We start from the raw sequence: 244122 nt of genomic DNA, 5'->3' as shown, positions 1-244122 counted from the left end.
AATCTCCATTTATTTTTATAAAATTATTGGTTGTGTTGAGATGAGGAGGACCTTGAAGAAGAGGGTCGTCGCTCTTAATGGGACAATAAAACTGTAAAAAAGTTAAAAATAAAACATAATGAGGGTCGGTGATCTTGATGCAAGTCCGCTGTACATTCTAAATGAATTTAGCCTTTTAATCTCAAGGCCAACGAGTAGCGGATTTTTTTTATTATTAATTATTATAAATAATATATTCGTATATATACATATATACATCGTATATATATATTTTTGACCTTGATAAAAAAAACTTCCGGATGTTAAACAACTATATTATTATTTTTGTTTAGCAAAAAAATTAATTTGTTTTATAAAAAAAAAAAAAATAATACAAGTTGTTTAAGACACGATAAATTATTTAAATATTTATATTTTATTTGCTATTGATATTTTTCCTTGGACTTGGAAATCGTTATCTATTAATTTGTAGTAAGTTATTATTATTTTATTACGACAGATCAAAGCTGGGTTTTGGATCTCAATATGAGAATTTTTAAAATATTATATATATTTATATATTTTTTTTGTTGTGAATTTAAAAAAAAAATTCTGGCTTAATTACCTATTTAGTTTGATTAATCCTAATTTTTTACCGGCCACAGACTAAATGAGCGTTAAATATGAAACATTAAGTAAAAATCTCGATTCAAGGAAATCCACCATACGAAAGTTGTTTTCATATTTAATTATATATTTTTTTGTTCTTTTTCTAATGCTTGTTGTTGTTCATTTAAAGTTGTTATACATTTAAAAATAATAAGTTCTATAGAGGATTTGAAAAAATAAAAAAATCTTGCGATTAGATAATCTTAATAAGCAGACGGTATAAAAATTAGTCATCTTATCAAATAACGGGTCAGACGATGGCATTGATTATATATTTCCGGAACATCTATATACTGATTTATATTTCAATATTTTTTTTGTTTAAATTATATAATATTTAAAAATTTGTTGACAAACATATTGTATACAATAAACTTTATTACGTTTTATATAATTCATCATTTTACTTTTAAAAATTTTAATCCCACTACTAGTTAGAGGTTGCGTGCACAGAGCCTCTACGGCGAGACATCTAACCCTCCGCCAATTTGTCAGATTTTAAGGAAAACCTGGCAGACATGGCAGCGCAGGTCAGAAAGCCAGTAGCTTCCCCGGCAGGTGATAACTGAGCGGTGTACTCAACCATAAAGTCGAGGTCTTCGCTTACCAATTACTACCTATATGTCGAGGTCGCTCATCAGGTCCATTGGTTTCAGTCATAAATGACTGAATCCAATGTCCCCAATTTTACCATAACTAACAAGCCACTATGTATATTTTGGCAAATTACATAGTGACTTCTTTCAACGTTAGTTACGTTTACATAAAGAAAAATATAAAATAATAAAATAGTAAAAATTTTGGGGGTACCCCGTTCTGCCTAATTATTAATTAATGAATTTATGCAGCTATAGTAAAATTCATTAATCGGTTAAAGTGAAAGTAATCGTACTGATCGACTTAAGAGAGTCTTGCCTTGATTAAAAATTATTTATATAAATATTATATAAACGCGTCAATCAGTTATAGTCAGCGACTAATAAAACTGACAAAATTTGGGGTCCTTACTTTCCTACTAAATAATATTAGTTTAGATGAAACGAAATATTCAATTGAACCGTTAACTAAACAAAGATTTCATTTAACTGACAAAAGAAAGAATGAGCGAATGTTAGTCATAAAATAATTATTTCATAATAATATGACCTCAAAATTTATTTTACTTTAAATAGGCTACCAGATTTTTTTTTTTATTTTTTTTGCAACGAATACTTAATTTTTCTAAATAAAAATTTGTGGTCCCAATTGCTCCATTGTTCAACTTGAAAAAAAAAAAATAATAAATTCACTTGACGTGAATTAAATAATTACCAATAAAAATTTATTTAAAATTCATAAGTTATGATTTGTGTCAAGTTGATTTATTATTTTTATAAAAAAAAATGTTAGTTTTTTATGATAATTATATATCTTTGATAATATAAAGGAAAATATATATATATATAAGCCCCGATACTTTTTATGAGCAGTCACTTATGATTTAATAATTAAATACGTAATAACAAACGGCAATAAATAATTACAATTGAGTTTATTGTTAAGTCGGAAGATATCACTGTTGCGAAAAAATATTTCGACATGACAGGCATTTAAATTACTTATATTATTATTTATTAAGACTTGTTTCAAAAATTTATCAGTAAAAATTACAATTACCAGCTCTGTGTAAAAAAGAATTTTGCTATTGGATAAACTCTTTCATAATAATGTATAAAATATATTGTGAGATTCCTGATAAAAGGTCAACAAGTTTTCTACACTAACGCTGTCGATAAAATTATTTTATCAAGACAATTTATTTATCTTTTTTTTTTCCCTGAAATTTATCAAATGATTGAGATTGAGATCGACAATTTGTTTAAAAGATTCTTGGACAAATTTTTAGACTCACTCTTAATACATTTGGCTTTGACTGATCTTTTCAGGTAAAAGAAGACTCAATATCTAAAAAATAAATTAAATTAATCGTAAAAAAATGAGTGGATAGAAAAAGTGAAGCCTTAGACGACAAAAGTCTGAGGATATTTCGTAGATAAGATAGGTAACGAAAAAAAAATATATAAAAATAAGATAATAAAAAAAGTATTAGTTTCTTTCTTAGCACCTAGAACGTAATCCTAAGACGCTCTGAAAGACCAAATGAGAAATACTTTTCGATCAGAAGAGCAAGGATGTACTTGTGAAGAAGTAGTAGGATCTTATACAGCAACTTTTTCTTCTTCTCTTCCTTCTTCTTCTTCTTCTTCTTTATATAATGTTCAGGAGGTTTGATATCTCAGATTCCCTCCAAGTCGAGATTTCGGTGGATTATTACACGAATCTCGATAACTTTCCCCTTTGGTCTTATTCTTCTTTCGTTCTTATTCATCACGCAAAAAGCAATAACCTCTCGGTAGGCTTAGAAAAATAATGTCTCGCATATCTTATGCTTATTTATATTTCTGATAATATTTATTTATTATTATTATTATTTTTTTTTTCTAAATAAAAATTGGGGTTAAGTAAAAAGAAGCTGTTGTTGAAAAATAACTAAAAGCAAGACAGGACACAGTTAAATGGATGTGGTAGGTCGGGGCAAAGTTGAGATGTAATAAGAGGCGCGATAAATAACCTCGGAAAGTGGTAAAGTAATTTCAGAGCCGACTCCTTGTTCTCTTTACCCTCTCTCTCACTCGTTTTATTTTAAAAAGTTATTTTATTTTTTTATTACGACTATGCTCGGTAGCCTTTTAAACTCTTGCCTCGGTTATGACTACTAACGCCAGACTATTATCACAATCTCTTAATTTCCAACGTAAAAACATTGTTTTATGTACGAATTATTTCGGGATTTATTAAACTCACAAGCTATTTAAGGTAAATCAACGCTTTTAATCTTAAATATCTAAATGATAAATTACCTTAAATTTAAATAAAAATTAAAAATAAATTTATTTTGTTTTTTAAATTACAGACTCTATTATTTTATAGTGAAATAATATTGTGACCTCATCTTATTAACTTAAGATTATTATTAGGTCATGTTAACTCGTCAAAATCTTATAGCAGTAATTATACAATTATGAGGTTGTCTATATAACTTGCGGTAATTTTACTCGACTACTATTACAGGAATTAGAGGTTGCGTGCACAGAGCCTCTACGGCGAGACATCTAACCCTCCGCCAATTTGTCAGATTTTAAGGAAAACCTGGCAGACATGGCAGCGCAGGTCAGAAAGCCAGTAGCTTCCCCGGCAGGTGATAACTGAGCGGTGTACTCAACCATAAAGTCGAGGTCTTCGCTTACCAATTACTACCTATATGTCGAGGTCGCTCATCAGGTCCATTGGTTTCAGTCATAAATGACTGAATCCAACGTCCCCAATTTTACCATAACTAACAAGCCACTATGTATATTTTGGCAAATTACATAGTGACTTCTTTCAACGTTAGTTACGTTTACATAAAGAAAAATCTGTCTATCGGTTGACCCTGCGGGCCAGCCCCAAAACTTCCCGCTGTTTTCGAGCTCCTCGAGCTCGAAAACATTGTTGTGGATACATTTTCGAGCTCTTCGAGCTCGAAAATACATTAGTGTGCCATTGTTTTAAAAAAAAACCGATTTTAGCATTTCTTTTTCCCACGATATCTCAGGAATGAATTGACCGATTTTGATGGTTGCGGCGGCAATCGGCGTATTTTATTGAGTTCTAGAGCTGATAAAATTTTGAAATTGTTTGGTTCAGTTATTTCGAAGATATTCGCAAAAAACTGTTTTTTACTATTTCTTTCTCCCGCGATAACTCTCGAACGAATTATCTGATTTTGATGATTGAGGCGGCAATCGACGTGTATTATTGAGTTATAGAGCTGATTAGATTTTGAAGTTGATCGTATAAGTCGTTTCTGAGAAATCAATAAAAAACTAAAAAAAAAAAAAAATTTTAATTCTTATTCTTTGTATAACTTGTAAACTACATGACCGATTTACCCCAAAATCTAATCAAGACTAAGTTTTGGTGAGCTCTTTCGATCGCCACCAAGTACGTTCAAATCAGTTCATCCATTCCAATGATATCGTCGGACAAAAAAAAGTTCACACACACACACACACACACACGGACGTCCACCCGGGAATAGTCAGAATAGTTTCCTAGGACCTCAAAACGTCGACATCTGATGAAAACTCGATTTTCGAAAATCGGACCGAAACCAATAACTTCCCTTTTTTGAAAATTTGCAATTTTCTTAGCGGGAAGTTAAAAATATAAAATAATAAAATAGTAAAAATTTTGGGGGTACCCCGTTCTGCCTAATTATTAATTAATGAATTTATGCAGCTATAGTAAAATTCATTAATCGGTTAAAGTGAAAGTAATCGTACTGATCGACTTAAGAGAATTTTGCCTTGATTAAAAATTATTTATATAAATATTATATAAACGCGTCAATCAGTTATAGTCAGCGACTAATAAAACTGACAAAATTTGGGGTCCTTACTTTCCTACTAAATAATATTAGTTTAGATGAAACGAAATATTCAATTGAACCGTTAACTAAACAAAGATTTCATTTAACTGACAAAAGAAAGAATGAGCGAATTGTATATTGAATTGAACCGACGAAATTGAAATTGCCGTGAAGTGACGAATTATAAGCAACGCGTAATTAAATTATCAAAATCTATTTCCCATCCCTTTGTATATTAGCTCCAAAATCCCTGATAGTTTACCCAATGCTCGGCGCTATAAGCATCTCCGAGCACACCTAAACGAATGTGAACCAGCAGCACCCGAATAGAAGATTCAGGATGCCCGGCAATAATTTTCTTCACACTGAATGAATACAGTAGTATCCATGTCAGTGCGAACAAAATAGTAGTTTCCCTCTGAACTGATACATAGCATCAGATCAGTGCGAAACGCAGTTAGATAAATGCTTACCGTATACACGGATTAGCAGGATAATTAAATTGAACATTTGAATCGCTTTTAAGCCTTCTACGATAATACACTGCAAAGGAAAACAAACGATCGCTTTAGACACCTAGCGGCGAGCAACGGAACTATAGCATTAAAGCTCGCACCCCGCAAGAACTCGCCATCACGCGCCAAAATTTAAATCACAATCACAAACTCTCATACTCACAGTAAGTTATTCGTTTATTCAAATAAAATATTATCTAACACCAGAAATAATTAACACTAAGGTTTTCTTTTTTATTTTGTTGCAGTCGCCAATCACCAGTTATTTACAATCATGAGTTATCAGTTCGAGAAAATCATGGTGTTGTTTTCTAGGTTTAACCTAAAAACATTGGACTCCTGTCATAGAAGCTGAGTACTGTAAGTATCGATAGCGATAATGAAATAAATAAATAATAATAATAATAATAAAAATATTTGCAATAGTAATTATAAAATTTAATTTTCATTTTACAGAAATAGGAAATGTCAATTTGGTTGATCCGAAAGAGAATAATTTACAAACGTTTATGGACAACTTGCACTTGAGCAAAAAAAATATCAAGGAAGCAAAGATGAAATCATCGAAAATAAGGTACTCCAAATGATTATAAATTCGAGGTCCTTGGACACGATTTTATTTATTTACCTAGAGGTAAATATCACCGAATTTCCAGACGTAAGTTAAAACTTATTAATTATAATTTAGTATTGATATGGGGTGTCCGATATGCGCGTAATTAAATTATTTAAAACTAAAAATAAATTAAACAATAAGTATTGCAACTGAAGCAGAGTGAAATTGTAATTTTTTAGTTTTTAAGTTTGTACTGTCTATTGTTAATAATTTATTTAATATATATTTTTTTTTCCGTCGTTAATATTTGAATTTTATTTTAAATAAATATTTAACAGAAAATTCTGTCAGTACTGACGTTTAACGACTCTCAGAATCTCTGTCAGATTATTTAAATTAAACACTTTCAAATTACAATATTTTTCTCCCTGCGAGTCGTGCTCATGTCAATTTAGGGCCAGAATCTCGCCTAAAATGTTTATTTATAAAATTATTTAAATATTTAAGAGTGGAAAAAAAAATAGAAAAATAAATATTGCGGCGAAAGCAAAATAAAATTGTAATTTTGTAATTTTAGAGGTAATGAATTGACAAGAGACTCTGCGAGTCGTGCTCATGTCAATTTAGGGCCAGAATTTCGCCTAAAATGTTTATTTATAAAATTATTTAAATATTTAAGAGTGGTATAGCACTCGGCGCGTTACCGAATTGGTCTGGGTTCGATTCCCAGTTCGGGCTATCTATATTTTTCTCAATTTATCTATAAATTGTCTTATTGAGAGGTTTGCATGTTTAGGTTTCCACTATATTTAAATGGTTATTTGTCAGCTTTTAGTCAGTAATCTATCGGTCATCAATCAGTCATCTCGAGGGGAAAGTCGATGGCAAGTCGAGGTCTGAAAAGTGTCTGGAAAGTGTCTGGAGAGTGTCTGGAAAGTGTCTGAAAAGTGTCTGGAAAGTGTCTGGGAAGTGTCTTTCGGACGAATTTCGACCATATAGATACCTGTCAAAAACTCGCCAAAAACACAAATTTCACATAATAAAACATTTCAATTAATAATAATATAATTTATTGGATCGAAGCTAACCCCAGAAATATTTAAGAAAGGAAAAAAGGAATTAGTCGAGGTAATTTAACCCCAAGATTAAAATACAGCTGATAAACACTGCCGATAACAGTGCTTGTAAAAGGAGATGTTTGCCAATAAATAATAAAAGTAATGCCTTTATTTATTAACCTCTATAAGTGTTAATGATAACTATAAATTAAATTTTTACATTCCGTTTTTATAAAAAAGAAAATAATTATTTTAAAAAATACATCTTGGGATAGCTCTCGGACTTGACAACCTGTTAATTATGATTAATCATGTCTCGGAAATTAAAGCAATTAATCTTCCGTTGTTGCAGCTGAGCCACATTTACCGTCTCTATCTCGCCGTTGGTGCATCCAGAATCCAGTGTTTTTCGGGCCGGGTAAAACGCCGCTCTCTCGCCGGAAACTCAACCGGGTTTTCTCAATTAGCTTCTCACCACCACAACCGCTCAAGAATATACATACATATACACATATATATTTTTTTAACGCAGCATATACCCTCTCATCGAGCCCATGAATCTGGTGTGCTTGGCAATCTCGATTTAACAACAAATTTACGTGCTAAATGTTTCTTATAAATTATTAACCATTAACTAGAGGTTGCGTGCACAGAAAGCCTCTACGGCGAGACATCTAACCCTCCGCCAATTTGTCAGATTTTAAGGAAAACCTGACAGACATGGCAGCGCAGGTCAGAAAGCCAGTAGCTTCCCCGGCAGGTGATAATTGAGCGGTGTACTCAACCATAAAGTTGAGGTCTTCGCTTACCAATTACTACCTATATGTCGAGGTCGCTCATCAGGTCCATTGGTTTCAGTCATAAATGACTGAATCCAATGTCCCCAATTTTACCATAACTAACAAGCCACTATGTATATTTTGGCAAATTACATAGTGACTTCTTTCAACGTTAGTTACGTTTACATAAAGAAAAATATAAAATAATAAAATAGTAAAAATTTTGGGGGTACCCCGTTCTGCCTAATTATTAATTAATGAATTTATGCAGCTATAGTAAAATTCATTAATCGGTTAAAGTGAAAGTAATCGTACTGATCGACTTAAGAGAGTCTTGCCTTGATTAAAAATTATTTATATAAATATTATATAAACGCGTCAATCAGTTATAGTCAGCGACTAATAAAACTGACAAAATTTGGGGTCCTTACTTTCCTACTAAATAATATTAGTTTAGATGAAACGAAATATTCAATTGAACCGTTAACTAAACAAAGATTTCATTTAACTGACAAAAGAAAGAATGAGCGAATTGTATATTGAATTGAACCGACGAAATTGAAATTGCCGTGAAGTGACGAATTATAAGCAACGCGTAATTAAATTATCAAAATCTATTTCCCATCCCTTTGTATATTAGCTCCCAAATCCCTGACAGTTTACCCAATGCTCGGCGCTATAAGCATCTCCAAGCACACCTAAACGAATGTGATCCCAGCAGCACCCGAATAGAAGATTCAGGATGCCCGGCAATAATTTTCTTCACACTGAATGAATACAGTAGTATCCATGTCAGTGCGAACAAAATAGTAGTTTCCCTCTGAACTGATACATAGCATCAGATCAGTGCGAAACGCCGTTAGATAAATGCTTACCGTATACACGGATTAGCAGGATAATTAAATTGAACATTTGAATCGCTTTTAAGCCTTCTACGATAATACACTGCAAAGGAAAACAAACGATCGCCTTAGACATTTAGCGGCGAGCAACGGAACTATGGCATTAAAGCTCGCACCCTGCAAGAACTCGCCATCACGCGTTATAATTTAAATCACAATCACAAACTCTCATACTCTACTAGTTGAGCCAAAATATTTAAATAATTTTATAAATAAACATTCTAGGCAAAATTCTGGCCCTAAATTGACATGAGCACGACTCGCAGAGTCTCTTGTCAATTAATTACCTCTAAAACTACAAAATTACAATTTTATTTTGCTTTCGCCACAATATTTATTTTTCTATTTTTTTTTCCACTCTTAAATATTTAAATGATTTTATAAATAAACATCCTAGGCGAAATTCTGGCCCTAAATTGACATGAGCACGACTCGCAGAGTCTCTTGTCAATTCATTACCTCTAAAATTACAAAATTACAATTTTATTTTTCTTTCGCCTTAATATTTATTTTTCTATTTTTTTTTCCACTCTTAAATATTTAAATAATTTTATAAATAAACATTTTAGGCGAAATTCTGGCCCTAAATTGACATGAGCACGACTCGCAGAGTCTCTTGTCAATTCATTACCTCTAAAATTACAAAATTACAATTTTATTTTGCTTTCGCCGCAATATTTATTATTATATTTTTTTTTTCAGTCTTAAATATTTTAATAATTTTATAAATAAACATTCTAGGCAAAATTCTGGCCCTAAATGGACATGAGCACGACTCGCAGAGTCTCTTGTCAATTAATTACCTCTAAAACTACAAAATTACAATTTTATTTTGCTTTCGCCGCAATATTTATTATTATATTTTTTTTTCCACTCTTAAATATTTAAATGATTTTATAAATAAACATTCTAGGCAAAATTCCTGCCCTACTGACACCTGAGCACGACTCGCAGAGTCTCTTGTCAATTAATTACCTCTAAAACTACAAAATTACAATTTTATTTTGCTTTCGCCGCAATATTTATTATTATATTTTTTTTTTTCAGTCTTAAATATTTAAATGATTTTATAAATAAACATTCTAGGCAAAATTCCTGCCCTACTGACACCTGAGCACGACTCGCAGAGTCTCTTGTCAATTAATTACCTCTAAAACTACAAAATTACAATTTTATTTTGCTTTCGCCACAATATTTATTATTATATTTTTTTTTTCAGTCTTAAATATTTTAATAATTTTATAAATAAACATTCTAGGCAAAATTCTGGCCCTAAATGGACATGAGCACGACTCGCAGAGTCTCTTGTCAATTAATTACCTCTAAAACTACAAAATTACAATTTTATTTTGCTTTCGCCGCAATATTTATTATTATATTTTTTTTTTCAGTCTTAAATATTTAAATGATTTTATAAATAAACATTCTAGGCAAAATTCCTGCCCTACTGACACCTGAGCACGACTCGCAGGGAGAAAAATATTGTAATTTGAAAGTTTTTAATTTAAATAATCTGACAGAGATTCTGAGAGTCGTTAAACGTCAGTACTGACAGAATTTTCTGTTAAATATTTATTTAAAATAAAATTCAAATATTAACGACGGAAAAAAAAATATATATTAAATAAATTATTAACAATAGACAGTACAAACTTAAAAACTAAGAATTACAATTTCACTCTGCTTCAGTTGCAATACTTATTGTTTAATTTATTTTTAGTTTTAAATAATTTAATTACGCGCATATCGGACACCCCATATCAATACTAAATTATAATTAATAAGTTTCAACTTATGTCTGGAAATTCGGTGATATTTACCTCTAGGTAAATAAATAAAATCGTGTCCAAGGACCTCGAATTTATAATCATTTGGAGTACCTTATTTTCGATGATTTCATCTTTGCTTCCTTGATATTTTTTTTGCTCAAGTGCAAGTTATCCATAAATGTTTGTAAATTATTCTCTTTCGGATCAATCAAATTGATATTACCATTTCCTATTTCTGTAAAATGAAATTTAAATTTTATAATTACTATTGCAAATATGTTTATTATTATTATTATTTATTTATTTCATTATCGCTATCGATACTTACAGTACTCAGCTTCTATGACAGGAGTCCAATGTTTTTAGGTTAAACCTAGAAAACAGCACCATGATTTTCTCGAACTGATAACTCATGATTGTAAATAACTGGTGATTGGCGACTGCAACAAAATAAAAAAGAAAACCTTAGTGTTAATTATTTCTGGTGTTAGATAATATTTTATTTGAATAAACGAATAACTTACTGTGAGTATGAGAGTTTGTGATTGTGATTTAAATTTTGGCGCGTGATGGCGAGTTCTTGCGGGGTGCGAGCTTTAATGCTATAGTTCCGTTGCTCGCCGCTAGGTGTCTAAGGCGATCGTTTGTTTTTATAAATAAACATTCTAGGCGAAATTCTGGCCCTACTGACACCTGAGCACGACTCGCAGGGAGAAAAATATTGTAATTTGAAAGTTTTTTAATTTAGGTTTACATGTTTTGTGTATTTAAATATAGTGGAAACCTAAACATGCAAACCTCTCAATAAGAAAATTTATAGATAAATTGAGAAAAATATAGATAGCCCGAACTGGGATTCGAACCCAGACCAATTCGGTATCGCGCCGAGTGCTCTGGATTTATGTCCGTCCGTCCTGCCGTTACATATTTTTATTATTATTTTTTTAATTAATTAATTAATTAATAAAACTTCGATACGGTCGTGGAGCTCAAGATCATTTATATTTAAAAAAAGGGATACGAATGCTCGTAATTCTTGCGTGCAGTCTGATATGTGGTACAAATTATTTGAATATTAATGCTAATTTCAGTACTAAATTTAATTTATATATTTTTCAGACCGCAGATAAAGCGAAGATTTATGTTATACAAGAGATGCATCAGCCTGTATTCAAATAGTGTCGTTCAAATGGTAACATTCTAAAGGAAGCGATATTGAAGAAAGACTCTGCCTTTATTTGTAAATTTTTAACAAAAATTTAAACATGGGGTTGATAATGAATGATTTTTAAATCACCTTGAATAAAAAAGGTGAATTGAGTTTATATTATATTGCTGATCAAATGAATTTCAAGTATGGAGATTTGTTTAAAATGTTTAAGAAGAATTTTGTTACTCGTACGGAGTTAGATGGCCTATTAGAAAGATATAGTAATGATAATAAGATTCAGATATTTAAAAATAAATTATTACTATACAAGCAAAATCCATGAATAAAAAATGCTGCTCTTTTAATAAAAGAAAATGAATTTGACTTGGAAATTGACGAATTATTTATTCAGTTATGGAACACGTTGGATGGTAAAAAAGATGTGTATGTTTCTTTTAAGATATTAAAATTTCTGGGATTTCTTAATCAAGATGATAATAATCTTCAGTCTGGTCAAAAGGCCTGTATGAGATTTATTGAACTTTTAAATGATAATAATTTGAAATTCAAACAAAAAATACGTGATTCTAAATCATTAATTTTTCTCAGTATTTATGATTTTAAAAAACTTATTAAGATCCTTGTAGTATTTACACACTAGAAGGCAGATAAGTAGTGAGTAAACGCGCCTTAATGTAAGTCAGCGTTCGTGAGATCATTGCGGTTTGAACGTTATCTGTGAATGCTTGAATTCGGAAACTTGTAATTGTGTTTTGTTCAATAAAAGATTATTTATATTGTGTAACAAGTTTTCAATTAACTATTATAATTAACGTGACCTATCCAAAATATATTACAATCCTTGGTGACAATAAAATTACACAGTATTATTTCGAACTGGATAAAATATACAGTTCTTACGAAAAAGATGAAATCGTTAAAAAATTGAAGGAATCGGAGAAAGATAAAAAAAAATATCAATGCTAAGTCAAGAAAAACAACAAGAACTACATAACACAATAGCTCAAGTGAAAGAACTTCGTGATGTTAATGCAAGAATGAATCGTGTTCTAGAAAAAGTTGAATGTAAACGTAAAGATGGTTTCATTTATGTTGTTACTTCATAAACATTCGCTTTAGAGAATAAATTCAAAATCGGAACCACGGAAAATTTGAGACAACGCTTAGCAGAAATCAACGACATGAAAAATTCACATGAATTTTTTTACTGTTGTTTTGAAAAATCTTATGATGTTAAAAAAGTTGTTAAGCACATTAATAATTTGTTCGAAGCATTTAAAGATAATAACGAAGAAATAATAATTTTACACCACAGCTATTTGTTACCGGCTATTGATCGTATAATTAAAAATTCAAACAAATCTTACGATCACCTTAATGACGTCGTCAAACTACCGAGAGTTTATACCATCAGAGGAACTGTCCCACCAGAAAAAAAAGTTCCGGATGATGATAATGATGAACCTGAAGAAAATATCATGTTGAGATACATTTATAATCTACTGGATAGATATATAAGAAACAAAGTTTTTTCAAAAACTAGAAACGAGTTTTTTTAATGATTTACTTATTTTAGAAATAAGATCTAAGTTCAATAAAAGTGATGTGTGGAAAATTTTCAAGACAAATCTGAAATGGAAAAAAAGCAAGGATCCGATTCTATATAAAAACTACCAAATTTTTATACATTATTAATTTCTACGTTTTCCATAACAAAATTTAAAAAATCGATTCAAGGTAAAAAGTTATGATTAAGTTAAATATATTTTTATTTTTTAATTTAAAATGCTATTATTACCTTAAGTCTTGAACTACTATAAAAATCTTATTGCAGACCGTCTGACATGGAAAATTTTTAAAAATTTTGCCGTGTAACATGTTTTATTTAACTTATGTAGAAAGGATTTTTCGAATCAAAATACGAAATTTACTTTTTCATTCCGGATATGACCAGATAACACTTTTATGAACAATAAAATTTTTATTATTTTAGTAATGAGTTCTATGAAAAAAATATTTAAATTGAGTTAAATACACCTGAAGAATACAAATTTTCCATCAAAATCGATTAATTTAAGAGCACAAGACAATTATTTGAACTATACGATTCGAATGATATTCGCACACTCTTAATTTAAATTATTTTTAAAAATTAATTAAGATAAATTTGTTTAGGCACAAGGTGAACCCATAAAAGGAAGAATACGAAGGGAGAAAATTAGCTGTCAATGATTTAGCTGGTGCTTTACAAATTGCAAAAAAAACTTATGAAAATATAAAAGCATCGTTAGGTAAAGATGACAAATATTCACATTCGACAGAAGATGAGCTCAAACAAGCTGCAAAAACGATACAAGACAAATGGACATGGTTAGAAGAAGCACGTATCATTATGGCTGGTACGCCATATGTACATAATATAATTAGTTAGGACAAAAATTGTAGATCATATAATTATCTATAAAAAATGTCTATATACTTTTTTCCCTAAGAGCCACCGTATCTGAGATATATTAACAATTTAAAAGTACACGTTTCCACACCACCTTTGAGGTAGTGTACTTAGCGCGCTTTTTTTAACGTGGTTTCCCCTGTAGGCCTATTCCACGGATCTGTTGCACTAAAAAATAAAATTTACTATAAAAACAAAAGTCAGGATTATGTACTATCTTGATTAACGCAACAAAGTGACATTTGTCGTGGTAAATAAAGTGAAGTTTTCGTTGTAACAAATGATATGTATTGAGGAAAAATTTTTTGAATACGCATACAATTTTGTGCTTTAATTAGATAAACAATATCATTAAGAATTTATCACGAGTTTTGAATTTTGGACATAAATTGTGTTTATGAATTATGGCTAAAATATTAAACGTTATTTACTATGAAAAGAATACCAATATGTCCAAGTTTAGTTAAAGGCGGGCGCCTTGAAGAAGTGATTTTCTTGACTCAAGAGAATATATCGAGAAGCGATAATATCGTAGTTGAAGTAAAATTTTCTTGAGTTAAGAAATCTTTAGAAAACCTAATTTAATATTTAGCTTAATGCGATTTATTTGTTATAATGGCAACTTCACTTTACTTACCATAACAAATGTTACTTCGTTGCGTTGACCAAGATGGATTTGTTATCTTAATAAATAACTACGTAATCTTGACTTTTGTTACACGGAAAAAAATGATTGACAATAATTGTAGTTTAACTTCTAGGTATTTGTTATGTTCAATAACTAATGTCGTTTTAATCAGTAAAATTATGATTTTTATGTTCAAATTTCTATAATTAACAATTAATCGTTGAAATATACTGATTGACTATTTCAAATTACTACTTAAACCTTAAAAAATTATAAGACACTTGTCAAAAAAATGAATCTGTTATTAATTTCTCATGTTCTACTCCATAATATTTACTGAGATTCGGTCTAAGCGCGCTGTTGACGAGAATCTCAGTATTATTTACTAATATTTCTTTTCCGTGTAAGATAGAAAATTTTTTTTTTCAGTGTGCTATACTATTTGATTTGAAACTATTGAATAATAAAAGATATTAGTTTAAAGAGACCATTAATATATTTTTTATTTAAAATTGAATCATAGTCATCATGTGTTTAAACAAGGTGCAACAGGAATAGAAGAAGGGAAAGGGTATATTTATAAGGTTTTTTAACTACGCTCAAGTTTTAGGTGAGGAACATGGAAAGAGGAATGACGGTATTCATTGCAGGACTTGTTTGAAAACAAGATTTTACTTAATATTTGGTTTTAAATCAAAGGAATTGAGAAGTCAAGACTTATTTCAATTCCTATTATTAATTACTATGAAAACGGATCAAAATTGAAAATTATTTTTTTCTCACTTTACCGATTCTACATCTGTTTTATTAACAGGATATTATGATTTCTAAGTGAAAAATTCCCATGATAATTGGAATCGTAATAATGATAATAATAATAATAATAATATATGTTGGAAATAAAATAATTTTTAAAATTTGGGAGAGGTGACAAGTAAATAATACACTTTTATTCAACTCATGCGTGCTATTTACGTTTCATCATGCCTAAAATCTGAACCACGAATGGCCGTTTTCCGACTGGAGAAAAATTATTTGTCAAAACGCAATAAAGGTGAAGTTAAAACTTTGACTTATTGAATTTGAATTTTCGTTGAATTACATCTACATTCCCATCATTTTGTCATATTGTTAATATTATAAGTTTTTTTTTTTCACTATGTCAGTAAACAACTATTTAGACTGCGCACTTTAGGAGATGAATAAACACAAATAGCGCACATGAATTGAATAAAATTATGGGCGCAACATGTAAGTTTTTCATAGAGTGTCAGCGCGATGTGTTTAGTACTCGTCTCCGGTGCGCATTATGCACTCGCTTCGCTCGTGCCAGCGCTCCTACAACTCGTGATAACCACATCGCGCTGACAGACTATGAATAACTTACCCTACTAGTTACGCTTATGACTATTGTTTAGTTAATAAATGAATTTTATTAATTATAAGTAATAATTATATGGATCCTAAATTTTAATTTATATATACATGTATATACACATGAAAAATGTACTTAATTTTTATAATCTATTTACAAAATTAACGATCGCATTACATTGTTATTGATTTATGAAACTTTTTTTTTTTTTTTTTTTTTTTTCTTATTAATTTATTTTATAAAAGCTTATTTCTAATTTAAAACTCTAATTACGTAATAAAATATCCGGGATTTATTAATTATAGTTACTACTAAAATTATTTATGTAATAATTGTTTTTTGATGTGTAACATCTTAGCTCTCGGTTTAGGCAGTAATTTTGTATAAATGAAGGGACATTAATAGGTCTACCAGAAAAATCTCTACCATACGACAACTGAACCATATCCAAGCCTACTACAAGTAACCTGTACCACACAATAACTATACCAGTTTCAAACACTACTGGCGAAAATCTGAACCAATCAACAATTCTACTACTTAAAAACTCTTTCATACTACAACTCTACCAGATTACAACCCTTCCAGTAACGAACTGAACCATAACAATCGCTACCATAATCATTACTATCAATACATGTATTTTAGTAGTGTATTTTATTGGTATAGTTGAAATTTGGTTGAGTTATTTATGGTAATTTTGTAAATGGTAGAGATAATGATGGTAGGTATTCTTATGGGTGACACGTATTGTGGTAGTGATGATTATGGTAGCGATTTTTATGGTTCAGTTCGTTACTGGAAGGGTTGTAATCTGGTAGAATTGTAGTGTGAGAGAGTTCTTAAGTAGTAGAATTGTTGATTGGTTCAGATTTTCGCGGGTAGTGTTTGAAACTGGTATAGTTATTGTGTGGTACAGGTTACTTGTAGTAGGCCTGGTTACGGTTCAGTTGTCTTAAGATAGAGATTTTTCTGGTAGACATGTTAATGTGCCTAAATGAAACGGAAATGCGTTAAAGAAGCGAGAAAAGCGCGAACTATTTAATTTATTAGAATATGATTTGTCAGTTTGTCTTTAAGTTATTGCGCATGTGCTTTAACGTATTAGAGAGAGAGAGAGAGAGAGAAAAACGACAAAAGGATAAAAGATACAGTTATTTACTATGTTTTTGTTAATACACTGAAATAATTATTTATAATATGAATTAAATAATTATGTTATGATTGTTTATTTAATATAAATGTTGTATTGCTATACGAATTTATCTGTGAAAATTAGTTGGATAATGTAAATTAAGGGCATTCTTAAACAGTGTCGACATTTTCAAAATATTTAATGACCTTAAACTGTCATAATAGTATTAAAATTTCATTAATTGAATTCAAAAAAAATTAAGCATTAATTGAAAAAAAAAAAAAAAAAAAACAACGCAGTTTTTAGTTTATCGGAATATAGATTTCTAAAAAAATTACTTAGTTTTTATAAATTAGGAGTTTAACGAAATTTGTTTTATAAATTTTCGCCTACAAATATATTCATTACCGAGGTTAAATGTTACACATCATTGGTGAGTACGGTAGGGGAGAGGTGCTGCAATTGTAACAAGGGGCAATTATAACACTCAATAAAAAACTATTTAAAAAACTAAAAATTGTTATTCTTTTTTCAACTTATTCAAAATAGTAAGTTATTGATTAGACCAAAGTTTTAGTTATTAATTTTATTGTGATATCAAAATATTGTTGAATGAAAAAAAAAAAAAAAATGAGAATTGTTGAAAATACGCGTGAAAACTTTTTTTTGTACACCTCACAATTTTTTTAATAACGAATTTATTTTCTAATATTATGATGTGAGACTTGTATTAATATTCTAAGAGAAATATCAAGAGTATGATATACTCGAATTTCACATCAATGTACTGTTTTTTGTTATTGTAATTAGATTTTTATTAACAATTCAGCGTGAGCGTCAATTGTAAAACTTGAACGAGTAGTAATTGTAACACTTAGAGTCGTGTATGGGATCTGCGCAAACTGGATACATCACAAATCTACCCTGATGGGATTGTGTAATTATTTGATTGTTTTAATATTTATAAATGTTTGATAATTTATATCAAAGACCCGAATATATATGATGCTATAAGTTAAAATACTTGACTTTAAGAGTTATTTAAGTATAATAGTATGTATTAAGATTGAATAATAAAAGCAATTTAATGAAAAATATCTATTTCGTTCCGTGTTACAATTGCTCCTGCACTGTGTCACAATTGCAACCCATGCGCGCCGCCATTTTGGTCCCTGACTTTAGTTAAATTAATTGATTTTTTAATAAGTTAATATTGACTTTTTACTAATTAACGAAGTCAGTCACGTAAAAGATACAATCAACTAACTTTCTGACAGTTTTTAAGTTTACTATTTAAAAAAAAAACAAATGAAATAAAAAAAAAAAAATTTTTGTTATAATTGCGGCATCTCTCCCCTAATTCACTCACTTTTTTTTGTTGGTTTTTATTATAATTTACATTTTAATCATCCATTTAATTAGTTATCTAATTGCGGTGTATCAACTCGTGGTTGGTGACTCAAATACCCTTGTACGTTTTTTAAATAAATATTTTTTGCAGCATTTTTATCACGTTCTAATGTGTGCTGACACTTTGAGCAAGTAGCAGTACGGCTTCGCCGATCAAAATTGACTTTTATATTTAATTTTTTTGTACTAAGGCAATTAGAACAAGCTTGGCTAGTCCAATGTTCATCTACAAAAGATACTCTAACATTTTTTTTATTTTTTAAGTTTTTAACATACTTTATGTGGGAATACCGGTCACCTGAAAATTTTGCTACGCGCATGAAATTGGCCCCAGCCCCATAGCCGACCAAAGTCTTTTGATTTCTTATAATTTTTTTACGATTTTTTTTAATTTTTAGTGTAGAATTTACTAATTCTTGCTGTTTATTTATATAATATTTTTTAACTAATTTTTTTTTCAAAATTCCATTTTTATTCCTACAATACCGGCAACGATAAAACCTTTGTCTGTTACTATTATTCTGACGTATTATTGTTGCAAAACAAAATTTATTATTTTTACAATTTTTACAATTTAATTTAATGTTACATCGATATTTACACCTACATTTATATTTTTTTTCAAAAATTTTATCATTACTATCAAATAAAATATGGCGATTAACAATATTTTCAGTTTTGTGTCTGAAAACTACACTATCTAATCTCAATCTTGTTAATTTTAAATTCGACTCATATATAGTTTGTCGTTTGTCAAACCACTTCCAACGAAATTTGGCATAATCATCATTATGCTCGTTTTTAGCAGATATAACAATGTTTTTTTCTTGTTCAATTTTTTCGCGGTCTAATCGTTCATCACGTAAAATTTTATTATTGATTTTATTTCGTAAAGCATCCCGACGGTGTTTCATCATATTCAAATTCATAAATTTTTTCGTTACTCTGCTATATGTTTTTTTATTGCTAATATTATTAATTTTATACATAACTAACGGTACTCGGGAACCAGGATCAATGTAACATAACTTCTTGTATTTTTTTTTATTTACATCATTTTTATAATTATACAATTGTTCATTTTTCGAAAGACTTACTAACTTTTTATTCTGTTTGAAACGTGACATTGATACTGACACACCAACACCGTTAGTTTTTATGGAACAACCGAACTTAACATTAGATGATTTTTTTATTTTATGTACTTTGTCCCATACTTCTAATGGTTTGTTTGCTAAATTACCTGAAAATTTTTCAATCTTTGGATCAATTACACCTGCTCGTGCTAATACATGATACCAGCTTTTGGTATCGTAATTTATAAATTTTAGTCCATGCTTTCCTATGGGGAACACAGCGAATGTTTCAACATTGTTCTTACTTAACTCGCATTGATATTTTATCCAATAATAAATTGAATTGAACCATTTTTCATTATCTTTTGTATCCCGTAAATTATCGCAGATTTCTATTATAGTTGGATCAATTTCATCACGCTTATCATCTACCCAACATTGAGTACATTGTTCTTTAATATCATTTTTATCTAAATCTGAATCTCTTAAGTTTAAACAAGCAATTTTTTTTATTCTATTCAATGCATGAATTTGTAAATTATTTTTTAATGTGACTGTATAATTAACTACCAAATCTTCATAAACCGTACTTAAATATTTCATATTATAATTAAATTCGTCAATTATCTTTAAATATTTATCACTAACTAAATTAGGATCATCAATGACTATCTTACTTTTACTTCCTATCAATTTGTAAACGAAATATAAAAATTTTGGTTGACCGGTATTATATAAGTCTTTAAAAGTGTCGAACGACATTAATAATGCATTAGTTTTATAAAAATAATTTATGTATAGTTGTAAATTTAAAAATAAACGCGATAGATTACACACATCTTGACGAATAATACTAATTATTTTTTGTCGTTGTTCTGCAGTTAATGCTGAAGCATTCAAAAAACTTGTCAACCCTTTTTGAATCGTATATATTTCAATGTCTTTAATATCGTCGTCTAATGCCAATTTGCGCTTGGATGGTATATTTTTTAAACACAGCTTGGATGATCTTCTAGTGTGTCCTTTCAATCCACAAAATTTACACTGAAGATTCTCTGTAAAGAAAATTTAATTTCAATTCTAAATCATTAAAGCTTAAAGTTTGTTTATTATAGGGGAAAGCGGAGGGGGAAGGAGAATGGGCCCCCTAAAATTTTTGTCCATGATTTTCTAAATGATTTATGAACAAGAAACCCTAGCAAAGTGTTTGAGAGGCAAAATTTTGAATTTTTAGGGGCAGATCTGGTGAAAAATCGTAGATACACAACGGTGGAAAGAAGGAAATCCTAATCCGAGTATTTGCGATCCTTACTCTCGTACACTCGGTTTGAAGTGTCCTACTTTTCTCCCTTGATGTGTAACATATTATTGAGATGAAATTAATAATAGTGGAATTCTAGTTAATTTTTTAGAGAGCCCATTTTCTTCTGAATTTGAATTTTGTATTTTTGGAGCATATTGAATACGAATACATGACAAAAGAAGACCCAAAATTGTAAAAGCGGTAAAAAAAAAAACATATTAAAACCTTTTTTCAATAAAGGTAAAGGGGCTAGAAAAAAGTAAAACAAGTGAGAAATACTGAGGATATGAGCCTTTTTTTCTTAAGGGGCCTATTTTTTCCCCACCCCCCTTCCCCTAATTTTTCAAAAAATACTAACCATCTATTTTTTTTTTTTTCTCAATTTTAGAAGCTCGTTTTGGAGGAGGTTTCTTATCAAGCACAATAAGCCTCAAACACTCTTTTGAATTTGGTCTTGTGTGTGTAGTGCTTTTACAACGCCGACAATATCGTTTTTTTTTATTTGATTCTGGTATATCGATGTTGTCAACTTCATTATCGCTGAAACGAGGTTTTTTGGCATCAATGCTCATCTTCGAATCTTCTGTGTCAAAACTAACATTCTTCAGCATGTCAGCAACCGGCTCTATTTCAGCTCTCCTCTTTTTTGCTCTTTGTCGACTCAATCTGCGTCGCTTCGCTCTCGTATACTGCAAGGGATGGTCATCCCTTTGCCGTTTCATAGTAATAACTACGATACTGAATTTCTGGAATTTGAAAATCACATCATACCTAACATAAAATCTAATTAATATTAATATATGTTTATAATCTTATAACTAATCATTGCAAAGAGCGTCTATATTCGAAACTGTTTACGGCACTGATCTTTTAAGGTTTGGACATCACACAAGATGTGATAGGAATAAAAAAAAAAGAGAAAAGAAGAGGATAATTATTAGTTTCTTTTTTAAATACGCTCAGCTTTCAACCAATAAGAAACATTGATCAACCTAGATTGATCTATCTTATGCTATCCATCATCATTGCGTAGTTGAATTTAAGGATAGCAGTCGATGGATAAATGGGGTGGAACATGGAAAGAGGAACGTAGGTATTCTGTGCAGGGGTTTTTGAAACCCACAGTTTATTTTACAGTATATTTACACTACAACACTATTCACATATATATATATATACAACTATATACACTATTTACACTATCTTTAATCACTCCAGAGCGTCTATTTATATTTAGAGTTATTTACACTATTTACAATGTCACTATCTATTTTTTTCGCTGTTCGAGGCACAATGCTTTTATTGTTGGAGTTTTCGTACTCTGACTATATTGAATAGTTTCTGTTTCTTTAGTTTGTGTCACTATGAATACATCATTTGTAGCATTCCTTGCTCTGAACCTCCTCCCCCTTTTCTTTGGCGGTAACGGACGGACTTTTAATTCACCGATGAGTGGGATCTTTTTTTCATAATCCTGAATCGACAGTAGACCACCGGCTTGTTTCGGTTGTTCTACTGTCAACTCAGGATTCACCTCCTCACCGAAATCGATTGAAAAATCCCCGTCGTCATGATGATCAAGATTTGGAGGATTTGGAAGATTGTAAACAACGGGTTCGAGATTGATATATGGTGGGGGATCCATTCTAATACCGAAAACCACCGGTTCCGAGGTTGACGATTCGGCCTGGATTTCCGATGGCTGGTCCTCTACTATTTCCTCCTCACTTTCGGAAGTATAAACCGGACTATCTCCGATATTTATCCGGCTTAACTTCGGCTCGTTCATTGGAGCCGCTTGGCTGCTGCCTGCCTCATTGGGCATCATGCGGTTGGACAATTGCTGCCGCAATTTGATCAATTGACTCCGCCAATTGTCATCCTCCTTAATTTTTCTTTTGCGCCCTGACATCTTTTTTTGTTTTTAAAACAGAAAAAGGAATCTATTATTACACAGAAGAAAAGGTTTTTCTTGGCACAAAAAATTTTTACTCGCCCAAAAAAAAATTTTACTTGCACTAAAAAATGTATTTTATTATAAAATGAGAAAAAAAAATTTTTTTGAGGTGACAAAAATTTCTTGCGACAAGTTTTTTTTCTGTTCTATCTAAAGTTGATATTAAAACATTCATAAGTTTCTATGGCAAAATGGGGTAACCCTTAAAAAAGTTAAAAAAAAATTTCTGGATATTTAAAAAATTTGAATAAATTAAATATTTTAGTGAGTAATTTACACAGAGAAATTACGTTTCACATAAGTATTGAATGCAAAGAAAGAACAAAACAAAATTTTATTATAAAACAACAGTCATTAACATTAAGTTCTCAGCTGACACTTTTGATTTTCGAAAAAGTTTAATTATTTACTTTAAATTGTTAAATTTTCATTTGTGTATCACTATTTATTATTAACATTAAAGTGAATTTTCAAGTTCAATATTGAAATATATATGAAGTAATTTGACAATGGGGTTTTTTTTTATTGTAAATTGATAAGAAAAAAAATTTAATCGATTTTATACTATTTTCTTACAAATTCTGAAACTTGCTTAATTATAAATACAAACTTTATTTTGGATGGTTTAAGAAATATTGAAGAGAAAAAAATTTTTTTTAAAAACTTTAGGGGTTCCCCGTTTTTGCTCCCCCACCCCTTTCCTACATCCTTATTAATCATTTATTTCTTTCCTTCCTCAATATTAATCTGGCCATTCATTTATTCGAATCTAATCTAAAACAGTTAATTTATTCCTAAGCTACTGAATACTTAATCTTATGTGGATTATATTTTTTTTTCAATTATAATAATGAGAAATAATTTCGAATTAGAAAATAATAAATTAAAAATATTATGTTAGTTATTTGTTTTTCAATTTAAGGGCATTCTTAGATAGTACCCACCCTGATTAAACAAAATGATTAAAAATGATTTAAAATGATTTGTTTTTTAATTATTTTAAATACTTTGTAATCCTTCAAATCATTTCTAATCCTGTCTCTTATGGACATTTAACGTGTGAAATCATTTTTAATCATTTTGTTTAATCAGGGCACCTCGCTTACCTTTTAAAAATATGCAATGACTCAACTGTAATAACCGTATTCAAAATTCATTAATCAATTATAAAAAAAATAAAACCTTAATTAAAAAGAAGACAATGTAGATACAATTGCGCCGAGATATAGAATTTTACAAAAATTACTCACAGTTGTTATCAATTAAAAGTCAAACAAAATTTTTAGAAGCTATTCTAGCCTACAGAATTTGAAGATTAATAATAATGGCCCTTGTCTTATTTTTGATAAGTTCTAAATTAATTTTAATTGCAATAAATTAATTACGTTTGATTAATTTAAAGTGTTTGAGTTTTCGGTTATGTAAATTTAAGCCCGCCACCCTTCCCCCCCTTTCAACCCTCTACGAAAGCAGCGCCACTTTAATGTTATAGGATATGACGATAAATATTTTGAGTGAGCCGTATTAGATATAAAAATAAACGTATTAAAATTTTATTGGTTAAAAAAAAATCGAACCTTAATATTGATTAACAAAGAACGTAGTACTAATTCCACCGAGGTATAGATTTAAAAAAAAAAACTATTTACAATATTGATCTCACATTTATAACTCTAATAATTTTTAATTGATTAATAAAAGTTTAATACAATCAAGACAGTTGATAGTCATTTCATATTTTTTAAAAGTAGGGGGCACTATCTGAGAATACCCTTAATAACATAATTATAACAATTAGTATAGTGGTCTCAATTAAAGCTTGCGATTTTTTTCCCACCAGTTTCTTCTTCCACCACCGTAATATTAGAATGGGCGCATCTGCCATTACATGTGCGCATGTGCCAAACCAACATTTGGAGAGTGGAGGAAGAAACCGAAGTGGGAAAGAATCTCAAGCTTTTATCGGGACGACTATATAAGAATCGAACTTGACTTAAGGGGTTAGGGGTACTCAGGGGTATGAAAAAATGATGATTTTCAATAATTTTTTTTTTGTAGTTAATTACTTTATTTGACAAAAATAAAAACATAGCTTTATTAGAACACGTTTCGATTTGACTTCACGAAAATTTCAAAAAAAAAAATTAATAATTCAAAAAGTTATCGCTGTTTTTGTAGAGCCCGTTCCTCCCGAAGTCCTTTGCGGTGATCATCATAAGTCCTTGGAGATTCATCTAAAATCAATCGGACAAGAAAAATTAGTTTTATTAATAGATAATCTTGTGCCTGATCGAAGCTTTTTTTTTTTTTTTCGAAATTAACAAAATGGCGGCCTCAGGAAATTTTTTTCAAATTTTCGAGAAAAAAACCGACAGTTTATTGTTAAAAAAAAATCGAAATTTTGAAAAAAAAAAAAAATCCTTCGATCAGGCACGAGTTTTTAATGTATTTCAAAAGTACAATAAATTTTATTGAAATCTACCGAGCAGTTTTTAAGTTACAGTGATCACCAGTTCAGAAAACATAGTTTTGAGAAAAACGCATTTAAAGTTTTGCTATGGATTTATGTCGAATTATAAGAATTATTTAATAACTTACACTGAGTCATCTATTCCTGGACCATATAATAGCTCTTCAGCCGACATAGCAGCTTCCAAAATATCGATTTGCTGGTGCCTACGTTGCAATCGACCTTCTCGGGTGTTATCATTAGCGCGCTTATCTGCTACTTTGATACGTGCAGCATCCATTCTTTCTGCATACCGATGAGAATTAGGCCCACAATTAAGTCCTAGTGTATTCATCAAGACTAATAATGAATTTATACCCTCATTAAATATACACATAGCAACGTATGCAGCTATTTGTACGATGGTAAAACTAGTATTTACCGTTTTTGGGCATATTTTCCATACTAGTTGGTTAAAGCTTTCATTATTATTCTGATTGAATCCACCTACACATCTTGAAAGTAAATTTTCATTACTAAGATCTTCGTATATAGGCTTGATAGCTTTTAAAACATCAGAAGGTAAAGGAGAATAATCGTGAGAAAAGGTATCAAGCTCTCCTCTTGCTTCTACCTGCTCTCGAATGCCACGTAGCACCCGAGCGTCCTTTGGTCATTGTTAAATAACTCGAAAAGAATTTGTCGGATTCACTTCAAATTTTCACACAATATTTTTAAAATATTATACTTTAAGAAAATGCAAAAAAAAAAAAATCGATTTTTTGAAAATTCTGACTACCCCTAACCCCTTAAATTTAACCTAACAAACGAAAGCTGAAGTGAGAAATAGCAGAATGAGTGCGGTTTTTTAATTAGTTACTTAATTTTAATTTGTAATTAACAACAAAGTACTGTAATATTATATGTTCTAATATATTTAAATTCATAAATAATAATCGATCAACGATAAATATTTCATTAAGGTAAAAGACCCATTACCTGCTTACTTATCATTGGAGTTAAATTAAACCGCTCAATATTAAGTGACGAATCAAATGTAAAATCATACTTTTTTTTTATAGGGAATAATTTATATTTAAAGATAAATATTGATAATTAATTATAATTGATTTTTTAAATAAGATCGTTGAGCTTACCCTTAATCGCTCACTTAAAAATGAGATGATTCCGTGATTCGATCAACGCCTGTATCTATACTCGTTCAAAAACAATAGAAATCGAATTATGATAAGTTTATAGATTTTCAGAATAATTCACGAAAAATATATTACTTTATTCATTAATAATATGAAATTTAACAAATTTTTTAAATATATTTAATAACATAGTTTAGGTAAACGCCACTATATTAATTATGACAACAACAATAATAATGATAATATCGATAACAACATAAAAATAATAGATATTTTTAGAGTATACGACCAATAAGGATCGACATCGATCCAACTTGAGAGTTATGCGTACCAGATCAGCATAGATTAAAAATAAAAATTTTAACCAGACTAGTTACAATAATTTAATTTATTAATTGGAAAAAAGAAAAACTGACCCTAAAATCAATGACTCTACTTTTGAAAAATAATGACTAATAAAAGTGACTCGACTTTAAAAAAAAAAAAAAAAAATAATCCAAAAAAAATGACTGTAGATGCATAAAAAATTAACCGTATAACAGTGGTTCTGGTGGGATGCTAGCAGCCCCAAATGCCAGGAACCAAAGTTAACGACATGTATAACTGCCCGTTTACAATCGAATAAAATGACACTAATGGCTCTAATTTAAGTGACTCTACTTATATAAAAATGACTCTGCTTCTATTAAATTAACGCTAAATTAAATGACTCGACTGTTTTAAAAATGATTTGGATTAATGAATAATAATAAAATAATTAAAGGTTAATGAACATTTACATCAAATTAATTAATTGAAATCGAATCTCCTTTTGACCGCACACAAAAGTCACTATGAAATCACATTGTTATGATATCATCAATAAAACCATTGCAATCAATATTAATATCAATTGTGTAATGTTACCTGTCAGGGCCAATTACACTATTATTATAAAAAAAAAAATGGTATTGATATTAATTATGATAACAACAAAGATAATGATATAACCGACAACTACATGATAATGATAGATTTTCTTCGAGTATACGACCGATGAGGATCAGCATTGATCGAACTCGAGGGTTATGCGTACCAGCTCAGAAGATCAGGATATATATTATAAAAAAACTAACAATTAAATAACGCAGCCGCTTGACCTAGTGCCAGGATTTTTTATTTTACGCGGAAGTTAAAAAATTATTATTGGTCAATAATTATTTGTAAAACTAAATGTATTAAAATATAATGTATCAAATTTTTTTATAATAGATTACAAATTTAAACTAAGTGACTGTTTTCAAAATCGCGTTGATTGTTAATAATTAATTATTATTGATAAGTTTTTAATTAATTATAATCGCAATAAATTATTTTCTGTCTCCTCTCCACACTCTGTATTCCCTATACCTCAGGCCTCATTAATTAATTATTAATTATTATTGATAAGTTTTAAATTAATTACAATCACAATAAATTATTTTCTTTCTCCTCTCCACACTTTGTGTTACCTATACCTCAGGACTCATTAATTAATTATTAATTATTATTGATAAGTTTTAAATTAATTACAATCACAATAAATTATTTTCTTTCTCCTCTCCACACTTTGTGTTACCTATACCTCAGGACTCATTAATTAATTATTAATTATTATTGATAAGTTTTAAATTAATTACAATCACAATAAATTATTTTCTTTCTCCTCTCCACACTTTGTGTTACCTATACCTCAGGACTCATTAATTAATTATTAATTATTATTGATAAGTTTTAAATTAATTACAATCACAATAAATTATTTTCTTTCTCCTCTCCACACTTTGTGTTACCTATACCTCAGGACTCATTAATTAATTATTAATTATTATTGATAAGTTTTAAATTAATTACAATCACAATAAATTATTTTCTTTCTCCTCTCCACACTCTGTATTCCCTATACCTCAGGCATCATTAATTAATTATTAATTATTTTTGATAAGTTTTAAATTAATTACAATCACAATGAATTATTTTCTGTCTCCTCTCCACACTCTGTATTCCCTATACCTCAGGCCTCATTAATTAATTATTAATTATTTTTGATAAGTTTTAAATTAATTTATTAGCGATTATCTAATAACAAAGTTATAACAATTCTTAAAAAATTTAACGTAACGTAGATTGATCGTAACAATACGGAAGATTGAGTGAGATTTTGAAAACAGTTGCTTGATTTACATTTATAATAAATTGTACAACACTTTGATCCGTCATATTATAATACATTTGAATTTAAAAATAATTATCAACTAATGCGATAACTTTTCTACTTAGAATTATTTTCTGTACAAATGAAAAAAATTCATTAATCGGTTAAAGTGAAAGTAATCGTACTGATCGACTTAAGAGAGTCTTGCCTTGATTAAAAATTATTTATATAAATATTATATAAACGCGTCAATCAGTTATAGTCAGCGACTAATAAAACTGACAAAATTTGGGGTCCTTACTTTCCTACTAAATAATATTAGTTTAGATGAAACGAAATATTCAATTGAACCGTTAACTAAACAAAGATTTCATTTAACTGACAAAAGAAAGAATGAGCGAATTGTATATTGAATTGAACCGACGAAATTGAAATTGCCGTGAAGTGACGAATTATAAGCAACGCGTAATTAAATTATCAAAATCTATTTCCCATCCCTTTGTATATTAGCTCCCAAATCCCTGACAGTTTACCCAATGCTCGGCGCTATAAGCATCTCCGAGCACACCTAAACGAATGTGAACCAGCAGCACCCGAATAGAAGATTCAGGATGCCCGGCGATAATTTTCTTCACACTGAATGAATACAGTAGTATTCATGTCAGTGCGAACAAAATAGAAGTTTCCTCTGAAATGAAGCATAGCATCAGATCAGTGCGAAACGCAGTCAGATAAATGCTTACCGTATACACGGATTAGCAGGATAATTAAATTGAACATTTGAATCGCTTTTAAGCCTTCTACGATAATACACTGCAAAGGAAAACAAACGATCGCTTTAGACACCTAGCGGCGAGCAACGGAACTATAGCATTAAAGCTCGCACCCCGCAAGAACTCGCCATCACGCGCCAAAATTTAAATCACAATCACAAACTCTCATACTCACAGTAAGTTATTCGTTTATTCAAATAAAATATTATCTAACACCAGAAATAATTAACACTAAGGTTTTCTTTTTTATTTTGTTGCAGTCGCCAATCACCAGTTATTTACAATCATGAGTTATCAGTTCGAGAAAATCATGGTGTTGTTTTCTAGGTTTAACCTAAAAACATTGGACTCCTGTCATAGAAGCTGAGTACTGTAAGTATCGATAGCGATAATGAAATAAATAAATAATAATAATAATAATAAAAATATTTGCAATAGTAATTATAAAATTTAATTTTCATTTTACAGAAATAGGAAATGTCAATTTGGTTGATCCGAAAGAGAATAATTTACAAACGTTTATGGACAACTTGCACTTGAGCAAAAAAAATATCAAGGAAGCAAAGATGAAATCATCGAAAATAAGGTACTCCAAAAGATTATAAATTCGAGGTCCTTGGACACGATTTTATTTATTTACCTAGAGGTAAATATCACCGAATTTCCAGACGTAAGTTAAAACTTATTAATTATAATTTAGTATTGATATGGGGTGTCCGATATGCGCGTAATTAAATTATTTAAAACTAAAAATAAATTAAACAATAAGTATTGCAACTAAAGCAGAGTGAAATTGTAATTTTTTAGTTTTTAAGTTTGTACTGTCTATTGTTAATAATTTATTTAATATATATTTTTTTTTCCGTCGTTAATATTTGAATTTTATTTTAAATAAATATTTAACAGAAAATTCTGTCAGTACTGACGTTTAACGACTCTCAGAATCTCTGTCAGATTATTTAAATTAAAAACTTTCAAATTACAATATTTTTCTCCCTGCGAGTCGTGCTCAGGTGTCAGTAGGGCCAGAATTTCGTCTAGAATGTTTATTTATAAAATCATTTAAATATTTAAGACTGAAAAAAAAAAATATAATAATAAATATTGCGGCGAAAGCAAAATAAAATTGTAATTTTGTAATTTTAGAGGTAATGAATTGACAAGAGACTCTGCGAGTCGTGCTCATGTCAATTTAGGGCCAGAATTTCGCCTAAAATGTTTATTTATAAAATTATTTAAATATTTAAGAGTGGAAAAAAAAATAGAAAAATAAATATTAAGGCGAAAGAAAAATAAAATTGTAATTTTGTAATTTTAGAGGTAATGAATTGACAAGAGACTCTGCGAGTCGTGCTCATGTCAATTTAGGGCCAGAATTTCGCCTAAAATGTTTATTTATAAAATTATTTAAATATTTAAGAGTGGAAAAAAAAATAGAAAAATAAATATTAAGGCGAAATTAAAATAAAATTGTAATTTTGTAATTTTAGAGGTAATGAATTGACAAGAGACTCTGCGAGTCGTGCTCATGTCAATTTAGGGCCAGAATTTCGCCTAGGATGTTTATTTATAAGATTATTTAAATATTTAAGAGTGGAAAAAAACATAGAAAAATAAATATTGCGGCGAAAGAAAAATAAAATTGTAATTTTGTAATTTTAGAGGTAATGAATTGACAAGAGACTCTGCGAGTCGTGCTCATGTCAATTTAGGGCCAGAATTTCGCCTAAAATGTTTATTTATAAAATTATTTAAATATTTAAGAGTGGAAAAAAAAATAGAAAAATAAATATTAAGGCGAAAGAAAAATAAAATTGTAATTTTGTAATTTTAGAGGTAATGAATTGACAAGAGACTCTGCGAGTCGTGCTCATGTCAATTTAGGGCCAGAATTTCGCCTAAAATGTTTATTTATAAAATTATTTAAATATTTAAGAGTGGAAAAAAAAATAGAAAAATAAATATTAAGGCGAAAGAAAAATAAAATTGTAATTTTGTAATTTTAGAGGTAATGAATTGACAAGAGACTCTGCGAGTCGTGCTCATGTCAATTTAGGGCCAGAATTTCGCCTAAAATGTTTATTTATAAAATTATTTAAATATTTAAGAGTGGAAAAAAAAATAGAAAAATAAATATTAAGGCGAAAGAAAAATAAAATTGTAATTTTGTAATTTTAGAGGTAATGAATTGACAAGAGACTCTGCGAGTCGTGCTCATGTCAATTTAGGGCCAGAATTTCGCCTAAAATGTTTATTTATAAAATTATTTAAATATTTAAGAGTGGAAAAAAAAATAGAAAAATAAATATTAAGGCGAAAGAAAAATAAAATTGTAATTTTGTAATTTTAGAGGTAATGAATTGACAAGAGACTCTGCGAGTCGTGCTCATGTCAATTTAGGGCCAGAATTTCGCCTAGGATGTTTATTTATAAGATTATTTAAATATTTAAGAGTGGAAAAAAAAATATAATAATAAATATTGCGGCGAAAGCAAAATAAAATTGTAATTTTGTAATTTTAGAGGTAATGAATTGACAAGAGACTCTGCGAGTCGTGCTCATGTCAATTTAGGGCCAGAATTTCGCCTAAAATGTTTATTTATAAAATTATTTAAATATTTAAGAGTGGAAAAAAAAATAGAAAAATAAATATTAAGGCGAAAGAAAAATAAAATTGTAATTTTGTAATTTTAGAGGTAATGAATTGACAAGAGACTCTGCGAGTCGTGCTCATGTCAATTTAGGGCCAGAATTTCGCCTAAAATGTTTATTTATAAAATTATTTAAATATTTAAGAGTGGAAAAAAAAATAGAAAAATAAATATTAAGGCGAAATTAAAATAAAATTGTAATTTTGTAATTTTAGAGGTAATGAATTGACAAGAGACTCTGCGAGTCGTGCTCATGTCAATTTAGGGCCAGAATTTCGCCTAGGATGTTTATTTATAAGATTATTTAAATATTTAAGAGTGGAAAAAAACATAGAAAAATAAATATTGCGGCGAAAGAAAAATAAAATTGTAATTTTGTAATTTTAGAGGTAATGAATTGACAAGAGACTCTGCGAGTCGTGCTCATGTCAATTTAGGGCCAGAATTTCGCCTAAAATGTTTATTTATAAAATTATTTAAATATTTAAGAGTGGAAAAAAAAATAGAAAAATAAATATTAAGGCGAAAGAAAAATAAAATTGTAATTTTGTAATTTTAGAGGTAATGAATTGACAAGAGACTCTGCGAGTCGTGCTCATGTCAATTTAGGGCCAGAATTTCGCCTAAAATGTTTATTTATAAAATTATTTAAATATTTAAGAGTGGAAAAAAAAATAGAAAAATAAATATTAAGGCGAAATTAAAATAAAATTGTAATTTTGTAATTTTAGAGGTAATGAATTGACAAGAGACTCTGCGAGTCGTGCTCATGTCAATTTAGGGCCAGAATTTCGCCTAGGATGTTTATTTATAAGATTATTTAAATATTTAAGAGTGGAAAAAAACATAGAAAAATAAATATTGCGGCGAAAGAAAAATAAAATTGTAATTTTGTAATTTTAGAGGTAATGAATTGACAAGAGACTCTGCGAGTCGTGCTCATGTCAATTTAGGGCCAGAATTTCGCCTAAAATGTTTATTTATAAAATTATTTAAATATTTAAGAGTGGAAAAAAAAATAGAAAAATAAATATTAAGGCGAAAGAAAAATAAAATTGTAATTTTGTAATTTTAGAGGTAATGAATTGACAAGAGACTCTGCGAGTCGTGCTCATGTCAATTTAGGGCCAGAATTTCGCCTAAAATGTTTATTTATAAAATTATTTAAATATTTAAGAGTGGAAAAAAAAATAGAAAAATAAATATTAAGGCGAAAGAAAAATAAAATTGTAATTTTGTAATTTTAGAGGTAATGAATTGACAAGAGACTCTGCGAGTCGTGCTCATGTCAATTTAGGGCCAGAATTTCGCCTAAAATGTTTATTTATAAAATTATTTAAATATTTAAGAGTGGAAAAAAAAATAGAAAAATAAATATTAAGGCGAAAGAAAAATAAAATTGTAATTTTGTAATTTTAGAGGTAATGAATTGACAAGAGACTCTGCGAGTCGTGCTCATGTCAATTTAGGGCCAGAATTTCGCCTAAAATGTTTATTTATAAAATTATTTAAATATTTAAGAGTGGAAAAAAAAATAGAAAAATAAATATTAAGGCGAAAGAAAAATAAAATTGTAATTTTGTAATTTTAGAGGTAATGAATTGACAAGAGACTCTGCGAGTCGTGCTCATGTCAATTTAGGGCCAGAATTTCGCCTAGGATGTTTATTTATAAGATTATTTAAATATTTAAGAGTGGAAAAAAAAATATAATAATAAATATTGCGGCGAAAGCAAAATAAAATTGTAATTTTGTAATTTTAGAGGTAATGAATTGACAAGAGACTCTGCGAGTCGTGCTCATGTCAATTTAGGGCCAGAATTTCGCCTAAAATGTTTATTTATAAAATTATTTAAATATTTAAGAGTGGAAAAAAAAATAGAAAAATAAATATTAAGGCGAAAGAAAAATAAAATTGTAATTTTGTAATTTTAGAGGTAATGAATTGACAAGAGACTCTGCGAGTCGTGCTCATGTCAATTTAGGGCCAGAATTTCGCCTAAAATGTTTATTTATAAAATTATTTAAATATTTAAGAGTGGAAAAAAAAATAGAAAAATAAATATTAAGGCGAAATTAAAATAAAATTGTAATTTTGTAATTTTAGAGGTAATGAATTGACAAGAGACTCTGCGAGTCGTGCTCATGTCAATTTAGGGCCAGAATTTCGCCTAGGATGTTTATTTATAAGATTATTTAAATATTTAAGAGTGGAAAAAAACATAGAAAAATAAATATTGCGGCGAAAGAAAAATAAAATTGTAATTTTGTAATTTTAGAGGTAATGAATTGACAAGAGACTCTGCGAGTCGTGCTCATGTCAATTTAGGGCCAGAATTTCGCCTAAAATGTTTATTTATAAAATTATTTAAATATTTAAGAGTGGAAAAAAAAATAGAAAAATAAATATTAAGGCGAAAGAAAAATAAAATTGTAATTTTGTAATTTTAGAGGTAATGAATTGACAAGAGACTCTGCGAGTCGTGCTCATGTCAATTTAGGGCCAGAATTTCGCCTAAAATGTTTATTTATAAAATTATTTAAATATTTAAGAGTGGAAAAAAAAATAGAAAAATAAATATTAAGGCGAAAGAAAAATAAAATTGTAATTTTGTAATTTTAGAGGTAATGAATTGACAAGAGACTCTGCGAGTCGTGCTCATGTCAATTTAGGGCCAGAATTTCGCCTAAAATGTTTATTTATAAAATTATTTAAATATTTAAGAGTGGAAAAAAAAATAGAAAAATAAATATTAAGGCGAAAGAAAAATAAAATTGTAATTTTGTAATTTTAGAGGTAATGAATTGACAAGAGACTCTGCGAGTCGTGCTCATGTCAATTTAGGGCCAGAATTTCGCCTAAAATGTTTATTTATAAAATTATTTAAATATTTAAGAGTGGAAAAAAAAATAGAAAAATAAATATTAAGGCGAAAGAAAAATAAAATTGTAATTTTGTAATTTTAGAGGTAATGAATTGACAAGAGACTCTGCGAGTCGTGCTCATGTCAATTTAGGGCCAGAATTTCGCCTAAAATGTTTATTTATAAAATTATTTAAATATTTAAGAGTGGAAAAAAAAATAGAAAAATAAATATTAAGGCGAAAGAAAAATAAAATTGTAATTTTGTAATTTTAGAGGTAATGAATTGACAAGAGACTCTGCGAGTCGTGCTCATGTCAATTTAGGGCCAGAATTTCGCCTAAAATGTTTATTTATAAAATTATTTAAATATTTAAGAGTGGAAAAAAAAATAGAAAAATAAATATTAAGGCGAAAGAAAAATAAAATTGTAATTTTGTAATTTTAGAGGTAATGAATTGACAAGAGACTCTGCGAGTCGTGCTCATGTCAATTTAGGGCCAGAATTTCGCCTAGGATGTTTATTTATAAGATTATTTAAATATTTAAGAGTGGAAAAAAACATAGAAAAATAAATATTGCGGCGAAAGAAAAATAAAATTGTAATTTTGTAATTTTAGAGGTAATGAATTGACAAGAGACTCTGCGAGTCGTGCTCATGTCAATTTAGGGCCAGAATTTCGCCTAAAATGTTTATTTATAAAATTATTTAAATATTTAAGAGTGGAAAAAAAAATAGAAAAATAAATATTAAGGCGAAAGAAAAATAAAATTGTAATTTTGTAATTTTAGAGGTAATGAATTGACAAGAGACTCTGCGAGTCGTGCTCATGTCAATTTAGGGCCAGAATTTCGCCTAAAATGTTTATTTATAAAATTATTTAAATATTTAAGAGTGGAAAAAAAAATAGAAAAATAAATATTAAGGCGAAAGAAAAATAAAATTGTAATTTTGTAATTTTAGAGGTAATGAATTGACAAGAGACTCTGCGAGTCGTGCTCATGTCAATTTAGGGCCAGAATTTCGCCTAGGATGTTTATTTATAAGATTATTTAAATATTTAAGAGTGGAAAAAAACATAGAAAAATAAATATTGCGGCGAAAGAAAAATAAAATTGTAATTTTGTAATTTTAGAGGTAATGAATTGACAAGAGACTCTGCGAGTCGTGCTCATGTCAATTTAGGGCCAGAATTTCGCCTAAAATGTTTATTTATAAAATTATTTAAATATTTAAGAGTGGAAAAAAAAATAGAAAAATAAATATTAAGGCGAAAGAAAAATAAAATTGTAATTTTGTAATTTTAGAGGTAATGAATTGACAAGAGACTCTGCGAGTCGTGCTCATGTCAATTTAGGGCCAGAATTTCGCCTAGGATGTTTATTTATAAGATTATTTAAATATTTAAGAGTGGAAAAAAAAATATAATAATAAATATTGCGGCGAAAGCAAAATAAAATTGTAATTTTGTAATTTTAGAGGTAATGAATTGACAAGAGACTCTGCGAGTCGTGCTCATGTCAATTTAGGGCCAGAATTTCGCCTAAAATGTTTATTTATAAAATTATTTAAATATTTAAGAGTGGAAAAAAAAATAGAAAAATAAATATTAAGGCGAAAGAAAAATAAAATTGTAATTTTGTAATTTTAGAGGTAATGAATTGACAAGAGACTCTGCGAGTCGTGCTCATGTCAATTTAGGGCCAGAATTTCGCCTAGGATGTTTATTTATAAGATTATTTAAATATTTAAGAGTGGAAAAAAAAATATAATAATAAATATTGCGGCGAAAGCAAAATAAAATTGTAATTTTGTAATTTTAGAGGTAATGAATTGACAAGAGACTCTGCGAGTCGTGCTCATGTCAATTTAGGGCCAGAATTTCGCCTAAAATGTTTATTTATAAAATTATTTAAATATTTAAGAGTGGAAAAAAAAATAGAAAAATAAATATTAAGGCGAAAGAAAAATAAAATTGTAATTTTGTAATTTTAGAGGTAATGAATTGACAAGAGACTCTGCGAGTCGTGCTCATGTCAATTTAGGGCCAGAATTTCGCCTAAAATGTTTATTTATAAAATTATTTAAATATTTAAGAGTGGAAAAAAAAATAGAAAAATAAATATTGCGGCGAAATTAAAATAAAATTGTAATTTTGTAATTTTAGAGGTAATGAATTGACAAGAGACTCTGCGAGTCGTGCTCATGTCAATTTAGGGCCAGAATTTCGCCTAAAATGTTTATTTATAAAATTATTTAAATATTTAAGAGTGGAAAAAAAAATAGAAAAATAAATATTAAGGCGAAAGAAAAATAAAATTGTAATTTTGTAATTTTAGAGGTAATGAATTGACAAGAGACTCTGCGAGTCGTGCTCATGTCAATTTAGGGCCAGAATTTCGCCTAGGATGTTTATTTATAAGATTATTTAAATATTTAAGAGTGGAAAAAAAAATATAATAATAAATATTGCGGCGAAAGCAAAATAAAATTGTAATTTTGTAATTTTAGAGGTAATGAATTGACAAGAGACTCTGCGAGTCGTGCTCATGTCAATTTAGGGCCAGAATTTCGCCTAAAATGTTTATTTATAAAATTATTTAAATATTTAAGAGTGGAAAAAAAAATAGAAAAATAAATATTAAGGCGAAAGAAAAATAAAATTGTAATTTTGTAATTTTAGAGGTAATGAATTGACAAGAGACTCTGCGAGTCGTGCTCATGTCAATTTAGGGCCAGAATTTCGCCTAGGATGTTTATTTATAAGATTATTTAAATATTTAAGAGTGGAAAAAAAAATATAATAATAAATATTGCGGCGAAAGCAAAATAAAATTGTAATTTTGTAATTTTAGAGGTAATGAATTGACAAGAGACTCTGCGAGTCGTGCTCATGTCAATTTAGGGCCAGAATTTCGCCTAAAATGTTTATTTATAAAATTATTTAAATATTTAAGAGTGGAAAAAAAAATAGAAAAATAAATATTAAGGCGAAATTAAAATAAAATTGTAATTTTGTAATTTTAGAGGTAATGAATTGACAAGAGACTCTGCGAGTCGTGCTCATGTCAATTTAGGGCCAGAATTTCGCCTAGGATGTTTATTTATAAGATTATTTAAATATTTAAGAGTGGAAAAAAACATAGAAAAATAAATATTGCGGCGAAAGAAAAATAAAATTGTAATTTTGTAATTTTAGAGGTAATGAATTGACAAGAGACTCTGCGAGTCGTGCTCATGTCAATTTAGGGCCAGAATTTCGCCTAAAATGTTTATTTATAAAATTATTTAAATATTTAAGAGTGGAAAAAAAAATAGAAAAATAAATATTGCGGCGAAATTAAAATAAAATTGTAATTTTGTAATTTTAGAGGTAATGAATTGACAAGAGACTCTGCGAGTCGTGCTCATGTCAATTTAGGGCCAGAATTTCGCCTAAAATGTTTATTTATAAAATTATTTAAATATTTAAGAGTGGAAAAAAAAATAGAAAAATAAATATTAAGGCGAAATTAAAATAAAATTGTAATTTTGTAATTTTAGAGGTAATGAATTGACAAGAGACTCTGCGAGTCGTGCTCATGTCAATTTAGGGCCAGAATTTCGCCTAGGATGTTTATTTATAAGATTATTTAAATATTTAAGAGTGGAAAAAAACATAGAAAAATAAATATTGCGGCGAAAGAAAAATAAAATTGTAATTTTGTAATTTTAGAGGTAATGAATTGACAAGAGACTCTGCGAGTCGTGCTCATGTCAATTTAGGGCCAGAATTTCGCCTAGGATGTTTATTTATAAGATTATTTAAATATTTAAGAGTGGAAAAAAAAATATAATAATAAATATTGCGGCGAAAGCAAAATAAAATTGTAATTTTGTAATTTTAGAGGTAATGAATTGACAAGAGACTCTGCGAGTCGTGCTCATGTCAATTTAGGGCCAGAATTTCGCCTAAAATGTTTATTTATAAAATTATTTAAATATTTAAGAGTGGAAAAAAAAATAGAAAAATAAATATTAAGGCGAAAGAAAAATAAAATTGTAATTTTGTAATTTTAGAGGTAATGAATTGACAAGAGACTCTGCGAGTCGTGCTCATGTCAATTTAGGGCCAGAATTTCGCCTAAAATGTTTATTTATAAAATTATTTAAATATTTAAGAGTGGAAAAAAAAATAGAAAAATAAATATTGCGGCGAAATTAAAATAAAATTGTAATTTTGTAATTTTAGAGGTAATGAATTGACAAGAGACTCTGCGAGTCGTGCTCATGTCAATTTAGGGCCAGAATTTCGCCTAAAATGTTTATTTATAAAATTATTTAAATATTTAAGAGTGGAAAAAAAAATAGAAAAATAAATATTAAGGCGAAAGAAAAATAAAATTGTAATTTTGTAATTTTAGAGGTAATGAATTGACAAGAGACTCTGCGAGTCGTGCTCATGTCAATTTAGGGCCAGAATTTCGCCTAGGATGTTTATTTATAAGATTATTTAAATATTTAAGAGTGGAAAAAAAAATATAATAATAAATATTGCGGCGAAAGCAAAATAAAATTGTAATTTTGTAATTTTAGAGGTAATGAATTGACAAGAGACTCTGCGAGTCGTGCTCATGTCAATTTAGGGCCAGAATTTCGCCTAAAATGTTTATTTATAAAATTATTTAAATATTTAAGAGTGGAAAAAAAAATAGAAAAATAAATATTAAGGCGAAAGAAAAATAAAATTGTAATTTTGTAATTTTAGAGGTAATGAATTGACAAGAGACTCTGCGAGTCGTGCTCATGTCAATTTAGGGCCAGAATTTCGCCTAGGATGTTTATTTATAAGATTATTTAAATATTTAAGAGTGGAAAAAAAAATATAATAATAAATATTGCGGCGAAAGCAAAATAAAATTGTAATTTTGTAATTTTAGAGGTAATGAATTGACAAGAGACTCTGCGAGTCGTGCTCATGTCAATTTAGGGCCAGAATTTCGCCTAAAATGTTTATTTATAAAATTATTTAAATATTTAAGAGTGGAAAAAAAAATAGAAAAATAAATATTAAGGCGAAAGAAAAATAAAATTGTAATTTTGTAATTTTAGAGGTAATGAATTGACAAGAGACTCTGCGAGTCGTGCTCATGTCAATTTAGGGCCAGAATTTCGCCTAAAATGTTTATTTATAAAATTATTTAAATATTTAAGAGTGGAAAAAAAAATAGAAAAATAAATATTGCGGCGAAATTAAAATAAAATTGTAATTTTGTAATTTTAGAGGTAATGAATTGACAAGAGACTCTGCGAGTCGTGCTCATGTCAATTTAGGGCCAGAATTTCGCCTAAAATGTTTATTTATAAAATTATTTAAATATTTAAGAGTGGAAAAAAAAATAGAAAAATAAATATTAAGGCGAAAGAAAAATAAAATTGTAATTTTGTAATTTTAGAGGTAATGAATTGACAAGAGACTCTGCGAGTCGTGCTCATGTCAATTTAGGGCCAGAATTTCGCCTAGGATGTTTATTTATAAGATTATTTAAATATTTAAGAGTGGAAAAAAAAATATAATAATAAATATTGCGGCGAAAGCAAAATAAAATTGTAATTTTGTAATTTTAGAGGTAATGAATTGACAAGAGACTCTGCGAGTCGTGCTCATGTCAATTTAGGGCCAGAATTTCGCCTAAAATGTTTATTTATAAAATTATTTAAATATTTAAGAGTGGAAAAAAAAATAGAAAAATAAATATTAAGGCGAAAGAAAAATAAAATTGTAATTTTGTAATTTTAGAGGTAATGAATTGACAAGAGACTCTGCGAGTCGTGCTCATGTCAATTTAGGGCCAGAATTTCGCCTAGGATGTTTATTTATAAGATTATTTAAATATTTAAGAGTGGAAAAAAACATAGAAAAATAAATATTGCGGCGAAAGAAAAATAAAATTGTAATTTTGTAATTTTAGAGGTAATGAATTGACAAGAGACTCTGCGAGTCGTGCTCATGTCAATTTAGGGCCAGAATTTCGCCTAAAATGTTTATTTATAAAATTATTTAAATATTTAAGAGTGGAAAAAAAAATAGAAAAATAAATATTAAGGCGAAATTAAAATAAAATTGTAATTTTGTAATTTTAGAGGTAATGAATTGACAAGAGACTCTGCGAGTCGTGCTCATGTCAATTTAGGGCCAGAATTTCGCCTAGGATGTTTATTTATAAGATTATTTAAATATTTAAGAGTGGAAAAAAACATAGAAAAATAAATATTGCGGCGAAAGAAAAATAAAATTGTAATTTTGTAATTTTAGAGGTAATGAATTGACAAGAGACTCTGCGAGTCGTGCTCATGTCAATTTAGGGCCAGAATTTCGCCTAGGATGTTTATTTATAAGATTATTTAAATATTTAAGAGTGGAAAAAAAAATATAATAATAAATATTGCGGCGAAAGCAAAATAAAATTGTAATTTTGTAATTTTAGAGGTAATGAATTGACAAGAGACTCTGCGAGTCGTGCTCATGTCAATTTAGGGCCAGAATTTCGCCTAAAATGTTTATTTATAAAATTATTTAAATATTTAAGAGTGGAAAAAAAAATAGAAAAATAAATATTAAGGCGAAAGAAAAATAAAATTGTAATTTTGTAATTTTAGAGGTAATGAATTGACAAGAGACTCTGCGAGTCGTGCTCATGTCAATTTAGGGCCAGAATTTCGCCTAAAATGTTTATTTATAAAATTATTTAAATATTTAAGAGTGGAAAAAAAAATAGAAAAATAAATATTAAGGCGAAATTAAAATAAAATTGTAATTTTGTAATTTTAGAGGTAATGAATTGACAAGAGACTCTGCGAGTCGTGCTCATGTCAATTTAGGGCCAGAATTTCGCCTAAAATGTTTATTTATAAAATTATTTAAATATTTAAGAGTGGAAAAAAAAATAGAAAAATAAATATTAAGGCGAAAGAAAAATAAAATTGTAATTTTGTAATTTTAGAGGTAATGAATTGACAAGAGACTCTGCGAGTCGTGCTCATGTCAATTTAGGGCCAGAATTTCGCCTAGGATGTTTATTTATAAGATTATTTAAATATTTAAGAGTGGAAAAAAACATAGAAAAATAAATATTGCGGCGAAAGAAAAATAAAATTGTAATTTTGTAATTTTAGAGGTAATGAATTGACAAGAGACTCTGCGAGTCGTGCTCATGTCAATTTAGGGCCAGAATTTCGCCTAAAATGTTTATTTATAAAATTATTTAAATATTTAAGAGTGGAAAAAAAAATAGAAAAATAAATATTAAGGCGAAATTAAAATAAAATTGTAATTTTGTAATTTTAGAGGTAATGAATTGACAAGAGACTCTGCGAGTCGTGCTCATGTCAATTTAGGGCCAGAATTTCGCCTAGGATGTTTATTTATAAGATTATTTAAATATTTAAGAGTGGAAAAAAACATAGAAAAATAAATATTGCGGCGAAAGAAAAATAAAATTGTAATTTTGTAATTTTAGAGGTAATGAATTGACAAGAGACTCTGCGAGTCGTGCTCATGTCAATTTAGGGCCAGAATTTCGCCTAAAATGTTTATTTATAAAATTATTTAAATATTTAAGAGTGGAAAAAAAAATAGAAAAATAAATATTGCGGCGAAATTAAAATAAAATTGTAATTTTGTAATTTTAGAGGTAATGAATTGACAAGAGACTCTGCGAGTCGTGCTCATGTCAATTTAGGGCCAGAATTTCGCCTAAAATGTTTATTTATAAAATTATTTAAATATTTAAGAGTGGAAAAAAAAATAGAAAAATAAATATTAAGGCGAAAGAAAAATAAAATTGTAATTTTGTAATTTTAGAGGTAATGAATTGACAAGAGACTCTGCGAGTCGTGCTCATGTCAATTTAGGGCCAGAATTTCGCCTAGGATGTTTATTTATAAGATTATTTAAATATTTAAGAGTGGAAAAAAAAATATAATAATAAATATTGCGGCGAAAGCAAAATAAAATTGTAATTTTGTAATTTTAGAGGTAATGAATTGACAAGAGACTCTGCGAGTCGTGCTCATGTCAATTTAGGGCCAGAATTTCGCCTAAAATGTTTATTTATAAAATTATTTAAATATTTAAGAGTGGAAAAAAAAATAGAAAAATAAATATTAAGGCGAAATTAAAATAAAATTGTAATTTTGTAATTTTAGAGGTAATGAATTGACAAGAGACTCTGCGAGTCGTGCTCATGTCAATTTAGGGCCAGAATTTCGCCTAGGATGTTTATTTATAAGATTATTTAAATATTTAAGAGTGGAAAAAAACATAGAAAAATAAATATTGCGGCGAAAGAAAAATAAAATTGTAATTTTGTAATTTTAGAGGTAATGAATTGACAAGAGACTCTGCGAGTCGTGCTCATGTCAATTTAGGGCCAGAATTTCGCCTAAAATGTTTATTTATAAAATTATTTAAATATTTAAGAGTGGAAAAAAAAATAGAAAAATAAATATTGCGGCGAAATTAAAATAAAATTGTAATTTTGTAATTTTAGAGGTAATGAATTGACAAGAGACTCTGCGAGTCGTGCTCATGTCAATTTAGGGCCAGAATTTCGCCTAAAATGTTTATTTATAAAATTATTTAAATATTTAAGAGTGGAAAAAAAAATAGAAAAATAAATATTGCGGCGAAATTAAAATAAAATTGTAATTTTGTAATTTTAGAGGTAATGAATTGACAAGAGACTCTGCGAGTCGTGCTCATGTCAATTTAGGGCCAGAATTTCGCCTAAAATGTTTATTTATAAAATTATTTAAATATTTAAGAGTGGAAAAAAAAATAGAAAAATAAATATTGCGGCGAAATTAAAATAAAATTGTAATTTTGTAATTTTAGAGGTAATGAATTGACAAGAGACTCTGCGAGTCGTGCTCATGTCAATTTAGGGCCAGAATTTCGCCTAAAATGTTTATTTATAAAATTATTTAAATATTTAAGAGTGGAAAAAAAAATAGAAAAATAAATATTAAGGCGAAAGAAAAATAAAATTGTAATTTTGTAATTTTAGAGGTAATGAATTGACAAGAGACTCTGCGAGTCGTGCTCATGTCAATTTAGGGCCAGAATTTCGCCTAGGATGTTTATTTATAAGATTATTTAAATATTTAAGAGTGGAAAAAAAAATATAATAATAAATATTGCGGCGAAAGCAAAATAAAATTGTAATTTTGTAATTTTAGAGGTAATGAATTGACAAGAGACTCTGCGAGTCGTGCTCATGTCAATTTAGGGCCAGAATTTCGCCTAAAATGTTTATTTATAAAATTATTTAAATATTTAAGAGTGGAAAAAAAAATAGAAAAATAAATATTAAGGCGAAATTAAAATAAAATTGTAATTTTGTAATTTTAGAGGTAATGAATTGACAAGAGACTCTGCGAGTCGTGCTCATGTCAATTTAGGGCCAGAATTTCGCCTAGGATGTTTATTTATAAGATTATTTAAATATTTAAGAGTGGAAAAAAACATAGAAAAATAAATATTGCGGCGAAAGAAAAATAAAATTGTAATTTTGTAATTTTAGAGGTAATGAATTGACAAGAGACTCTGCGAGTCGTGCTCATGTCAATTTAGGGCCAGAATTTCGCCTAAAATGTTTATTTATAAAATTATTTAAATATTTAAGAGTGGAAAAAAAAATAGAAAAATAAATATTGCGGCGAAATTAAAATAAAATTGTAATTTTGTAATTTTAGAGGTAATGAATTGACAAGAGACTCTGCGAGTCGTGCTCATGTCAATTTAGGGCCAGAATTTCGCCTAAAATGTTTATTTATAAAATTATTTAAATATTTAAGAGTGGAAAAAAAAATAGAAAAATAAATATTGCGGCGAAATTAAAATAAAATTGTAATTTTGTAATTTTAGAGGTAATGAATTGACAAGAGACTCTGCGAGTCGTGCTCATGTCAATTTAGGGCCAGAATTTCGCCTAAAATGTTTATTTATAAAATTATTTAAATATTTAAGAGTGGAAAAAAAAATAGAAAAATAAATATTGCGGCGAAATTAAAATAAAATTGTAATTTTGTAATTTTAGAGGTAATGAATTGACAAGAGACTCTGCGAGTCGTGCTCATGTCAATTTAGGGCCAGAATTTCGCCTAAAATGTTTATTTATAAAATTATTTAAATATTTAAGAGTGGAAAAAAAAATAGAAAAATAAATATTAAGGCGAAAGAAAAATAAAATTGTAATTTTGTAATTTTAGAGGTAATGAATTGACAAGAGACTCTGCGAGTCGTGCTCATGTCAATTTAGGGCCAGAATTTCGCCTAGAATGTTTATTTATAAAATTATTTAAATATTTAAGAGTGGAAAAAAAAATATAATAATAAATATTAAGGCAAAAACAGGTACATGCTTGAATCGTTACTTGAATTCTAAAGCAGTGAACTGCTACAACTCTAACTTGGAGAGAATATGAGGATCTAGAGTTACTCAGAATGCCCAGAATTGCCTCGCCAGTAAAAACTAAAAAAGTTTAACAAAATAAAAGAATCAACCAACACGCTCAATAACATTAATTGTTTTATTTATTTTTCTTAAAACAAAACTATTAAATAACTCTTTACTTTTTGTAATTAAAATACTTGCCAATAGAAATAGGACCGTCTATTCTGTTAAAATAATTTATAATATTCAAAGAATTTAGCAGCTAATAATAATATTTAATTTTCACGAACAGATTTTTTAATTTTTCAAATTTAAATATCTGTTTTATCGACTGCTGAAATATAAAGTTGCTATTAAAAACTTATCGACGTTACCCTGATAGCCAGAGTTTCTGATCAGAAAGTTGAAGTACCTGAGTAGCGACCAACTTGACGACAAGTTGTCGACAACTTTCAGCTTGTGTAACTGTTGCCGACAACTTGGCTGCAAGTTGCTCAGCAGCTTGGCGACAATCTACTGCCGCAACCTGTCACCAAGTTTCTGAGCAACTTGTAGCCAAGTTGTCGGCAACAGTTACACGAGCTGAAAGTTGTCGACAAGTTGTTCGGAAAGTTGGCGTCAACTTATGGAAATGCTGACTTTTGCGGCCAACTTGGCGACAGGTTGCGGCAGTAGATTGTCGACAAGTTGCGGGCAACTTGGCTATCAGGGATAATAAAGAAATAAAAGTGAAAAGTGAGACAGAGAATAACCGTAGACATAAAAAATAAAGGTGTTTGATTACCTAAATGTTAAGAATAGCTCACACCATTTATTCTTTCTTTTTATTCTTCAAATTTAAATATTACATACTTTATCACCTTTATTACGTATATCTACTATGTACTCTACTTAATAAACAAACTAACAATAAGCAAATATATACACAATAAACATATCTTTTCTTGGCTGATGGTAAAGGTCAAAGCAATTATAGCTGTCCTCAGTAACAACAAATAAAACAACTAAATTAAATAAATAAAAATTTATTTACTTAATTAGTTTTTTTTTTTTTTTTTAATTTACTCAGCCAAGTACTAGTATGTATAAATAAAAAAATAAACTTCCAAGCGTATATAAAAAATTTAGTCTCAACGTACAAAAGGTGTCATTTATTTAACTATTATTTTGATGAATGAGCCACACCATTAACTAGTATTCGCACTCGTTAATTCATTTTTATTTTAAAAAACCGACTTTATCCTTCATCTAATCTTTTTTTTATTTTTCAAGCTGACTAGGTATAATTTTAAAAAACTGTTTTTGGATGATGGACAAAGAAACTTTCCTTAAATTATGAAAAGAGGAAAAAAATCACAGGGGAAATTTTCCAATAAAACGAAAAAAAAAAAAAAAAAAAGGAAATAAAATGTATTTTAAGCCTCTTTTCTGAACACCTGATTGGCTAAAGACAGCATAAAAATATATATGCAATTTACACCACAATATAAATTAAAATTAATTTATAAAAAACTACATGAGTGCGAAACATGAATTATGGTCGCTGATGGTAAATAAAGTAGCTGAGCATTCCATTAAATAAAGTTTTTTTTTTTATTTTTATTTAGCTCTTAATTACCTTTGTCGACATTATTACCTTCTCGTTAGGTTATTTCTGATGGATCAAAGACAAAACCACACAACACCTGAGTTACGATATAAAACATCGGGTGCATTTTCTATTGTGAAATGTTAAAGGCTAGTGGGTGGTGGTGGTGGTAAAAACTAACTCAGCTCGTTTATTTTAACGGAAACAATGAAACAATTGTACGGAAGGCAGCAATCAGAAATGAGATCTCAGTCTCCGAGCTTCGGTTTGTTTACGATATCCGTATTTTCTTTCACTGTTATTTCGTGTTTTACTTTTTATATGCCCTTATTCTTTGCTTTATACTTTTATAAATTTTATCCACAAAAATCCGTAGATATACTCTTTAAATTTAATGTCAATAGCTCACAATTTTCTTATTAAAATGTAAACAATAATTTAATAAAATTTTATTTACATAAAAGTCATATTTAAACATTCGATTTTCATTTATCATAAAAATTTAACCATCCATTAGCTTCCGATATTTTAGAGCAGATAAAATTCAATCAATTATCCAAAAGGATTTATAATAATTTTTTTTTCATTTTCTTAATTATAATTCATTTAAATAAATGACAAATTAATTAATAAATAAATATAATATATAAAATTGCTTATGCATGCGTTAAATCGTTTGTGGAAACAATTGAACCGTTTCGCAAATTGATAATTCGTTTATGGTGGACAGAACATTGGAAGGTATTTTGGCAATGCCTATTTTCATTTTCTCTCTTTTATGCATTTGCACTATTCTTTTTGCACTTTTTATATTTTTTTCTCTCATCGCTTCCCGATTCCCATTGCGATATATCCGAATTAACAAGCCTTGTGGGACCATTCGCTCTCGTCCTGTTTTTTTTTTTTTTCTTTTATTTTTATCAATCATGAATTGCCCGATAATCGCATCTCACTCAGCACTTGGTTCATTTTAGTCTGTCTGGCATGATGCTTTTTCATCCGTTAATTTTATATAAATTAATTTAATCGATAATTAAGAATTACTGCGTCATTATTGTCACTCGTTATCAGAAATAATTATTAACAACAACAACAACAGTAATAATAATAATTATTATTATTTAGTCTAATATAATTTATTTAATGTGATAATTTTATTGATTTTAACGAATCCTCATACGGGGATTTATCAGTTTTTTTTCTTTCTATTTTATTTCACCGAGTAATTCGAATTTTACATTGACCACAGACTACTATCCCGAGTGTCGAAAATAGTCGTCGACATTGATCGACTGTCCCAGTACGTTAAAATCTAGTTAAATACAAGTAGTGAACATCCGACAGTGCGTCCACGCATCTCGTTCGAATGCCAGTTAAATTTTCCGGTTACACGTGCCAGATCAATTGAAACATGATTTTTTTTTTTATAAATTTTTTTTACTTTTTAAAACTCAATCCAATAATTCAACAATGATCATACGCAAGAGGAAAAATAAAATAACAATACTCGTTCTTGCTTTTCAATTAAAAAGTAATAAATCAATCAATCGGATATTTTTTTTATTACAAATTGCTGCAACAATTATTAAAAACGGTAAAATCGTTATATTTTATTGAATAAAAAAAAAAAAAAAAAAAAAAAAAAAATCTCAAACTATTTTAAAATTTGATTGTAAAACATAAATATAGTTTGTCAAGCCATACTTTAAGTGAGAATAAATTGACATCTGGCGTCGCTTGAGGCTATTAAATTATACAAAAGCAAATAACTAATACTAGGTACAGTAAAGTGTTAGTGGGGTTAGTCGGGTTAGTTGAGTGACTGTGAAGCTGTAAGAGTTAAATGTTAAATTCACCCAACACTTGTGAGTACTCAAAAATATAACAGGATACCAAAAATTTCACGCAATTCTTTTCTTATGCTGAATGTTTCCTTAGAATCCTCAGAGTCCTGAAAATCCTCAGAGTTTACTGTCGCAGCAATACATAACAGCTGACGCCATCTACTCAAGTACCTCACTCTATTATTCTTTATCTTTTTCTCTCCCACACAAACGCACACATGTGATGTATATATACATATATAGATAAAACTATCTAGTAGTGTCTGGTCCAACACTTGAATACACAAGTCCAAGCACTTGGATCCACCTGTCCACTCCTGTTAAGAAAAGCTCACACCATTTATTCTTTCTTTTTATTCTTCAAATTTAAATATTACATACTTTATCACCTTTATTATGTAAATCTACTTAATAAACAAACTAACAATAAGCAAATATATACACAATAAACATATCTTTTCTTGGCTGATGGTAAAGGTCAAAGCAATTATAGCTGTCCTCAGTAACAACAAATAAAACAACTAAATTAAATAAATAAAAATTTATTTACTTAATTAGTTTGTTTTTTTTTTTTAATTTACTCAGCCAAGTACTGGTATGTATAATAAAAAAAAATAAACTTCCAAGCGCATATAAAAAATTTAGTCTCAACGTACAAAAGGTGTCATTTATTTAACGCTTTTAGATTCAACCCCAGGTACTTAATATTATACCTTATTCTTGTACTATTTTATTATGTCAGTTACCTTTTTTTTTATCCAACCCAACACACACATACAAACAAACAAGCAAACAAACATAATTGCCTGATTATTTATTAAACAATATTAAAACCTGCTGAGCAAATTAACAACTTAATTATTCAGACGGGTTCGTTTCTTTATTTTTTTTTCAGCTTTCATTAGAGCGGATTTCTCTAAAGAAGCATTTTGGGATCCCTCGTACACTTATGCACGAGCAATCGGGACTTTATTGAACCTGTTTTAGGGAGTTTTAACCCGCAAAAACCAGCCCCTGATTACTTCCCTATCTGTCTATCTATCTATCTATCTATCTATCTATCTATCCTCGACTCTTTTTTATGATCTACAAATTTTGTAAAACTAAAAAACGTTACACCTTAAATCGTGTCATTCTTATCATAATCTATAATCGATATCTCATTAATCATTATCACTTATCAGTTTGAAGTTTGAAATTTGAAATAAAACAAAAAATATGTATATTTATGGAATTTAAGTAGTGGGGAGTAAAGAGTGTGCAGAGTAATTTTTTAGGGTGTTGATCTACTGGTTAAAAGTAAAAAAACAATTATCTTTTTTTGTAATTACATCTAAGTAGTTTCCACCAAGACTTTTCAATCTCAGCACTCACTCGTAAAGCCTCACTATCTTAACCATTTCGTGTTCATTCTCTTTCTCTTTCTCTTTCTTTAATTTTTTTTTTTTCATTTTATCTTTTTCTCTTTTTCTCATCTGGTCCTTTAGAAAATCCTAGTAGTACGAGCGACTCTCTGAGTCTTAGCGTCGCCTGCTGTAATTGGAGTTTCGGAAGTTTCCAGTCATTAGCAACGAAGGTCTTATCTAACATCTAATTCGGCGGTACTTTAATGTACGTCATTTCATTCCTCTTTCCAAATCTTATTCAGTTTAAGTATTAAAACAAAATATTATATTTATAAATAATATATGTAAATATCTTTTATTTTAACTTTAACCAAAACTAAAATTAATTATTTTCTTTAAACATAAATAAAATAAAAAAGTAACGACTGTAACATTTACTTATCTCATTACGAACTATCAATCGCCGTACTTCCGTTGGCTGCTTGGGTTTCGCTGAAATCCAAAGCCCAAAGTGACGTCGAATATTCTGTAAATAAATGGGCCGAGGATGACTTTTAAAAAAATTTTCAATTTAAATTTATTCGATAAATAAATTTTTACTATAAATTTTTCAATCAACTACACAAAAAAATATTTAACTTTTTTTGCTTTAGATCTTTTAATTAAATATACTTTGGACTTAATTTATTTTTATCGACTTTAGTAGAAACTGAAGAGTAAAATATAGAGAGTGCTTTGGACAAAATCAGGAAAGGGTCGATCTTTCTCAACTTGATTCAATCGTTTCTTACATTTCTTTTTTTTTTCTTTTTTATCTTAGCTTCTTTTTTTTCAACTGCAAACAAGTTGAAATCACATGAGCCACCAAGTTGATCAGCCATCTGGAAGTCCATTGGAGCTACTCGCAATTGACGAGATTAAGGCGTGACCATAGTGACCATAGTGACCATCTAAATGTCTATTGAATTGGCTATTTCTGACTTGTGACTAAAATTCAGAAATTACTTTCAAATTGTTATTTTTTTTTTTCTTTATTCTTTGATACGTTTACTCAGACCAAAGAATTTATTTAATTCCGTGTATTTATGAAATTAAATACCGCTTATTTTTATGTATGCAATAAGAATATTGTGGTAGTGAATAATTTCATGATATTTTGCGTCTTTTTGCGTACCAAGGCAGGGGATTTAGTTGAGAAATGATATCTGAGCTTTAACTAACTTTATTATTAATTATTCTCAGCACTATATGTGTTTGTATATATAAAGAATATTGACAACTCTGTTAATTCGTAGGAGATAATGAACTTTGAATTTCAGCGTAAATATTAAAAGTATAAAAATAATAATAAATAGATTTAAAAATAATGGAGTAAGTACTAATAGAAGTAAAAGTTTTGAAATGTTTGAGAAATCAGGTGATTAAATTGAACCGAAAGGTTAAATCAAACAATATTACCACATTATGTATATATTGTATATATATCAGTAAAGTGATATATTAAATGACACAGTTTAAGAGACTTTATTTTTTTATTTTTGTTAAAGCAGAAATTTAAAGTCATCGGCATGAGAGGAATGGATTGACGGGTCGTGCTGGGTGCGTCGAGAGCGATGAGAGCGTTGAGAGCGTCGAGAGCTTGCTGGTTTGAAGAATGGCAGGGCATCCGGTTTCACGTCGAAGCAACGTGATGGATCGCAGATAAATGGAGAATATTGACTGGAAATATTATAGATATTAAAAAGGTACCGGTATATTCCCTTTTCCCTTTTCCCGTTTCCCTTTTACCGCTCAGTAGCTTGACGTTTTCAGCTCTCGTGTTTCCTCAACCATCTAAATTGAAATGCGACACCTTCTTCATGAATATTTTATATATTTTAAATGAATAATATCAACCTCTAATTATCTACAAGCTAATCAATATAATAAAACTTAAATCGCTATTAATTTAAAATTAATAAGTTTTTTACTCTCAGTCTCAATTTCAGCCTCAGTTTCGATCTCAAGTTTGTTGGAATAGAGGACATATACCATTACATAAGATAAAGTAGACTTTTCAAGCGAGTTATCGCTTTGTGAAGGGTGGTAGCGAGCAACATTTCGGCGGTAATCTTCCCGGTATGTTAGACGTTACTTTTTTTTTCATTTTTTTTCGTTTTTTTTTTTCTTTCCCTTTACGGCAGACCTCTAAAAACCCCTCGACATATTCGACATAGAGACGATCCACACCGACTACTCTCTGAGACTGTTACAGTTAGTAACGAGTGAGCGAGGGTGGAACGACGTAAAACGAGAGGGTAAGACCTGAAGAAAGTGAGAAAACAGCCGAGCTAGCAAGATTGCCTCTTTTCTAATTTATAACTAGCCATGGTACCGCCTTAACAATTTACGCTTTACTCTATATACTTTTTTATACTCTAGTACCATACAACTATACAACTATACAACTATATATTTTAACAAAACGACAATCCAACACACGACTCTTACTAACGCGTTGAAACACCAAATTGCCCTTCATCTATACTACAATACTACAATAAGTCTTTTTATATACATCTCTACACCATAGATTTATTTAGCTTTTGTTTTTTTACAGTCTACAGTCATCCTGAATTAAAACTCGCTTGGTATTTATTTAATTTGATAACCCACCGTCAAGGTTTACGCGAAAAACCTTAACTTTGAGATATAATCTTGGTCAGATAATCCAAAAGGGAGTACCACCAGCACTAGCAGGATTGCTGAGCAAAACCCAAGAGCGGCAACTTGTAACCGAGCGATCTTTATAACAACGTTACAGTTTTAAAGATTAAGATAACGCCTGCTAGTTATATAACAATATAACCCAAGACCGAGCCTAGTCTGCATTAATAATAAATTTTTATCACCACCACCACCACCACCACCACCACGGTGTGGTAATTAAAAGCCAGTTAACTAAGCGGATATAAATATTTAAAATCAATGATTTTATTTTTTTATTCAGCTATTGAAAATTTATAACTCATTCTTTTTTTTTTCTTTCTTTCTCTCTTTCTTTCTTTTTATTTGTAATCATTATTGAAAAGAAAGTAACATTTATGTGAAGGTAAACGACGATCGAAATGCGGAAAAACGCTTCCACAAATTTGAATTGCAAATTTCATTTTCTTAATGGGGCCTCTGGTAGTGCCTGTGAAACCTTGAAATGCCTTATATTTTCTTCTTCAAATTCAACCTGAGAACTTTGTGGTTAACCATTCCATATAGGTCATATCGTTTAGTCATGATAAGAAAAAAAAGAGAAAAAAAAAAACTAGATATATAATAATAATAAATTTAAATAAAACATAAAAGTAAATATAATATTAAGTTATATAGTTAAATTATTAATGAGCTGATTCTCGGGTTGTCTTGTTTGTTTCCAGAAGTCAAACTTTATAAATTATATTATTCGATATGGAGGTGAAACCGACGAGATGACTAAGTCGTAGAGTGGACTTCTGGACAGTTGGACAGTTTTAGACAAACTTGTGGCAACTCTGGAATAGATACCAAGACTTTGCCCAGACTCGCTTTCGCTTCTCCAGTGTTCGGATGTCTTAGGAAATCAACTTTGTGACATCCACATCTTTATCTAATTATACTTTCTCTTCTCTACAAAACCTGATCAACTGCTAATGCATTTTTTTAATCCATTTGAATAAATTTATAAATATTTAAATTTTATTTGTATTAAAGTTTTAAAGAAATGTCGAATATCTTTGAGTTTGAATGATTACTTAAAAAAATAAAAACAAGATGTTACTTTACTTCAAGTAAAGATCGATCAAGTGAATAAAAAATTATACTTAAAAACAAGATGCAAAGTAAATATTTCACTGAAAGTTAAATAATTAACTACCGATGCTTTATTTTTTACCATACAAAAAAATTTTTTATAAAATAGTAAAGTTTATATTATATTATAAAAAAGTTGTCACAAGTTATACTGAAAGTATTGATGAGATAAAAATTTTTAAGGTAAATTTAATAATATGATTTTAGTGTTTTTCTTTCTCATTTAAAATTTTGTCATGACCCGAAAACTTTTAAAACTCGATAAACCTTTAAATTAATTTAAACAATAGTTTTAAATAGTTAAAATAAAATTGGTGATATACTTAGCAGCAAAAACTAAAATATCAATAGCAGGGTAATAATTGACCGATGAATAAAAATAGATTAGAAAAAGATGTGGATTTTAAGTTGAATTTTATAAAAGTCTAAGGTAACATTGACTATTGAACATTGAACAGGTACATGCTCGAATCGTTACTTGAATTCTAAAGCAGTGAACTGCTACAACTCTAACTTGGAGAGAATATGAGCATCTAGAGTTACTCAGAATGCCCAGAATTGCCTCGCCAGTAAAAACTAAAAAAGTTTAACAAAATAAAAGAATCAACCAACACGCTCAATAACATTCATTGTTTTATTTATTTTTCTTAAAACAAAACTATTAAATAACTCTTTACTTTTTGTAATTAAAATACTTGCTAATAGAAATAGGACCGTCTATTCTGTTAAAATAATTTATAATATTCAAAGAATTTAATAACATTTTATTTTCACTTGAACAGATTTTTTAATTTTTCAAATTTAAATATCTGTTTTATCGACTGCTGATATATAAAGTTACTATTAAAAACTTATCGACGTTAATAAAGAAATAAAAGTGAAAAGTGAGACAGAGAATAACCGTATAGACATAAAAAATAAAGGTGTTTAATTACCTAAATGCTCGTTGACGCCATTGACAGCAACAATTATTTATAAATCCAGACCATGGTCCAGACAAACTTTGATATTAAATACAGAATACATGCGGTCTAGCTGTTAATTATTTTAGAGGAAAATAACTTTTTCTTTTTATCTTTTTAGCAGGAAAATAAATCTTGTAAATATTTTTTATAAAATTTATAAGTAAGATTAGGAATATATATTAAATAAAATGTAAACATCTTTAGGTATCACAACAGAGTTAAGACTGCTATACATAATTTCCGGGATGAAATAAACGCTATCTCCGGCCAGGAAGTCAACCAGACAACCTAAAAAACTGTTTATACAAAATAATAATAATAATAATAACAATGTATTTAAATGTCTAATGTTATTAAAAAAAAAAAAACAAATAAACGTCAAATAAATTTAAATTACACAATTATATTTATTTAATTTTACCTATAAAATTTATTTATATTTCCACCTTTTGCAATAATTAAATTAATTAATATAATTTATATTTTAATTAAATAAATTACTGAGTTGATTTACGTATTTTACCGGAATTATACCGATTTTTTTTTATACAACGTCGCTACTGTCGTTGATCCATCTTAAAAAATATATAAATATATGCATATATATGTACATTTACATGTCATCTGTATCCAGTTTAACGCAACATAATTTAATCTGAAAATAAAAATAAAATAGATTATAATTATAACAAGAAATGTCCCAAAATAATTCATTTAATAGCAATGACTGTAAGTTTATCATAAAATCCTTAAATCCTTAATTACAATAATCCTTTATTTATAAATTTAAATAAAAATAATTATTATAATTACTGAGGTCAATGGCTTTAGTAATAATGGCGGTTTTCTATTAGTTAATTATTTCATTATTTATTAAACTTAAAAAATTAATTTTTAAAACTACTTGTCTATAATTAATTTATTTTAAATATATCAGTTAATAATTAGTTTTTTTTTTTCAAATAATTTAATTATCGTTAATCAGGGATTTAATTTAATTTAAGGGGAAAGTGAATTTGATGAATTATCTCGACCTATTCCTGATCAAGTTTTGAGGTAATTATTTTATAATTATAATTTCAATAAGAAAAAAATATAGATATATATTCTTTAATTTAATTAAAATGAATTGTGTTAATTAAAAGTGTATATGAAGTCTACGTAAAAGGAGACAGTCCGCAAGATGAAAGGAGTAATATCTCTGATATGTCTGGCGTTTCTAGTGGAAGTGATCAATCATTGGTTCAGGTAAATTATATTTTTTTATAAATTTTTCAATTAATTGATAAATTAATATTTTTTTTAAGGAATTTGATTCAACGGATGGAATTGATACCAATGTCATTAAAATTTTTGGGAAGAAAATAGACCCGCAATTAGCGAGAAACAAAGTAATTATTTTTTAAATTTATATTAATAATAATAATTTACGGTTAAATATTTATGATTCAGATATTATCTGAAGAGAATAATGAGTCTGTCCCCTTGTCGGAAATTTCATCAAATGATTCAACTTCTACACGTCTGATTGATAAGGATGATCCACGATCACGACTTCATTTTGTAAAATATCTTAAACGTGACGGAAAGACTTTAAAAATATGGGAGTGCGGTATCTGTAAGTAATTTATTTTTCTTCCTTCATATTTATTGATAGTTATATTTTATTATATATTTTATATAGGTACTAAGGAATTTCGACACCAGTATACATTGATGAGACACTTGCCGACACACACAGACGAACGTAACTTCAAGTGCGAAGCTTGCGGTAAAGCATTTCGTCAACTTTCAACTCTGAGTCAACACAAAGCTATTCACAGTGACGCAAGACCTTATGTGTGTGAATTTTGTAAAAAAACTTTCAACAGGTTTGTTTTTATTTTTATAAAAAAAAAATCAATAAAAAAATATTGTACTGGGAATTGTAAAATATAAAACTTTTTTTCAGAGTTTCAACATTAATATCCCACAGAAAAACTCATTCTGAGAATAAGCCTCACAAGTGTAATGTTTGCGGCAAGGGATTTCATCAAAAAGGTCTTTATTTAAAAGTCTTCATCTAAAGTGTCGATAAAAAAAACATAAAAAAAAAAAGCTTCTTACTCATTCAATTTATATTATTATTATTATTTTTTAAATATCAGGTAATTTGAGAAATCACATATTTACACACACAAATGAACGCCCCTATAAATGTGATCTCTGCAACAAAGGCTTCAACCAAATGTCCAATCTCGTTTGTCATAAAGTTAAGTCACATGCTCATGTAGAAAAAATGCAATACTCATGTGGTATTTGTGGGAAAGAATTCCCAAGACGATTCGCTTTGCGTTCACATGAAGAAGCTAATCACGGAATTAAGTATCGAAATTCATCATCTTCCCAATCACGTGTCAATCAATCGAAAAAAAATATACGGATCGTTGAATTGCCAAATGCTAATGCTAATGATAATGACAATAATAATAGCAATAGCAATAGCAATAGCAATGATAATGACAGTTACAGTTTGGTTGATAGTGATGATAGAGTTAATAAAAAGGTTAAAAATATTACTGGAGACGCGACGGGAATAGATAATATTTTGGTTGATAAAATAGATACTAAAGCTATGGATAGTACTATTGTACAAGGACAAATACCTTTTGCTTTGTACAAACCGTCTGAAGGAATTCCCGTTCTTGTTAAAGTTACTCAAGCTGGACTTAATCATCATGTAAATAACAACTTTCAATTAAAACTAAACTTTTTTTTTAAATTTATTTATTATAAATATAATAAATTTATATAGATGCTAATACCAGCAAGTGCTGAAGATTTACGAGTAAGTGGTAAAATAAGTCCATCATTGAATTTAGAACTCGATAATAAATCTGTGCAAGTTAAAGTCCCAGTGGTCGCAACAGTGACACAAGTTATTGATGATCAAGGAAACTCGACATTTAAAGTAGAACCGCCTTCAGATTGTGATCAAGATCCAGGTAAAGTTAATTTTAAAAATTTTTTTTTCATTTTTGTTATCGAGTTTTATTTAAAATGAAATTAATTGGATGCAGATGAAATATGTTCAACGGATAATTTATTAGCGCGATTGGATTCACAATTAAATAAAAATTCAGTTGGAGAATATGAGCAATACAGTGAACCAAGTCGCAGTAGCTCAATAAATGATTGCAATGAATTACTTGAACTTGCAGCCCAAGGTGGTATTCAATTTGTCCGGGCGACCGAGGACGGTCGTTATGAAGTTATGAGCAACACCGAGGCACGCGATCTAATGGAACAGAATTCGCACGACGTAACGATACTTGATGGTGCTGAGGCTGAAGCTATTAACATATTTAATGCACGAAATAACATTACCGATGATGATCAGATGATTGTTGATGATCATAACGATAATCAGATAATGGTTTTGGATGCTGGTACCACACAAAAACATATTTTAACTGATGATATTGAGATACATGATGACAAGGACATTAGAATACTTGAATCAAAGAGTTTTGATGAACGTTTTGTTACCGACATGGCTTATTTTTCGGGTAATAAATTTAATGATTTTATTCTTGGTAACAAATCGATGGGATTTGACTCGGGAATTTCAATGATAACAACCGACGACGATCGTAAGTTTATTTATTTATTTATTTTTATAACTATTTATTTATTTATTTATTTTTTTCGTAAATTTCAGTGATGGCTTCCCATCAAGACTTATCAAATATATTAGAGCACAGTGACATGTCAATTCCAATAAATTCACAGCCCATGTTGCCCCTATTGGCAACTAAAAATGATTCAATGTCAATGTTTGAAACTCTGTCGTATTTGAAAAGTGCTCGTGGAATTACAGATGACTATGGTGCTCTAAATGTCGATGGTACATGTATGGATAATTCAATAGACACTTATGACGATAAGTTTGATTTAAGTGATACGAGTTTTTTGTCAATGGCCCAAGATATGAAATTATTTAACGGACGAATTAATCAACCAACAAAAGTTGCTTTGCCAAGTTTTACGGAAATGAAACTGCTTGGATCAAAGTATCAAGAGTTTGAGGCTGCTACGCAGTTACACGATATCAAGATATTTGGGGGTTATGATCAGTACTTGAGGCCTGTCAATGGCTATCGTCCTATTGATCATACCATCAATAACATCAATAACATCCCTTGTGTTAATCCGATTAATCCTATTCCGCCAACGGCAACAATACTCGAGTCAATAGATATGCGCAAAGATATTAAAGTACACCAGAACCAAGATGGTTCTTACGGAAACAAATTACTGGATGATTTACAAGAAGAAATTTTTATAAAGGTAGAAAATGAAATAGTCCCAGTTAGTTCATTATGGGACGAATATGAGGTCGATATAAACAATTATTCTTACTCTCATATAACTGATTCATTTTATCCAGTTTTTGTTTAAATCGCTTTAATTTTTTATTTTATTTTATTTTTATTTTATTACAAAAATTATGATTATTAAATCTATCTATACTTATTAGTTTTGTTTTTATCAAATTTTATTTTAATATTTTAAATAATAATAAAAATTTGTTATTTATATATTTATTTATTTATCTTTAATTAAAGGTCCCATCCTTGTTTAAAAACCCTTCCACGAGTTCCTCAACCATGACTCCCGATTATCCAAGTGAAACGAGACACGCGGACAAAAATATGCCGGACACCTTTTTCCAAGTAAATAACCCAATTAATAAATAAATAAATAATAATAATTTAAGTGAGGGCGGCCGTTGGCGTCACAGCCAAAGGCTAGTGCTGCCAACACTCCAGTAAATTCCGTTCTCTCTTAATATAAATTTTTTTTTTAGTCAAAACTTAAATTACAATAAGTATTTTGTATTTTTACGTACAGGCCAGTACTTCTTTCTGCGATTCCGAGTATCTCAATTTCGAAGCACGGAACGTTGAGAGTCCTAACAGCCAAACAAACAAAGTATTTACCCTCGATAGTCTACCAGACCTCAATTGATCGCTGGCTATAGTAATTGCTTTCAGCTAGATCCCTCTTACTTTTATTTTTTTCATATATATATATATATTTATTTTTTTTTCACGTCTTTATTTTATTTAAATTTTTTTAAAAACACGAATTATAGATGAAATAATACAACAAGCGTCCGCGTTAATTATTAAAATAAGTGTATAAAAATCCGTATCTATTGTTGGTAAAATAAATTGTTTTAAACCGACGATTATTGTAATAACCTTCATTTTTTTAGTCAAATACAGCCTGTGCAAAAAAAAAATGTATCTATATTATTTAAGAATTTGGATAATTCTCGTTAAAATATCAGGAATTTAAGTTGAAGAAATTCTGATTACGTAAGTTGTTGAGCTTGATCGTATGTGAAATACTTTTAACCATAAAAACAAAAGGAATGATGGCGAAGATTTGAAAAAAAGTATCAAAACTCTGGTGTTATCTCATCTTTTCACCCACGGAATGCAACCGTTGGCATTTTCACCTCAATTTTTTCTTATACTCTTATTTTTTATACTCGTTGCAAAAAAAAAAAAAAAAAAAAAAATTTCCAGATTGTCATGAAAGAAGAAAAAAAAAATATATTTCTTTGGATTATTATCTGGGCTTATATTGTTCATTATTTAACTTTGTTTATTTATTTTTGTTTTGTTTTTCTTTTTATTTTTTATGTTAACTTGATTTTATTTTAAAACTTGTTCTTTTTGTCCCGGGTAAGGATAAAAGTGTACCCGAACAAAGGTAGATCGAATTTTCTAAAATAGTCGCGAACGAGCATTGAATTCCTGACGAGATAATTCACAGTACCTCATTCTCTCTTGGGAACAACAAAAGAAAATTCATGTCGAGCACGTGCATTCTTGTGAAAGAAGTGATCAACTTACTTTTAACTTTATTTTATTTTTGTTTTTTATATATTGCTTTTTTTTTGTTATGATAATCATCATCGATTTTTTCCTATTCTTCATACATTTCGATAGATCAAAGGGTCCAAAAATAATAATAATAATAAAAATGATGAAATTTCAGAATAATCACCGGATGAAAGGTGAGAAAGCATTAGAACAGAATCTATAGTCTAGAGTTGTAGACAATCCGAGGATAATCTGAAGCTCTGACAAACTGGACGAACATAAAACTGCTTTGAGATAAATAAAAGTTATTCACTCTGCTAGCAAACTAATAGAAGCAAGTAAGTGTAAGTAAGTCTAAGCGGATAACCAAAAATATGCACAGAAAAGAAACAAATAAATTTAAGGGTGATTAAATTGATGGCAGCGGGAGTAAGGTTGAACCTTACTGTTTACTTTTTACTCTTATTGTTATCTTTCTTACTGCCTACTCATAATGCTTTTAAATTTAGTGAATTACCTTTTCTCATCTACTTAACATGGTATTATTTAAAACACACATCTACTCAGCTGCTGAGTAACATCCACTCTGTAATTCTGTATAGGTTATTCTAAATACAGAAAGGGAGAAGATAGGAGAAGATGTTCTTAGTATTCGTATTCGGAAGAACCGTGAGAACAATACCGTTAACAGCGACGAGTCTGTTTGTATACAACAGGAGTAGAGGTAGAGATATAGAGATACAGAGATACAGAAATGCGTAGAGGGTAAGTAAGAAACTTTAATTCATCACTGTAAAATCGCTATTAAATGCTTCACAGCTTTCACGGGTTTCTCAACTGCGTATATGCTGAGTATTATTTTAACAGAATTCGACCTTTTGGTTAAATCTATCTATCTTTTAAATATAATTATTATATTAATATTTAAAATATTTTTCTAACATCTTAAATCATATAAATCTAGTTAAAGTAGCACATCTGACGGTCAAAGTTCGTAAGGGTAGAGTATAACGGACTTGAGCTGACCAAAGCCCTTTCTTGCCCGGGGATCCGGAAAAGCGTTTTTACGACTGACGAAGCTAACTGCTTTTGGTTAAATCCAGTCCAAGAAAATGCCCACTAGATATATATTATATATATATATAGATATAAAAGCTAAGAGTAGAGAGAGGTTACTCGCGTTTTATCTTTCTTTTCCTATATATATATATACTAGTTGGGAACCGTGCGAATCTATATATCTACAGACCAGCTGCTGACTTTAATAAGTCAAATTAAATTCATACTAAAGAGATATATACTCTGTTATATCTATATAGATAACTCTACTTGTTTTATATATCTATATTTTATTTGAGATTATTCGTTGATCTTACTCAGACATTAACGCTTATTTTTATTAATTATCTTGTGCATTACTTTAACAGTTGTCATTCTAAAACTTTGTTAATCTTCGTGTTGTATAATTTATCTGGATACTCGACTGGAATAAAACCGTTAGCGAGTTATTTAATTAACAAATTATATAATTATAACTCAATTTAATTTTAAATATAAATATTATTGTAAAATATCCATCAGTTTACGCGTTTATTGAGATTAATATTATTATTTAGTGTAGATAATAGTTTGTCCGAGTGTATCAATCACATCAGAAACTGCTCAGTCGCCTCGAGCAATGCTACACTAAATTTTACTGCAATTCCATACTAATATTGACTGGACATTTGATATGTATATATATCATTTGATTTGAGTACAGATCCATTCAAGTGATGACTAGAGTTAATTTTAATAGTAAAAAATTTTATTGAATTTGTATCCTTCATAAAAAATATTAGGACACTGAGTGTTCAGTGTAAATCCTGTCCAATTGATATTGGATAAAAGATGAATTGAAAATAAGGTCGGATATAAATGTATTGATAAAAAATAGCGCGTGTAACATGGTACGTGTGTGCTGGTATGTGTGTATACCGGAGCAGCACATCAGATAAATTTTCAATCGGGTAAATTCTAAAAGGGCGTCTTTCCTTGACGGCGAACAAGGTTAAAAATCGATGCCGCTTGCCTACTGGCAAGTTACAGTGCAACTGAATAAAAAAGCATTTGGAGGTTTAGGGTGAGAGAGAAAATTGTAAGACGAAATGTGTAGTGAGTTTGGGCTTCTCGGGCGTTCAGGTAGGAACCCATCAGTAGCTAGGCTCTGGGTTTTACTCAAGTTGCCGAAGGTGGAAGATGCCAAGCCAACAACTGTATGGGCTTTGCTACAAAATTTTATAACAAATATATATATATATATACATGTGGATATGAGAGTACGAGTATAACCAGGTATAAGGTTGTCGCGAATTTTAAATTCACCGCACGTCGACGCTAAAACGCCCCCATGATTCAATTCGCATCAGTTCCCCCTCTTACCTTTTTCTATGTAACCCCATTCTATTTTATTATATGTTTTTTTTTTTTTTTTTTTTTTTTTATTCTTTTTCAACTTTACTTGACTAACCCGACACACAAGCTTCCCGCTCTACTCCCTTTAAGACGTTTCGGGCGAGCGTCAACTCGTCTACTACTAACTCAACTACGAATTTTCTTCATCCTACTTTATTGCGAATCAAATGTACGTACAGCGATCGCCGTAACCTTTTTTTCGTCTTTTTATTTTATTCTATTTTTATTTATTATTGGAAAAAATAAAAATACGAAAAAGAAATGATGGTTGCGCGATTCGAATTGATTCGAGGACTCAATGAAAGCTGGGAACTCGTGAAAAGGATGAAAACGTAAACTTTTAAACTTTGGTGCAAAATTTTTTCATTCGTCTTTACTCCCTTCCTTTAGCTACGTCCGTTTATCTCCTTCTTTTTCTTTTTATATTTTATTATTTTTTTTTCTCATTCAACAATATTTCATAAGTTTCTTTTCATTCTCGATTCCAATAATCACTTGGATTCATCCAACAACACCAACTAGATTAACTTAATAATTAATTTAACTTGATACATTCATTAAAAAAATATATATTTTGTTAATTAGATTGATTTATTATAGTTTCAATAATATTTTATCTTGATATAGATTTAAAAGAAAAAAAATTTTTAGCACAATTTTAATGACTTTTCCTAAAAGTTGGTTCATTCAGCTGCAGTTCTCTTCTTTTTTTAGAAATTTTTCGAGTCAATTTATTTGGATTTTATTGGACAATAAAACTTTAAAAATATAACTCTGTAAAAAAAAAAAATCGTAGTTTTAAAAATTTTATTTCAGCTAAAACTCTAAGCTTTCTAATATTTTTCATGGATTTGACCTACAACTTTTTTTATTTTTCTTTTTTTTTTCTACAACTTACTCATCGACTTATAAATTTATGAATTTCAACCCAAGTTACAGTTTTTAAAAGTTTAATTGCGATGGGCCGATATATGAGTAAAAAAAAAGAAAAAGGTTTATTTGATTTTAAATGGTAAGTTTGAGAAATGTAAATCGTAAAATAAAGTATAAGATGAGAGAGATTGGTAGGATAAGCATCACAGAAATCAAGGTTACATAATGCTCCATGTCTGAAGGACTATAACCCAGTGGTATAAACCCGTGTGATGGTAAATTTTATTGTCAAACCAACGAGCCATTAAAGTAATTCAAGTATTTCAAGTACTGGCGTGTATACCTTTGACATTGTCGCTTGTTGCGATACCTCATAATCAATAATGTCGTCGAGCGTCGGTAAATTTTTCTAGTCACGTATCTGGCATAAGGGGCTGACCCATGACTGGTTTGACCACTCGCATTTTATCGCTACCGGATCGTAACATCCACAGATTACGACTTTATCTTTTTAAACAATAATTATAAAGATTAAAATCTCATAGATTTATATGTGGAGATAAAGATAAATATTTTAAAGAAAATTTTTAAGGAAAAGTTTTGGATTTGAAATAGAGCTGGCAAGCAGTCCAATAAATTCCCATATCCACATGACCAGTAGCTATTTCACCACGTGTGACCTGGATGAATTCGGGCAAAGCTTAATAACGGTGGGAACGCTCGTTGGCTAACATTCCACCGCGACCACCGGTATACGCGCGGTTAGCACACCTGAGGGATTTTGAGTTATGGCCGGAACAACCTAACCGGTAGACGATCCTCCTCTCTATCCTCTCTATACTCTCTATACTCTCTATACTACTGAGACGTTATACCTTATATATTATATACTATATACTATATAACATATACAGAGAAGAGAAATAGTACAAGGAGATACCTACCACTGGTTCTCATAGTTCTAGTGGCTAATGTGTTAACATATAACGTCCGTTTCACTCGAAAATCTCCATTAATTATTTAATATCTAAAATTCAATTTTCTCTTGAACTGAATTTTCTCTTCTACTGTCTGCTACCAAACCCTTTACCCTTTAACCATCAACCAAGCTAACACTCGGTCCATTCATACAAAACAGGGGTATAATTATTTAATTATTAAGTTTTAACTTAACCAGATAATAATTATATATATATAAATATATAAATGAGTAAATGTTTAGCCACATTAGACATATTCAGGTCACTGGCGACTTGGTGGTTGATTTTCCAAGCTCACATTGTGAGCATGAGGCCAAAGCGAATTGCCACTGTCTCCTGTCGTTCCCGTGCCGGATAGGAAACAAACTTTCTCGGCAGAACATTTGGATCGCCGCCAGGATCTAGACGAATTCATTGGATGAAAAATCGCGCGAACTACGTCGATTCTCAAATAGAATAAACTATTGAGATTATTTTCGACCTGAGGTAAATCATACATCGTTATATGTATTTTACTTCCCTAGCACTCATACTCATTATATAACATATAAATATTTTAAAAATCAAAAGAGTAAACAAATTCAAAGTATTTTTAAAAAAATTAAATCGATTAAACGGTTATATTTAGAATTATATAAATTAACAACTTGGGAAAAACTAAAATTGATTTTTTGTTGTCGGTTATTTTAGGATGCAAGAGATGAATATCTGTCAGCTAGGTTTAATTATTTAAATTTATATCTAGCATTTTATCAATAGATTTTTATGCATTTCCATAAAAAAAAAAGAATAATAATAATAGTGTATGAAGATATTTATGTGGTTGGCAAGTTAACACACTGCAGTAGATTTGGACGAGAAACACACATCGAGGAACGCATATCGACGTCCGCGAATACATTAGTTTTCAAGCCCCGCGGACAGGGAATCGCACGCTCGTGGAATTGAATTTGTGTCTCGTTGGGGGATGAGGCTTGAGGTTAAATGCGGAGAAGCGAGGGGAATTGTCGAGCGTTGGATAGAATAATATGCATATGGATAAAGGATATGAAACGTCCGGCAACCAAATGATATAACCATTAAAAAAAATATAACGCGTCAACATAACTATATATTTAGATAAATAATTGTTGGATCAACAAAGTGACCCCAACATGTATAAATTTAATTGCGTGGGATAAAAGTACTGAAGAATAAAAGTTTTCGAGCTCCATCTTGAGAGTTTTGTCTTGACGGGCGATCAAGTGAACAGCATACGAGTCTACCCTTTGCTGAGAACTACAAGTGACTAAGTGAAAAGTTTGTTCTACTCGGACAGTATATATGTATACATACCTATCACACTTTAACCTTACCCAATAGTCAAGCCAACATCAACTTTTATACATATATATATAACATTAATACTTGACTAGGAGGATAAATCTCTAGATGTATGTGTGTATTATAGAGAGTATCAGCAGAAATAGAGGACTGGAAACGGTTCAATTGACAAGTTCAATTCAGTGTAGCGAGACTGAGAGAACTCAAAACTTGGAAATCCGTGAATAAACCACAGCATTCACGGTTGAATGGTAATAAAGAGTCGACTTGCCTAATCTCCATGTGCAAGTCAACTCTGCATACCAGCCCATTGGATCCTGCTACTGCTGCTGCTGGACTTTATATGGGCTCTCATATACTCAACTGGTACTTGAGCGATGAATAAATATATAAAATATAACCGTACTATACCACTGCTCGATATCTGTTCATATGCCGACCTAGACCGCAATCTCGTATAACTTTTTTTTAAAAAAACATCCATAAAATTTTATCATTTTTTGTAAATCAAACCAACAATTTTTTTAAATTTATTTTAACCAAGGATTCAAATAAATTGTTTACTTGGTAAAAAAAATAAAAAAAAGTTATTAAATAAAATAGTTGAGGATTTAATTTTTTAAACTAATATTTGTATATTTAAAAGAGGAGGTCGGACATAATTCACTTTAAAACTAATTCGTTTATCGTGGTGTTGGCTCGTGGACATTTGCAATTTCGATTAAAGCAGATGTTTTATACACGAAACATATCCCCGAGCGGGAATCCAATGAGAGCTGGAAAGCCATATATGGAAAGAGGGGAGTAGTCATCGACCAAGTGGGATAATGCGAAATGCAATCGTCACAATAATCGTCCACGGGCGAGTATACACTGTGGCTGGATAAGCCGCTACAAGTACCTACCAGGTCTATTTGTGGGCAATGTTGCTGGTGTGGTCTACACCCAATCCAATACCACTACCAACCACTAGCAATATATATTATATATATATACCAGGAACTCTGGCTAGGCCTCATGTAATTACTTTATCCGTCGATGACCTGCGAGCTTCCTATTTAAATATATTCATATAATTTTCTTTTCTGCTCTCTTCTCTTCTCTTGTCCATATCCATTCTGCTAAAATAGACTGTACCAAAATCTGTAGCAACTACTAGATATTGGATATATAGAGTATCGATATATACAGGTAACTAGTATAAATAATAGGATCTGTAGATATATGTGAATTTATATTATTCCTCTCTCGGTCTCATTCTCGCTGGTGTTCAAAATGCGTTTACCAAAATCTCCATATGTGCAAATAAACAGGCTTGAGTATATGCATACACCCTTTGCACGGGTTGAATCCAGTCAACGACAAATTATCTGTGTTCCCTGTTTGCTTCGAGGATAATCCGCTTTCCCTCAAAATCCCGAGTATTAAAAAAAAAAAAAATATTAAACAAAGACCATCAAGCGTATTTTCATTTTTTTTTTTCTATTAAATAATTATGCGGCTGTTTTTTTATAATTGACATAATAAATTATGTTTGCATGACAGCAATAAATTTTTCATCATCTATGGTATGGAAAAAAATTTTAGCTGAAATTTGATACAGTAGTAATAATAATAATGTATATTGTTGTTATCTTGATAAAATTTTCGTGAAATGGAGGAAATTTTGAATGAAAATTGAAATCTTTAATTTCCACTTGTTTTTTTGTTGTACAAATTGATTCTATTATACTGAAAAGTACTTGTCGTTGTTATGGTTTATTACATTTATAATTAAATTTTGTAATTATGTAATTTAATTAAAGTAAAACAATATTTTGAGGTAAAATAAATCTTAAAGATTGCACAAGAGTTTGTCGTTATTTACCGGGCCCAGCATAAGTTTATTCCAAGAAGTAGACATTTGGTCAGTTAACTGCGCACTCAAGAGCCTTGCTGCCCTTGTTGCTTGTAATATTAGCCTTGAGAATCTTAGTGTTAGTAAGGCGTTATACTAATTTCGCGACCACTCTCTAACGACTCCCCTTTGAGGTCATAACTTTTCCCGCAAGCTCACAGGATCTACACTCTGTTAACTCTCTCTCTTTCTCTCTCTCTCTCTCTCTATCTTTCTCTCGTTCTCCATTTTTCCTTCTCTCACCTTCAACCTCTACTCTCTACTCTCTACCCTACTCTAGACTCCACTCTCCACTCTACTTTACTCCATTCTATTCTATTCTATTCTACTCTACTCTACTCAACTTTATATATATATATGTGCACGCAATTACTCTTGTCCTTTGCGCAGGCTCTCAAACTATTTTCCTTTTGGGGGGAGGAAAAACGTGTTCGCGCGCGATTCTCTGCCCGTTCAGTGCAACCCGCAAGCTCACAGTAGTAAGATATACGTCGGTTACTTCCAAGTGCTGCCAGAGATTAAACTCGCGTTTTTATTAATTATATAATTATTCATATTTATATTTTTTTAATCATGGACAACTATCATGAATTAGGCTAACAAGTGATTTTTTTAGTGTTAGACTAGTGACGAACTTATTTATAAATTTTCGAAATATATTTTTTATACTTAATTTTAATTTTTCATATTTTTTATATTGATCCTGGAACTCTGATCATTTAAAAAAAAAAAAAATAATAATAATTTGTGATGAGTGAATTAAATAGTAAATATACAGCGATTAATATTTTAATTAGAGAATAAAAAAAAATTTAACTTGGATAAATTTTTTTCTTCAAGGAATAGGTACAGTGTAAAGTATAAGAGTCATATGAGTCTGAAAATCACGGATATATAGGTAAAGTCAGGATAGAAAGAGAGAGAGAGAGAGAGAGAGAAAAAAAGGGTATCTCGAACCGAAGGATTGTGGATACTCCCAGGAGTAAAACCGAGGAAAAGAGAAAACGAGTAAAATAAGTGGAAACTTGGATCCCTCGGCTTATCCGAAAAGTGGATAAACGCTCTGGATTTGCTAGTGCCTGGATCTTGAGTTTAATACCATTAACCGATAATTAATTGAGCTTAATTATTAATTGATTTATCCAGTAATCAATTGTGCGAAATTAACAATTCATCGTTGTCAATTAGCTTTGAGCTTAATTTAATCTTCGATAGTAGATAATTATTATTTACTTGTGACGTTCAATTGGTCTATTGATATCAAATCAAGAGCCAACACACGTCATCCATGAAATCCTTTCAAGATCCACCGATCGTCCAAGGATGAGGATGGAAAATATTAAAATTTCTATTTCTCTATTAAGGACGAGGATGCGCTTACAGAGGCTGCTTCTTTGTTTGCTTGGACTTGTTATTCTCCTTAACGGTAAGTTTATATATATATATTGTCTATAAAAAAAGCCCTATCTGCATATATTTTTTATCACAAACAACAAAAAATAATAATAATAAAAAGTTTGGTTTGCAAACCTCGAAATGAAAAATCGTTTGATTAAACAAATAAAGTTGGATCAGGGCATGAGAGTTTATAAGTTCTGGCAAGCATGTGAGTTGAGATTCGTGCAATTCCATTAAACTGACCCCCTCACCGTGAGAATTCACAAAGAATAATCCATTTGTTTGTTTCGTGTATCTAAAATATATAAGTATATTAAGTATAGTGTTGGATAGGGGGAAAGGACAAGGGATGGAGGCACCAGACGGTGTCTTGGCGAGGCTTTGAATTTTTTATCACTAAAACTCTGAGGCATATCCGGCTCTACGGCTCCAGAGTACCGTTGCACTTTTTCTTGTTTTTCTTTCACGACAAAACTACGTCTTGTCTTATTCGCTCTGTCCTCTGTTGTCTCGGACATTCAAATGAATAATAATAAGTTTATTTGTCCTCGACAAAGTATCTCAAACGTTTTGATTTATAAATTTTTTTTTTTTATCTGTGATATCATTGAACTAGAGCTAAATCCTTTGACATTATAAATATCCCATGAGCATTTACAAGGGTGTCAAGCACACTTAAACCTTGTCTTTAATGGCTCGTGTACGTGCGTCGATGAATCGAACTAAAAGGGTGAATCAACACCTTTATATATATATATACACAACATACCCTTTCGAAATGGGGATGAGAGTACGTCAATCAATTTGATTGAGGGCTCCAAATGTGGTGAATAACAATTTACTTCAAATGACAGCCTGCACATTCTCATTTATTATTATTATTATTATTATTATTGTTGTTATTGTTGTCATCATCGTTATCATTTGTACAAATTATATCCATTAAAATGATGGTATTTCTATGGGTGTAATTACACGAAAATGTCTAGTAAAATATTTTATCTAAAATTTAGCTTATATAGAAATACTTATTTTACGAATCATAACCTCAGGCATTGTTTCAACGGGGTAATAATAAAATGGGTTGTACTCTAAAATCTCAGTCAGAATCCAACACAAGCTCGGAAAGTTTTCCGCAGAATTAATCCCTTGTAGCTTACATACCTGGTTGAATTTTATAAGTACTATTACGTGAATTCAACAACGACTGCATCGAAGCACGCACGTGAGTAATTTTCAAAGCTTTCTGCATTTAATACTTTATTTTATTTTTTTTTTAATGTTATATCAACACTTAAAGTAGTTAATGATGTAATTAGAGAAAAGGTTTTTGGAAATGAAAGATTAACGTAACAATGGTTAATGGAATAATTATTATTACCTGAGGGTGTCATTCACTAGATACCTATGTATTAGAAAGCTTGGTCGCTGTTCCTTTGTCCAATTGCTGGAGAATGATCCAGTTGGTCGGCCAGAGGAGCCAGAGGGATCAGAGGAACCAGAGGGAATTGAGACATAGAGGGATAGAGTGAAGGTGTGGTTGGCTGAGACACCAAGGATATGGGATAATAAGGAGTAAGGACAAGAGCGTCGAGAGGACGTGACTAGAATCGAGTGTAATGAAAGCTCGAATTACTTTGACAAACTTACCGGCTTACTCTTACTCTTGAAACTCTTACTTTATAACTAACGCAGTGGGATTGTCGATTGTGCTATATAACAAATACTTGTTTAAATTACTCACGCAGAATTATTCCATACCCCCATTCTCTATAACTCTATTTTTTACTTACTAACTGACATTAAATCTCAGTTTAAACTCGATAAACAACTTAACAACTATGTAAGCATATTCACGATATCTTTCGCAACACCAAATTAATCGACCAGATTTTTTTTCTATTAGCTAAAAATTTAAGTAAAAGAGAATGCTATGTAACATTACAACTCAAATCGTCGGTTTATTATAATCCGAGCCGACAAATTTGTTATTTTTAATTTTTGTGCTTTGGACCGAGTGGTAACACCATCGACGTACCATAAGTATAAAAATGCCGACGTAAGAAAAAAGAGCAGTTGATATTTTAAAATTAAATTTGACATGACAGATGTACAGATATGAATTTAATAATTAAGTTAATCATAATGGAATATATAATTTTATTAAAATTATTAATGTACTTATCTACTTTATAATAAAGCAATATAATTTTATTATATTATCTAACGTCAAACTTTTATTTTAAAAAAACTGAATTTTTGATAACCATCTGAATGATGTGATTTTAATTATATATGGATAATGTATGTTAAAATAAGAAATTAACTGTCTGATAATTTATAAATTTATATAAAATTTAATAGAGTCGAATTTATCATCATATGAATATAAAGTTGATATCGACGTTAACCAGACCGAGTTTCTATCAGCCGAGTTTCTCTGGTTTTATGGTCCTCTTTTGGCAATATAAGAGACGAACAGACAAACTACGGGTATTGTTTAATAAAACTTTTTGGCAAACTTGTGTTACGATGAAAAAGTTTAGGTCAGCTGATGATCAAGTCGAGCAAGCTAGACATCATCAGAAGTAAAAATAAAAAAAAAAAAAAAAGAAAGAAAGTAAAAAACACCAAATAAAGGATACGAGCGAGAGTAAAGCCATGGGAGATGGGAGATGGGAGGAAAGTTAAAGAGCTACGGTGACAATAACAGTCGGACGTCATGACGGTAACGGCGATAAAACTGTTTGTGTGGTAGCACAACGGGAACGGGAACAGGAGCAGGAACGGGAACGGGAACAGGAACGAGAACGAGAACGCAAGACGAAATGAGTTGGCAGTAAAACTCAGCGAACCCTACGATGCATATAAGTTTCCATTTGTTTCAATTTGCGTTGCCTGTACGGTCTGCTGGCTTTTTTCATGGCTTTTGCTTTTTATCAACTTAAACTCGTAAATCTCATGATGATAAAATATAATATATATCAAAAGTCAAATATTAAATTTAACAATCAATAATTTACAGTAAATTCAATTTTATTTACTATTTTTTTTTATATATATATTATTTGAAATAAATTTAGTATTTACTTTTTTAGTCATTTTTTTTTTTTATTCGTAAAAATCAACTGATGCTGACGTTGTCTCCGGTTAAATGTACTTGCACATTTAGCACTTTTTCCTTCAACACAACTATGTCCTCAAACTATGTTCTCTTTAATTTTATCCATTCTATCCATTCTCTTAACACAGAGCTTTGAGTCTGTGTATGTGTCGAGTCAAAAAAAAACTAAAAAAAGAAAGAAAATACTGGTAGATTAAAATTTAAACGAGTGTAAAAAGGTAAACAACATAAATGCCAGAGTAATAATTTATAAAACCGCGAGAAGCTAAACTAAATTTCAATGCTAAATACACAATTGGGTAATAAGTGCACAAATGACCAACTATGTACAAAACTAAGTAAACTGAGTATACTATAGTGTACAGTTATAGTTATAGTTATAGTTTTGGTAACAATAGTTGTAGAGGAGTTAAACATTGTCACACACGTGAAAATGAGTATGCTGGAGTGAAAAGGTACGGAAGTGGGTTCAAACCACATTTATCTGGGCAGTTGGCACTGGCCAATAATACCAAGAGTTACCAACGTTACGTCGCGGCAACTATCCAACCACCAGAGTCACCAACATCCTCTTGCTTTCCCTATACCTATCTCTTATATATACATATATATATATATAGGGTTCCTTATCTTACTCGGCCCCGAGAGCACATTAGATTTGCCCTACGACCCTCCTACTACTACTACCAACTTGTATTTTAGCATATATCTATACCAAGTCCGCGGGGTAAGGGATATTTTACGATGAAAATTCGATATCCGCTTTAAAATGCTATCGCTATAACGATATTCACTTTGGGAATGATTCAATAATATTTTTTTACACATCAACTATTTTTTTTTTTTTTTCGCTACAACAAATGTTTGGAAAATCTAAAAGTGCATACCTCGAACGTACAGTTATAATAAAAAAAAAACACATATAAATTTACATCTATACGTATAAGAGATGTGTATTCTAAAAATATTTCAAATAATCGTTGGTAATTGTATATTATTTAATTTCAATAAAAATTGTTAATCATGAAATAATGTAGGAATTTTTTAGTTAACCGGAAGTTATGTTTAATACCTCGTAGTTGATAAAAAGAATTCAAAAATTGTGTATAATATTGGGGTCTATATTTTTATCGGATAAATTTCCTGAAACTCATGTGTTATGTTGAAAGAATGTGAGATAAAGTGGATGTCTGATATTTTCACATGTGCCGGAGAGTTTTGTAGCTTCATTCTGATACAGCAGATAGTGACGTCGGTACTGACGGGTTTGGATACCAATGGAAAAAAGAAGATTCGTTGAAATGGTGACTACTCCCGTGAAAAAGTCTGCAGTGTCCGAGTTCCGGGATTCGAGGGATTCGAGGGATTCGAGGGATCGTTCCCTAGCTGCTGTACCGTCCTGTATTCCACTTGGTATCCCGTTCATTCGAGTAGAGACCAGAAGAGGAGTCGGAGGAAAACAAATAGACAGAGATGGAAAAACGTTAGCCCCGAGAGTAGATAACACCGGATGAAATGTGCATGGGCATTATTTTTCCGAGTAAATGTGCCGTAATAGAAAAAATTGTGCAACTTCCAGTTATCCTGGTACTAGTTATCCCGCTATAGATATCCCGTGTGGCTTATTCACTTGACTGCATTTTACACCTTAATAGACAATGCTGATATTGTTATTATTTCTTTTAATTAATTTAAATATTTGATTATTTCATAATCAACTGCTTTATAAAAGCTGATAAGCCTCTGAGCTTGTATCCGCGTTGGAGTAACACTTTGTGTTAATAATAAATAATAACTAATGTAAAAATGTAAAAAACAATGTAAATTTTTGTTTGTTAATGGATATAATTAACAAGATTGTTGAGTAAATTATAAATTTAAAATCCGAGTATAAAAAAAGATTTATATTGAACCGTAGATATAATGCACGAATGCGCTCCCTCATTAGGTTTTTTTGCTTTTAAGCTTAGCGAATTGAAAGACTATGGTTGCGTTTTGTGTAAACTCAACGAGATGGAATCAAGTGTACGAAGGGTGAAATTAAAAAAAAAAATTACCGCGTCTCTTAAAGCCTTTTCAGATCAGGATAAAAAATTTGTTAAAAAAAGTAAATGTATACATGTGAATAAAAGAGACACGTGATATTTATATTTTATCAATTTTATATATTGCGATAAAAAAATAATTCAAGATGAGAATGTTTGATTCTCAACTCGGGTACGTGGCGGAAAAATATGAAAAAATTCCAGGCAACGTTTTTGAATGCGGTCTGATTCACTGTTGCATTGCAAAGGACTGCGGTTTAACGGGGTAAAATGGGTGTGGGAGGTTACAGTGCTGGTGCGCGATACGTGAAAGAAAAAATAATAAAAAAAATTTTTTTTTATATCAAGTAAAAGAGGTTGAGACCGCTTCGGTCGGAAAATTTTTACTATATTACTGTATATAGTGTCTGAAAAAGTAGTGTAAGGAAAAAAATGAAAAAAATATAAATAAAAATTTACTCATAGAAGAATTTCCGGGTAAAAAAATAATAAAAATAGACTGAGCGTATAAAAAAATTTGTGGAGGATAGAAGAGGATCGAATGAACGTGGCATGCCGGTTTGCCGAGTGGTTGTGGCCGTCGACGACCAGGCGCCAGTCCACGTTTGAATTTAAGTGAGGATGGGTGGTTTAGTTTAGTTGGTATATTCGGTATATTCAGTATATTCAAAAGAGGGAGAGGAACACAGTGTACAGTCAGAGACTTTTAAAATGTATCGCTGGCAATATACGCCGGCCACGCGGGAAAACCAACCGCCATTGCCAGTCGAGCGGGAACCGTTAAAAACTGTTGGTTCGACCGGAAATGCGAAAATTAAAATAAACGAATGGCTGAGGGATGGAATAAAGTTTCAATAAAAAAATTGTCAACAAAAAAAGATAAATTCATAGGATGAGAAAAAAGAAAAAAAGAAAAAATTGAATAACTAAAAATGATAAAAATGAGAGCGGAATTTGGGTAAAAATATTATAGAGTCTAAAGTGGTTGTAGTGAGCTCGAGTACGGGCAAATTGAAACGAACGACATTAATTTCTATGAAACACGCAAGGGGACTCTCGAGCATGACATACAACATGGCGGCATAAAATTATGTACCGGTCGTACCGGTCATCACTCGCCAAGAAATTCTTTGAATAATTCTCTGTGGTCGTCTACTCCATGGCCATATACCACAAAGAGGACTAAAATGATAACTGATAAGCTGCATTATTCAGAAAAATTCATCTTTTAAATATTTTTAGTAAAAGATAAAAATGTCTGAGTTTTGGTTTTAAATAAAAGACCTAGACCGTTCATCAGCTTCGGTACCGGATGTCTATACATTGCGTATCGAACTATCGCGACTCGTATCTCACAGCAAATGGCGCCAACATCCGTAAACTCAAAACTTATCACTTTTCTCCGGCGTTATGGTATATTTATAAAATAAATTTTCTTTACACACTCACATACTCAGCTCATCTCAGCTCAGTTCATCTCAACTCAACTCAGATATTTTTTATCCATTAATCTTTTTTTTTTTTTTTTATGTCTCTCAATTCAATGGGTTCAATTACTGTATTTGTAATTTTTCAACGAGCTAAATAATAGAGATAGAAAAGCCTCTAGGTATTACTTTGATCCAGCAAATGAGACAAAAAAATAAAAAAGAAAAAATAATAAAAAAGAGGCAATAATAAAGAGTATAAGTGTGATCAAAGGGTGAGCTTTATTGAGTATCCGATGTCGTGGAAATCCGTATCTGATTGGAATCCGATCTTTACGGGACGTAAGAGATAGTCCACTGTTGGATGATTCGTACACAATAAAAAAGTATAAAATACTATCAAAGTATTATGTGTATATATACTATATATGTGATGAGAGTGTGAATTTCCTTTTAAACTGTCGGATAATCCGTCTGCGGTGTTTCCTGTATGCATGCATGCATGCAGCCGGTACTTGGAACCGGATTCACCAGATTCTCATTCTCTTTCTATTATTGCATTGTCCTCACTCTCTTTTCTCCCTTTTCTCCCTTTTAACATTTATTCAGGTGGTAAGATTATTCTACAAATAGGTGAACGAGACTGAGGGCTTAGCATCCAAATGGTTGCAATTTCGAGCAGGTGATAAAGGTGATAGAGGTGATAAAGGTGACACAGTGGTTACAGCCAGTTACGGACATGCGGACTGAGTGAGTCTGAGAAAGAGGACTGAGGGCTGAGGCCTGAGGGTTCAACTAAACTATACTCACCTACTCTACGACCCTCTACCACTCGTAAACCCCTAAATAGTAACCCTCTATCCCTTTTGGTTGTCGGCATTGTCGGTTAGTTGCACACCCTCGAGTGCCAGATTTAAACTCACTTTTATAAATAAAAAAAAAAAAAAAAAAAAAAAAGTTTTATTTTATTAATATAATTGAGTGATAAGTGATAATATTTTTATTATAAATTGTTGAAATAGATAGTGGCAATAAAACTATTTATAAGATCAATACGTGGATTGTTTAAATTTATCTTGAATCTTGATCGTGCAATTGTAGCCATTGTAGCCATTGGTATTGAGTGTAGAGTAAGCCAGGAAAGCTCGGTGGAGATAGAGAATGAGAAGGAGGAGAAGAAGAAGCAGAAGGAGGACAAAGTCTCTGTATCGGAAAACAATTGGAAACGTTCGCACCTGTAGTTGGGTGTGAGGATCTCCCCGAGGCAGTAGAGTATACAGAGTATACAGAGCGACAAAGTGCGAAGATAATTTCCGTGGGATGGTTTGCTCGGTAATTAGGGACCAGCCTAATGACCTTTAGCAACTACTGAAATCGATTAATCTATACTGGTTAATTATTTTACACCGCGAGTGGAATTAAATTTTACTCTTGTCTCTTTTATTATTATTTTTATTTTTTTTGTAAACACGAAAATTGTTTAAGAATAAAATAGAATATGGAATGGATGAGAGTAAAAAAATAAAAAAGTAAAATTGATTGAAAACGTCAGGATGCAGGGTCCGTCACGTTACTTCCGGATCCTGCAGGCAAAGAGCTAGAAGCTTGGGTTCCACGACTTGCACGATAGGAGTTGAATACGAAAAAGCGTGTAGGGAATCCGAGTAGTCGATACGTGCACATCGAGTAGCGAGAAGTCAATGCTCCAATGAGACGTTTTCGTATATGTCGAGAAAACTACCAGAGACACGTCGATTCCAAAGGGAAAACGGAAACTTGCTCTCGCTATTCCGGTATGGGTGAACTGAGAAACAGCCAATGCAAAATATATATATACATATTGAAAATTTGTTTTTTATTTAGAACTACCTCCGTTACATTTTCTTTCTCTCAAAACGTCCCATGAGTCATATATATTTCTTACCACAGTTGCTATGATATTTTTTCATATAAAAATTTGGATACGCCAACAAGTAAAGCTATACAAATGTCGATTTGAATTTAAATTAAATTTCTTTGATGTTATAATAAAAATCCGCTCGTATCATCTTTAATAGATATATACATCTTATAAAATTATATTTTTTACTACAGTTTACACATAAATCCTCATATTTGTTGAAAAATTTATGAAAATCATTTTTTCAAGGATAACCCATTTTCGGTAAATGAAAAAAATCATTTTTGGCAAATCGCCCAACCCGAGATATTAATTTTTTCAAACTGATATATATTTTAAAAGTTAAATAATTTAAGTAGAACGATAACTGTTTGTTTTATCATGAGTTTTTTTTAAACAGGAATAAAACAAGTGGAAATGAGAAGAATATTTTTGAGAGTAGTAGGTCTCAGAGACTAGTTAATTTAGTCACCTATTTGAATATAAATTTGGCCGTCCCCGTGAAATTCTCGTCGTCGGGTAAACGCACTGGCAAAGAGAACGGAATGGCTTTGGCCCTTGAATAATCAAGAGTCAACTGAATTTGTAAATTCTCGAGATGCCGAACGTCCGTAACGTTAAAGTATGCATCTTCAAAATATTTGAATATATAACACATAAATTTTGTTATTTTGTTTACATGATAAATATTTAACTAAAATAAATTTGTTACCTCATTTTATAACACATCTAATGACATTTTAAAACTTTATATATTTATTTTAATTTCATGTTAATTATCTATTAGTTGTTGAAAATTTATCCCACTAGCTTTGTAATAAAACTTTTTCGAAACATATATATGTTTATCGTATAAATAAAAACATGTTTTTATCAATAAATCACAGGGGCAAACTTTAAAACAGCTGGAATCGATTTATTTCGAGTGTTTTTCTCATAGACGATTTTATGTTGCCTGCTCAAGAATCACCAGTTTAAATTTATTTTTCTTTGCTTCACACGATAAAATTCAACACACATATTATAAACACAAAAAATTTAATACATCAAATATAGATTATTAAATATTAATAAATATATAAAGCATTTTTATATTTTTAAACATCAATCCATAATTTATCAAAACTTTTTTATTACGTTTTAATTTGTCAGTTTGTTAAATTAGATCACCCTACAAATTAATTCGATCTAATAAAAAATTTAAATGCTAATTAAATATTTGGGTCAGGTAAAAGAGTTAATTTCTCGCCACTGAATATTTCAATCGATAATTACCATTTTAAATAAATTTTTTATGATTTCACATTTAAATTGACATTATCAAGATTTATCTATAAATATTTCAATACACGATATATATATTTTTCATCGTTTACCAATGACTAATAATATGTTATATCACATTTATATATAATAAATAATATATCAGATTGGGAAATGTTGAAAAAAAAAAAATTGTCGAGCGGTGGTTAACGTTGACACGTTTATCGGTATAAAATCGTGCCGTTCAATTTCACGGGTCGAAGAGTCCAGCCCAGAGTCGTGAACTCTCGGAAACGAGATCTCGCGTTTGAAAAAATCCGCTTGTGAGAATATTTAAGAAAGATGCTACGTTGCAACATTTTTATCACTTTTCCTATAATAATTAATAATTAATAATTAATTTATAAATTACAGTAATGTTACGAAAAAAAAAAAAAAAAAAAAATTGTTAAGAATTTTTCATCAATTCCTTGGTTTTAAATTTTTATTTTATTTTCTTTGCTCTCACGGTCAAATGAGAAGAGTGTGAAAGTTTTATTCCTCCATTGGGCAAATACCCTTTGGGATAAAAGTAGCCCAGAGCGAAAAATACTCTCTATATTCGTATATACGTAACCTTAGAGCACCAACTCCAAGCTCTTGTACAAACAACCAGAAGAATTTATACTGATGATGACTTTTCTTCTGTTTAATTTAGATTTTCATTTTGTCATTTTTAATTCATTATATAAATTTAAAATATTTAAAACTCTTATTTTATATTTTTATTATTATTAATAATTAACTATTAATTTACTTAGTAAATGAAAAAAACTTATTTCGTTTTTTTTAAATTATCAAATTTATTATTCAAATAATTAACTATGATATTTTTTACCATTTAAACTTCTAGACAGTTACTGCCAATTTAATTGAATTAGTATTTTTTGTTTCCAACATGAGCTTTCAACTGAATCCTTTGAACTTAAAACCTCAAAGGCTCATTAATTATTTTATAGAACAATGCCGTTAACTATTATAGACTTTGTAATTTTTTTATTCATTTTTATTCACTAAATCCAATTACAATTTTAATAAAAATTATTATTATTCATATCGAAACATTCCATACTCTAATAATCGATAAAAATTTATAAATAATATTTCATTTAAAATACAAATACACGTTATCAATGAAAGGTTTCAATAAATTTAATAAAATTTACACCAACATTTAGCTTCACTTTTTTTCCTATTAAATTTTATTATGGAATCATTATTTGATAATAAATTCCATTATACCTTGACATTATATTGACCAAAACAAAATAATCCTTCAATTACATTCCCCAAAATTAATATATTTTATTAAATATTATATTAAATCAATGCCATGTTCATTTTAAATACAACACATATATGTATATATATTTATATTCATGTCAATTTCAATGTTGTGTAATTGTAAATAAATAAACTCGAGCCGTAGTTATTTATATTAAATTGTAAATTATTATTACAGCTCATTATTTATTTAAAAAAAAAAAAAATCCGGTCAGAGCTTTTAGTCTTCAAAAAATAAAAAAATATTTTAAAATAATCAGTAAATAAAAAAAAAAAAACTAGCCGAGTTTTATATTAAAATAGAATACCAATTCAAATACGTCTATATTCACAAGTCATATTTTATTTTAAATTAAATATTTGCCTGACTATAATTTTTCGTTTAATATTTAATGTTCTTTGATCTGAATTTTTATTTTTAAAAACTTAAAAATTTAAAGAGCCCATAACTCAGACCCACGGTTATAATTAGAATAATAAATTTAAATTTATAAAATTATCAGACAATGAATATTAAATTTTAACATTTCTTTCATTCAATCAAAGTGACATCTCCGAGCCAGTTTTAGAAAATTTTAATTTCATTAAAGGGATAAATTTAATTAACATAAATATTATAAAGGTTTGGCGGTTAACAATAACATTTATATAAAATTATTATAAACTCAAGTACGATTTATTTGAGTATCAAACTCTTGTCGTCTTATGTCGTTAATATACCATTCCCCCGAATGGGCGCCATCTTTGTTTTAGACCAAAAAATCAAAGTAGTGTATCACTTAGGGACTAGTGGATAGTAGCTAGTAGCTACAGCCACAATTTAAAAACGATAAATCGAGAGGGCCCTTTTTGAGTTAATATGAGGTGAGGCCTGTTGACCAGTACAGGAAACTGCTGCCATGAACGAGCCTCTGTCCAAAGTCTCTTTATTTCCTGAGATGACACAGATGACAGAAGTGTTAGGTCCAGTTAGGCCCAAAAGTTAACGTCTACTTTTTGTATTAGCCCATAATTAAAATTATCAACTGATACAAAAAAAAAAAAAAATAATCAGATAAATCAATTTTGAATTTGTTACGTTATATTCAATAGCCACAAACAATATATTCAAAATACCACGTGGACGCTTGATATTGATCAGTTTCACTTGTAAATAATAAATATCAAAAATATGTTTATTATTATGTAGTTTATAAATTACTTAAGTAAAATTATATTAAATAAATATTTAGAATTGTATTTAATAATATCCCAATTACAAAATGAATATTTTAATGAATCTTTAATATAATTTGTGAGTTGGTGAGTGCTTTAAACATTCCATGAGTTCCTTTACCGTTTTCTCGATCCGTCTACGGCATTATTCAAGAATTTCCTTGATAACTTGACTTTGTTAAACTATTTGAAATTTTCTCATGCAGTGCTTTCGTTAAATCCTTCTAAAATATTATTATTTTATCAACAATCCTTCCGAAGAAAATCATTGATAACCAGGCTAAATATTACATTAATTAATTTAAATAGAAATTTTTAATATTCTAGAAATTTCTTTAGGTTTGATTAAAAATAATAAAAAAAATATCCTATTGTAGTAATGCAGAAACCAACAAACGTGACTCTGAACAAACTTTCAATCACATTTTTCTATATATTCAAGTAAATCAATTTAAAAATACATTTTTAACATATTTATCAGAATTTAAAGTTTTGATAAATGTCCAAATTAAATGAATTCATTACGTAATATAAATAAGAAAATCAATTTAACGTGAGTGCATCAGGCTGAGTCAGTTTTTCGACACTCGATGCTTTAGCCCTTCAAATCTGCAAAAATAATAATTTACGATATAAATTTGTATTGTTATTATTATTTTCTGTTAGTTATTTAATATATATGAATGCTAATGCATTCATATATTCTTTGATTGGTGTTTTAATATTTTTTTAAATCTTCAATGGCATACCAATCCCAGCAAGTATATTCGGGGCGAAACCGTTTTTGAAATAAAAAGTAATTGTCGTGCTAGCACAGAGAGGCTAGCCAAATATTACAATAATTAGGATTGGTATGCCATTGAAGATTTAAAAAAGTTATTATTATTATTATTTCTATCAATAATAGGCTCTGATAGTTTAATTTAAGTTGGATAAAATAAGTCAGCACTTGGTTTTTTCTCAGCATCTTCTTGACGTTACCTCACCTTAAATCGAAACCTTTTTCTTTCTTTCTTCTTTATTTTATTATTTTTTTTTTTTCTAGTTCTTTCTCTTACGACTTAAATATTTTTATTTTTAGCTTTTCTTATTCTGAACTTTCATCACGAGCGTCTCTTTTCATTTTGTACGACGACAAAAGACCGCGGGCCAGGCGTAATCTAAAGTTCGAACACCCGATCAAGTATGGAACTTGCAAAGAAGGACAGAGATGAAGAAAACGAATGAAGGAACCAACCAACCAACCAACCAACCCAGAAGTGGACGACAAGAACGACGGGAGTTGAAATAATATTTCTACCGACGTCGAACTAGAAGAAATTCTATAAGAAGCCAGTAAAAACTCACTCACTCACTCTCTCTCTCTCTCTTTCTCACTTTATGCTATTTGTGAATCGACTTTTTCATTTATACTTTTTCACATTTGCATTATTATTATTATTATTATTATAAAAATTAAATTTAACTTGAAAATTTATATTAAATAAATAAAAAAAAAAACAGAACATATGTCTTGTTGTGTACAATAATGATTCTCATGTTAACGATGAGACTTGAAGCAGTGGGAGAAATTAACTGTTATGTTTCGCCAACCCTTAGATTAACCCTTATCGCTCGACCCAGTTGCCCGTTGGATTACCTGTCGCTCTGTAACATCCCGTAGAAATCCCGTGGCTCACGTATATATCCGCAGAAGATATCCGCGTAGTTAAAACGACAGGATCTACTGTAGAGCTAACGACAACAACAACAGCAACAACAACAACAACAACAACAGCAAAAACAACAAATAGCTCTCGAACTTTTATTGCCAACAGGCAAAAGGAAAAAAATATTGAAATAAATAATAAAAAAAAAGAAGAAAAGTTTAAGTACAATAAAATAAGATTTAGTTAACGTACACAAAGGAAGGACAATACAAGAGCTGAGTTGATAAATTAAATAAACTATACGACTGTTGAATAAGTAATTTGAATTAAAATTTTTTTTGGAAAACCTTAGCTGGGACCTGGTCCATGGAATAGAGAGTAGAGAGAGAGTAAAATATATATATATATAAAAGATAAAAGGAGTGAAACTAATTAGGACGTTAGCCTTGTAGTGGAATCGAATTTGGCCAGGTGGCTGGTCACGCGGGCGTGTAATAAGCCACGGGCTGGTCCATTCCAGAGACAAGAGGACGCAAACCGAGATGCAATAGTAGAAACGGATTACTCAACCGTGTTACCACGTTGTTAGTCAGTTACGTCACGCCCCAGAAATGTACGTGCTCTGAGATACCAAGAACTCTGGGTTTCCGGGTTTCCTCAATCGTAAGCTTTCTCTTCTTAGTCGAAAGTCGTCAAATGATCGGTATGGTACCAACTCGAGTTATTGCTCAATTCTCCATCTGTATCCTCATCCTCTGGTATACATCAGCTTTTGGGTTAGACAATTTTCAGTCATGATAAACAGTGGTCTTTTGATTAGCCAATGTGTCTGACTAGTTGACTGGTATGCTAGTCTACTATTGATAAACGGATCAAGGATAAAGCCAACTCGTTACTCGTTACTCATTACTTGTTACTCGTAACTCGTTACTGGATCATTGTGCTGTTCAACATGAGGTACTATCATCAACGGTCCTTATTGCCGTGACGATCGAATTGCGGTTATACGTATTTCTGGTATGGGTATGGGTATGGGTTTGAGGTAGTAAGAGCCCTAGGTAGTGACAAATCCAGCAGATAGGTCAGCCTCGATCACCAACCTGGTGACCGAGCTATTACTGGACATCAATTGAGCTTCGACCACGCGTCCGTACCCTCGATGATTCTAATTGCCACATAGTACCTAGTACCCAGTACCTAGTAGCTGTTGGCTGTTGGCTGTTGGCTGTCTGGTTTCGCGTGCGCACCATCGCCGCAGAGTGCCAGCCAAAGTGGATTACATATTCGTATCCCAGAGCATGGTCGCTCTATTCCTGGTTAGCTTCGGGCAGTCACTGCTCGTACACTTACTCTAAGTTGTATGTTCTGCAGAGAACGGGACTAACCCTATGAGTTAATTTAATTATCCAGCTAACCCTATAACTCTCCTACCATTCGCTATAATCAATCTTGTTTACAGTATGCTCACGTATTTTGGTTATCTACCAATTACTTCATTTATTATTATTATTTTTTTAAATTATCATTCATATCACTTTACTTGCTTTTACTAATGTCAAGATTTAATGCGTACATAATAATAATAATGATAATAAATAATCATGTTACGATTGACCTTGAAAAAATTTAATAATGCGTAAAAGCTTTTTAGCATTTCATGCCGAGATATAAAGCAGAGAGAAAAGTTTAAGTGGTGCATTAACAAAGACGTGAAAGAGATATGCATACCTAAAAAAATAAAAAAAATAAAAAAATAATACAAAGAGCTCGAGGATTGACTTTGTGACGCAAAAGTGGTACACGAGGGTATTTTTTTGACCCGGGAGTATATATCAGTTAAAGCTATTTATAATACTTGTAAAAATAAATAACCGCTTATTCATAAAAAAACAACAGTATGACAAATTAATTTTACAAATGGAGTTCTCCCTTTCGGAAGACGTTAAAAAATGTTGGCTGTGCGTGCAAGTGTCGTTTGCGTGACGGTGACACTTTTTTCGCTAAATTAAATCTTAATTAAAGTATATATTTATTTATTTATAACAGAGATATATTATTGATGAGATTATAATGGATAAATAATTAAAAGGTGACAGAGTAAAGAGTAATTTTATGGTGGCAACAAGTTTGTTCTCTGGCGTGCTCTTGGTTGCTCTGGGTTACTCTAGCTGTCCCTGGTGACACATGACATCTATCGTAGATATTATACGAATTTCATTGGGTGTCATGGTCCAACTTTAATAACTATGTGACATCTAGTCTAAAAGTTTCACCGACTTTTCATGTATCTGTGTACAAGCGAATAGACTCTATTTGGTAGTCAGTACGACACTCGACAATAACACGTATGCTTACGCTCTGATATGATAGTTACACATACGATATACGATACCTTAGCTTATAACTTGTTGTGCCAGTTTTGTCAGACACGTCAACTCAAACTTAAATTCAACAATAAACATAATATCATATCATTGTTTAGTTGATAAACTTATTATAATAATTTAATAAAATGAATTTTAAATTTAATATTAAAACAACCAGTTTACCAAAAATATATAGACTTAGTAATATATGTGGACTTGGAGTTAAATTAGTTGGTTCTACGTGTCTGAGCGTATTTTGTAAGCTTTCGAGCTACCATCGCTTGCATCTCCACTTGTCCAGTTCATGTAGTATCCCCTAGTTCATATACCACCACCCAACTCTCGTCTCATTCCTAACTCTGACCCCATCCTCAACCCAACTCGACTCGACTCGAGCTAGCCTTTCCAAGCCAGCCTTCATTGAGGTACTCTCGTCCAGCACATACCACTTGCTGCTGCTGATTCTGATTCTGATGCTGATTCTGATGCTGGCTTGCTGCTGGGATCTCGAGCGCAGATCCCGGAAAACCCGCAACCAGTTCACAGAGAGAACATTATAAAATTATCGTGCTTTTACATTGATCTTGTGAACTCATTACCAGTCTACGTAATTTGAGAAAGACATCAACATCAACACACGTGATATAAAATAAAGATTTTATTAACGTAATTATATAAAAGTATTTTTATGATTTTTACGTCTTACTAACTTGATAAATCAATTAAGACTACCCTATAAACTATACAATATATATATATAGAGTGTGTGTATAAAAAGGGTGACGTTAATCGAATTTCTTAATCGTTTCTTGTTTTTCGTTCCTCACTCTTGTGTTCTCACAACGGGTTTTCTATTCGAGTACTCAATCATCCCCTAATTCCTTTCGCCTTTCGCCTTTCGGCTTGTTCTCTCTCAGGCATTGGGACTTTGGTTCACGTCGACAAGGGATCCAAACGGCTTCAAGAGCCCTTGAAGTAAACAAAAGTGGAAATGGGGTAAATAAAAAGCAACTGCTCTCTCTCTCTCTCTCTCTATTTCTTTACAGTCACTCGCAAACTCACACTTACACTACTACAACTTCTACTGACTTCTTACCCCTCGTTTGCTATTCTTCGTATATACTTTGTATTCTTTAGTCTTCATGCGCATGCACATCATCCCCTTCAGTGTACACAAGGCGTTAGTTTTTTTCTACCATAAGGGCACGATCAACAAAAGACCGTGTGCCAACAAAAACTTTATTAAAAATATTTTCTACTTTTCCTAAATAAAATAACTTTTTTTTCTATATATATATATATTGCTCGTAACAAAAATGTCAAGACAATCGGATGATAAGTATATTGAAAGTAAGTCTTGATCGGGTGATTGTTGAAGCGAAATAGGTACTTTGTTCTCTAAAGAATATTAGACAGCAGACTGGTTGTGGGTGGTAAAATAAACCAAAGTAAAAAAGTATAGATCGTTGGAGATGGTGGACACTTGAGTAGAATAGACGCGTAGTGTAGCCTCTGTTGCAACAAGAAAGTCAAATAAGAGCAAGTAGTCCCAGTTGAGTTTGTAGTAGTGACGGACGACTTGACTTGTATGCGGGTTGAATCGTAAACCGGACGTACTACTTGTTCTCCCTTTCTTTTATTCTTCAGCCTCAAGGCTAGACCTTATCTACCTTATCCACTGTCTCTATCATTCACCAACCAACCAACTTGGTTTCTTCTTTAAATTACATTTGGCTACTCGTTTCGCGGCTCTCATCCTCTCTTCCCTCTCTTCCCTCTCTACCCTCTCGATCCTTTCGACTCATCCTCCTTATTTCTCGCTTTTCACTTTCTCTTCACAAGTCTCTCTCTCTCTCTCTCTCTAATTTTTTTTTATTTTCTTCGAAATTTCTTTTTTTTTTATATTTTTTTTTTTTACTTTTTCTTCTTTTGAAACCCACTTGGAGAACTCGTTTACCAGCAACCACTCTCGGGTCCATCTATCTACTTCCTTCTGTTAATTTCAGGACGACTCGTCTACTAGAGAAAAATCTAACCAACCTGCAACTTTCAAGATTTTATTTTTTACCACTTTTTATTTCTTCTTCTTCTTTGTTTTTTTTTTTTTTTTTTTTTACTTGTTTAGTTAACTATACCAGTATCGCCATTTTACTTGTTTTGAAAAAAATGATTTTGTCTTTTTTAAATTTTTATACTCTCAGTTCCTTTTAGAGTTAAGCTTATTTGCGGTTTTTTTTAAACAGTCACCATTTTTCTTCAGCTCATTTGTTAAAACCATTCTTAAGTACAAGTATTTCTTTGGTCTAAAATTTTTGCAGCAATCACTCAATCTCTTTTCGAACAATATTTTTTAATCCATGTATCTATATATATATTACTCATTAAATTTAAAAACAAATGAGCTTATAACGAGCATAGAATTAAACACATAAATAAAAAGAAAAAATATCAATGTATTGATCAAATTTCAGCACTGACATGACTCTAATTATCTATTTGCTGAAGGAAAAATGATTTATTACGATAAATAACGAGATAATATATCGTAAAACCAGATACTAATTTGTAAATCAGATTTCGGAACATCTCGAGCATTCGATCGAATGGGTTCGTTTAAAACTATCGTAGTCCAATCGACTGTAAAATCTCAATTCGTTCAACTGTAATTGTACGCTTTTGTTCCTCGGCAGTCGGCAGTCGGCAGTCGGCACACAGTTGTTTTCAAACTCCCTGTCTATTCACCTTTTGTTTTGTTGTTTGCTTATTTTTATTACATTTTATCAAAATTACTCAACTACCTATTACACTATTTAAATAATTTAATTATAAAGTTTAAGAAAATTATAATTATATAAATATAAATGTCGTCACAAAAATAGATGAAAAATTTGTCGGGACAAATAATCGATCGATGTTGTTAAGTTATATTGTTGTGTGTATGTATAGGTGTGTTTATTGTTTCCATTAAATTTGTTCTTGTTTCCACGAGTTATTTGCATACCGACATTTATATTTTTATAATGGAGTTTTAAATTGCTGGGTGATTTTAAGTTAATCGTAAATCATGATCATAGTAAATAATATGGCTATGTTTCATTTCTAGAGATAAAACCATAATGTTTTGAATAAAATAAAAGGCTGAAAATCGATGCAACACAAACTGATTACATTATATTCACTTACTTATTTAGAACTGAAAAGTTTTATAATTTGATGCAATTAGCCGATGGCGGAGGGCGCGGCGTAACTACCGAGATAGTCACATGTGGGTCGGGTCAACTCTCATGCTACCAGACGCAGTTTAATGATTCAAAACACGCGACATTTATATGTCTCATTTTTATTTTCATTTTTCATTATATTTCTTTCAAACTTTTATTTTTTTTTAATTCACACACGTCGACATTTTTTTTTTAATTTCATCTACTATTTTTGATACTATCTTATTTTAATAATGGATATAAGTTAAAATTTAGATATTTTTTATATATTTACATTATGATTACGCGAGTCTCAAAAATTTTTATTATCATGCATACATGTACGGATATGATCTTACTTTATCAAATAGATAACCATACATGATCATATGTAAATTTATATCTGATTAAACATGAACATATCTGAGAGTTTTTTTCTCAGAAATCTACAAATATATATCATTAATTATATCCATTTTGTAATAAATTTATAGATAAAAGTTAATCCGTTTTCTCTGGTTTTATAATTCAAATTTCCGCGGCAAATCCTTTAAATATATAAACAGAGTTAATGCTCACAAAATCCCAATTGATAATCAATGAATTGAAATTTAAGGTATTTTTGTTTAAAATAAAATATATATGGAAATGACAAAGATTCGAGTGTATCGTCGAGAATGCATCGAAACTCGAAGACACTGTGGCATATCTATCTGACGTTATTCCGGTATGTTTAACATGCCAAGTAGCTCTTAGTGGCTTTCCACACACTACAAGCATACGAATTCCAACCAGGTCAGCCCTTTGTTATCGATTAATAACTCATCAGTCACGAGATAACTTAATTATCATTTTATTAAAATAATAAAAACCATCATTTTAATTTAAATTCACTTAAATTTAATAAAAAAATTTCATCGTCGATTATTTACTGGTATATTTAGATAACGTAAACAATGGAAGAATTATAAATGGAATTTACTAAAAAAATATAATAAATATTTTAAAATAGCCATGGTTGCATTTTATATTAATATATAAATTTACTCACCCATTTTATTAAAAAAAAAAAAAAAAAAATATATACGCACGTATATTTACTGAATTTTTTAGTTTTTTTGCACGTGGTACTATTCCATTTAACGATAAGAAACATTCTGCTACGCATAAATATTAACATTTGACTCTCTCAGAGTACAAAAGTATAATTGTGATAAAAAAAAGTAAATATTAATATTAAATAATTAAACTGTAATAATGATAATAGTTGTGATAAAAAAAATGAATAAAAATTATAGGGGATAATTAACTTTTATCGTTTAATTTTCAGAGTCCGAAGCCAGCTGGGAAGAATGGTGGACCTACGATGGTATTTCCGGTAAGTCCACAGTTATTTAATAGACTTAATAATTACACTAATCGATAATTCAATATAATTGTTAATAAGGGATTTAAATACTACATTATTAGATTATCAATAACACGAAAAAGATAAAAAAATATAAATAATAATTGCATTGAAGTAATTAATATTTAAATTAAATTAAATACTAAAGTAAGGGTATAAATAATTTAAAAAAATAAAAAAACAAAAAGTCTTTTGTAAGTTAATTTCAGGCAAGCATGAATTTTTATCGGTGGCTTTAGCAACACCCGGTACAACGTTCACCTTGGAAAAGTTATTACTGATTTTGAGTTGGTTCTAGTCAGGTGGTAGGTTTTTAGGGTCTAGAGTTTAGTTTCATATCCTTGGCAGATGGTCTACTCTGTTGTTTTACAACCAATAAGCCTTTCAAATTTACTTTTAGGACAGTTTTACTTTTTTTTATATAGATTTCAAATATATTGAAAAGTAAATATTACGCGCATTTGTTAATTAAATTTTTGTTCTGACAATTAAATAAATATTTTACGCGGCAAAACTTTTTTCGCGGGCTCCAGTTTAATTCAATATGCTTTTTAAATTGGACGTATATATGATTTTAAATACAAACTTGAGTAATTATAAATTTAAAAATTGACAATAGACGAATTCATCATAATTATTTTATAACGAAATTATTATAAATACCTTTTTAATTGAATGGATTTTTTTTTTTATGGAAAACTTTGGTATTAAAATTATAAATAACTAATTTTATGGCGAGATGAATTTTTATTTGTCAAACAAGCAACTATATATATATAGAGAGATGAAATATTAAGTATATAATCTGGATAAATATAATATGGTGACACTGGTGAAGAAGACGGTTAAGTAATTTATTTATAATATAATAAGCACTGCGAGTGAGAGTATATTTGATGGCATGAAAATTAAACCCCGACAGAAAAGTTTAAGTTGAGAATCAGCAGGCACTGAGCATTGGAGTCTCCGAGCAGTCTTTCGCGAGTTGCTTTTCCTATCCCAGGCGGAATTAAGAAAACGGAATAAACATGCAAATGCAACCTGGGCCACTTTCCATCTTTATCACTTCTCGCTGAATACAAGTGTGCCAACTTAAGACCGCCATTGGGAATAAAAGCTACTAAAATAAAATAACAAAATATAACAAAAATAATAGTAAATAACAAATAATAGTTTTTTATTATTATTATTATTTATATTTATATTTGTTATAGTAAAGTTTTAATTTGAATAACTTACAAATTATTAAATTTAAAAAAAAAATTAAAGAATCATTTTTTCCAGCAAATTTAATTCTCTATAAATTTATTTTTATCGTATCTTTAATAATTTATATGGAATGCTAATTAAAAGCAAATAATAATTTATAAAATCAAAATTTAACGATACTCATATTAATTTATATCTTTAAATAAAACTCAACTATGGAAAATATGATTAAAATGTATAACAGTATAAATATTTTGTAGAAAATTAAATGATATAAAAAACAATATGAAATATATTTTTACGTAAATTAAATAGCTTAGACGCAATTTAAATTTAATTTATTAAAAAATAAGTTTCTAATGAATTTGTAATTAAAATGTATTTTGATAAAATAATGAAGTAAAAATAACATTATTGTTAAATGTAAAAAACTCGTTAAAATTAATGAATTATTTATAATTGAATAATAATGAATAATTCATTTATTTTAAAAATTTATTCGTTATGGAAATGAATTAAGAATAAAATAATAAATAAGAAAAATAAAATTTAAGTAACTCAATTATTTATCAGTTAATCCATTAATGGAAAGAAATTATTATCAGCTTTCGTAATGATGAATAATTATAAATTTATTGAATTGGATTAAAAGTGATATTGATTTAATTGATGGGCAAGTAATTAATTAAAATGTCTGGGGTAATTAAAAATAAAGTCGATATTAAAATCTATCAGCCGTGTATTTAAAATAAAAAAATTTAAATGAGATTATAAAAAATGATGTTATAAAAGTAATAATATGATTAAGCAACAGGCTATCGTGGTATGAATTTAGTAGTCGGAAAATATATTTTCCGTGACGATGGTGGCGTCGGTGTCCAGCCGGTTATCCGGTAGCACGTAACGAGGCACGAGAAGGTGCGGTAGAATTATTAAGACTGAGGGTTAGAGGAGTAAGAGGAATAAAACCGGGTCTTATACAAGCGCACAGATTAAATGAAATTATTTAAATGCTGTAATTTAACATCCTGGCCGTTGTACACCACCGGACGATCCTTTGGTTTCAGTCCTTTCCCAGTCCTTTCCCAGTACTTTCCCCCAGTCATTTTGACCGTTGTCGTTGTCGTTGTCGTTGTCGTTGTCGAGACGTCGTCATATCCTACTGGCTCTCTTAGGTGTTAAGCATGCATGTATGCATAGAATATGTTTCCGTAAAAGCAAATGCTGAAGAGCTACCAGTATGACGGTTTCTGTTGAATGCTATATGCTTTTACCTTCATTTTACAACGTGAGTACGCATAAATTATACAATACTCTATATACATTGTACAGACGTACTCAAGCTTAATTCATGTTGACCATACGAATCCTACCAACAGTGAAATAATTTTTTAAATCATTTTGACTTTAATCAAATTTATTATTTTAAAAAAACTTTTTTTTTTTTTTTTTTAAATTATGCCGTGAAATTTTGAGACATCAAGTGCTGAGCTATAATTACATATGCCCAATTAAAAATAATTTATAATTTGATTTATGTGTTTTGTAAAAAAAGCCTATTAGTATTAATATCGAATGTAACTTGAGAGGCGAAATGTCCAAATGATGTATATATATTTGGATAACGGATTTAGCGCGTAATTGGGACTACAGGAGCAATTACCTTAGTTAATTAACAAATTTACAGGGAACTACATATCGCGAGCATGGAACGTGTAAATCCGCGGGACGAGACACATTTATACACATCTATACACATATACATGTAAAATATATATGTAGATGTATATAACATAGGTGATAAAGTAGAAGAGAGATAGGGTTATCGTTATCGTAGTTCGATAACAAGGTGATCCGCAACGCGCAACACGAATTGCATTTCGAAATTCGATTTGGACACTCGCGAGCGACATAATATTTTTTAGCCCTCGATTCGGACAATCGACAAATTTACTCGCTGAAAATCCATTATACATGAGCTTTACACTCATCTGCTGGCAATAAATTTTAAAACTCAAACTATATCTCGTCATTAACGAATTACAATTAATTATTTTACAAATCCTTTATACGCCAATGCATTTATCAGGCAACAATAAAACATAGTTTTTTTTTACATCATTTACTTAATAATTCTAGCAATCCATCATTAAACTCGTCAGCTTTATTTTTTCATCGCTGCTCAATTTTCAGTGGAAAAAAAAAAAAAAAAAAAAAAAAAAAAGAATGGGAAATTTTAATGATGGATTTCGGGAGTTGAGAAGATTATCATAACATTGTTTTAATATAGTTGATAGTGGATCGTAGTTGTCTATCAAGTGGAATAATATCACACTAGTCAAGCAAACTCTATCTAGTACGCGTTAAATGGGCCAAGGATTAGTGTCAGGCACAATGATCCTCGTTCGACGTCGTTAACGTTGTCGTGCTTAAAATTAATTATAGTTGTCCAATTAATCAGCACTGTGGTTAAGGAAAAGGATTAACACGTCTCAGATATAGAAATTTATATAATTTTTTTAAATAATTATTTACCGTCTATTAAGTTTTATAAAATTATCGTCAAAATATCAAATAGTGGAGGTCAATTAAAAAATTTTATGAAAAAATAATAGACACAAAGAACCGAAAAAAAAAAATTTTATAGGATGATGATAATAATAATAATAGTAAATAAATATATAGATATGTATATAAAAAAAAAAAAAGTTTGGTTTCGCTGAAGGGGTTTGTGCTCGTTAATGACACGCCGCGAACGAAATATATATATATATATATATTTCACAAGCTGTCTCTCTTTATTTGTATAGACCGGGACAAAAGTTTATCCGTTTGGGGGTCAGGTGGTTGAAACTCATCCTCGCGATCAGTTTATTGCGATATCAGTAAGAAAATAAAAATAAAATGAAAGTATGGAATTTGAATAGAGTAAAATAATATAGGCGTCAAGGTTCGTGCCTTAAATAATTGTATGAGAAAAAAATAATAATAAAAATAAAAAGGGATATAAATAAATAAAAGATTAAAAAAAAATAAATAAAAAAGGAAAAGTAAAGTGGAATGACAAAGAGTGTACAGGATTTCATGAATGTGTTGATATTGTTTGTAAAATAAATAAAATGAAAAGGGAGCGAGTGATATGATAGAGCTGTGAGTGGACAATAGTTATACGAGAACCCGACGGTCCTCTGAAACATCCGGTCCGGGCTTGATTGGAGAAACACTGAAATGTATTCATGTATGCATATGAATTCAGGACGATAGGCTGGGTTGTGAAACGGGCGCGCGAAACGCTATCACCTAGATACCGAGATGTCTGCTGACTCTAAAGCTCGGGATTGAAAAACATCTTAATTGGACTTGGCGCCCATCCTACCGACTACAATATAGACATTCTCACTAGAGAGGATATAGAGGGTAGAGAGGGTAGAGAGGACACTTCCAATCTGACTACGCTACATCTTTATTCTAATGTCATCATCATCAATAACCAGTTTAAAAGCTTCAAGCTCCAACCAATGGAGGAGTGGAGAAGTGGAGAAGTGGAAAAGAGGTCTTCAGATCTGAGCGAAAATTCTTATCATCATCCTTTCTCTTATTCCTTATAAATTACAATCTCGCTGTCGGATCCAAAGACGGATAATTAAACCGGTTGTCCAAAGAGACAGCTCCAAGACGATTGATTTTAAAGAATCGCTTTTAAATTCCGTCGGAGAAATACGTCAAAAAATAATACCCTTCTTATTTATTCACACTAATGATTTAATAATAATAATAATAAAATTGGTGATTAATAATGTGTGTAACTAAAATATGCAAATGAAATATTAAAATTGAACTTGTCACCTCAAAATTATTATGTAATTAGTTTATTAGTGAAAATTATTAAATTATCAGTGATTGATAAATTTTATAAATTGATAATTCATATGCTGATGTGTTGTTGGATTATTGATAATACACATGAGTAAAAACAAATATAGCCTAGACTATAAGGTCAAATTCTAAATGAAAATGAGATTATGGATTTAGCTAGGAAACACCATTACGAGAGAATGGACGTAATTAAACGTTCACATATTATTATAGATGCATTGTATATCCTCCAGAGTAATACTCCTAAACCAATCCTAAACCAACAGAAACACCGCAGCCGTACGTTTATCGCTTGCTAATTTTTAATTATACTAACGTGCGTTGAATCTAAACTCAATCTGATAAATATATATATGCTCTATAGCTCTATTCTCTACTCACTAGTCACCTAGTCAGTATTTATCGTTTACTAAATTTCTGCCCGAGGCGCCACTGCCGTAATTCTAAAGTGCGTTACATAAAAAAAAAACGCTAATTGTTACTGTTCCGTATCGAATAAAAATAAATTAAAAAGATTTATAATTACAATAGACAAAAATATTTTTAAAAATAAATTTACTTTAGTGGAATAGCTGCATGATTTTATTTTGAGGTTATAAAAATGAGAGTCTTTGTAGCTGTAGTCCTCCTGGCGGTTCTTTTTTAAAACCACGCTCGTGAAAAAAGCCAATTATAGAATTTATATTTTTAAATATTGTCAACTGATGACTTTCATTACTGCACATATACTGCTTTATTATAGAACCGTTGAAATAAAAGAGAAAAGTGAATGAAAATACTGGAACCTTGGAGATATAAATTATCCCGTTCGACAGTCAACGACATGATATATTCCTAAAGCAAACGCTTGCTTTTAGTTATTTTTATACTACTTTTTTATTATTATTTTTTTTAATCTGCACTAGAAAATGAAGCATATTTATCAGTTGCCGTAAAAATATTTTTTTCTTTAATATTTCTTTTTATATATGACTTATCGATAGTAAAACTATTGATTTTAAAAACGCTGAAGCTATAGCTTGAGTCAAAAGTTTTGCGGTTGCTATAGAAAAATAATTAGATAAATAATTTATATTTATTTAAGAGTTTATTATTAAGTTTTTATGTACTTATATAGCATCAAGATAAAATAACTTTGTGTTCAAGTGTTAGAATAAATTAAATACTTTTAATTATATAGTTTGTTATTTATTTACTTGATTTTTTTTTTAAATCTCAAAGTTATTAAAGATTAATTTGAAAAAATAACAGTGATAATAATAATAATTAAAAAAAAAAAAAGTTGAATTTGTAAAAGAAGAAAACTCATTAAGATCTTGAGTTTTCCGTATCAAATTCAGAAGAGATAAAGTTAAATTTATCAAGCACAAGTCCAGAAAACGCGAATGAAATGATGAGGATTGAAGATAAAAAAAATGAGAAAATTTCATGAATCTCTGGTAGAAAAAAAAAATTAGAAAAGTTTTTTTTTTTTTTCAAAATAATATTAACTCCCCCGTGTCCGAGAGGTGTCGAAAAATTCTTTTCAGTCAATTGGAAAAGTTGAAATTGTAAAAATTTGAAATTTTCTTTGCTGTCTTACAAAGTATACACAACTTGACTCTCAACTTGTAAATATTTTCCCATGAATATACTTTATATGTATATGTATAAAATAATAATAATAATGGGACTGAATTATTTTGTTTAAGGTCCTTCATTCTGGGGTTTAATAAATCCGCAGTGGTCTCTGTGCAGCAAAGGAAGACGACAAAGTCCCATCAACATTGAGCCAGACAAGTTGCTCTTCGATCCTCACCTTAGGCCAGTCCAGGTGGACAAACACAAAGTAATTTATCAATCCCATATATATATTATCCAACGTCCATAAAACTATTTCACTGTTGGTAGCCTCATGTGTGTCTTATGGGAATACCCGTCACACTCCGAGATCTTGTTTTTAAAAATACTTAAAAGAAAAAAAACTTTTTAATTCGAAACATCTTACTAAGAAAGTTGATAAGATCACGTCGTAAGAAGATATCAAACTTTTATTTCAAGTTTTTACTTTTTCACCATTATATATATATAATTCAAACGAAACTGTCGAAAATATAATATTTAAAAGCACTTTTAATAACTTGACATCCACTTATAAATCTATTTAACCCTTTAACGAGTTTGTTAAAAAATTCAGCAACGTCATTATGCCATCAGCAATTTTATCACAGAGTATGTTAATTTTATGAGCCTATTACACGATCGTTCGTCAAACAAACCAACCAACAAAGAGGCTCAACTTAATTTTTTATTACCACGAGAGGTCAATTTCAAAATCGATATAATAAAATCTTAATTATAATTATAATAATTAGTAAAAGAAAAATGAAATAATAAATTATAAGCATTTATTTAGAATAGGAAGCTCGCGACACATGACCCGTTTAAAATTATCCGGATGTCCCCGAGCGATGAAAGACACCAGGATGAATAGTGACAAAGGAAACATTCTCCCGCAGATGTTCACCCAGCCAGTACGCACTGTTTTAAACTCTTGATGCATCTCGGTGCTTTCCGGCGTAGCCGGGGCTTTTTTTTAAATTTTTTTCCATCCTCCCTCATCCGTTAACTCTACCATCTACAACTAACCTCCGGGGTTTTTTTCATTCTTAAACGTTCGCGTGAATCCCATTGTCCTATTCTTTTTCCAATTCGCGATTCTCATTTCTTTTAGACAAAAAGAAAAAAAAAAACACACACACAAGTTTTAACAAAAAATGAAACAGAAAAATAAAAGAAACAGGAAGACGGTATTCGGAAGTGCCCCGTCAGCCCACAGAAGCTCAACCACATCCTGGCTGACGACGTAATCGGGGGGTTAATCGCGACTACGACATAGGGCTAAATTTATACCCCCTCTTTTCTGTTCAGTTAAAACTTTGGCACTTAAATTAAACAATAGAACGAACTCGTTCGCGCGTCTCTTTGCCTTTAGAGAAACTCGAGTCGTTTCCGCTGACTATGTCTTTTCTTCTTTCTTGCATCATATCTGACCTGTACCCATTTATTTTCTTTCCTTTTTTTCAACTATTTTCACCATTTGTACTTTACTATTCATTGCTATTTCGAATATTTTATTTATCCATAATTTATTTCACTTGTTCATTTATTTTAAACAATGGACCAACCATCGACAGCTATACCAATTTGAAAGGCAGTAAATAAATTATAAAATGAAAAATAAATATAATAAGAGGGTGTGAAGAAAAACAAAAAATTAATTGTGGTAAAATAGGCTAGAGCTTGAAAATTTGCTGACGTGTCTCTACCCCCAGTCGCCCCAGTCCAATCCACACTGAGGTTACCTCATTATTTCTAACTGATGACGTCATAATTCACATTCGCGAGACGTACAAGAAAATGGACTTCTCTCACCAGTCGCCTCGTTTTCATCGCCCGCTTCCAGCTCGGTACCTTCAGCCACCTTCAGCCACCTACAGCCGTTTTAAACTCACTACCATAGTCTATGCTGTTGGCAACCAACCCAACTAACCAACGAACGAACGTTCCTTTCAGTTGTAGTAGTACCAACGCCATTCTGTCCAATTAAGTCCCTAATCAATTACCCTAACAGTCCCGAGAGCACCCGAGAGCTTCGTTTTTGTCAGTCCAAAAACCACTTAATTCTACTCTTTAAGCCACAAAAAACATTCAACTCAATGATTAACTTGAATTTTGATAAACTTGTCACATTTTTCCTTTCCTAATCATTTAATTTACCCTTTATTTTTTATTTATAATTTAAGGTTGCTGGATATCTACATAATACTGGACAATTTTTAGTATTCAAAGCCGATAAGGACGCAAAGACACGGGTCAACATTACTGGTGGACCACTCGCGTATCACTATCAGTTTGAAGAAATTTATATTCATTATGGGATGACAAATGAACATGGATCTGAGCATCAAGTTAATAATTATGCTTTTCCAGCAGAGGTAATTATAAATTAAAATATTTTAAATTAAATGACAATAGAATGAAATTGAAATAAATGAAATAGTTATAATTATTATTTGGTCAGGGAATTTTCACCAGAGGATTCAATAAATCGAGTAGACTTATTTTAAATTCTGTAGAATTTATTAAAACGAATATATGAATTGGGTTTATTTCTAATATCAATATGTAGAGTGGAAATAGTTATTTAATAACAGATTGATTTGAAGCTTACTCAAGTTAATCAAAATTTCGATTATGTTATTTGTAATTTGAATTGTAAAAGGGGACAGAGTACAGAGGACAGTAGAGATACTCTGGTGAGGTTGGTCGTGAATATGATGGTGAAGCTGAGAGTGGTGAGCTTATGATGTAGAAACACACAAGAGGATCATGACATATATGTGAGTGTACGGAACTCAGAGACACTCAAGCGAATCTAATTCATTATCGATGTACTTGAAGGACGGTTTGCTTTGATGCCAGAGACCGAGCATCGAGTACCACTAAATGGAGGAGTAGTCGTGGCCATTTCTCTCCCTCTAACTGATTAGGATCTCATCTCTATATACCAGAGAGTACTGTAGTATTGAACTAAGCCAAAAGGGCTCGATTATCCGATTAATCTTCCACTAGAACTGTCCCAGAGATATTTTCCATAGTCTTCATTATCATTAGACCGCAATAGGGAACAATTTCATCAAAACTTGATGGCCAGTAAAAGGGATTCGACTGACAGGATAACCACATACAAGTACTAACTCGGTACTCTACTAGTAACTCTAGTAACTCTAGTAACTCTAGTTACTCTAGTTACTCTATAGTAGTATTGAGAGTAATGCAGAATTGGTATTTGCTTCGTATCTAAGAGTAGACACCAGCGTGTGTCGTCAGGTGCCCACTAATGGCCAAACAGTACCGTGATACGAGTGGATTCATTGGTCTGTAGGATCTACGAGAGGTGTGTAAATTGACAGGTATAATTGGAGCAATTTGCCTGAGGGACCATTTAAATGTTTCTACTATCTCTGTCATTTCGATCATCTCTCTATCGTCTTTGATCGTCTTAATTCATCAGCATAATTGTATCTAAATACTTAAACTTATTCACCAAAGTTTATTCCTTAATTGAAAATAATTATTGAATTGTTTGAATCCCATCGGATGATTGAAATAGATTCGGTCACTTGGAAATTGTTCATTTAAAATCCACCCTCAGAACTTTGGTTATCATTTAATCTGTTAATAATTCCACCGGAAATGCCGATCCTAAAATATCTAGTAGTAAATTGAAATATCTTAAGGGGTTAGGGGTACTCAGGGGTATGAAAAAATGATGATTTTCAATAATTTTTTTTTTGTAGTTAATTACTTTATTTGACAAAAATAAAAACATAGCTTTATTAGAACACGTTTCGATTTGACTTCACGAAAATTTCAAAAAAAAAAATTAATAATTCAAAAAGTTATCGCTGTTTTTGTAGAGCCCGTTCCTCCCGAAGTCCTTTGCGGTGATCATCATAAGTCCTTGGAGATTCATCTAAAATCAATCGGACAAGAAAAATTAGTTTTATTAATAGATAATCTTGTGCCTGATCGAAGCTTTTTTTTTTTTTTCGAAATTAACAAAATGGCGGCCTCAGGAAATTTTTTTCAAATTTTCGAGAAAAAAACCGACAGTTTATTGTTAAAAAAAAATCGAAATTTTGAAAAAAAAAAAAAATCCTTCGATCAGGCACGAGTTTTTAATGTATTTCAAAAGTACAATAAATTTTATTGAAATCTACCGAGCAGTTTTTAAGTTACAGTGATCACCAGTTCAGAAAACATAGTTTTGAGAAAAACGCATTTAAAGTTTTGCTATGGATTTATGTCGAATTATAAGAATTATTTAATAACTTACACTGAGTCATCTATTCCTGGACCATATAATAGCTCTTCAGCCGACATAGCAGCTTCCAAAATATCGATTTGCTGGTGCCTACGTTGCAATCGACCTTCTCGGGTGTTATCATTAGCGCGCTTATCTGCTACTTTGATACGTGCAGCATCCATTCTTTCTGCATACCGATGAGAATTAGGCCCACAATTAAGTCCTAGTGTATTCATCAAGACTAATAATGAATTTATACCCTCATTAAATATACACATAGCAACGTATGCAGCTATTTGTACGATGGTAAAACTAGTATTTACCGTTTTTGGGCATATTTTCCATACTAGTTGGTTAAAGCTTTCATTATTATTCTGATTGAATCCACCTACACATCTTGAAAGTAAATTTTCATTACTAAGATCTTCGTATATAGGCTTGATAGCTTTTAAAACATCAGAAGGTAAAGGAGAATAATCGTGAGAAAAGGTATCAAGCTCTCCTCTTGCTTCAGCGCGCTGGTAAGAGCACCAAGATTCTTCGCCTTTTGGACACATATCATGATTCGGTTTTTCATCACTCGAGCCGTAGTGATAAAAGGTTGCCATTATAGCAGATTTCATATTTTCAATAGAATCACAATGCCGGCGTATTGCTAAACCATAGTACACAGTTAGTTTGTCTATTAATTTTCCTGTGAGCTTACCTCGACCACCAAGACCTTTTTGTTTACTCTTCAGCGTACGTAATCGACTCCCCATCCGCTTTTGGACATGCCCTATACATTCCTTTTTATTTACAGTTGTATTTTCGTAAGGATCTGATTTTATAATTCCTGAATAGGTCTTGGAGTCACCATCACCAATATAGTTGGCATACTTAACTCCATATTTAGTTTCAGAATACGAAAACATTTCGACCATCGCATCCACCTCCATTTTCCCAGAAGACCCTTGATGATTAGCAGAACACACATCTTCATGCGATTGATACCATTCCTCGAACTCAACAGTATTTGTTTTTTTTTTCCAATACTCACATAGCTTACAATATGCACTTTTAATGTTTATGTCAAGAATCTTTCCAGTAAAATAGCCAATTATAGAAGAAACTCCAAATGACGATGTATATCCCCGTTTTTGCCAGGTTCCATCTCCCGATACAGTTAGATGATTTATATCTTCATTTTCAGTTGTTGGCATTGCTTGCTTTTCTTCATTCACAGCTTTCGTCATGAAGGTTTCTGCGACGGCTTTACTACAATTCAAAATCTGTTTCAGTAAAATTGTATGCGTAGATTTATCTAAAAAAGACGGCATGTCCATCAGGCCGCAAAACTTGCACAATCCTTCGTATCCTATTCCTAGTATTCTCATTACAAAAATGAAACGTCTGTTTATTTCATAAGAATGCCCAACGAAAGAACAGGAAGGAATATATTCATTTCCACAGTTATTACATGCAACTACAATTTTGAATCCCAGCCCACGTGTACTTGCTGTTTGAAACACTACATTTCCATCACATTTTTTACATTTTATAAGAGCAGAAATTGCAGTGAATACCTGAATAAAATTTATTATTCGAAATTCAGTACTGCTGTCTTCAGGTACATCATCTTCAGTGTTTTGTTTTAATTTTTTAGAAGATGTACTCTGAATACTTTCATCACGTTCGGCTGTTTTCGGATTAAAAACATTCTTTCTTTTGACTGAACGCGACTTATTAATTTTTTCAGAACTCCGAAGTTCTCTTGAAACCTTTCTAGAATCACGTCCCATGGTTAATAATTTAATTCACTTGAGAAATAATTTATCACAAAACTATCGACTGATCAGTGCAACGACTACAGGTATACTGGCAACCAAAAATTATTTTTCAGTTCTTGTACTACCTACAAATTGTGAATATATGTAGAAGGATATATATATATATATATATATATATATATATATATATATATATATATATATATAAAATTATAAATACATTAAAATGGGGAGATATTCATGACAATGAAACCCGAAAGGTCGGTTGCTTGCAGCTGTTTCTAGCTACCTGCTCTCGAATGCCACGTAGCACCCGAGCGTCCTTTGGTCATTGTTAAATAACTCGAAAAGAATTTGTCGGATTCACTTCAAATTTTCACACAATATTTTTAAAATATTATACTTTAAGAAAATGCAAAAAAAAAAAAATCGATTTTTTGAAAATTCTGACTACCCCTAACCCCTTAAATCTCTATATTATTTCGAAATTTATCAATTAAAGTAAATTTAAAAAATAATAATTGTGGGGGTCTAACCTAAACGCAAATTTACTTAATTATTCCAGTTAGGCGCGCGCGTGTGTAGTGGCTGCACAACCCCGTAATTGTAGTGGTCGTTTATAGTTGAACGACCCTCGTCGCGATGCGATTGTCTGTCGTTCTCAAGTATCCTCTTATTCCACTTCTCGCTTTCGCTCCTGCATTAACTTTTAAAGACAACAAAAAATTTATACTATTTATTATTAAAACTGATAAACATGAGTCGTTATTTTAATTTTTTATTTCCTCAACAAAATTACATATTAAATAATAGCATTTACATGGGTTTCTATTCTGTAGAATATCGCAGACCGCCCCTTTTGAGAGTAGGTGATCCTCCCGACTATATACTCTGGATGACCAGTTAATATAGCTGGCCAGCAGTCTAGCAGTTTAGCAGTGCTAGGGCTGCTAGGGCTAGTAAGGCTGGAAAGGGGGTTGATTACGGTCGTATATCTATCATGGGAGAATAGAGTATTGTGCCAGAAATCGTGATGGCATGCCCATATGCCACGGATGCAGCTTCTGACGTGCCAATTATTCTTGACTCGATGATACAAGAGAGGCATTACACTCAGTCCTCAGATTAGATGACATTTTACTGACCAAAGGACTAATAATCCCTATAATTTATAACAATAATAATAATATATTTATTTAATGATAATAATATATATAAATGTATAAGCTCGTTGGCGTGTTGAGTTTACTCGGTGAAAGCTATATCTGTGAATACGGAATAATGTAAATATAGGTGAAACTTGAAACCAAAACTTACCCTTAGCAGTATATAGTTGCAACTTGGTTGGGCGTTCATGTTTCTAAACTATTCTAGGGGATTTGTTAGTGGCTTTTCTAGAGTATATTCAACCACAATGTAATCATTGTCATTTTCAACTGCTATTATTATTAATTCAAATTCTTTCAAAATTTAATTTAGTTAAAAAGACAAAACCGGAACTAGAGAAAAATGTATTGTAAATCAAAGAAAATAATAAACGCACGTGAGGTGATTGAGTAAATAAAATAACGTTGTTGTGTAACATAACAAACCATTACTTTATTCCTTTTTTGCATTCCTACTCACGTTTTTTAGTAGTTTTATAAAAAAGAAATGACAGTGGACAATTGAGAACCGGAACGAAAATCCCGGACACTGTCGAGCACCATTGACTTTCCAATCGCTCCCGACTCCCGTTAGTTTCAAAAAATTTTCTAAATCAAATATAGTGAGTTTGAGTTAACTCTTGGCACTTAAATTCCTGAGTTATTTTTCATCCACCTGCTAACCTTTTCCCAACTATTTATACTTTATTTTTCTCATACGTTAACCGTCGCATAGTATATTATTGGAGTTATTTCAAAAAATGAAACTTTACGGTAATAAGAATTTAATGAAAATATTTAGTATATATATGTATATAGACGGAATTTGAAATTTGTTAAAAGATAGGAATTTACAAAACTGTCATTATCGATTATTAACATGCCAAACGAGCTTTAAAATTTAATGGTGAATTCCCTGGGTCTCTTGTGGATTATAATTTCCAAGCGTCCATGAAACAAATGCTAGATATATATGTATAGATATATATTTAGTAAGAAAATTCTTTAGAGCATACCCAGCAGCAACATTATACCTCTCGGGATTTTTAGTTCTTCATTTCTTTATATATTTTTTCATCCCGCATTCTGACAGTTGAGAACGCGAAAAGGCGTCACTACAATCGACGTTTCGTCTGCCCAAGGGAATCTTTCTGTTATCTAAGGGGTGACTACAGTAGTGCCGTTGGGCTCTGCTTATATACACATCTAGAAAAAAAATAAAAAAGAAAAAAAAAGTTTAGTTCCGTTTCATGATAGGAAACGTTCTCTTTGATCAGATATTCAGCCGGGCCACGATAGAACCAAAGATTGAAATATTTATCTTGATAATGCCCGTATTTTTTAGCTCATTCCCGTCAAATTTTCGCCTCGTTATACATTTTAAATAAAAGAGGTAATAAAAATAGACTAAGCCGGGAGTTATAATTATTATACAAAAATATAGTGTGTTGGTTGTCGTCGTTGATACTGTGAAGGAATCTCGTTTCAGTAGTTCTTGTCTTACTTTGATCAGACCCAGTAGATTTAGTCTCATCCTCTTGTTTCCTTACTCTTAAAACGTATACCAAAGAGATTGGTGCTGGTGCTAGTGGTGCTGGTGGTGGTACTGGTGGGTGTCTTTGAAGCATGCCTCGTCGCATCCCTGGTATTTCATCCATCCTAGCAAGGGTCTCTCAGTCTCAGCCTCTCATTCTCTCCACCTCTAATCCTCGATGCCGGTTCAACTCTCTCTACTCTTCTTGGATGCCCACAAAGTGCCAGTAATTTATTGTATTTATGCTATATCTCGTTCCTTTCCTCTTTAAATTTAACACTCAATAGTATTTTGTTACATATTATTTTCTATTGTTATATTATTACAGATTCAAGTATACGGATTCAATGCTGAACTTTATCACAATATGAGTGAAGCACAACACAAAAGCCAAGGTTTGGTTGCTATTTCATTGATGGTTCAGGTATGTATTCATTTTATTTTTCAATTCAATACTCAATCCTTACAACCGTTATACATATATTATAATTATAAATATTTTTATTTGAATTATAATAAACTTTTCGAGGTGGAATATAACAAAATGCACTGAAAAAAAACCGGTGTTGCAATTGGCCGATTTTCGGAGTTAAATTTAACGCCGGAATAGCGTGGACTTAGACCAGTTATTTTTTTACAGTGTGATAATATGTATTTGGCAAAAAAAAAAAAATGATAGTCATTGAAACTCAGTTAAATTTACATAGTTACAAAAGTTTTAACGTACGAGTGTATACATGAGAATCTACTCGAAGGTTTAATCAAACCTGGGAAGCTCCTAAATTGACAATTATATCAGTAATTAAGGTGTACTCTATCTATACCTTGTCTCTTATAGTCTGCCTCTGAAATTCTCTAGTCTTAATGCGATGATATACCTAGTATCATCATATATATGATAGCTCTTAAAACTACCGCAAGTTAAACTAAAAGTTATTTCAAAGTTACGTGTATTAAATATTGTTATTTTATTTAATATTTATTTTAAAATTAAAAGTGTAAAGTTTCAAAAGGATATTAATGTGCATACTAATGATGAGAAAACGACAATGTGGTGATGATTATCATCTGAAAGCAATTATTTCTCAAGGGTAAAGATGATTAAAGCTCAATAGATAAAACCGTGTGGTTATGCGATGCAGCAGAGGTAGCAGAGGTAGCAGAAGTATAGCAGAGGTATAGCAGAGGTAGATGAGGTAGATGAGGTAGCGTCAGCAGGAGAATCTGCGTAACGGTTTGCATGAAGAAGAGTATATATACAATATACAAGAGCAAAAGCACTGCGTGGTTTTGCTGGGAATAAATTCTCAAGTTTCCGAAGAGCTGTAGAAGCTGTAGAAGCCTCCCTGTTCCCTCATGTTCGTTGGCTTTTCACCTACTACCCCCTTCTTTCTTTCTCTTGCTCTTTCTCTTTCTCTTTATCAGTATCTATATCTGAAAGCATCTTCCTCTTGAAAACTGGTTATAACTTTTAAGTCAGAAAGGCTGATGTGTGTATGAGTAACAACACAGCAGAGATACTGATCCTATAAGGCTAGAAATAGAGCTCAAAAGTTTATAGAAAGTGTTAGAGGACACGTAAAAACAGAGACACAGGATACATGGATAGCTTTTACTTTGTAGCACATCACCACCATCACCACCACAAACTCCTATACACTTTTGAATATTCTCCAAGCTGTTTATAGTTTTAGTTTAAAGGCATTTTCAAGGCAAAGGAGATGAAACTTACTCACTTGTATCAACTAAATGCTACTGAGTTATCCAAAACTACCAAAAATTTATTTAACTTCTGTATTAATGGTGTAGATTTTAAAATTTTACAACCGGCAATTTCCACTCAAACCGTTTTTAAATAAATAAAAATGTGGACAGTATTAATAATGAGATATTGAAATAAAAGTGGTGGTTATAATGACACCTTAATCAAGAGTCATATAAAAGCTTAATTTGAGAAGCTGAAAATTAATAAATAAAGTCTCCAACATCATCTCTCACTAAATATAAATTTAACTACAGCCCCTGGGGATTTTAATGATGAGATGGGAATATAATTTAAACTGGAGGTTGCTTTTTAATAGTTTACTACGACGACGCCACTTTAAAGAAATATTTTCTCGTTTATTTTAAGAGATTGAGTAAAAGATGCGGTATGTATTCAAAAAGTCATAAATCCATTGAAAAAGAAAAACTTTATTTCTTTTCATAAATTTCGTGATGGAAAACTTTTCTTTCTTAAGTATATACTCCATTCTTGTTCTTCTTTTTACATTTTTTCTTTTATCTTTTTCTCAGCTCTTTCTCATCGTCTTTTCTCACCTCTGGCGCGAGCTTTCTCTTCTCGAGTCCTTAACAGGTGCTCGATCTCTCGATGAATGGATGAATCGTAAAGGAGCTCTACAAAGCTGCTCTGACTACTGTAATTCAGACGAATTACACTCTTGAGATTCAGGCTCATGCTACCGTTTACTTTCTCGCTCACCGGCACTAGACATCCACCGAGAGCTAAATGAGCAAGAGCTCCCGAGATGCTGTCATTCAACAAAACTTTTGATACTAACACAAGATAGATCGATCAAATTCTCTAACTACAGGGAATTACCAGCTAAAATACCCTCAATGGACAACTCATTTTTATTCGATAATTATTATTATTATTTTCACCTGAACAATTCATTTTTTTTTTTTCCATAAAACTTTTGTAATAATTTATGTAAATTCTTGGGTGAACTAACAAATTTTGTTGTTTGCTAGAACATTAAGCAGAACAAATAATCAATAAAAATCAAATTAGGGTTGATGATAGTTTTGTTATTTTTTTTTTTTTTTGTTTCAGCTCGGTGACTCACCAAATCAAGAACTACGAATAATAACCAGTGTATTCAATAGCGTACAATATCGATGTAAGTGTACACAATTATAATTATATTTAAAAAAAAAAAAAGGAAAAGATAAATAAGAGGCAACAATAAAATTACTAGAGGGTAAATTTGTACAGGTTGTGAAAAAAATAAAAAAAAAAGTGGGTCATCGAGAAAGGATGACGACTGACACTAATTCATGTATAATTTGTCCCAAAATGAAAAGTCTCGGATAAAAGAACGTGTGGTAACTGTTGAAAAGAGGGAAGGTAGAAAAAATAAAAAAAAAATAATAATTCAGAGCGCAATTAGTAACGGTTTTCCAAAAGCCTGAGGATCTGCGACTTTTCTCCCAGCTTTAAGAGTAATGCCACATCTGATGAATACGTAGTTCACGGGCCAGATAACACGTCGTGTCGCGTCGCGTCGCGTTGCGCATATCCAGTACACACTCTCTGTAGGGCCGCACACAACCCCCGAGAGCAACGAGAGCGAATGATAAATAAAATACCACCAGAAAAATAACATTTGAACAAAAATATAAAAAGATGATGAAGTTGTGAATCTACCATTTGCCTGAGGATGAATGTAACAACCTTTTTTTTTTTTTTATTATTATTTTTATTTTCATTTAAATATAAAAACAAAATAAAAAAAAAAAAACTACATGATGAGTGACTTTCTTTACCTAACAAATTACTCTGTGTACCAAAGTCTTTATTTGATAAAATGTTACTTTTTATGACTGAGAAATACTTTTACGATGGAGTAGAAAAAAAATTTTTTTTTTTTTCACCGTCATTCAATGTTGATACTTTTTAGAAATTAAATTATACAGCGAATGACTTCTTGCCGTGAATTTATTTGTTTTTAGTTGGTTATATTATGAATTTTAATCAATACTGCCTTTCCACTGTTTTACTTATACGGGGTGAAGTAAAACAAAAACAAAAACAAAAAAAGGAAAAAAAGTTGTGAGAGAGTCCTGACACCGTCATAAATCACGAGACAATGGAAAATGTCGTGCCAAGAGGGTGTGACACGAATCTAAGTATTCCATTGTTGCATAAGTATACACAGCAAGTGGCAAGTGGAAAACAGAATTCGCAGTATAGTAACAGTACCGTCCTCTCTTCGTTCTCTCTTCGTCCTCACTTTGCCCTCTCAAATTGAAAAGGTGGGAAATTTGAATTTATTACCCACGCAGCATAGGCCAAGGGTGGCATTTCCGACCAGTATCGACACCAAGCTCTCGAGTTTGCGTCAAGTATGCGCTAGCTACCCAAAATCTATTTACTTATACCTATGCGTCGTTGGTCCTCTAATGCACCATTCGTTCCTCCATTCCTCTTTCCAGTCCTCTCACTCCCTTCCTGTTACCAAATTCTGATAATAGATGAAATATTTCATCGTACGGTCTTGCATCGACATACTGAAAATTATGTTTTATCGGTTGTTTCGTTGCTGTTTTACCCCTCTTCCATCATCTCCAGTCATTTCTCGAGCATGAAAAAAATAAAAATAAAACATTTAATCACCATAACAATAATGCCTGAGAATATATAAACTCATTTTGCTTAAAGTGCTCGAAAAAAAGTCATCGTCTTATTCACAGAGTAATCTCTGACATTAGACGCGGTGATAAAAAACTTTAAAGTTTATTATTATTATTATTATTATTATTATCAGGATGTCTATCATTATTGTGATTATCGCAGCGGGTGGTTTAACCATTAGCGTCGGTCAATTTTCCTAAAAGCACTTGTTGTAAATTCTTAGCGGTATGACCTTATCCCTTTTAAAATAACCAGCGACAAATGCCAAGAGCATAATGTTTTATCAGAGCGTTAAAAAAAAAAAATGAAAAAAAATGAAATTACAATCTTGGGAATGAGAAAGAGTAGAGTCACGAAATAGCGTAAAGAATTTGTGAGTGACGGCATTTGTGTGTCTCTCAGTAATTCATGCTCTCTTCTACCGCCCCACGAGTGCCTGGAAGAAAGTTAATGCGTCTCATTAATCATACGAGCATCTCTCATATCCCTCTGAACCCTCCAACCCCTAAAACTATATTCTGTACAATCCTACCCACCCACACTAGATAGCAACGTCAGTTGATATTTCTCCGTCGACGGGTTCTCTGCTGGTTATTATTTGTCATTTCCGTTCCTTCCTCGTTTTAATGTTACAACCTTTCCTTTCCTCTATATTATATATCTATATAGATATAATATTAAAATAAGTTGTTTAAATATCATGTATATAAGTGCTGAGGACTCTGGACGATCGTAAAAGTGAGGAAAGGATATATACCAACAAAGTTTCTTGACTAGTTATATTAGGTTAGATCGAGCTAACCCAACTATCAAACCACCTTCTAAGAACCTGGTTTAGTTAGACAGCGTAGAGTTTGTAGATCTATAGTCTATATTTTATGTAGAGCAACACAAGACTTGGATAGGATACTCTGGTACCGCAACTTGAAAACCTTTACCTGCAAATGTTTACGTTGGTTATAAGATACTGCATCTCTGTTTTACAACCCCCTTTAGATTCTCAGAGTTATGTTTACCACCCGAATTATGTCGGTTAAACTTAAGATTTAAATGTGTATCTTCAAGTAATTGTATGTTTATTTACTGCCAATTATTTTATATTTATAATTTAAAAATAAACCTGATATATTTATAAATAATAATTATGATTTAAGCACAAAAAGCTCCAGTTGGTCATCTGTCCCTTAAAGAACTGCTGCCGGATACTGAGGGATACATGACATATGAAGGAAGCACAACACATCCGGGGTGTTGGGAAACGACGGTCTGGCTCATCGTCAACAAACCCATCTATATGAGTGCTCAAGAGGTACAACGGCTATTTCTATCATAACTCATATATTATTCAACAGTTTTACTTGTAGTTGTTCCTGCTGCTGTTGTTGCTTTAAATTATTTTTAGTTTAACAGTTTTCTAAACCATAATTTACAAAAGTTACTCAACATTTTTAAAACACCGGTACAACTATTTAATGCTTCTTGCACGTGTGTCACTTTCACTAGTTTTTAAATGAATTTATATAATGTACTTATCCAGTAGTATATTTGTTTTATCCAAGCTTTACGCATTAAGAAGACTAATGCAAGGAACTAAAGATATACCAAAAGCACCGCTTGGAAATAACGGAAGACCGATTCAACTTCTCCATCATAGAACCATACGGACAAATATTGATTTTCGTAAAGTAAGATATATATACATATAGAATTAAAAATATATATTATCCGATCAGGTGAAAGAGGCTTCAAAAAGTTTTACTAATTTTAATATCACAAGTAAATAATATATTGTCTGTTACTTTGAGATAACTGAATATTTAAATATACATCAAAGCTTATCAAAGTATTAATTACATTAATATTTAATTAAATTTTTATTAAAAGGATAGTAAACCTTAAAAACTTTTGAACCATTCGAGAGTTTCGTTGGTTTCCTTTGCGTCAATGCCCTTAGCAAGCTTACGAATTAAATAAAAAATGACACTACAATATTTTTGTAGCTGAGAAAATTATTGAAGCTCTTAATTAATTAAAACACTTTTAAGCTCGACAGAATATGTCTCTGAGTACTTTGTTCTTAAATACGACATATATTCAGTTTTAATTATTTAATTACCAGTACAATAGCTTGTTATGTAACTTGTTGGTAATTAATAACTTTGTACGTGATTAATTAATGTAATTAATTAATTAACTTGAATTAAAATTTATTTAACTTTTAAATTGACCAAGTATAATTTGTCAACTCAATTTATAAATTAAAAAATAAATTATTTCGACAGCTGGAAGTTTAAATTAAAGTAATAAACTAATTTGTAAAGCAATCTATGACGTTTTTGTCATCGATTTCAATCAGCTTCCGTAAATGGGTTCAGTGTCATATATATGCATTTATAAATTGTCACGTATTGTTGGACTCGTAAAATGTTTACATATGTCGCAATAAATAAATATTCGTTTAAATAAAATAATTTTCCATTACTGGACAATTGATAATTATTTCCATTAAAATGACAAATATTTCAAAATTTTTAATATTTTCTTTGTTTTTTTTTACAGGCACCAGACGCTAAATGTCCATCCATGGTACCAAACACCCATTACAGAGGTAACCCATACCCTTTTCCATTATTTTTATTTAATAAAATAAAAATTTTTAATGATAAGGAATAATTTCGATTTAAATTTGAAAAGATGACTTTTTTTTTGCAGCAAACACGTGGTCTGATGGAACAATAAGTCGAAATTCTCTCTGAACATTAAAAATATCAAAATAAAATAAATAATTCTAAATGAAAAGAAGCAATTTTGCTAACAAAAAAATACAAAATGCTTTAGTGCACGTTCTTTGTCCAGAACGTTACGCTAAAAATAATTATTAAACATTATTATCAAAAAAAAAAATAAATAAATAAATAACACAAATCAATAATCAGAGCTTTACGTGTTTCGATAAACTCCCTATTTATTTTATTTTAAAATAAAATCGATGAAAAGATGTGGCGTTAATTGCAAAAACAATAATGATTTTTAAAAATAAAATTGACAAATTTTGTCGATTATTTTGTAGACGAATAATGTAATCCATAAGGACATAATGAAATTTATAAACTGAAAGGTGTATCGATAAAAAAGAAAAAAAAAATGTTAACAGCTTTGATAAATTGACAAGAAAGTTTTGAACCCTGACAAAAAAAAAATCAAGACATTTTTTAAAAAAAAATGTAAACTAGACCAAGAGTGAATATTAAATTGGTAATGTAGTTTAGCCAAAGGAGAAATCCTTACGCTTTTGTATATAATTTATCGATAGGCAAATAAAATTAAATGAAAATATGAATTTAGACGAAATGTATAGTAATAAAAATAAAATAAAAAGAAAAATAAAATTGTATATTATAAAAAATAACAACATTTAAAATGTAATAATTGTGGTTAACGAATATTGATAACAATAAATATATTATATTGTAATTTTAATAAAAAAATTTATTTTCCCTTCTGTTATAAATAAAATTATAATAAGAATTAGAGTAAGAATAAGATTAAAATCAAATAAACGAGTTAGTAATACGTTGATTAATTTCCCCCAATGTTATAGAACCAGTATGTAATTTGTCTGGTTCTCAAGGGGTAACAGTCTAAAGGATAATTCCTTGGGCTAAAATTATAGGGGAAAATAGGGGTATGGTTTGCCACGATAGTCTACTTTAATTCGAAGGATTACGAGCATACAAATCTCGATGCATATCTTAAAAAGTACCTTCTTTACAGCTAATTTTAAGAATAAAAATAAAAATATAAATTCCCTAGCAAAGGTAAGAACTGAAATAATTCAACTACTGGTAAAATGTAAATATTTCAGTGGCTTTTTTTATTATGATAAAAAAATGAAAGTAAAATATAAAGGTAGTGGAAGTATAAGTAAAAGTAGATGTAGCGTTGCGGTATATGCGTAAAAGCGCAGATTACAAGGTAAGTAAATAAGAGTAGAGTGAGGCAAGTGAGGCAAGACACGAGTACACTGAGTGGTAAAGAAGAAGAAGAAGAACAAGATGATAAAGTTACTGTAGAAGAAGGATAGAGCCAGGGATAGTGAATATATGCTTACGAAGCTTTAAAGCTCATGGTGCGGTGATGGTAACGCTTAAAAGGGGTTGAAGAAGAGCCGTCGACGGATAGAACAGCAACGGGAGTTGTTGGGTCAGGTCGGAAGGAAGAGGGTCAAAGAGTGAACGATGAGAACCAGAAGAGCTAAGAGAGCTAAGAGAGGACTTTGCGGTCTCCTTGACTCAAGTGACAGGTTTTCCCATCCTACTTTATACTCATACTACTTATTCATGTAGATTAAGGGTGCGATTTTTAAGTTCTCACAAGTTTTATACTGATGATAGGCCATTTTTTTATTACTATGCCTCTATGCATCATATCTTTATTGCTTTTTTATCCTTAAAATATTTATAACTAACTTACTACTTTTTTTTTTTTATTCTTTTTTCATTAAATGCTTACGTCGTTGATATTAAAAAAAACTTATCGCCATTTCTTCTCAATATGAGAAGATGAGTTACAAAGAATATGACATTAAAAAAAAATATATAAAAATATAATCCATAGCCCGATCATGATTCCATCACAACGCGCCTTGGAAGAATTATGGATAGCATTATATGCCAAAGATTAGAGAACCTCGTAATATTTTTATTACCGTATAAGCCAGAAAACGCACCCTTACTTCTTACCTCTTAGCTCTTATATTCCATTTCTTATTGTCGACATTCGGGCACCAAGAAAAAGTAACGATAAAAATGTAGTGAATTGGAAAAATGAAGAAAGGAAGAAAAAAAAATGTATATTGTAAAGCTTTGGATAAAAATATACTTTTAATGAGACGTTTTCTATTTAAGTATATTTTTATACGTTTATGTATATACTTTAGAAGCTATATAGGATTAAAAAATAAAAGAGAATGAGGTAAGGGATATCGGAAAATCAAACTCGTCAACTGGGAAAATAGAGAGAACCATAGAATCCACTTATAAAGGTTTCGACCAATACTACTATACTCTGTTCGATAAGTTCGAGAACTCAACTCAGAACTGAGGAGGAAATACTAGAGTAATACCTTTAACCGCTTGCACACATCTAATCGGATCTCATACGAGTTTTATAGTATTTTCATTGATAAATCTCTAGGGTCACTGTGATATAAGTTGTTATTCTATTTTTTTTTTCTTTTTTTTTTTTTTATACATGTGAGTAATTTATCGAGTGGTATTTTGTATAATATTTAAATCATGTACATGACGACATTATTATTAGAAAATTCTCATAAACTGATGTATAGCCTCGAGCATGAAATTTATTTGCATAGCTTTGTGAGCTTGCCCGGTCTGGTATTTTCACAATAAAATTCTGTGTAATAAAAATATATGTAGTTTATACATGTCGTGATTTTATTTTTGAGTTTAATATTAAGAATATATTTTACTTCTTTTTTCTATTACAACATTAAGAAAAATTATGATTATTTATTTGGCTGTTAAGTATTGGTTTTTAAAAATGATAAATGGATTTTTAATGCACTTGCTCGTACTTTTGTGACAACAAAAAATATAATAATAAATAAATGATAAGACTTTTTGGTAATAAAATTCGATTTATCAATAAATGTTGTTCTTTTTTTTTTTTTTTTTTTTCGATAAAGTTAACTGTACATGAAATTGAATTTGAAGCAGTACTCATTTACCCCATTTCGATTTAACGAAATAATTGATGAAAGCAGAAGCATAATAATCTATGACTGTACGAGAAAATTTTAGTTACGTAGTAGTTTGGTTCTAATGAAATATGAACAATTTACGGGAACGTGAAAATGTTTCATAATTAATAAACTCTTTGGGTTTCAAAGTCTCATTCAGCACGATCATCATTTGTTCTCAGTTTATATTTATAATTATTTTAACAACTCACATATTATCAATTTTTTTGAATATCTTATGACTTAATGGGAGAATAAATTCAATAAAAGTTTTAATTATTATTATTTTTTCAAGTGAGAAATCTAAATAATTTATGAAAAACAAAATTTTTTCATGGTAATTTATTAATTCGTCAAGTAGAATCGGAAGGATGGAATAGGTCGAGCGTTCATTTTCTTTCCTCTCATTTTTCCCGACTCTTTAGCAAACAATCCACAGGAAATTTCTGAATTTTTCATGAAAAATAGTGGCCAGACGAGTTTACATTCAAAATATTATGTAAAGACCCTTAAAAAAGTTTATCTCTCTTTCTCTCTCTCTCTGCTAAATAGCTTGTCAAGTCCTCTGAATTTCAGTAGAACCTCAAACTAAATTTTGTATTTATTGTTTTTAATGTTTTACGTTGCAGTATTAAAAGCGTTATGAGTAATATCTGGGAAAAGAGAAATTGTACATAAAGTCACTGAGATAAAATAAAAATAAAAGGAGTTAAAGTACACGAGATGAGTGAAAATGTGGTGGAAAAAAATCTCGAGGTTGGAAAAATATAACTATAGTTAGTATAGACTTTATCCACGGGGCATTTTTACCTCTATATATGTTTGTAACATATAAATGGAACCAGACAATCAGGATGAGCCCCACAGTTACACGTGGTATCTTTTCTCTACATCCCCGGGTTTTTTTCTCACACCAATGCCTGCACCAATTTGTTCCCATGTGCTTTCATTTGTTCCCACACTCACTACTACTTTTACTATTACTACTACTACTACTACGACTACAATAACAACATGAAAATCTGCAAACGGAACAGGATCATTGTGTCCATTTACGATGTATTCTTTTCAATTCATCTGCACACAAGTTGATTGAAAACACGGTGTTTCATTCATAAATTAAACTGGATACCAAACCATATTCATGATGACATAACGAAAATAAAAAAAAAACAAAAACATAGCAAAGGATAACAAAATATCAAAGCAAGTGTGTATAATACACTGACGAGATGGTGTATGATGATAAAGCGTATATATATCTGGCGCCAGTATTACGTCGTCTGGCGTCTTCCTGTCTGGATATCCTCGTAACTTGGCGCCAGTCAGCCTCCAAACTAGACTTTAGTTCCTCATCCTCTACTCTATACCCTATACTATCTAGCCCCGGACGCTCCGGTTATAACTATATAACTGGTTCCATTCTGTACTATCCAAACATATCTCAGTGTGACACTACTGCTGGCCAAAAACTAAAATCCTCAACCCCAAAAGTCATGATCTCTCAGTAACAATCACTTGTGTCTTTGATTAAAGTTATTTAAACTGTTTCCAGATCTAAATCAATATCATTGATCAGATAACTTTTCATCTTAAACCCCAGATCGTTTCAGTCCTTGGCTAAAGTTGTGGCCACGAGTAAACTTGTTCGCTTCAGGCCATTGAGAATACGTGGATGAACCAAGGATTACCAAGGAAATACGCGTTGTAGAACTCATAAACGTTCTCTCTCACTCTTACTCTTTCTCTTATCCTCCCTTTAGTACCATGGGTATGGGCTGAATGACGTCATTGGGATTTATTATCTATGAATGAGGATTTTAGTTTTATTTATTAATATCTTTCTATATAATCCATACTGTATATGAGAATTAATGTACCAATGTATGTCAATCAATATCCTCTAATATAACGAAAGGAACCTGACTAAATATTTATTCACTTTTTTTACTTAGACATAAAAAAATAAATAAAATAATAATGATTGGGCATTTTAATCATGTGTTACATATATTGCGTACTCATAATATCCAAGTGTGTATGAAAATCAACAAAACTCTCGAGGCATGTACTTGGTGCTATTAGCTTTGCTATAGTACTTTGCCCAGAGGAAAATGCCAAGCTTCAGTGAAACACATTTTGAGCACAGCGTAAGCTTCAAAAGCAACTCTATAGTACACCGACACACTAAATTCAACCCGAGGTTTTCACTATTTTGCCCTTTTCTTTTTTTAATTTTTTGTTATACATTATCATCACTCGATCAATGCCGACCAAAGTTTGTTCCCAACTGGAACTTTTGATGCTCAAATAAAGTTGTAAACTACCAAATGTATATTTAATTGCTTTGAATAAGTTTATAATGAATATGAAATATTTTTAAAGCCTTCAAGAAATGTCATGAAAATTTGTGACTCTTATAAGAAATATGAGCGCAGAGATATTTAAATTTCTAAGTATTCGGTAAAGGCTGCTCGATAGGGCCGTCTATGTTATCGAGATATTTGCCGCAGGCTTTTCTGTCATCATTAGAATCTTTCGAGGAAAATGGTCTTTGTGTCTCGTCAACAGAATATCCGTTTTTCCTTCACTTTAATATTATCGACTTTTATCAATAAAAACGAATATATAGATAAGAGTTACCTTAAAATTGGCTTTGTTAAAAATACAACTAAATTATTCATTTCACTGTGAAAATTGTTTTGAATATAAAATAAATAAAAATATATATTATTATTATTATTATTTGGTATTGAGGACTGAAGACTGAGGATGCCCTCAAGGTGTTCTAGATCGTAATAATTTTTTCTTTGAAATATAAATTTTTCTTTAGCTATGAATCTGTAAAAATAAAATATTTTAATGGTATAAAAAATATATAAAATATTATTATTAAATCTAAAATAACTCAGTAATGAATATCGTTTGTATGAATTTAAAAAATAGCAATTAAATAAATTATTTATATAAGAGCTAAAGGATAAATAATTATGATAAACAGATAAATATAATTGAATTCAATACAGAGTATTAAATATATTGTGTATGAGAGACGAATGAAAAGCGGTTATATGGGTATTTTACGTTTGAGGGGATGGTAAGCCCTCAATGTATTACTGGCTGAGCCTGCCGAGTCTGCACTACTGGCCCAACAAACCGAACAATCCGACGTTTTTTTTTCTTTCTTTCTCTCTTTCTTTTTGTCTCTTATTGTAGTTTGGTGTATCTGTATCTGTATCTGTATCTGTATCCTAGTGGACGCGGCGAACCATAAGCTTGAGGGTATAAAATCGCCTCTGGAAGCTGCATCCAATACAAGGACTGGAAGAGACCAGTATAAAAGAGAGTGAAACAAGGAGAAAATAAAATACCCACGCAGCGACAACGCAATTTCCTAACTCTCTCTTTCTCTCGGTTTGAAAAGGATCCGGACATATAAATTGTAATCCCTCGACGATTGGATTCCCAGAGAGCGCGTATGTGAACAGTAAAAAGCTATGAACGGTATAAAAAATTATAAATAATTGCTGTTAAAAAAAAAAATAAACTAAAAGGATTTATAAATATAACTTGGATAAAAATTAAAGTTTATAAATAAAGCTTTTCCAATTCATTTGAGATTCTCTGAACAAAAGATAAAAAGTTATAGATGAAAAGTCTTTGAATAGAATTGAATGAAATCCTTGATGAGAACGCATCTGCTCTAGGACAAGAAAATGAACGACCGTATATTCTCATATAAGAGACTTTGGGAAATCCTATAGTTGACTTTCGTGTAGAGTTTAAATGCCAGGAGACCGAACAAGTGACGCGCAATAGAAAGGGACGCTTTACTACTCTTCCCAGTAATAGTAATAGTCTAATAGTTATAGTAATAGTAATTGTAAGTTTAAGTCTGTTAGCACTAATACTAATACTAGTACAACTAAAACTACTACTACTGGTATGTAAGGCCAGAAAGACTCATTATGCAGTCAGACAACGCGATAACACTATCAAAGCTAAAACCATATACACTTGTACTCATTTGACAAAACGAAGACCTAGGTCAGTCTATACTCCTATAAAAATCTCTATCTTGAATTGACTATATAATTAACTTTGCTTCCGTGTCATTAAAAATTTATTTGAAACGTGATAATTAGTTGGAAAAATAATTATAACTTACTAATAATATAAAAGAGAATAAATGGATTTAAAAATTAAAAAAAAAATGAAAAGCGCCGGTGAAAAGTTTTGCAATCAAGTTAGATTAATTGTATTCTTTGATTTACATTCAGTTGTAGAAGAAAATATATAAGAAAGTTATTATAAAGTTATCGAAAACGATTCTTTTTATAATTTTCTCATTTAAATAACTTTTAGTATAAGGAATAAAAGAAATGGCGATAAATGTCTCTCAAAGGTTCCTCGTTGGCTTTTGGTAGTTGAGAGTAGTAAAATTATAGTCGTATCTCTCTGAAGACGAGAAGAGAAACCAAACTCTATCCTCGAGACTCGAGTACTTGCTGGGGAAATAATCGCGAAGATAAGGATAGAAAGAGTAGACAAACAATGGCGATATAGTTATTTGGTACTTGGGAAAAACGTTAGTTCAGAAAATAAAGTATTTCGGAAGACAACCAGACGTCTTGTATTATATTTAAAACTCTTGTTTCGTTTTCTTTCTCTCATTCTTTAAATTCAATATCGTGAAAACACACACGTTCATTCATATATTATTATATTTTTATAAAATTGCAATATTCTTCGCGTTTGTGCTTAACATGCTGAATATTGGATAAGACGATCCAACCCATTCTTGTACAGTTGTCACTTTAAATGACGAAATTTTATTTTTTATTTTCCTTCACTCGACATTTTATTTAATATTTACTCTTATTATTAAAAAAATCCTCGAATTATATTTTATATAATCAAAGTCTATACTTATGCCTCTAATAATTATTTCATCTATCAGAGTTCAGAAATAATTTTAATTTAAAATTCAGACAACAAATCTATTATAGATCTGCAAAAAATAATAATAAAATACTGATATAGAATATGAACATATGCTTTAAATAATTCAAATAAAATCTATTTAAGACTGAAAATGTCATTGTACTAAGAAGAGGAGGTTTATAAATAGAATGGGAGGGAATAATGTAATTTGAAAGATTGCTAATGAAACTCATGATATATCATGAAAGCATATAAATACATATTATAATATAGAGAGAAAACATGCTCACGTACACAGAGATGATCCTCGTATGTAGAAGTAGAAATGCTACTTCTAAAATTATAAAGGATAATAATAATAATAATCTTGATGATGTGACAAGAAATCCTTTTACTCATCAGCTCATGACATACTAGAAACACTAAACAAGATACAAATATCCTTTGATGGATTTTATCTTTTTGTTGCTGAGTATATCTAACCGACTAATGACTAATTTATTAAATTACTAATAATAGTAATAATATCAAAAGATTAATGGATTATAAAATAAAAAATAAATAAGATAAAATGATTTATCTATCGCGATAACGAACGAGTAATACATTTAATATGAAAGATTATACAAAAGCATATTTTATAATAATTCTTTTTTTTTAGCATATAAAGCAAGTACACGCGAGTTTGTTGAGAGGTTAAATCCTTCATAGCCTTGCAGATTAAAATTTCGAGTAGGATAGACTTATCGGGTGAACATAAATGTAATTTGTTAATGTCGGGAGTGAGAACTGTAAAGTTATAATATCATAAAAATAACAAGTCACCCGTTAGACGTAACAATAAAGTCGTAGTCTGTAGTCTGTAGTCGTCTTGGTCTATAAGAAGAAGGATCGAGTTGAATAACTCGTTGGTTTTGTGTACTTAGCGGTCAGTTGGTCGATACGGATAGATATCGTAGCATCCGATCTGTGATAGTTTAAGTCACGCGAGTTGCTGCTTCTTTAAGCTTTACTCTTATATTCCACGCGACAGGCCACCACCAGCTTCCATTTTGCCATGTCTTTTATTTGTTCATGCGGAAAATCTAATCACCGAACCGTGTATACTGTCAGGATGCTCTTGATTTTATCTTTTATATCATCCGGACAGGAAGCTGCAGTAAAACTCAAATTTAACAATCTTATATATATATATATTTATAGATAATATGCACTAGTGAATAAATTATTAAGTTAATAATAATGATAAAATTATTTTCATTTTATTTTAAAATCCCACTGTTGCAGAAAAATAATGTGGGGTAAAGTTTAATAGAAATTACAAATCCAAGTCGTATATTTTCGGTGGAGTTGGTCTGTTCGCGACTTCTCTACTTGTTACCACTATCCACACGTGATAAAGAGACTCTGGTGATACTATTTTCTAGTAGTCACATACGTCAACACACTAAGTGTTATTTTATTCCTTAAAAAATATTTTTTATCTTTTATTTTTGATATTTTATTAAAAAATAAAATTAAATGACAATATTTAAACAGAGGCAATGAGATTGCGTGGCGAATATACAGTAGGCATTAGTATTCTGTATTTTATAGAGTTAACAAGTGCGCGTGAGGCTTTAGGAAAATAGTAATCGCGAGTGAGTATGGAGGGTGAGGATAAAGTAAAGGAAAGGGGTTTTAAGATGGAAACGAGTGCTCGCGAGAAAGATATTCCGATAAAATATCCAATTTAAAGTTTCATCGTAATTTTACGATTCTTGGAAGTAAATTAATAGTATTATCTACCGACGCTTCCGGCCATCTTTCCAGCCACTGGTCTTTTCTGCCGCTAAAAAGTAACAAATGAATTAGTTGAGAAAATAAAAAAATTTAACTTTACTTAAAAAATTATCATTATTATTATTATTATTATATAGCATAATGTTCTGGATTTTTTATATCAATGAGAGTGTATACTAATGAGGCGTGAAAAGCCACGAGTGTATATATAAATATATAGGTAGGAAGACTACTCTAGAGTAAGAATAAAAACAAGTAGAAGAAGAAGAAGGAGAAGGAGAAGAAGAAGAGAGTCACTCAGTGATGTTAAACGGGTGAAAAAAGGGTGTATGAAAAAGTTAACATTAAGAGACGCTGAGCTGGCGACACGGCAATCTCAGGAACTGGGAGAAAAAAATCTGGCGACAGTCGCCGTGGGTTAAAAAAATATAAAAATACGAGCTCACCTAAAAGGTCGTTAAGGTTAATGCTTGGCAAGAGGGTGTACCCTCACTTAAACTCAGTTGTTTTCCATCTTATTCTCTCTCAATATTTATTTTAAAATCTGGCTGCACATCTTGTTGAGTTGCCTGTTGAAGCTGCTGTTATAACTTGTCGTTCTCAGTTTTCAGTTGGGTCCGACGTACACGATCCTCTTTCCTCTTGTTCGCTTCCTTTATATTCCTTGAGAGACACTTTTCCTTGCTTGTCATCGTATTTGTCATATTATACCCCACGTCGTTTTCCCACTAAGTCAAGAGGATGAATTTTAAGCGTGACCAAGATGATGGATTTTCCCTTGTCAACGGCATCATATCACTCGCTTCTGTCCTTTTACATTTTTTTTTTCTTTTCTTTTTAAATAAAAACACTAGGACTACTACTATATATCTTTATTTTTTACTGTCAATCTCATTATACTCAATGTTTTTGCAGTATTATCAATAAATATATATTATTTTCACCCTCAATACCTCGGAATTTTATTTATTATCCCATTTCATTCGTTTCTTTTTTTATATTTTTTATTTTATAGAATCACATAAACAAAAAAATTACCGATATAAATGAAAATTTATATATTTATATATACAAAAATAGAGTCAGGCACGTGCCTTAGGCGTGGAACCTGGAAACGGTATTGCCTGCCGCAAGGGGGACTTGTTGGCACATCGAGTGGATACAAACGGTGCGAGGTGGGCTGAAGGGAATGAGGTAAACCGACCGAGAGACCGCGGCCGATTAATTTCACCCGAGTGAGATACTCATTCGTGGTATGATAATTAAAATTTGTTGTTCAATCACAATTATTATTATTAACAATAACAATAAAAATACTGTCTTTTATTTATCGTCGAATAATTTAAAAGTAATAGCTATAAAAATATTTTTCGTTAAGATTATCTTTGGATATAAATCTCGGTGTCATGTAAGATCATTTGGTTTTATGCAATTTGACCCAAATAAACATTACTATTCATAGCGTAGTATCATATTACTAAAACTTATGTACCAACAAACTGGACATGTTATCTTTTATCGTTATCAAGTTTGAATATAAGCAGTAGAAGGAGAACAAGAAGAAAAATATGATGATGATGATGACGATGATAAGTTTAGAGAAGAAAAGAGGGAAAGAAAAAACAAGTATCTCGAACGTTTATCCTCTTCCCTTACCAATTGGTGGCATCAGTTTGCGACCCTCGTTTAAGTATAAGGGAACCCTCTTGCCTATATTCATAGGGACGATAGGAAGAAGAACCGACTTACCGATAAACCGATCTCTTTCCTCTCCATCTTTATTGAGATTCAAAATAAGACAAAAATAAGAATTATCACATTGATTCGACATAGAGAATGTTGGTAGTTCTTTCGATGAAATATTTAAACTTCTGAGAAATCACAATGTTTTTTTATGCAAAATCTGAAATTATACAGTAAGAGAAAGACTACCGAGGATAGTAAAACACATTCAGGTCGCTCTGGAATAACCAATCGGGATTTTACAATTAGGAAGTCACCGTTGACGAGCTCCAAAGAAGGTGAAAAATATCACCAATGAAAACTACTACTATTACTACTACCATCCTCAATTGCTATTTTTTATTTTTTTTTCTTCTTTAACTTTTATTTTTTACCCTCATTCGTTCGACCTTCCATTTCCAATGCAGATAACTACGAGCGGGAAAGAGGTGTCGAGATGACACGATGGGTTGGGAAAACGAGGAATAATCAGACAAGAAGAAAAGAACACGAAGCAAAGAACTTGAGAGGGACGAAGAAAAAGAAATAAAGATACGCGAGGAAAAAAAGTAAACCCAAACTGAGAATGAGAAAATGGTGAGGGGAAAAGACTCCGACCACGATAGAAAATAAGAAGAAAAAAAAAGTGAATCGACACATGGGGCTCTAGAGTAACTTTAATGACATTTCTTATTTCCAATGTAGACATTTGACGACACTTTCGTTTACTACTTTTATCTCATTAATGTCGTACCAGTACTTAATTATTTTCAAACGTCCATTAACAATATTTTAGAGTTTAATTAAATAATTCATAGATTGATGTCACGGATTATTTTATTTTTTTTTTGACTTGTTATTAAAAACTAAACATCACGTAGGATATTACTAGAATCATTTCCCAAATGTTATTAATTCGACAGCAATGCCGCGTTTTGAAACAGATGGAGCTTTGAATTGAGAATGATTCCCGAAGGGCCGGGTACGTCGAGAATTCTAATGACGACGCTATTATATTAAGAGTAATATATTTTTAAATAAAATTTTTTTTATTATACAAGGGTATATATTTATATATATGTTGGTAACATGAATTTACAATAATCTTGACAGATTTTAGGTGAATTTATTGTAAAATTTTTTTATAGCATCGGAATATTAAGAGGAAAACATGGGGTAATGTTAATCAAGAAAAGTTATCTGCATTTTAATAGTAAATTTCAAATCTCCATACGCAAGCAGCTGTTAAAACAAGCAGAGGTTCACTTAGCAAAGATTTCAAGAGCGTCGTTCGTAAAGATCAATATTATGGTTCCCTCTGAGGGTTTTCACTGGTAACTAGTATGTTTAAAATCTACCTCTCTCTCTCTCTCTTTGTTATTAAAAGACCAAAAAAGTTTTTATTTTCTATTGAACAGCGTATCATCATAAAAAAAGAGAGCAGTAGGGTTATTCGCGGAAGGAGGGAGCTGAGAGTTTAGAACAAGTTTATCCCTCAACGGAATAGCCCCTGGAATCTTTTGGTTGACTGTTATCTTCGAGATAAAGAAAGTGGATTCGGGCAAAACGATGAGCTCGTTACGTTTAAATCTATCTTTGACTTTCCTACTGGTAGGACGAACCTACTGGTACTCTACTGGTACTCTACTACGTCTGTCTCTGAAAAGGACCATCCGACAGTGAGACATTTACCGATGCTGTCTTGATTGTTCTCTCAAGTATAATGAAGAACAAGAAAAATATAAAAAATAAAAAGACTCATTTTTTGCCTACTTTTTTTTTCTTCCACCAGATTATTTTCCGACAATATTACCGAGGACAGAATTGGGAGAGTGTCTTCCTACCTTTCACCACTGAGTTCAGAATCGAATGAGCTCTCGACCAACTCCAAAGTGCTCTCCAGTCAATCGTCTAGATTTGAATCTCGCGCCAAATGGAGGAATAAAGAGGCTGCGGGCACAAAAAAACATCAGGGAAATAAAGAAAAAAAGAAAACCATAAAGCAAAAGTTCAATGAAGAGAAAGTGAGTATAAACGACGGCGATAAGTAAATGGGAACCAAAAGAAAATGAATCGAATTCAATGGAGGAGAGAAAATGCTGAGGGTCCTCAAATTACTGGCCATTAGATGATTAAGATTGTTTAAAGTACTGGCTGGTACTTTTACTGGAAGGGCTAACGGGGATCCTTATTAAGTGGTTAGAAAATAGAAATCGATGCTAAAGTAAAATATATATATATATGAACTTACATGAAATCTCAATTATCCTCCTTTCATGAAACATATCTCCGGTTAAATATATATATAGGTTACTGTTGGCAAAGTCTCTGAGCCTCCGATCAAATTACTCGATCTTTGAGAGCATCCAATTGGAACTACAGCAAACTGCAGTGTCTCACAATAAGACAACCTGAAACCGGAAATGGAAACCGATTAGGCAAGTGAATCCATTCAAGCTTAAAGATCTCACTTTTGACCATACTCACAAAGTAGCATTATTCACGGCTCAATTGCTTACCTATAGTTCACTCAATGTTATTTATTTATTTTTTTTTTTTTTTATGCGTCACAAACTTATATATGTACCAATAGTCGTCAACATATAATCGATATTCAATCACGTTGGACATCTTTGACATGAGTCTACTTCTATAAAAGATTTTCTCCTCGATGTGGACGGATAAAAATAAAATGAAGAAAAAAGTAACAAAAAAAGTATTGTCTCGTGTCCGATGCCCAAGATTTGTGACCTTCCAATACTATGTCTCCATTATTTTTCCGTTGGTCCACTGTATAGCACGACAGCGATGCGCACAATGATACCCTGGAGCTTCTTCGGCGTTAAATTAAAGACACTTATTCTTTAAGCCGATATATATTGAAGTCGATACAAAGTTCCTCAACTATCGATATAAAATATTTTATATTGCCATAGTCAAATCAATATAACTATATAACTACCCGAGGGAAATATAAAAGAAATTATGTACCTGAAGTTCCGAACGTTCGTGCAACAAAAAAATCATTTTTTAAAAAAATTTTTAGCGCCCCGAAAAACCTTAAAAAAATTCATTTAAATAAATTGACCGAAACAACTTTTAGCTTTGGAAAATAAAAAAAAAATTGTGTTTTTGAATATATCCCACTGGATTTTTTTTCGAGAGCATCACTATCCTAACTCCAGAAATACCTGTATAATATTGAAAAAATACTTATGACACAGAGATTCTTACTATGATAACTTCTGAATTCCCTCTATAGGAACAATATTTTTTTTTCTTCTCGTTTAGTACCCCATTCACCGGTCTTCTCGCAAAAACATATCTTGTAATAATTGCTCGTAACATCTGAATGCTTGTTATAAATCGTTTGTCAGGTTTACGCCGATCGTTTAATATCACATACATCATTCAAAATTAAATCATTCAAAGCTCATATAATAAATCGATCGATCGGTATAATAAAAAGTTAATAAAGTATTTAAGTTGTAATGAAAAATAATAAAGTTTCATTATGTTTCACCACATTATATATATTATAATAATTTTAATCGAGTATTATTAGTTAACAGTTTGTTTGCACAGATGTCTGTAAGTTTCCTATTGTTTTGATTAAACTTGCACATATTTATATAATAAGACATCTAAACTTAATAGACAAACGACACCAGAGTTTCTCCGTAACTCACGTTTCACTTGTATTCATTTAACTGAATATTCATTGAATGCAGTTATCATAATCAATGCGCTTTATGTAAATAACAATAATATTACTTTATTAAAAGACACAAAAACAAATAATATGTAAAAGCCAGTTTATTACCCTATATTTAAATTCAAAAACTTGGATAATATTATTGTTTTTGTGGTATATAATAAAGATAAGTAATGAATGTTGGGTTATCGGGAATTTGAAAACCCGATAGTAATCGATGGTAGTAAGAGAAGGGTCTTAATTAATTCCGGGTGAATCTACTTTAAACGAGAATATATATATATATATCCTGGAGAATGTAGTAGTACAAGTACAGCAAGCGACTGATAGGCATCTTTTATAGTTCGTGTTGAGAATAGCCGGATAAGTAGTTGCGGACGTTACCTTTACTTATTCCGTGAGAGCAACTCGTTTGATGATTTACAGATCAACTAACGCGTTAATTGGATTGTTATTTGTTAAACAAATATGTCATTATTATATTTAAAAGTGGTAAACGGTTGAATTTGAATAACAAATATCATCAATTTTTAGTCTGACACTATCTCTCGAAACTTTTTTGGAAGTCAACTATAAATTCCGCAGAGACCCTTGCTTGCGGCTTTCATGGGAATCCCTGCCATTTCCCTAAATGATTGAGTAGCTACGCTAGTTTTGTCGCCTGCGAATTTTTTTCTTCTCAATGGAGTGAAGAAAGGAAAGGAAAAAAAGTTATATATATACACATAAGAGAGTAAGAAAAGAAAGAAAGAAACAAAATAAAATGAAATAAGATAAAATAAAAAATAAAGCAAGGCGAAGAAACGTAGAATAGGAAAAGCTTGAAACGCTACTGAAGGGATGATGGGGTGGATGGGGTGGATGAGGAAGGGGTGTAAAGAAAGTGCGAAGACACGAGACGAAGCGACGAGTTCGAAGCAAGTTTTGTTCACCGGCTTTTCCGTGGCTAACTTAATTTAAAAATACAAAGAATTCTCTCCCTTGGAAATGAGCAAAGACGTACTTTATTTCTCACTTCGTGAATAGTTTTTCGTCGTCTCATAAAAAATACACAAACACCCGATGATTGTTTTTTCACAAATACTTTTTTATTTATATCCAGTATAAATAATTTCATTCTTTAACTCTGTACTGGATACAAATACTTTCAGTTTCTGTTTTAATATTATAAATAAATAAATTCTATATTTTGATACAGAGAAAAAAAAAAGTACATCAGACATATATGTGTCTAATGGACAGAGATTTAAAAATGAAATTACAAGATGCTGTAGATTGGACACAAGTTTAGAGCAAAAATTGAGAAAGAGAGAGATCTTTCCAAGTAGAGTAACTTTATTTAAAAATACAAAGCATTTTCTCCTTGGGAAATAGACAAAGTCTGAGTATTTTTCCTTTATACCTTTTGGCTTCCCGATACCCCAAGAGTGCGCTTGTTAACCTCGAGGTTTTACTTTTATTTTAACAATTTTTTCTACTCGTCTAGTCTTTGTTATTCAATACCACCAATCCCACTTGCGGCAGCATCTCAAATACTTTTCTTCATTCCCGAGTAAATTTAATGTGAGTAAAAGTGCCCTATCCTTTTATAAAAATTAAAAAAAATAAACACAAATGTCTGTTGAAAAAAAAAAAAAAATGTATATATAAGAATAAGAATAAGAATAAATTAAATTGAAGGATTTATTTTATCTCGAGTATAGAGAAACGTATTTTGCAGAGTACTTGGACTACTAAATCGATATATCCGACAAAGTAGTGAATTGTTTGGGTTTGAGTCAAAGTCGATTGAGTTTAAATCCGGGTGTATAGATTCGAGATGGTTCGCACGAGACACGCAAAGTCGATAATGTATGTCCTTTTGTAATCAAATGAAATACTAAAATCCAACGCCCTATTCGTCTTTTATATTTATACTGACGACATATATATTAATCAATTTAATTTTAAAAGCAATAACATTCCAACGAGCATTAAATCATTGGACAATCGATTTTAGTCTTGATCTCCAAGATGAAACGAATGCTCGAGGGCAGAAGATTAAAAAAATAAAAATCCTCTATCTCTCTCTCTCTCTCTCTTAAGCTCCTCTCTTCCATTTCGTTGAGTAAATTTGAACGGCGCCCCGACTAGGGATCAGATGAACGACTCATCGTCATTTTAACCAGGATCGATAGTCCAAGTCCTCGTGATGCTCTCTAAACCATATACTTAAACTTTCCTGCTTACTATGATTTTTTTAAAAAAAATCTATGATAATTAACTAATGTATAAAAGTACGATTTTCCCATGGCTTTTGTCTCTGTAAGAAACTTGACAGATTTACGTGGCATTATTCTGAAAAGTTTACTACTATATACTCCCAGTGAATCTGAGTAAAACGAGTGTTGACAGGAGAAAGGTAAGGGGTAAAAAGCAGATTACAAGGACTTGAACGAGTTTAACACCACCAGCAGAATGATGACAACTATGCGGGTAATATGTGTATACAAAATGTATATGCTTGTCACAACCTTTAGCTTCTCCTAAATGCCACTGACGCTTGATGTGTATATTTACATCAAAAGCTATCTCTTTACTCTTATTTTACTAAAAATATTTATACATATTTTCCTAACTAATGTAAATTAATAATTAAAATTTTCCGTATATTGATTTTTTTGTTTTTTATTATTTTTCTTCTGGTAGAAAACTGATAAAATACGGAAAAAGAGAGTAGTAACGGTTTAAATCGCGAGTAGAGTAGTAAAAACGGGTTTATAGCCGACAAACCTCAGGTGAGACCAAGCGACCTGCTGGTGGTAAACGGAAATAGACCAGAGTAATGGAGAATAGTAAGTGCGAGAAACGATATACAGTATGTATATATATTGTACGAGGAAAAAGTATTAAATTGTTGGATAGATCTGGCGTACAAGGGGTAATGGCAGGCATAACCTTTCGAGATATATTACCATGAAATGACCTTCTTATTTGAGGCATTCACTAGCAAGTACTCAGGTTTAATTAAGCAGTGTATAGGCGCCCGTCATCCAACTCGCAGTATCTTATACGATTGCCTGTAAAACTTTCTTAGGATGGATATCTTTCAAGGAATTGCCCATTACACTTTTCTACAATGAAAATTGTATCAAGCTTACGTAAACGACCGCCGTTGGAAAAATATAAAGACACATAAAGAGCTATAAGTATAAATAAAGGATTTATTACTTTACGTACTATTTTACAATCCATCAGATTTATAAAATCAATAACTTATTTTATTGTCGGTTGTCAAAAATTTTGAGTACCATTGATAAATATAAATGCCAATCATAGATTGATAGTGGTGAAGACTATTATAGTAACAACAGCAACAACAACAACAACAACAACAACAACATATAAACGGTGTTGCCAGCTACGGGTATGTGAAAACTTGGATTGAACGTTCGTAGTGAATCGATTTGCCTCGATGCGGTTCAGTTTACACAAACTCTGAGTTTGTAAAATACTCTTGACACTTTGGACATTGACTTCTGCTGAACGATCAACCAATGTAATCAGTACTGACCACTTGAAATCAATTTAAATTTCAAAAGCTTCGTCACACCACAAACTGAAAATTCAAATCACTGGCTATGGCTGGCTATACTATCGCATATGCAAGCAGTGAAAACTTGGAAGAACCAGTATCTTGGTCACTTTAAAATGAAATTTTCTTTAAAAGTATATACTGTGCACTCACACTATTATACTTTTAGGATTCGGATAAAGAAAAATAAACAATTTTTATTCGACTCTATACTAGCGACAAACCAACTGACTGGTGGTGTATAAAACGCGTCATGGGAACAAAGACCACACGGGGAAGAGTTTGAAACGCCTTAGCAGCATGAAACCGATTTAAGATTGCAACGTTGTAACGTCGTCACAAAGAGTACTACATTCTTTCATAGTACACCTTAACCTCAACAAATGTATACCCTCCTTCTTTTACTCTATTTTTACTTTTTCTCACTCTCTATAGTCCCGCCTCACCCTATACCCTCTATACCACCATATTCTAGTCTTTGATCCTTCCTTCCGTCGATCTAACGTTGGACTTGTATTAGTAACCTATCCACAACTAAATCCACCAGGTCTTGTGTGTCCAAGAGGATCCTTTCGCCTTCGCCATCGCCTTCCTCTGCAAAGGAAGTGATCTTTCATCTTTTTCTTATGCTCAGAAGCATCAGTAACTCTTCAAGTAACAATAAGACCAGAAAAAAAAAATAAGACATAAATCCACATGACAACTATTTTATATAGGTATATATATATTCAACTAAAATAATTAATAGTTGATTAAAGTTATTATTTTAATGTAAAAAAATTGAAAAAAAAAAAAAGTATAGGTGATGAAAGACAAGTATGAAAGATAAATTAGTTCTCATGTGAGTATTCGAGAACTATTATAGACGGAATAGATCGTCGTTTTAATTAAATCCATGCTCGGGTGCCGATGGTCGAGGCTTGAAGAGCGACGAGTGGTAGCAGGTACTGCTACTACCCCCGGCGGGAGTTTGTCATCTACCCTAAAACGGATTAACGCGACGTTGAGTAATCCGTCTCACCAACCAAAGGGAGTAAAGTAACTGTCCCAGTGAAGGCGCGATCTAACAAAATTATCAATTCGTTACTTAACTTAGCTATAATGTAATGAAAAATAAAGAAAATTACTGAAAGCTCTTATTAATATAAAAAAAATAAAATAATAATGATTTAAAGAATATTAGCTCCATTAGTAGTTTTATTTTTTATTACATTCTTCATCGTTTAAAGTTCTTGTTAAACTAATTAGTTACCGAGTTTTAATTGAATCTTTTTAATTGCGGACACCAGGATAGGATGTTTAGATGAGACAAACTTTTGGTTTCACACGGTTCACCTATTTCCCAAGTAGATTTATATAAATCCACTCGTTCACCATTTTTTATTTTTATTTTTTTCTTTTTTTTCTTTGGACGCTCTAAGAATATTTCTTTCTTTCTCTCTTTCTTTCTTTCGCACTCACTTATCTGCCGCTGAGTGGGTTCCGTAGTGGAATTTCCGGCTTACGTTGAAAGCTAATAGCACATCTACTAGTCTTTTTATTCGCGTGTGCACCTTATAGACATACAGATATAGATATTTTAAGTCTGAGAGACTTGTTAATTCCTTTCCAATCTCTGATCGAAATATCTTGGCTTCTACTCGCGGAAGAAATCTTTATCCCTTGAACTACCCATTAAAGAGCTTTAAATGGGACTTGTGGAACTTTAACACATCTCTCAATGACAGAGCGACAGCAATCTGTCTTTTGCTAAAGTGAAATCATTTTCTCCCCATTTATTGGCATGAGCGATTCAACTTGTACTTTTACTACTACTTATACAAATATTATTATTATTATTATTATTATTATTATTACAACAACTAACTAAAGCTTCAACAAAGTGTTTTAGAGTCTAACCAGCAGACATGCAGGAAATTTTGTAAATTCTCTCAAGAGGAAGTAAGAAAGATGACGGCATATATAGGCCCTCTGAGAAGAGTAGTATAGAATAGTATAGAGGATCTAGTAGTAGTTGTTGTATATAGTAAGAGAGTCTAGTAGAGCCACCACCGATGGCTCGTTAGGATGATAACGGGTGTTCTAAGGTAAAATGTATTTTACAGTAGCAGAGCCTCCTCATGAAGGAGACACAAGAAGACGGTTGCTTGAGGGTTGAATATAAGAGAAGGAGGGGAGCGGAAGGGAAAGAGGTAGTAGAAGGTAGGGTTGGTGATAGGAGTAAGAGTTGAAGTAGGAGTAGTAGTAGTTTCTAAATGGGGAATGAGAGTGGTAGAGCTCCCACCGGCACCCAAAGCGGCTTGAATATTCTGATGCACATGACCGATCAATAAATTGACGCAATTCCTAGAAAGCCGGTCCCACTGGAGATCCTTCTATATCTATCCATTACGATTCTACTATTCAACACGGTACCCGAATGATTATCATGCCCATGCATATTCCTCTTTATTGTATATTTATCATCAGTATTCCTCCCGCCTCATCGTTATACCTTACGGCCAAGGGTATTTTCATTTACCACGGAATTTACTTATTCCTATATTTCTCAGCTAGATCATCCCCTAGTTCTCCCTGTTATCGCCATCCAACCTCTTTCCACTATTTTTCTTTATTTTTAACTGTCGCTTAAATTTTCATTCAAAAAACAAAACAGACCTCGTTTTTTTAAACAAACTTTCATAATCAACTGCCTGGTGATTAATCGATTGAATTTAGATGATTATTTACTAAAATGGATAATAAATAAAAAGTGAGTTAACACGTTCTTTCAGTATGAAGAGAGGAAAATCCCACAGTAGCTCATCCAAACTGATCCACCTTCGAATAGTCGATCCTTTAATCCTTAAGGAATTGATCCCCGGTAAAAGTAAAAAAATTTAAAAAAAAGGCATTACCGCTGCATTAAAGTTATTTGATTAATATATTATAATTATTTGTTTAATTTAGTTATCAATATTTGAAGGAGACAAAATTAATTGATGATTGTAACCGCCGGGAATTATTATTATCCAGTCATTACTCTTCGACTTAATAGACCAATAAATTATTGGCGTATTAAAATTAACAGTTGACGCCTTCGGGTGATTGGAATGAGGAAATTGAATGTAATCAGAAGTGAGCAATTGTCAAAATGTAAATTATCAGTATAATTTAACAGACTGTGAAATCTGATGACGTACAATTAAATTACATGAGAATACGAGAAGAGATCTCTCTATATATAATATTAAACGGGAATGCAATTATGGTTCAAATACTAACAATGGTATGACCATCGGAGTGTAAATCATAACAGAAGGGCCAGGTGTACTTACAGAAATGGCGAATGTATACTTTAATTATAATATTACTCTGAGGAGAAGCGAGGACCTTTGGTCCTGGCTGTCTGTTGGGTTTCCATCGCTGGAATTTAATTATTTCAGTTACGCTGTGAGTTGTTGTTGTTGTTGTTGTTATCTCACTCACTACGAATATTTCGTTGATTCAACATTCAGGATAATTTACTATCTAGTAACGCACATTTTCTTTGAAAATAATAATAATTTAATTTGAATAAACTTTAATTTAATTTAAAATAAAACCTTTCCATTTAAAGATATCAACATATTATTGGCTTACACGTGCCCAAGATAAGAGCACTGGATAGAATATAGAATAAATAGCGCCGGTACGGGAAATGCCATAGAACACAAACCTTAAGAGATTCAACGGCATCCGATTGTTTTAGTCGGCGTTTTTTACGCTCTCTTTTATATTCATTTCCTATTTTTATTCTTATTCTCATTCTTATTCTTATTTTCAATCCCACCCTTTTTTAAACTTTCGTTTCCTAACACCCTTTACATTCTTACCGTCTTACCCTCTCTGTTTTACTAGACAAGAACAAAGTTGTTCAAGTCAGATAGACAGAACAAAGTCTCAACAAAGTACTACTACTACTACTACTACCACTACTATTACCAGCAAGCAGTTAAAGAAGCGATGGTGAGTGAAAGAGAAAATACAAAGAGTACGATTGCAATTGAATCGACATTCTATACCTTGAGTTGGTGGCTGCCGCTGCCGTTGCCGCTGCCACTGCCACCGCTACCGCCACCGCCGTATTTCATTTTACTTCTCAACTTGCAATACGTTTTATATTCATGATTCATTAAGAGATTTCTCGCCTGTTCATTTGCTTTAAACAGTCAACGCTGGATTTGCAAATTTAATTGTTTCGTTTAAATTGCGGTGAGAGATATAGATTAGACACTTTAATAATTTTTATCGAGAACCGACAAGAACAAACTTTACAGGATAATTAAATGTCCTGAGACGAGGATATTAATCTATAAAATATATCCAAGACTCATTTATAAATAAAATTTAAATATATCCTGTACTATTTTACATTTATTTGGTTCATTCAATCTTATTCTCTTGAATCTACCGCAAATATATCCTCAAAAAACGTTTTATACAGCATGAATATATACCGCGTAATGCTGATTTGAGTGCTCGACGAATGGAAAAAAATAATAAAAAAAATAATCAAGATATAAAATGTCGATTGACTTGAATATATAAATAACAATATATCTATATATCTATCACTTTTTTTTACCTATTTTTTTATTTTTATCTACTATAGTTGATAATCATTATGACGATTTAAAAAACTAACGATATAAATTCATGAATAACAACAAATTCAAATGAAATATAAAATCGTTGAAACTTAAACAATTTAATGGGGGAAAAAAATTATGTCGAATGGAATTGATTGGTCGAGGTGAAAATCTTGATTTGAGTGGATACTTGAGTCTCGACTCCCGATGAAAAAATATAAAAAAATAAAATAAGAGGGACTATGTAAAAACGATAGGAAATCCTTCGGTCGAACCATTAACGACGATTTCCCGTAAGCTTTTCAATCCCTTCCCTTTCCAGTACTCATCCACTATTTGACCTATCCAAAGACTATTTTTACCTCTACCCTTCAAATAAACTTCAGAAAAAGGAAAAAAATTAAACCTTAAGGACCTTGATTAATTGCTCGCCATCAGTTGATGACACGAGTCTTTAAAAACTTTTGTTGTATATAAAAATATTTTTTTTTTAAATACTTAAAACTTTTTCGTCCACTCAATCAACCTCAGTACTTATTTCGTTATAATTAATTACCCATTAAAATTGTTTTTTCTTAATTTTCTAGTCTAAATATTTTAATTTATCTGGGGTCAATTAAATAATTAATATCTGATGTACAAAAATTAATATGAATTGTAAACGAAATAATAAGAGATTTATATCAAATGAATAATCATTTTATTTTTTAATTAGTTAATAATGAAAATTTAAAGACGCGATTTATTTTTTAGCTTTCTTATCAGAGCCAGATGGTACCTTGGTGACATCATCTGGATTTTCAGCGGCGTCCTTAACTCTCTTAGCTCTTATTCCAACTAATCTGGCGTCAGCACGTGCTTTACGGAGTGTTACGTAGGCTGAGATTTTCTTTTCCTCTTCAGTGATAACACGGGCCTTTGATTTAAGGGCAGCCTTCTGGCGAATTGGCATAATATCACCACGTAATTGTGTTGCTACCTTGCATTCTTCTTCAGTAGAATCTCCCTTCTTGGGCTGTCATAATAAAAATAAAATTAATTACATAATTTAATAACAATGACCATAATAATAATGAATTATTTTAAAATTTACCTTCTTGGCGTTCTTGGGGAAGAGGATGAGTTTGGAGCGGTACTCCTTCAATCGTGCGACATTTAATTGTAAAGACTCGATGGACTTGTTGCGTCTTCTGTAGTCTACGGCAATTCCGATAGTTGGTGCCTCTCGTCTGTTGATACCAGCGGCTTTAAGTTCCTCAAGAGTAAATCCACGACCTTCACGTACTTTAATGTGGTACCGGACGGTCGGGCAACGGACAATTGGTCGTAGACGTTTTACTGGTCTAAAATTAAAAAGTAAAATACATTAATTAGACACTGGATCAAGTTATTGATAGACCAAGCAAATAAATAATGAATGAATAACATACCGTGGAGCAACAGCACGTGCTTTCTTGATACGGTTGTTCTTCCGTCTCAATTTACGGGCTGGTTGATTGAACCACGTTCTGACGTTGCGTTGCCAGTCTTTGTGGAAATGCCCATCGGGCACCATATTATTACGCTTACCCATTTTAGAGCTATAAAATAAATAAACATCAATTAAACATCCATTCAAAATAAACAATCACTTAAAATCATTAACAAACTATTTTTATTTATCACAACTGAGCACTCGTGCTTTATTAAACATAACCTCTCAAACGTCAATTAATATAAACTTTTTAGATAAATTTTTGCTGAGTTCATACCAAATAAATATTGTAAAATATTTATTAACGTGAGGGTAATTGTTTAAAGTTATTGATAAATTTAGTTTAATAAAGATGTCATTTATTATTTTAGATTAAACAAATTTAAAAAATATTTCGCTACCTTGGCTAACGAACGCACTCCGGAAAAAGAACTAGACAGTTTTTGTCTCTATCTTAGTTATCCTAACCGCCATTTTGAATTTGAGCGTTACTTGTCAATACTTACAAATGGCGGGTAAATTCAAATTTCACTAAAATAAATTAAATAATTATTTTATTTTCACTTACCTTTATATTTTCACACAAATTTATTTAAACTTTTTATAAAACTTCATTTCGAGTTAAATGATAACTGAAATTTAAAAAAAACAGCGCAGATGTCAATTGGCGGTCAAAATTAAAATTTTAAAAGCGCTCACAAATTTAAATTTAACACACGACAAATAAATAAAGATATTTATGTAGGGCAGCGAGCAGTTGTAGCGTAGTGCATTTCGGAATGCACCCATATTAATTATTCTTATTACTTGGGCGGTAAATTTAAATATTTGTAAAATAAATTATTACAAGTTGAAGAAAACTAAAAATTGTACGTCAAAATAAAATGGCAGCAGAATATAATAGAAAAATATTTAAAAAATTAAAAAAAAAACACTTGAGTGTTTAAACAAACCTTGGCGGGGAAATAATATGCAGAAGGGTGTCCTAATACACTTGGAGATTTGATTTAAATGGCTCCAAGTGTATTGCAGCTAAAAAACGTCACTTAACTGCTATTTCCCTACCAGACGATGCCAGTTGATTTCGCTCAGGAACTTGGGAGTTATCAGCATCAGCCATCAGCAACACTTGACACTACCACTAAACACTCAACACTTAACGACACCAAAGACACTTTGCACAATTAAAATTTTACAAACACTGGACATTTTAATTAAACAATGACTATAAGCAATTAATTTTATGGATAATTAAACGAATTAACTGCAATACTGTATTTCAACTTAAACGTAAAGAAGGATCTGGACTACTACTGCCATTGTCAATGATACTGACTGCCGCTATCAGACCGCTAGTTGATACAAACCAATCGACTTTGCAATCATTCGATTGCCCCCCACCTCAGCAAAAATTTGAACGTCGATTACAGTGACGCGCAGTAGCCCCAACTTGGCGCGAAATTTCAAAATTGAAATTTAATCATTTTATTAAAAATTATTTGTGTCAATAATTATATTAATTAGACTAAAAAGTATGCTCCAAGTTTTTTATTTTCATCAATAATTTATCAATTATTCTTATTAATTGCGCGGTAAATTTAGATATTCAAAAGATAACTTAGTAGAAACGGGAAAAAATTAAAAATCGTGAATGAAAGTAAAATGGCGGCAGAATATGATAGAAATATTTAAAATATAAAAAAAAAACACGCAAGTTTTTTACGCAAAAATATATATTTAGTAAGTCATTAAAGTTTGAAGCAAAAATTTATTAATTATAAATAAAACTCATTTATTTTTATGAAAAAAAAAATTTATGTAAATAAACAGAAAAATTATACCGATATGTATACTTTTAGCGCAACTGACCACATACATCTTATATCTTTATATACAGTACATCATATAAAAAACAATACGGAAAAAATTCTAAAAAAATCAGCATTTATTTGATATAATCTTTAATTGTTACAATAAAAATAAAATGCCAAGTGCATTGTTAACTGATGCAATGGAATTAGAGCTTGGAGGTAAATTATATATTTACAATAAAGTTAAAAAATTACCTCACTTACTCGACATAACCTAATTAATTATTCAAATATGTGAAATAATTTTTTGTTTTATTTGCAATTTAAAAAAAATATTTATTATGTTAATAAGTTATGAATAATGATAATAATATTTTTTAGCTCAAGAACCATGGCCACAAATGATAAAATTATATCAACCTCTTGAAGTGGAGCAAATATTGCTACCAGACAATGCCAATTGTTTAGCAGTACAAGCTTATTTACATATGTGTAATTTAGAATATCAAATAGAGCCACGTAAAAATGCAGAGTTTATGTCACCAAATGGTAAAGTCCCATTTGTACAGTGCGGCGCATTTCTTATTTCCGAATTTGACAATATTGTAACATTTATAAACAATAAGGGCACATCGCTGTCAAATGATTTAACTCAGCAAGAAAAAATAGACATGAGAGCGTATATATCATTGATAAATAACGGATTAGCCAATGCCGAGCAGTATATTTGTTGGGTTGATCCTGTAACACTTGATAGTGTTACCAAACCAAGACACGGTAACGTTTATCCTTGGCCTTTAAATCATATTTTGAATTGGCAGAAACAAAGACAAGTTATTAAAAAGTTAAAAGTACTAGGACTGTATAATAAAAGTATTGATGAAATTTATCATGATGTTAAAATGTGTTGTACTGCATTATCTGAAAGATTAGATGGCAAGCCATATTTTTATGGCAACAAGTAAGTTTTAGTAATGATACATATTATTTATTATATTGATGAATATAATTAATAAAATGATTATTCTATTTATAGGGGACCAACAGAACTTGATGCATTAGTATTTGGTCATTTATTTACAATATTGACAACACCGTTGCCAGTTAATAAATTAGCTGAAATAGTTAAAAGTTATCCAGATCTTGTTGATTTATGCAAACGCATCGAGCAGAGGTATTTTCAACGTAAAAACGATGATTAGGGTTTAATTAATAGTACGAGTTTTAAATTTATCGAAATTATTTACACAGATTATGATCGTTGTAAATTTTTATGTCTTGCATCTCAAACAGATAAATATAATACCGGTAAATTAATTTGTAATATTATGTAACAATTATTGTTGATTAATTTTTTTTATCATATCCAAATGAAAAATTTTAATTCCCGCCATTTTTACACAGAAGCGAGAGGTGATACCCTTCCCTGGCGGCACAAAAAAAAATTGTTGACTTTTTGTTAAATTTAAGGCAACAATTTGTTATAGTGTAACTAATTGTTAACATAAAGTTAACAATTTTTTTTTTTTTCCGCCTGGGTTCAATATACATTTTTTTTTTTTAAATTAACATCAAGATAACGATAAATTTAAAACTCGTGCAAAAATAAATTGTATGTAGTAATGAAATAAATATATACAGAATATAAAGTAATAAAATGTTAAATAATGTCAATATATATAAAATGTTATACATATTATATAAAGATAAATAATTATATAAAAACGTTTTTCAGCTTTTTTTCATCCCTACGTACCGTTGGAAGCTTCAATTACGATAAATTATTTTCAACAAAAAATAATCAATATGATGATTGTGATAATATAAATAATGCTGACAATGATATTGATAACGATGATAAGGATAAATTGATTAGTAATAAACAATCAAATTACTTTTTTTTTCCCATGCTGTAAAAGCTGAAACATTTTGATCTCAATCATGAAAACGATTTTATTTATTTTAATATTTATTTATTTATTTATATTTATTTGGAATTTTATTCCATTTTTTTTTACATCTATTTATTACAATTAATTTTTTTTTTTTGTCAATTTTTTACAATCATTTTTTTTTATATATTTATTTTTTTATGTAAACATTTAAAATTCATTTATTTTAATAATTGTTTTATAACTATTGAGATATTTTAATTAGTGTGTTCTATTAAGAATGGATTATTATTGGTATTATTATTATTATTATGTAGTAATTTAAATTGCACTGACCTCGAAGACTATTTTCTATAAATTTTAAATTTCGTATAATTATACTTAATAAAACTAATGATAAAAATGATTTATCATTATAATTATCGATTAACAATATTACGATATATTTCTATACATTCAATTAATTAATAATAATAATAATTAAAAACAAATTATGATAATTAGTACGAAGACAGTGATAAATTTGTTATAAAACAAAAAATATTAAAAATAAATTTTTTAAAATTTTTTAACCGCTTGTAAAATAATGTTTAAACCTTTGTCAAAAAAATATAAAATTTAAAAAAAAAAAATAAAATAAAATAAATATTTTTAATATAAAATTTATTTTTTTAATGATAAAATACTGAATAAAAAATATTAAATTATGAAACTTGTGCAACAATGCTTTGAGCTAAAATTATCAATTTGTAATTATCTTTGTCATAAATCAATAAAAATAAATATAATTTAAAAAAAAATTTTTTTTTAATTTCGCTCGGGTCGATATGTATTTAATTACCAGCTAATTTTCATTATTGTTACTAGTTGTAAAATTTAAAAATAAAAAAGTTAACGGTATCATATAATAATAATATTAATGATGATATTAATTTAATCTGGTGGTAAAAAGCTAAATAATCTAAACTCATCTCTAATGTGTGGTCTAACATCACCACCCGAGTGTACTAAATTTTCTAAAAATGGTAATAATTTCATCAACTCGCTGTCAGTGCGATCGGCAAACCAACTTTCAATCGGAATGCCATTTTCTAATTGATAACCAAATGCTTGCGGGCTGTTATCAATAATAACAGTTTTAGATAAATCTCTACCAAGAATTGATAAATCTTTAATATAATTGCCATTAACACAAACACAGTGCTCACGAAATAATCTATATTTAATCAATCTTCTTGTTGGATCAAGTAAATTCATCAATTTATTAGCATAAACTCGTTTACTGGCAGTAAATAATATAACTTCATACAAATTTGATACGTGTTCTAAAAATTCACGAAAATACGGGCGTGTACGAACAAAAACAGTATAAGTAACGTCTTGAAAAACAACTGGAAATCTAAAAGCTGCGTCTGATAATTCTTGTAAGCTACAGTGTACCAATGTTTCATCTAAGTCAAGTACTAGACTAAATTCTGGACAGCTACGAGTTTTTAACGGTAATGCTGGACATCGCGCACGCATTGCTGGTGTCAATGGCGGTAAATGTTTTATAAACACATACGGATCAAATGGTAGCCAATCATCTTGTGATTCTTGTGTTACCATATTATCTATTTCTGTACCACCCTCAACATCACCATCATCACCACCACCCCCACTAACATCATCATTACCATTACCATTACCGTTACCGTTACAATTATCAACAATTATTTCCTCATTACCAACTTGATTTATATATTTTTTATCCTCATTATTATAACAATCATTATATTTATTGCCATTATCATTAGAATTTATTGATTTAACATTTTTGTCATCACCATCATCATCATTGTAATTATTATTGTATGAATAATTATCGTTATTACAATTACGACTGATAGCTAACGGTGGTGTTGTGGTTGTTTGCATTATCGTATTGTAATAATCATCAGTATTGTCAGTATTATTACAAATTGCTGAATAATGTAATGACAGTATATCAACAACTGACAATACTTGAGATGAATTACTGTCAGTATTATTTGGACTCAAGTTTGTTTCATCTTGTAGTAAAACCGATAAATCTGTTGTTTCATCAATTGTTGATGGTAAAAAATCATTTATGAGACGTATATTTGATGACAATATATCTTGATCTTTTTTTTGTTGGATGACATGTTTTAATTCTGAATCATCTTGATAATTTTTCAAAACTGTATTTTCTTTTGTTTCAATTGTCGTTGCAATCGGGTTTATTATTGAAGATAATGATGATGACGATGATGGTAATAATAGAGGAGACGATGATGATGATGGTGGTGGTGATGGTGATGATGTTGAGGGTAATGAAGATATTTTATTACTTTTGTCATCAATTTTAGAATGTCTTTGGATTGGTGTTGATGTTATCATTGAACGTTTTATACATTTTCGACGACGTGGTAATCTTTCATGTCTTATAACCGGTGATTTTTTGTAATTCAATACATTTTCTTTGCAAGCCTAAAAGTAATAATAATTATAAATACTCAATTTAATAAATAAATTGTATCTTATAACTTACTTCTTTCAATAAACTTGGTGATCTACGACGCCAACGTGACAATCTCGCACATTTACTGGATGTATTGACACGCTGGTTACTATTATTTACTGCTGGTACTTTACGTACTCCGCCTTGTACTCGTCCAGATACTTTCGTCCTGAATGTTGAAGTTGAATTTATGCGGCCACGGAGCCGACGACCAACATGTTCACTTCTTAACCACATTTCAAAATTGTCAATCAATCTGAAATTTAAAAAAAAACATTAATTATTTAAAAACATATATTTTTTTAGTAGTTTATGTAAAATTATTTAAATATTTATTAAGTTCATTTAATTTGCAACGAAAAAAAAATTCCGTAATTTTATTAAAAAATAATAAAGGCGTTTTTCCGTTAAATGGATCTCTCTCTCTCCCGCTCTCTCTTACGTCACACCAGAATCTATCCTTGTCTTCATCTGTATCGATTATATGACGGGGGTGGTCGACCCACTCTGGAGAACTCTCCTTAATTACTATTTGGATCGATATATTTTTGCCGGCTAGTTTATTCAAAATAATATTATGACTCACGATATTTTATTAATAATAATAATAATCATTATTATTAGTATTACTGTTATTATTATTCTAGCAGAACATCAAATTTGAATTTTGAATTTATTAATTAAAAATTGTTATTAATATTTTTGAAATTACAAATAAATAAAAATAATAAAATTCGAATTATTATTTAAAGCTTCGGCCTTACAAATTATACCGCTAAATTAAATCTCTTATCAGGCGGATATAAAAATTTCATTTAATCAATTAATTGAGGTGGCAATTATGATAATTAAAAAAAAAATAATTATTGTTTGTTATTATTAATTATATTATAACCCAATTGTAATAATGATTATAATTAAAAATGTATGAAATTATAAATGAAAAGTGACATAGCAAATGATATGACCGAGTGAGAATAATAAATAAATAATAAATGGCGTAAGAATTGAAAAGAGATAAATGTATATATGTATGTACATAACACATATATATAACATACGAATAAGCAAAAGAAAACACGAAAAATTCCCGCGAAAATTAATTAATATAATTAATGTTTTATCAATTGATAATATGATTGTTTGAATACTTACCATGTTGTTGTATTATCAGTTATGTTTATTAGATAATAATAGTAATTATACACTTAATTATTTAAATTTTTTTGACATAAATACGGAATGAACGCTTACGTTTTTCGTCCCCACTGAAAACTAAACAAACATGGCTGTCGAAGACGCTCCGAAAAAAATATCCACCATCTATATATATATTTTTTTTATCACATTTACTGTCAAGCGATTGTAAATTTTTATACTAAAACATTTTAATCGTAATTTCTTTTTTTAATATTTATTTCTTATCGATATAATTACATCAATTGATAATTACACTGAATTACTTTATTTAAAATTTATTTTGATTACGTAGTAGTTATAAATAGAACGCATTCGCCATTTTGGTTAAACAAAAAAATATTTTTTTTTTACGCATTTGAATGAAATAAAAAATACCATATGATTATTTAATTGAAAGTATGAATATATTACATTATTTAGAATTTTTTTACATAGGAAATAAAAGTGCACAGCATTAAAAGTATAAAAAGAATAAAGCGCGAAAATTCAAATCTATGAAATTGTCGACTCGCTATATTCGTATTGGAATTTCATGTAATTGACAATGAAAAAAGTTCAATTGTCGAATGTTGAATGTATTACTTTTTAGATGATGATGATGAGGGAACAATGTCACCTATCCAATTTAAATATTGCTCATTGCCATCATTAATCTACAATTAAAATTTCAAATTTAAATGTTTTAATTTTACAGCAAAATAAATTATTAAATAAATATTTGACTTACAGGAAGTGATATAACTTCACAAACTTCATAAGGATGATTTTTTCTTGAAAATAAAATGTCATAAAAATTAAAATATTGATGGAGATTATAATAAAAAATATTTGTAGACTTACTTTACAAAATCTGTCAAGTTTCCAATAGTTTCAGTTCTTGTTTTAATCATCTAAATTATTAAAATCTCAGTTAAATAACAATAAAATTAATTAATATGATAGAATTCTTACCAAAAGAAGTTCCTGGTCTTCATTTATTTCATTTTTCCATTCATAAACTGACGTTATTTGCGGTATGATATTGACACAAGCTGCCAATTTATTTTTAACTATCCCACTGAATAATTTTAAAAATTTAATAATTTATAGTATGATAATTATTTTAATAACAAATAACTTACTGTGCTAATTTTTTAGCGACTTGATCATCTGGTACAGTGACATAAGCAACAGAATATATTCCAGCCAATGTATTCATTGCGCGTTGCCCCACTGATAAATTTATGTTTTTAAATAATAATAAACTGAGAGTTAGAGGCAGAGTTAGTGATAAACTTTTCATTTATAAATATAATTCAATTATTTATTGTTACAAGGTACAGAAATTCTTAAATGCGCAATTACAAATTAGGTTATTTTTCTTTGACTGTTTGATCGTGAGAGCTAACCGCCAATATGTACTATATGACAAGTATGAAAAAAAAAATTAAATTACAAATGAATCGAAACATGTAAATTTACGTGATCAAATAAAAGTTAGGAAATATAAATTGATAAAAAATAAGATTTATTTTATTACAAAACTGATTTTAATTAAAATTAACTTAGATAACTTTGCCTAACAAAAATTAAATAAATAATTTATCATTCAATGACGCTAATAATAATAATAATAGATATTAATAACGATATTTAGTTGAATAATCTTTGGGTGACACAACTAAACCACGGCCTTTTCTTGCTCCTCTGTAGACAGTCTCAATAATATCGATCATTTCTTGTTTGTCTTCAAGAGTCCAGTTTATTTTATTGTTATTACCGGTACCAAGATCAATCATGATATGTTTATTACGGAAGAAAAACATTACAGTGCATGGATCGTACAACTCGTACATTTTATTGAAATCTGGAACTGCTGTGATGTCAACCAAATAAATAACTGCAAAGTTTTTAACTTTTTCGGCGATATTGTACAGCACTTCGTCCATTTTCATACACATTGGATCCCAATCATGCCCGAATCTGATTACCTGTAACCAGAATTTACATTATAATTTACAATATCAATAATATATAAATAAAAAATATGTTTAACTTACGACAACTCGATCTTCTTCAGATAAAATTGCTTGGTCGACTTGCCAGCCATTGTGTAAATGTGATAACATATAAGACATTTTTAGTTTTTTTTAAATTATTGTGTTGCGGTAATAAAATTAATTTATAAATGATATAAACGTATGATAAACGATTACGAACACTGTTTATTTATATGTATAATATTTGAATAGGTTAGATCCTTAGGGCAGTGTCTCAACTCTAAAACTCTAAACACTAATTTACAAAACAACTTTTCACTCGGCAAACTTCAGCTGTTTGAAAATCATGCGCACATGGTTCTGCGCGTGTGCTTTAAAGTTTTGTGGATATGTTCACTGCTATGATTCTGGATCCTGCTCTTTCTACTTGTGTCTGGTCTATACTGTCTCTGACACTAAACTAAACTTGCTATTATTAAAGCACGTTGGTGATAAAAATAAAATTTAATTAATTATACCAAATTAATATTTGCTTTTAAAATTTTAACAATGGCAATGACACCAAGAACAAAACAAAAAGTATCAACAGTGTTAGAAGTTACGAAAACTGTCTTTCACTGGGGTTTCATACCAACAGTCTTATATTTAGGTTAGTAAATTTCATAATTTTACAATAATAATTATTATATTTTTTAGTAATATCATTAAATCATTTTATTAAAACTAATTACAGGGTTTAGAAAAGGTGCTGATCCTGGTATGGTACCATTAACATTAATGAGGTAATTGGTTATTTTAAATTAATCTATTTAAATTATTTGTTTATATATTTATCAATGATATTATTTATGTTTCAGCTTATTATGGTATTAATTAAATACAATTGAAATAATTATCCAAATTATAAAAGTTATTTACGATTAATAAAATAAAAAAATAAAAAATCATGAATGTTGCTATTGATTTTCATATTTATAAGTCACCAAATAATTATTTAACAATTAAAGAATATGCTATTATTGAATTAAATCCATATAGTCGGGAAATTACAGAACTTGAACACAATGTCGTATTACCAAATAATAGCTGGGAAAAATTAAGTGAAGTAGATCAAAATTCGTACGCCAGAGAAGCAAAACTTTTTGGTATTTCCTGGGATTCTGGTAATATTGAATACAATAGAATGGTGGAAAATTTTAATACTTATCTGTCAATTTGTTCACGTGTTTTTGTCAGAGATGAAATTATTAAAAATTGTATCATAAATACATTCAATGTTAATTTAAAAGTAGTAAATATTATTGTTTTATCTGAACTGGGTTACATTGAAATTTTTCCAAAAGGTAGCACTTGTAATTATCATGATAATACCGAAAGTAATTGTGCAATTGTTAATGCTAAAAATATGTTAAATTGGTACATTGAATACTTCAATATTTTATTCCCGTTCAAATAAATATGTAATTTTTTGTAAATTACTTTATTAACATGATCAATAAAATGTATAAATAATTACTCTAATTAAATTTAATGAATTAAAAATGCACTTTTTAATTTTTTAAATGCGCATTTTATAAAAATTTAATTTTATTAATTAGTTAGTCTATTAATGATGTGAAATTTGTCTGATGTCTGCTACATTCAAACTCATTAAATTTAAATATTTTTTTTTGTAAATTAAATTTTTAAAAAAGTCAGTATTAGTTTTGTTTATTAAAGATAAATAAATTTTTTTAATTACTGCTATTTTCAGCATCATAATTAGACAAGTATTGATTTGCATAATTAGCTTGAATATATTTTTAAAATACCGCCTTTTTTTGCACATCATTTTAAACTCCCTAGACAAGAAAAGTCACTACGATGATTAATTTTTTTTTCTCCATAACAAGAGTTGGTTAGCATGCTTTTACACTCTGATTCTGATATAAATAAAAAAGTGCACCTACATACGAGAGAGAGAGAGAGAAAAAAACGAAGACATCGCGTGGAAAAGAGCATAGTAATCTATAAGGTAAAGTGAGAAGTGAGTAAAAATTGTGTAGTGGTTGAGAACAACACCAGGGGCAACGAGGGGTCCGTTAACCCATCAAAAATATCAAACGCTCTAAAACAAAACTTTGGCTTTTTTTTTTTTTGTTATTAATTAATATATAATTTTTTAAAAAATATTATATTTACTTAAATAAATTATAACTAAAAATAAAAAAGAGTAGTGGGCATATTTAAATGTTTTAAATAAAGTCGTGGTAGTCATTGTCGCACTGGTGAGGAGGCCGTTAGATTTTTCCTGTGTGTCAAGTGTATGTATATGTGTATATAAAATATATGTGTGGGTAAGAATATTGCTGGCTGGCTTGCTAACTTAAAAATCCTGGAGCTAAATTTTTTATTTTATTTAATAAAAGCCAGCAAATATTGGTCATGCTTCGATCAGTTTCGATAATCGACAAAGGTCAGTATTATAAATTATTATTTTTTTTATTTTATAATTATTTGGTTATAATTTCATCATCTCTATATCTTTTCATGTACATATACATATATCTATATATATCATTTTTTTTTTGTTTTTTTTTTTATTTTTTTTCGTCATCAATATCACAAAGACATGATCTTTGTTCTCTTTTAATTTATTTCTTAAAAAATAATCCTTCATATTTATTATATCAAATATATACTTACATTATATATTTATATAATGAATAATTGAATTTAACCTAAAAGTTGATAATTTTTATTTTAAATGAGCAAAAAAAAATTTTTTTCCTTTGTTTAGAAATTTTCAGCAATTAGCACAGAGGACGAATAAAAAATAAATAAACATAATAATAATAGTAATAAAAGGATTAAAAGATCTAACGGATAAAATATATATAGACATCGAGTGAAGATAAAAATTATAATAAATAATGTCAAGTCACCGAGGAAGTGGAGGAAGTCATCAAGGTGGTGGTCCACCAGGATTGAAACAAATAGATCTAGATCAAATCTGGGGCGATTTACGTGAAGGAATCGAACAGGTTTATAATCGTCAATGTATGTCTAAACCACGATATATTGAACTGTATACTCATGTGTATAATTATTGTACGAGTGTTCATCAGCAAGTAAACAGAACATCAACTAAAAGTAAAAAAGGTCAAGCTTCGGGTGGTGCCCAACTTGTTGGATTGGAGTTGTACAAACGTTTACGTGATTTTCTACGAAATTATTTAATAAGTTTGTTAAAACATGGTATTGATTTGATGGACGAAGATGTCTTGCAATTTTATACACGACAATGGGAAGAATATCAGTTTAGTAGTAAAGTATTGAATGGTGTCTGTGCATACTTGAATCGGCATTGGGTACGTAGAGAATGCGAAGAAGGAAGAAAAGGAATTTATGAAATATATCAACTTGCTCTTGTTACTTGGAGAGATAATTTATTCAAGCATCTCAATAGACAGGTACAATAATTTATATTAAAGATTATTAATTTTTTAAAAATATTTATTGTTATTATTTTTGATAGGTAACAAATGCAGTGTTGAAATTAATTGAACGTGAACGTAATGGAGAAACAATAAATACACGATTAGTAAGTGGTGTTATAAATTGTTATGTTGAGTTGGGTTTAAATGAAGAGGATCCAGCAGCTAAAGGACAAAATCTAACGGTATATAAAGATTCATTTGAAAATGTATTTTTGGAGGATACTGAACGTTTCTACACACGCGAAAGTGTTGAATTTTTACGTCAAAATCCAGTTACCGAATACATGAAAAAAGCGGAACAAAGATTATCTGAAGAACAAAAACGTGTACAAGTATACTTACATCAAACGACAAATGAAAGATTAGCTAAAACATGTGAACGTGTATTAATAGAAAAACATTTAGATATATTTCATGCTGAATTTCAAAATTTACTTGATTCAGACAAAAATCCAGATCTTGGTAGAATGTATTTATTAGTTGCGAGGATACCAAATGGTCTTGGTGAGCTACGTAATTTATTAGAATGTCACATTGCTAATCAAGGTTTGGCAGCTATCGATAAATGTGGTGATACTGCAGCTAATGATCCGAAAATTTATGTTAATACAATATTAGAAGTACATAAAAAATACAATGCACTTGTTTTAGTTGCATTTAATAATGATAGTGGATTTGTTGCTGCACTTGATAAAGCTTGCGGTAGATTTATAAATAGTAATTCTGTAACAAGAGCCGCTAACAGTAGTAGTAAATCACCAGAATTATTAGCTAAATATTGTGACCTATTATTAAAAAAAAGTAGTAAAAATCCCGAAGAAGCTGAATTAGAGGATACATTAAATCAAGTTATGGTTGTATTTAAATATATCGAGGACAAAGATGTATTTCAAAAGTTTTACAGTAAAATGTTGGCTAAAAGATTGGTACAACATATGTCAGCCAGTGATGACGCTGAAGCCTCTATGATATCTAAATTAAAACAAGCCTGTGGTTTTGAGTACACATCTAAATTACAAAGAATGTTCCAAGATATTGGAGTATCTAAAGATTTAAATGAGGCTTTTAAAAGACATCTCACTAATTCTGCAGAGCCACTGGATATTGATTTTAGTATTCAAGTTTTATCTTCTGGTTCTTGGCCTTTCCAACAATCATTTACATTTTCTCTGCCAACTGAGGTACTTTTTATACTTTTACTGTCAACGTATATGCTTTTTTCATTATTAATAATTGATTGGTTGTGTTTATTTTTACAGCTGGAACGTTCAGTTCACAGATTCACAACATTCTACAGCTCACAGCACAGTGGAAGAAAACTTAACTGGCTGTACAACATGTCCAAGGGTGAATTACATACAAATTGTTTTAAAAATCGATACACTTTGCAAGCTTCAACATTTCAAATGGCTGTATTGTTGCAATACAATGCCGCAACATCATGGACTATTCAACAATTACATGATGCAACTCAAATAAAAATGGATTTCTTGTTACAAGTTATTCAAATATTATTAAAAGCTAAATTATTGACTGCCCCCGTTGACGATGAGGCTGAACTTACTCCATTGTCATCTGTTGAATTGTTTACCGGCTACAAAAAGTAATTATATTTATTTATATCTATAAACAATATAATATATCATCATCATTATTATTATTATTATTGATATTATTTGTTGTTTACAGTAAAAAGTTACGAGTTAATATTAACATACCAATGAAAACAGAATTAAAAATAGAGCAAGAAACAACACATAAACACATTGAAGAAGATCGTAAATTACTTATTCAAGCTGCTATTGTACGAATCATGAAGATGCGTAAAGTATTGAAGCATCAACAGCTTGTTGCTGAAGTATTAAATCAATTAAGCTCACGATTCAAACCACGAGTACATGTCATCAAAGTAAGTGGATTAATTAAATAATTTTTATTGCTTAATTTTCAAATATTTAAACCGATAATTAATTATTTTATTTTTTTCTTTTAACAGAAATGTATAGATATTTTGATTGAAAAGGAATATTTGGAACGGACAGAAGGACAAAAGGACACATACAGTTATTTGGCATGATTTACTATTACTATTATTATTATTACTATTACTATTATTGTTTGTTTAAATCAACAACGATTAAAAACAATAACTAAAATAATATTACTACGAATAATTTTTATTTGATTTGATCTAAATAAAACAGTAAATTTACTAAGATAACATCATCGTCATCATCATCATTATCATCGTCATTATTATTATTATTATTATTATTATAAAAAAAAATTTCACAAAATAAAAATAAAAATATGTTGCTACTACATAATACAATATTTATTTTTACATTATAAGACAATTATTTTTGTTTCACTTATAATATTTTTTCTGTTTTTCTAATTTTATTGTTCAAATATGTTGTGGTCGCATATAAAAATAAAAATTTTTATTATAATTTCGATAGTGATATTTTTTTTTACGTCTAATTAATAAAATATGTTATTATATTGATTAATATGTTACAAGTAATGATAATTATAATAATAATAGTAATAAGATTTGATGGCTTGTATGTTAAGTATCATTTTTTTTTTTTTTTACAAAATAATATTAGTGTAATTTCAATAATATAAATTTTGTTGCTAAAAATAATATTCATATTATTTATGCTAAATATGAATAATTTATGTGCAATTAAATATAAATTGAGCTTAGACACTGCGACCACAATGTTAAATTTTTGTTTTCGTCTTAAAATAAATTTTATAAAAATCATGTATTCTTTTTATAAAAATCACGAAAGTAGCAACTTGTCATTTTGACTTTGAATCCTATTAATTTTTAAATAAATATTGTATTCTAAGTAAAAAAAAAAAAAACAGTTTTAGTTTTGTCTTTTAAAAATTTATTTACGCACAAACTTGATAAAAACATGTATATATATTTATATAAATTACATATACGTTTTAAGTATTTTTAAAAAGTCATCACGCGTTAGTTGAATCTGTTTATTTGTTTCAAAATAAGCTTTTTGTTTTTTTAAATTATCGATAAGCAAACTTTGTTTTTTAAAAGCTTGGATTATTTCAAAATATTGTCTCTCATTATTTTTAACTGCGACACGTGCGTTATCTTCAAGTTTGCGTATCTTATCAATATTATTTTTTTCTTCTATTTTATTTAATTTAATAACATTTTTTAATTTATCATTCTCCTCTAATGAACGATTTAATCTCAAATCTAAGTTATTTAGCTGTTGGTTCATATTTTTTATTTCCTTTTTCAAACTTTGAATTTCCTGAAAAAAATTACAATTATTTTTAAAATCAATACCTTTTATTTTATTATCTATTTACCTTTTTCAATGAATTATTTTCATTTGAACGTGTTTGCAATTCTGTTTGCTGATTAGAAATAGTATTTTCTAGTTTATTAATACTCTCTTTCAAAGTCATTACTTGTGTGCCCAATTTATCTTTCGTCTCATTTATTTTCTTATTATCATTTTCCAATTCTTTAATTACATTACACTTTTTTTTCAACTCATCTTTTATTATATCCAACTCACTTGTCAATATTTTAATTTTAGCTTTCAAAATTTTAATAATACTTTCATTATTTTTTTTATTCTTATTTTCAAAAATATCTTCATCTAAAATACTGTCTCTTCTAAATTAAAAAAAAAATTAATTCAAAATTAAATTTTGATGACTGAAAAAAAAAATTTCATACCTTTCATTCTGCTGTCTGTCATCAAAGTCACTTTTTAAAATTAATTCATCATTATTTCCATATAATTTATAATCAAAATTATCGTAATTGAAATTTTTTGATAAATCTGACTGAAATTTGTTTAAAGTTTCAGATGAAAAATAATTTTTTGTTTGATTATTGACCACAGTATCTATTTCTTCCAAAAGTTTATTTGTTTTTTTATCCAACTCTCTATTAATTCTTCGAAATTCTTTTTCTTTATTTAATAAATCAGCCATTATTTATAAAAAAAAAACAACCAGTTTTTTTATTTTTATATTAAAATGCCGTAGATATATTATTTTTTTACAACTTAATGTTATATTTACAAATAACATCCATAATTGCCGCTGCCGCTGCCATGGTAACGAAATTCAAATTGCCGGGAAAATTTTTAAATTTAAAAAATAATAAACTCACGGCTATATTCAAACAATTGAAACCATGTGTCATTAATAAACTTAAAATGAGCTAGTAAATAATTATAAAAAAATTAATTATATAAAGTAATTAATAAAATATGACAACAAATCGTGCTGTACTGCAAGGTAAAATTAAAATATATATTAATTGATATATTTAACTTTATTATTATTTTAATTATTATTTTATTTAGCATTTAGTGAGTATCAAACAGCACGTTTACGTTTTGTCCAAACAGTATCAGATTTATCATCCCGAAATAACAATATTGAAGCATTAGAAAATGCTGGTGCATTGGATTTACTTGAACCCTTACTTTCAGATATTATACCATCAATTCAACAAACAGCAGTGGTAGCACTTGGAAAATTAGCAAATTACAATGAAAAATTAGCTTATGCTGTTGTTAAACGTGATGTGATAACACGATTACTACGAAATTTTGATAAACAAAATGTATAATTATTGGAAAAATAATAACTAATGAAAAAAAAAAAAAATCTATTTATTTTGTTTTTCAGAAATTTTATAAAAAATCAGCATTATATTTATTGCGCACAATTTCAAAACATTCTGATGAGTTGGCTGATTCTGTAATTAATGAAGGCGGATTGCATGTCATTATTAATTGCTTAGATGATTTTGATTATGGAGTTAAAGAAGCTGCTGTTTGGGCCATTGGTTATATAGCTAAACACAATAGTATTTTAGCCCAGACAATTGTTGATGCAGGTAATTTTATTATTATAAATTTATTTTATAATTTATAATTTATTTATATTAATAATCTAGGTGCCGTATCATTATTGATACTGTGCTTACAAGAACCAGAATTATGTTTAAAGCAAATAAGTGCATCAGCTTTGTATGACATTAGCAAACATACACAAGAACTGGGACAAGTTGTTGCTGATAATGGCGCAATTGTTATTTTAGCTAAATTAATAAATAATCCCGATGACGTTAAATTAAAACGTCAAGTGTTATTAACTCTTGGTGGTATTGCCAAGCATTCGACAAATTTAGCTGAATCAGTTGTGGAAGCTGATATATTTCCTGATGTTTTATTGCTGATGGGACATCCCGATGATATTGTAAAAAAAAATTCCGCAATTCTTACTCGTGAAATATCAAAGCATACTCTTGAGGTAAAATTTAAATAGTTTAAATAAAATAGAATTTAAAATAAAATAATTTATTTTATTTTAAAGCTGGCGCAATTAGTTGTAAATACTGGGGGGATTGCATCATTGATTGAATTTATTTGTACAACATCAAAGTCATCAACAAAATTACCAGGAATAATGGCACTGGGTTATATATCTGGTCATTCAGATCAAATGGCAATAGCGATAATTGGATCACAAGGTGCAGTTATATTATCAAAATTATTACAACAGGAAACTGATGATAGTATCCAAGCTATTATTGTATGGGCACTAGGACAAATGGGTAAACACAGTCCAGAACATGCTCAAGCTATTGCGGAAACGAACATTTTTAAAAAATTAGTACAGGTAGTCTTAATTATTTATTTTTTTATTATAAATTTCTATCAGTAAATTTTATTACTGTATTATATTTTTCATCAGTTGTATTGTAATCCAAAAAGCTCAGAAGATTTAAAAGCTAAAACAAAAACTTGTTTGAAAAATATTTTACAAAAATGTATGATGATTGAAGCTTTAGAGCCAATACTCGCAGATTCACCGCCGGAAATATTGAAAGACATTTTACAACATTTAAGTGAGGTAAGAAAAAAATTAAAGAGATAAAAATATTTTTTAAACTTTATTCATTCAATCATTTACATATTAACGAAACTTGACAAAGTAAATATCATTTTTATTTTTATATATAACTCCTTTTTTACATTTAATTTGTTTTTAACAAATAATATATCTATCTATACTTTAAATGATGTATATATAATTTAATTATTGAAATTTAATTGTACAGTCATTTTCATAATCAAATAATATTTTATAAAGATTAATTATTATTGTAATTAAATATTTTTCAGTCAATTAAAGTTATGATTATCATCATTTAAAATATAATTATTTATTTTTGTTTTTGTGTAAAGTTTTACCTAAAAAAAATTAACTACAAATAAATTTTTATTAATTGCAAACTATAAATACTAAAAAAAATTGTGTACATTTCGTTAATTTATTTGCACTTTGAAAGCAATCGAAAAAAAGTTTTACGTTTTTTTTTTTAATCCATTTTTTATAACAGGAAGATTTTAAAATTATCGTGTAAAAGCTTTTACGATGCATTCTTCAGTCTTATAATGTAAAAAAAAAAAAAAACACATTTTAGGTCACACTAATATTGGATTAAGCATTTATGTACATTTTCTAATAATTTTTGTTAAATTCAAAAATCTTTTAGTTTTTTTTCAAGTCTTTGAGTTGCATAGTTTGCTATAAAAACAAATAAACTCTTTAATACTTATTGACATAATTTTATTGATTGTACATCGACCAAATTTGTTTCTATTGAATTTTTAATTTAAAAAAAAAAACTAATTTATATTACTATTCTATATATATATTTTTTACATTTTCTACTGGCAGTTTATATTTTGAAATGTAATAAAAAGATGAAGAATTAATTTATCAAATAATATAAAAATGAATAAGTATTAGATTTATACTAATAAATAAGTTTATTTTATTGACGGATAAGGCATGATGTTTGATATTATTTACGCAACTTTATATTATCATATTTTTTAAATAAATTAAATCTACTTTATTTATTTATTTACTTTTTTTTTATTCGCATAATATCAAGTTATAAGCTCGGTTAGTTATAAATATTTTAATATAGCAACAATATAAAGTATATTTATAAAATTTAATAAAAATAATAAAAGTATAATTTACTTATCAACGATAGGAAAAATTCAAAATTTTTCCTCTTATTTTTATTATATAATTTATAGTAATTACAAAATAAAATAGAATGTTTTTTTTTTATTTACATTTAGTTGGCAATTAAGAATTAAGTTAAAAATTTCGTTGTTAAATAAATTTCGGTCCTGCAATATTACTGACTAATGCAATTAAAGCGAACATACGGCTGATAGCATGCAATTTTTTCACGTCTCTCTCTGTAAAAAATAAAAAAAGTATTTTTTTTTTTTCTTCATATTCCCGGTAAATTTAAATGATAAATATTAAATTTAAAAAGTAAAGTAATTAAACTAAATTAAATTTATTTAAGAAGGCCTTAATTTTTTTCTAATACGGTCATCAATAAAAAATGATTATTAGAACTTTAGTTATAACTAAATATTATTTTATAAATTATTCATCATTTTCATCATTAGCTTTAATACTAGCATAATTATTAACATTTCTATTCACCCTAAGCATTTTGAGAAAACTTCCAAGTACAAGAATTGTTTTACGATGTCTTCGAAATATTCCAGAGTACAATGCTTCACGTACATCCCTTCGATCGCTTACATCTGAGTCAATACTTGACACAGAAACAACTGATGGTTTTGCGGTAACTGGATTATGGCCATAATTATTATGATCATTACCACTTAGAATAACTCTTGGCTGATTATTAATCATTTTGTTATTAATTTAAAACAATCACTGTCATTCAAAAATTTTAAATTTTCTAAATAATATTTAAAATCACTCCGTTTTATATAAAAGTTTTTTTTGAATAATTATGTCACTTAAATCTTCTTGACAAAATTCAAATATTTTATTATTCTTCTTGGTATTACTCACAAGTTTAAAAGTATTAAACTTGTCACTTTGTTTTAATTTAAGATAGATTATATATTTGCATTCAAATCATAAATTTCCTGATGATTTAATTCTATCTCTTTTGCTTCAAGTTTTAATTTACTTATTACTTTAAATCTAAGTAATTTTTCTCTTGCATTCAGTACCAACTTTTCTACCAGCATCCAATCTCTTCTCATTCTTATATTTATTTATAAGTAATATATTAATATTAATTATCACCAAATTGCCAATTAATAATGATAATAATAATAATAGCGAAACTTGTTACTCGGAGTAGATTCAAGCATCGACTGTCGATCTTGGAATTATGTGCTGCCTTTTTACACAGCACACATTCAAACTTTAAATATATATATGTATATATATTTACAGTGACGACTCACTTAAATATTTATCGAGTCACATCAGTGGAAATCAATTTTTAGATTTCTTCTTTTTATTAATTTACTGAAAATAAAAAAAAAATAATTAATATATTTATCAATATTTATTTTTCATGTAAACATAAATTACGTATATATTTATAAATAAATAATATAAACAATAATAATGATTATGATGATTAAATCAACAATAACAAGAAATGAAGAATAAAATAATAAAAGCTTATTGTTTTTTATTGACACGACTAATTTAGATAATAAATATGTTCGTCAACATATCATGTAATTTAATCAATTTTTTATTGATATTAACTAACATTCTTTTATTAATTTGAATTGACCAAAGGATAACTATTATCAATAAAAAATTTCCTTGAGTATTATTTCTTATTAATTTGTCATATATTTATTTTTTTGACTATTAATAAAAAATGATTATTTGGCAAATGATCGGTATTTTAATTTTAATTGGCAATTTGCCAATTTTTATTTATAAATAATACGATAAAAATATAAATTCAACGAACTTTGGAATTATTTTTAGATAATAAATTCTTATATATTTTATTTGATTAAAAGTTACGATAAATATGTAGATATTTATATTGATATATATAAATTTACTTATCGTAATTTAAAAAAACAAGAAGGAATTAATAATAACTAGTATTTAAAAATAATATTTTATTTATTAAGATAAGATAATAATTAATATGTGGAAAAAAAAAATTACATTGATCTTTGTAATGATAAATATTTAAATATATCTTTGTAGTTGTGTGTTTTTATATGGCGGGAAATATGCGAATAGGTCAATCATCAGGTTTCAGAAGCCATATAAATTATATATATATATATGATGTCAAATTAATTGACTATTTTTAAAACTATCATTCTAACATAAATCAATAAATATTTATTTTATATATATTTTTTTTTTGTTTAAAGATTTTGCCAAATGATCCGAAATCAAGACGATTATTTGTCACTACTGGAGGATTAAAAAAAATTCAACAAATTCAAATTGACGAAGGATCTGAATTAAAAGAATTTATTAACTCAATAAATAATTGTTACCCTGAAGAAATAATCAGGTATAAATTAATATAAAAAATAAAATGATATAAAAATTATAAAAAAAATCTATAATTACCTTGAAAGTTTTCAACTTTTAGTTGTTTTTATGTCATGTATGTATTTATTTACCAAAGTTAGTTTTGCAATAATAAATATATCATTTGTTGGTGTCATATTATAAAACGTATAAATGATGTTTTGTTATAAAATATATTTATATATTGTTTTATTTGTAAGATTGACACTCACGAAGACACTAGTTGCTTGTAATGACAACATAACCATTTTGTTTAACAAAATATAAATATATATAAATACCTATAGGTATTTTTTAATAACTTTTTATGTTTACGTAGAAAACAACACAACTGTCACATTATTTTAAAAAACAAACACTATATATATAAGTACTTATGTTTATGTATAGAAAAGACTAGTAAAAAAATTTATTATTGTAAAAAAAAATATAAATAATTATACTGTCAAGAGTTTTTTTTATAAAGCATTTATTATAAATAATTTACTGTAATAGTTTAATCGTAGTCTATAGATAAAAGTAGTCAGTGGCGGTATTGCCACCATTTTGATGATTAAAATTTAATAAACCTGCATGTTCGATCAATACTCCATTTCCACATACATGACATCTGTACCATACCCGGGAAAAATAATCAAATATCACCACCATAAATTTAAAAATTTTTATTTTTATTTTATATGATGATATATTTATCTGATCATACATTATTATAAAAAAATTTACAATCTGAGAACAAATACTTTGATATGATCATCAGATAGGGCCATTTTTTAATATCTGATAAGATATGAGTATTTTTTTTTCAGTATCGATAAAAATTTATTTAAAATTACTGTAATTTCTTCATATCAATAATTAAAATTATTATTTTTTAGATATTATTCGCCTGGATATCCGGATATTTTGTTGGAAAAAATAGAAGAATATGAACCGAAGTCAATGTCTGCAAGCATAAAAAATTAATAATCTCCCGCGTAGATTTTTAAAATTATTTATCAAAAATTAATGATACTGAAAGTAGTAGATATCAAAAAAATTTATTACTTACAGGAAAAAGTTTGAAAAAACTTTTCGTACATGTTCTCAAAATATCATACCTACAAGTAATATAATTTGTTTATAAAAATTAAATAATCATTTGACGTCTGCTACTTCCAGTGTCATAAAAATAATTATTTTTTTTACCAACTTTTATTTTATTTAATCAAGTACTTTGCTAATTATTTTATTTTTACTTGACAATCTGTAATTTTTTAAATTCAAATACATCAGTCACGACAAAAAAATTTCTAGATCTTTAACTAGTGACTTTTTTCTCCACGAATGGTGAAAAATCTTATTGTTACTCATTTCCCCTTCTCCATGAAAGTGCCAGTCATCCAACCAGCTCGTCACATCACGATAAACTTTATTTAATGAATTACACTTTACTATAATTAAAAGTAAATAGTAAAAAAGCAATTGTTTAATTTAAATAATAATAAAAATGGGTATGGTACGTGCATTAGATCATGATAGAGATTTTCAACCAGAATTAGCAATGGCTGGAATGAAACTTGTGATTGTAGATTTCACTGCAACTTGGTGAGCATAACCTCGTAATTTATTTAAAATAATAAAAATATATGATAATTAATTGAGGAAATTAAAATTTAGGTGCCAACCATGTCAAAGAATAGCTCCAGTATTTCAGCAACTGTCGGCACAATATCCAAATGCTGTATTTTTAAAAGTCGATGTTGATAAACTCCCTGAAACAGCAGCCAGTCAAAATGTCAGTTCAATGCCAACATTCATATTTTACCGTAATCGGAGTAAAATAGACATGTGCCAGGGTAACAATCCAAGTGCACTTGAAGCTAAAATAATTGAGCACTACGTAAGAGGTGGTGATGATGAAGCTGAGGGTCCTGTTGCTGGACATGTACGAAATAAAGATAATTTATATTACAATATTCTTGGCATGGTTATCTTAGCGTGTTTATTGTATTATTTCAGAAATAATAATTATAATTATAATTATTAAAATAAATATATAACATTTTTATCTAATGTCTTAATTTGTTATTCCTCTAACGTAAAGTAAGATTTTAATTGTTGTTATTAATAATAGTTTTTATAAATTTTTCAGATGGATTTGTCAACTTATATTATTAAGAGCCAGTGTGAATGTTTAAATGAATCAGATGATCATAATTTAGAACATGGCTTGACTGCTGAAGGTTCTGGTTATCTTGAAAGTGATTGCGATGAACAGTTAATTATTTCAATAACATTTAGACAAGCTGTTAAAATTCATTCGTTGGCAATAAAAGCACCGGCTGACAAAGGTCCCAAAAATTTGAAACTTTTTATCAACCAGCCGAGAACCATCGATTTTGATATGGCCGATTCTAATACTAGTGTTCAAGACTTGACGTGAGTTTTAAATATTTATCAAAGTTAAATTAAGATTAATAATATAAATAATTATTAATGGTGTTGCAGACTGACGCCCAAGGATATTGAGGAAGGAAATCCAGTGGCATTGCGGTACGTTAAATTTCAAAATGTACTAAATCTTCAAATATTCGTAAAAGATAATCAAGGAGGATGTGAAACAACGCAAATAGATCATTTAGCTATTTATGGTTCGCCAATTCTTACAACAAACATGGGTGACTTTAAGCGCGTCGCTGGTAAAAAAGGAGAGAGCCATTGATTGTCATAAAAAATTTCAAAAATTAAAAATACATTTATTGTTTACAATATTGAGTTAATTCATCATAAATTTGTATGTTTCCATTTAATTACCAACTTGATAACCGATTTAATTTTTTCATATTTATGTATTTTTAATTGATATTCATTTATAAAATAATAATGATAATAATTACAATAAATAAATTATTATGACGATATTTTATGTATCCTCCATATTCCACCACAACGACAAGAACGTGCCCAACGTAGATCCCAAGCTCTTATTGCTGCGGTACGAGTCATATTTTGTACCTGAGCTTTTCCACCACATCTACAATAAAAACAATTTAATCCATTTACTATAAATTAATAAATTTATTTATATCGTACTTGAGAAATATATATAAAAGTTACCTTGTACACTGTTTAACGACTAACGGTTGTTTACCCAAATAAATATGACGAATAATATCAACACTTTGGCCACTATGCATACATCCCTCAATTTGATTTAATTCTGGTACAAACAACAAGTGCTCAGGCTCGGTATTAAATTCAAGTTGCAATGGAAGACTTTGATAAAATAATACAGGCGATGCTATCGCTGTTATACCATTTGCCTGATGCAATTGCGGTATCATTATTTGGTTTGGCAGTAAACAACAATCGTCTGAAAATTATTTTTAAATATTAAAATTTAATAGCACACTAATATAATTCAGTTTAATTTATATTTACTAATTAAGTGAATTTGATTTCTTATCATCGGCAGTATTAATTTTTATAAAAACTTCAGATTTTTCTTTTTTCTCAGCAGCAACATTTGCAATAAAAAATTCCGATTCCTTATCACTATTATCTATTTGTTCTTCAACAATTTTATAAATTTCGTTTTCAGATTTCGATAACTTATTTAATGATAATGATAATAATTTTTTACTGGGGTAGAGTTTTTGTTTAAATGTTTTTTGCGATTGATAATCGGCTACAGTAACAGGCCGCGTATTGGGATTTTTATTTTTTTCTGCACTGGCATTACGATATAAATCATGAAAAAATAATTCTCTTGGTGACATTGATTGTGCTGATGATGATGACGGTAAATTAAATTTTTTATCATCATTGTTTTCATCTTGCGGCGATGGTGTTTCGATAGTTACGATTTTTAAATATTCTCTTATTGAATTTTTATCTAACTCTCGTGAAATACGATCACCTCCATCATCATCATTATCACCACTATTTTCTATAATTTCTAAATTTATATTTTTATTTCTCAAAACAATCGGAGAATAATCATCATGATTTTCAAATTTCCTTTCCACGTTATGAATTTCACGTTTTTTATTATTATTATTATTATATTTTCTAATAATAAGTATCACACTAGTAATTATAATCCAAACAATAAAAGCAATAATCCAGTAGACATAAATTAAATATTTATTGTCATTCTTAAACTTGTGATAAACAAATGCCCAAATTAATGGACAAATAATAATCCAGTAACAAAAAAAAACTCCACAAACAAATAATGGAAAAATAGGCAATGGCACTTTGAATTTATTGTCACACTTATTTGTTCCCTTATCAATTAAAATATCTTCACAATACTTTTGTTTATTAACCGATTGTTTAATTGGCGATTTAATATTTTTTTCATTATTTTTCATTATATTTTTTTTTCTAACCGGTACTCAAACAACTGCAGTAATAAAAATGAAATCAAAATGAAATATTCAAATAGTGAACTTGTAAGACGATAAAATAAACGGAAGTGGTTTAGTTATCAAATATTTCCGCCAAACCGCGACTAGCAATTGATAAAAAATATATATTTTTAAAATAATTAAAACTTACCAATAAGACCGTCGTCTATTCGCTGAGAAGTATCTCCACTGGACTGTACAAGTTTCGATAATAAACGAAATAATAATCCCAAGACATCAAGATTGTCAGCACTACGAAAAAATACCGGCAAACATGATGGCCTCAGTAATCCCCAAATTCTTATCAGTACCAGAAGTTCTCTGACAGTATTTAGAGCTTTATAATCTTTCAAAAGTTCATACTAAAAAAAAATTTATAATTATTATTATTGCTACAATAAGTACATTAGTAGATAAAACTTACTCCTCCGGGTTTCATTTGCATTCGCTGCTCGGGAAGTCTTGCAAGTAAATTTAAAGTTAAATCAGCTACCCACTGTATCAATTGTCTCAATGATTGTAGAGTACTAGGCTCAACAGTAAATTCTTTTTTTGGATCTAATATACATAAAACTTTATCAATATCAATAGTCGTTTCATTTATGACAGCTGACAAACATTCAACTGGTCCTTTCTCATTAAGTGACGTTAAATCGGAAGGCCTCAATAATGATTTGAATGCAGTAGCGATACTGTGGATCATCAATAATGATGATAAATCAGCGGCTCTATTTTGTCCGGTAACTAACATTCTGTACAATGATGTTTTGATGCATAAAAATAATATATAGTGATATTGTTGAGTGGGTTGAGATTGACGATTAAATGAAGCATCGAATCTTTCACACAGAGTCTCGATCATCGATGATCGTAAACAAAATAATAAATCCAACCAATCTGTACCGGTAACTAGACAATACTCCAACATCGTACATGCATAACTCAGTGTTATTGTCGTACCACCATCGGGCATTAATCTGTAAACATATAAATTGCCCTGAGTATCACACGCAAGTAATACAAAACCCAACCAAGACATGTCAATGTGTGATATTGTTACTGATGTCTTTAAATGTTTAGCGCTTGGCTGCTGTTGTTGTTGTTGCTGCTGCTGTTGATCATCTTGACGCCAACAGGCTGATGATGTCATATTTAAAGACGATAATGCAACTTGTTTCAAACAATCACGAGTTAGATAATGTATTGTCGAATCAGCCAGTGCTATTATTACAGGACTTGGTGGTGGTGGTGTTGTTACAATAGACACTTTTGTTGTTGCAATAGCTATCACAGGTGATTGACAACGATTCTGGGACTGATGTTGCCAAACAACTGTTTTAAATGATTCTAAATTTTTCGGTTGAAATGATTTGTGTACAGGCTGTGATTTTTCACGTAATTCCCATACATCAACAAATGATTCTGTTTCACCGCTTGATGCAACAACTAGAGAATCAGCGTCTTCACGTACAACAAATTTTAAATGAGTTATATTTGTACAATCATCTTTTAATGCACCGTCTTGTAAAAAAAAACTTGGCAATGCCTGTGATGTTATACTGCATTTATCATCATTTTTACGTACTAATACCCGGTAACATCTTATTGGATAACTTGTCGTTCCGCTTGTTACGGCTATTAAAAAATGTCCATTTTTACCATAACATATATCAACTTTTTTAATTCTTTGACGAATATTTCCTAAGCTTTCAGTCGCATTGCAAACTGGATTTTGTAAGTCTTTTGTTATCATAACTGCTGCAACCATCCCTGTACTTGATACTACCAAAACACCTTCTGCAGCTTTACCCCCAAACTGACGTACCGAAGGTGCAAATGGAACATTATTAAATTTTTCATTATAATGAATACTATCTTTTTTTTCAGTCACCAGTGCTGTCTGTTAATAAAAAAATACATACTGTGTTTAAATTATAATTATTATTATTAAATTGAAGGGAATAAAATAAAAACCTTTTTTCCATTATGGAACCAAACAGCACCAAGAATATGTTCGCCAGAAAATGAGGCAGACCCAATTAAAACTAAATCATTTAATATATAATCTCTAAACATCCATAATTGTACATTGCCACCACGATCTGCTATCACCAATTTATCACCAGACAAATCCCATTCAATTGCTGTTATAGGATTGAATCGGAATGAAGTAACTCTGGTAAAAAATATAATAACATTTTAAAAAGCTCCTAACGAATACTAAAAAAAATTTATTTATATTTATTACTTGTGAGCATGAGTAGGCATGTTGATATCACAGACATAGATATGAGAGCCCCACGTTTTTCCATTGATATCATCAAATAATACAGTTGTTGTAAAAGCTGCGACATTGCGGCTTGAAATTGTACACAAACAATTACCGTCCAGAAGACTGATGATAGAAACAAAAATTGTATATTAGTATTATAATATATGAAATAAAATGATCTATTTGTACCTGTCGTTGCTGAAAAATGATTTTGTTGATGTTTTGCGGTTAACAGTGTATAGAAGATCCATGGCTGGATTATCAGTTTTATTATAAATTATTATCAATAAGTACTAAATTTAAAAAATTTTATCTAGATTTTTTAAAATTATTTATTATCAAATAGTTACTCATATTTGAATTTTTTTAATTTTATTTACTAACGTAAATAATTATTCGTTAACCTGTACTTCATCGATATATTGCCCAACAAATATACAAATGTTTGAAGGTGAGACTCCAAACAACTCCAAACACTGCTGCCAAAACGAGGACGAAAAGTTCCCTTCCCATTTCCAAGCATAACTTCAGCATCAGATACAGCCTAAACGATGCTTGAGGAAGGGGAACTTTTCGTCCGCGTTCTGGCAGCAGTGACTCCAAATTGTGGCGCGTGCGCACATTTTTATTAAGCGCGAGTAATTAAAAAATTTGAACAGATGTCTAATACACAGATCCGGATGATTCAGATCCCAGATATCCAGATTTCTGATGATACAGATAATCAATCACCCAGATCCCGATGACACAAATTGACGTTCTTACGTATCGACCGTAAATTTTAAATCAAAGAGAAAATTGAATTAAAGATTTTCTTGTAAATTGATAAGTCCTGGTTTTCTATAGATTTTCTATAGATCTTCTTAGACAGTGATTCTTGGTCAAAATTACGGTCCCGATGGGTTAAAGAATTCCAGAAGAAAATGAGATGATAATCAAATGGTAAAATAAAAAATAAAAATCCTATTGTCACAAATGAGATTCCCAGACACATTCCAGACATCCATGTCATCGTGAATGTTCTAGAACTCAAAAAATTTCTTCAGTATTTCATTTTTCTTATACTGAAAGAACCTCAAAAATTAAGATTTGGGTCTGGGCCGCAGGGTGAATCATCGTTCATATTTTTTTAAAACAAATTATTCATGAAATTAAAATTCGTCAATTTATTCGTTTCAAGATTATTATTTAAATAATAATATGATTTACTTTGTTTTGTACTCAACAGAATTAACTTAATTTTTATTTAAAAAACAAAAAATTGAATAGTAGTAATAATTCTTATCAATAAAGAGTAAATGTATACAAGTAATTAATAAGTTATAATAATTATTAAATAGACATTATATCATCTTTATCACTTTGCGGTGCAGTATCGGTACTCGCTTCACTATTTATACTTTCATTGTAGGTTCCATCAATTTTTTTACTAGTGGATGACGCTGAATCATTCATCTCACGCATCAATCCTGCAACATCATCATCAGGATCTATTTCACCATTTTCTTCACCAAGAAGATCTACGTCCATTGATGAGGGTATTCCAGATAACAATGAATGTTTAGGCATCTCTTGTTTAAATTTCATTGGTTCTATTTTACAGGTCGATGGCAAATCCATATGAAATACACAATTTGAATCAAAAATTACTGGGACTGGTTCATGACATTCAATATCTGCTCGTATCGCACCACAAGCTTTGAATAATACTTGATTTTGATCCTTAAAAAAAATAAAAAAGAAATTATTGATTTCGTAAAAAGGATTCACAAATAATTGTGTCAAATTTTTTCTCACAAATGAAAGTGGTTATCACAAAATCCAAGACAAAGTTTAATGCACTGCTCTATAATCTAGAGATTCTCGGTTCAATTTATTTTAAATTTTCATTTGATTGCGAGAAAAATTTAGACAAAGCCGGACATTTTAACAAACCTTGAGAATATGTTTTCTGCAATGTTTTGCAGAAGGTAGTGTTCTTTCTCCACACTTGACACCTCCCTCAGTAAAAATACATTTTGGAATATTTGGCGGTTTCTGTGATAACCCTTCGCTGGATTTAGTGCGTCTGTCTAATGACTTTTTATATAAAATAGCTTCGACGCCACTTCTACGGTGATAACGATTCAATGCCTTTAATTTTTCATAAATTTTTTTTTCTTTAGCTGTTTCTTTTTCTTGATCATGTATACTACCTGTATTTATTTATACAAAAAATGTATTTAATAATAGTAATTATAAAAATTAAAAAGTTAATACTTACACAAAGTTTCTTTTTCTTTTTTTAATGCCTGTAAATATTTACGTCTTTTTTCTCGTAAAGTATATTGTAATCGTTTGAATTGGTCAATGTAAAGTGTTTGCAATTTAATTAATTTTTCTCTTGCTATATAAATGACCTCCTCGGCTGTAAATACACCCGCATACCTTAAAAAATTAATACTAAAATTTAATCGATAGACATTATATGTTCTCATAATTTTTTTGCTTTAAAAGCAGCTACAATTGCACAACAAAAAAACAAATTTTTAAATTCTACATACTGGCAATTGCTTAGCTGAAGCATACTAGCTAATCTATTAATTTAAAAAATGATATTTAATAACAATAATTACTTTAACGGATCTTCTTGTGGACTGTGAAAACTTTCAGTGTCACTGTCATCTAAATATGTACCTCGCAAAGCTTCGCTTGGAACAGTTGGTTCAACATCACTGTCAGATGAACTAGCGTAGTCTAAAATATCACAGCCGCTGGAATTTACTTTTATTGCATCGATATCAGCTGAAAAAACAGAGTCATTAGAAAAATGTATGAAGAAAAAATAAAAAATATTGATACTTACTAAAAGGATCTAATAATTTTTGGGTTTCGATAACTTGTGGTCCATTTCCATTTGAATTTAATAAAGTTGGTTTAGAATAATGCTGTAGATTAAGTATCAATCCTTCGGGTGTTTGGGGAAATGTATGTTTGGCAGTTGATTTTATTCTAGCCAATTGCGCTCTTCTGGTATGTTCATTACAATAAGCAGTATCTTTAAGATCTAATTTAGCTGCTGGATTACAACACTTGCGTCCATTAGTATTATAAATAAATGCACACTGTTTATACGGTGCATTTGGATCCTCCAATATGTGCCTCAGACAATAATTGTAATTATCTAAACACGGCTGTGTACAATCGTAAGATCCGTAGCAACATACTTTTGCTCCTTTATTTATTTTATTGTTTACTAAATTTGATGAAGATAATAATAACGATGAGGATGAAGCTGAACACGACGATGATGAGGACGACGACGACGACGATGATGAGGACGACGATGATGACAATGAAACAATTGACGTTGTTGTTATCGTTGGCATTGTTTTAGGAACTCGAAACATTCCTGAAAAAAAAAATTTAACGTTATTATTATTATTATTATTGGTAATTAAATAATAATTATCATTATTGGTAATTAAATAATAATAATTATTATTGGTAATTAAATTATAATTTAAAAATAATTTACCAATACGACACAATAACTTAAATATTAGCACTTTCTTATCAACTTATTTTACACACAATTGAATATTTTACTTTATCACAAAAAACATATTAGAGAAAATAATAAATATACATAATATATATTTATGAAAACTAATGGCGACGTCTTTGTAGTCAGCCGTGAGATGTCATTTCCGTTTTAGAAAAATTTATCAAAATAATAAAATATGTGTATTTTATCAGTATAAATTTATGTTATATTTTTTTATTAATTTAAAAAAAAAATAATAATTTTAATACATATGACAAAAACATAAATATAAATCTGAGCAAAATTCAGATGAGAATAGAGAGAGCAAGAGAGAGAGTGAGTGAGAATTACCGACCGTTGAAAAAAAATTACTAGATACATGAAGTTAGTTATGGTTGTTAACAAGTATTGTCATCCCACCAAGAGAATGCACCTCGGGTGTCGTCGGTTTTTACTCCCACTCTAGATGTTTTATGTGCTAAATGTCCTCCCACTTTTCTGTGCACATGCGCAGTTCATAAATGTTCGGTAGTGGGGGCAATTTCCGAGGTGCATTCTCTTATTACTGGGACCACTTTACTATAATATATTTAAAAATAAAATCACCAGAGGTCGTGACGGTATTTCCGGTGTTCTCTCTCTGTCATTCTTCTCTTTCCTATTCAGTAGCTACGTGAAGTGAAGTGATGGTGCATAAGTGCTTGTTTAGATATATTACACTTTTATAATAATATTGTAATAATAAAAATGTATTATGGAATTTGAGTATGTGTGTTAGTTAGTTAAAAAATAATTGTGTATATATATAAATGGCGGCTGACGAAAAATGGTACTTTACAAAAGAACAATTAGCAAATACACCAAGTCGAAAATGTGGTATAGATGCAGATAAAGAATTAAGTTATAGACAACAAGCTGCTAATTTCATCCAGGACATGGGCCAACGGCTTGTCGTGTATCCTTTTATTTAATTATTAAACAATATTTATTTACTTATTTATTTATTTTACTCACTACTTATTTTATTATTATTTTTATTGCTGCTGCTGGTACTGCTACTGCTTCAACTTTTTTCACTCTACCCCCTCACACTTTCATCATATTTTTAACACCATTTTTTCCTTTCAATTATTACATTTTATTTATTTATTATGAATATTTATATGCTACATATTGAAGATATATTTATTTAAATAATTATTTTCATTTAATTTAAAAAACAAAATTGATAATAAACAGCATTGCGACACGTAACTGAGGTCACGCGTAGCATCCGCATATTCACATTCATATTATTAACATTTACTGCCATTTAAAACAAAAAATACCCTGTAAATATAATTATTATTATTCAAATTAATAAAATAATAATAATTATCATGATTATAAATATTTAAAAGCATTTAATAAGCATTATTTTTGAGTCGTAATCGGGTCATGTACAGCATTTATGTTTGCTATAGTTTTGACAGGTGTACCAACAATTTAAAATGAGGGACAAAAAAAAATTATTATTTTATAAAATTTATTATTATTTAAGATATTTAATTTATAAATTCCTTAACTATGTAATGTTATATATTTTATTTTATCTACAGTACGCAATTGTGTATAAATACAGCAATCGTTTACATGCACAGATTCTACGTATTTCACTCATTATCGCAATTTCATAGAAATTCAATTGCATCGGCTGCACTTTTTTTAGCAGCCAAAGTTGAAGAACAACCAAGAAAATTGGAACATGTTATTAAAGTTGCACATATGTGTTTACATAGAGATAATAGCCCTCTTGATGTTAGATCTGAGGTAAATTTTTTACTTATTTATTTATTTATTACTTTTTATCGCCATAACTTACAATAAATTAATCTCCTTTGGAAAATTTGCTTACATTAATTTTTCATGATCATGAAGTTAACAGACAGTTGACAATTTTCGGAGTTTTTTTCCAACAAATCAATGACTAAAATATAAAATCTAAAAATATGTACATGCAGAAAATTACAAAAACTAGATGAATTTTTTTCAAAAATTATTTTTTTATAATTTATCGTTTGAAAAAAAAATCCGAAAACTATCAGACGTCGGGTAACTTCAGTATCATTAATTATTTAATGTCTCTGGGCATCTTACTAAATTAGGTTTTTTTATTAAATTGCATTGATAAATTAATATTATTATGCAATAAATAATAATTTTGCTAAAACTTTTTTTTTAATTGCAGGCATATCAAAGCGAAGCACATGATTTAGTATTTAATGAGAATGTTTTATTACAAACATTAGGATTTGATGTCGCTATTGATCACCCACATACTCACGTTGTTAGATGTTGTCATTTAGTTAAAGGTAATTTTTTTAAATTATTAAAAACAAAGTAACTTAATTTGTTGAACACATTTTTTATCAAGAAAAAAACTTTCAACGAATTAAAAATATTAATAAAAATAAAAGCTTATAATTATTTCATGTTTTTATTTACAGCGAGCAAGGACTTAGCACAGACTTCGTACTTCATGGCGTCAAACAGGTGGATAAAAACAAACCACATATATATAGATATAAATCAAAAATTTCTTCTTTACTCTTTAACTCTTCAATTTTTAACAGACTTGAACCGTTTCATTTTATTACAAATTTTTTTTTACAACTATTCAAAATTTAAATTATTTCAATACTTTTGGAATTATTCTAAAGCAATATCTTGATTATTTATTTCCATTAATAATATCAATAAAAGTTTCGGTTATAGTCTGATAGTAAGAATTTAAAATAAGAGTTGAATAACAGAGAAGACTGAAAAAAAAAATCAAATTGTTCAAGTCTTCCTTCAGAAAAAATAAATGAGTAAAAAAAATTTTTTTAAATGAAAAAATAATTTGAGTAGTCCAAGGATTTTTGATCTTAAGGTAAATTTGAGTTTTTAAAAAAAATTAAAAAGGAATCGAAGCGATTGAACAATTAATCTTAGATTAACGTTATTTATCCTACATTTAAACAATTAGTTAAAAAAGTTTAAAATTTTAATTAAACTTAAAAGGATATTTTTTAAATTCCAATAGCTTACACCTGACAACAATGTGTCTGCAATACAAACCAACTGTTGTGGCTTGTTTCTGCATTCATTTAGCATGTAAATGGTCTAATTGGGAGGTAAGAATCCGTTTTTAAGAAAAAAAAATACCAATTGACAATGAAAGTTTTTTTTTTAATAAATTTTTTTTTTTTTTTTCTTTCTTTCATAGATTCCTCAAAGCAATGAAGGAAAAAGTTGGTTTTGGTATGTAGATCGGAGTGTGACGTCAGAATTACTAGCTCAATTGACGGCAGAATTTCTTCACATTTTTGATAAATGCCCGTCTCGTTTAAAGAAAAAAATAATGAGTATATCTGAAAGACAGAGCCCTAGTATGCATCATCCAAGTTTGCCAAATTCACCATTTGACGCTGAACCACGTAAAGTTCAAGCTGTAGATGATGGTGGTCCCTCATTTCAATCGGCACGTCCATATCCAACTGATGAAGAAAAGAAAAAACCATCATCATCATCGTCGACAGCCGCAGCATCAGCGTCGGCAGCAGCACATTCGACGTCTTCGTCATCTTCATCAGCGTCATCGTCGTCAAATATACAACGGCCACCAACTGATTATCGTGAATATCGTGATAAAAAAGAACGTGAACGTTTAGAACGTGAAAAATTAGCATCTAACAGTGGTGGTACTTTGTCACAAGATTCAAAACAACAACACCATCATAGTCATCATCATAAACAGCCGTCCTTATCAACACCATTATCAAATATTACAACATCGTCGTCATCATTATCGACGACATCTTTATCTGGAGCGACTTCAGGAACATCAATGTCAGCAAAACATCTAGCACTAGCTAATCCAAAAGCTAATATTCACCATAATCACCATCATCATCATCATAATCGGCCAGATTTTAAATTACAATCGTCATCTCAAAGACATTCAAATTCTTCTTCAGCTACTCGTGATTTATCACGTGATGGATCACGACAACGAATACCCAGAGATTATCCACAAGCACCAAATTATTCACACCATCAACAACTTACTGCCACAAGTGGCCATACAACGTCTAAAGATTTAAATTCAACAGCAAATGATTCAACAAATGATATGATGTTACCTCCAACACCGGAAATAAATCAACATTCAATTGATAAAATTAATAATAGTAATAATAACCACAGCAATACTAATCGTCAAGTACAACATGATAAACGTGCTTACGATCCACGACATAAAATCATTGATCATCGTAAAGAAGAACAAAAAAATTCACAATATCCAAATCCTCCTCCTCCACCTTCTTCTTCTTCTTCTACTTCTTCTTCATTACCTCCACCTAAATATCCAGAACACATGCGTTCGAATGATAGACTATCACGTAAATTACCAGATTCATTGGAACAACGCAGTGAAGAAGTGAGAAAACTTATTGAAAAACCATTGCCAATACCCAAACCACGTGCCGAAATACAAAAAGAAGAATATATTGCTAGTATGTTGAAACAATCACATCATCCAAATAAATATAGTCAAGATAATAAACTAGGACATAATAATTCAAATAGAAGCATATATCCTCATGATTTATCAAAACAAATTGTCAATAAATCATCATCACAGATGCAGCAGCAACAACAACAACAACAAATGTTACAACAACAACAGCAATTATTACAGCAGCAACAACAACATTCTCACATGGCACAAATATATAATAAAGATAAAAATGGTACTGCAGCAGCAGCAATAACAACAGCAGCAACTACAACATCTTCAGGAGCAGCATCAACAACAACATCAACAATAAATCAATTAAATTTAAATTTACCACTTGCTGGTGATGATAAACGTAAACATGATGAATTAAACTCTCAAGTACCTTTAATTAAACATAAATCATTATTTAGTCCAGATAAAATTACACCTCCACAAGATATACCGGCGTTAAATCAACGTAATAAATTTTCAACAAAACAAAAAACACCACCAGTGTCAAATAAATTTATCAAACATGAATTAAATCAAGACGTATTACCGGATCTAAATACTCATTCATTATTTTCAATGTCACCTGATTTACCAAATCAACATTTGAATACAAAACGCAATGACTCTGAACAGCGCCATCACCATCATCATCATCACCATCAACAACAGCAACAAGAAATAGGAAAAAAAATTAAGTCTGAAGATAATATAAATTTAGATACCAAATCCTTACGATTGCCAGATTTATTGAGTTCAACTCAGTCATCAACAGCAACAACAAATTTGATGTCTGATCATTTAAAATTACCCGAGCTATTAAAACCATTTGATGCTGATTTACATTCATGTCTATTTAATAATGGCTTAGAAATGGATATTAAACCATCAATTAAAATTGAAAATGATTTAAGTCCGATGAAATCAGCACAAGGTATCAGTGCATTACTACAAGAACCATTAGCACCAATGCCGTCATTATTGCAAAGTATAGGAAATTCTGATTTAGGTATTTATTCACAAAGCTCTAATGATTTAAATCAAAGTCAAGAATTAGTCACAACAATAGTCACAACTGGATCAACAACAACAACAACATCCTCATCAGAATTAAATAAATCATTAGCAGCAACAAACTTTTCCGAATTACACAATGATGAGTCATTTGTATCAACTGTTGACATAAGTGCGTTTTCTGCAGCCCCGATAATTGTTTCTGAAGTGCCAATAACTAATGCTACTCAAATCCCATCAACAGCAGCAGCAACAACAACAGTAACGACAGATTCTTCATCTGGAACAGGATTATTGACAAATAAAAAAGTTGATAATCATCACAAAAGTGAGAAAAAAAAGAAGAAAGAGAAGCACAAACATAAAGATAAAGACAAGGAAAAAAGTAAAGATAAACATAAACATAAACACAAAGATAAGGATAAGCATCGTGATAAAGATAGTAAAGAACGGAAAGATGCTGCCAATAATGATAAACGTGATAGTAATAAACATGAGGATAATAACGTTATGACAGCACCAATTAAAATAACAATTCCTAAAGATAAATTAAATCTTATGGACACAACGACAATTAGCAATGATAATAAAAAAAAGAGTCCACAAAATGCTAGATTAAAAATTAAAATTCCTAAAGAAAGACTTAAAAATCCAGAAGCATCATCATCATCATCATTGTCATCATCATCAACAATTACACCGGTTTCACGTGATGTACAAGCTCCATTAAAAATTAAAATTCGTACCAATGCTACAAGCTCTGCTAATCAAGATTGTTACAATATTGATAACAATCGTAAACGTGAAAGAGAAGGGGAAAGTGCTTCACAACCTCCATCGAAAAAATTTCAATACAGTAGTAGTGTTAATCCTGCTAATCAATTAGTTGGACAGGTGAATCAGCAACAGCAATTACACCATCAATTGCAGCAGCAGCAACAACAACAACAACAACAACAACAGCAGAGAGCACCGAATGAGAGGCAAAATGGACGTCATTATAATACAAGCAGTAATAATAAGGTACGTGGAGGCGGCAGAGGAATTCTTCCTAGACAATTAAATACCCGTATTCCGCCTTCTAGTCTTTTACAGCCGAATTTACAGCGTGATAATTTTTTTTATAGTAAACAAAGTATTGAGCATGATAATTTTGATAAAAATTTTAAGTTAAATAATTTTAAAATGCAAAATAGTAGTCGTAGTAGTAGTAATAATAATAGTAGTAGTAATAATAGTAATAGTCAACAACAACAAAAACAACAGCAACCGCATCAGCAACAGCAGCTACAACAAGATAACCCGTATTTTTTTACTACTTATCCTCCACCACCGATTTTTAATAATCAACAATACTATTGCGATCCGAATTTGTATTATCAATACTCGCAGCCATTTAATTTATATCCGCAACAGCCCAATATTTCTAATGTTATTGTTACCGAGAGTGGAACTATTGATACCTCGGTTCCACCGCCAAATTTAGCTAATACGGGAGTTAACAATAATTTCAATAATAATGCGGGTAATAGTAATAATATTTTTCCAATGCAAAATCAAACGACTCAACAAAAGTTCGGTAATGTTGAATTAGGAAATTTAACAGCTTTACCTCCACTTCCTAATGAACCACCTCCGGGATCTTTTCCTCCCCCACCACCTCCGCCAGATATTTCACCTCCTCCACCACCACCACCTCTATCGGAATAGATTTTTATTTTATGGTTTAAAGTTTTTTTATTAGAACATTTATAGATTTTTTTTCATGATTATTAAAATCCGATAGTTTCATTGGTTCATTTTTACTGTCGTTATTTCTCACGATAAATTGATTTATTTCATATCAAAATAGATAAACTATTTACGAATTAAACTATTATTTTTAAATTGTTTATAAAGTAGTTGCTGTTATTGATTTAACATTTATTTTGTTAGTATTATTTTTTTTATTCTATTACTATCAGATTAAAGTGTAAAAAATATACACGAGACTTTTGCTTTGAAGTAAAAATAATCTTCAAATAAGAAAAAAAATTTATTAAAAGTACACAAGTATTTTATTAAATAAAGTTTCTAGTAAATTTATAATTTTTTGCCATTGATTGTACATTAGCATAAATCATTACTTTATATTCAAATCCATAAGCAGCGCAATGGCTCATGGTCGAGACTCTTGTGCCAAAGGACTCGGGTTCAATCCCATTCGCCGTCACTTGCGTCATAAAAAATCATACACTCATTCTTTAATATCAATTTACAAACCGATAGATTTATACTACCATTATATTTATGTACATTGTTTTTTATAGTATCTATTGTAAATTACCGCCAAGTCTTGCCGACACTTTTTTTATTTCTTAATACATATTATTATATAAGTATGTAGTTGTTGATAGAAATTTTCATAAATGTTTTTTTTTCTTTTATTTGTATTAGAGATTCTCTATTATTTTTATCTCTAAAATTTGTTATGTTTTTTATTTTTCTTTCAATGGCTCAAGTACTATTAAGATTTATATCGATAAGTAAAAAAAAAAATATAAAATCAAACGACATTTGATACAAATAAAATTATTTTTTAAAAAATAATCTTATAAATATTTTGTATGGACAAAAAAAAATCAAATATAAAAGACAAAATAATTGCTAAGGTGAATTTATGCGTAAAAAAATTCAATTAATTTGCAGATTAAATATTAATAATAATTATTGGAAAATAATAGATAATATTATCTAGCTAATTTTTATAAAAGTATTTTTTTAGTCAACTTAATTATCATTATAATAATTACACTTACCGAAAAATATAAATATAATAAATATAAAAAATATTATTATTAATTTAATTATTTAAATAGCGTGAGAGTTAGTGTGGAAGAGCGAGTGAGAAATTTATTTGTTTTTTGAATTATAAAAAACGATAATTAAATGAATTATTAAAAATATTAAATCAAAAATTGTTTAACGTAATTTAAAACGGTTAATTTGTATTTTTTGTATATGTATTTCAATTAATTAAAACGTTTCTTATACTCATTAATAATATCCGATATAATTATCATGAAATTTTTATTAATTAAATATTTTTTGTTTTTCTCCAATTAATTTAAAAAAAATAAAATCAAAATAATTGATATATGACACGTTTTAATTAATAATAAATAAGAATATTACTTTTAATAACGTAAATGAAAATAATAATAATAATTTTATTAAATAAAAATTATAAATTGAAATTAATATTTACCTTAGTATTTATTTTGTCGTTATTTTTTTTATTTTATTTACAATTTCATTGATCATTACATAATTCATTTTGTAACATTTAATTTACTAACAATTATTTTTTATTTTTAATTACAACATTAATTATAATATAACAATAGTTTTTAAAAAATTATCATTTTGTAAATTCTTATGTTAATGTGGTGACGGTAACAGGGAAAAAATTTTTTAATTGTTTATTTATTGCATGATTTTATATTGCATGTGCATGATTATTTTTATATTTAAAAACCATTAATCATTATTAATCATACTCATTTACCAATCATCGAATCCTTATTAATTGCATCATTCTGAAAAAAAAAGAAATTTAAACTTTTAAATTTTTATGAGTGTGAATGTAGCAGACATGAAACAATTCATAATTAAAATAATGAAATTAAAAAAAAAAAAACGCATACTGGTTGATATCTGAATGCGCATTTTTTAATTTTTTTGTACTGACTTTATTTATTCATTCTAACATTTAAAAAACTACGAATTGTCAGCAGCATTTCCACTCTTTAAATTTTTCCCGTTTAAAAATTAAAAAAAAAAAAAAAAAAAAAACATTTCTTTAATTCTTAATGTTACAGGATAAACATTCGTCTCGAGAACACAAGAGTTCAAGTAAATTGTCACAGTCACAGCAATCACATCCAACGTAATATTAAGACGTAAATAAATTAATTTAATTAAATAATTGATTTAAAAAAAATAACTTTGTTTTTAAATTTCAAAGTTTACTATATTTTATAATACCTTATAAATTGTAAGGAAATTTAAAACGGTTATCATGAGAGAGTGATTGACTGAGTGATAGTGTGAATTAATTAAAAATAAATTATTAGGTGAAAAATTATTAATTTAATCAATTGATTAAGTTTGTTATTATAAAATTATAGATTACATTCAACTAAATTTCTCTTTTTGAGATTTACGAAAAAAAAAAATTACAAAAATAATAAACAAATAAAAAAAAATAATTAGTCTAATAATAAAAAATTGCGTTCGATGTAATTTAGTTATAAAAAAAAAAAATAAGAATAATAGTAATAGTAAAATGTTGGGAAAAAAAATTAATTGCTATTAACAATTAAATAATAATTATTGAATTAATTAAAAATTTAATAATTATAATTTTAATTATTCACTTAAAACTATAATATATTATCTCTGATAAACTAGAATTCGCGGTTATTATTATTTGTAATGATAAAAGAAAAAAAAAATTAAAAATGACTTGATTTAAACTCTAAGTAAAAAAATTAATTTAAAAAAAAAATTAATTATTATACTTAATAAGTTTAATTGCCTTAAAATTTGTTAACAGTCAAGATATTTATTAATCAACTTTTCAAAATAAATATTTATTTATAATATTGATTATTATAGTTAATTAGAGTATAATTAATAATATAAAGACTCATGTCCTTAATCAGTTTGTTATAAAAAAAAAAAATAAAAAATTGATAACTGTTACTCAGGTAAGCGAAATAAAAAGTTGAGGCTTCGAATTTAAGTTTTTTATTAGAACAAATAAATTAATTTTTTTTTTCTTTTTTTTTTAAATTTTCTATATCTTATAAAATAATCCATTAATTAATAAACATTTTTTATATTAATATGAAGGAAGAATTTTGTCTCAAGTATAATTTGAGTACCTAAAAATAATAATTAAATAAATAACGAAAGCAAGTTTTATGTAAAAAATGTACAACTGAGAGAATAATTGTTACTGTGTGAATTTTTACGTATGTATGTATAAGAACAAAAAAAACTATTTATTAAATAACTAAAATTCATTTTTCTTATTTTTTTTACACTGTAAATATTAAAAGGAAAAAGAAAAAAATTAATAAGAAAAATATAATAAAACGCTCTTTTTCAGTCCTCATTATTGACAGCAACGTGTATTATTTAAAAACTAAAAAAAAAATGATAAAAATGAAAAATAAAAAAAAATAATAAAATAACAGAAAAATGCCTCTTGTGTATTAATTATGTAAAAATAGTTAATATACATAATTAATTATTACTTAATTAATATCAATTAAATATAATAGCATTACAAGTTTCATTATAATAACTGTAATAATTAACTAAGTTTATAAAAATGTAAATAAAATTATTTTGTATGCCAAAATAAACCAAATGAATGTTAATTCTGAAATAAAAAAAAAACAAATAGTAACATTAGGTGTGAAGATGTTTAAAAACGCGCGAAATAATGTTTGCTTTATTATTTAAATATTTTTTCCATCTTTTTTTTTTCGTAAACGTTTAAGTTTTTTTTTTTTCATGCATTTAAGTTGGAAAAAGTTTGTGCAAAAAATATATATACATAATAGTAATCATTGTTTTGTATGTTATCTCTTTAAATAATAAACTTTATTATTATATTCTTTATTTTTAACTATTTATATCAATTATAATATTGGCGTGCGCGTTTTTATGCACATTTTAATAATTAAAAAAAAAAAAAAACAATGCAATTATTATATTGCAATTGAATACAACAAAATAAATAAGATTAATTCTTAATTTAAAATTGTGTTGAATTATAAATTTTTGAATGAGAAAAAAATCATTTGTAAATGTAAATAAAAATTTAATTTAAGCTGAGTTTGAGTTTTATTTTATTCATCAGTAGAAGTAAGCGTAAAAAAATCCTTGATATTTATCGTAAGTGTATTTTTTTTTAAATCAAAATTTTGTATCTGGTAATTTCCCTGATTTGTAAGCTAAATATTTTTTTTGTTTTATTTTAATTTCAAATGCAGCTAATAGTTTATTTAAAAAAATTATTGTGAAAAAAAAAAAATAAACAATAATTGTATTAAATTTTTCAGTTTTATTTATTTGTAGCAGAAATGAAAGTATACAATATTTAGATCTAATTAAGCGATACTGCTCGCATTAGATGCGATACGCGGCCACAAATCAGCACATTCTTTAGCAACAGGACCGGTAATTGCTGATCCTTTCATTTCTCCTTTGTTATTGACAATAACACCAGCGTTGTCCTCAAAATAGAGGAAAGTTCCGTCCTTCCTTCGGAAAGGTTTTCGTTGGCGAATTACCACGGCGGGCATTACTGTAATTTTTTAAATTTTAAATAACTATATATTCAAACATTTTTAAATTATTTATTATAATAATTATCTTTACCTTTTTTACGAAGTTCAGGTTTGCCTTTTTTGACAGTAGCGACAATCATGTCTCCTGAACCAGCAGCTGGAAGACGATTCAAACGTCCCTTGATACCCTGAACGGCGATGACATAGAGATTTTTGGCTCCTATAAATAATTTTTAATATTGTTATTTACTTTAAATTCAAAAGTATTTTATTAATGGCGCGAAAATGAATTAAATACAAACAATAGAACAAGATAAACTTCAGTATCTTCCAAGACATGTGGAAATTTTTTGAAGGTTATCATGTCAACGAATTATCAAATGAATAATAATAAAACTTACCTGTATTGTCCGCACAATTGATAACGGCACCAACAGGTAAACCAAGAGATATCCTGAATTTCGCTCCAGCGGAACCACCACGACCTTAAAAAATTATAAATTTTATTTTAAAATACATATATATATATTATTATAAACACAAAATATCATGCTCCGAGTCGTTGTTAATAAACACAATAAACTATTAATTCGATGAAATAATAAATAAATTTTTGTCTAATTATATAAATAGACAATTAAATAAATATTATTTAACAAATTTAAATAATTAAATAATCAATTAATAGCCGATTGGACGGGATTTATTTATTGTTAAAATTCCACGCACCTCTCTTAGACATCTTGATGTTAGGAAAGAATAAAACGAGGTTAAATTTTCGTGTTGAAGATCCTAAGTGTAAGAGAGCGCGACAAATACCACCAGAAAAAGACACCCAACATTAATTACATTTTATTACTCTAGGTGGCGCAACATGAAAATTCATTTTTCCCGCAGTACCGAATACCGGTAAGTGAAATCATTTCTTCACATGTATGTTTTTTTTTTTTACTATCATGTGCACAAAATATCAAGAATAAGTAAGCAATAACTTTTATTAAATTATTGGCGGCTTCAACAATAAAAAAAATGTCATAAAGTTTAAAAATTATTATTATTTAAAAAAAAAGTAAGAAGGAATAAATAAATTTATTGCAATGATAAAATATAATTATTAATATTTTTATTTTCAGACAATTCTAAAAATATTCAAATAATCAGAAAAAAGTTCAACGACAGCGAGAAAATTTTTATGTAAATTAAAAAAAATGGCAAATTTAGGAGGTAAAGTAATTGTATCTAATTTACGTGATAAATTTCGTGTAATTCACAAAGAATCAGTTCTATGGTTTCCTGGGCACATGAGAAAAGGCCTGAGACAGATGCAGCAGAATTTAAAAAATGTTGATTGTATTATTGAAGTACACGACGCACGTGTACCTATTTCTGGCCGTAATAAAGATTTTCGTAAATCAGTAAGTGGTTTGAAGCCACATATATTTGTGTTAAATAAAAAAGATCTTGCAGACACATCTAAAGCTGATAAATATCAGAAATTATTAACTGAAGAGGGTTTTGAGCACATAATATTTACTAATTTTAAAGATCAAACCTGCAAAGGAATGCACTCATTATTACCATTAGCAACAAAATTAATTGAAAAATCAAATCGTTACAACAGAACTGACAGTTCGGAATTTTCCGCAATGATTATTGGTGTCCCGAATGTAGGAAAATCATCATTAATTAATAGATTAAGAAATAAATATTTGGGTAGAGGCAATGCGACAGCAGTTGGTGCCGTTGCTGGAATAACGAGATCTGTTCTCAATAGAATTAAAATATCTGATAAACCTCCAGTTTATGTACTTGATACACCAGGTATCCTAACTCCATATATAACAGATATATTTTCAGGATTAAAATTGTCACTTGTCGGTTGTCTTCAAGATCATTTAGTTGGCCCAGATATAATGGCCGATTATCTTCTCTATTGGCTCAATAAAAACCAGCGTTTTGAATACGTCAATAATTTAAAACTATCAAAACCAAACGATAATATTCTAGAAGTATTGACTGAAATATCTATTAATTTAAGAAAAACTAAACGTATACGAAATTACGACGGCCAGATATTAATAAGACCAGATTGCGACTTTGCAGCTCAACATTTTTTAAAAGTATTTCGTGATGGTGAATTAGGTCCTATATGTCTTGATGATGATATTTTATGATAAATTAAAATTTTTAAAATAAACTGTAAATATTAATAATAATGATTTAATAAATTTAATTTCAAATAATTTTATCTACACATTTAAACTACAGAGAATTACTACTATGCCTTTCCCTTGGCGTACTTCGATCCCCACCACTCTATTTAAATATGCTGACTTTCTTTTCACAATCATTCTACTTTTAAGTTTTACCATAAACATATTTTTTATTTCCTACCAAATCGTTGTTAGATTTTGTATTAAAATATTTATTTATTTTATTATCAGACTTTTATTAAATAAATTTCAGCAATAATGTTTGCAAGAGTTACATTTTATCCAACTTTAGTCTATAATATGATGATGGAAAAAATGAGTACACGTAGATGGTACGATAGAATTGACGATACAGTTATTCTTGGTGCTTTACCTTTTCGGCACATGACAAAGCAGGTAAATAAATTATTAATATATTTATTTATTTATTTATCTATTTAATAAATTACTTTCTGCCAGTTAATTGATGAAGAAAAAGTTGTCGCAGTCGTATCTATGAACGAAGATTATGAACTTCGACTTTTTTCAAATTCCGCTGAGGTAAATAGTTATCTTAAAATTTAAATTAAATTATTAATAAACTTTGTTATTTATTTGAAAAAAAAAGGAATGGTCCAAAAACGGAGTTGAATTCCTTCAACTATCAACGACAGATATTTTTGAAGCGCCCTGCCAAGAGAAGCTTGAGAAAGGCGTTAATTTTATTAACAAATTCCAAAATATTCCTAATAATAATAATAGTAATACAGAAAAAATAGAAAAAAGTTTAGGAAGAGTTTATGTACATTGCAAAGCTGGCAGAACACGAAGTGCGACACTTGTTGGTTGTTATTTGATGAAGGTAATTTTTAGTAAATTTAATATTTCATAGAAATCTAACTTTCTTATTTATCCTCATGGTGGATTTTTAAAAAAAATTTCCTATAATCCGTTAATTAAATAAATAATTTTTATGTTAATTTAGAAACACGGGTGGACTCCATCAGAAGCTGTAGATTATATGAGAAGTAAACGTAGTCACATACTTCTACACACTGCTCAATGGAATGCGTTAAAAACATTTCATATTAATCATATTAAAAATTAATGATTATAATAAAACAATTTGAAATTTATATTTTTTAAGGTAAAAATTATTATTTTTTATTTATCATTGATTTAAAATACAGCGATGCAAATTTTTCAGCTTCTGCTACTGCGCTATCAGTAAGATTTTTAATTTTATCCCGTGGAATCTTTAATATTTTAGTGTGACATGTTTCCAGAGGATCTTCGTCCTGAAACGATCCTATTTTAATTGGTAGAATTTCTTTAATTGAATCCATCCATAATTCGGCATTAAATGAACTCGACTGATAATCCTGCAACAAATATAATTATAATTTTATGATCTTATTCATTATTTTAAATAAATAAATAAAATAAATCACCTTGGGTACAAAGCAACGGACTTTTAATTTTTTTTTCGACATGACAATTAAAAACATCGGTAAGTTACAAAAGTCAACAGCTTTTTGTAGAGGAACACTTTCAGCTTCAATGTCATTTGATTCAAGACAATGTACTATATATGGACCACTTTTATTTTCTAATGCTTTTTCTATTTCTGATTTCATAAAAGCTGCAACTATTTTTTTTTTATCATCGCTACTTTCGACATTATTTAAATAACTTATTTTTATCGGCGTCGTTTCTTTTGAATTTTTGTTACTATTATTATTATTAGATTCTTTAGCATCAGATTTAGCTGCAGCTTTAATAATATATTGAAATGAACTCTTTGGTGTCACATCGATGATTGAAAAATTTTCTAAAACTCCAGTATTGTGTACGTGAGTTCCACAACAAGCTTCTCTGTAATTATTTTAAAATTATTATTCATTTATTTATAAGACAAGAAAATATAAGCCGGTAAAATTTATATTATAAATTACTTTGATATTAAATCTCCTTGAATGTTAACTATCCTCAAATTAGTATCCGGATAAACTTCCCCAGGAATTAATGTCAAATTTTTTTCATTCGTCAATTCAAACATATTTATAGACTTTGTTTCGACATTTGTTTTTTTATTTATACATTTATTTATCAATGAATCCAATTCGAGACGATGCTGGGGCATGAATTTAATCCCATATGTGCTAAATTTGAATATCAAGTCTCTGTTAGTTACAACACTGGCACGTTGAGCAATTGCTGGAAATATTTTTCTCAGACCAGCATTCAACAAGTGCGTCGCCGTATGATTCATCATCAAACCCGTGCGATATTCTCCATCAATCGTAGCAATAACTTTATCATTTGTACTCAGTTCGATATTTTTTTCTCTGTCAAAATTTCCATAATGAATTACGTAATCTTGTGACTTTTCAACGGCAGTAACATTAAATTTATGATTATTTACTTTTATCACTCCTTTGTCTGACAATTGTCCTCCTTCGTTGGCATAAAAAGGTGTTTTGTCCAGAACTAATCCTATTTCTCCAGACTTTGATTGCATTTCATTAATTTTTACAATTTTATCAGTTACCAAATTCCCTACAAATTTTTTTGTATTAAAAATTTTTTAAAGATAAAAAAAAATAAACTTACCATCAATTACTACTCCTACTATCGAAGATTCTAATGGATCAAATTTATATTTATTATCAAAAGTATATTTATATTTATAAGAATCATCTGTTTTTGGTATTTTATTATTTTTTAACTGATCCACAGTAACTGGAGAAATAAATTTACGTTTATTTTTAGTGCTACCAATTCTTGAATTTATTTTAACACTCTCAAAATAATCATGAAATCCTTGTTCATCAACAGACAAGCCTTCAATCCCTGCAAGTTCTTTTATTGCTTCTAAATCTAATCCATAGGTATCATAAAATTTGAAAGCTATTTTTCCAGGTAATACAGAAAAATTATTATTATTATTATTAATAATTGTAAGTAATTCTTTGTACGCATTAATAAGACCCGCAGCAAAGGGATCGCTAATTCCTGCCAACTCTGGTTTCATTTCAATAAGATTTTTCCATAGCTTTCCTGCTGAAGCGCGCTGTGATATGAGCAAATCTTTCTCATAATTTACAATAATTTGAATCTAAAACAAAGTAAATTTATTGGTAATTAATAAAAGACAATTGATTAATTTTATTTTTAGTAATAAATTTTAACAAATACCATGAAAAACCATCACCTGATTTAAGTTTTTAATTATTTCTGGATAAACATCACCAAGACTTTCAGCGACATGATAATTAAGTTCACTCAGTAAATTGTCAGCTTTAAATATTTCAATTGCGATAGTCAAGGCTCTGCGCAACGCTCGTTTGAGTTTATGATTTTTTTCTGGTATCATACCGTCAGCGAGTGCTACCGTAATCATTCTTGCATGATCTGCTAGTATGCGATAATTTGTATCTAATTTATTGGCATCATCAGCTCCAAAATTTCCTCGATAAACTGGAGCATGAGATTTATCATGAATCGCTTGAAAAAGTGGTTGGAAAATGTCTGTATCGTAATTTGATTTTTTTTTCTGTAAGACAGCAACCAGTCGCTCAAATCCCATACCAGTATCAATAAATTGTTTCTCTAGCGGTACCACAGATCCGTTTTTCAGTCTTTGGTGATTAATAAATACAATATTCCATAGTTCTGTTAATTCATCAGCTTGTTTATGTTGTAACTTATTGTCATTATTATTTGGAGAATAATTACGATCAATATGAATTTCAGTACAGGGACCACAAGGTCCAAATAAATCCATTTCCCAAAAATTGTCCTCTGTACAAGGGCGTATTTTATCATCAGACAATCCGATTTTACGCCAGATTTCTCGACACTCAAAGTCAGGATCAATGTTTAATTTTTTATCACCTCCAAAATATGTGACATACAAATTATTTTTATCAATGCCATACAATTTGGTGAGAGTATTCCAGGCATAATTACATGCAGCTTCTTTTCCATAGGCACCAAAGGACCAATTGCCAAGCATTTCAAAAAATGTATGATGATAAGTGTCATGACCAACATCATTTAGATCATTGTGTTTGCCACCAACTCTTATACATTTTTGATGATTGGTAACTTTAGATGCCGGTGGATCGTGATACCCTAAAAAAATTCCTTTAAATTGATTCATGCCAGCATTTACGAATGGTACTGATGAATCGCACCATGATATTACTGAACTTGATGGTATTAATTTATGATCAAGTTCATTGCTAAAGTAATCGATGAATTCTTTTCTTATTATTTTGGCACTTTTATACATTTTTTTAAATTCAAATTATTTTTTAGGTTAAACTAACAGTAGACTAGACTTTTAATTTGAAAAATTTTATTTTACAACATTTTTATGAAAATCTTTGATTTTACTTTTAATGAGATTTCAATACTTTTATTTTTTTCATGAATAAAAATTTAAAAAAAAATTTTTTGTGACTGCACTCTTGAAGGATGAATTAAATTTCCATTTACTAAAAAATTGTTGGCTGCATTGAACATTTAGACAAGAACCGTACAAAGATAAGGCCGTTATCTGTATTTTCACTTGGACTACAAATGAAGTCATCTCCGTTTTGCTGGCACTTGGATTTTGCTCAGATTATCTGGTATAAATTTTTTTCCAGACTTTTTGGGGTTTTTGCTATTAGAGGACATCGTAAGGAACGAAAAACGTTTATATTGTGATGAGTTATTCCCAACAGAACAAAAGTTACGGGCCACTCTTAATAAAAATGCATAGACAGCAGAATCTCCGCCGATCAACGCTATCTGCATATGGGTTCAAATTCGAAAAATAAATTTTTCTCAAGACTTCTTCGGGTTTCTCCTATTAGAGAACATCATAAAGAACAAAAAACTTCCGTATTGTGCTGATTTATTTTCAACAGGGAAAAAATTACGGGCTACTCTTCATAGGAAGACATGGACAGCGGCATCCTCGCTCATCTTCATTTATCTTCATGCTGCTGCTTGTCTGAGGCCTCATAAAAATTTTTTTTGGCCATGAATTGTATTTATTGTACTTGAATTCTGGTTCGTAGTTCTTACGTTTTGTACTTGTAGATCGTACGGTCTACTGTACCACCACGTACGAACAACAGATCAAAGATCTCCAAGGTTCTAGAATTACAGTTGTCTCTGTGCTACTTGGGTAGTTGAAACTCTTTTTTATTGCTAACATTCAAATAAAATTTAAATTACGCGGGAAAAAAGATAATCGTATTTATTTTCTTGCAATAAATGAATATTTTAATTATTCTGTCACTAAATATGACTGAATATATATATATAATTGAAAGAAAATTTAACAAATTTAGTCTATGCCATATCTTCTATGATTATAAAAATCAAACAGATTTAATTTTAAATCAGTGAAAAAAAAATATATATATTTCATGACATAACAAAAAATTTGACAATTCATTAATTTTTTTTTTAAGAACCCCATCATTATACAATCACTGAAATCAATCAGCTCGCGAGTCAATGATGAAATTGGGCTCATTAAATTTTAATGATAATAAAAATAAAAAAAAAATTCTAAAGTGTAGATTTCAATCAACAGTTAAATTCAATTCATGTTCAGTAACTGTTGTAGTAATACTTGGGTAGTCACACGGTGACTGCGTTGCTCGTTTTGATTAAATTTGTGAGCAATTGTAGAAATATCGATGTATAATTTGAAAAAAAAAAAAAATTAATTGAGCTATTCATTTAACAAAGCATTTCTAAAATGCAAGCGGTTGTTTAATTCATTCTGTGCTTGATCGTATATTTGCTTAAGAGTTTGGGGATCTGCTAAAAATCTCTGCCACAAAATTTCTTTATCGCGTTCTAAAGAATTTTGATTTATTTTTTCCTAAAAAATATATTTATTAATAATAATAATAATAATTTATTTATATTAAATAATTTAAGTGATAATTACCAAAAGCTTTTTGAACTGTTTTCTTAGTTGATTAAAATCTTGTTGATTATTTCCTACACCTGATAGAACATTTTCAAATTGAATTACCAATTTATTCGGCATAAATTTTAAACTCCTAGTTGGGCCGCTATTTAATTCATTATTGTATATTATCATTACTTGATTTTCTCTGTAATTAATATTTAAATAAATATTACATTAAGAAAAAAAAAAAAATTTTTCAAATAATTAAAATTATTACAATGACTGCAATTTTTCTAATTTATTGTGAAAGTAATCCTCTAAAAGTTGTTGCTTCAGACTTTTATTCTCAGCAATAATTTCAATGTATTGTTTGACTGATGATTCAAATAAATCTCCAGAATTTTCATCTCCCGAAATCAGTTTTGAAAATAATTTGTTGTAAATATTTTTATTACACGGCGAAGACGAAGCTATTGTACTGTACTGAGTTTGAAGTTTTTTCAATAATTCCTGTAAATAAATAATTTATTTAAAAAATAATAATTATTTTAAAATAATAAATATCTTACGCGTCTTTTAGATGATTGGCTGTAGATAGTATTTAAAATTGATTGAGCGTCAGGAGCAATTTTCTTAAGATGCAGTAGCTTGTCTAACTGTAATTGCATTAAAATAGCGAGTAAATCTGAGTGAGCGTGACCCATGTCTCTAGTGACATAAAATATCTTGTAATTGTTTAAATTGTTCATTTTTGTGTTGTAATGCGGACTCGCAGATGTCAACCACTACTTCGGAGACAGTCATCGCAGCATAAGTATCAATGGTATCTTTCAATTTGTCCTCCAATAATGTATTACTTTGTAATAAAATATCTCTTCTAGCTTTAAGATCTGCTATCTCCAAACTGAAGAAAAAAAATATTATTGTAATTTCTAAATTATAATAATACAGAGTAATTAAATAAACTTACTTGATTTGAGCCTCTGTTTGAGGAATTTTTATGTCACCGTTGTTAAATATTTCCATTACACGCATGATTGTCGCTTCTCCCGTAGCCCGTTCGATTTCAACATCCGTTTTCGTTGCTAGCGCCTTTGCTAATCTGTTGTTAAATCATTAAATAAAATAAGTAATACATTAATAATAATTATAAATTATAATTACATAAAAAAAAAGTGTAATATATACTTTACTTGGTATTTTTCCACTTCCGATTCTTTTGATAAATCAATGCTTAATTCATAACTTTTTGCTTCATCATCGCTAGATGAATTTGGTGAAAAAAGCTTTCCAAACTTTGGATACTTTTTTTTTATATAAAATTCGAGATAATTGTTGTAAGTTTCTAGTTGTTTTAAGTATATATTCAATGGTACTTGTGTCCAACAAACGACTGGTCCCCTCTGAATAAATATATTTCAATTATTGTTATGTTAATATAAAAACTAATAAATAAAACTGGTAGTACCTTTTCTGCTGCATCGCTGTAAACATTTAAGGCATGCTGCAATAAAAGATTAGCTTCTCGTAACAGCGAATCGTATTCTTCCATAGTATGAACACAGTCATTGTACGCTTTGTAATGTTTAATCTCAAGTTTCTCTAGGGTTGCTTCCTCCTGTTCTATGCTCTCTTCTTGTTTCAGTTCAAGTTCTCTAACAAATAAAATAAAATTATAATTCAATTTATAGATTACTTAGTAACTAATAATTACTTCAATCTCTTGAATGAGTTATTTAAAGAACTTTGATATTTAAGATCTTCATCATAAGCTTCTTTTTCGGCATTGCATTCCCTAGAAAGTTCAGTCTCGTAGTTTAAATTTGTATCAACTTTTGATAAAACCTGGGAATGATCACTCAGGGCATTTGATAATGCTTGATCTAATTTCTCTCCAGTTAACCAAACGTTTGTTTCCTTCAAGTTTTTCTTCCTGAAAATTAATTTATTAATTTTAATAAATTGTGTAGTCTGAGTGGTTAATTTAATTTTTCATAAACCAGGAAATACGTACAACTGAATTTCTTTTTTGGACAGGATGTTATTTGGACCTACGTTTTGGCAAAACCACTTTAAAAACAGCTGGACACTTGGATTGTTACATAGCTCTTGAAATTTATCAACACTAATCTTGAGTTGTTTATCGGGCAACAATTGTCCAATTTTATCAGATAGAATTTTACCAGATATGTTGTCTTTCGACGGATCCATCTTGATCTAATCGCTAAAAATTTTAATCACTCATTAAAAAATTATAAATATTTTTTTATATGTAAACATATAAGTAAATTTTTCATCGTAATTTACTAACCTCTCAATTCTATTCGTTGAACAAAATAACATAATACTTAATATTTATGTATAATTATAATTATTATTACTAAACCTAATCTATACAAAATTATATTTCAGACTTTTATTAAAACAGCAAGTAAACAACAAATGCACTGAGTAACGTTACTTGTTGGGGATATTCGATGAACCGGCGTCGTTCTGAGCGCCGTTTTGATCAACGGCGGCACCAAGGAAGGGGCTTTTATCCAGTTTTATATCACTTTTCCCTTTGAAGTATCTGATAATATTTCGTTGATAAATTTTAACATTTTCTATTCATAAGTAACTGTAAATAATTAACTATTTATTTAAATAAATATATTATAATTATTTAACTTTGCACAGAAAAAAAGGATATTTTGGCGAAAAAATTTTTACTCGCCCCAAGAAAATTTTTGCATTATGAATTGAATACGAAAATTTTCTTGAGACAAGAAAAAATTTTTTGAGGTGAGAAAAAATTTCTTGCGCAAAGAAATTTTTTTGAGTCCTTAAAAAATTTTTGTCTTTAATTCAAAATGCAAAAATTTTTTTTACTCCTAAGAAAATTTTTTTTTTTATTTCATAATGCAAAATTTTCTTGCGCCAAGAAATCCTTTTCTTATGTTTAGAAAAACGACTTGATGACCTGACTTAATTTCTCAATTCAAAATTTTTTTTTTTTTTGTAAGTACAAAGTTTGATATTTTAAAGTCATTTAAATTTTTCAATTATCAATTCTAGAGACAATTGAAGGAAACGATAATTTTTTTTTAAATTTCATTTTGAAAATTTTGGCCGATAGAAATGAATTCGTTTTATTAATGAGCTCTGAATATTAATTTTATAATAACGGTCGTACTATTTACTGGTTGGATAAATATTACAGACAAAAAATATTTTGCGTAACTCATTGACCGGTGGAAAAATTCGAAAGGACAATTCCATAATTCATGTTAAAGTTTAAATTATATATTATGATGGACAGCAAAGTCATTTGAAATAGTTATCAGTACTCGTTCAAGTACGATTAGAATGTTTAAGCCATTCCAATCGATGTGAGTGGGCCATTGATGACTATCCTAGAATAATTATATTCCTATTGACAAATATATTCTCATACTTGATATGTCTGTTATCGGAAATAAATACTTTATTATAGAAAATTAAATTTTAATTATTTTTAACTTTTCAAATCATTAATACGATTAGATAGGACTTGAGTTAATTTTTCTTTTTAAATATATTTTTTCTCAATATATGTAATACACAATATCATATTGTAACACGTTTGTTATATTGCCTTCTCTTATTAGATACTTTTAAAAAAAATATTCTTAAAATTTTAAACCAGAATCTATTTTAATAAAAAAAGGTTAAAATTTAATAATTAAATTAATAAGTATCACTTATTTAATTAGTGTATATTATAAATTGAATTGTGTTCATATATAAAATATATTTTATATTAAGTAGTAACTTATAGAATAAAGTTTATAAAAATGATTTGAAATTTTAAACCGGGAAAAAGTCATTTAAATTTTACAAGATTGGATTAGGCCAAATTTTAAATCCACATTAATTTCAATAGATTTAAAATTTTTTTCCCTTCCACAGTAAAATTTCCAAGGGACTGTCCTCATAAACTTTTGTCGTGGAAAGTGAAATTCTGGCTAAATTATTAAAGATATTTTAAAAATGTATTGGTATAAATTTAAAGAGAATTTGATTTTTCTATATAAAATGTTTCCCTAAATTTTTTCATAATTTCTATAATTTTAATTAAAAGCAAAACGTAAAAAGTGAATCGTATAAAAAGTTTTATCGACTCGATTATTTTCAAAATGATTGTTATGATAAAATATTATTTTTGTATTCATATTAAGTGATAAATTTATTCTAGTTTAAGTACTCACTTCCATATATTTAAAAAAACAAATTTTTTTCTTATAAAAATTAAAAGTTTTCCCGTGAATATTCAAACGATAATTTCATAAATTAATAAAAAAATATATAATTACAAAATTCAATTCGATAAAAATCATTAATTGAATAATTTCTAAGATGGGCATTTCTGAAAAATTACTAATGATTTTTTTTTTTTTTTTTTTGTTTTACGAGGGCAGGTGGAAATCTTCAAAAGACAATGTGTAGCCCGTACTACTCAATAGTGTGAGATTTTTACTCACTAAAACCACCTGCCCACCCCCCCTGCCGAATCCGAATAAAGGCTATAATGTACCTCTATTCGGATTCGGCAGGGTCCCCCCCCCACCCACAACCCACCTAAGCAAAATTCGTTCAAAACGCGATACTCATAATTGTCATAAAACCACCAACTACTTTTTGTTTACTTTTATTTATCATCTTTTATAATTTGCCCGTTGAAAAATTATTTTATAAATTATTGTACCACATTTTAAAATTCAATAAAAATTCGACATATATTAATAAAAATAATGACTATAAAATTTTACAATATCATGATCCTGAAGTTAGTAGACAATTAATAATTTTTAAATTTTTATTTCCACAAATAAATTACAAAAAAAAAAAAAACTAAAAAAAAATGCACATGTAGAAAATTAAAAAAACTACAGGTGCAATTTTTTCGAATATTTTTTTATTTATAATTTATTAGTTAAAAAAAACTCCAAAAATGATTGGACTTCAGCAAACTTCAGTATCATTAAAACATCGCATGAAATTTAATAAAAATTTTTTCTGATAATATTTCGTTTAATGAAGTTAAAATTAAAAACTTTATGAATATCGCATTTTAAACGAATTTTGCTACCCTCCCCAACCTACAGCCCCCAGCCCCCAGCCCCCAGCTCCTTGATCTCCTACATGTTGCTGGAACATATAAAATTTATTTATTTATACTTACGTATTCAAATGTTTTTTTTTTTCGCGTCAATCTGGATGTCCCATCAACTTCTTCGATTGGTCCTGGTCTGCGCTATGCTTGTGGGAGAAAAATATTAATTGTATTACGATTATTATACTAGATCTGTTAAGATTATCAATTATACTATTCTGCCACCATATTAATAACTTACTCTACACTTAATTATATTAACTCAGTAGGCAGACAAAGAAATACTGTTAAATAAATATTATCATGAATAAAGATCTGACTTGTAATTTTTTAATATCTACTAAAAAAATTCTTTAATTAAAAAATATTCAAGTTGAAAGTATTTCTTTCTCTCTGAGTACGTGCACTTATATGATAACCATCACCAGTATCTTAAATCTATTTATTTTTTTAAATTTTATATTTTATGATTTTTTTTTGGTTTTTTGTTTTTTGTTTTTTTTGGTTTTTTTTTTTTTTTTTTAAATTATTCATGCAAATTATTTATTCTAATTTATTATAAATATTATCTATTATTATATCTATTATCTAAATATTATCTATCGCAGTAAACATGCATATAATCTAATTGTACCTTTGGTTGATAATTTACCGGAATAATTTCCTGCTGTTGACGATGATTCTTGTTGATGACTCCCTACATGCTTTTCATTCCGGCCAACAGTTATCACGTCGTTGATGAGCTCTAACCCGAGAGTGATATTTGAAGTTTCCTCTATGACACACTGGACAGTGTAATTTTCCTCGAAGATGTTTGCACCATACATGACTAGCTACCAATGACGCCGATAACACCTTCTGACATCTTTTACATCGACCTTTACGACTATTTTCTACCGGTTCAATTAGTTCTTTCCAGTTAATATTTTTAAATCTTTCTGGATTACTAACATCATAGGGTCTGCCGAAAATCCAAATTTTTCCAGATTGTACACTGTCCAAGCGTGTTCTTCTGATTAACTCAATCGTTCTTTGTTCTAGGCTGAGATTTTGAGATCTTCTTCGCCTATGTGGAGTCTCCAATCGAAGGAGAGGAGAAGCGTCTGCCTCTGCATGTCCCCTTAATCTGTATCGTCGGGCTGCACGAGGTGGTGTTGGATCCCTTGGGTTGCCAACATTTGCATCGTCACTCTCTTCACTGTCATCCTCATCGTCATCCTCTTCATCGTCATCCTCTTCATTGTCATCCTCTTCATCGTCATCCTCTTCATTGTCATCCTCTTCATTGTCATCCTCTTCATCGTCATCCTCTTCGTCGTCATCTCTTTGAGGATTATCGTCTTCATCGTCATCCTCTTCGTCGTCATCTCTTTGAGGATTATCGTCTTCATTGTCACTCTCTTCGGGGTTATTCTCTCCATCGTCATTCGGCTGGCTATCATCTCGTTCGTCTCCACTCATCTCAATTAACGTGTCTTCAATGTCAATGTCCTCGTGACTTCCTTCGTCATCTGACTCTTCGTCGTCACTTCTTTCGCTATCAACTGTTGGCACAGGAATTGAAGTCCTTGATGTTTCGGCCTCTGGGTCCGGACTGTCTTCCTTCTCTTCTTTTACAACAACAGGTGGAGTTGTTAAATCAATTAATGGCGGTTGTTCTCTAGGAGGTGTGATATGAGCTCTTTCCTCTAGTTGTCGAGCTAACTCTTGCTCTCTCTGAGCTAATTCTTGCTCTTTCTGAGCTAATTCTTGCTCTTTCTGAGCTATTTTTCGTTTTTCAATAGCAAGCTCTTCTTTTTCACGAGCTAATTTCTCTTCTATTTTCTGAGCTATTTTTTGTTCTTGCTCTTGCTCTTTCTGAGCTATTTCTTGCTCTTTCTGAGCCATTTCTTGCTCTTTCTGAGCTATTTTTCGTTCTTGCTCTTGCTCTTTCTGAGCTATTTCTTGCTCTTTCTGAGCTATTTTTCGTTTTTCAATGGCAAGCTCTTCTTTTTCACGAAGCAATCCGTCCGATTGAGTCATTTTTCTTGGTCGAACGGGAACTTGAAGAGTGGTTGCACTTCTTGCAACTGGCGTATTACCTTGCCCTTCCACTCGTTGTCGGGAACTATTTGGTCTAATAAAGTTCCCTTGAAGATTTTGACCGCCTTGGCAGGACGGTATCGTCGACAAAACGTAAACTGCTGGGAAGCAGTTCTCATGGGTTAGTGGCTTCTTTGCACACGAAACCCAGAAAAGTTTTCGCACCGCCTTCTCTTGAAGAGTTCTTCGGATCAGCAACCAAAATACATTGCCAGTGAAAACAGTGGATTGTTTCCTGAATCCATTGGTCAGTTCAAATACCCGCTCCTTTAAAAATTTGGATTGATCTGTCAACAAGCGTGTTGTTGCAGCATCACATCCTTCTGGAGCCAATTTTTTAATGTCTCCTGTCCCCGGCAAATCAATGAAGAAGGCTGTTTCTGCCGTTCTTGAATTAATCTGAAACAAATATCAAACAAAAAATTTGAGTTAAGTATCTAAGATGATCAAAAGAACATGAAAAATTCAAAAAATAACATACCAATTGGACAACCAAGATACTTCTCGAAGAGAACTTGTTGAACTTGGTTCCACATACGATTCTCTTCTTCAAAGTATCTTTCAATCCAGCAACGACGTTCTTCGTCGTGAAAGTATCCCATGAGGTACTCGAAGATAATTTGATCGTAGGGGTCGATGAATGAACTAAATCACGAACTCCCTTTTCCAATGAAAATTCTGCGGCACTGTAATGAAATATAAAAATAATATAAAAATACAGGAAATATATATGTATATATATATACTAGGGCGTAACATTTTAGGACAAAATTTTTTTTTTTCAACGCACTAACAGCTTCTATACTTGCAGGGAGTTAAAATAAGATGCCTGATAAAATTAGAGCCCTTAATATTAGTATTAACAGGTGTCTCGTCGCGACTTTCTATTTCTCATTTAAATAACATAAGAAATAAAAATTGTTGTTTGATATTTGATACCTCGGAAATGGCTCATTGTACAGATAAGTTCAGAATATAATTTTTCAATAAATCCATTTGTTCAAAAGTTATTGGAGCTTGAACTCAAATCTATAGCCAATTTCGAGATCTTTTTAATTTTTCGTCGAAACTATCAGATTTATCACAAAATTTTATTCGATCTTTTTTGTAGGCGATTCCATTCCCTGCAAATTATCTCTAATAAAGTTTTTTAACATTTTACATAACTTCCCAGTTATTTACATTTAAATGTCAAATTCTTAAAAAATAGAGATCTCATCGATTTTAAGAGTTTGACATTAAAATGGATATAACTAGGAAGTTATGCAAAATTTGAAAAAACTTTATCAGAGATAATTTGCAGGAAATAAAATTGTCTACAAAAAAATAAAATGAAAGTTTGTGATAAATCTGATAGTTTCAACACAAGATTAAAAAGATCTCGGAAATTGGCTATAGATTTGAGTTCAAGCTCCAATAACTTTTGAACAAATAGATTTATCAAAAAATGATAAGAGACTTTTTTCGTAGAGCTTTAAATTTTAAACAAGAAAATGTATTGATCTTTTCCGGTACAATAATTAGCTGATCAATGATAAAATTCCGAATTTACAGAAATAATTTCCCCGTGTTATTTTGATGGCAAATATAAAAATATAAAACCGCAATTGGGAAGTACTCAATATTAATATTGAAGTATAATAACATATATTAATATGTACCGGAAAACGATATCCTCTTCGCTGGCATCCGGAAACCAGCTTGGAATGAATCCTTTGATGTTCGTCGCTTCGTCGCCGAAAAGGGTTGTCGATTTGCCGGATCCGCTGATTCCATATACGATGATACAGCATGGTTTAATTTGTTGTTGCTGTTGCTGTGGCTCTTGCTCGTGCTGCTGCTGCTGTTGTTGTTGTTGTTGTTGTTGTTGTTGTTGTTCTGAATTTCTCTTACGGCAAATATAGCGCCTGATATGACTGAGCGTGTCATCAGGACTTTCCGAATATTTATTTACTTTGATTTGCCAATTTTGGCTCAAAGTAATTACTCGGTTATGCCTTTGGGGAGACGACGGCTCCGAAATGGAAAACGTTTTCTGTTGTTCAGGCGGGGCATCCTGAACCTCACGATAGGCTCCAGCGAAGGTTTGGAAGATGGCGTTGAACTGGAATCTCTGTAAATCCAAAAACAAAAAAATTCACTAAAACCGACTAAGAGTCACAAATAGAGAGAGGTAAAAAAAAAAAAACAATCAAATTAATGGTAATAAATAATAACAAAAGGCGATTGAAATAAATATTAAGACACAAGTTATTTTATATTTCTTTTTTTATCAACGTTTTGTTAAATAAAAATCGAATTAAAAATTATTCTAAAATTAAAAGACATAATTTTAAAGAAAACCTTTTGTACTATATCAGTTAATGTATTACTTTAGATTGATAGATTAAAGGGTTGAATATATGAGGGCATTAATAGAGTACTCTATTCGACGACTAAATGAATGAATATACGAGAGCATTAATAGAGTATTGTATGAGAGGACTAAATCGCGTGATTTAGTCGAATTAGAGATTTTGTGTCCGTATAATTATACGAATAAAGTCTTATTATCGTGAAATACTTAAACGATTCAAAATATAAATGATTTGAACCACCAACTTCTGGAGAGATAAAAATCATAAAAATATAATTTGCGATTGAAATTTTTGAAAATCCGACGATTTAAGAATACTTGATAGTAGGGGATGGAATGTGTTTCAATAGAACAGTATATAAACCTACGGGAAATATTCCATTCGTATTGTAAAAATAAAAAAAAATGAAATGCATCGAAAAAAAAAATCTATTCAGTATATTTAGGAAAAAAAACAACATCAAAAATAGTTATTATAGAAAGATGGAGTTAATCTAATACTTGAAACGGTGATTTACAAAAGAAAATTTTGTATATACTTCAGATATCTGAAGTGGATACAGTTAAAATATGAATTGAGCCTATTTCTTTACAATAAGGAAGAGATTTGAAATTTTTCAAAATATCATCACCTCGGCATCCTTGAAAATGCAAAAGTCAGGTTGCTTCAAATTAATTGCTGCAGACGTTCAGAACAAAGTTGTTCATGGCTTCCAGGTCTGAAGTAAAAATGTTTGGAAAATACGGTTTTGAGAAGACCACGAGTCGTCGTGATAAAAAACGCGAATATAAAAAAAATTCGAAATTTCTGATAAAATCAGTACTCTCAAAATAATTGAAATTTCAAAAAGAGATTTTCTTTATTACGTCACTCGAGTATTCAGCAACAAATTTGGTAAGTGGTTCGCAAGTCTAGAGTGAATAGTTTGGAAAATATAAATTTTTTAAGTCCACGGTTCTCAAAATTTTATGACCGAGAAGTTAGCCGACACCCGCCATTTTAAAAATGAAAAAGCTTATAACTTTAGAAAAAAAAAAAATTTTCAAATTTAAAAAAAATGCTCGTGTAGATTTTTCAATTTTCTAGACGAGTATTTTTATAAAAAGATCAAAAAATAAATACTCGAGGTACAATGTGAAATTAAATTTTAAGATTACTTATTTTGTATTCAAAAAGTTTTACAAACCTCATTACTTTTTGATTTTTATATATAATTTTTCGAAATCTAGACGAGTATTTTTTTTATTTTTCACTTTTCAATTTTTTAATTTGGAAATTAACCGTTTTCGAATAAAATGTCTTGTAATTTAAAAGAAAGCAAAAATTTTGAAATTTCGAAAAAATACTCGTGTAGAGTTTTCAATTTTCTAAACGAGTATTTTTTTTAAACGATCAAAAATACTCAAATTGTTATTTTGAATAAAAATTAATTAATAAAAATATCAATTATAATTTTTTTTTTATATTATATTTTTCAAATTATTAAAATGATTATAACTCGGACTTTAGCGACTTGACTCGTAGGACTTTTTTCGAAGGGAATAAAATTTCCTATAAAATTTCTATCAAGATTATTAATGTACTTTCAAAGGTTTATGTTCTGCAAGCCAATAAAGGTCAATTTCATAGGAAAAATGAGTTCCGCAACGGACACAAGTGAAAAAGCTGGAATTACAGCTAAGTAACTATGGGCACTTTTGAAGAACACCAAATGCCCGACAATTTGCGACCAAAACCGCTTTGATATCATGAAACGCAGCTGAGTATTAGAAAGTTAAAAAAAAAGTAATTTAATTTACGTGTATTTTAAATGGGAAATCTTTGAAATCTAATGGCAAGTACTTAGCATGGAAATTAAGAGCTCATCTTTGGTAAAAAATTTTTCTTTCGATGAAGATTGCTCAATCTAGGACTAATATTTTTTTTCCTTCGGTATTATCTGTTACTTTCGATTGAAAGAGTCTTAGAAATCACCAGTTAAATTCTCTGAAAATCCCTGAGACATCCCATAGAAATCCCATAGAAAATATAGACCCAGCACTCGTTTTGTAAAAAAAAATAAACTTATCGCCGGTTAATTTAACCATTTTCAGAGAATTTCTCTGGAAATGTCAGAGAAATCCCATAGAAATCCCGTAGAAATTATAGACCGAGCACTCGGTGTTGTAAAAAAAAATTAAAATATCGCCGATTAAATTCTCTGGAAATGTCAGAGAAATCCCATAGAAATCATAGACCGAGCACTCAGAGTTGTAAAAAAAAATAAAAATATCGCCGATTAAATTCTCTGGAAATGTCAGAGAAATCCTATAGAAATCCCATAGAAATTATAGACCGAGCACTCGGTGTTGTAAAAAAAAATTAAAATATCACCGATTAAATTCTCTGGAAATGTCAGAGAAATCCCATAGAAATCCCATAGAAATTATAGACCGAGCACTCGGTGTTGTAAAAAAAAATAAAATTATCACCGATTAAATTCTCTGAAAATGTCAGAGAAATCCCATAGAAATCCCGTAGAAATTATAGACCCAGCACTCGGTGTTGTAAAAAAAAATAAAAATATCGCCGGTTAAATTCTCTGGAAATGTCAGAGAAATCCCATAGAAATCATAGACCGAGCACTCAGTGTTGTAAAAAAAATAAAAATATCGCCGATTAAATTCTCTGGAAATGTCAGAGAAATCCCATAGAAATCCCATAGAAATTATAGACCGAGCACTCGGTGTTGTAAAAAAAAATAAAAATATCGCCGATTAAATTCTCTGGAAATGTCAGAGAAATCCCATAGAAATCCCATAGAAATTATAGACCGAGCACTCAGTGTTGTAAAAAAAAATAAAATTATCGCCGGTTAAATTCTCTGGAAATGTCAGAGAAATCCCATAGAAATCCCGTAGAAATTATAGACCGAGCACTCAGTGTTGTAAAAAAAAATGAAATTATCGCCGGTTAAATTCTCTGAAAATGTCAGAGAAATCCCATAGAAATCCCATAGAAATTATAGACCGAGCACTCGGTGTTGTAAAGAAAAATAAAATTATCGCCGATTAAATTCTCTGGAAATGTCAGAGAAATCCCATAGAAATCCCATAGAAATTATAGACCGAGCACTCGGTGTTGTAAAAAAAAATAAAAATATCGCCGGTTAAATTCTCTGGAAATGTCAGAGAAATCCCATAGAAATCCCATAGAAATTATAGACCGAGCACTCGGTGTTGTAAAAAAAAATAAAAATATCGCCGATTAAATTCTCTGAAAATGTCAGAGAAATCCCATAGAAATCCCATAGAAATTATAGACCGAGCACTCAGTGTTGTAAAAAAAAATAAAAATATCGCCGGTTAAATTCTCTGAAAATGTCAGAGAAATCCCATAGAAATCCCATAGAAATTATAGACCGAGCACTCAGTGTTGTAAAAAAAAATAAAAATATCGCCGGTTAAATTCTCTGAAAATGTCAGAGAAATCCCATAGAAATCCCATAGAAATTATAGACCGAGCACTCGGTGTTGTAAAGAAAAATAAAATTATCGCCAATTAAATTCTCTGAAAATGTCAGAGAAATCCCATAGAAATCCCATAGAAATTATAGACCGAGCACTCAGTGTTGTAAAAAAAAATAAAAATATCGCCGGTTAAATTCTCTGAAAATGTCAGAGAAATCCCATAGAAATCCCATAGAAATTATAGACCGAGCACTCGGTGTTGTAAAGAAAAATAAAATTATCGCCGATTAAATTCTCTGAAAATGTCAGAGAAATCCCATAGAAATCCCATAGAAATTATAGACCGAGCACTCGGTGTTGTAAAGAAAAATAAAATTATCGCCGATTAAATTCTCTGAAAATGTCAGAGAAATCCCATAGAAATCCCATAGAAATTATAGACCGAGCACTCGGTGTTGTAAAGAAAAATAAAATTATCGCCGATTAAATTCTCTGAAAATGTCAGAGAAATCCCATAGAAATCCCGTAGAAATTATAGACCCAGCACTCGGTGTTGTAAAAAAAAATAAAAATATCGCCGGTTAAATTCTCTGGAAATGTCAGAGAAATCCCATAGAAATCATAGACCGAGCACTCAGTGTTGTAAAAAAAATAAAATTATCGCCGATTAAATTCTCTGAAAATGTCAGAGAAATCCCATAGAAATCCCATAGAAATTATAGACCGAGCACTCGGTGTTGTAAAGAAAAATAAAATTATCGCCGATTAAATTCTCTGAAAATGTCAGAGAAATCCCATAGAAATCCCATAGAAATTATAGACCGAGCACTCAGTGTTGTAAAAAAAAATAAAAATATCGCCGGTTAAATTCTCTGAAAATGTCAGAGAAATCCCATAGAAATCCCATAGAAATTATAGACCGAGCACTCGGTGTTGTAAAGAAAAATAAAATTATCGCCGATTAAATTCTCTGAAAATGTCAGAGAAATCCCATAGAAATCCCGTAGAAATTATAGACCCAGCACTCGGTGTTGTAAAAAAAAATAAAAATATCGCCGGTTAAATTCTCTGGAAATGTCAGAGAAATCCCATAGAAATCATAGACCGAGCACTCAGTGTTGTAAAAAAAATAAAATTATCGCCGATTAAATTCTCTGAAAATGTCAGAGAAATCCCATAGAAATTATAGACCGAGCACTCGGTGTTGTAAAGAAAAATAAAATTATCGCCGATTAAATTCTCTGAAAATGTCAGAGAAATCCCATAGAAATCCCATAGAAATTATAGACCGAGCACTCGGTGTTGTAAAAAAAAATAAAAATATCGCCGATTAAATTCTCTGAAAATGTCAGAGAAATCCCATAGAAATCCCATAGAAATTATAGACCGAGCACTCGGTGTTGTAAAGAAAAATAAAATTATCGCCGATTAAATTCTCTGAAAATGTCAGAGAAATCCCATAGAAATCCCATAGAAATTATAGACCGAGCACTCGGTGTTGTAAAAAAAAATAAAAATATCGCCGGTTAAATTCTCTGGAAATGTCAGAGAAATCCCATAGAAATCCCATAGAAATTATAGACCGAGCACTCGGTGTTGTAAAGAAAAATAAAATTATCGCCGATTAAATTCTCTGAAAATGTCAGAGAAATCCCATAGAAATCCCATAGAAATTATAGACCGAGCACTCGGTGTTGTAAAGAAAAATAAAATTATCGCCGATTAAATTCTCTGAAAATGTCAGAGAAATCCCATAGAAATCCCATAGAAATTATAGACCGAGCACTCGGTGTTGTAAAAAAAAATAAAAATATCGCCGGTTAAATTCTCTGGAAATGTCAGAGAAATCCCATAGAAATCCCATAGAAATTATAGACCGAGCTCTCGGTGTTGTAAAAAAAAATAAAATTATCGCCGGTTAAATTCTCTGGAAATGTCAGAGAAATCCCATAGAAATCCCATAGAAATTATAGACCGTGCACTCGATGTTGTAAAAAAAAATAAACTTATCGCCGGTTAAATTCTCTGGAAATGTCAGAGAAATCCTATAGAAATCCCATAAAAATTATAGACCGAGCACTCGGTGTTGTAAAAAAAAATAAAATCGGGACCACTCGAAAAAAAATTTTTTTTTCGTTTTCCTTCAAGTTAATTGTTTTTTAAGTGGTCCATTTTACCCCACATATTACATATTGGTCTGAAATATGGTAAAAACATTATAGAGGTCATAACTTGACGGAAAATAAAAAAAAATTTTTTACCTAATTTTTGAGGGGGAAAATTTGTGTCCCAGGCCCCCTATTTACCGAAGATTCGGTAAAGTTTCGAAACTATTCAACTCTTTCGAACTATTCGAACCTCTCGAACTATTCGAACCTTTCGAACTATTCGAATAATTCGAAGTTTCGAGTATTCGCACACCCCTAAAAAATACCCAATTTTGAATGATTTTTAAATAAAAAAGAATAAAAAATTAAACAAAACGAATCTGTTTTTATTCTTTCCGTATTTTTTTTTGTTTTCGATCCAAGTTTACTTCAAATTGTAGGGTAAATTTTATCGAAAAATTTTCTCCGTGTAGTTATTATAAAAAGATGGAGTTAATCTAATACTTGAAACGGGGATTTATAAAAGAAAATTTCGTATATACTTCAGATATCTGAAGTGGATACAGTTAAAATATGAATTGAGCCTATTTCTTTACAATAAGGAAGAGATTTGAAATTTTTCAAAATATCATCACCTCGGCATCCTTGAAAATGCAAAAGTCAGGTTGCTTCAAATTAATTGCTTCCAGGTCTGAATTAAAAATGTTTGGAAAATACGGTTTTTAGAAGACCACAAGTCGTTGGGATAAAAAACGCGAAGACAAAAAAAATTCGAAATTTCTGATAAAATCAGTACTCTCAAAATAATTGAAATTTCAAAAAGAGATTTTCTTTATTACGTCACTCGAGTATTCAGCAACAAATTTGGTAAGTGGTTCGCAAGTCTAGAGTAGATAGTTTGGAAAATATAAATTTTTTAAGTCCACGGTTCTTAAAATTAAAAAAAAAATCATAAATTTCAAAGTAAATAAAATTCGGAAATGAGTTTTGTTCTTTATTTTGTAAATTGGGTATTTAGCAAAAAATCTTTTAAATAATTCGAAAGCTAAAAAGGACAATATGAGACGTATAAATTTTTTAAGTCTCCCGAGTCGAAATTTAAATCGTAGATCATCGAACGTACTCGACGTTGAAAACGTAAATTATACCTTTGAAAACGTAAATAGCTGTAAAAACGTATTTTAGACGCAGTTGACGTACGAAAACGTAAATAAGACTTGCGTAATCGTAGATACAACCTTTCAAAACTGCAATTTAAAAAACTAAACTATATCGGAAACACTTCATTGTCAACAAAAAAAAACATGCCTAGCAGTCAGAAGAAGAGAAATAGAAATTTCAACTTTTGGGTCATACAGACTACCTACACTCAGATAATTAAGTACTTGTGTTTATTATGCTAAATTTTTAACTCTAATCATCTACCCTCTAAACCTGAAATAGTGAATTATCACTTATTCACAGTGTATATTCACTATTTGCCACAGCTAAACTCGGCCACTTGGAATTAGTGCATATACACTTATATACCCAGTGAAATGATGCACTTATGAAAACATTGAAATTCACTGTAGTAAATAGTTCTAATGATAATTACTTATTAATGAGTAATGTTTTAAATCTACTGTGTAAAAAGTAAAATTTTCACTATTCATACGTAAAATTCACTTTTTTCCAGTGAATTAGTTGATCACTGGAAAAAACAATGAAAATTTAACTATTTCAAGTTTAGAGAGTAGAATGATTGGAACGTTTTTCAATGCAAAAATAGTGTTATAGTATTTTTTAATAGGATCAATAATTATTGGATGATAATTTCTGCAATAAATTTCGTAACAGTTACTATCAGGATGGTAACATTTATAATTTCTGATGATAACTGTTATCATCTAGATTATAAATATAACTATTTAGAATAATAATACTAATTAACTCTAGTTAACATACAGGATCGTAAAAATTATCATAAATATAGTGAATATTACAATCTAGATGAATTATACAATCATCTAGATAATATTCAATACTATCTGATTGATGGTAGAAATTATTTACCATAACTAGACAGTAACTCCTATTATTTAATTTTCTGAGTACATGGTTGTAATTTAAGGGAAATTAACAGAACTGAAACCTACGCAGTTAGAAAAAGTAGAGGGTCGAAATTTAAGGAAATCAAGAACAAAAGTCAGTTGATCAGTTGACCCTGCACGGAGAAAAATGTTGGTTCAAAACCTACTAATTTTTATTATGCTGTCGACGAAACTTGAAACAGTAAGGGAAGCATCTACAAAATTATTATGCTCATACGAAAAATTATTATGCTGTATCATAATACTTACTACGCGCGAGACACTTATCGATAAGATTTAATAAAAATTACTTCCATACATTATAATAATTGTGATGCGGCATAATAATTTTTCATACACGGAGAAAAAAATCTGGTAATATTCGTTAATTTTCAAATAAAAATTACTATTTCGCCGAGGCAAACTTGAAACGGTCCAATAATGTGGAAATTTTCCTTTTGAATGAGTAAAAATTATAATCGCTTAATCCTATGAATTACTAAATTATAAGTAAAATTACTTTCAGTTTTAGAGTACAAAACTAAAGCATTCAATAAAATTTACCATTTGATTTAGTAAAAAATCTATCTTAGAATAAAACTTTCACTGAGACTGCTATTGAATTTTTACTAATCCAGATAGTAAAAATTGTCTCCTTGTGTGTAATAATAAATTTTTTTTCCAACATATATATATATATATACATACAGTCGGAATTTATCTGTATATATATTTATGTATATATCTCAATACCAATTTAAAATCCACCATCTTTTTTTTTTTTTACCACTGTGGGATTCGAACCTACGCCTTCCGAATATTCCAGTTTAAGTGCAAGCATGCTAACCACTCGGCTACAGGTACCCTTCCAATATCTCAAAGTATATGCCAAATATAAATAAAATACAATGACCTCTATATTATATCTTACGCATTAAAAGTCACAATGGCAAATAGTAATTTTTACCCGCTAAGTAGCAATTCACGTTATCGATGTTTTAAAAACTGCAATACTTTAACAAAATTTATTTGATATTATAATTTTTAGAATACCTGAGTTCTTTTTACAATGTTTTCAGTAATAGTTTTAAAATGTTATAAAATAAAATTAATAATCTTACAAATTGTAATAATCGGGATATAAATGAATAATTTTTGCGAAATTCATGTAAACATAACTTGAGTCATGAGTGACTTTTCTGTTGTTTCCAAATGAAAATCACTATCTACTCTATACTAATATTTTTTATTTTATCTACTGAATTTTATGGAATAGATAAAAAGAAATATAAGTTTTATAGTAATTTATTTTTAATGAATTGTAATATTCAATTTATACACTTACAAATGTTTTTAACGAAGAATTGTAATATTATCAAAGAGATTTTTGAATATTGTTATTTCCAGAACGATCGTTGTAAAATAATTATGGATTATTACCATTCTTTATTCAATTTTTGCTAATCTGTATTATAACTTTTACAAATCGTAAAATTTACAATACTGATTGTAAGAATCAACAAAAAAATGTAATTTTCCATTGATAATAGTAATTTTTGGTTTGGGATTGTAAATTTCTCTTAGGAAAGTAATTTTTATTTGACGACTATAATTATTAGCTAATTTTGAGCTGCGCTTTTTTCCGTGTACTGTTGTATGCCATGATTTTCGGAAAAAAAAAAAAAAAAAAAAAAAACGTTTTAAACCATTTTTAACTTTCCATAAGTTTTTTTAGTCTTTGTGGCGTCGTCGTGATAAATATCGCAGAATAGAAAAAATCAATCAATTATTTTTAAAAATTATGTCCCAATGTATTCAAAATTTCTAAATGGTTTTTAAAATTTTTTTTTTTTTTTTTTTTTTTTTTTTCAGTATCGATTTTTAATTTACGATACTGAATTTAGCCGACATCCGATAATTTTCGGAGTTTTGAGAAACGATAAATTATAAAAGAAATAAATATTCTAAATGATTGCACCTATAGTTTTTTAATTTTCTGCGTGAGTATATTTTTATTAATTTTATTTTTGTTTTAAATTCAATTGTGGAAAAAAAAACTCTAAAAATCGTGAACGGTTTTCTAACTCCAGGATCATCATTAATTTTGGTTTACGTTTTAGTTTGAATATTAACCCTTTAGTGTCTGACCTTGAAACCCCACTTTCCGGTCTGGCAGAGCTCGATAGAATGAGAAAGAGCGCGAAACAAATGTGACAGGGCCGTATTATAAGAGAAAAAATTTCACCTAAGCGGGAATTAAAAATTATTTTATTTATTTTTTTTTAATTTATTAAATAATAAATATTGAAGGACTTAAATTCAAAGTATGAACAATATTTGGTTTCATTATAAATATAATTAAACAATATTGCAATTACCTAGCAATGTATAAAATTTTTTTAATTTTTCCTCACGTCAACAATACTAACTACGGCACTGTTGATGAACGCAACGCGAGATTCAAACGAGATGAAGGGTACTCACAGGCACACTACTACGTCACATGTCACTCATACTGTACATGCTCACGGGACTCTACGATTCGCGCTCTCCCCACTAGTCTCACACGGAGACGTTTCGAGATCCTCTGACCTCTGACTCTAAAGGGTTAACCCTTCAGCACCCGCGTTAGAGCAACGTAAAACATTACCCGCGTGATGAGAAAAAGTCTCACGCTTTGGCACATCATAAATTTTGAGTTAAATAAAACAAAAATATTATACACTTTCCCAGTAATGACGTCATTATAATTTATTTGAATATTTCGCTTGTTTTTATTTTTAAATTTTCTAGTATGTACTTGTTTTTTATTTTTTAACTTTGTAAGTAATGACAGATGTAACGGCTAAAAAAAATGGCGATGATTGCCGAAAAGATTCGGAACTGTCCGAACTGAGCCGAACCGTATTAATTTTTACGCTTTTTAAAATAAATCTTTTAAAAATATTTTTCATGTTCGAAATAATTTTTAAATTTAAAAATCATAAAAAGCATACAATTTTATTAAGATAGAAAAAATTTCACTAGGTTATTCCATTTCAAATTACTCAGAAAAAAATATTTGAAGTCAGGTGTGAGAAAAAAACTCATAGCGCGGGTGATGAAGGTTTAATACGATGATACAGCGACGAACGACTTTTGCACGCCTCATAAGCGAAGCGTTGAGGTAGTGCTCTACTCTCAACACGTCATCTGATGATTACTCGACTTTTGAAAACTGGGGTGAAAACAATAACTTCCCAATTTTTCGAAAATCGTCGATTTTCTTAGCGGGAAGTTAAAAAAAAATATATAAAAATTTTTAACTTACGTGATTTTGCTGTGCCATCTTCCGAGTTGAATTTAATATCTTCTGTTGGCGTCGTTTTTATCCCAAAGGTACAATTAAATTGTTAATAATTAAAATTCTAATCCTATTAATTAATAATAATTAAGTAATAAACTACTGTAAATTTAAATCTACTTATAATTAAGCTATCTAAGTTAATTTAATTAATAAATAAAATTAAAAATATTGTAATGGCAAATGAACGCTCGAATATTTGTAGATGAAACACAGTGCTCTAGTACGAATGCTGAGTATCGTCTGAGCCTGTACTAAGCATCTTCTAGGATAGTCGAGTCAACCGGAAGTATGTTCAGGATGTATCACTACGCCGAGAGTTTTACTCCCGGTTATTTTTAATTTCCCTTGTAAAGTTGCCACCAGCAATTATCAATATACAATTTTAATTACAGTTTTATTAATTTAGCTGTTTCTATGTCAGTCATTCAAATCGTCGCTTGAAAAATTCAAATTTTTTTTCTATTGTTATTTTATGAGAATAACTGCAACCATTTTGGTGATTAGTATTTAAACATGGTCACATGACAGTACCAAGGTTCTATTTTACTTTAGATATGTCCAAATTGACGACTAAAGTAAATGATCGAGCTTGGAAATACTATTTTTTAAGTTTCCAATAATATTTTTAACTTATATTTTTTATTGCGATTATAAGATTTAGTGAATTTTCCCCAGTTATTTAAAAAGTTAAGTAATTAAATTTGAATTTTTTTTTTTCTAAATACTTTTCATGACAATAAATGCCACCTATATCTGATTAGTCGAACTAAAAAATTGTTTCTTAATTTTGTTTTTAATTAATTAATTCGGTTAAATCTTCAGCTTTTTAATGAAATATTATAATTTTTGTTTGAAAAATATATTTCCAATCATTTTGTTATCACGCTACTTAATAAGTTTTACTTCAACCTGTGTTTTCATAAGTTATCGAAGATGTAGGTTATGCTTCATAATAATACGTAGCCTCTGTAGCCAAAGCATTAGTGACATTTGTTATTGTTTATCGTTTTAATTTTTAGTGCTTTCGACTAATAAATAAATTAAATACTTATAGGTAAAAATTTATAAAAATCCGTTTTAAAAATTTTTTTGTGAATAATTAAAAAAATGATCCTGTAGTTAGCCGACGTCTAATAATTTTTGGATTTTTTGTTTAATGATAAATTATGAAAAAAGAAATATTTAAAAAAATTACAGCTATAGTTTTTTTTATTTTCTACATGTACATTTTTTTGTAATTGATTTGTCGAAAAAAAATTCCGAAAATTGTTAATTGTCTGTTAACTTCAGGATCATTTCAAAAACAGGTTTTTTAAATTTCTATTATTTATTCAAAGCTAACATGTCATATTTCTAATGGGATCTTTTGCTCAACTGTTTATTTTTTTAATCTCAAAAGTTCAATATCTTTAGTATAAAAATTTTATTTTTATTTTTCAATTTAATTATTTGAGTAACGATTTCATCTGCAATTAAACATTTTCTGTATCATTTCGTTTTTTTTTCACAGATTTAACAAAAACAATGGCAGCCATAGTAAATATATAAACAAACAAACTCATTAATGCCCAGTCAATTATTCAAAATGAAATCCAGTGGACTCAATTGTTTGAAATTAAATTCTATAAAATTGAAACAGCATTTATTTTATAATGTCTTACGTTCAGCATCAACTGGACTGGGATTATGGGTAATTTAATAAAATAGATTTTATTGTAATTAACAGATACCAATAAATGTATATATATTTATAGGATTTAAATATGGACAATGAAATGCGTCATAAAATAGAAGATCATTGGAAAGATAAAATTTGGTCAAATAAAATCAAGGACAATGACAGCGATAAAGAAAAATTCTACGTCCTGTCAATGTTTCCATATCCATCAGGATCACTTCACATGGGACATGTGCGCGTTTATAGTATAAGTGATGCAGTATCACGGTTTCATAAAATGAAAGGTAAGAATGTAATCCACCCAATGGGTTGGGATGCATTCGGATTACCAGCAGAAAATGCAGCAATTGAACGTAATGTTGATCCCAAAGAATGGACTGACAGTAACATAAAAAATATGAAACAACAATTAAATATTCTTGGCTGTGATTTCGATTGGGAACGTGAGTTCGCAACTTGCAATCCAAATTATTATCGCTGGACCCAGGAATTATTTCTAAAACTCTACGATTGTGGATTAGCGTATCAGAAAAAAGCATTCGTCAACTGGGATCCTGTTGACAAAACAGTTCTGGCTGATGAGCAGGTTGATCATGATGGAAAGTCATGGAGATCTGGTGCTAAAGTTGAGAAAAAGTTATTGAGACAGTGGTTCATACGGACCACAGCCTTTGCCAAGTCACTTTTTGATGGTCTAGATGACCCGATGCTCAAAGAATGGCGGGATATTATTAAAATACAGAAGCACTGGATTGGTGACTGCAATGGGACATCAATGGATTTTAAATTAGTATGTGATTTACCTGATGATCATGATAAACCTGATACTTTCAACATATGGACAGACAAACCAGAATTTATTGAACATGCGAAATTTATTGCCGTTTCACGTGATAATTTTCTAGCTAAATCACAAATTCATAATTTTACAGGCATAACAACAAAATATCTCAATGCTAAAGTTATTAATCCATTTAATAATGAAGAATTGCCTATTTATTATACAAATACCATGAAATTTTCAAAGCTACGTGATAATCATGTTGGTATTCCAGGTTGTTCTCCAGCTGACGCTGAATTTTGTACAGATAATGGAATTACTTTTGATGAAATCGAGGAATTAAGTGATGAAGAAATAGAGAATAGGCGTAAAATTGTCATGGAAAGAGCGAAAGAATTAAAAATTGGTGGTTATTTGGTCAGTGCGACACTGAGAGATTGGTTGATATCACGGCAAAGATACTGGGGCGCACCGATTCCTATAATTAATTGTGATAAATGCGGTAGTGTTCCAGTACCACGCGATCAATTGCCAGTTATTTTACCAGAAAAATCATCAAACTCAGATTCGGGTATTCCGAATTTAAGACAAGCAACTGATTGGCTAAAAACATCTTGTCCTAAATGTGGTGGTGATGCCACCAGAGAAGCTGACACAATGGACACTTTTGTCGATAGCTCATGGTATTTTATGAGATTTATTGATCCAAATAATGACAATGATGTGTTTTCACATGACAAAGCTATGAAATATCTTCCAGTTGATTTGTATATCGGCGGCAAAGAACACGCGGCATTGCATTTATATTACGCGAGATTTATGAATCATTTTCTATTTACTCAGGGTCTTTTGCCAACACGTGAACCTTTTAAACAATTATTGGTACAGGGAATGATTATGGGTAAAAGTTATCGCATTAAAGGTAGTGGTAAATATTTAAAAGAAAATCAAGTTGAAAAAGAGGGAAATAATTTTATTGAAAAAGATTCAAAACTTCCGGTTGTTGTTGCTTGGGAAAAAATGTCAAAGTCTAAGTACAATGGTGTTGATCCTATGGAAATGTTTAATGAATATGGATCAGATGCCACAAGATTAATTATTCTTGCTGATGTTGCACCAACGTCTAGCAGAAATTGGTCCAATCAAAGTAAGAAATATATTTTTTTTTACAAATTTAATTCAGTTATTTATTAATTCATTAATTTTTTTAGCATTTCCGGGTATTTTTAATTGGCAACAACGATTGTGGTTATCAATAAGACAATTGTTGATAAGCCGTAAGGGTGTTGACGTAGAAGAAATAAAAAATACGACACCAGATACTGAAAAATTTATAGCAGACAATGAGTATTTGTTTAATAGTAGAAATTATTATATAAAAGGTGTTACGTTTAATATAATTGGATCACAACAACTCAGTGTCGGTATTTCTAAAATGCAAGGCCTGACAAATAGTTTAAGAAAAGTATCGTTGAAATGTTTGACTCACAGTCCAGAGTACGAACGCACATTGGCTGCGCAAATAGTAATGCTCGCACCTTTAGCTCCAAGATTTGCATCCGAATTATGGAGTGGATTTTGTTCTGCTCCCTATCATTTAGTTAATGATGATTTATTTATACAGAGAGACAAAGATGTTCTTGAACAAAAGTGGCCAGAAGTTGACAGCCATTATGAATTAGATCTTGATGTTATTGTAAGTTTATTTTATTTCAATTATTATTCAGTTTATTAATTGATTATGTATTTATTTATAGGTAAATGGAGCTCATATTGATACTCTTAAAATTCCTAAATATAATATTGAAAAAATGTCAGGAGAGAATGCAGCAGAATTAGCATTAAAATCTGAGGCCGCTAAAAAATATATAAAAGATCGTACAATTATTGGATTTAAATATCAATGGGATCCAGATTGTGATGGGAAAATTCAATTCCAAGTATCATTGAAGCCTTCAAATCTAAAAATTAAAAATACCATGTAACTACATGCATATATTTTGATAAGTTTATTATTTGTACAGTTTGTTTCAAAATATATATATTTCAATAAGTTTACCCAATGGGCACGGGATATTCTTGGCCATTATGTCTTGTAGAATTTAAATTTTCTATATATTTTTTTGGTAAATCATGTTCTTGCGCACCTTTGATTATTGTTTTTCTATTTATAAAAAAAAGACATCAATTTACTTAAGGGCATTCTCAGACAATGTCCTCCACTTTTTAAAAATATGCAATAATTTTTAAAATTTTATCAATTAATTAAAATAAATTAATTACAGCTTACGACAGTAGATAGTAATTTAAAATTTTTTGAAAGCAGGGGAGAGACACTGTCTGAGAATGATCTTAATATTAAAAAAAAATGTATGATAGATATTTACAAATAAATGAGAGAAGGTCTGCGATGATCAGGTAATTTATCCAAAGGTACATTATCTTCAGGATCAACGGTCATTTTATAAGTACGACAGCTAAATATTTTTCCATCAACTGTCGTAACATTAACTGTCAATGGCTTATAAATACCAGCAAGTACATCTTCTTGTCTGTCTAAATGCTTAATGTCACTGACATTTAATTCCCACATGACTCCCCATATATGTGAGCCCAATGTTTCTACGATAGTTGCCGGTGATGCTTTCCAAACTGGAGTATGTCCACAAAAATCTAATCTATAATCCTGATAAATATTTATTTTATAATTCATTTACTTTAATATCAAGTGAATAAATAAATGAACTTATACTTGTAAGCAAGCAATATCTCTATACCGCGCAGTTGGATTAGCGACAAGTAATCGCGATGACAGCATATTGCTACCATAAGCAAAATATAAAAAGGTTTCCATCATAATCATTGACGCGTTCATACTGACAATTTATAATTTATATTACTGGAGATAGTAATTTACTTATTATCATTTATACTTCATTTTGTTTTGTTTCGACCTTTTTTTTTTATCATTAAATCATTTATTTATAAGATGATAAATTACATTTATTTAGACGATGTGGTTGTTATTAATTTATTTATTATTTATCAATAGTTAGACAATTATTATTATTAGCAGTAGACTTATTATTGTGTAAATATAAAATTAATATAATTTTTAGACATAAATTAAATTTTTTAAAAATATATATCAAAGTCTAAAGATTAGTAAATTAATATTATTTATTGTTCAATTCCTAGTTATATATCACAAATTTTTAATCTGAAAATAAATAAATAATATATTATATCATAAGATATTTATATTTAATTATAAAATCTTACCCTTCAATTACTATAGTTTCATTCCAATTATGTTTTATATTTTTTAAAAATTCAACATAATCATTTGGTAAATGATGATCTTGGGCGCCGTGTATAATAACTTTTCTAATAAAATCAACAATAATTAATTAATTATTAATTTTACGTAATTATTAGGGGGGTGCGAATAATCCGAACTTAGAAATTATTCGTATCCCCTAATTATATTATACTTTACAGGTAAGCTAATGATGGTTGTCGATCATCAGGTAGTTGATTCAACTCAACAATAGGATCTGGATCAGTAGGTTGCTGGTATGTGCGACAGTTATAAATTTTACCATCTGAATTTGTTACATTAACATTTATCGGTTTATAATATCCAACATCAACACCTTCCTGGCGATCGAGATTTATTAAATCTTCATTAGGTATTTCCCAGATCACTCCCCATACATGAGAGTTTGGAGATTTGACAATTGTACCAACGCATCCACTCCATGCTTTTGAAAATCCCAGAAAATCTATTTTATAATCCTGCATTTTATTTTAAAAATTTATTATTTTATTTATCTGATCAATCCACTAAAATAATTTAAATTTCCTTACTTGTAAACGCGCGATATCTTTAAAAACAGCTCGAGGATTAGCAATATGCAGCCGTGATGAAAGTAAATTACTTCCATATGCAAAATATAAAAATGTACTCGTAACTAGTACTGATTCGTTCATCGTAATATTTATGTCTAGTGCCAACAGTTTTAAACCGACTGGTGATAGACTAATAGGTAATATATAAATATCTCCTCATATTTGTTTAATAATTAATTCTAATAACATTGAAAACTTGTTTGTTTAATATATTGCATAATAAATTACTTCTCATGTTATGATTTATGATAAATGTGTTTTCAGTTTTCTAGTAATTAAAAAAAATTTATTACTTGAGGAAACAAATTTATTTTTATTCAATACTCAGTATTTATAAAGAAAATTTTTTATATTAAAGATCAAGATTATCAGCAGTAATAATAATAATTATGATATAAAATTTATATTTTATTTAGAAAAAAAATATTATAGATATTAGAGTACGTGTTGCAATTCTTTCCTATAAAAAAAAAGTTATATAATAAAATAAACAATAATAATAATTATTATTATATTAATATTTACCCAATAATACTATTTTCATCCATAAATTCATTATGTTTTATTTTTCTTATAATATCAATGTAATAATTTGGTAATTTACAATCAAGAGCTCCTTTAATTATTATTTTTCTGTAAAATATTAATTGTATTAATAAATTAATTTATGATCCTGAAGTTAGCAGACATTTAAAAATTTTTGAATTTTCGTATTTAAATAAATCAATTGTAAAAAAATAAAATGAAAATATGCACATGTAGAAAATTTAAAAAACTACCGGTGCAATTTTTTCAAATTTTTTTTTTTTATCTTCTATCGTCTAAAAAAAAATCCAAAAATTATTAGACGTCTGCTAACTTCAGTATCATATTAATTTTCATGATCGTTAATATAAATCAAATAATTTACAAATAAGTCAATGCTGGTCGTCTTATTTCTGGTAAATTTTCAAGTTTAACATTATCCTCAGGACATTTTATTTGCTGATAAACTCGACAGTTATAAATTTTACCATCAGGATTAACAACATCAACTTGGAATGCATGATAATCAGTTTCTTGTTTATCTAAATGTTTAATATCATCAACATTCAGCTCCCAAATAGCTCCCCAGACATGATAATTTTTAGTTTCAACGATAGTTGCCGGTGATCCTTTCCATAAATTTGAGTATCCAACAAAATCCAATCTGTAATCCTTAAATAAATCTTATTAATTTCAAATATTTATCTATAAATTTATAAGAAACATACTTCTATTCGTCCAATGTCTTTTAGAGTAGCACTTGGATTATTTATTTTAATTCGTGATTTCAATAAATTACTTCCATAAGCAAAATAAAGTACTTGTCGCATTTTTTTAAAAATATTTTCTGTTTTTTATTTATAATTTAATTAATAACTCAAAATAATTTAAAGAATAAAACTTTTTGAATTAAAAAAAAATAAATGTTACAACCAGCTGTAGGTTTTAACCAAAAAATAAAATATAAAAAGTGAGATATATGTATGTGTTATTGACCTTGCGTATATATTATATATGAAAATTGATATAATGACTATGCAATAGTTGATAAGGAAAAGTATATTGAATAACAATAGATAAATTTTTTTTTATTATTTATTAGAATCAAAAATGATTGAATTGTTAATTATAAAATATCAAAATATAAATGATATTTATATTTAAGGAGTCAGACGTTTAGGGTCACGTGGGAACATTGATGTCTTTCTGATATTGTCTAATCCCAGATAAAGCATGACAACCCGTTCCAATCCGATTCCACCTCCAGCATGTGGTTGACATCCGTATCTGAACGCGTCGACGTATGATTTTATTTTATCGATGTCTGAAAATTTATAAATAAATAAATAAACTATGAAATTTATTTGTTAGATTTCTTATGAACTCACCAATTCCATGATGCTTAGCACGTTCAGTTAAAAATTCCGGATCATGAATCCTCTGAGCCCCAGATATTATTTCCTCACCTCTCATAAACATGTCGTAAGAATTTGAAGTTTTCTATTGTTAAATAAATAATAATTATTATTGTAATTATTATTTATAAATTATACAAGTAATTAAAAGATAAATTACTGGATTATTTGGATCTGGCATCGTATAGAAGGGACGAACAGCCAATGGATATTTGTCAAGTATATAAAAGTCAGTGTCATATTTAGCCTTTACTAGTTTTCCCAACAACTTTTCATCTGGAGTAGAAAGATCATCTTCTTCGCCCAGAGTAACTCCAGCTTCTGCTAATAATTCAATAGCCTGAGGGAATTCAAGTTTCAAAGGCGGATCCAAAAATTTAAATGGTTCAACTTTAAACTGTTGATTAACAGTTGCTATTTCATCAGCATAATTATCACGTAGTCTGCGAAATAATTCCGTAAACATGTTACCAATAGTATCAAGTACTTCGTGGTAATGATATTTAAATGCCATTTCAAGATCAAGACCAACGAATTCTGTCAAATGACGATGAGTATTTGAGTCTTCAGCTCTGAAAACTAAAATCATTTTTTAAATTAATTTACAAGTTAAAAGAATTTTAATGATTAGGATAATAATAAATACCTGCACCAACGGTAAATACTTTATCAAAGTCTGAAGCAACAGCCATTTGTTTATATAATTGTGGTGATTGTGCTAAATAAGCAGAACCTTTGAAATAAGAAACAGTAAATACATTTGCGCCGCCCTCACTAGCTGCTGATATTATTTTAGGAGTATGAATTTCAACAAATCCTTTTTCTGTAAGAATATCGCGGAATAATTTAGTAACAGCAGCTTCAATACGAAAAATCGCTTGATTTGCTGGAGTACGAAGATCCAATACACGATTGTCTAGACGTTTGTCTTGATTAACAGTTATCGTTGATCCACTTTCAACATTTTCCGCTCGACCGGCATCTTCAACTAAAATAGGCAGCTGAGGTTTTGCTGCACTTACAACAAATATTTGTTTAATAAGACATTCAACGTCTTTCTGTGTACATGATTCTATTTTAGTTGGTACTGTTTTTATAATCGCTTCCACATCAATTATTGATTCCCGCGTAATTCTAATAAATTATAAATTAAATTTAATTAAAACATCTATAGTAAATAAACAAACAAATAAATTAGATATTAAAATAACTTACGCAGATATAAATTTGATCATTTGCTTGCTGATTTTGTCATTGACTGTCGCTAAACCTTGCACGGTATAAGATTGTTGTCTGATAACAATAAAACATTGTTTACCTTTAGCACGACTTGTGTGCAAGCGACCGCGAATCCAAACAGATTCATCAGTTAATTTCAAATTCAAATCTTTGACATTAACAAATTTTCTGTCCAAATGATAGTCGGAACTTCTAATTATTCCCATGTTGCCGTACAATCCAACAGATACATCTTCAGTACCGTTTGCTTCTTCGGACGGCTAAATAATAATTAATATGTAATTTAAATAATTGTAATTATTTATGATCCTGAAGTTAAATGATACTGAAGACGGCAGACGTCTAATAATTTTTGAATTTTTTTTCACAACAGTAAATCATAAAAAAAAATATTTGAAAAAATTGCACCTATAGTTTTTTCAATTTTCTACTTGTGCATATTTTTATTTTTTTTTTTTTTGTAATTGATTTGTTGAAAAAATAAATCCGAAAATTTTTAATTGTCTGTCAACTTCTGGATCATGAAGTTAACATGATACTGAAGTTAGCAGACGTCTAATAATTTTTGGATCTTTTTTTAGATGATAAACCAGAAGAAAAAAAATATTTGAAAAAATTGCACCTGTAGTTTTTTAAATTTTCTACTTGTGTATATTTTTAGTTTTTTTTTTTCTTCAAATTTAATTGTTCAAAAAAAAAATCCAAAAATTTTGAATTGTCTGCTAACTTCAGGATCATAAGTTAACAGACAATTGATAATGTTCAAATTTTTTTTTCAATGGTTTAATTAAAAAAAAGAAAAAAACTAAAAAAATGCACTTGTAGAAAATTTAAAAAACTCTATGTGCAATTTTTTGAAATATTTTTTTTTTTATTTTTTATCGTTTCAAATAAAGTTCAAAAATTATTATACGTCGGCTTACTTCAGTATCATAATTATTTTTATAAAGTTACCATTTGAGATTGACGTTCTGCTTTCTTGGCAGCTTTTTCCGCCTCTTTTTGCTGCTTCTTCAAAGCTTTTTTTGATGGCTCGCCTCTAAAAAATAATTAAATTATTTAATTGTCTTTAGTAAATAAATAAATAAATAAATAAATAAATACTTTATGCGAACAAATAAAAAATCATTTTCAAATTCTTGATAATAATCGAGTTCTACTTCATCCATTAGAAAAAAAAATACAACAACTGAATAGTAGAAACGTAAAAGTTTTACTGAATAATAAATAAAAAATAAGAAACTTTTATGTATTAATTTATTTATTATTCAAGTTCATTGGACGATTAATTTATCAATTGTTTTTTATTGTTTTACTTAAGATAATTACTTACCCTTCAGTAACATTTCCCAGAGTATCACTCATCTGCAATTGCAAAATAAAGTTGCATCATTTTATTTTTTTAAATTTTATTAACCACTTAAGTAATAAATATTTTAATTAATTAATTAATTAATTAAACCAAAAAGAGGTTATGTCTTTGAGTTTTTTCAAATAAATAATTAAGAGTAAATAAATTAAAAGTAATAAAAAAATAAATTTACCTTCGGTTAACAAATTGATGTTTTATAAAAAAGTTTATTTTTCAACAATAAAATTACGATATGGCTGAAAAAAATAAAAAAAGTACCGAGTGACACGTGCTCACGCTGATAATTTTAAAACGGTAAATTCTGGTACTAAAAATAATAAGATAACAAGAACTCGGATTATTTATAGTGGAGAATAAAATTAAATGAGGATGGGAGACAAGACAAGCACAATTTAAACAAAAAATATAAACTTAGTAGTTATCTATTTATGTTGTAAATTATAAAATAAGTTTAGCAGCATTGACAGCAGATTCTAATAATGTAGCTGAAGAATAATTGACGGTCATGTCGGCTGGATAATTATTATTATAGTTGTTATTTAAAATATTTTGATTGATCGCTGGCTTTATTTGAATTATTGACTCGATAGCATTATTAGTTGCAATGTCCAATTTATCCCAACTTGGTTTACCTATAAAATAAATTAACTTAAAAATTACGTGCTTGTCTTGTAATTTAAATATACAAAGGATTTGAATTAATAAATGATATAAATAAATAATTATATCTAAACACATTTTCTTTTTGTCTTATTGACGATCTACATTGATTAACAATTCAAATTCAAATGCGAAATTTCAAATATTTCCGTCACCAATTTATTTAAAAATATAAATGTAATAATAATAATCCTTATTATTATTATTATTAATAACGGAAATTTGAAATTACTTAAATACATTAAACATTGGTTCAATTGTAATAATAATAATAATTATTATTTATATGTATAATCAATTTTTCAGCTTTACTTCTTACTTCTCAATTTCTCAGTAGATTCATCAAATGATGCGTCGTGAATATTTAGCATCAAATTATTACCATTGAGGTAAACACGATTTTGTGAATTAGCAATCTGTAATTTAAATAATTGGATTAAATATTTGCATTCATGTAATTTATGTCTTTTATTTATATTATTAAAAATAATTACTGTGCGAGAAATGCTTTGGGCTGCACGTATTTTCCGTAATTTCAAGTAACCTGGATTTGTACCAGTAGCCTCACCCAAGTGCAAAGGAGTTAAGGATTTAAATAGACTTATTATTTTTATATAAATAAATAAATGATAATAATATCAGAATTTCCTGTTTTAAATTGACAAACTTCACTCTGGCTACCGCGCGAAGTTTGTACTCATTGTTGGTGTCCTTGGAGGAAAGTTTTTTGTATCTGTGTTAGCTAGGAACTCAACTTGTTCGTCACAAGTTGAGTTTCTGGCCTCACGAATACAGAAGACTGTCCTCGAATTCCTCCGTTTACTTTGACAACAGAATTTGTCCTGCTGTGCTTCCCTATCCAAAAGTTCTCATTTTAATGGATTATATAAGAACTTATGGATAGGGTTGCTAACTATTTTGTTGATGGAGCATCGAAGCAGTAACGGCTCTCGTTAGAGTCAGACTACCGGGAATAATTCCCTAGCATTTAAAAAAAATAAAAAGGATATTCTTTTAGCGGCTTCAGCTTCTCCCTCAGCTTGAACAATTTTTTGTTGTTTTTCTTGTACTGCACGTTCAACAACAAACGCAGCACGTTGTGCTTCCTGTTGCGCAACTTGTTTAGCTTCAACAGCGGCGGTATATTCTTTACCAAAACTTAATTCAGTAATTGAGACATCGTCCAATACAATATTCCAATCCTTAGCACGTTCTGTTAATTCTTTGCGTACTAGCATTGATACTTGTTGACGCATCGTTATCAATTGGGATGCATTGAATTTGGCAACTACTGATTTCAAGACTTCATTGCAAATACTCGGAAGTACCTAAAAAATAAAATATTAAATAATTAAACATTAAAAAATAATTTAATTTAAAAAGAATAAAAAATTATGTAATACTTTTTCATCGTAATCTAATCCTAGTTGACGATACATTATTGGCAATGCCATTGCGTCAGGTCGTGATAGAACACGAAGTGATATATTGACCATCTGAAGATCCTTTGATCCTGTTGGTGATGATATTTTTCTTGGACGACTTCTGATGTCATAGATTATCGGGTACTGGAACCAGGGAATACGAAAATGTAGACCTTCAGTGAAAATATCTTTTTGAATTCCTCCAAGTCGTGAAAAAATAATGGCTCTGTGTCCTCCGTCAACTATTTTGTAAATAATTAATATAATTAGTGACGATCTGATGATAAATTTATAATAAGAAGAATAAAAAAATATCTAACCTGTGAACATTGACTGTGAGAGGCCATATATCGCAGCACCAGCCACTGCTAAGACTTTTATTCCAGTATTTATACCACCGGGATTTTTACCAAATTTTCCAGCTAAATCATTCAATTTACTTTGCGCCATTTTTTGTTCAATTATTTATACTAATTAATGGTTTGTTAATATAAAAAAAGTAATTACGAAATAAATTGTTAAAATTGCGTGTTGCCGGTGCACGTTTTTTCAGTAAAAAATTTCTTATGTCTGAAGTTGGCTTCTGATTTAATTTCTCTTTCTCTCTCTCTCTAAACTTAAACTATCGATAAGTAAAATATCAATTATCATGAGTGTGAATGTAGCAGACATCAGACAAATTTAAAATTATACAAAAACAGAGTAAATAATTAAAAAAATAATTTATATAAAAAATGCACTTATGAATTTTGAAATTTTTTAAATGCGCATTTTTTAAAAATTTAATTTTATTAATTATTTACTCCATTTATTAATAGAGTAATTGTTATTTATTTAATGAGTATGAATGTAGCAGACATCAGACAAATTTAAACTTTTAAATAAATGGCGTAAATAATTAAAAAAAAAATATTTACAAAAAAATGCACTTATTAATTTCAAAATTTTTTAAATGCGCATTTTTTAAAAATTTAATTTTATTAATTATTTACTCCATTTATTAATAGAGTAATTGTTATTTATTTAATGAGTATGAATGTAGCAGACATCAGACAAATTTAAACTTTTAAATAAATGGCGTAAATAATTAAAAAAAAAATATTTACAAAAAAATGCACTTATTAATTTCAAAATTTTTTAAATGCGCATTTTTTTAAAATTTAATTTTACTAATTATTTACTCTATTTATTGATAATTTTAAATTTGTCTGATGCCTGCTACATTCACACTCATTTAAATTGTTATTTATTTATTGTAATTAAAAATATTTAAATGCTGATTATTATATATATCATTAAACATTAAGACGTATGTCTCAAAAACATTTAGTAGACGATAGAATTTATATGATAAAATTCCAATATATGGTCAAAATTAAATTATGAATTTGAATTTATTGTCTACACTTCCCTATGAATTTATCATTTTATTAAATTGATCTGTACATGATTTTAAATTAAATATATAAAAAAAATACATTTTTAAAAATTAATAACCAAAAATAATAATGAAATTGTTTTTAATACTTAAAATAATACAGTACATGTATAAATTAATATTAAATAATTTAGCTTCTGTTGTAGCGATTTCCCCAGCCGCGTTTATGATCATCTTTGTACTCATCCATAGCTCTCATGTGCTCAAGATATTCTTCATCATCTTTTTCAACTAATTCTTCTTTCTTCAAAACATCTGGATCTTCAGATGAACTCTGATTCGTCATATCCTGAAGACTTTTACCAGCAACTTGAGTTTGTCCAGGGCCAGTGTTGGCAGCCCATTCGCCATCAGCAACTTTTTTCTCATAAAACTCTTCAACAGTCATGACCGGTAGACTTGGATACCCAGCACCAAGTACTCTCTTTTGCATCTCATTGCGTGTAATAATTATCGGTTGTAATTTAGGAGGTCGGTATTCTTTTTTACTTTTATTTTCTTCCCCATCATGTTTTTTAATCATCGCCATTTGTTCCACTATAGTTTTTTCTTCAGCCAATGAATTTATTTCATCAATAGACTCGAGGACATATAATTTTATCAAAGTTATAAAGTAATTGCTTTTAGTTTCATCATCAATATTAGGATTGTCCATACTCTTTTGATAAATTTCCAATTTTTCTTTCAGATCTTTTTGCTCTTTATAACGCTGCAATTTTAATCGACGTACAGTCATCATATCTTGAATCATTTCTGTGTTTGTTTGTGATTTTTTAACTTGTTTACATTTATCATCATCATCATTATCATCATTGGAGTCATCATTGCTCTTTAATTTTGGAATTTCAACTTGGGTGATACCATACGATTTAACTCGTTCAAGAAAATCATAAAAATATACCTGTGATACTTTTAAATAATGCATTCGATTGTCACGATCACATATTTTAGTTGCCAAAGTACCAAGTAATGCTGGTAATAAAAAGTATTTAAGATGTTCAGTAGGTATTTCATTGTAATCTTCATTTTTACTAAAAATATCAGCAATGGATACTAATTTCGTTGCATTTTCAAATATACTTATACATTTTTTAACATCCAATTGAACTTTTAAACTATTTGTCGGTTCATCACTTTTCATTATGCTGTTAAATAGTGAAAATCCACTGTCAAATAATTCTGATAAATTTATTTCAGTATCATCATTAGATGCCATTATTATTTTTTTTATTATTTTATCAACACTTGGTTTTTATTTTTACTTCGAATTTATGGTTATGTTTATTATTATTTTTTTTTACTAAAAGTGTCCCCGCAAGAAAGTGCTTCGAGCGCTTTCGGTTTTTACCCCCACTCTGGATCTTCTGCGCGCTAAATTTCAAAAGTGATCGGTAGTGGGGGCGACTTCCGAAGTTTATTCTTGTTCTGGAACAAGTTTACGGCAAATTGGGAACAAAGTGAAGTTACTTGTAGAATTACACATTGAAATCGATAATCGAAACTCGAAGTAGGGGAGCTGCGATCACACACTGGATTTTTTTGGCTTAAAAAAAAAAATAAAGAAAAAAACAAGTAGATTTGTTAATTAAACATTAATAAATAAAATGGTAGTAACTAATAAAACTTATTTACCTTCAGAAGAAGAATTGACAGTTCCAGAAGTTAATTTATCATGGCCAGTTCTTCATGCGGCTGCTTTTTATATGGGGAAATATTGCGAGGAACATAATAATGTATTTATTTAATTTTTTATTATTGTTATCATTACTATCAATATTATTTATTAATTATACAAATTTTTTATTACTCTTAATTTTACATAAAATATACAATTTATATTTATTTATTTTTATATATAATAAGTTACGTAATTAAATCATAACCTTAATAAATTGGGTAATGTCAAATAATTATTTACAGGAATTTATGCTGTGCCGCAAAGAATTGGATGCCGTTCGATGTGTCAATGAAGGAAAAGCTGTGACAGCATGCGCTCTTGATTTTTTGAGGAAACTCAAAAAAAATTGCTATCAAGAATTTGATCAGTACTACAATTGTGTCTATCGATCAAGTTCTAATGTTTCTTTTATGCCGTAAATATTTTATTTATTAAATTTATATTTTATCGTCAGTAAATTACTCACAGGTAACTGGAGTTATCGTACAACATTTCGTCCTTAACGGGATTTTATCAAGTACTGAAAGACATAAGTAAAAATACAATTTAAAAAAATATAAGGCCAATCGGTAATGTACATGAACAATTAACGTAAAGGCGAATTAACCGGCGAAATAGTTATACAAATATACGCTTTGAGGGATGGATTGTAATGTAGATATTTAAATAATGATGACAAAAGATTGCACGTAGAGGAGTTCGTAGTTGTTGTAGTCCAGTACCAGTTTTTTAACAGACATGACAGGATGGGTAGGGACAGAAGAAGTTCACATCCGAGTAGATAGCATTGACTGAGTTAGATATTCTGTTGATAGGCCCAGAACGGACATGATTTTTGGATGATTTTATAAAATATAGCAGCCGGCTATGTCGTAGGCCCGTTTTGGGACAGATAAATTTAAAGTATTCAAGTATTTCTGGAGAGTCAATATGATCACCTTATAGAAAAACAAATTGAATTATATTCATACTAATTCAAATTTACAATAAAATAAAAAATTACGTTAATTACCTCAATTAGTTATGCATTAAATGTCAGGACTATAATTAAATAACTGAGAAATAAAATAGGGAAAATACTGGAGTAAGTCCAGTTACCTGTGAGTCATTTGCTGATGTCAAAGAATGAACATGAACTGGCATAATCGAAATATATATATATCTTTTAGATGTCGTAATACACAAGAGGTTTTGGATAAATGCGTTTTCGAGCATATGAATATTGAGCGACCATCGTACGGTTACTTTTGTGAAGTTAAAGTTCATGATACCAAAAGACCTAAACCCGTTGAAGATTTGCCAGAATATGAACCAATCGCGGCGAAATTACCAGAAGATGTTCCGAAACCACCGGCTAGATTTGGTAGCAGATGGTGGTGGGGACATTAAATAAAAATCGTTTTTAATTATTCAGAAAAAAATAACAAAAAAAAATTATTGCAAGTATCTAATTACTGTTAGTCTTAAGTCTGTACATCTTGATATCGATTATTTATCAACATTTAAGGTTTGTATATTATATTTTATTATTATTCGAAATTAACCTCATCTATTATCGTTACTATTATTGTAATCGTATATTTGTGTATTGAGAACTCAAGTTGTACAGGCGAATAAAATAATTTAAAAAATAATATAATTGATTGTAATTATATTTATTATATTGCACAATTATTAAAACATAAGTAGACAAGTATATAATTTAATAACATTACTTTTTTATCATTTCTGTTGCCAGGAAGACTTTAAATAATTAACTTATTTAATTTTGATTTTTTTAATTAAATAAATTTAATTTTTTTTTAATTTTGTTGCGTTTTAAATTTTATTTTCTATTAATAAGTCAACTAATTAGCAAAATTTACAAATAATTACAACCGGTTATAATTTAAATATTAATATTTATTGCTAAATATTGATATAAATTTAAAAAAGAAAAATCATTTTTATCAATTCACTGTAATCTTTTTATTATTATTTTTTTTATACAACTGCACTAAAATATATTTACATATAAGCAGTGAATTAAAAAAATTTGAAAAATCTAAAATTTAACAAGCTCATAAATAAAATTATGAAATAAATTTAAACAAGATTTTGGACTTGTATTAAATTTTTTAAAAAAGCTTCAACTATTTTTAATAAACTATATAATGGAATCGACTTGTTTCTTTCTCATCTAACTAGATAGTCTTTTTTAAATATTTTTGTTCTTTTTTATTACTGGGAGGTAGTTTCGATCACGGCAAAGTTTTTTCCCTTTGGCTTTTTCCAACTGGACGTTGGAGTATTGGAGAACTTTGCCAGGTACGAATTAATTGATTGTGAATTATTATTTTTTTAATTAATTATCTTTCCTATTCTCTCTCTTTTATTATTTTAATTTAATCAACTCTGTTAAACTATCACTAAATACTTGATTTCAAAAGGAATAAATCAAGATCCAGTCTCTCGTTTTTAAAATATTCTTAGTTTAAAAACTCATTAGTTATCATTCATTCTAAAAAAGTTAAAATAAAAACACAAACATTAATATTTAAAATATTATATATCTAAAGGTCTTGACTGTGATTTGGAATCATGTGTTAGCTCCAACTTATATCGTAACCGTTCCAATTAGTATTTGGAGCGAGATGTACACGTCTGTTATTGTAAAAAAATGTTATTACTCCTCGATAACCAGTTCTTGGTACTCCACTCTGTAAAATAATTATTAATTAAGTAAAAAAAATAAGGAAAATAAATAAAAAGTAATTACGTACTCTAAAATCATCCATCAATCCAAGCATTTTAGCGGTATTTTTAAATGTCTGTCTCGTATGATACGGAATTCTAACAGATCCAGGTGTCACAATATTACCACTTTTTAATTCTGAATAACTTACAACTGTCGAATGATAGACTTGATTTACAAAGTTAATGTCATAATTATCCTTAAATAAATTTATAAGATTAATAAATAATAATTATATAGATTTATTTAATAAATACTTACTTTTAATAAATAACTTAAATTCATTTTAGTAAAAGGCACAAATTGATCATTGAGTTTAATATATTTAAGATGTTTTTCATAAAATAGTCCACTGTAATTATTAAATTAAATTAATAATAATAATTAATAAATAAAAATTATAATTTATTACTTACTTGCTAACGCCAACTTTTCCAAACGTTCGGGTTCGTGAAAGCTCTGGTCTGATGCAAGCTCTATTTTTTCGTTGCTCCGGTTGACGAATCCAATCATCCCAATAACTATCATTTAACCACAAATATATAACATTATTTTAACATAAATAAATAGATAAATAATAATAATTAATACTACTAACGCTTTTGGCCATTTTACTGATAATTCTTGCCACAAATCTTTAGTAAGCATCCAACCAAGACCAGGAAAAAAATCCGTACGATAAAGCAAATGTGCTGCGGTCTCATCAACTAGTCCAGATTTACCATTATCATTCCATGCTGAAACGCACCATAATGATTTATCGGCTACCAATAGAGGATAAGTTCCCAAAAAATATTCATAAAAATCTGGAGCCACATCCAAGTCGTCTAAAAAATTAGAAAATTTAAATAAACCATCGGATATTAAAATTATTTTTTAATTACCTTCAACAATAATCGTGGTATCAAAACCAAATTCAAAGAAAATTTGATTTAATGCCCAACCATAATGACGTGCTATTTTAAAATAACCTTTGAATTTTTTTTCTCGAAGTGGTATATCAATATCCGATTGATCTGGTTGCTAAATAATTATTTTATTAATAATATATATATATATAAAAAATATTATTATTGTTATTATATTTAAAAACTAACTTGTATATGAACAACTTGATCTCCAAATGACTTGATAATATCTGCGGTCTGTTTATGCTCACAATCCTGTGATACAATTATCGGAAATTGTTCAGCATTTGTACGTAATTTTATTAATTGATTCAAACATCTTTCAACAGTTATTCTGTTACAAGAAATAACAAGTACAGCAATTATCGGCAAGTCTTTTGCTAACGATTTCTTAGCTGCCAATGCTTTTAGTTTTTCACGTTTTATTTCTTCCTAAAATTTATTTTTAAAATTAATATTATAATTAAAAAAAAAAATAACAATAATAGTTACCTCTGTTTTTAATTTAACAGTCGAACCCACTAGATAACTGCTATTTAAATTATTTATTGAGTCATCAGGTAAACTGTTGACAGTCGTAGCTGCTTGTAATTCATCTAATTCTTTATAAATAAAATAATAAATAATTAGTAATTAATAGAAATTAAATAATGAATATTAAATTTACTTACTTTTTTGTTGCAATTCAATCAGACGTTTTAAAAGTATCTGATTATCGGCAATCTTCCTTTGAACTTGAGTTTTTAAACTGTTTATCTGATTCGAGAGTACATTCTACAATTAACGGTTTTTAACAAATAAAATAGTAATAAAATAATAAATAAAAAATAACTAAGTGTTTATATATAAATAAATTATAAAATTATATAATAGCATTAATAAATAAATTACCTTATCTCGATTGGCAGTTGTCCGGCTAAGAAAAAGGAAGTATGTAATGATACCCCATACCAATAACGATATCAGCAATAAACCAATTGACTTTTTCCGCATTGCAGAAGTAAATGTCACCTCATCTAAATAAATCATATTAAATACATTCATATTATTTATTCAATTATTGTGAAAGTGGCACAGGTTTGGCAATTATTATAATTGTGAAATAAACCAACAAAATGCAAATTGAATAAAAATAAAAAATGCGCAATAATCGAATTTTAAAATCGGTGTTAATTTTTTTTATTTTTATCTTTTTAATTGTTTATTTTAAATTTATAATTTGTTTTATATCTGACACATTCACACTAATATTTAATTGTTTAATAAAATATACGTACCATTATGTTATATTATTTAAATTTGAATTTGTGTTTCACACAAAAAATGGATTTTTAAATATTTTATCAATTGTTTATTTCAATTGAAATAAAAAAAAAACAAACAATTATTGTTATTGTTAATTAATAAATTGTAGTTTTTTATTAACTACTTATGCTGCTCCATTTATTTCAAGTGTCACGTACTTTTACTTTTGACTTAAAATAACAATTGAAATTTTTATAATTAAAAAAAATATTGAAAACTGCCACGTTTTTATTGACTAATACATTACAATTGACAATGATAACAAATTATTTATCAAGTCAGCGCAATAAAATATAATTGTTATACTTTTTAAACCATTAAAATACCACATGACGTATCACTTGTCATATATATCTGTTTGTGCACGATGTCATTATTTTTTAAGGCGAGTTTCTATTCAAATATTGATTTACAATTAACTGGTACTTTTTCAAATGTTTTATCGCACGTCTGATAACGCGCCGCGTATAGGCTACTGAGGGTGTATTTGAAATGCTCTAGCTCTAGCTCTAGCCAAGCATTGCGTATCCGAATACACACTAATTAATATAATTATTGACACAAATAATTTTTAATAAAATGATTAAATTTAAATTTTGAAATTTCGCGCCAAGCTGCCGCTACTGCGCGTCGCTCTATTCGACGTTCAAATGTTTGCTAAAGTGGGGGCGGTCGATGAATCGCAAAATCGATTGGTTTGTATCAACTGGCGGTCCAATAGCGGCAGTCAGTATCATCGACAATGGCAGTAGTAGTCCAGATCCTTCTTTACGTTTGAATTGAAAGACAGTTTCGCAGTTACGTTGTGTAATTATCCATTAAATTAATTGCTTATAGTTATTGTTTAATTAAATTGTGCAGTGTTTGTAAAATTTTAATTGTGCAAAGTGTCTGTGGTGTCGTTAAGTGTTCAGTGTTCAGTGATAGTGTCAAGTGTTGCTGATGGCTGATGCTGATGACTTCCAAGTTCCTGAGCAAAATCATCTGGCATCGACTGGTGGGAAATAGCAGTCAAGTGACGTTTTTTAGCTGTAATACACTTGGAGCAATTTAAATTAAATCTCCAAGTGTATTAGGACACCCTTCTGCGTATTATTTCCCCGCCAAGGTTTGTTCAAACACTCAAGTGTTTTTTTAAAAATATTTTTCTATCATATTCTGCTGCCATTTCATTTTGACGTACGGTTTCTAATTTTTATCCAGTTTCTAATAATTTATTTTTTAAATATTTAAATTTACCGCGCAAATAATAATTTTAAGTTATTATTATTTAAATTTAAAAAAAAAACTAGGGAAGGTAAATAAAAAATATTTATAAGCAATATATAGTTATTGTATAATTTAAATTTTTAAATCAACAATTAAAAAAAACAAAAATAGAATATATATATATTTATCAAAATAATTATCCAAAGCGATAATTTTTGTAAATGTCACGGAACATATCGCGGCAATTTATTTTGACTTTGAGTTTTGCACATAAAAGAAATACACCAGAGAGTTTGCGGTGTAAACTGTAAATTTCTTCTGGTGGTGGACAGAGACGATGAGTTATAATTGTTGGTACTAGTGCTTGCATTCTAGAACAAAATAATTAAATTGAATATTAATAATAACACTAGTAGAAATAAAGATTAAATAAATTTACTTTTTAGTAACATCTTGTCCACCGAAATCATAAACTTGATTTTTTTCACTGAATATTTCTCCCAAAATCATGACTGCATCAACGTGAGCTTTTTCCATTAATTTTGATTCATACCCAGTTAAAAATTTCATTTCTCGAGATAATTTTAATACTTTATCACGGTCACCATAACTCGCTCCATTTATTATCTCAATATAATTATCCATAAATTTTTTATCGTAAGATCTGCAAGCGCCAAAGTCTAGTAAAATCATTTGTCTAGTATCTGGATTATAAAAAAAGTTTGCCCAATTGGGATCCGTTTGCATGTAATAAAATACAAATAATTCTTTAAGACACAGGTGCATTATAAGTTTACAAATATGTTCACGTGTCTCCTCATCCATTTCTGCACATTTATCAACTGGCACACCATCAATTAGCTCTGTAGTCAATACTTGGTTTGAGCTCAACTCATCTAATGCAATAATAAATTATATTATTATTATTATCATGATGAATAATTAGTATTTTAAAATTAAAATTACCTATTATTGTTGGTACATAATACTCGGGATAAGGAGCTAAAAGGTTTTTAAATTTTTTACAACATTCAGCTTCTCTGACATAATCAACTTCCCCTGACAATTCACGTTTCGCAACTTCAACAACATTATCTATGAACATTCCGTCCGGAAAAATGTTCCATACTTTCAATATACCCACCAAGTTGTCAATGTCACTTTGAATTCCTTCAGCTACTCCAGGATATTGAATTTTCATAGCAACAGATTGTCCATTTTCAAGTGTCGCCAAATGAACTTGACCTATTGACGCTGCTGCAAATGGTTTTTCATCAAAAGTTGATACTTTACTTCTCCAATCAGGACCTAGTTCACTTATCAATACTTTCTGCAAGTCAATAATTTAATTAATAATTTTTATTGATTAAAGTAAATAAAAATAAAATAAAAACATACATGAACTTGCCACGTTGGCATAAAGTCGGCACTCTGCCTAACTCTTTCGAAAGCTTTTTGAAGCTCTGGACTGATAACATTATTGTCTTGAATACTTAAAATTTGTCCAATTTTCAATGCAGCGCCTAAATGAAAAATTTTTTAAAATTTAAATTACAAATAATTGAAAGATAAAAAAATCAAACAAACCTCTGACTTTACACAGAGTGGCAACGATTCTTTCAGCATTGGCTTTTGTTAAAAATATATTGTCTAGTGTATTTCCAACACTCGGCTGTTCTTTGATACCAAATGTTCTGCGACTCAACTCTGCCAGTGACCCAAATCCTAATCCAAATCCAAGGGCTGCAAAACTTGTCATTCGTCCGATTCTGGTGCTCGGTACTTTTCGTTCTCTTGCTTCGGTTGATAACTAATTTAAATACTTTAATTAAATAAATATATCAACAAAGAATTATATATAATAACTTACTGTAACTCGTGGTTTGATAACTGGTTTAATTTTCGGTTCCTCGATCGAATTTAATTGATTACTTTTTGAAGATTCATCTGATTTTGAAGAATCAAAAGTTTTTGTCACATCAGTTATTTTTTTCTCATGCTCAAGCTCTAGTTTCCTCAATAATTTTTTATCTTTATCACTTAATTCAATTTTAGGAATTGTCTTGTCTATTGATCCAACTATTTCTATTTTTTCTTTGACGCTGCTGTATTTTAGAGGAATTTCAACAATTTTTTCTGGCTCTGGTTCATTAATTGTAACTGATTCAAAGTTCTCAACAATTTTTATTTCTTTAGGATCTTTTGCCGGATTTACGACTTGTAATTTTTTATCTGATAGATTTTTATCAGCCAAAGGAAGACCTGTTATTTCTGACGTTGTTTGTTTTGTTAATTCACGTATTCCTTTTTCAATAACAGAAATTCTATCAATCAGTTCTTTTGTTTCCGTGAATAATTTTTCCTTAAATAAATAATTATTTTCATTTATAATCATAAATAATTAATTATAAATTTTTTCTAGCGATTAATAAATTAATTCTTATTCGATATGGATTGGATGTGATTTTAATTATAATTAAATAATAATTATAATTAAAAAAATTAATAATAAAACTTACGGGCAGCTTACTTGGATCAATTTCTTTTAATTTTTCAACGGCATCTTTTAAATTTGTCTCGGCAGCAGATTTGATACTTGAATTATCAGCAATTTGTTTAATTGTTTCTTTTTGATGTTTCAAAAGTGCATTTCCAACAATTTGAGCTCCTTTTAATACTCCAATAATATCTGAGCTCCATTGTCGAACCATTTCTAAATAAAATTATTAAAAATAATAATTATTTGTCACTATGATACAACTTTGTGCAATTAAAGTAAAAAATTATGTAATAAAATTTATTTTAAAGTGAAGAATAAGTAAAAAATGACTTAAAAATTTCAAATATTGCAATAATAAATAACGAGCTTAGGTTATAATTTCAATAATTTAAAAATTTAATTGATAACTTAACTACTTACCAATTAAAATATTTAATTATCAATAGTAAGTCAATAAATGTTGACAGTAAAAGTTGTTATTGTTATTAAAAAAAACAAAATCTCACTTTTGAATGAAGTAAATGCATGCAATATTTAATTTTCATGTAAATTGACAGTGACCTTGAACTACTAGAGACATCTAAAAGATAAAATTAGAATTACATTTAAATTTACCGTCTTAGAAAATTTTGTAATTTAAATATCAAGATTTTGAGTTTCGAATAAGTGCAGGTAAGTAAAAGTATGAAGAGGTTTAATATTATTTGTAATGTATGACGTCTTTTCCAAGAAATTAGTATCGGCGTTGATTGTTGTCTTGCTATTGTTTTTGAATCCCAGGTGCAGATCCAGGTATAGATTCAATAACATATAAGAAATGTAATGAAAGAAAATAGATAACTTTATAGCCTGTAAACTATGAATACATGAACAGACAATTCGGACGATTGTTGAAAAGGTACTGGGGTGGCTTAACACTTGTGACCTAAGATAAGACGAGACACTCCAAGAGCTCATTGAATTCTACTACTGCTATTTCAAATTTGTCGGCAGTCAGTGCAGTCGTGATTTCTCGTGTGTTAATTTTCAGTGAAAAATATTCAAAATTTAAAAAAAAAATATGGAGACTGATTATATGGATGGTATTCAAAATAAATTAATTTCTATATTAAATGGAATTAAAAAAGTAAGAGATGATTTGGACCATGGAAGCGAAGAAACAAAATTTCAAGTGGAGGAATTGGGGGATAAAGTCAAAGAAATGGAAGAAAATAAATTTAATGTTGATAGTGATGATGATTCTGAAGTGACGATACAAAATACTGTGGATTTTATTTTAGAAGAAGTGAAGCTCATTAAAAAACAGGTGATGAATAGCAAAAAAGAAATTAAAGGGCAGCTGATAAAATTGGGCGAGGCGATAGGAAGAGTTGAGAAGAAATCAAATAAAAAAAATGGCGATGCTGTTAAAGAAATAAAAGTTCAATTGGCAGCTGCTTTGGAAGCTGCAAGACGAGCCGAAGAACGTTTAGCGGAAGAAAAAAAGGAAAAGGAAAAATATATACTTCAAATGGAATTAATGTTTGAGCGCATTAATAAAATGGAGGATAAATGGGACAGAAGAGAACGCGAGTTCGATACGAAATTAGAAGATATGAAAAATAAAATAACTCATATGGAGCAAGTTAATTATAAATGGAAAAATAAAAAAATTTGTACTGTTACGGGAGAAAGTATAAAATCAACTTCGCAAATAAAAACTGTTACTTGTTCGGATATTTCGATTGAAGATTTTAAAATAAACGACACTAAAATAAAGGAAACGAAATATAATTATCAGAGTTCTTCAATTGATAAAAAAAATATTATTGAACAAATTGGTAGTAGTGATGATAGCAGTTCATGTTCAGCGATTGAAGATAATGACAAAAATTCAGCTAGAGAAACATCATTTAGTAAAATGAAAATTGCTCAAGATTGGCCGTGGAAAGAAAGACAGGAAGACAGAAAAAATAATATTATTATAAAGGGACTTGAAGTTGATGAAAACGATAACAATATCGTTGATAATGTTAATGACTTTATTGAAATAAAATTAAATACTCAGATTAAGGCAATTGCTGCTAAATATCAATTGAACAAAAATAAAGAAAGAGAGCTGTTGGTTAAATTGGAAAGTGAAGAGGATGTGGAAGAAATAATGAGAAGGCATAAGTTAGGCAGTGATGGAATTTTTATCGATTATCAAGTCATAACACCTCAGCGGGAATTACGAAAACAATTAAAAATTATTGTGGAAAAACAACTGAAACATGCATCGTAGTGCTGACAATTTTAAATATTTAAATTATTGTTTTCGATTTTTATTTACTATTAATGTAATATTTCCGGTGTTTAATAAATAATTTAATATTAATCATAATTTTTTTTTTCCATGTTATCTTACAAAAGTTTGAAATTTTCAAAAAACGTAATTTGATTGATTTAAGATTTTTAGTTCTCTCAGAATAAGTGAACTATAGTTTAATTTTAATAAATTATTTCACTATTTTCTAATGAGGGTAAAAGTTTTATTTTCCAGGATAACGAATCGACCCACGACATTGCTACCAACATCCCCTAAATTTAATCCTGAAATATTTTCTTTATCACCGACGTCAAGTAATGTCCTTTTCACAAGAAAATATGTGATTATTTAGTCTACTTATTATTAAATGGGAACAAATACTTTATTTACAATTGATAATATATTTTAAAATATTGCTTTTACTTCTTTATTTTTATATAAATGGATAGTAATACGAGATATCAGAAGCAGAAAATGGAAGTGATATATCAAAGTCATTTAAATTCAAAGTTTATCCATTAAGTTCACTCTATTTAATTTATTTAAGGATCTAAATTATAAGGACAATAGTAAAGTTATACCTTAATATCTGTTGTCAACTACACCCCTATTTTTCATCCACAATATTATTATTGGGACTACTAAAATAATAAACTCAAATTACAAATCTTTAAATCATAGTTTACTTTTATGTTGAGTCATGTTGTATTTTATTTGTACTAAAATATATAATTTTTAAATACACTACACTATAGGGGAGCCTGGGGTAAAACGGACCCTCTGAACAATTTTGAAAAAAAAAATTTTTTTCGTAATTCAGAGTTTATAAGCGATTTAATAATATAAGAAATTGTTTGGGGTAAATACTTGAAAAGTTTTTTTTTTATTTAACACAACAATAACAATAAAATCTATTATATATGAATTACACGCAGAATAAAAGCTGATTCTTGTCAAAATTATTATTTTAAATGTGAGGATAGGGGTAGGGCCCTCCTGCCAGGAATAAATTGTTTTGTTAATATTGACACAAAGTTTTCTTTTTTCATTCTTTTTTAAGGGGTCTGGCGATCCCGAAAAAAAATTTTTTTTTTCCTAATTTAGGGGAGGGAGGGACAAAAGGGGGTACTTAAGGAAATACCAAGTTTTCGAGGACTCAAATACGCTAAATCTTTTTTTTTTAATGATATTCAAAGTAAATAGAAGAAATTTTCAGTTACCGTTGAAAAAAAAAATTTTTCATTTCTGCGGGCAAAGTGGGGTACCCCCTAAAAAAGGTAAAAAAAAAATTTCTGGATTTTAAACGAATTTGATTAAGTTTAATTTTTTTTTAAGTAATTTACATGAAGAAAAATTATATTTTACATGTTTATTGGATACAAAAGAAGAAAAAAATTTTTAATAGTTTTTATCATAAAACAAACGTCATTAATATTTTTCAACTGACAATTGATTTTTGAAAAAGTTTACCAAAAAAAATTCAAAGTAACGCTTAATTATATTTACAGAAGTGATTTTGGAATGTTTAAAAACCATTTAAAATATATAATTTTTTTTTATTAAATTTCGGGGGTACCCCCTTTTGCTTCCCCCCTTTCCCTATATATATAAATAAATACTTAACTAATAATCCAGGTAATGAAAGGTAAAAATAAAAAAAGGATTTTTGATGTATATACATCATACATATAAATGTAGCATCTGGTTTGGTTTATCTTTTAGCAGATAAGATACATCGCCTTTGTGATATGTTACAACATATGTCGTCGCATAATAGTACTGTAGTAGGAGTAACAGCAGATTCAACCCTACTCTTTTACCACTGCCAAGAGTATCCACGTGGGAACGAGACACACAAGAGGAGGCGATTAAGTGTATGACATGGGTTATCAAACGTTTTATCGTTCATAACTAATCAGGCGTCGCTAACGAGACCCTTATTTTATTATTATTTTATTTTATACTATTTCAATTAAATTATTTTCTGCATAACTTTTATATTCGTCCTACAGGATGAAAACAAATTTAAGCTTAAAAAAAAACACTATTATGGTAAAAAATAGTTGGGGCGCTGTTGAAATTTAATTCATTTGATCTTTTCGAGTGTAGAGAGAGATGACAACAAATGAAGAATTTTTACAACAATCCTATATTTGAAATAAATAAATAAATACCGCGTAGTATCGTATTATCAAATAGTAATTCAAAACTATATTTATTTTTATTTATCTATCAAGTGTGTTACGGAATTTTCGGCATTTCCCCCTGAAATATTTATAGAGCAAAATAAAATACAAAGGGCATGTGGACTATGTATAAATTATAATAATTTAACGACATGATAATAATAATAATTTATTAAAAGTAGACATAAAGAGTGTATCTGACCTAAAGGAATCGATCGAGTTGCGCAACCAATGACACAGTCGGTGCCCACGCAGTGAGAACCCATAAATACTACTCAGACGGCTGTCACTACTGAAACTTGTTCTTTTATTCTCTATTTTATTTATTTATTTACTTTTTTTATTTTTTTTTCCCCTCACTAAATAACGTATAGCAGTAGGATAGAGAGGAGTAGTATTAGAATGGTTATAGGTGTGACGCCAGCTCGTCGTCGACACTGAGAAAATTCGTGTTTGCATCGCAATAAGCTGGCCCACCCGTAGCTATTCTGATCCAAGAGGGTTGACATTTAGACACATTCGTATCTGGTGTATTACACATGGAAAAGACGTCGGACACGTTGAGTTGGGTGCTAGATATCAAGACGATAGACGATAGACGAGAGACGAGAGATGGACACCCATGACGTCGTCCAATGATCTCACACTGTTACTCCTTGGTAATTGTTGATGGATCCAACGTATTCCCTCTTGTCCCTCATTACATTACATATCTACCACCCGGCGTTTCAACCTCCCACCCACAATATCTATCTATATACATCTGTATACATATTCCTTGGTGTATATGTCTATGTCTCCACTACAACCTAATTGAATTGATTGTGATCGGGACGCCGACTGATCATTGATCACATACCGCCTGCTGATCATCTCGAGTCTTCTCTGTCGACTCGAATTAATTGGAATTAAATTACACGCACACCGGGAAGTGGATATGTATACATGCGGGTTTATGATGACCAAAATTATAACAAATTTTTATTTATTATTATTGTTAATAATTTTTATTAAATGAAAAAAATAAGATAGTATGTAACAATGGTTAGTAATTATTAGTAATATTATTTTTATTATTAGGCTGTACAGATATCGTTATATAATTGAATGTTCGAAAATGTCGATATAGGTTGGTAAAATAATTGAGGGAGAATATCTAGAGTGAGCTGTTGATTATAACAACGTATGCGCACCTGGAGTGTAAGGCAAATAGTAGATAAGCGAGCTGGGTGAACATTTATTAAACATACCCCTGAAATAGATGGGAAAGTGGTTTTACACACGAGACAAATGTGTCAGAAATAACCCTTTAATGGACATTAAACTTTTGTTTCATTTATACTTTTTAATTTATTTAATTTATAATAAACAAACAACCAAACAAACTAATTCATTTATTATTTTTAAAAATAGTTATTATATAATTAACACAAGTTACATTGGATAAAATTTACCGGTGAATTTTATTAAAACTTGGTACATATATTTGAACGATGGACGTACCTTGAGGCTAAATCAGAATTTCCAGTTTCATATCACTACTAAATTAAAGGTAGTTTGCAAATGACAGCTTGCTAAACAAATTTATTTAACAATATGTGTAATTCGTAATCGTAACTTCCGAAACCATAATTACTCTGTTTGTTTGATGCAATATAATTATTGTACAAATTTACTCGATATACAATAAATTCATATTTATTATATTAATTGTGTGAAAAATATAATAAAATAAAAATATTATATGACCATTTTCTCACTGAAAAAAAAATTCTTAAGTAGTAAGCCAATAAAAATTATTATATTATTAATTTCATATCTAAATTGAAAAATAATTTTTTTTATAGAAGAAAATCAGTTTTTTTAACTTCCCGCTACGAAAATCGATGATTTACAAAAATTTCGGGGTTATTGTTTTCACTCCGATTTTCGAAAATCGATTTTTCGTCAGATGTCAACGTTTTGAGGTCCTAGGAAGCTTTCCTGACTATTTTCAGAATGATGTTCTTTACTTCAAATCATATTGTCAGCAAAAAGTTGAAAAAACTCAGTTTTTAATATTTTTCTCGGATATTTCATATATTATTGCTCTGACCGAAGTCAAAACTCATTCAAATCTTGATTTTGATCGCTGACATTGATTTCTGCCTCAATAAATTTATTTCATAAAACATAATCGGGAATAAAAATTTAAAAACCGCTTCTTCATTAATGATTTTCGATTCTTAACTTTTAAAATCTTGCATAAAACGTAACTTGTTATGTAAAAAAAATTGTTTGAATTTTCAAAGATTGTATATAACGCAATAAACACATACATTTGTGCTTGAAATTTCATTACTAATTTCATATAGAATTTAAAATACACGTTTTTGAATTTTGAAATTAAAACTTTGGATTTTCAAATACTTTTTTTTGAATTTTCAAATTAACATTTTGGATTTTCAAATATTTTTTTTTGAATTTTTAAATTAACACTTTGGATTTTCAAATACTTTTTTTTGAATTTTCAAATTAACATTTTGGATTTTCAAATACTTTTTTTTGAATTTTCAAATAAGTATTATGAAATTTCAAATAGAATTTTCAAAATTGAATATATGTTTTAGAATTTTCGTTTTTAGAATACTTGCTTTGAAAATTTAAAAATCAAGTATAAATTTTAAGTACGTTTATTAAAATTTTTATTTTTTTTCTTAATTTTGAATACCAGCTTGATTATTAAATTACGTATATTAAATTTAAAGCTTTTTTTATTGAAAATACAATTCAAATATCTAGTTATGAAAATTCAATTCCTTTTGTATTGTAATTTTCAAATCATTTTTAACAGTGTAGAGCCTGAAAAGCTCATAAAAAAATAATTGCATGTAATAGCATTTTCGAGCACGAAGAGCTCGAAAATATATTCACAGTGATGTTTTCAAGCTCCTTGAGCTCGAAAACAGCTGGAAGTTTTGGGGCTGGCCCGCAGGGTCAACCGATAGACAGATTTTTACAATAGTAAATAAAAAGTAGATCAGCATCTTTTGAGTTGTTCGATTAAGAAAATGATTTTTAATGAAATCTTCAAAATTAATTCACTAAAAATATATCAGATTGGAAATTTCCAATAGCATAATTTCTTGTCAGAAGAAAATCCAATATTTCTAAAAGTTATTTCTTTTCTCAGTGTTTGTCATTATTCATAGATAGTATCTATCATTTCGCTACAACATTTTTAACGTTAATCATTTTAGCCTTGCCCTCATCTATTGGTATTCATCGTAACGCTGGTAAATGTGTATGTACTATAAGTAAAGATCCAAACATCTGTGGGTATTATCAGCCATAAGATCTTAGATGCTTCGTTAAATTTAACTTTTGTTGACGCGGTAGCTATGACGTTAACACATCTACTATAAAGATAATGTCACTCTTTTTTTTTTCTATTCTTTCT

The 244122-nt window shown here is 29.4% G+C and overlaps 33 protein-coding genes and 1 long non-coding RNA gene across 46 annotated transcripts; 14 read left to right on the top strand and 20 right to left on the bottom strand.

Moving 5' to 3' along the window:
* The first annotated feature begins 48585 nt into the window (after window positions 1-48585).
* LOC130665583 (uncharacterized) lies at window positions 48586-54339 on the top strand. Of its 4 annotated transcripts, none has more exons than XR_008989556.1 (4): window positions 48586-49140; window positions 52016-52210; window positions 52454-52583; window positions 53065-54339. It is a non-coding gene; the product is annotated as an uncharacterized LOC130665583 (long non-coding RNA). The 4 variants fall into 4 exon arrangements; XR_008989557.1 differs by having other exon boundaries at window positions 52442-52583; XR_008989559.1 differs by lacking the exon at window positions 48586-49140 and adding an exon at window positions 49745-49816.
* Window positions 54340-55762: 1423 nt separating this feature from the next.
* On the top strand, window positions 55763-62595 carry LOC130665024 (uncharacterized). Its single transcript, XM_057465261.1, has 16 exons — window positions 55763-55981; window positions 56257-56308; window positions 56398-56500; window positions 56560-56643; window positions 56705-56870; window positions 56937-57123; window positions 57204-57292; window positions 57400-57971; window positions 58047-58236; window positions 58312-58884; window positions 58953-59581; window positions 59860-59967; window positions 60146-60615; window positions 61304-61466; window positions 61731-61893; window positions 62093-62595. Exons 1-13 carry the CDS (start codon window positions 55948-55950, stop codon window positions 60260-60262), a joined length of 2904 nt encoding a protein of 967 aa, XP_057321244.1. The 5' UTR covers window positions 55763-55947; the 3' UTR covers window positions 60263-60615; window positions 61304-61466; window positions 61731-61893; window positions 62093-62595.
* A 6530-nt stretch (window positions 62596-69125) lies between these two features.
* Window positions 69126-114228, top strand: LOC130665026 (carbonic anhydrase-related protein 10). Of its 2 annotated transcripts, none has more exons than XM_057465266.1 (10): window positions 69126-70081; window positions 90896-90943; window positions 97750-97886; window positions 99844-100035; window positions 106686-106781; window positions 109194-109260; window positions 111929-112083; window positions 112334-112459; window positions 113334-113382; window positions 113487-114228. In XM_057465266.1, exons 1-10 carry the CDS (start codon window positions 69979-69981, stop codon window positions 113528-113530), a joined length of 1017 nt encoding a protein of 338 aa, XP_057321249.1. In that variant the 5' UTR covers window positions 69126-69978; the 3' UTR covers window positions 113531-114228. The 2 variants fall into 2 exon arrangements, with proteins under 2 accessions (XP_057321249.1, XP_057321248.1); XM_057465265.1 differs by having other exon boundaries at window positions 113469-114228.
* LOC130665025 (uncharacterized) lies at window positions 101403-103798 on the bottom strand. Of its 2 annotated transcripts, none has more exons than XM_057465263.1 (2): window positions 101940-103798; window positions 101403-101576 (listed from the first exon to the last, which is right to left on the bottom strand). In XM_057465263.1, the coding sequence occupies exons 1-2, from the start codon at window positions 103688-103690 to the stop codon at window positions 101573-101575; spliced, it is 1755 nt and encodes a 584-aa protein (XP_057321246.1). In that variant the 5' UTR covers window positions 103691-103798; the 3' UTR covers window positions 101403-101572. The 2 variants fall into 2 exon arrangements, with proteins under 2 accessions (XP_057321246.1, XP_057321247.1); XM_057465264.1 differs by lacking the exon at window positions 101403-101576 and having other exon boundaries at window positions 102003-102132; window positions 102233-103798.
* Window positions 114229-137559: 23331 nt separating the features above from the next.
* LOC130665406 (60S ribosomal protein L13) lies at window positions 137560-138905 on the bottom strand. Its single transcript, XM_057465758.1, has 4 exons — window positions 138758-138905; window positions 138313-138462; window positions 137976-138225; window positions 137560-137897 (listed from the first exon to the last, which is right to left on the bottom strand). The coding sequence occupies exons 2-4, from the start codon at window positions 138453-138455 to the stop codon at window positions 137625-137627; spliced, it is 666 nt and encodes a 221-aa protein (XP_057321741.1). The 5' UTR covers window positions 138456-138462; window positions 138758-138905; the 3' UTR covers window positions 137560-137624.
* A 1120-nt stretch (window positions 138906-140025) lies between these two features.
* Window positions 140026-142125, top strand: LOC130664602 (metaxin-2-like). 2 transcript variants are annotated; one of them, XM_057464589.1, is made up of 5 exons: window positions 140026-140096; window positions 140216-140386; window positions 140549-141128; window positions 141204-141341; window positions 141903-142125. In XM_057464589.1, the coding sequence occupies exons 2-5, from the start codon at window positions 140341-140343 to the stop codon at window positions 142081-142083; spliced, it is 945 nt and encodes a 314-aa protein (XP_057320572.1). In that variant the 5' UTR covers window positions 140026-140096; window positions 140216-140340; the 3' UTR covers window positions 142084-142125. The 2 variants fall into 2 exon arrangements, with proteins under 2 accessions (XP_057320572.1, XP_057320573.1); XM_057464590.1 differs by lacking the exon at window positions 140026-140096 and having other exon boundaries at window positions 140192-140386.
* A 499-nt stretch (window positions 142126-142624) lies between these two features.
* LOC130664601 (CTD small phosphatase-like protein 2) lies at window positions 142625-145910 on the bottom strand. Its single transcript, XM_057464588.1, has 3 exons — window positions 145736-145910; window positions 144611-144836; window positions 142625-144549 (listed from the first exon to the last, which is right to left on the bottom strand). Exons 2-3 carry the CDS (start codon window positions 144815-144817, stop codon window positions 142993-142995), a joined length of 1764 nt encoding a protein of 587 aa, XP_057320571.1. The 5' UTR covers window positions 144818-144836; window positions 145736-145910; the 3' UTR covers window positions 142625-142992.
* A 226-nt stretch (window positions 145911-146136) lies between these two features.
* On the bottom strand, window positions 146137-147215 carry LOC130664604 (divalent-cation tolerance protein CutA). The gene is made up of 5 exons (XM_057464591.1): window positions 146902-147215; window positions 146732-146837; window positions 146621-146670; window positions 146508-146550; window positions 146137-146433 (listed from the first exon to the last, which is right to left on the bottom strand). The coding sequence occupies exons 1-5, from the start codon at window positions 147060-147062 to the stop codon at window positions 146359-146361; spliced, it is 435 nt and encodes a 144-aa protein (XP_057320574.1). The 5' UTR covers window positions 147063-147215; the 3' UTR covers window positions 146137-146358.
* Window positions 147216-147266: 51 nt separating this feature from the next.
* Window positions 147267-148066, bottom strand: LOC130664605 (thioredoxin-like protein 4A). Its single transcript, XM_057464592.1, has 2 exons — window positions 147820-148066; window positions 147267-147750 (listed from the first exon to the last, which is right to left on the bottom strand). Exons 1-2 carry the CDS (start codon window positions 147895-147897, stop codon window positions 147400-147402), a joined length of 429 nt encoding a protein of 142 aa, XP_057320575.1. The 5' UTR covers window positions 147898-148066; the 3' UTR covers window positions 147267-147399.
* Window positions 148067-148160: 94 nt separating this feature from the next.
* LOC130664606 (mitochondrial import receptor subunit TOM7 homolog) lies at window positions 148161-148706 on the top strand. Its single transcript, XM_057464593.1, has 3 exons — window positions 148161-148408; window positions 148493-148541; window positions 148617-148706. Exons 1-3 carry the CDS (start codon window positions 148309-148311, stop codon window positions 148630-148632), a joined length of 165 nt encoding a protein of 54 aa, XP_057320576.1. The 5' UTR covers window positions 148161-148308; the 3' UTR covers window positions 148633-148706.
* Window positions 148707-149756: 1050 nt separating this feature from the next.
* On the top strand, window positions 149757-153582 carry LOC130665119 (cullin-1). The gene is made up of 6 exons (XM_057465399.1): window positions 149757-150214; window positions 150539-151211; window positions 151277-152419; window positions 152498-152841; window positions 152928-153147; window positions 153235-153582. Exons 2-6 carry the CDS (start codon window positions 150672-150674, stop codon window positions 153313-153315), a joined length of 2328 nt encoding a protein of 775 aa, XP_057321382.1. The 5' UTR covers window positions 149757-150214; window positions 150539-150671; the 3' UTR covers window positions 153316-153582.
* Window positions 153583-153815: 233 nt separating this feature from the next.
* On the bottom strand, window positions 153816-155228 carry LOC130665122 (repetitive organellar protein-like). Its single transcript, XM_057465401.1, has 3 exons — window positions 154969-155228; window positions 154593-154905; window positions 153816-154534 (listed from the first exon to the last, which is right to left on the bottom strand). Exons 1-3 carry the CDS (start codon window positions 155226-155228, stop codon window positions 154190-154192), a joined length of 918 nt encoding a protein of 305 aa, XP_057321384.1. The 3' UTR covers window positions 153816-154189.
* Window positions 155229-155408: 180 nt separating this feature from the next.
* On the top strand, window positions 155409-161932 carry LOC130665120 (sperm-associated antigen 6-like). Its single transcript, XM_057465400.1, has 8 exons — window positions 155409-155537; window positions 155606-155868; window positions 155934-156144; window positions 156205-156560; window positions 156624-156929; window positions 157005-157163; window positions 160523-160668; window positions 161567-161932. The coding sequence occupies exons 1-8, from the start codon at window positions 155510-155512 to the stop codon at window positions 161652-161654; spliced, it is 1557 nt and encodes a 518-aa protein (XP_057321383.1). The 5' UTR covers window positions 155409-155509; the 3' UTR covers window positions 161655-161932.
* A 116-nt stretch (window positions 161933-162048) lies between these two features.
* LOC130665123 (thioredoxin-like protein 1) lies at window positions 162049-163439 on the top strand. The gene is made up of 4 exons (XM_057465402.1): window positions 162049-162275; window positions 162348-162615; window positions 162823-163109; window positions 163179-163439. Exons 1-4 carry the CDS (start codon window positions 162178-162180, stop codon window positions 163390-163392), a joined length of 867 nt encoding a protein of 288 aa, XP_057321385.1. The 5' UTR covers window positions 162049-162177; the 3' UTR covers window positions 163393-163439.
* On the bottom strand, window positions 163406-167822 carry LOC130665118 (mediator of RNA polymerase II transcription subunit 16). Its single transcript, XM_057465398.1, has 7 exons — window positions 167544-167822; window positions 167331-167477; window positions 167057-167258; window positions 165507-166982; window positions 165234-165444; window positions 163788-164043; window positions 163406-163704 (listed from the first exon to the last, which is right to left on the bottom strand). The coding sequence occupies exons 1-7, from the start codon at window positions 167603-167605 to the stop codon at window positions 163581-163583; spliced, it is 2478 nt and encodes an 825-aa protein (XP_057321381.1). The 5' UTR covers window positions 167606-167822; the 3' UTR covers window positions 163406-163580.
* A 683-nt stretch (window positions 167823-168505) lies between these two features.
* LOC130665113 (KAT8 regulatory NSL complex subunit 2) lies at window positions 168506-171192 on the bottom strand. 2 transcript variants are annotated; one of them, XM_057465391.1, is made up of 6 exons: window positions 170872-171192; window positions 170200-170745; window positions 169970-170138; window positions 169618-169796; window positions 169290-169549; window positions 168506-169076 (listed from the first exon to the last, which is right to left on the bottom strand). In XM_057465391.1, the coding sequence occupies exons 2-6, from the start codon at window positions 170741-170743 to the stop codon at window positions 168687-168689; spliced, it is 1542 nt and encodes a 513-aa protein (XP_057321374.1). In that variant the 5' UTR covers window positions 170744-170745; window positions 170872-171192; the 3' UTR covers window positions 168506-168686. The 2 variants fall into 2 exon arrangements, with proteins under 2 accessions (XP_057321374.1, XP_057321375.1); XM_057465392.1 differs by having other exon boundaries at window positions 169618-169781; window positions 170872-171189.
* Window positions 171193-171537: 345 nt separating this feature from the next.
* On the top strand, window positions 171538-180379 carry LOC130665110 (cyclin-T-like). The gene is made up of 7 exons (XM_057465388.1): window positions 171538-171835; window positions 172479-172689; window positions 173108-173231; window positions 173367-173412; window positions 173945-174035; window positions 174128-177448; window positions 180286-180379. Exons 1-7 carry the CDS (start codon window positions 171690-171692, stop codon window positions 180355-180357), a joined length of 4011 nt encoding a protein of 1336 aa, XP_057321371.1. The 5' UTR covers window positions 171538-171689; the 3' UTR covers window positions 180358-180379.
* Window positions 180380-182523: 2144 nt separating this feature from the next.
* Window positions 182524-183609, bottom strand: LOC130665116 (60S ribosomal protein L23). Its single transcript, XM_057465396.1, has 4 exons — window positions 183499-183609; window positions 183171-183254; window positions 182861-182989; window positions 182524-182786 (listed from the first exon to the last, which is right to left on the bottom strand). Exons 1-4 carry the CDS (start codon window positions 183509-183511, stop codon window positions 182590-182592), a joined length of 423 nt encoding a protein of 140 aa, XP_057321379.1. The 5' UTR covers window positions 183512-183609; the 3' UTR covers window positions 182524-182589.
* A 180-nt stretch (window positions 183610-183789) lies between these two features.
* On the top strand, window positions 183790-186097 carry LOC130665115 (phosphatidylglycerophosphatase and protein-tyrosine phosphatase 1). Its single transcript, XM_057465395.1, has 6 exons — window positions 183790-183838; window positions 183903-183993; window positions 185236-185378; window positions 185442-185522; window positions 185590-185823; window positions 185947-186097. Exons 2-6 carry the CDS (start codon window positions 183978-183980, stop codon window positions 186067-186069), a joined length of 597 nt encoding a protein of 198 aa, XP_057321378.1. The 5' UTR covers window positions 183790-183838; window positions 183903-183977; the 3' UTR covers window positions 186070-186097.
* On the top strand, window positions 183978-185224 carry LOC130665114 (mitochondrial GTPase 1). Its single transcript, XM_057465394.1, has one exon. The coding sequence runs from the start codon at window positions 183978-183980 to the stop codon at window positions 184941-184943; it is 966 nt and encodes a 321-aa protein (XP_057321377.1). The 3' UTR covers window positions 184944-185224.
* A 5-nt stretch (window positions 186098-186102) lies between the features above and the next one.
* Window positions 186103-189706, bottom strand: LOC130665111 (alanine--tRNA ligase, mitochondrial-like). 2 transcript variants are annotated; one of them, XM_057465390.1, is made up of 6 exons: window positions 189161-189701; window positions 188176-189098; window positions 187575-188079; window positions 186917-187520; window positions 186413-186836; window positions 186103-186343 (listed from the first exon to the last, which is right to left on the bottom strand). In XM_057465390.1, exons 2-6 carry the CDS (start codon window positions 188977-188979, stop codon window positions 186119-186121), a joined length of 2562 nt encoding a protein of 853 aa, XP_057321373.1. In that variant the 5' UTR covers window positions 188980-189098; window positions 189161-189701; the 3' UTR covers window positions 186103-186118. The 2 variants fall into 2 exon arrangements, with proteins under 2 accessions (XP_057321373.1, XP_057321372.1); XM_057465389.1 differs by having other exon boundaries at window positions 188176-189706.
* A 622-nt stretch (window positions 189707-190328) lies between these two features.
* LOC130665117 (HAUS augmin-like complex subunit 3) lies at window positions 190329-193533 on the bottom strand. The gene is given in 11 exon segments (XM_057465397.1): window positions 190329-190851; window positions 190921-191089; window positions 191162-191394; window positions 191454-191610; window positions 191612-191788; window positions 191855-191986; window positions 192073-192287; window positions 192353-192539; window positions 192599-192817; window positions 192899-193108; window positions 193196-193533. Coding segments are annotated over 10 exon segments (1839 nt in total). The 5' UTR covers window positions 193096-193108; window positions 193196-193533; the 3' UTR covers window positions 190329-190698.
* A 3093-nt stretch (window positions 193534-196626) lies between these two features.
* Window positions 196627-198716, bottom strand: LOC130665368 (germ cell nuclear acidic protein-like). Its single transcript, XM_057465703.1, has 2 exons — window positions 198582-198716; window positions 196627-198499 (listed from the first exon to the last, which is right to left on the bottom strand). Exon 2 carries the CDS (start codon window positions 198038-198040, stop codon window positions 196727-196729), a length of 1314 nt encoding a protein of 437 aa, XP_057321686.1. The 5' UTR covers window positions 198041-198499; window positions 198582-198716; the 3' UTR covers window positions 196627-196726.
* A 12609-nt stretch (window positions 198717-211325) lies between these two features.
* LOC130665868 (probable leucine--tRNA ligase, mitochondrial) lies at window positions 211326-216055 on the top strand. 3 transcript variants are annotated; one of them, XM_057466490.1, is made up of 5 exons: window positions 211326-211464; window positions 212943-213122; window positions 213187-215038; window positions 215103-215587; window positions 215649-216055. In XM_057466490.1, the coding sequence occupies exons 2-5, from the start codon at window positions 212997-212999 to the stop codon at window positions 215874-215876; spliced, it is 2691 nt and encodes an 896-aa protein (XP_057322473.1). In that variant the 5' UTR covers window positions 211326-211464; window positions 212943-212996; the 3' UTR covers window positions 215877-216055. The 3 variants fall into 3 exon arrangements, with proteins under 3 accessions (XP_057322473.1, XP_057322472.1, XP_057322471.1); XM_057466489.1 differs by lacking the exon at window positions 211326-211464 and adding an exon at window positions 212198-212367; XM_057466488.1 differs by lacking the exon at window positions 211326-211464 and adding an exon at window positions 212198-212486.
* Window positions 215714-216924, bottom strand: LOC130665872 (gamma-glutamylcyclotransferase-like). Its single transcript, XM_057466494.1, has 4 exons — window positions 216644-216924; window positions 216279-216577; window positions 215951-216055; window positions 215714-215852 (listed from the first exon to the last, which is right to left on the bottom strand). Exons 1-4 carry the CDS (start codon window positions 216764-216766, stop codon window positions 215822-215824), a joined length of 558 nt encoding a protein of 185 aa, XP_057322477.1. The 5' UTR covers window positions 216767-216924; the 3' UTR covers window positions 215714-215821.
* Window positions 216925-216948: 24 nt separating this feature from the next.
* Window positions 216949-217970, bottom strand: LOC130665873 (gamma-glutamylcyclotransferase-like). Its single transcript, XM_057466495.1, has 4 exons — window positions 217762-217970; window positions 217391-217689; window positions 217174-217278; window positions 216949-217111 (listed from the first exon to the last, which is right to left on the bottom strand). Exons 1-4 carry the CDS (start codon window positions 217882-217884, stop codon window positions 217090-217092), a joined length of 549 nt encoding a protein of 182 aa, XP_057322478.1. The 5' UTR covers window positions 217885-217970; the 3' UTR covers window positions 216949-217089.
* LOC130665875 (gamma-glutamylcyclotransferase-like) lies at window positions 217876-219295 on the bottom strand. The gene is made up of 4 exons (XM_057466497.1): window positions 219057-219295; window positions 218714-219000; window positions 218329-218436; window positions 217876-218263 (listed from the first exon to the last, which is right to left on the bottom strand). Exons 1-4 carry the CDS (start codon window positions 219156-219158, stop codon window positions 218239-218241), a joined length of 522 nt encoding a protein of 173 aa, XP_057322480.1. The 5' UTR covers window positions 219159-219295; the 3' UTR covers window positions 217876-218238.
* A 113-nt stretch (window positions 219296-219408) lies between these two features.
* On the bottom strand, window positions 219409-222667 carry LOC130665870 (aspartate--tRNA ligase, cytoplasmic). Of its 2 annotated transcripts, XM_057466492.1 has the most exons (8): window positions 222527-222667; window positions 222316-222347; window positions 221937-222021; window positions 220959-221242; window positions 220390-220877; window positions 219904-220322; window positions 219717-219828; window positions 219409-219652 (listed from the first exon to the last, which is right to left on the bottom strand). In XM_057466492.1, the coding sequence occupies exons 2-8, from the start codon at window positions 222345-222347 to the stop codon at window positions 219489-219491; spliced, it is 1584 nt and encodes a 527-aa protein (XP_057322475.1). In that variant the 5' UTR covers window positions 222527-222667; the 3' UTR covers window positions 219409-219488. The 2 variants fall into 2 exon arrangements, with proteins under 2 accessions (XP_057322475.1, XP_057322474.1); XM_057466491.1 differs by lacking the exons at window positions 222316-222347; window positions 222527-222667 and adding an exon at window positions 222087-222217.
* A 106-nt stretch (window positions 222668-222773) lies between these two features.
* LOC130665871 (prohibitin-2) lies at window positions 222774-225019 on the bottom strand. The gene is made up of 6 exons (XM_057466493.1): window positions 224759-225019; window positions 224418-224680; window positions 224025-224342; window positions 223509-223586; window positions 223334-223430; window positions 222774-222986 (listed from the first exon to the last, which is right to left on the bottom strand). Exons 1-6 carry the CDS (start codon window positions 224886-224888, stop codon window positions 222793-222795), a joined length of 1080 nt encoding a protein of 359 aa, XP_057322476.1. The 5' UTR covers window positions 224889-225019; the 3' UTR covers window positions 222774-222792.
* An 833-nt stretch (window positions 225020-225852) lies between these two features.
* LOC130665866 (immunoglobulin-binding protein 1) lies at window positions 225853-227369 on the bottom strand. The gene has a single exon (XM_057466486.1). The coding sequence runs from the start codon at window positions 227090-227092 to the stop codon at window positions 226007-226009; it is 1086 nt and encodes a 361-aa protein (XP_057322469.1). The 5' UTR covers window positions 227093-227369; the 3' UTR covers window positions 225853-226006.
* A 5-nt stretch (window positions 227370-227374) lies between these two features.
* On the top strand, window positions 227375-229188 carry LOC130665867 (NADH dehydrogenase [ubiquinone] 1 alpha subcomplex subunit 8). Its single transcript, XM_057466487.1, has 3 exons — window positions 227375-227609; window positions 227797-227969; window positions 228724-229188. The coding sequence occupies exons 1-3, from the start codon at window positions 227481-227483 to the stop codon at window positions 228941-228943; spliced, it is 522 nt and encodes a 173-aa protein (XP_057322470.1). The 5' UTR covers window positions 227375-227480; the 3' UTR covers window positions 228944-229188.
* Window positions 229189-229359: 171 nt separating this feature from the next.
* LOC130665865 (alpha-1,3-mannosyl-glycoprotein 2-beta-N-acetylglucosaminyltransferase) lies at window positions 229360-232861 on the bottom strand. 2 transcript variants are annotated; one of them, XM_057466485.1, is made up of 11 exons: window positions 232474-232861; window positions 232088-232212; window positions 231868-231952; window positions 231689-231798; window positions 231386-231628; window positions 231173-231311; window positions 230887-231115; window positions 230705-230809; window positions 230550-230640; window positions 230317-230487; window positions 229360-230253 (listed from the first exon to the last, which is right to left on the bottom strand). In XM_057466485.1, exons 2-11 carry the CDS (start codon window positions 232187-232189, stop codon window positions 230140-230142), a joined length of 1389 nt encoding a protein of 462 aa, XP_057322468.1. In that variant the 5' UTR covers window positions 232190-232212; window positions 232474-232861; the 3' UTR covers window positions 229360-230139. The 2 variants fall into 2 exon arrangements, with proteins under 2 accessions (XP_057322468.1, XP_057322467.1); XM_057466484.1 differs by having other exon boundaries at window positions 229362-230253; window positions 231868-231970; window positions 232474-232860.
* A 951-nt stretch (window positions 232862-233812) lies between these two features.
* On the bottom strand, window positions 233813-236787 carry LOC130665207 (atypical kinase COQ8B, mitochondrial). The gene is made up of 8 exons (XM_057465512.1): window positions 236631-236787; window positions 236230-236423; window positions 235581-236072; window positions 235298-235520; window positions 235109-235233; window positions 234677-235040; window positions 234150-234606; window positions 233813-234081 (listed from the first exon to the last, which is right to left on the bottom strand). Exons 2-8 carry the CDS (start codon window positions 236419-236421, stop codon window positions 233907-233909), a joined length of 2028 nt encoding a protein of 675 aa, XP_057321495.1. The 5' UTR covers window positions 236422-236423; window positions 236631-236787; the 3' UTR covers window positions 233813-233906.
* A 483-nt stretch (window positions 236788-237270) lies between these two features.
* LOC130666008 (uncharacterized) lies at window positions 237271-238473 on the top strand. The gene is made up of 2 exons (XM_057466638.1): window positions 237271-237830; window positions 238038-238473. Exons 1-2 carry the CDS (start codon window positions 237271-237273, stop codon window positions 238471-238473), a joined length of 996 nt encoding a protein of 331 aa, XP_057322621.1.
* Window positions 238474-244122: the final 5649 nt, after the last annotated feature.

This window comes from Microplitis mediator, chromosome 3 (genome assembly GCF_029852145.1).
Source record: "Microplitis mediator isolate UGA2020A chromosome 3, iyMicMedi2.1, whole genome shotgun sequence".
In the NCBI taxonomy this organism is placed as follows: domain Eukaryota; kingdom Metazoa; phylum Arthropoda; class Insecta; order Hymenoptera; family Braconidae; genus Microplitis; species Microplitis mediator.
Note: the sequence above shows the minus strand (reverse complement) of the source record. Positions and strands in the feature narration are given on the sequence as shown.

Coding starts and splice junctions, on each gene's coding strand:
- LOC130665024 (XM_057465261.1), top strand. CDS start 55,948: ATGTCCCAAAATAATTCATTTAATAGCAATGACT. Junction 56,644..56,704: donor CGCAATTAGCGAGAAACAAA/GTAATTATTTTT, acceptor TTTATGATTCAG/ATATTATCTGAAGAGAATAA. Junction 57,972..58,046: donor AAGCTGGACTTAATCATCAT/GTAAATAACAAC, acceptor AAATTTATATAG/ATGCTAATACCAGCAAGTGC.
- LOC130665026 (XM_057465265.1), top strand. CDS start 69,979: ATGAGGATGGAAAATATTAAAATTTCTATTTCTCTATTAAGGACGAGG. Junction 97,887..99,843: donor TCCAGGTGGACAAACACAAA/GTAATTTATCAA, acceptor TTATAATTTAAG/GTTGCTGGATATCTACATAA. Junction 100,036..106,685: donor ATTATGCTTTTCCAGCAGAG/GTAATTATAAAT, acceptor ATATTATTACAG/ATTCAAGTATACGGATTCAA.
- LOC130665025 (XM_057465263.1), bottom strand. CDS start 103,690: ATGGGACGTGATTCTAGAAAGGTTTCAAGAGAACTTCGGAGTTCTGAA.
- LOC130665406 (XM_057465758.1), bottom strand. CDS start 138,455: ATGGGTAAGCGTAATAATATGGTGCCCGATGGGCATTTCCACAAAGAC. Junction 138,226..138,312: donor GCACGTGCTGTTGCTCCACG/GTATGTTATTCA, acceptor TTTTAATTTTAG/ACCAGTAAAACGTCTACGAC. Junction 137,898..137,975: donor TCCCCAAGAACGCCAAGAAG/GTAAATTTTAAA, acceptor TTATTATGACAG/CCCAAGAAGGGAGATTCTAC.
- LOC130664602 (XM_057464589.1), top strand. CDS start 140,341: ATGCCAAGTGCATTGTTAACTGATGCAATGGAATTAGAGCTTGGAG. Junction 141,129..141,203: donor CCATATTTTTATGGCAACAA/GTAAGTTTTAGT, acceptor TTCTATTTATAG/GGGACCAACAGAACTTGATG. Junction 141,342..141,902: donor TGCAAACGCATCGAGCAGAG/GTATTTTCAACG, acceptor AACGTTTTTCAG/CTTTTTTTCATCCCTACGTA.
- LOC130664601 (XM_057464588.1), bottom strand. CDS start 144,817: ATGTGGTTAAGAAGTGAACATGTTGGTCGTCGGCTCCGTGGCCGCATA. Junction 144,550..144,610: donor CACCAAGTTTATTGAAAGAA/GTAAGTTATAAG, acceptor TATTACTTTTAG/GCTTGCAAAGAAAATGTATT.
- LOC130664604 (XM_057464591.1), bottom strand. CDS start 147,062: ATGAAAAGTTTATCACTAACTCTGCCTCTAACTCTCAGTTTATTATTA. Junction 146,671..146,731: donor AAGACCAGGAACTTCTTTTG/GTAAGAATTCTA, acceptor TTAATAATTTAG/ATGATTAAAACAAGAACTGA. Junction 146,551..146,620: donor AACTTGACAGATTTTGTAAA/GTAAGTCTACAA, acceptor TTTATTTTCAAG/AAAAAATCATCCTTATGAAG.
- LOC130664605 (XM_057464592.1), bottom strand. CDS start 147,897: ATGTCTTATATGTTATCACATTTACACAATGGCTGGCAAGTCGACCAA. Junction 147,751..147,819: donor CTGAAGAAGATCGAGTTGTC/GTAAGTTAAACA, acceptor TTCTGGTTACAG/GTAATCAGATTCGGGCATGA.
- LOC130664606 (XM_057464593.1), top strand. CDS start 148,309: ATGGCAATGACACCAAGAACAAAACAAAAAGTATCAACAGTGTTAGAA. Junction 148,409..148,492: donor ACCAACAGTCTTATATTTAG/GTTAGTAAATTT, acceptor AACTAATTACAG/GGTTTAGAAAAGGTGCTGAT.
- LOC130665119 (XM_057465399.1), top strand. CDS start 150,672: ATGTCAAGTCACCGAGGAAGTGGAGGAAGTCATCAAGGTGGTGGTCCA. Junction 152,420..152,497: donor CATTTTCTCTGCCAACTGAG/GTACTTTTTATA, acceptor TTATTTTTACAG/CTGGAACGTTCAGTTCACAG. Junction 152,842..152,927: donor TTGTTTACCGGCTACAAAAA/GTAATTATATTT, acceptor TGTTGTTTACAG/TAAAAAGTTACGAGTTAATA.
- LOC130665122 (XM_057465401.1), bottom strand. CDS start 155,228: ATGGCTGATTTATTAAATAAAGAAAAAGAATTTCGAAGAATTAATAGA. Junction 154,906..154,968: donor GACAGACAGCAGAATGAAAG/GTATGAAATTTT, acceptor TTTTTAATTTAG/AAGAGACAGTATTTTAGATG. Junction 154,535..154,592: donor AAAATAATTCATTGAAAAAG/GTAAATAGATAA, acceptor AATTTTTTTCAG/GAAATTCAAAGTTTGAAAAA.
- LOC130665120 (XM_057465400.1), top strand. CDS start 155,510: ATGACAACAAATCGTGCTGTACTGCAAG. Junction 155,538..155,605: donor AAATCGTGCTGTACTGCAAG/GTAAAATTAAAA, acceptor TATTTTATTTAG/CATTTAGTGAGTATCAAACA. Junction 160,669..161,566: donor TACCCTGAAGAAATAATCAG/GTATAAATTAAT, acceptor ATTATTTTTTAG/ATATTATTCGCCTGGATATC.
- LOC130665123 (XM_057465402.1), top strand. CDS start 162,178: ATGGGTATGGTACGTGCATTAGATCATGATAGAGATTTTCAACCAGAA. Junction 162,276..162,347: donor GTAGATTTCACTGCAACTTG/GTGAGCATAACC, acceptor ATTAAAATTTAG/GTGCCAACCATGTCAAAGAA. Junction 162,616..162,822: donor AGGGTCCTGTTGCTGGACAT/GTACGAAATAAA, acceptor TAAATTTTTCAG/ATGGATTTGTCAACTTATAT.
- LOC130665118 (XM_057465398.1), bottom strand. CDS start 167,605: ATGGATCTTCTATACACTGTTAACCGCAAAACATCAACAAAATCATTT. Junction 166,983..167,056: donor GGTTCCATAATGGAAAAAAG/GTTTTTATTTTA, acceptor TTTTATTAACAG/ACAGCACTGGTGACTGAAAA. Junction 163,705..163,787: donor GTCGTTAAACAGTGTACAAG/GTAACTTTTATA, acceptor TTTTTATTGTAG/ATGTGGTGGAAAAGCTCAGG.
- LOC130665113 (XM_057465391.1), bottom strand. CDS start 170,743: ATGTTTCGAGTTCCTAAAACAATGCCAACGATAACAACAACGTCAATT. Junction 170,139..170,199: donor AAAATTATTAGATCCTTTTA/GTAAGTATCAAT, acceptor CTGTTTTTTCAG/CTGATATCGATGCAATAAAA. Junction 169,077..169,289: donor GCAGAAAACATATTCTCAAG/GTTTGTTAAAAT, acceptor ATTTTTTTTAAG/GATCAAAATCAAGTATTATT.
- LOC130665110 (XM_057465388.1), top strand. CDS start 171,690: ATGGCGGCTGACGAAAAATGGTACTTTACAAAAGAACAATTAGCAAAT. Junction 172,690..173,107: donor CTCTTGATGTTAGATCTGAG/GTAAATTTTTTA, acceptor TTTTAATTGCAG/GCATATCAAAGCGAAGCACA. Junction 173,232..173,366: donor ATGTTGTCATTTAGTTAAAG/GTAATTTTTTTA, acceptor TTTTATTTACAG/CGAGCAAGGACTTAGCACAG.
- LOC130665116 (XM_057465396.1), bottom strand. Junction 182,990..183,170: donor CAATTGTGCGGACAATACAG/GTAAGTTTTATT, acceptor AATTATTTATAG/GAGCCAAAAATCTCTATGTC. Junction 182,787..182,860: donor ACCTGAACTTCGTAAAAAAG/GTAAAGATAATT, acceptor AAAAAATTACAG/TAATGCCCGCCGTGGTAATT.
- LOC130665114 (XM_057465394.1), top strand. CDS start 183,978: ATGGCAAATTTAGGAGGTAAAGTAATTGTATCTAATTTACGTGATAAA.
- LOC130665115 (XM_057465395.1), top strand. Junction 185,379..185,441: donor TTCGGCACATGACAAAGCAG/GTAAATAAATTA, acceptor ACTTTCTGCCAG/TTAATTGATGAAGAAAAAGT. Junction 185,523..185,589: donor TTTTTTCAAATTCCGCTGAG/GTAAATAGTTAT, acceptor TGAAAAAAAAAG/GAATGGTCCAAAAACGGAGT.
- LOC130665111 (XM_057465389.1), bottom strand. CDS start 189,258: ATGTATAAAAGTGCCAAAATAATAAGAAAAGAATTCATCGATTACTTT. Junction 187,521..187,574: donor AGTAGGAGTAGTAATTGATG/GTAAGTTTATTT, acceptor AAAAATTTGTAG/GGAATTTGGTAACTGATAAA. Junction 186,837..186,916: donor CAAGGAGATTTAATATCAAA/GTAATTTATAAT, acceptor AAATAATTACAG/AGAAGCTTGTTGTGGAACTC.
- LOC130665368 (XM_057465703.1), bottom strand. CDS start 198,040: ATGACTCAATCGGACGGATTGCTTCGTGAAAAAGAAGAGCTTGCCATT.
- LOC130665868 (XM_057466490.1), top strand. CDS start 212,997: ATGCCCAGTCAATTATTCAAAATGAAATCCAGTGGACTCAATTGTTTG. Junction 215,039..215,102: donor CAGAAATTGGTCCAATCAAA/GTAAGAAATATA, acceptor TAATTTTTTTAG/CATTTCCGGGTATTTTTAAT. Junction 215,588..215,648: donor AATTAGATCTTGATGTTATT/GTAAGTTTATTT, acceptor ATTTATTTATAG/GTAAATGGAGCTCATATTGA.
- LOC130665872 (XM_057466494.1), bottom strand. CDS start 216,766: ATGAACGCGTCAATGATTATGATGGAAACCTTTTTATATTTTGCTTAT. Junction 216,578..216,643: donor GAGATATTGCTTGCTTACAA/GTATAAGTTCAT, acceptor AATATTTATCAG/GATTATAGATTAGATTTTTG. Junction 216,056..216,278: donor AGACCTTCTCTCATTTATTT/GTAAATATCTAT, acceptor TTTTATAAATAG/AAAAACAATAATCAAAGGTG.
- LOC130665873 (XM_057466495.1), bottom strand. CDS start 217,884: ATGAACGAATCAGTACTAGTTACGAGTACATTTTTATATTTTGCATAT. Junction 217,690..217,761: donor AAGATATCGCGCGTTTACAA/GTAAGGAAATTT, acceptor AATAAAATGCAG/GATTATAAAATAGATTTTCT. Junction 217,112..217,173: donor GAAACTATAGTAATTGAAGG/GTAAGATTTTAT, acceptor ATTTATTTTCAG/ATTAAAAATTTGTGATATAT.
- LOC130665875 (XM_057466497.1), bottom strand. CDS start 219,158: ATGCGACAAGTACTTTATTTTGCTTATGGAAGTAATTTATTGAAATCA. Junction 219,001..219,056: donor AAGACATTGGACGAATAGAA/GTATGTTTCTTA, acceptor GATTTATTTAAG/GATTACAGATTGGATTTTGT. Junction 218,437..218,713: donor CGACCAGCATTGACTTATTT/GTAAATTATTTG, acceptor AATATTTTACAG/AAAAATAATAATTAAAGGAG.
- LOC130665870 (XM_057466491.1), bottom strand. CDS start 222,151: ATGGATGAAGTAGAACTCGATTATTATCAAGAATTTGAAAATGATTTT. Junction 220,323..220,389: donor AGTATTTACCGTTGGTGCAG/GTATTTATTATT, acceptor AAATGATTTTAG/TTTTCAGAGCTGAAGACTCA. Junction 219,653..219,716: donor TGCTAAGCATCATGGAATTG/GTGAGTTCATAA, acceptor ATAAATTTTCAG/ACATCGATAAAATAAAATCA.
- LOC130665871 (XM_057466493.1), bottom strand. CDS start 224,888: ATGGCGCAAAGTAAATTGAATGATTTAGCTGGAAAATTTGGTAAAAAT. Junction 224,343..224,417: donor GATTAGATTACGATGAAAAA/GTATTACATAAT, acceptor TTTATTTTTTAG/GTACTTCCGAGTATTTGCAA. Junction 223,587..224,024: donor AAGCTGAAGCCGCTAAAAGA/ATATCCTTTTTA, acceptor ACTCCTTTGCAC/TTGGGTGAGGCTACTGGTAC.
- LOC130665866 (XM_057466486.1), bottom strand. CDS start 227,092: ATGGCATCTAATGATGATACTGAAATAAATTTATCAGAATTATTTGAC.
- LOC130665867 (XM_057466487.1), top strand. CDS start 227,481: ATGGTAGTAACTAATAAAACTTATTTACCTTCAGAAGAAGAATTGACA. Junction 227,610..227,796: donor ATTGCGAGGAACATAATAAT/GTATTTATTTAA, acceptor AATTATTTACAG/GAATTTATGCTGTGCCGCAA. Junction 227,970..228,723: donor TCTAATGTTTCTTTTATGCC/GTAAATATTTTA, acceptor TATATCTTTTAG/ATGTCGTAATACACAAGAGG.
- LOC130665865 (XM_057466484.1), bottom strand. CDS start 232,189: ATGCGGAAAAAGTCAATTGGTTTATTGCTGATATCGTTATTGGTATGG. Junction 230,641..230,704: donor GGAAAAGTTGGCGTTAGCAA/GTAAGTAATAAA, acceptor TAATAATTACAG/TGGACTATTTTATGAAAAAC. Junction 230,254..230,316: donor GATTGATGGATGATTTTAGA/GTACGTAATTAC, acceptor ATTATTTTACAG/AGTGGAGTACCAAGAACTGG.
- LOC130665207 (XM_057465512.1), bottom strand. CDS start 236,421: ATGGTTCGACAATGGAGCTCAGATATTATTGGAGTATTAAAAGGAGCT. Junction 236,073..236,229: donor TTGATCCAAGTAAGCTGCCC/GTAAGTTTTATT, acceptor TATTTATTTAAG/GAAAAATTATTCACGGAAAC. Junction 235,041..235,108: donor TGCCAACGTGGCAAGTTCAT/GTATGTTTTTAT, acceptor ATTGACTTGCAG/AAAGTATTGATAAGTGAACT.
- LOC130666008 (XM_057466638.1), top strand. CDS start 237,271: ATGGAGACTGATTATATGGATGGTATTCAAAATAAATTAATTTCTATA. Junction 237,831..238,037: donor AATAAAATAACTCATATGGA/GCAAGTTAATTA, acceptor AATTGGTAGTAG/TGATGATAGCAGTTCATGTT.